This window comes from Muntiacus reevesi, chromosome 12 (genome assembly GCF_963930625.1).
Source record: "Muntiacus reevesi chromosome 12, mMunRee1.1, whole genome shotgun sequence".
Lineage (NCBI taxonomy): Eukaryota > Metazoa > Chordata > Mammalia > Artiodactyla > Cervidae > Muntiacus > Muntiacus reevesi.
The window spans coordinates 45,531,725-45,820,082 of record NC_089260.1 but is presented as its reverse complement, the minus strand read 5'-3'; the positions used below and the strand labels follow the sequence as shown (position 1 = coordinate 45,820,082).

The following is a 288,358-nucleotide window of genomic DNA, read 5'->3' as shown; positions in this document are numbered from 1 at the left end:
GTTTCTCAGTTAAGGGATGATAGTGGCTTTGATAAAAATGATGACAGTGAAAATGGAAAGAAAGGGGAGGATTTTTAAAACAACAAATGAGAGGAAAAAGAAAGAGGAAAGCTAGATCTGTAACGGCCATTAGGTTTTGTGAAGACCACTGGAAGAGAGGGGGGTGGGCTTCCCATGTGGCACTTATGATAAAGAACTCGCCTCCCAGTGCAAGAGACATAAATACAGGGATTTGATCCCTGGGTTGGGAAGATCCCCTGGAGGAGGGCATGGCAACCCACTCCAGTATTCTTTCCTGGAGAATCCCAGGGCCTGGAAGGCTATGGTCCATAAGTTCACACAGAGTCAGACACAACCTAAGAGACTTAGCACGCATGCCCGGGAAGAGAGAGAGATGAGGACAGGGATGGAAGGCAGAGTGACACACAAGCGGCTTACCCATTATCAGTCAGATATCAGGGATGGAGCCCACGCTGTAGATACAGAACTTGGGAGTCATCAGCTTTAGATGTCATTCAAAGCCCTGTACTATCTGAAGCCATCTAGAGGAGGAAACCAAAAGGAGAAGAAAGGAGAGGGGAAGAGAGCAGGGGGAAAGGAGGGAAGATGAGAGGGTTCAGGACCAGACGCCTTAAACTTTAAAGGCCAGTAGAGGAGAACAAGCCATCATCAAAGGATACTGATAAGGGATGCTGGGTCAAGAGAGGACTTTGTTTGTCTTGAGTTTGTGTCTGCTTTCTGAAATGGAAGCACTAGAATGTATATACACGCTTATGGGAATGATCCAGTATAAAGAACACCATTGATGACTTAGAAGAGAAGGTTAAATCAATCAACATACTTAGAAAGGCAAGAGGGTTTGGATCCAGAGTGAAAGAGGTAAGATTTACTGTTTAGCTGAATCAAGTTGAGAAAAGTTTCTCTGATAGTCCCAACACAAGAAGAGATGTTAGACCTTTTCTTTTACCTACTCCTTCCATTAACTTCCAAATCTTCATTAATATATGACTTTATACCTAATATTGCAATATTTAACATGATACATATTTGCTTTTAAGGGAGATTTTTTTTCTATTTACGTTAATTCTTATTGACTAGACCCAAGCCCAAAATCGTTTTAGTTATCATCAATTTTATCTAGACACTGAAGGAAGTATTTTTACACTTACTGTCTCATTGAATGCTTAATATTAACAAAACAATGCATGCATGCTATTGTGTATGTGTTAATTAAGGTATTGTTGCTCTACAATATTGTGTTAATTTCTGCTCTACAAGGAAGTGAATCGGCTGTATGTTTACATATATCCCCTCCATCTTGGACCTCCTCCACCACCCACCCCCGCCACACACACCCATCCCACCGCTCCAGGTCACCACACAGCACTGAGCTGAGTTCCCCGTGCTATAGAGCAGATTCCCACTAGCTATCTATTTTACACACGATAGTGTATATATAGCAAAACACTGGAAGTGCAGCACAAAATGATCTCCACTGTTTTCTTTCACTCTTTGATTCATGCACATTCAACTAGCACTTTCTCCTTTTGACTTCTCAATGAGTTAAAAAGAACTTAAAGGAAAAGGAACTATGGGTTGCTTTCCCCCTTTCATCTATGTCATCATTTTCACATAAGTGACTGGCTAATACAGGGAAGTAACATGGTAAATATATCAGTTTGCCAGGGCCAACATAACAAAGTGCCACAGATGAGGTGTCTTAAGCAATTGATACTTTTTTCCCCACAGTTCTAGAAGTTCAAGACCAAGATGGCAGTGCTGACTTCTTCTCAGTACTCTTTCCTTGGCTCAGAGGTGCCTTCTCTCTATTTTTAGATGGTATTCCCTATGTCTTTTGATGTTTGCATTAAATGTTTTCTTCTTGTAAGGTTTTTGGAGGATGGCCCACTCTAATGACCTCATCTAATTTAATTATCTCTTCAAAGAACCTATTTCCAAATATAGTCACGTTTTGCAGTACTGGGCATTAGGACTTCAACATATGAATTTGGAAGGGCCACAGTGAGGCCCATTAACAGTCAGAAGAGATATGACCATGGTCACTAGGTGTTCACGCTTCTTAGACCACCATGGCCTTCTCTCTGAAGTCAAACCAAGTTTCAGTTGGAGGGTGTGGCCTCTGGGGCTGCTGTCCTCTCCACTTACTCAATGTAACATATTGTCCTCTTTGAGTCTCACTGAGCTCTTATACACCGAGCCCCCTGGGGTTCTGTGCTCCTGAAGCATGAAGAAAGCTATATGAGGATGTTGTTGCTATTGTTCCATAGCTAAGCTGTGACCAACTCTTTGCGACTCCATGGACTGCAGCACACCAGGCTTTCCTGTCCTTCACTATCTCCCAGTTTCCTCAAATTCATTGTCCACTGAGTCATGATGCCATCCAACCATCTCATCCTCTCTTGCTCTCTTCTCTTCCTGCACTCAATCTTTTCCAGCATCAGGGTCTTTTCGAATGAGTCGACTCTTGGCATCAGGTAGCCAAAGTATTGGAGCTTCAGCTTCAGCTTTCCTTTAGGATCAACTGGTTTGATCTCCTTGCAGTCCAAGGGACTTTCAAGAGTCTTCTCCAGCACCACAATTTGAAAGCATCAATTCTTCAGTGCTTGGCCTTCTTTATGGTCCAACTCTCACATCCGTACATGACTACTGGAAAAGCCATAGCTTTGACTACACATACTCTGGCTGGTAAAGTGATGTCTCTGCTATTTAATACACTAAGTTTGTCATTGCTTTTTTTCCAAGGAGAAAGCATCTTTTAATTTCATGGCTGCAGTCACCATCCACAGTGATTTTGGATGAGGATGTGATTTTGTATATAGATGACATAGCAGTAAATAGCAGACATATCACTTGAATCTCCTCTCTTCACACACATGCTTGCTCCATTGTTTCTTTATATATATATTTTTTTTTTAATTATTTATTGCCTATGCTGGTTCTTAGTTGCAGGATGTGGGATCTTTGATCTTTTTTGCAGCATGTAGGATCTTGCATAGTTGTGGCATGCAAACTCTTAGTTGCAGCATGTGGGATCTAGTTCCCTGACTACGGATTGAACCCATGCTCCCTGCACTGGGAGTGTTCAGTCTTAGTCACTGGACTACCAGGGAAGTTCCACTCCATTGTTTCTTATAAAATGCAAGTTTAAATGTAAAATCTCAAATGTTAAAGTATTAAGAATTTCAAGATGGCAACAGCAGAGGAGCAAACCAAGAGCTTCTGAGCAAGACGTCCCATGCAACAGTACAGGTTGTATTCTCATGAAGTTGGCCTTGAACACAGATGCAGCCACCCACGGAAGGCGCTGTGATGTGGTACTGTGTAGTTGTCTCTGCTTCGTTTCACCTCTGAATTGACCCAAGACATGCCAGGGCTGGCAATCTTTTCTCATCTTTCTTAGAATTGCCATGTGGTTTTGGCAAAAATACCGACACACCTGATTAAAATATGTATGCTGAAATGCATTCATAAAAATGTATAGATCAAAACTACACAAACTGAAAATGATTTTAAGAGAAGCCCATATCACAGATTATGCATAAAATATTACATATTACACATTATAAATATATCTTCTGTACTTACAAATATTAGACAAAATAAAACAACATGCTGCATGGCACCAAATGTAAGTCAGGTTATAATGAAATGGTCTTAATTTTTTAAATGTGCATTTTTATATCTCCTTTTTAATCCATCAGCAGAAAGCACATATGGACTGCCAGCTTCCAAGCTGGACACCTGGGTGTCCTAACCTTTTCCTGCTTGACTCTGCTGTTCTGTTTCAGCAATTTCAAAGTATGGTGGTCATACTTTGATGCTGGTCAATCCAGCCTCTTCTCTGTTGTGGTTACTGAAATTCTTCCCAGTGTCTGGCAATTCATTATTTGATATTCCTAGGTTCCAGCATTGCCGGAACTCTACATCAATTTTTATGCTTCCAAGAGTATTCAGGGTGCATGGCAGGAAGGGCAGATCAGCTATCTGCCTTCAGAGCCAAGAAATCCACCTGCTGTACTGTCACTGCAAAACCAAGACTGAGTCATGAATTTTCTGGGGCCAAATGAAGCACCTGCTGCATGCTACCTTTTAATGTTGTGCATGTGTGCACATGCTCACACACACACACACACACACACAAATTAGATGTGGGAGACACTGACACTGACTCAATGACACAACCAGGATTATATTCAACTTGCCAACCTCACTCACTGCTATTATGCTCTTACGTTCTGCTGTGGGAGGTTAAGTGTTAGTCGCTCAGTTGTGTCTGACTCTTTGTGACCCCATAGAATGTAGCCCACCAGGCTCCTCTGTCCATGGGATTCTCCAGGCAAGAATACTGGAGTAGGTTGCCTTTCACTACTACAGGGGATCTTCCCAACCCAGGGATCAAACCTGAGTCTTGCAGAGTGCAGGCAGATTCTTTACTGTCTGAGCCACAAGGGAAGCTCCATAAGAGGTAATGTCTCTGTCTAATGGGATAAGACATAAATACATAAAAATGTAACATGTCAGGTAGGGAAGGAAATGGCAACCTACTCTAATATTCTTGCCTAGGAAATCCTTTGGACAGAGGAGCCTAGCGAGTTACAGTCCACGAGGTCACAGCGTCAGACATGACTAAGCAACTAAACAATAACAACAAACCTGTGAGGAGTTGGAAGCGTTATTAAAAAATTAAGCAGTGGTGGGAGTTAGAGGGAGCAATGGGAGGGGGTGCTACTTTAGGTAGAGTCACCATGGACACCCATTCTGATGGTGTGAAAATTGTTAAGAGACTGGGAGGAGGGAAGGAAGCAGCCACATACACATCTTGCAGGACATATTCACAGGGAGAAAGAGCAAAGGGTCTGAGGCAGGAGCTTCATGTGTTTGAGGAAGCACAAGGAAGCCAGTCTTGCTAGAGAACAGTAAGAGGGGATGAGGTTTGAGATTTCTTTGAATTGCAAATCCAATGGAGTAGTCACAGCAAGGAGTCTTGTGACTTATTCACCCAGGAGAAAAACCTCGAGGAGACCAAAGGGTGAGGCAGGGGCACTCCTAGGGGAAGACTGCTGCAATAACCCTCAAGAAAGACGATGGCAGCTTGCACCAGGACAGCCATGACGGCCATGGTGAGGTGTGGTCAGATACGGGATATAATCTGGTAAATTTTACAACGAATTAGATTTGAGGTATGGGAGGAATAGAGCTGTCAAGGATGACTCCATGTTTTTAGCCTAAAGAGCTAGAAGAACAGAATTGCCAACGACTGTAATTCTGCAACTTCTCCTCCTTTATAAAGAGATGACATTTCATGACAGACTCTAGGTCTGTCCACAACATGACAAATGACCCAATTCCATTTCCTTTTCATGGCTGAGTAATATTTCATTGTATATATGTACCACACCTTCTTTATCTATTCATCTGTCAATGGACATTTAGGTTGCTTCTATGACCTGGCTATTATAAATAGTGCTGCAATGAACATTAGAATACCAAGTGTAAAACACATAGCTAGTGGGAAGGTGTTGTACAGCACAGGGAGCTCAGCTGAATGCTCTGTGATGGCCTAGAGGGGTGGGTGGGAGTGAGGTTCAAGAGGAAGGGGATATACGTGTACATACATGTTGTTGTACGGCAGAAGCTAACTTAACATCGTTATACTCCAACAAAAAAATAACACTGTAATGCAAGTATTTGCTATGATGATAATTAATCTGCAGTTAATTCTAATTTATAAAATTACATTTTAAAATTATTTCTTGACTATAAAACACTACTATAATATGTGTAACATTCCTCACCACTGATCATTGTAATTCCAGTGTACATAATACCACATTTAGATTTTTCTGCATGCTCTTTATTTGGAGACCTAAAGAATAAATGAGCATTCTGCATTCCCCAAATGCAAGCTTATTTTCAGCTATTGTTTTAACTGGAAGCTACTTTGGAGAACACTGAGTGTGCTTTGGTAAAGATGCTTCATAAGCCAAGACTTATGAATTAAGCAATCATATAATTCATCATCCAAACTAAGACATTTTAAGGGGGTGGTCTAATAACAATGTTGTAATAATGAACATAAACAAGGAGGGTCCAGGTAACGTAGTCATGGAATGTGATAAGAATAGCCTCAGGAACTAACAAGGTGGCAAGGGGCTTCCAAAAGTACGACCTGCTGCAGAGGGCTGAGGTGTGTGACAAATCAGACCTGATCCTGGCTGGTGTTGGAGCAGAAGACGGCCCACCTTAATGGTGGGGCAGAAGAGCTTCTTAATAGAGGCAGTCATGATGATGCAATGACAGGAGAGCTATCTAGTTTTCTGTAATACAGTGAGGAGCAGAGGGAACAGACACTGCAGCATCAGGGTTGGGCCCCAAAAGCTGGGTTCAGGACAAGGCTTCCATCCCAGAAATAGTCAGGGAACCAGAGAAGAGTGCAGTCCCAGCCACTAGACACCCAAGTGTCGCAGTCCCATGAGGAGCCCTCATATGGCTTAAGACAGTCAAATGGTCCCAAACCTCACCAAGTTATGGGAGGTGGTGAGATTCTTAGTGCTCTCTTTGTCTCATTCTCAAGCTGGAGGTTCAGTAAGGAATAATGTCTGAAAGGGACTCACAATTTACATCATTCTATGCACAAAAAAATAACAAGACATGGTTATGTCCTATAAAACATCAAAGGCCACCATCAAAGGACAATTAAAATTGGTGTTATGAATGATTTTCACACCAACAAAAAATCATAGAGAAAAATAGCACTAACAAATAGCACTAGTATGTTGCCAAATATAGAAAGATATGTTTTGTGGTATTTTCTTTAAACATCTTATTTGCTAAGAATAGAGGTTGCAGCTAAATTCCACTGCTTATCCGCCCATCACATCTCTCTTCCTCCCTCCCCAGATGTAACCACTACCCAGAATTGGATGTTTCTAATTCTCATACACATTTTTTATGGTTTTGCTCAATATAGAGGATACATTAAAACCCACTATTGTTACATATGTTTTAAAACTCTATTTAAATGGTGTCATATTATTTGCAGTACTCTGCAACCTGTTTTTTCTTTCCACATTGTATTTTAGAGCTATATCCATTTTGCTAATGAAACTCTAATTTATTATTTTAATATCTGATATTTCATTATATGAATATACCAAAGTATACACACACCCATGCAGAGTTAGATGATAGGAAGATGATAGATAAATAGATACATACATACATATAGAAACTATTGTTGTGTTGACAGTTGTTTACAATTATTTGCTATTACAAAGAATGTAGCAAAGAAAATGCCTTCCCATTTTTCCCTGTGGCCACATAAGAGGTTTTCTCAAGCAGTGGCTCCCAGTGGGGCAGGATCAGCCCTTAGGAAACAATTCAACGTTTTGTGGGGGAGGGTTTGGCTCCCAGAGTGATCGGCTGGCACTCCTGGCATTTCCTGTGAGGAAGTCAAAAGCACAGTGACTTGTCCTGTATCCTCCAGTATGGCTTCTGTGTGATTGAAAAACCTGTTTGTGAGTAATCCAAGCCTAGAACCTTACTCCATTTTATACATATGAACACAAACTATCGTCATATACTCTGGATGTTCAATATAACTGTAAAATGAGCAAAGATTATATTTTGTTCACAACTTTATTAATTTGGGAGAACTTGCCATTTGGGGAAATTACATCACCAACAGTAACAACTTTTGAGTGACTAAAACAACAGTCTGTTTTTAGAAGTCCCATTCACGGAATCTATGAAGGTATGTGTATGTGCGCTCAGTCGCTAAATCACCTCCAACCGTTTGTGACCCCATAGACTACAGCCCATCAGGTTCTTCTGTCCATGGGATTTTCCAGGCAAGAATACTAGACTGGGTTGCCATTTCCTCCTCCAGGGGTTCTTCCATACCCAGGGACAGAACCAGCATCTCCTGTGCATCCTGCATTAACAGAAGGATTCTTTTCCACTACGCCATCTGGGAAGCCCTACGCAGGTATGTACTTCTTCATTATTCCCAAACATCTATATATTGAAATACATATTTTATGATGATATTTCTCTTTTATATTTAGATAATGGCATTATACTGACTCTTGTCTGAAATTAAAAAGAGGGTGATTTTGTTATAAAAAGAGAGTTTAGATCTGACAAACGAGAGAATCATTGCCTCTGTGTGTGTGTGTGGGTGTGTGTCTGTGTGCACATGTGTGTGTATGCATACTGTATACACACAGTAACTACCAAGTACATCCTTAACATTACAGTCCTTTATCAGTTTTCCTTCTAGGGAAGTTGTGCTAGTTTTTTTTAATTTTTTTAATCTTTGTTTTATTCTAGTTGTATTGAGATTAGTTGACATACAGCACTGCATAAGTATAAGGTGTACAGCATGACGAAGTTTAGTGAAGATTCATCTTCTCATATAGATACAAAATAAAAGAAAAAAGGTGTTTTTAACTTGTATGAGAACTCTGAGGATTTACTCTCTTAATAACTTTCATACATAACATACAGCAGTGTTCACTGTATTGATCATGTTGTAGGTTACTTCCCTAATATTAATACTTATTTATTGTATAACTATAAATGTATACATTTTGACCATCTTCATCCAATTCCCCATCTCTCTACCCCCTGCCTCTGGTGACCACAAATCTGATCTCTTTCTCTATGAATCTGTTTGTTGAGATATAGTTGACCGACAATCTTATTTTAGTTCCTGGTGCACAACATAGTGGTTCGGTATTTCTATACATTACAAAATGATCACCACCGTTAGCTGTGCTAGTTTATAAACCCACCAGCAGTGACTGAGAACTTTGTTCCACGCGCTTGCCAGTTCCTGAACTCTCACTTTTTTTAAATGACTGCCTATCTAATGGGTATGACATAAACTTTGATTCTTGCTTAATTTCCATTTCCCTGATACTAGCAAGACCAAGAATCAATTTCACATGTTTGTGGGCCTCTCAGGGTCCTTCTGAGAATTTCTGGTTCATATTCACAGGCCTTTCTCCAAGTGTTTTTATGTGTTCCAGACTAAACTATTTTTTCATTCTGTGCTATATAATGTCCACTACTCCCTGGAATGTCTTTATACTTTGATACTGATGTCTTCTATTTTATGAAAAGTTTTCATGTTAATGAAAACAGATTCATCAACAAATTTCTTTTCTGTGCTATTTTTTTAAATCTCTTTTTTTGTTAACTTCAAGTTTTAAATTTCTACTCCAAACATTAATATTTTGCTTTTCACATATGTCTTTAAGTGACCTGGAGTTTATTTTTGCGATTAGGATGAGATAAGAATCTAATTTTTTTCTGAGGAAATAACTCTTTCTCCCCAGCATTATGTATTGAATTCTCCATCCTTTCCCCATTTGAAATGCTTTCCTCAACAAAATATGCACATATCTGTTCCTGAACACTCTCTTCTGCTGATGACTTTGTTTTCCTAATCCAGAAACAATATTACTATCTTAATTAGTTCAGCTTTATAACAAGTATCAAAATTTGGTAGGCCAAATTCCCCTGTGTTTCTATTTGTGATTGTTGTTCATTCACTAAGTTGTGTCCGACTCTGTGACCCCATGGACTGTGGCTCGTCAGGCCTCCCTGTCCCTCACTATCCCCCAGATTTTCCCAAATTAATGTCCATTGAGTCAGTGTTTCTATTATCAATTTTCAAAAATGTATAGGCTATTCTTAATCCTTTGTTTTTTTCCATTTGAATTTTAAAGGTCAATGGGCACAGTTCATAAAAAATCTCTGGGAATTTTAATTGGAATCGCATGATATTAATGGATAAATTTCAGAAAAAGTGAATCTCTATAATATTAAATATTTATGTCTATGTATTTGTAACTTTGAATCAATTCTTGTTTATATTGTAGCAGATTCTGCTTCTTGTCTTCCCAACAAACTTCTTTATCTTCCTTGATAACAAAATATAAATATTTTTAGAGATGGCAACAAGCCTAGCCTCAGGTGATGAATGGTAGACATTCATTAAGTGGCACCTATTTACTGTCATCACCCCATGGTCCATGACTTAGTAACCAAAGCAAAATAAAGCTCTATGTTGTTGTTGTTCAGTCAGTTCTGACTCTTTGCAGCCCCGTGGACTGCAGCATGCCAGGCTTCGCTGTCCTTCACCATCTCGCAGAGCTTGCTCAAACTCATGTCCAGTGAATCAGTGATGCCATCCAACCATCTTGTCCTCTGTCATCCACTTCTCCTCCTGCCTTCAATCTTTCCCAGCATCAGAGTCTTATCTAATGAGTCAGTTCTTCATATCAGGTGGCCAAAGTATTGGAGCTTCAGCTTCAGCATCAGTCCTTCCAATGAATATTTCAGGTTTATTTCCTTTGGTATCAACTGGTTTGATCTCCTTATAGTTCAAGGGACCCTCAGGAGTCTTCTCCAACACCACGGTTCAAAAGCATCAGTTCTACAATGTTCAGCCTTCTTTACATCCATACATGACTCTTACATCCATACATGTAAGAGTAGTTTATAAACCCACCAGCAGTGACTGAGAACTTTGTTCCACGTGCTTGCCAGTTCCTGAACTGTCACTTTTTTTAAATGACTGCCATCCATGCATGACTCTTACATCCATACATGACTACTGGAAAAACTATAGCTTTGCTAAACAGACCTTTGTCAGCAACGTAATGTCTCTGCTTTTTAATATGCTGCCTAGGTTGGTCATAACTTTTCTTCCAAGGAGCAACCATCTTTTAATTTCATGGCTTCAGTCACAATCTGCAATGATTTTGGGAGCCCAAGAAAATAAAGTCTGTTACAGTTTCCATTGTTTCCCCATCTACATAAGAGTCTAAGTAAGAGTAAGGAAATTACAGCCCATTGGTCAGATCTGTCCACTTCCTGTTTTTGTAAAGAGTTTTTCTTGGAACACAGCCATGCCCATTCATTTGCATGTTGTCTATATCTACATGTACACTACAGCAGCAAACTCTTGCAGCAAGCATCTGACCCAAAAGAGAAAAACAAATATTATATATTAATGCATATATATATATATACAGAATCTAGAAAAAATGGTACTGATGAACCTATCTGCTATAATAGAGACACAGACATAGAGAAAGGACCTGTGGACACAGTATGGGGAGGAGAAGGTGAGACGAAGTGAGAGAGTAGCGCTGACATATATGCACTGAGTAAGTAAGTGTTAGTCGCTCAGTCATATTTGACTCTTTGAGATCCCCTGGAGTATAGACCACCAGGCTCCTCTGTCCATAGAATCCTCCGGGCAAGAATACTGGAGTGGGTTGCTATTCCCTTCTCCAAGGGATCTTCCCGACCCAGGGATAGAACCTGGGTCTTCTGCATTGCAGGCAGATTCTTTAACACCTGGGCCACCAGGGAAGCCTGATACACACTACCATGTGTAAAACAGATAGCTAGTGGGAAGCTGCTATATAACATGGGGAGCCCATCTGTGATGATTTACAGGTGGGATGGGGGGTGAGAAAGGAAGGAGGCTCAAGAAGGAGGGGATGTGTGTATATAAATATATACACATATGTATATATATATGTTTATGGCTGACTTGAGTTGCTGCAGGGCAGAAACCAACACAACATTGTAAAACAATTGCCCTCTGATTATAATAAATAAATAAATAAGAGCCTGACCAGATAGCCACTTAGGCTTTTTGTAGAAAAGACTACCAACTTCTGACTTGGACAGTATTTGTAGCCAGACGTTGCCTTGGCTGGGTCTATTTTCCAGATGCTTACTGTTCCATTATTTTTGCAACTTTAAGTATCCATGGGGCCCAAACTTTTCTGAAAAGACTTTTAGATTCCCAATAAAGGCAAAGACCATAAAAGAAAAGCTTGCTGTCACCAACTCTTCTACTTTTTTTCTGATTCCACTGTAGACTGGATGCCTGGATCTCTGAGAATGATCTTGCAAATATGGGGCAACTATTACGGGGGGGTGGGGGAGGGCAAGAGATAAGCCGAAGACAACAGACAGAGCCAGCTATATAATTTGCAGGGTCTAGTACAAAAATAAAAATGTGGGGCCCCTTGTCTAAAAAGCAGGGATAAAATACTATTAAAGGTACTAAAATATAAAGCTTTTCCCTTTCTTCCATGTCTTTTTCTTGATTTGCCATGGTAATTTTTATTTGCAGTTTAATAGAGTTCTCAGTAAAGAAAACTTAAAACCTCAAATGGTTAGCATGAATTTTACCATTTTCTCTATATCATGCGATGTCAGTTTGAAATGCAAATATAAGAACATTCAACTCATTTGCAGAATCCCCAAATTACATAATTTATAGTTCATAGCTTGGACACGCATATGTATTTCATTCTTAGCAGAACAGTAGAAATGCTGTACAAGATTAACTCAATTGTCTTTATTTCATGTCTCTAATTGCACACATTCAACCAACACTCTCTACCTTGGAACAGATAAGTAAGGTGGGTCAGTGGTAAAGAATCTGCTTGCCAATGCAGGAGGCACGTTTGATCCCTGGGTTGGGAAGATCCCCTGAAGGAGCAAATAGCAACCCACTCCAGTATTCTTGCGTGGAAAATTCCATGGACAGAAAAGCCTGGTGGGCTACAGTCCATGGGGTTGCAAAGAGGTGGACAGACTGAGCATGCATGCAAGGAAAGACTGAAAGAAAAAGATACAATGAGTTGCCCTATCTTTCCCTTTTCTCTTGTCATCACTTTCATTATAAATGAAATGTCTAATATATAGGGAAGTGATGTAAGACAGGATACGATTGGGACCCTTGGTTGTCTGTGTCTCTCAGAATGCCACTGCCTCCATTCTGTATCTGAAGCAAGTCCTGGTTTGAATGGAAAATTAGCCTCTCTGGGCTGTTATCTCCCTGCCTTTGTCAGATGGAACATGCCTAATCAACACTAACTTTAAATCTCACTGAATTCCCATGCATCCTGGAAATGTGTGCTCAAGTTCAGTCATGTCCAACTCTCTACCACCGCATAGACTGTAGCCTCCCAGGCTCCTCTGTCCATGAAATTCTCCAGGCAACAATTCTGAAATGGGTTGCATTTCCTTCGCCAGGGGATCTTCCCGATCCAGGAACCAAACCCAGGTCTCTTGTGTCTCCTGCATTGCAGGCAGATTCTTTACCAACTGTGCCACCCCTAGTTCAACAGAAATTCTGTGCTCATGGGTCATCACAGAGATGATGCAAGGAATGAAACACAATTTCCACATATCTCCTCTGCTTATACATATGTCCTACTGGATGTCATTTACTAAATACAAATGCAAATATAAAATTATCAAGACTTTCCAAACAGAACAGCAGAGCACTAGCCCAAGCACAGAACCCTTGAGTGTGGAGGCTCAATTGACTTTACAGGTCATATGCCCACGAAGCCAGCCCTGATGGCCAAGCAAAACCAGCACAAAGGTCCCACAACAGGACTGATGTATTAAGCTGCCAAAACAAACTATCTTCAAACATTTTCTTCAATAAACAATAAATGTCCTCATGATTTAGTTCAGCTTTTCTTTTCCTAACAGCTGAAACCACTCCATGTCTTTTGTTAGATTTATACTTAGGCCCATCAGAGTTTTTATTACTATTATAAAATATAACATTATAAATTATGTTATCTGATTATTTGTGGCTGTGGCATGTTAATATAGCTGATTTTTGTAGGCTGCTATTTTATTCAGAATCTGTCAAATTTGCTTACTAGTTCTGGTAAGAGTCTCTTGAATTCTCTTAAAACCTCCTGAGTTTTAATCACAAATATATACATGCAATGTGTAAATGTTGAAAATGTTGCTTTGCTTTTTCAACCTTTATGCCTTTTCCCCCCTGGTTTTACTACAACTAGATTGTACTTCAGGTGTGATGATGAGCAAAATTCTTGCTCTTGTTCCTGACTTCAAAGGAAATTCTTTTTCTCATCACTAAGTATGCTATGTGCTATAGAATTTTGATGAATTCTTTTTATCAAGTAAAAGAAATACACTCTATTTCTGTTTTGTGAAGAGTTTTTATAATGAAAGAAAGCAGAGATTTATCAGAAGATTTTTCTGCATCTATTGAAATAATCCAAGTGTTTAGTGTCATCAAATATTTAATGTAGAGAATTACTTCAATAAATTCTTTCATTAAAGCCTCTTTTATATTCCTAAGCTAAACTTGAGTATGAAGCATTATAATGTTTACACATACTCAATACACAACCATACACAAACATACATATGAATCTAATATGAACATCGATTTCATAAATGTAATGGATCATAATTTTCCTTCTTGTTCTGTTCCTGTCTGGTTTTGTTATCAAATTTATATTACTCTCATTTAAAAAATGGGAAAAATTCCTTTTTTGCTTATTTGCTTTATTTAATCACTAATGCATATGTATATACATGACAAATATGTATATATATATATAATTAATACTTTTTTTAATATGCTGCAAAATACACAAATTATCTCTTCCTTAAATGTTTGGGCAAATGTGCCTATAAATGACCTGAATCTTGGACAAGCAACCCCAAAATGCTTTTTTTCCCCTTTATTTGTTTTTCTTGTTGTTTTTGCTATATTTTTAAACTACTAATACAATACAGTTTATTTCTTCTTGATTTAATAACAGTACATTTTATTTTTTCCCAGAAATTTTCCATTTTTCCACACTGAAGTTTTTAACTGTGTAAATAAAACTCCTCGTGACTCCACCATAAAAATGACTATGTTTCAAATATTTATCAGTTTATAAATTCACATTCCCACTAGATTACAGATGCTCTTAGCGCAGGCACTAGATCTGTCTCCTCTATATGTCTAGAATCTAGTACATAAGAGATACTCATGTACCATTTGTTGAGTAAGATAATGAATGAATGAATATCTACTTGAAAACTGTGGGAAGCCTTTTTTATTTCCAATTCACATGCTGTTCTATACTTTTCTATTTCTGTTACTTACTGTGTTGTATGACAATGCAGGAATTACAGCATCTAATTTGAGTAGCAAATTTAGGAAGATTTTGCTACATTTCAAGAATAATTCAAACTCATGTTAAATAATCACTTTATCACTATGTAATTTTTAATATCTTTAATAACAACTCAGTGCTCCAAAACTACATTTCACTGTAACATGTTCCAAAAGTTTTCTTCCTTTCATGAAAATTAAACCTTTCCAACCAAGTAACAGTTGCTAAGGGATTTGGAATGGAGATTAGCATAGATTTGGGTAGCACAAATGATCTTTTGTGCATGGTTAACAGTCTACTTTTCATCTGAAAAATTAATATCTTTGTCTGTGATGCCCACTAAGCCTAGTCTGAAAATAAGCTAAATATAATCCCCCTCTTTTTAATTTCCATGAGGCCAGCACCACTCGATCTGATTATGTAATGTCAAAAACTGAAGTTTACTGTCTAAATGCATCACACCTCCATGTCCTGATGCTGACAGTCTTAGGCAATAACTCAACTTCTATTTCTTAAAGGAGATTCTGAAAACATGTTTAGGGAAAGGCTGCCCAAAAGATCTTAACAGAGAAACATTTTAATTTTGTTGCCTCAAAATTTTGGAAATTATTCATATATATACATATATCAGTCTATCATTTTGTTTGATAGATTCCCATACTTTCTACCAATTTCCTTCACTTTGATTCTCATCACCTTTTCCCAGAGAAGCGGCTTCACTATTCTTATTCTCATTGACTTCAAGTCTATTGAAGCAGGCCCAGGCCCAGATGCAGCCGTGGACAGTCCCACCAGCCTGTTTGTGCTCCAGTCTTCCTAACAAGGGGTCAGCTTTGGACGAGGTCTCAGCCCACGACTTCTCCCTGGGACAACATTCTTAGGGTTCATTGTATATGACTGACTCTCCTCTTCTGAGAACCTCCAAGCTCACCACAAATCCCCAAATAAACAGCTTGATTTTACCAATAAGATTTAAAAAGAAATTCTCCTCAGTGTTCTGAGCTCCCCTGGTGGCTGAGTGGTAAAGAGTCTGCCTGCCAATGCAGGAGATGCAGGTTCAATCCCTGGGTCAGGAAGATCCCTTGGAAAAGGAAATGGCAGCCCACTCCAGTGATCTTGCCTGGAAATCCCATGGACAGAAGGAGCTTGGTGGGCTACAGTCCTTTGGGTTGCAAAAGAGCATAACTTAGCAACTAAACAACAATAACAACAGTTATGTATTAGTAAAGAATAAGAGGAGAAAAAATGTTCATGGGAATGTAGAAAGGAAAATCATTAAATTTCAACTCCAGAAACATTATCTATGTCCCCACACTTGTTTTCCACAGATTGTGAAAAACATCATTTCCATTGTTTATGATTTAGTTTCCCCATCTGAAAAATAGAAATGATGATTCATATCTCTTACTTTTCAGGTATAAGTGAAAATAGTCTGTATTGTCCAGAGACTAAATATGAATTCAAGCTGTTATCATTACAAATATTAAGTGTAACTCTCAGCTTTCAAATAACATACTAATAATTAAAATATAAAACATGCAAAACTCATGCAGGATTCCTGATTTGTTATCAGATAAAACTAAAGTCATACTTCTTGGGCAAAGGCCACCATCCAAGACCTCATGATTTATTAGTGAAAGATGCAGGGAGTTGATATTTTAAGATAGTTAACATGGAACAGTCTCACTCAAGCCGTGCTATTGTTCCCAGAGATGTCCTTATTCCTTCAGAAAAAGATAAATGGTTGCAATTGTCCCTATTAAGATGGAGAATAATCAAAAGGAAAGCACTTCCTCACTAATTCCCATCTCCATAGAAACCACTCAGCTCCCAAGCCTCTTGTCTACAGACATCAGTCCACAGTTTGCTGATATTAGACAGTCTGAACCCAAAGCCTGCGTTCTCTCACACTGTGATACCTTGAAGGGCAAGCTGAAAGAACAAAAAAGCTTGTGCCAAATTTTTAAAGACCCCACTACATCAAATTTAAATCCTTCCTGTATTTCATTTTCCAGTCTCTAAGAACCTATCCCAAACACAAGTTAAAAGCTCCCTGCAAAATGTGCCTGTTATCAGAATGCCCTTAATCCTGAATATCCCTTTCGTTATTTACACTCAAATGGTGCATTGATAAGAATTTCCTCTCTTCTCTCTCTCTCTCTTTTTTTAATATGTATATTCTCAGAAGAGTGAGCAGGCTGTGGGAATTTTTACCTGCTGTGTGAACAAGTCACTTTCCTGTGTCAGTGACCAATGAGTGGCATTCATTGCCCAGGTCCTTTTGTTCCTATTCAGATTTCAGGTTGGGGGATGTTATGGTAAATAGCCTAAGGCTGATTGAAAATAATTTAACTCAGTGGCTAATTGGATTTAATAATTACACTGGAGCCTTAAGTGAATTGAAGCCCATTGACCTGAAAAAGACTTATCAAACTAGAATTCTGGGGGTGAGTTGGATTGATAGAATTTTAGAGATATTTAAGTCAGGATTCTAAAACCCTAGCTAATTGCAGGCATAAACTGCAGAACTTTAAAAAAAAAAATCAAAAAAACCCTTAACCCCTATTCTATATCCACTGAGTCAGAATCTACACGTGTTGAACCCAAGAATTTGTATTTTTTTGAGATGCCAATCATCAACTAAATTTGGACATTTTTTTCTAGCATCACCCTCTGTGCTACCCATTTTACAGATAGTAATATTGACACATGATGTCTAGTTCAGAGATCTTAGTGCCTTCCAGATACAGATAATGAATGAAAGAAGTGGGCTAGGAAAAGAGTAGAGAGTGGAGAGGATAGTGGCAACCAAGACAGCAGAAAACTCAAAGAGATGATACTACTCAGCTCTGGACAAGTGTCATAGAAAATGCAAATCCCAAAGCAACTGACCGTCACCTTCTCTCCTGCCCCACTTACCATTTTCTGTCCAAGAGAAACTGAATATCCAGATTTTTAGGAAGAAATGCTGTAGGAAAAAAGCTAAACATAGGTTTAGACTGAAACTTTAACTACCAGTTTACCACCCTTAACAGAAAATATAAGTAACTTGCCTAATATAACGCAAAGAGGACTGTGACACAGAATAAATGCGGTTTTATGGATTCCAAGACAAAATTATGAACTTCACCCTCTTCTCCCATTTCTTTAACTTGTAAAAGTCAAAGAGTGGATGATCTTTAAATTGCCTCCCAACACAAGATTTCAGGATTATCCTAGTCAATGTGTTGAGGTCTTTTTACGGTGATTTTGCTTTCCTCTTTAAGACACTTGCTTGGCATTTAAAAAAGCGTAGTTTACATGCCAGATAAAATAAAAACTAATGGCTCAATGAGAACATAGGACCATTTCCCTGCTTATGTCCTCTGCTTCAGAGTAACAATCAGAACCTGACTGCTCAGTGGCTTTGTTTTCATTAAACCTGAATTTTCATTAAAATTTTAAGAGTAAATTTCTAAACTGTGTATTTCTAAACTATGACTGACCAGGTGGCACTAATGGTAAAGAAGGTACCTATCAATGCAGGAAACACAAGCAATGAGGGTCCGGTCCCTTGGTCAGGAAGATCTCCTGGAGAAGGAAACGGCAACCCACTCCAGTATCCTTGCCTGGAAAATTCATGGACAGAGGAGCCTGGCAGGCTATAGCCTATGGGTTCATAGAGAGTCAGACATGACTGAGCCATTGAGCAGTGTATTGACAGCCTTAATATACACCATGGAATATTACTCAGCTGTTAAAAAGAATTCATTTGAATCAGTTCTAATGAGATGGATGAAACTGGAGCCCATTATACAGAGTGAAGTAAGCCAGAAAGATAAAGAACATTACAGCATATTAACACATATATATGGAATTTAGAAAGATGGTAACGATTACCCTATATGCAAAACAGAAAAAGAGACACAGAAGTACAGAACAGACTTTTGAACTCTGTGGAAGAAGGTGAGGGTGGGATGTTTCGAAAGAACAGCATGTATATTATCTATGGTGAAACAGATCACCAGCCCAGGTGGGATGCATGAGACAAGTGCTCGGGCCTGGTGCACTGGGAAGACCCAGAGGAATCAGGTGGAGAGGGAGGTGGGAGGGGGGATTGGGATGGGGAATACGTGTAACTCTATGGCTGATTCATATCAAGGTATGACAAAACCCACTGAAATGTTGTGAAGTAATTAGCCTCCAATTAATAAAAATAAATTAATTAATTAAAAAAAATTCACTTCACAGTTTACTGCAAAAAGTCCAGGACTGGTGGATCTGAGGTCTTTCCACTTCCCTCCCACAATCACCCCATCCTCATCCCTGCTACCAATAACAGAGATCAAGCCCTGAGCCTTTGGAGTGGGAGTACTCACTCCAAGACCCTAGATAACAAGAGAACTAACCCTCAGTTCAGTTCAGTCGTTCAGTCGTGTCCGACTCTTTGTGACCCCATGAATCGCAGCACACCAGGCCTCCCTGTCCATCACCAACTCCCGGAGTTTACTCAGACTCATGTCCATCAAGTCGGTGATGCCATCCAGCCATCTCATCCTCTGTCGTCCCCTTCTCCTCCTGCCCCCAATCTCTCCCAGCATCAGAGTCTTCTTCATTGAGTCAACTCTTCGCATGAGGTGGCCAAAGTACTGGAGTTTCAGCTTCAGCATCAGTCCTTCCAATGAACACCCAGGACTGATCTCTTTAGGATGGACTGGTTGGATCTCCTTGAGGTCCAAGGGACTCTCAAGAGTCTTCTCCAACATCACAGTTCAAAAGCATCAATTTTTCGACACTCAGCTTTCTTCACAGTCCAACTCTCTCATCCATACACGACCACTGGTAAAACCATAACCTTGACTAGACGGACCTTTGTTGGCAAAGTAATGTCTCTGCTTTTTAATATGCTGTCTAGGTTGGTCATAACTTTCCTTCCAAGGAGTAAGTGTCTTTTAATTTCATGGCTGCAATCACCATCTGCAGTGATTTTGGAGCCCAAAAAAATAAAGTCTGACACTGCTTCCATTGTTTCCCCATCTATGTCCCATGAAGTGATGGGACCAGATACCATGATCTTAGTTTTCAGAATGTTGAGCTTTAAGCTAACTTTTTCACTCTCCTCTTTCACTTTCATCAAGAGGCTCTTTAATTCTTCTTCACTTTCTGCCATAAGGGTGGTGTCATCTGCATATCTGAGGTTATTGATACTTCTCCCAGCAATCTTGATTCCAGCTTATGTTTCTTCCAGCCCAGCGTTTCTCTGCATATATACTGCATATGTACTCTGCATATAAGTTAAATAACTAGGGTGACAATATAAAGCCTTGACGTACTCCTTTTCCTATTTGGAACCAATCTGTTGTTCCATGTCCAGTTCTAACTGTTGCTTCCTGACCTGCATACAGGTTTCTCAAGAGGAAGGTTAGGTGGTCTGGTATTCCCATCTCTTTCAGAATTTTCCACAGTTTACTGTGATCCACACAGTCAAAAGCTTTGGCATAATCAAAAAAGCAGAAGTAGATGTTTTTCTGGAACTCTCTTGCTTTTTTGATGATCAAGCAGATGGCAATTTGATCTCTGGCTCCTCTGCTTTTTCTAGAACCAGTTTGAACATCCGGAAGTTCACGGTTCACATATTGCTGAAGCCTGGCTTGGAGAATTTTGAGCATTACTTTACTAGCATGTGAGATGAGTGCAATTGTGTGGTAGTTTGAGCATTCTTTGGCATTGCCTTTCTTTGGGATTGGAATGAAAACTGAATTTTCCAGTCCTGTGGCCACTGCTGAGTTTTCCAAATTTCCTGGCATATTGAGTGTAGCACTTTCACAGCATCATCTTTCGGGATTTGAAATAGCTCAACTGGAATTCCATCACTTCCACTAGCTTTGTTCATAGTGATGCTTTCTAAGGCCCACTTGACTTTGCATTCTAGGATGTCTGGCTCTAGGCGAGTGATCACACCATCGTGATTATCTCAGTTGTGAAGATCTTTTTTGCACATTTCTTCTGTATATTCTTGCCTCCTCTTCTTAATATCTTCTGCTTCTGTTAGGTCCATACCATTTCTGTCCTTTATTAAACCTATCTTTGCATGAAATGTTCCCTTGGTATCTCTAAGTTTCTTGAAGAGATCTCTAATCTTTCCCATTCTGTTGTTTTCCTCTATTTCTTTACATTGATCACTGAGGAAGGTTTTCTTATCTCTCCTTGCTATTCTTTGGAACTCTGCGTTCAAATGGGAATATCTTTCCTTTTCTCCTTTGCTTTTCACTTCTCCTCTTTTCACAGCTATTTGAAAGGCCTCCTCAGACAACCATTTTGCCTTTTTGCATTTCTTTTCCATGGGGATGGTCTTGATCCCTGTCTCCTGTACGATGTCACGAACCTCCATCCATAGTTCATCAGGCACTCTGTCTATCAGATCTAGTCCCTTAAATCTATTTCTGTAGAGTCATAAGGGATTTGATTTAGGTCATACCTGAATGGTCTAGTGACTTTCCCTACTTTCTTCATTTTAAGTCTGAATTTGGCAATAAGGAGTTCATGATCCAAGCCACAGACAGCTCCCGGTCTTGTCTTTGCTGACTGTATAGAGCTTCTCCATCTTTGGCTGCAAAGAATATAATCAATCTGATTTTGGTGTCGACCATCTGGTGATGTCCAGGTGTAGAGTCTTCTCTTATGTTGTTGGAAGAGGGTATTTGCTATGACAAGTGGGTCCTCTTGGCAAAACTCTATTAGCCTTTGCCCTGCTTTGTTCCATACTCCAAGGTCAAATTTGCCTGTTACTCCAGGTGTTTCTTGACTTCCTACTTTTGCATTCCAGTCCCCTATAAAGAAAAGGACATCTTTTTTGGGTGTTAGTTCTAAAAGGTGTTGTAGGTCTTCATAGAACTGTTCAACTTCAGCTTCCTCAGCATTACTGGTTGGGGCATAGGCTTGGATTACTGTGATATTGAATGGTTTGCCTTGGAAATGAACAGAGATCATTCTGTCATTTTTGAGATTGCATTCATCCAAATACTGCATTTTGGACTCTCTTCTTGACCATGATAGCTACTGCATTTCTTCTAAAAGATTCCTGCCCACAGTAGTAGATATAATGGTCATCTGAGTTAAATTCACCCATTCCAGTCCATCTTAGTTCACTGATTCCTAGAATGTTGACATTCACTCTTGTTATCTCCTGTTTGACCACTTCCAATTTGCCTTGATTCATGGACCTAACATTCCAGGTTCCTATGCAATATTATTCTTTACAGCATCAGAACTTGCTTCTATCACCAGTCACATCCACAACTGGGTATTGTTTTTGCTTTGGCTCCATCCCTTCATTCTTTCTGGAGTTATTTCTCCACTGATCTCCAGTAGCATATTGGACACCTACCAACCTGGGGAGTTGCTCTTTCAGTGTCCTGTCATTTTGCCTTTTCATACTGTTCATGGGGTTCTCAAGACAAGAATACTGAAGTGGTTTGCCATTCCCTTCTCCAGTGGACCACATTCTGTCAGACCTCTCCACCATGACCCGTCTGTCTTGGGTGGCCCCACACGGCATGGCTTAGTTTCATTGAGTTAGACAAGGCTGTGGTCCTGTGATCAGATTGGCTAGTTTTCTGTGACTATGGTTTCAGTGTCCCTCCATCTGATGCCCTCTTGCAATACCTACCGTCTTACTTGGGTTTCTCTTACCTTGGACGAGGGGTATCTCCTCACGGCTGCCCCTCCCGACCTTGAACTTGGAGTAGCTCCTCTCGGCCCTCCTGCACCCAGGCAGCTGCCGCTCCTTGGAGGGAGCATCAAATAATGAGAACTCACACAATGGAAACCACTGGAATATAAGACCTGGCATCACCCAACCACCAGTAGCACCCTGTGCAGGATGCCTCATCTAAACAATAAACAAAACAAAAATACAAACCCAATCATCAGCAGACAGGATTATCACCTCACTCAGACTTGCCCATCAGAGGAAAAACAAACAAACAAAAACTCAGCACAAATCTCACCCTATAAGATGCTTACACAAATCACTAGACCAACCTTGATGGTGAAGTCGCTCAGTTGTGTCTGACTCTTTGCGACCCCATGGACTGTAACCTACCAGGCTCTTCCATCCATGAGATTTTCCAGGCAAGAGTACTGGAGTGGGTTGCCATTGCCTTCTCCAAGACAAACCTTAGGTGGGCAGAAATCAAAAGAAGAAAGAATTCAACTTTGAAGCCTGGGAAAAGGAGACCTCAAACACAATAAGTTAAATAATAAAAATGATGATGATGATAATGAAAAGACAGAGAAATACTACACAAATGAAGGAATGAACTAGAAACATAGAAATCCAAGTAAATGAAGAGGAAATAGGCAAACTACCTGAAAAAGAATTCAGAATAATCAGAGCAAAGATGACCAAAAATCTTAAAAACAAAATGGAGAAAATACAAGAATCAATTAACAAAGACCTAGAAGAATTAAATAATAAACATGCAGGGACAAACAACACAATTACTGAAATTAAAAATACTCTAGAAGGAATCAATAGCGGAATATCTGAAGGAGAAGAATGAATCAGTGAGCTGGAAGATAAAATGGTGGAAATAACTTCTGAAGAGCAGAATAAAGTAAAAAGGATGAAAAGAGTTGAGGATAGTCTCAGAGACCTCTGGGACAATATCAAATACACCAACATTCAAATTAAAGGGGTCTCAGAAGAAGAAGAGAAAAAGAAAGAGTATGAGAAAATTTTTGAAGAGATTTTAGTTGAAAATTTTCCCAACATGGAAAAAGAAGTAGTCAATCAAGTCCAAGATGTTCAAAGAGTCCCATACAGGATAAACCCAAGGAGAAACATGCCAAGATACATACTAATCAAACTAACAAAGACTAAACACAAAGAAAGAATATTAAAAACAGCAAGGGAGATGCAACAAGTAACATACAAGGGAAACTCCATATACTTAACATCTGATCTTTCAGCAGAAACTCTGCAGGCCAGGAGGGAATGGCAGGATATATTTAAAGTACTGAAAGTGAAAAATCTACAACTAAGATTACTGTACCCAGCAAGGATCTTATTCAAAACTGATGGAGAAATAAAAAGCTTTTCAGACAAGCAAAAGTTAAGAGAATTCAGTACCACCAAACCAGCTTTATGACAAATGTTAAAGGGACTTATACAGTCAAGAAATACAAAAGAAGAAAAAAGATCTACAAAATCAACCCAAACAATTAAGAAAATGGCAATAGGAACATATATATCAATAATTACTTTAAATGTAAATGGATTAAATGCTCCAACCAAAAGACACATACTGGCTGAATGGATACAAAAACAAGACCCATATATATGCTGTCCACAAGGAACTCAATTCAAACCTAAAGACACATATAGACTGAAAGTGAGAGGATGGAAAAATATATTCCATGCAAATGGGAAGCAAAAGAAAACTGGAGTAGCAATCCGCATATCAGACAAAATAGATCTTAAAATAAAGAATATTATAAGAGATAAGGAAGGACTCTACATAATGATCAAGGGATCAATCCAAGAGGGAGACATTACAAGTGTAAACATCTATGCACCCAACATAGCAGCACCTTAATACATAAGACAAACACTAACAGCCATAAAAGGAGAAAATGACAGTAACACAACAATAGTAGGAGACTTTAACACCCCACTCACACCAATGGACAGATTATCAAAACAGAAAATTAAAAGGAAACACAAGTCTTAAATGATACATTAGATGAGACGGATTTCATTGATATCTTCAGGACATTCCATCCAAATGCAAAAGAAAACACCTTCTTCTCAAGTGTACATGGAACATTCTCAAGGATAGACCACATCTTAGGTCACAAATCAAACCTCAGCAAATTTAAGAAAATTGAAATCATATAAAGCATCTTCTCTAACCACAACACTATGAAACTAGGTATCAATTACAAGAAAAAAAAACTGTAAGAAACAAAAACACATGGAGATTAAACAGCATGTTTCTAAATAACCAACAGGTTACTGAAGAAATCAAAAGGGAAGTAAAAAAATTTCTAGAAACAGATGGCAATGAAAACACAACAACTCAAAACCTATAGGATGCAGCAAAAGCAGTTCTAAGAAGGATGTTTATAGCAATACAATCCTACCTCAAGAAGCAAGAAAAACATCAAATAGACAACCTAACTCTACACCTAGAACAACTGGAAAAAGAACAAAAAACCCCTAAAATTAGTAGAAGGAAAGAAATCATAAAGATCCGAGCAGAAATAAATGAAAAAGAAATGAAAGAAACAATAGTAAAGTTTAATAAAACTAAAAACTGTTTCTTTGAGAAGATAAACAAAATTGACAAACCTTTAGCCAGACTTAGCAAGAAAAAAAGAGAGAAGAGTCAAATCAACAAAATTAGAAATGAAAAAGGAGAGATTACAATAGACAATGCAAAAATACAAAGGATTATAAGAGACTATTATTAACAACTATAAGGCAATAAAATGAATAACCTGGAAAAAATGAACAGATTCTTAGAAAAGTTCAATCTTCCAAGACTGAACCAGGAAGAAATAGAAATTATGAACAGTCCCATTACAAGCACTGAAATTGAAGCTGTGATCAAAAATCTCCCAAAAAACAAAAGTCCAGGACCAGATGGCTTCACAGGAGAATCCTATCAAGCATTTAGAGAAGAGCTAATGCCTATCCTTCTAAAACTCTTTCAAAAAATTGCAGAGGAAGGAACACTTCCAAACTGATTCTATAAGACTACCATCATCCTGATACCAAAACCAGACAAAGACAAAACACAAAAAGAAAACTACAGGCCAATATCACTGATGAAGTGAAGTCACTCAGTCATGTCCAACTCTTTGCAACCCCATGAACTGTAGCCTACCAGGCTCCTCTGTCCATGGAATTTTCCAGGCAAGAGTACTGGAGTGGGTTGCCGATGAACATAGATGCAAAAATCCTCAACAAAATTTTAGCAAACAGAATTCAGCAACACATCAAAAAGCTCATATACAATGATCAAGTTGGGTTTATTCCAGGGATGCAAGGCTTCTTCAATATACACAAATCAATCAATGTGATACACCATATTAACAAATTGAAAGATAAAAATCATATGATAATAGATGCAGAAAAAGCCATTGACAAAATTCAGCACCCATTTATGATTAAAACTTTTCAAAAAATGGGCATAGAGGGAACCTACCTCAACACAGTAAAGGCCATATATGATAAGCCAACAGCAAATATTATTCTCAATGGTGAAAAACTGAAAGCATTCCCCCTAAGATCAGGAATAAGACAAGGGTGTCCACTTTCATCACGATTATTCAACATAGTTTTGGAAGTCTTAGCTACAGCAATCAGAGAAGAAAAGGAAATAAAAGGAATCCAGATCAGAAAAGAAGAAGTAAAGCTCTCACTGTTTGAGGTGACATGATACTGTACATAGAAAACCATAAAGATAGTATCAGAAAATTACTAGAGCTAATCAGTGAATATAGCAAAGTCGCAGGATACAAAATCAATACACAGAAATCACTTGCAGTTTTATATACTACAATGAAAAATCAGAAAGAGAAAGTAAGGAATCAATCCCATTCACCATTGCAACAAATAGAATTAAATATCTAGGAATAAACTTACCTAAGTGAAAAAGTTGGCTTAAAGCTCAACATTCAGAAAACTAAGATCATGGCATCTGGTCCCATCACTTCATGGGACATTGATGGGGAAACAATGGAAGCAGTGTCAGACTTTTTTTTTGGGGGGGGGGGGTTCCAAAATCACTGTAGATGGTGATTGCAGCCATGAAATTAAAAGACGCTTACTCCTTGGAAGGAAAGTTATGACCAACTTAGATAGCATATTAAAAAGCAGAGACATTACTTTGCCAACAAAGGTCCGTCTAGTCAAGGTTATGGTTTTTCCAGTGGTCATGTATGGATGTGAGCGTTGGACTGTGAAGAAACCTGAGCGCCGAAGAATTGATGCTTTTGAACTGTGATGTTGGAGAAGACTCTTGAGAGTCCCTTGGACTGCAAGGAGATCCAACCAGTCCATCCTAAAGGAAATCAGTCCTGGGTGTTCATTGGAAGGACTGATGCTGAAGCTGAAACTCCAGTACTTTGGCCACCTCATGTGAAGAGTTGACTCATTGGAGAAGACCCTGATGCTGGGAGGGATTGGGGGCAGGAGGAGAGGGGGACGACAGAGGATGAGATGGCTGGATGGCATCACCGACTTGATGGACATGAGTCTGAGTAAACTCCGGGAGTTGGTGATGGACAGGGAGGCCTGGTGTGCTGCCATTCATGGGGTCGCAAAGAATCGGACACGACTGAGTGACTGGACTGAACTGAACTGAAGGAGACAAAAGAACTGTACACAGAAAATTATAAGACATTAATGAAAGAAATAAAAAATGACATAAACAGAGAGATATTCCATGTTACTGGATAGGAAGAATCAATATTGTGAAAATGACTATACTACCAAACTCCATCTACAGATTCAATGCAATCCCTATCAAATTACCAATGGCATTTTTCACAGAACTAGAACAAAAATTTTCACAATTCATATGTAAACACAAATGACCCTGAATAGCCAAAGCAGTCTTAAGAAAGAAGAATGGAGTTGGAGGAATCAACCTTTCTGACTTCAGATTATACTACAAAGCTACAGTCATCAAGACAATATGGTAGTGGCACAAAAACAGAAATATAGACCAATGGAGTAATATAGAAAGCCCAGAAATAAACCCATGCACCTATGGGTACCTTATTTTTGACAAAGGAGGCAAGAATATACAATGGGGCAAAGACAGCCTCTTCAATAAATGGTGCTGGGAAAACTGGACACCTACATGTAAAAGAATGAAATTAGAACACTTCCTAACACCACACACAAAGATAAACTCAAAATGGATTAAAGACCTAAACATAATACCAGAAACTATAAAACTCTTAGAGGAAAACATAGGCAGAACACTCAATGACATAAATCAAAGCAAGATCCTCATGATCCACCTCCTAGAGTAACGGAAATAAAAACAAAAATAAACAAGTGGGGCCTGATAAAATTTAAAAGCTTTTACATAGCAAAGGAAACTATAAGCAAGGTGAAAAGGCAACCCTCAGAATGGGAGAAAATAATAGCAAATGAAACAACTGACAAAGGATTAATTTTCAAAATATACAAGCAGCTCATACAACTCAATGCCAGATAAACAAACTACCTAGTCAAAAAGTGGGGGAAAGACCTAAACAAACATTTCTCCAAAGAAGACATACAGATGGCTAACAAACACATGAAAAGATGTTCAACATCACCCATTATTAAAGAAATGCAAATCAAAACTATGACATATCACCTCACATCAGCCAGAATGGCCATCTTCAGAAAGTCTACAAACAATAAATGCTGGAGGAGGTGTGGCAAAATGAGAACGCTTTTGTACTTTTGTTGGGAATGTAAATTGATACAGCCACTCTGGAAGTCAGTGTGGAGATTCCTTAAAAGACTAGGAATGAAACCACCATGTAACCCAGCAATCCCACTCCTAGGCATATACCCTGAGGAAACCAAAATTGAAAAAGACACGTGTATCCCATTGTTCATTGCAGCACTATTTACAATAGCTAGAACAAGGAAGCAACCTAGATGTCCATCGACAGACGAATGGATAAAGTTGTGTACATATACACAATGGAATATCACTCAGGCATAAAAAGGAATGCATTTGAGTCAGTTCTGATAAGGTGATGAATCTAGAACCTATTATACAGAGTGAAGTGAGTCAGAAAGAGAAAGGTAAGTATCATATTCTAACACATATATACAGAATCAGGAAGAATGGTACTGAAGAACTTATTTACAGGGCAGCAACAGAGAAACAGACATAGAGAATAGACTTATGGACATGGGGAGAGGGGAGGAGAGGGTGAGATATATGGAAAGAATGACATGGAAACATAAAGGAATTTGCTGTGTGGCTCAGAAAACTCAAACAGGGCTCTGTATCAACCTAGAGGGGTGGGATGGGGAGGGAGATGGGAGGGAGGTTCAAAAGGGAGGGGATATATGTGTACCTACAGCTGATTCATGTTGAGGTTTGATAGAAAACAAGAAAATTCTGTAAGGTAATTATTCTTCAATAAAAAATAAATTAAAAACAAACAACAATGGACTTCAGGGAACATTATTTACAACTGTAGATGAAAAGCTTAGATGCCAACACTGAGTAGGTTTCAGTGCTGCAGCCTTCAGGGTGTGATCCCATTTTTAATCACGTATGTGTAATCATTGCTACCAGCTCTTGCCTCAGCAGCACTACTTCCTCCAGGCCCTTCCATTTCGAGTGAGAGAAAAGTCAATGGCCACAACCCCTGGCTGAGAACTGACTGAATGATGAGGAACTGAGATGACTTCCAAGGCTAACATTTACTTCCTCACGAAACGTCAGATTTTACACTTTTCTTTCTCACAGCTCTTGAAATTCTATTCTTTAGAGATGCATTTTGGTTACCTTGCTGACCTCTTTTCAAATGTGAAACCCCCTAGGAGGGCTGCACCCTAGGGTGGGTTTGCTTTAGCTGAGAGTTTCTGAAAGACCATGGGGTTGTAATGCAGAAAGAAGGAAAATTAGAGCCCTGGGTCACTTCACAGGCTCACACACCTGTTGAGACCAAGGTAGTGTGAAGAGACCAACAGCAAAAATACTTAGATGTTTGGATGTTGAAAAGATAAGAAAGGGAACTAGACAGAGTCCCAAAGCACACTTACCCACAAACTTAGTGATATCTCATGAAACTAAGAAATCATCCTAGATAGAGCTGCCTGCTGTATTGAGAAAGTTTCAAAGCTCCCAAGTCTTTTTTTTTTTTTTCTTATATCTATCCATTTTGCTCCCCTCCTGCCATATCTTTTTTTCTGCTTTGAGTTGGTAATTACTTTTTAGTCATGTATGTTGAAATTTTAGGACACCTGACTAGGATTTGTTTTTAATTCCTATAAAGACCAGTTTTCATTTTTCTATGAAGACTCAAACCAAATCAAACAATTATATGGATCACATTTTTTAATTAGTTAATTATTTTTCCTTACGAAGAACTCTGTATTATTGATGTGAACTAGAAGAAAGAAAAGGTTGACCCTTTTGTTGTTTTAATACCAAGAAATATTGAAATTACAATTGTCGAAAGTAGCTGAGAGATCCCTCTTGCCTGGAGGGCCAACTCAACTCAGACTGATTCTTTGGAGCAATGTGTTCCAAATGCCTATGATCTTTTCCTTTTTTAACTTAAAAAACTATGGGCTTGCCCGTTACAGTAAAAATGAATTAAACAATAATGGCTTTAACACTTTCTTTCCTTCTTTTCTTTGTTTAAAAATAATTTATTGAATGCCAAAAACATGTCAGGCATTGTCCCAGCCTCTTGGGATGCAAAGGTGAATAAAACACTGCCTTATTCTTAAGAAAATAGATGTGTTGATAAAAAACGAAGGCCATTTGTTTGTTCCAGAATGAAGGCATCATTTTTTATAGCAAATACATTTATTTTATCAGTTCAGTTCAGCCGCTCAGTCATGTCTGACTCTTTGCAACCCCATGGACTGCAGCACACCAGGCTTCCCTGTCCATCACCAACTGTAATTACAATATTTTACATTTTTTCATTACACATAAGATGCTTATTCTATTTTTTTAAATTTTTATTGAAGTATAGTTGCTTTACAATGTTATGCTAATTTCTACTGTACAGCAAAGTGAATCAGCTGTATGTCTACATATACCCCTATGTTTTGGATTTCCTTCCCATTTAGATCCCCATAGAGCACTGAGTAGAGTTCCCTTTGCTATACACTATGCTCTCATTAGTTATCTACTTTATACGTAGAATTAATAGTGTATAAATATCAATCCCAAGCCATCCAACCACCCCCTCTTTCCCTCTTTGGTGTCCATATTTTTGTTTTCTATGTCTGTACCTCTATTTCTGTTTTGCAAATAAGATCTCTATACCACTTTTCTAGATTTCACATATATGTGTTAACATAAAATATTTAAGTAGAAGGAATAGTCTGTACAAAGGCCAAGTGTGATCAAGGAAACGGGCTTTTGTTCCATGTGGTTTAAAAGTCAGAGACAATGGAAAGGTGGAATGGGATGGCATCTGTAGCCTAAGAAAGACTGAGGTGCCCAGCTTAGAATGCCATGCTCATAAATGCCATGGACTTAATTCTGGAGGAAATTGAAAGCCCTTGACAAATGTTAAGTAAGACCAAAGGTGTGCTGTGCAACATTCCTTCCAGGTACTGAGGGACGGGAGTAAAGAGAGACTAAAGGCAGTGCTTTCACACTCGTCTATTTTAATCCTCTAAATGACCCTGAGACAGGCAAGACCCCCTTGTCTTCTCTGCACAGATAGGGACTCCAGCTGAAAAAGTTTACATTATTTGCCCAAGGCCAAGTGGTAAACCAAGGACTCAAGTCAGAACTTCCGATTCTCATTTCAGTGAGAATCCACTGCCCCAACCATTTTCTCCTTTTCAGTGTGACAGTAACAGCTGCTATTTGAAGGACACTTACAGATGCCAGGTGTTTTAGCAGGCACTTTGCCTTCAGTGTCTCTTCTGTGAATAGCTGCATGCACTAAGTCACTACAGTCATGTTCGACACTCTGAGACCCCAAGGACTGTAGCCACCAGGCTCCTCTCTCCATGGGATTCTCCAGGAATCCCAAGAATACCAGAGTGGGTTGCCATAACCCATAACCTCCTCCAGGGGATCTTCACTATCCAGGTCTCTTAAGTCGCCTGCATTGGCAGGCAGGTTCTTTACCACTAGCATCACCTGGGAAGTGTCTCTTCTGCATCCCAATCAAATATGTGAAATATAAATTATTACCTCCCTTTTATAAATAAGGAAACTGAGGCCTGGAGAAAGAAAGCAAATGCACAGGGACACATTAGTTGCAAAACTGGGGCTATCTGAGTCCAGAGACCTTCAAGCTACTGTGCTACAGTTCTTCCCGACATTGAAGAAGAAAACCGACCATATACCACCAGTCGGCCTTCACAAAGGTTGAATAAATATTGAATGACAGTGTGAGTCAAGTAACAAATTAACAGCAGAGCAAGACTTAGAGAAAAAGCAGGTCTCTCCACCAACCTTCTTCCCATGACCACACTTGGCAACAATCTACTCTGGACCTAATTTAGACAGACGACGTTGTCAAACCCACACGGAGAAAAGTTACAGAATGTCTGACACTGGGTTGAAATCTCTGACCTCTGAGATAAATCTTTCAAAACCTCATCTCCTTTCCAGTATGCAGCCAGCCCAGTGGGGAGGCCCAGGCAGGAGCTGACCCTTCAAAGGGCCTAATGATCAGATCTTGAAAAGTTTTCACAGTAGCCTCGGAAAGTTGGATGACATGAGAATAAGATCTCGTGGTTTTCAAATAAAGAGCCTTAGCCAATTATTAATTTTTCACGTAAAATTAGCTTAGCTATAGACTAGACAGTGAAAACTCTTTGCAAAGAGAGCTCTCATTTCAAACAGTACCAAAAACCCACTTTCTCATGCAAACCATTCAGAAAAAAAATATGATTACACCAGAAAGCAAAAGAAGGTAGATAACTGGAGAGATATTTGTCTTTTAGGAATTTAACTACAAAATAATTAAATTCAATGGGGTGTGTAATTACACAAAAATGAAACCTGATCTCCCCAGAAATTTCCCCTCTATTACCTCAGGGACATGAGCCAGAGCCAGTGATTTTTCTTCCTTGCATTTTCTGTATTAATCTGGTTGTGATTTGTTTAAAAAAAAAAAAACAGTATTTTTTTCTAAACCTTCTTGACGTAGGTTTCACTCTTCCTGGAATTCCCACAGAGGGAAAGAGTCTATCCTGCCACTGCCACATGGAGCTTTTGGGCATCTAGCAGCAAGCAAACGTGGCTGGACCCACAGCATCCTTGGCTGTGAACCATCTCTGTGCCTCAGACTGTGGCTTTTTACAGAACAAAGGCCTTTCTCATTACAGGTGCAGAACTGATAAGAATGGCCTTTTTTCTTTTAACTATAAAATTCAGATAAATCTCTCTAAAGTGCTCATGGGCTCAATGCTTTAACTGACACAGAATATGTTCTTTGAAAAATATATTTTGAGATAACCATATTTTATTAACATGTAGTGGCTTATTAAAACTGTAAAGAGATAAGGGGAGAAGCATTTTTCAGATGCCAGTTTTCATGCTTCTGTAAATTCTGTGACCCACATACTTAGTTTTAATGTTTTTTTAATTGAAATATGGTTGTTGTACAATATTATGTTAGTTTCCAGTGTACTGCATAGTGATTCGGTATTTGCACATATTATGAAATTATTACCAAAAGTCTAATAACCATCTGTCTCCACACAAAGTTATTACAATATTGTTGACCATTTTCATTAAGCTGTATACAGCCTGTCTGTGATATTTATTATATACAGGAGGTGTGCCTGCAATGCGGGAGACCCAGGTTCAACCTCTGGGTTGGGAAGTTCCCCTGGGGAAGGAAATGGCAACCCACCTCAGTATTCTTGCCTGGAGAATTCCATGGACACAGCAGCCTGGCAGAGGCTTTTTTTTTTTTTTTTTTTGACATCTACGAGGTCGCAAAGAATCAAACTTGAGCTGCTTCAAGGGTGTAGCAATCCCACAAGAAAATGATTTTTTTTTTAAGTTTATTGATGTGTATACTTTTAGACAAAAACTGGGAGTTCTCTGAGTGAATTTTCATGTGGATGTTTTAAAGCCACTAGAAACATTGATTGACGTGTACCACTTGTGAATATGCTCCTATAATTAACAACAAAATCAAATCCCTCCCTTTCTCCATACCATGGAGATTACAGATTAAACCCGTTGCAAAGTTAGGATCTTGACTGCAATCCTTCTTAGGGAAATAAAAAAGGCAGGGGCCCTTGGCTTAGACTTTTAGACTCTCCAAGTGGGAGCAATAGGTCTTAATGAAGTTCTGGTTTTGTTTTTTGTGGGGTTTTTTAGTGACTACTTTTTATTTCATTGCTGGAAGGTTTCCTGAAGGATGAAGGAAAAAATTCATTGCCCAGTTTTTGTAGAAGCACTTGTATTTAATCACTGTAAGTCAAAGTGTATCACCACAGTGTGGTCTTTGAGAAAAGGGATGGATTTTCACCCAAAGAAGATGGTTAAGAGACTTAGAGGTGGCCCAACTGTGTCAGTCTGCTCATTTTAGGTCCTTTAAATCACAGCTTCTCCTCAAGAGGTTGTACCCACCATCTTTGCAATCTGACAGCCTGAACTGTTTGAGCTTTCAGCATGGAAAAGGGGTAATATGCTGCTTCTTTTCTTTTTTCCTGTTCTCTTTTTTTTTTTTTTTTTTTTTTTTGGATAAAGAGTGAACATAACAAGTGAAGTTTCAAGTATACAGTGACTTCTGAACAGATATCAACAGATGTTTTCCTGCCTACAGGATGTCTGTGGGCTCCGAGCAATTGAAATTTCAGTTACTCACTGCGTATTCCCTCTTTACAATGTCTACATTGACCAAACCTGAACAGAGCATTCCTTATGCTACTTTATGGTTTTCATACCTATAAATGTATCTAGCAACTATTTTTCATTCATGAGCATCCCTGGTTGGAAACAAAATTTTTGCACAGAATTCAATGAAGCTAAACATGAAATTTAAATGGTTTGAAACAAGATGATCAAAATCAGTAATAAATTATTCTTAAACATTTCTGGACACTCTTCTAAACATAAAAAAGAATTGTTTACCTCAATGTTTTCAGATTCTCAAACTACTACATTTTATTTTCTTTTTTTGAGATTACATTTACAAATGGTAAAACTTACAGTAAAGAAATAATGAATATCTGGTTCTTTTAACTTTAAAAAAGTCAGTTGTAGACTTTACACAGAAAAGAGTGGTAATAATTTTTCTTTTACTTTTGATTTAATCTGCTAAGAGAATGAATAGGAATTTTTTTGAAGGCTGTTTTGAGCCCATTTGGTGTAACTTCCCACCCCCTTTTTTCTTAATGTTGATTAGTCTAAAGGGAGTAAAAAAAGAAAGATTTTAGGAATAGAAATATAGCATATGGGTAAGAACTTCCACTTACCCTCATGGACCTCCACAGAGACCTGGCGTGTCTGTTCCTCTTGCTTGCCCCTAACACACACTGTTGTCTTTCTCTCTTGATATCAAAGGACAGAAATATAACATTTGTGGAGATTTTGTATGGACTTTATACTGTCTTAGTTACTTTTTACACACCATTCTATGTAACTTTCAAAACAACCCCCCCCACCCCCCCACCCCCACCCCACCGGCCACCAAAGAAACTAAGACTGAAAGATATGTTTACTTGTTCAAAGTGACAGAGCAAACAAGTAACAGAATGACAAGTTTGTGAAAATGCTAAAAAGTGTTGTAGCTGATGCGCATAAAATGCATGGTGAGAATGCAAGGGGGAGTCCTTTATAGCTGGTGGGAGGAGGAGGGAGGGAGAGGTTAATAAAGGCTTCATAGAGCAGACTCACAGACAGAAGAACAAACTGGTGGCCACCAGTGGGGAGAAGGGGAAGGGGCAACAATACAGGGGCTGAGGAGCTGGAGGTACAAACTGTTGGGTGTGAGACAGGCTGCAAGGATGCATCGTACAACATGGAGAATATGGCCAATATTTTGTAATTAATGAAACGAAATGTAAAAATTATTTTTTAAAAACTCTTAAAGATTTTATAGAAGAGATGAACTCTGAAAATGAATAGAAAACCCAGAGTTTTCTAATTCCAAAGTCAAAGCTGTTTGCATCATCCACTCTCATCATCTCATCCTCACTATCTACCCAAATGTTACCTATCCTTCAGCACAAAGCTGTTCCTCCACCGTCAAAACTTGCTGACCACCTTCCATCTTTGAACTCCTCCGGTAATTACTGATTAAGCAATTTAATTGATGAATAATAAATAATGCATTGAAATGTTTGTTTAATAAATGTTTATGTGTTGGTCCATGTTTGTGGCTTATCACATCAAATAATACAGCAAGCTTACTTTATTACACTTTTTACTGTTTGTCTTATAATCCTTTGCACAGTGCCTCAAAAATATAAGTTACTTAACAGATCTTTCACATATTTCAAGTCTCTTTCTGTGGTTTCAATTAAAACTGACAGTTACAGAAGTCCTAACTGCATGTGCGTGCTCAGTTGCATCCAGTTCTTTGCAACCCCACACACTATAGCCCGCCAGGCTCCTCTGTCCACGGGATTCTCCAGACAAGAATACTGAAGTGGGTTGCCATTTCCCTCCGGGGAATCTTCCCGACTCAGGGATCAAACCTACCTCTCCTGTGTCTCCTGTATTACAGGCAGATTCCTTACCACTGAGTCACTTGGAAAGCTCCTATTTATTGTGGAAATCTATATATGTGCTTAGATTTTCAAAAGCCTTTATATGAACCAAGATTGCTTGCTAAAAATAAGAGCAACACAACACATGCTCAAATTAAGAACTTACGATGTTTGTAAGATTCATCATTAAAATAACTAAATATTTATCACAAGTAGATTTATCATATCTTAGAGCAGCGCTATTGAGTAGCAAATCTGTGTAAACTGAACCCAGAGCTCCCTTCCAGCTGCGTTGTGTAACCAGTTGATAGTTTTCTGGCCATTGTGGCTTGCACTCAACTCTCTGAATGGCTTCACTTTATTCCAAAGTGAATTTTTATCCTTTTTAAATGAGACTCTCTCAGAGCAGACAAGTCTTCTTCTCAACAAATCTCCCCTGCTACTATTCTCTTCTTAGGAAAATATCATGAATCATCCAAGAAAACAAAAAGGTCTTTTGAATGGTGATGTGTACCAAAGTTTCATCACCCCTTACTCCTGTTAATTTTAAATTTAAAATGTTAATTTTTAACAGTTGTGACAAGAAGCATTCCTAACTCTGGACAGCCCCAGTTTTGAGGTGTTTCTATTGCTGATGACAGTGTGTTCGCATTTGACACTGACTTTGCTTAGACACAGATGGCTGCTTCCTAATTACCCAGAGAGGTATCAGTTTTAGTATGTTTATTCCATAATTTTTCACAATGGTAAAGAAGAGAAATTTTTTTATTTCCTTAGGAAGTCAAATGGCATTGTTCTCTGCTTTCCATTTCAGTCCTTAAAAATAAAAGAGATGAAGCGCCAAGGATGGTTAATTTTTTATGCAGAGTAACTTATGTGCACATGCTAAGTTGCTTCAGCCGTGTCTGACTCTTTGCAACCCTATGGACCGTATCCCTCCAAGCTTCTCTGTCCATGGGGTTCTCCGAGAAGGAATACTTGAGTGAGTTACCATTCCTTTCTCTAGGGGATCTTCCCAACCCAGGAATCAAACCCATGTTTCTTATGTCATCTGCATTGGCAGACAGGTTCTTTACCACTAGCGCCACCTGGGAAGGGGGGATTGAAACATCCTCTAGGGTCACTGGGAAATCTTAACATATCTCAGTTAAGGTTTGGGTTTTTGTTTTGTTTTGTTTTGTTTTGTTTTTGGGTTTTGGGGTTTTTGTTTTGTTTTTTTTTTTTTTTTTTTTAGTGGTTTTTGCCATACATGGACATGAATCAGCCATGGATTTACATGTGTTCCCCATCCCATCCCTCTGGGTCTTCCCAATGCACCAGCCCTGAGCACTTGTCTCATGCATCCAACCTGGGCTGGTGATCTGTTTCACCCTTGATAGTATACTTGTTTCAATGCTGTTCTCTCTGAACATCCCACCCTCACCTTCTCCCACAGAGTCTAAAAGTCTGTTCTGTACATCTGTGTCTCTTTTTCTGTTTTGCATATAGGGTTATTGTTATCATCTTTCTAAATTCCATATGTATGCATTAGTATACTGTATTGGTGTTTACCTTTCTGGTTTACTTCACTCTGTATAATGGGCTCCAGTTTCATCCATCTCATTAGAACAGATAAGGTTTTATAAATATCTCAGTTGCAGTTAATGTTCTTTCATTTAAAAGGTTTCCACTGAGAAACTAAAAGCTTTTCCACTAAGATCAAAACAAAGCAAGAAGGTTCCCTCTACCTCTCCTTTCAACATCATACTAATTCAAGCTAAGAAAATAAGACAAGAAAAGGAAATAAAAGGTACACAGATTGGGAAAGAAAAAATAAAGTTTTTGCCCATAATAGATATGATTGTCTATGTAGAAATATCCAAAAGAATCAACTGAATCTCCTGGAACTAATAAGTGATTATAGTAAGGTTTCAGAATACAAAGTTAAAATTAAAAAGTACATTTCTTTGCTAGCAATCACCAATAAACAAGTAGAATTTGAAATTACAAACACATTAGTCCCTCAAAATGAAACATTTAAGTATAAATTTAACAAAATATGTACAAATCGAAATGAAGAAAACAATAAAACTCTGATAAAAAAGTCAAAGAAGAACTAACAAAATTGAAAGATATTTCATGGTCATGGGTCAGAAGATTCAATATTATCCAGATGTCAGTTTCTTCCCACATCAATCTATGGATTTAACACAATCCCAATCAAAGAGTCAACAGCTCCTCAGCCAATCCCCAGACTTGAGCCAGTTTACAGACCCAGAACCCCTTGAATCAAGAGAAGGCTGGGTCCCCTTCAAGAAAGACCCCAGCACACACTACCCAAAATTTGCTATATTAATCGTTCTTCTAGCCTTCCCCAAAGAGACCTACAACCTCTTGCCAGGGTACTTTGGGAAAGTGAAAATAATAGAACCTTTATTGGACTACTAGGTACTAGCTCTGAACTACATTTATACTAGGAGACAGTGGCTCTTCAATCAGAATATGAGCTTCTGGAGGTCAGGTGACCAATGGAGTTTTCACTCAGGTCCTTCTCACAGTGTGTCCAGTCAGACCCTATACCCATCCTGTGGTTAATTCCCTGCTCCAGAAAGTAGAATTGGAGCTGACATACTTAGCTGCTAGCAAAATCCCCACATGGGTTCCCTGACCTGTGGGAGTCAGGGCTATATAGTAGCAAATGCCGAGTGGAAACCATTAGAACTGCTTATATTTACAAAAATAGTTAATCAAGAGCAATTCTGTATCCCTGAAGGGATGGCAGACCTTTGAAAGATGCAGACCCTTTTCTCCATATTTGTGGAAAAGACCCACCAGCAGCAGTTTGCTCTCAGTTGACAAGATATACATCTTCACTGCCCTATTTCAGGGGTATACCAGCTCTCCTGCCTTACATCAGAACAGATCACAGGGCTGTCAGTGACCACTCCCTTCCACAAGGTACCATGGTGTTTCATTGTATTGATGACATGGTGCTGGTTGGATCCAGTGAGTGAGAAGTAGCAAGTACTCTATGCTTGTTGGTAAGACATTCATGTGTCAGATGGTGAAAATAAATCTAACTAACATTCAGAGGACGTCTACCTCTGTGAAACTTCTAGCGGTCCAATGGTATGGGATTTGTCAAGAGAGCCCTTTGAAAAAAATTTTTGTTTATTTGGTTATATTGAGTCTTAGTTGTGGAACGTATGATTAGTTGCTCTGTAGCATGGGGATCTCAGTTCCCTGAGGGATCAAACCCACATCCCCTGCACTGTAAAGTGGAGTCTTAACCATTGGACCACCAGGGAATTCCCAAAACAGTCCTTCTACAGTGAAAGATCAGGTTTTGTATCTGGCCTGTCCTACAATCAAGGAAGAAGCACAAAAGCTATGGCGTCTCTTGGGATTTGAGGGGTAACATTTTCTTCATTCAGTGTGTTGCTCTGACCCATTACTGAGTGACCCCAAAGCTGCTAATTTTGAGTGGGGCCCAAAACAAGAGAGGGCTCTGCAATGGGTCCAGGCTGCATGACCCTTCAGGTCATGTGGTCCAGGAGACCAAGTGGGGCTGGGAGTTTCAGCAGCAGATAGGAATATTACTTGGTGGTGTTGACAAGCCCCTGTGGGTGGATCACAGCTCAGACCTTTGGGATTTTGGAGCAAAGCCCTGACATCTCCTCCAGATAACTGAACATGTATACAAGCTCTGTGCCCTGTCCTTTGAAGTCAACAGCTTTTGCTCTAATCTCCCAGGCATCCCTTGAGTTTCCAAAGGCTGGATCAAGAGTTAGTGATTAGGAAACATGAAGATGTAGAAACAAATAGCTGTTGGGCTGAGAAACTGGTAACAATTTAGCTTATAAACCAGCCACACATGTAGCAGAGTCCCGGAACACCCAGCCCTGAGAGATATAGATAAAGGTCTGACCCACATTCCTAAATTGTTTTTACAGGGAGCAGACCCCCCTCCAGATGAAAACTGCTGGCTTCAGACACTTAGACTAACCACAAGATAGGTGATGCTCAAAATTTTACCTTGATGTCAACCAATCTGAGAATTGTGCACAAGCTAATCACGTGCCCTGCAGCACCCCCTCCCTCCCACTAGTCTTTAAACATCTTGGCTCTGTACCCTTCTATTCCCACAGCTTCAGAATCAGACACATTTGTTAAAGGAAGAGCATCCTATGTGTTTGAGGCCAGCCCACGCCCATGAGTTTGGCTTCATTTCTTAAGCTCCACCAGATTAGGGAAGATTTCACTCTATCTTTTGGAAGCTACTTGCCAAGTTCCTGAGCCTCTTACGTCTATCCCCATGCATTTGGGACTTAAAATTTCCAGTCTATCATATCAACCTGATAAGACTAGCAAAAGCTGAAATGCCTCCCCTTTCTCTCAGTAGCAGTCTCCTACACGACCTAGAACTAGCAAAATTTTCCAGAAAGAAAATGCCTGGCATCACCAGCCAATTGCAGAGGGACCCCTCCCTCAGAAATACCAACCCATCCTTTACTTGTTACTTCTTCATCTCTCTGCTATCTTTGAAATATTTTTTTTGTATGTTTGATTCCTCTAGTTATAGGCAAAACATTGCGCCACAGAAAACTACTGTATTCTACCCAAAAGCAGTTGAGAGTGATCTTTCTGCTCTACAAATCTGAACACATCATTCCCCTACTTAAATACTTTAATGCTTCTCCATTTCTCTCAAGATAAAATCTAGAATCTTTAAAAGAGCTTATGAGACCTTTGCTAATAAGACCTTTGTTCAATGTGCCCTTTTCTCTGATATTCCTGGGCTTTCCATTGTTGACTGCTCCTACTGGAAGGTAATTCCTTCATGGTGACCTCTTTGACTGACTAATTATTACTGGTTCTTCAGGACTCAGGTCATCGCCTCCTTCTAGAGAAAGATTAGTTAGAACACCCAAGGCTGATTCAGATGCTCCAGCTGAAATTTCTTATTGCCGTTATCTGTTTACTGCTGTATCCCTACTAACTTCCGCTCTCCTCTGGTCACTGGGAATGTATCATATTCATGTCAGAGATGTCTCTGAGAGTGGAATTTAGCATCCTGGGTTTCAGGAGTCCAACTCCCTGGGTTCAAATGTTAGCTCTGCCCCGTGTGAGCTGTATGCACTTAGACAAGGCTTTGCATCCTAGATTCTTCATTTTAAATGGAGATAGATAAAGCGGTTATCTAGTAGGGTTGAACTGGACAAAAAGAAAATTAAACGCTGTGAAACAGTGTCCTGTGCAATAGCAGAGTTTCACATAAAAACAACCATAACAGATAAATATGATGCAAACACACACAAAAGGGGAACACAGGAGTTACTGGCCTATGAGGTCCTCCCACACTATCTTTTTTCCATCTTAATTTTCTTTTTTAATTAGAGTATAATTGATTTACAGTGTTGTGTTAGTCTCTGCTGTTTAACAAAGTGAATCAGCTATATATATACATATATCCCCTCCCTCTTGAATCTTCCTCCTACTACCTCCCAAAAACAAAAAACCCCACGCTCTAGGCCATCAGAGAGCACTGAGCTGAGTTCCCTGTGCCCTATAGCAGGTCCGCACTAGCTCTCTATGTTACACGTGGTAGCCAGTGTGTATATATGTCAATCCTAATCTCCCAATTCATCCCACCCTCCCTTCCCCCACACTGTGTCCACATGTCCATTCCCAATGTCTGCATCTCTATTCCTGCCCTGAAAAAAGGGTCATCTGTACCATCTCTCTAAGCTCCCACATTTCAGATAGACACAAGTAAGTAGAAAACCCATGAGGCAAAGTTGGGGTCTGTGTGATGTAAGCTCCCTCTAACCAGGATTTTATCCCCACCATTCTACCTAAATTGGTCTTGTCATGTCACCTCTCAACTTAGCATTGGCAAATCCAATGGCCAATGCTCAGTATTCACCTTAGGTGCCTCTCAGCAACATCTGACCCAGATCATCACTCCTTTCTCTCTCTAGTTGGCTTTTAGGGCACCAAATTCTCTGGGCTTTCCTCCAAGGTCATTATTTTCTCCACTGTGTGTCTCCTTAGTTAGTTTCTCCTCCCTGCCTCTAATGTTGTAATTCCCAGGACTCTCTCCTAGTTCTTCTCCACTGTTTATACTCAGTCCCATGATGATCTCATTGAATTTCTTTGGTTTAACTAGCATCTAAATATTAAAGACTCTCAAAAATACCCCAGCACCCAGCCCAGACCTCTCCCTTGAACTCCAGGCTTATTTATCAAATTACCTACTTACTCTCTCTACCTGGATCTCAAATATATATCTCTAACTCAACATGTTCAAAACTGAACTGATGTTTCTCCAAGCCTCCATCCACAGCCTTCCCCATTTCAGTTGATAACATATCTATCCCTGTAGTAGCCCTGACCCAAATCCATGTGATTTTCTTGGTTCTTATCCATTTCTCACACCCAACTACAAATCTGTTAGCACATCCAGTTGGCTCTGTACTTTCGGGTAACTGAAAGAAAATTATTTTTAAAAATTATTTCCCAGAGGACACACAAAACAACTTCCATTTACATCTGTAAATATATGGCAGTTAGTCACACATCCATGTCTAGCTCCAAGGGGGACCAGAAATTGCATGCCACAGTGTTACCTGAACACAAGCCAGGTTTTTTCACTCTGGAGGAGAACTAGTCCTTGGAGTCAACCCCATCACAGATTCTAAATGACCATGATCCTCTATAAAATAATGTGGAAGTTAATATTATCTAGAAGCTAGGATTAAAATCCATTTTCTGAACACTACATGTAATCCTATGCTAATATTATTACATATTCAGAACAGTATAAGAAGTTTATTTCCTTACATTAGCCAGCCAAACATCCCGCCTGTTTCAGTGAATCTGAATCTATCTAGCTAGTTTACTAACAGCTTAATGAAGGATTGATCAATGGTTTTTCAATGGCTTATGGAATTGCTGGAAAAATCAAAGAAACATAGGTCTAGACAGATAGGCACTGCACAGAATTGTGCCACTAAGGGAGAAGCTGGTCCCTGTGATCAAGAAGCCAACTGAAAGATTGGAAAACTGTAGGCCCACACCACTGTTTCTATAGTCACGAAGCTGCCAAAAAAACAAGCAAACAAGCAAACACAGTCAATGCCATTCAGGGTCATCTTAGAGAAAATAGCAGAAACAGTGGAAATATAGGTGCCGCTTGCTTCCAACTTGAGGACATCTGAGCAACTGACTGGTAAATCTGAATGACATCCAGAATCCTAGCTGAAGAGGGTCTGGAAGGAGGTTGGAGTATCTAAAATGAGAAATCCTACAGAACAGATGTGGCTGCTGGGAAAGATTATGGGCAAGAGGAGAAGGGGCTGACAGAGGGTGCGATGGTTGGATGGCATCACCAACTCAATGGACATGAGTTTGAGCAAGCTCCCAGAGATAGAGAAGGACAGGGAAGCCTGGAGTGCTAAAGTCCATGGAGGACTGTAGAGTTGGACACAACTAAGCGACTGAACAACAACACGATGTAAAAGACATGATTTGCAAATGTACATCTTTTACAGATGAATCGTTTATTTGTGTCCACAGCTAAAATAAGCAGCATGGATGACTCAAATCCATAGGTAATTGGGGGGAAATTTATTTTTACTAGAACTTACAATCTTTTACTTTCTTTGATCATTTTGGTGGGGATGGTATTCAATGAGTGGCAGTGTTTTGAGTTTCCTTTTGGCTTCTGTATGCCTCCATTCAGAGTGCACTAATAAGTAGCAAAGGAGCTAAAAGGAAGATAGCTATCAGGAAAAAAACAAAAATACTCAGATCACTGATTTATGAGATCACCAGCCCAGGAAAAACTGAGCATTGGCTGACTATTGTCATACTGTGATGTTTGCATGCTCAGTCGCTCAGTCTTCTCCAACTCTGCAACCTCTTAGACTGTAACTCACCAGGCTCTTCTGTCCACGAGATTCTCCAGGCAAGATTACTGGAGTGGGTTGCCATTTCCTTCTCCAGGGCATATTCCCAGCCTAGGGATCAAACCAGAGTCTCTGATATCGCCTACCCTGGCAGGTGGGTTCTTTACCACTAGCACCACCTGGGAAACCCCAAAAAAGACACATTGTAAGCAAATACTGCATATTGTCTGTAAGTATGTACACACTATTGTATTTATATATATATATATACAGTTTAGTTTAGTTCAGTTGCTCAGTCATGTCCAACTCTCTGTGACCCCATGGACTGCAGCACACCAGGCATCCCTGTCCATCACCAACTCCTGGAGTTTACTCTAACTCATCTCCATTGAGTCAGTGATGCCATCCAACCACCTCATCCTCTGCCATCCTCTTCTCCTCCTCCTTTTAATCTTTCCCAACATCAAGTTCTTTTCAAATGAGTCAGTTTTTCACATCAGGTGGCCAAAGTATTGGAGTTTCAGCTTCAGCATCAGTTCTTCCAATGAACATTCAGGACTGATTTCCTTTATGATGGACTGGTTGGATCTCTTATAATTATCAGTTTATTTTATGCACTACTGAATTCATTCATATTATTTTTAGCAAATTTTATTTTCTCAATCAGGGGCTATTAAAAGTATATTAACTATAATATGGAAATATAGAAAAAATTCTCCATGTAGAAAGGGTCTTTCTGTCCAAAAAATTCAAGTGTCACTTCTACCCAACTCTTCCTTCTGGTTTTGAGGGTAATGGATTCAGACGCCCACCCAAGGGAACTAAAGGATATTTTAGAATTACAGCTTCTAATATGAAGATTGCTTAACAATACATAATAGTCATAATTTTCACCAAGGGAAAACATGAGTTATTTCATAACCTAGGCCGTGTTATAGAGCAGCAATCCAAATGGGGCATGTGTGCATGTGTGTGTGTGTGTTATAGAAGACAATAGCTATGATTCTGCACAGATTTTTGATGTGATGATATATAATATGATGGAGAAATAACTGGGGCTTATTAATCAATCTTTGACCATCAACCCAACCCTGAATTGATTAAGCTATTTTTCCTACAAAATATTCATTTCCAAAAGAAAAAGTACTATTGTTAGAACAAGCCCAAGTTTCAGACAGTTTTTATTTTCCCACACTTATGTGACAAAGAATAATTTAGCTCATCTTTTTCTATGATATTTCTGGTTTATTTCTTAAACAGAAGGATTCCTGTTTCAAGATGCTCTATAAATGTCCACTTTCCTTTCAAAAACCTGGGTGACCTCTAATATGATTTCAATTTCACAGGGGGCAGAGGGACGGGTGGGCGACGGGAATCACATAAAAGTTATTGGTTCACTGCCATTATAATGAAAACCATGTGTATGGGGGAAATTCACAGCCATAAATCTCTCAGTGCACATAACTTCTAATTAAAACCTCATAACAATCTTTCCCAAATAATGAACACAATTTTGAGATCTAGCTTTATTTCATTATCTCAGAAATAGACATGAGAAGTGTGTATCTGGAGATACAGTGCTTGCATTCCCTCTCAGAGATGCCAGAAGAGAACATCATAGCCACCGTCTCCCAAAAAAGTGTCAGATGAGGGAAGTTTTTGGCATTAAAAATAGTATTTACTCTACAGAATTAACATCCTGTGGGTCTCAGCTATCCTATTTTGTTAGGAAGACATTGGACTTAGATAAACTAGTCTCGCCAGAACGTGAACATGTATACTCTAGAATACAGAATTCATCTTATGTTGAATAAGAATGATCTGAATGGGACCTTCCTGGCGGTTCAATGGTTAAGACTTCACCTTCCAATGCAGGGGGTGCAGGTTCAATCCCTGGTCAGGGAGCTGAGATCCCACATGCCTTGCAACCAAAAACCAAAGCATAAAACAAAGCAATGTTGTTACATTTGTTGTAACAATGTTGCAACAAATTCAGTGAAGACTTTAAAAATGGTCTACATAAAAAAAAAAAAAAAAAGAAAAGAAAAGAATGATCTGATCTATGCCTAGAGCCCAGCTCATTGTATATGCTATTTTGTTGGTCCAGGGTTTGGAGTGTATGCTAAGAAAGCATGATGCTTTTCTTTGAATAGTCACATTTCATGCAGTTCACTTTGCCTCTTGCCAGCTCCTAGTGGCCAATCCAAATAACATTAGCAAATTCCAGGGAGGACAAGTGTTTTTCCAGAGAAAGACAAATTGCATGAAACAATCAATAAGGTACTTCCCTGGTGATCAAGTGGTTAAGAATCTGCCTTCCAATGTCGAGTGACATGGGTTTGGTCCCTGGACGGGGAACTAAGATTTCCACTTGCAACGGAGCAACCACTGAGCCCGTGCACCACACTAGAGAGAAGCCTTCACGCTTCTCTCGTGTGCCACAACTAAGACCTGACACAGACAAATAAACAAATTTTTTAAAGAGTCAATGATTCCAGTTTAAACCAAATTTCAGAAACATTCCATGAACGATGAAGAAAGTATTTCCTTTCAGTTAGAATCCTAAAGAGAGAACAATCATTTGGCCCTTAAAACAGTATGTTAATTGCCTTCTTCATTGAGAATTGTTTCTTGTCTCGGCTGGACAATATTGATAATGGTAATAAACATGTTTAATCTATTAGTTTAAATGGAGCACTTATCCTGCCCTAAGGAGCCTTCTTTGAACTCCTTTTCCTTCTCCTGAAAAGTCATGGCTAATCAACAAGCATAAATCACTATTAAAATACAGTAAATCTAATGGCTGTATTACTTGCCTCTTAACAGCAAGTTAATTCATCAACTATGCATATACTGTAATGATCCTTGGTAGAAATTATAATGGTGCTTTTATGGAAGCAAAATAGCATTTAACTATAGGTAATATGGTGATAAACTTGCATCACTAGCTCCACTAGAAAACATACACAACTGCTTCTGTGCCAACTCAAATAGAGTTTTATTGAATGCACCTGATTTAAAGCCCTCTTTCGGTTTTCCTTTTTAATAGCTTAATAAGAACCAGTGATAGTCTAGCCAGCTTGTGCATATGTGTTGAAAATTCAAAAATCAACTTCAGACCTGCTTATCAATTTATAGAAACTATCAGAAGCAGCATAACATAAATTTAATGTTTTTGTTTCTTTAAAAAAAGATTCTTTTTAAATTAACCTGGCCTTTTGTCATAAATTATTTTCACAATCTGCTTAGAACATCTAAGAACCCGGCTTATCAAAGGTTTCCCAAGACCCTTCATTCAAGCCTGGCCTTTATGTTGAAAGAGCTCAAGCCGCTGGCTGCTACAAGGACCCCGGGATTATGACCGAAGGAGACTACCTAAGAGTGATCATTCTTCACTGACATCTGCAGCCATTGATGGCGACCGGCTTGGAAGCCCGGGCAGCAGGCCATTAGGGCCTGGCCTCCGTGTCATGTCAGCTGCCTGTGAGCATGAGTGCCAGGTGCGGGAGCCCTGCACAAGAGGAGGCTGGAGTCGAGGGTAATGGTCGCAGCGATTATGAACTGATAATTATTCCCTCCCTATTTCATTTCAACTAACTGGTTGCTTCACTGATTATTTTCCCTTTATTACTGAAAATGGTATCCCATGGAGAGGGGCTTTCTTTCTGGAGAGACTTTGATTTCGAAATGATGTAGCCTGTTGTTTGTGAGATTGTACCTATTTGCCACAAATCTCTAAAAACCACCCTATGGGCTATTTCACAGTGGAGAGTTGAAGGGTTAATGCAAAATATTGTCCTCTCGATACTCTTTTTTTTTTTTTTAAGCCATAACTCCATATGTGGTCCACTTGATTTTTTTTCTATTCTGTTTGTATTCATTGAGCAAGTTCTCAATTTCTCTTTGTCGAGTTCCCCTCATTTTCACACACATAGACTTAAGAAATCATATTTTACTTCCATGTACCTACTACAGCATGGCACTGTGTTTGCATTCACAAATGTGGCACAAATTTTATATGATTCAATAAAATAAGCATTTTTATAGTCATGTGCTATATGGCCAAACACTAATTAAAAACAGGATGGAGCTTTTATTTCCCCCATTAGTGATATGAGGGCCAAAGTGTTTTAGCTGAACAATGGTTTTCATTGCTATGCAACACAGTTATTAAAGGCTGAACACAAGAGTTTCAAAGGAATATTGTGTAAGCAATAGGGGCCACTTGGTGATGTTAATCGAAGTGACTATCTGCCAAGATTGAATGCTGTAAAAGAAAGCAATTTGGAATTGAATGTTTAAAAATTAAATAATTGAAACAATTATAAAATGAACACAATGCTCTCCTACAAGTGAATATAAATCTTTTCATCCAGAATCTCAAAACTTACCAGCCTGCCAAGTTTTCATTAGTATAGGAAAATTCCAACTCTTATAGATAACTGCAAACTACATCAGTGACATCTTAAAGAGAGATTTAACATTTCTGGGAATTTTGAAGCCATGTCGGGAAAAAAATTGTTTTCTATCTTTTTGTTCTTCCCTGAAAAGGTGAAAGAATAAAAGGATACTAAAATCATGCAAATAGTCAATAAGATTTTCTAGATTTAAGATAACTCTGCTACTTTATGTATACAGAAATTGGTTTGCTAAAAATACATTTAATATCAAAAGTTAAAATAAACCTGATCAGATGGTGTAAAACTTATTTCTAGAATTCCTTTTTTTTTTTTGATAGAGGTTCATACTATTGAACTTTATGGAATCCAACACTTCTTAACTTTTTTTAGAGTATGAGAAGTAGACCAAGATTGTGAAGGAGAAGAATCAATATTTTTAAAAGGACCTCATAAAGTCAAATGGATTCAGAAGGCACTTTTTAAAGAAATGGGTTTGAGGAGGAAAAGAAAGGCAATGCAAATTTCACTGACTATTATTTTTGCTATATGAAATATTATCTAGTACTCTCTGTTGGAATTGCATATTCCATATGACAATTATTTTTGAAATCTCATTCTTGCTTGCCATATGGAAATGTTTCCATATGTGAGAAGTTGGTCTCACCATTTTGCTGAGGGAAATAAATAAAACAGAGTTCTGTGGCCAACTGGAATATAAACACCAAGTAAGCAACATCAGGTTCAGATCCAGCACTGGTGACCTCTTGGAGTTAAGTGTCCTTAGCTCTCCAACCTCCTAAAGCTCTGTCTCTGTTAAGACTGGCTTATGCCCTGGAGAAGGAAATGGCATCCTACTCCAGGATTCTTGCCTGGGAAATCCCATGGACAGAGGAGCCTGGTGGGTTACAGTCCATGGGGTCACAAACAGTCAAACACGATTTGGTGAACTAGCATGTATGCACGCAGGCATGAATTTTCCATATACCACCAGATTATTAGGAATTCCTCTAGGATTTATATGTAACTTGCAAAAACATCTATTATTGAATCTAATACCTAAATTGTGAGTATACTACTCTCAGACACTGTACCTATTTGTCCTGCAGCCCATGGGGTCACAAAGTGTCGGGCATGACTTGGCAACTGAACAAACACAAATACAAATATCTACTATGATTCTGATATTCAGGTGATTTTTTACACCTGTTACTCTAAAGTTGAGAGTTATTGCAAAATTTTCCCAATGCACTTTTCTCTTTTCTTTTTGAAATTAAAAACGTGGTACATTTGCAAATATCAGGTCACCAGGCCAGGGTAGCAAGTTCCAATTTATTTTAATATGTGCTTTTATTATTTTTGCCCTGGTCATTTTCAGCAAACAAAGCAATATGTTTTTTAAATTCTAATATCCACAAACATATGTTTGTCATATCTCTGGCTCTAGATGCAAAATCACAGCCTCTGTAAGTGTGCCGATTCTTGCATCTTCCTTTTACAGAGCAATAGGAGTGTCACCTGTAAGTGGAAATGCTTTGGCTCTGGCAGGCCAGTGTGATTTGCTCTAGTGTTAACATTCATTGCATGTAATATTTAATGAGGCTTCCCTAGAGGCTCACCGGTAAAGAATCCACCTGCCAATGCAGGAGACACGGGTTTGATCCCTGGGTTGGGAAGATCCACTAGAGAAGGAAATGGCAACCCACTCCAGTGTTCTTGCCTGGAGAATCCCATGGACAGAGGAGCCTGACAAAAAAGCGGATACAACTTAGTGACTAAACAACAACAGCAGTATTCAGTGACATGAAACCATAGGTTAGTCTATGAAAGTAGCTTCCTAATACATGCCTTTTGGACGTATTTGTTCTTTTCTCACATTCTTTTACTCCATTTTTCTCTCATTGGGAACCAAACTGGAGATAATAACATTGAATCTATTCACTTTGTCAAGTGTTGTTTCAAAAAGCATAAACAGCTACTCTAGCGCATCTAAGGGCCTGGCACGAGATTCCGTAGCCAGACAAACAGCAGCAAACAAGGCCAGCTGAATTTTACACTCAACATCACTTCCTTAGACTGAGCGATTTTGGCTCCTTCTGCTACCCACAACTCCCCTCCCTCATAATTGGACAATTACCCTTAACTACTTTTTGAAAGTAGTATGTGCCATCTATCACATCATGGGGCTTGATTTTTGCTTCTTGCTATCATCTGGGGAATGCCAGAGACAGGGGACGCCAAACACTGAAAAGCGTGGAAACATTTCAGAGGGGAAGTTTATTTTCCTTTTTGTTGTGGACACGTTCACTGGTTAAGAATGCTAATAATATGGAAAGAATTCCCAGAAGTTTTTGGTCAAATTCCAGGTATATAGAAGTTAAAAATATTTAGTTGAATGAATCAAATATTCAAAAACAAATACTGTGGCTGTGGATTTGAGTGAGCTAGTCTTTAAATGGACAGTGTGAAGTGGGAACTCTTCAGTTTAACCTCTCTTAACCTCTGCTGTGTGTGACTTACAATTTTCTTAGTCATAATGATGTCACAGTGTATTTTCTCTCTGAATGATCAGACCCGGAAGCATAATTAAACTATACCCACTCCCCTCTCCACCCTGGAAGCACCCATCCAGTACCTCACTTGTGAAAAACAGAATAATAAAATGGTACTTTTCATCTTGACTTGATGTCCTTCTGATTTTTACATTTTCTCTGAGAATTCAATGAGTTCTTCAGATTCCAAAGATTTTTATTTTTCTAAAAAAAATGCAATAATAAGATACAGAACTTGTTTTATAAAATCTTAAATTTTATTCTATATTTTTGATGACCAAAAAATTAGAATGAACTTATAACTTGAGACTCTGGCATTGTAGATATCTCTACCACCTTCTGAATATTCAACTTTGCTATAGAAAACAAAATAAACAGGATAAATAAAACCATTAGAAGGATGAAGCACAGACTTTATGCAAGCAGTTAATGAGACATAGATGAAATTTACAGGGTGTATTAGTTGTCAATGATGAGTAAGCAGGAAGATTGAGAGACATGGGCAGCATATACAAGATTTATTATATGTAAAGTAAGTTAGTAACTTCTAAGACCCTTTGCGACTCCATGGACTGGAACCCATCAGGCTCCTCTGTCCATGCGATTTTCCAGGCAGGATTACTGGAGTGGATTGCCATTCCCTTCTCCGGGGGTTCTTCCTGACCCAGGGATTGAACGTGGGTCTCCTCCACTGCAGGCAGATTCTTTACCATTTGAGCCACCAGGCATCAGGGAAGCTCCAGACAAATTAAAGATACATAAAACTAATGGAACATATTATGGAACAGACAAGAATGTTATTTACAGATAGAAAGGAATGGAAAGACTACAGAATAATTATATAATTATATAATAATTATAGATCACACACATATATATAGAAATACTACTCAGACATTAAAAAGAGTGAAATAATATCATTTGCAGCAACACGGATGAACCAAAAGATTATCATAACAAATGAAGTAAGCCAATAGGGAAAAATGAGTATCATATGATATTGCTTTTACGTGGATTCTTAAAAAATGATACAAACGAACTTATATACAGAACAGAAATAGATCCATAGACATAGAAAACAAATTTATGGTTACCAAAGGGGAAAGAGGGAAAGGATTAATTGGAAATTTAGGATTAACATATACACACTACTATATATAAAATAGATAACCAGCAAGGACCTACTATATAGCACAGGGAACTATACTCAATAATTTTTAGTAACCTATAAGGAAAAAATCTGAAAAGAAAACCAGCATTTGAATCAGAACCACTACAGCTGAGTCCAGACAAGCTCCCGCAATACCACCTTTACTAAAAAGTGGTGAAATCCACCCGACCAGAATCAAACATCACTACCCCACCCCTCGTACTCCTCCACCCCCACCCCAGCCAATCTAAAGAAAGAACTAGGACAGAAAAAATGATCATCTGAGTCATCAGCCTTATGGAACTGCAAAGTTCATGAGACGAGATTGTCTTTCCTCAGAGGGAGGCAGAGCACTGAAGGGAATCTCTGGTAGAGGCTGAAATGCCTATAACAGGGGTCTGGTTATGCTCCCACCTGGATACTCAGTAAGCCTTAGAACCTGACCTTTAATTTGCTTCTCATCTTAGCATTTCAGGAAACAAGAGGCTTGCTGGACTATTCATTGCTGCACGACAAGAGGTGTGTCTGACCTCCCACCTGTTCTTGGGTTCTGTGCCCTTGACAGATGGGTTCCATGTCTCCATTGGAGAAGCACAGGTGATGGAAAAGATGCAGCCCATTAGCAGAGGCCTCCAGCAACAGACTGACCTGACCCAGTTATAGTGGGGCCGGGGAATTCCCCCTTCCACTGAAATGGTACCCTGCCATAATGTATGCTAAATTGCTTTTATTGTGTCCAACTCTTTGTGATCCTATGAACTGTAGCCCACCAGGCTCCTCTGTCCATGAGATTCTCCAGGCAAGAATACTAGAATGGGTTGCCATGTCCTTCTTCAGGGTGTCTTCCCAACCCAGAAATCAAACCTCAGTCTCCCACATTGCAGGCCGATTCTTTACCAATACCTCTCAGGGATAGAGTCAGAGGTTAGGAACTTAAGTCTCAAGAAAATTATAAATTAGAAGGAGAGTGGGTACCCTCTATTTCTCAAATTATCAGCATATGACTAAGCTGTCAAATCACTTTTTGATACACCTTTTATAGGACTTACATTTTGAGACACTTTTGAATTTTGCATATATTTCATATCTCTCTCCTACTTTATAATTTTCTTGAGACCAAAGACCAGATTCTAACCTCTGATGGTATCCCTGATAAGCATCTATTTTAAAATATAGTTTCATTACTGTAATTTCTACTTCCCAGGTGGCTCAGTGGTAAAGAACCCGCCTGCCAATGCAGGAGAGGAGGAGACATGAATTCGATCCCTAGGTCGGGAAGATTCCCTGGAGTAGGAAATGGCAACCCACTCCAGTATTCTTACCTGGAGAACTGCATAAACAGAGGAGCTTGGTGGGCTACAGTCCATGGGGTCACAAAGAGTCACAAAGAGGCAACTGAACATGTAGGCACACACTGTAATTTATTTCTGGATCATGCAAAAAATAATTCCATTAGTATACTTATTATACTATCCATTTTAGTGCTTATATTAATATGATCATTGAACTTTAGCATCTTAAGTTAGTGCTTTGAACAGAGCTATTAAAGAACTGCTTCTGAATGAGTACATAGATGAATCAATAAACGTATCAAATAGCCAACACATTTGTCTGAATCAACTTCTACCAAACACTAGCCCTACATTCCAAACCCAAAACCTGAAATTGCAATGACTACTTTTGGTTTTATCTGATAATATTAGGACAAAGTTCAGATAAAATAACACTCTTTCCAAGTGGCAATAAAGTCCCTCTCAAACCTCTCGTGTTCCCATATCTCCACTAAGTTACTGCCCTGTCTCTCACCACCCCTGTACTGTCAATTTCTCAAAAAGCATTTTCTACACTTGGATGAAGTGGTGACATCTACTGTGACAGGAAAAAAACAGAGAAAAAATAAGTTGGAGAGAGAAAGTAGGGTAGGCAGCAGATCATACACTCATTTGGGGAGTGGGCTATGTGATCTTATTCTCCACTTCTTCACTTATCTTCTCACTACACCCACCAGTGTGCGTCAATCCCCATCCTATCCCCATTTCCACTTGCATTTCTACATAAAGACATCAAACAAATGTTTGCTGAATCAGATAAATTAATTAAACATCGGTCTCATTAGCCCTTCTTCTAATGATTCATTGTTTTCTTCCTTTTGTTTGTTATTTTCTCCTTCCCTTCCATCTGTTCTTTTTTCTCCCCTTTCTTTCTCCTTCAACATATAATTATTTGAACACCTATTATATGTCAGAGTCCATGCTGAGTCTCAAGAGTAATAGTTTTTAGCAGGTAGTTTTCCCTCCCTCTTGAAACTTGCAGTACAGAAATTGGTACTGATTACATAAGCCCATCAGTAACATTAATGATGAACAATGCTGTTAAATGTCATGGAGCAGAAGCCCACAGTACGTCATATTGGACACAGCTGATGTAATCTAGCCAGGCTTTGATTTTCCTTTCCTTGGGTGTTTTTGCTATTTAACTTATATTTTTCATTTTCTATTGTCTACTTTTTCTTTTCTCCTCTTTTTTGTTTGACTCAAGCTTATCCTCTACATCATCATTAAACTTTTGAGATATCAATGGATTTTTATTGTTTTAACATAACTTTTAGTTTCTTTGCAATTCTTTCTTTTTTAATTAATTTTTATTGGAGTACAGTTGCTTTTATTGGAGTATGTCATATTAGTTTCTACTGAATCAGGCATATATATACATATATCCACTCCGTTTTGGACTTCCTTTCCCTTCAGGTCACCACGGAGCATTAAGTAGAGTTCCCTATGCTATATAGCATGTTCTCATTAATTATCTATTAACTTTTATCTTTAAGTAGCCCAAATATTGAAAAACCAAGCTAAGATCAGTGCATTTTCATTGCCTTCTAAATATTTACATGCGTACTGTAAATGAAGATATGAGAAACACACTGGAGCTTGGAAAAGAGTTCAAGAGGATTTATATTCTTAAAGCCTAAAATAGCATTAAAAATATTTAAATCATTTCTATCTTAAGGGGGAACAATTTAACAGTACCACAACATACTGAGTGAGAATACATAATGAACTAGTGAAGGGAAATTTTAAAACCTGCTTATGTTTTAGTCTCTCTTTTGATTTTCCACCCACCTTTGTGCCACTAGCTACCAAGGAACTTCTAATATTGATGCAAGTTTTTATTGTCTTGATTCATGGTATATATAGTTCAATTTATACCCATAATGGACTACTGAATAAATATAAGAACTATAAGGAACACGTGTTCAAATATAGAACATTAATGAAGACCATAAAAATAATAAAAACTCTGCACAGTCACCCCAATATACTATTCATCAGACTCTTACAATGCATCCATCTAAGCAATTTTTTTACACCAAATTGCCTCTAGTACTTCAGAAGCAGGATTAAAAAGAATAGGTACAGTGATTAATATGTCTAAATTGACTTTACATTTATTGTAATAAAAATGATACATGTGCACACTATATAATTTGTGCTTACAAATACCACATCTGCATATATTAATCTTCTAAAATTTTTTTGAAAATTATATGGATCTGATGAATAGTATATTGCAGTGATTGTGCAGGGTTTTTTATTAATGCCATATTGTTTGTTAACAATTCATTCTTTTTCTTTCATATTTATCTTAAATAGCATGGGTCACTTAATAAATGGAGAAATTTTGAAATTTACCTCTTTTTATGAATAATATTAAATAGTCTATTAAATAAACTTTAAACAAATAATTTTAATAATGTGAAGGTATAATTTTTATATGAATAGTTTCTTTATAAATCACTTCATAAAATGGTAAAATGATTACAAAAATTTGTTAAAAGAGGTCTGTGAGATTGTACACTACAATACGAATTCATTAATCAAGAGAGTTGGGAAACTATTTTAATCTACTTTAATTATTGCCTAAAGAGTTCAAGTACACATAGGAGGTATATCATTGAGAGAATAGGCACACCTGCTTGGAACATAACCTTATCTTCTCATTTTCTTATCATAGTTTGTTTTATCTTGTATAATATTTTAACACATGCATGTACACACATACTCAGGCAATCAGTGAAAATGACATTTACAAGTTTTCCCAATTAACTACATACGCACATTAGTAAATGAAAATAACTCCTCAGATTTTTAAGGGAAGAAACATCTGGGAAATCTTGAAAAACTTACAGAAATAACCCATACAATTGATTAATACTGCATGTATTTAAGCCACCAAGGTCAAGGTCAGCCTCAATTGGCATTTAGAATTTCATGTATTTCAAAACGTGTATAATTTTAATTAAGTCCTAGATCACTTTCAAGGAAAGTATGCAAAGAAAATTCTTTCCTTATTACAAAATCTCCGGGATTTAGCATGGCTCCCTGAAGTCTGTACAAATCACTTAATCCCTTTTCCTCAGTTTCTGGTTGGGAATTATAGCCTTACCGTATAGAGATGGGATGATCAAATACCTCAACATCTATAATGAGCTTTGAAGTCCAGTAATACAGATGTACTGGTTGGGGGGTAGAGCTATTGTTTTCATTGTACTTCATTACTTTTCTGACCCAGGCTTTCCATTGATGTGAGCCCACAACAAAGCATTCATGGTGTGTGTATGTGGGGGTGTGTGTGTGTTTCAAACTGTCACATTAGTGGCTGCTTATGTTTACACACAAAACAGCCACTCATTGGTAAATCAGTATAAACTATTATTATTTGATATTGTCCAATTTTTCCTTTTTTTTTTTGAAAAACAAACAAGTTTATTAACATGTATGCCTCTTATATACATGGGAGATACCAAAGAAAACTCAACAATTCCCTGACAAAGCCAAAGCCATCACCTTAAATACTTTCTTTTCCATTCTTTTAACTCACCTTCAGAGTCATCAGAATTATACAGGTCAGAAGTGCTCTTCTGCACACACCCTACATTGAATAGCAACACATTTCACAGATCTAATTTTGATCAAAGAAAAAGAAGAAAGTGGAGTTTTATAGTCCACTAAATGAATAAGTCACCAAAAAGGGCTAATATTTAAAATATGTACATATGATGAGATCAAATATTGCTAAATCAATGTGACTTCCTGAAATTCCAGTAAAAACAAGAAAAGGAAGACTATTTCATTGACATTCACTAGAAGAAGTAATTTTAATAAAATCAGATGCATTCCTCTTTTCCTTTCTTTGTCAATTTCCATTTCAGAATGATATAAAGGCTTATATTCCAAAATGAAGCCAAGAAACATCACTCTATTACTACTGAGGTTTAAAGAATTTTGCCAGACCTTTCATAGAACTCACAATTGTCTTCATAAAACTTCACCAAAAAATATATGTCTTATAAAAATGAATTTATCGATAAATAAGGACTCATTTGAAATATTAATCTATTTAAAATAATACTTTTACATTCCTACACATCTACTCTAAAACTTTAATGATAATTTACATTATTTTTATTTAGAATATGATCTGTGATTATGAAAAATGATAATACAATGATATAAGTCATACTGAATGCATTCTACATTAAAAAGTTAATATAGTCACATCAATGTAATCTTACTGGGAAACTACACATGTATTCAAATGGCATAGTTTGAAACAGTTTTACAGCTCTTGTTTTGTATATAGTAGGTGTTCATTACTTGTTGAAGACCAAAACACGAACAAATAAATGAGTAAACAAGTGAATGAATTGCCTTCACAGTCTATATAATATTTTTAATATAAAAATAATGATAAATAGTAATTCTTTAAAAGTTTTAGAAAATACAAGAAAATGAGAAACACACTCTGGTGAATAATAAGAATTTGGAGAATAAGAATGGGGAGAAATTATTATTGTTTGCTGATCACCTACTATGTGCCTGCCACATAGTAAAATCGCTGGTTTCCAACCCTCATTTTTGCCTATGTCTCCCAATTTTGTTCTTTTTCTCTTTCTTCCTTAGTGACTAAAACAAAGTCAACTCTTTTCCCAAATCCCACAATAGATTCTCATGAACTTAAGGTAGTTAATGCACATGGAATTACCATAGAAACTATCATAGGGAGAAGAGTGGGCATATTATTTTAGCTCTATTAGACTAATAAAAAAGACTTATAAGCCCTAATGAGAACTTCTTCTCTTCCTCTTTCTTAAAGTGAAAAAAGGAGGCTTATTTCTTCCTGGGCTCCCAGGCACCCTAGTCCTGAGGGAAACCATGCTGAGGTCAAAGCAATAAGCAAAGCTGGGAGTTCCCTGGTTATCCAGTGGCTAAACACTGTGGTCCCAATGCAAGGGACCTGGGTTCAATTCCTGGTTAGGGAACTATATCCCACATGCCATAACCAAGAATTCACCTGACTCAACTAAAGATCCTGTGTGCTGCAGCTAAGACCTGACACAACTAAATAAATAAACAAATACATACTTTACAAAAGAATAATAAAATAAAAGTAAAAGTTGGACTGAGAGAACATCAGAGGAGCAGAATGGAATCCTGACACACCATAACTGGTGTCTACTAGATTTCTGGAGTCCTTAGAGGATGATGCATTTCCTATTTTAAAACTAGTTTGAAGAGGGGTCTTCTCGTGAAACAAAAAGCATCCTAATGAAAAGAATAATCATAATAATAATAATGCTAATCATTTATTAAGCGTTCACCATTTTGTTAGATACTATAGCAAAAAATTTAAATTCCTGAAGCTTCAAAACAGTCCTGTGAAATATTAATATTAATATATTCTCATTTCTATTTAATTGTTGAGGAAAGTGAGAATGTAGCACTTATAGAATATTAAGTATCTTATTCAAGATCTTTTGTTGTTCAGTGGGTGAATTAGAATCAGAATCTGAGATCCTCTAGCCGCAAAACCTATTATTGTTGCGTTGTTCAGCCCCCAGGTTGTGCCCAATTCTTTGTGACCCCATGGACTGTAGCACGTCAGCCTCCTCTATCTTCCACTATCTCCCGGAGTTTGCTCAAACTCTTGTCTATTGGGGTTGCACAGAGTCGGACACCGTTGAGGCGACTTAGCAGCAGCATGTCCATTGAGTCAATGATGCCATCCAACCATCTCATCCTGTGCTGCTCCTTTCTCCTTGTGCCTTTATCACTGACTCACTCTGTGATCCTGATCAAGACTTTTCATCTTTCTGGGCCTCCATTTCTTCACTTGTTAGAAGAATGGTAAGTTCCATTCATAATAAAATTCCAAAATTGTCGTGTTCAATGGCAGTAAGATCTACCTCTTAGATTGTTAGAGAGGGAAGGAGCAGGCAGAGATTAAAAACGTCAATTCTAGGTCCAACACTGTCCTAATTATGCTTTAACAGACCCTTAGAGGAGACAGCTTGGGTCCTCTGAGTGCTCTAGTATGAATCCTTAACCTGGGCATTGTTTGATGTGCAAAAGGGGAAAGGGCCCTTCTGCAAAACTCTGTTTCGGAGTTCTGAATTTGACAGTGTTAGTGGCTTTAAATAAAACTGTCACAACAAACTATTTTCTCATCTATATCTAGAATTTAAGGAACCAGTTTTAACTTACAATTGGATACTAGGCAGTCACAAAAAATAAATGAGGTGGTTTTATATTTCACTGAAGAATGAGATCCACACATACTTTTAAGTAAAATAAAATTAAGGTGCAGAACAGGGTGTATAGTCTGATCTCATCGCTGAAAAAGATTAATTTATATATCTTATATAAAAATAATTTGAGAAAGCTCAAGTGATTGTCTTTTCAAACATTGTTTCTCACTTTCTAGAGTCAGACATTTTCACTATATTTTAATGTTTCCTCTTCTCTTTTAGCTATTTTCATTCTTTATAATTTGGATATTTGTATATTTTCTTCTGATCTATCTTGCAATTCATTTATTCTCCATTCAGTTCAGTTCAGTCGCTCAGTTGTGTCTGACTCTTTGCAACCCCATGGACTGCAGCTTGCCAGGCCTCCCTGTCCATCACCAACTCCCAGAGTTTACTCAAACTCAAGTCCATTGAATCAGCAATGCCATCCAACCACCTCTCATCCTCTGTTGTCCCCTTCTCCTCCTGCCCTCAATCTTTCCCAGCATCAGGGTATTTTCAACTGAGTCAGCTCTTCGCATCAGGTGGCCAAAGTATTGGAGTTTGAGCTTCAACATCAGTTTTTCCAATGAACACCCAGGACTGATCTCCTTTAGGATGGACTGGTTGGATCTCCTTGCAGCCCAAGGGACTCTCAAGAGTCTTCTCCAACACCGTAGCTCAAAAGCGTCAATTCTTCAGTGCTCAGCTTTCTTTATAGTCCAACTCTGACATCCATACATGACTACGGGAAAAACCATAGCCTGGACTAGACGGAACTTTGTTGGCAAAGTAATGTCTCTGCTTTTTAATATGCTGTCTAGGTTGGTCATAATTTTCCTTCCAAGGAGTAAGTGTCTTTTAATTTCATGGCTGCAGTCACTATCTACAATGATTCTGGAGCCCCCCAAAATAAAGTCAGCCACTGTTTCCCCATCTATTTGCCATGAAGTGATGGGACCGGATGCCATGATCTTAGTTTTCTGAATGTTGAGTTTTAAGCCAACTTTTTCACTCTCCTCTTTCACTTTCATCAAGAGGCTCTTTAGTTCTTCACTTTCTGCCATAAGGCTAGTGTCATCTGCATATCTGAGGTTATTGATATTTTTCCCAGCAATCTTGATTCCAGCTTGTGCTTCATACAGCCCAGAGTTTCTTATAATGTACTCTGCATATAAGTTAAATAAACAGGGTGACAATATACAGCCTTGACATACTCCTTTTCCTATTTGGAAACAGTCTGTTGTTCCATGTCAAGTTCTAACTGTTGCTTCCTAACCTGCATACAGGTTTCTCAAGAGGCAGGTCAGGTGGTCTGATATTCCCATCTCTTTCAGAATTTTCCACAGTTTACTGTGATCCACACAGTCAAAGGCTTTGGCATAGTCAATAAAGCAGAAGTAGATATTTTTCTGGAACTCTCTTGCTTTTTCAATGATCCAGTGGATCTTGGCAATTTGATGTCTGGTTCCTCTGCTTTTTCTAAAACAACCTTGAACATCTGGAAGTTCACGGTTCACGTATTGCTGAAGCCTGACTTGGAGAATTTTAAGCATTACTTTACTAGCATGTGAGATGAGTGCAATTGTGCGGTAGTTTGAGCATTCTTTGGCATTGCCTATCTTTCGGTTTGGAATGAAAACTGACCTTTTCCAGTCCTGTGGCCACTGCTGAGTTTTCCAAATTTGCTGGCATATTGAGTGCAGCACTTTCACAGTATCATCTTTTTAGGATTTGAAATAGTTCAACTGGAATTCCATCACCTCCACTAGCTTTGTTCGTAGTGATGCTTCCTAAGACCCACTTGACTTCACATTCCAGGATGTCTGGCTTTAGGTGAGTGATCACACCATCGTGATTATCTGGGTCATGAAGACCTTTTTTGTATAGTTCTTCTGTGTATTCTTGCCACCTTTCTTAATATCTTCTGCTTCTGTTAGGTCCATACCTTTTCTGTCCTTTATTGAGCCCATCTTTCCATGAAATGTTCCCTTGGTATCTCTAATTTTCTTGAAGAAATATCTAGTCTTTCCCATTCTATTGTTTTCCGCTATTTCTTTGCACTGATCACTGAGGAAGGCTTTCTTATCTCTCCTTGCTATTCTTTGGAACTCTGCATTCAAATGGGTATATCTTTCCTTTTCTCCTTTCCTTTCCGCTTCTCTTCTTTTCACAGCTTATTTGTCGCTGGAGCGGTGAGCTGTGGCTGCACGGCGCTGGAGCAGCCGAGAAGTAATACCCCACATTCAGGGTCAGAAGCGGGGCCCAAGAGGAGATACCCCAGGTCCAAGGTAAGGAGCATCAGATGCACTTTGCTGGAGCATTCATGAAGAGCTACCCCACATCCAAGGTAAGAGAAACCCCAGTAAGACAGTAGGTGCTGAGAGAGGGCATCAGAGGGCAGACAGACTGAAACCATAATCACAGACAAGTAGCCAATCTGATCACACAGACCACAGCCTTGTCTAACTCAATGAAACTAAACCATGCTGTGTGGGGCCACCTAAGACGTCATGGGTCATGGTGGAGAGGTCTGACAGAATGTGGTCCACTGGAGAAGGGAATGGCAAACCACTTCAGTATTCTTGCCTTGAGAACCCCATGAACAGTATGAAAAGGCAAAAAGATAGTACACTGAAAGATTAACTCCCCAGGTCAGTAGGTGCCCAATATGCTACTAGAGATCAGTGGAGAAATTTCTCCAGAAAGAATGAAGGGATGGAGTCAAAGCAAAAACAACACCCAGTTGTGGATGTGACTGGTGATAGAAGCAAGGTCCGATGCTGTAAAGAGCAATATTACATAGGAACCTGGAATGTTAGATCCATGAATCAAGGCAAATTGGAAGTGGTCAAACAGGAGATGGCAAGAGTGACCATCAACAGTCTAGGAATCAGCGAACTAAAATGGACTGGAATGGGTGAATTTAATTCAGATGACCATTATATCTACTACTGTGGGCAGGAATCCCTTAGGAAAAATGGAGTAGCCATCATAGTCAACAAAAGAGTCCAAAATGCAGTGTTGGATGCAATCTCAAAAACAACAGAATGATCTCTGTTCGTTTCCAAGGCAAACCATTCAATATCATGGTAATCCGTAGTCTATGCCCCGACCAATAATGCTGAAGAAGCTGAAGTTGAATGGTTCTATGAAGACATACAAGAATTTTTAGAACACCCAAAAAAGATGTCCTTTTCATTATAGGTGACTGGAATGCAAAAGTAGGATGTCAAGAAACACTGGAGTATCTGGCAAATTTGACCTTGGAGTACAAATTGAAGCAGGGCAAAGGCTAATAGAGTTTTACCAAGAGAACGCACTGATCATAGCAAACACCCTCTTCCAACAACACAAGAGAAGACTCTACACATGGACATCACCAGATGGCCAACACAAAAATCAGATTGATTATATTCTTTGCAGTCAAAGATGGAGAAGCTCTATACAGTCAGCAAAAACAAGACTGGGAGCTGACTGTGGCTCAGATCATGAATTCCTTATTGCCAAATTCAGACTTCAATTGAAGAAAGTGGGGAAAACCACTAGACCATTCAGGTATGACCTAAATCAAATCCCTTATGACCATACAGTGGAAGTGAGAAATAGATTTAAGGGACTAGACCTGATAGACAGAGTGCCTGATGAACTATTCTCCATTAGTCTTTGTTTAACCTGCTGTGAAGTCTACTGATTCAGTTCTTTATTTTTATTGTATTTCTTACTTCTAGACTTTTTGCTTGTTTCTTTCTTATTGCTTCCAAGCCTATGCCAAATTTTCAATCTCATTATGTAGTTTCTTAAAGATAAACATGAAGTGAAAATAAAGTGTTAGTTGCTCAGTCGTGTCCCACTCTTTGAGATCCCATGGACAGGAATTTTCCAGGCAAGAGTACTGAAGTGGGTAGCCATTCCTTTCTGGGTCAGGAGACCCAGGGATTGAAATGGGTAGCCATTCCTTTCTGGGTCTCCTGACCTGGGTCTCCTGGGTGAACCTGGGTTTCCTGCATTGCAGACAGATTCTTTACCATCTGAGCCACCAGAGAAACCCAAACATAAACACAGATATTTTAAATTTGGTTTCTGATATGCACATTATCTGGATCTCCTATAAATCTGTTTCTACTATCTGTTCCTTCTTGTGGATTTTAGTCACGTGATCTTATCTCTTCATATGCCTTTTTTTAAATGCTGGAGATTTTAGATGAAAAATTACAGCAATAATATGAGACTCTGGAGAACACAATCTTCTTCCTGAAATGATAATTTGCTTCAGGTAGACAGGTTTGCTAGAATCACTAGCAATCCCAGATCATCTATCCAATCAATAATTGAGATGATACAAGGTTGAGTCTCCCTGCTGTGGGGAGCTATAATCTAGTTCCATTTATCATTATTTATGGAACATAGTCATTTTGAATCCTAGTCCAAAGCTTGAGTGGGTTACTTCTCCTTAGTGGAACCTGAACTCCAGTTTTCATCATTTAGCCTATCTAGGAGAAGGCAACGGCAACCCACTCCAATACTCTTGCCTGGAAAATTCCATGGATGGAGGAGACTGGTAGGCTGCTGTCCACGGGGTCTCGAAGAGTCAGACACGACTGAGCGACTTCACTTTCACTTTTCACTTTAATGCATTGGAGAAGGAAATGGCAACCCACTCCAGTGTTCTTGCCTGGAGAATCCCAGGTTCAGTGAATCCTGGTGGGCTGCCATCCGTGGGGTCGCACAGAGTCGGACACGACTGAAGTGACTTAGCAGCAGCAGCCCATCTATCTACTGAAGCATACTTTCAGAATTAATGGCATTTCTAGGGACTTAAGTAGACTCAAAAACCACGTTCATCTCTGCAAAATCCCTTCTCTCAAGTCTTGGCTACATAAGCCCTCACCATTTTGATAGCTCTCCAGCACCTTTACAGAAAATTTTCAAAATTTGTAGCTTCTGTAGCTCTTCAAAATGGGAGGGTTTGTCCAAACTACCTAGTTTGCAACTGCCATAAGCAGGAGTCCTATGTATGTTTCTGTAACATATCCCAATCTCCAGGAAGATATACAAGAAACTATAAATGTACTTATCTCTTAGGTGAGGGACAGAAATTTGGGCAAAAAGACTTTTCACTTTTAGTATACATATACATATATATGTATATACAGTTGGAATTTCTTTTTCCTAAGAGTATGCATTGCTTTTATTTTCAAAGTCTAGTTCATTAAACTAATAAATAAAAGTTTTTAAAGAAAAAACAGAAATCAAATAATGGCAACTGTGTAAGTTATTTAATGTTCAACAAGTAGAAATTCTATCTTATTACCTACTTAAACTATAGATATAACGCCTGTTAATTTGATACATGATCCATACTATACAGCTAAAAATACATTTCCATGAAGAAGGGACTACATGAAAAAAATTAGTTGAAGAGGGCAAAAAGTCAACAATTAATCATTATATTTGAGATCTTAAAGTTCATTACCATTTATGTAATCTATTGCTATTCACAATAAATGTAATGATCATCAATCTATTAGATACTTTGTATACAAAGGTTGCTTTCTAATCACTGAGTTAACATTTATAAAAGAAGAATGACTATCTCAGAGCAAAATACCAAGTATGGAGACTTTCTAAAACCGGCAAGTGAATAGGAAAAAATTGCAGTGCTCCCTACCAATAAGTACATTGTTTGTGCCTCAAAGATGTACTCAGGACTCTTTGGTAGTCCTGGTAGATTTTAATTATTCAGTCCTTTGGCAAAACCAACAAAAATATGGCTTAAATGGTAAGTGATTATGAGGACCATTGTTCTTTAATTTCCCTCAATTATTGAGACCTGAAACACACCATTGGTTAAGCTCTTGTGCAAGAAATACCTCAGAAGGAAACTATAAAAAAAAAAAAAGAAAAAGAAACATACAATTTAAACCTGAGCTAAAGGTACACTTTCATTGTGATCTATGGTTGTCATCTAAATTCAATGAAAGTATAACTTTGCAAATACTTGTTGTCTATTAACAAGCTTGGACTTGAAACTGATTTCAAAATGAAAAAACACAGGAGTATAGAAATGTCTAGTTACCCAGTTGTATGCAGAATGCATCTAAAAAAGATGTATGAGCTACTCATATTTTGCTTCCATAAACGGAACTAGTTAATTAATTTTTTTCAAATTTATGAGGAAACAATTAGTTCTTTAGAGAAAATTTTAAAAGATTAAAAGCTAACATCAGAAAAAAATCTCTTTCAAATTTCAACTCACTTCCATTCCACTTGTGTTATATTACCCCATCTCATTCACTACCTGGAAACCAAGTAAAGCAGCTCACGTTCAACTCCATATAAAGTAGAAAGGAAAGTGAAAGAGAGAAACACAGACATTCACACATTCACACACACACACACACACATTCACACACACCTGCACTAAACCAAGGAAGAAAATGTAACACTGTAGGTTCATACTTTCAAATAGTAATGAGGATATATAGCTGATACTTTATAATTTTATAAATCCTTTCCTCCACTACACGTTCCGTGTTTGTTTTTCTCTGTAAAATACATTTCTTGTTCAGAATCCATGTTAAATGATTCACCAAAGCATCTTACTCATTTGGTGTCTTACTCACCAAGACAAAGAATAAGATAAGCAATGATTTTAAAGTCAGAAGTATAGCAAGCACAGAAAACAAGTGCATGTCAAAAATAAGCACTTATTCCATTGAATACAATTCTTCCAAATAGAACAGATCTAACATAATCTATCTTCTGCTAGAATATGATGCCTTCTTGGGGGCTTAGCTTGGATATTTGCAATAGACAAAGTGTGCATTAATTAGCACTAGTTTGATCCACCTTTGTGAGGAGGAATCCAGATTCTTAGGTTTCCAACCCTGCTCCTTCAGTCCCCTTCTTTATATGCCCTTTGACAGCTTTGAGGTGACTGGAAAAGAGACCACCACCAAAAGGCCAGGGCACAAAAGACCTCAAGTGCTCTTCCATAACTTTTAACCATATCAATCTTACAAATATCCAAAAATTATTGAATTTTGGGTAGCTCACCTAGCTTTGTCTATATGCAATCAGAACTTACTATTCTACTAAAAATGATAGTTTTTCACCTAATAAGATAACCTATAGTTTAGTCTACTAGTCCTAACTCAGTTCAGTAGCTAAGTCATGTCTGACTCTTTGCAACGTCATGGACTGTAGCATGCCAGTCCTGCCTGTCCATCGCCAACTCCCAGAGTTTACTCAAACTCATGTCCATTGAGTCGATGATGCCATCCAACCATCTCATCCTCTATTGTCCCCTTCTCCTCCTGATTTCAATCTTTCCCCTCATTCTAACATTCATTATTAAATACATTATTATCTTTATAAACAGCTCGCAGGTGTAGACAATTCTACTGTTTATATAAACAGATTATTTTATGCAGGTCATATGCTACACCTTCATTTATATTTATTTATTTCACTTTAGGGTTTCCCTGTTAGCTCAGATGGTAAAGAATCTACCTGCAATATGGGAGACCCAGGTTCAATCCCTGGGTCACAAAGATCCCCTGGAGAAGGGAATGGCAATCCACTCCAGTATTCTTGCCTGGAGAATCCCTTGGACAGAGGGGCCTGGTGGGCTACAGTCTATGGGGTCTCAAAGAGTCTGACATGACTGAGTGACTAACACTTTCATTTCTACTTCAGCCATTGCATTCTCCTATTTTCCATCCTAGTACCCTGATCAGATGCTATTCAGCTAATGCCAGAGTTGGGTTGCCTTCTCCTCATCGAAATTGATTTGCTTTCAGCAATTCAACTATTTCTTTTTTTTTTTTTCTTTTAGGTTTTAAGATACCAATTTCTTTCTTTTTTTTTTTTTCATTTATTTTTATTAGTTGGAGGCTAATTGCTTTACAATATTGTAGTGGTTTTTGCCATACATTGACATGAATCAGCCATGGATTTACATGTGTTCCCCATCCCGATCCCCCCTCCCACCTCCCTCCCCACCCCATCCCTCTGGGTCTTCCCAGTGCACCAGCCCTGAGCACTTGTCTCATGCATCCAACCTGGACTGGCGATCTGTTTCACACTTGATAATATACATGTTTCAATGCTATTCTCTCAGAACATCCCACCCTTCCCTTCTCCCATAGAGTCCAAAAGTCTGTTCTATACATCTGTGCTTCTTTTTCTGTCTTGTATATAAGGTTATCGTTACCATCTTTCTAAATTCCATATATATGCGTTAGTATACTGTATTGGTCTTTATCTTTCTGGCTTACTTCACCCTGTATAATGGGCTCCAGTTTCGTCCATCTCATTAGAACTGATTCAAATGTATTCTTTCTAATGGCTGCGTAATATTCCATTGTGTATATGTACCATAGCTTCCTTATCCATTCATCTGCTGATGGGCATCTAGGTTACTTCATGTCCTGGCTGTTATACACAGTGCTGCGATGAACATTGGGGTACACGTGTCTCTTTCAGTTCTGGGCGATTCAACAATTTCAATAACACATTCAGATTGTGTGAAAAAGCCCTGTATCTTTTGCAATTACTTTACATGCATGATTTCAGTTTAGATTCACAATACATCTAGGAGGTGAGGTAAGCAGGGAAGGTATTCATTCTTCCTTTCTTACACTAATTTAAAATTTTAACTTACTTTCTTAGTAGACAAGTTTTAGAGCAGTTGGGTTTACAGAAAGATTAAGCGGAGTGTCCCCATATCCATACTCTCCACATACATGGTGTCCCATATTATTAAGGTCTTGGATTAATGTGATACATGTCTTACAATTGATGAATCAGTATCAACACCTTGTAATTAACTAAAGTCCACAGTTTACATGAAGGCTCTCTCCATGTGTTGTTCTGTATAGAACCCATAGAGGTTTCAAAAAATGTATAGTATAAAGTGCCTTGTGTCTGTCTGCTCAGGCTGCCATAACAAAATATCATAGACTGTCTAGTTAAATAAGAGAAATTTATTTCTCACAGTCTGGAGGCTAAAAGTCCAAGATCAGGATACCAGCAGAGGTTCTCTATGCTTTTGTGTGTGTGTGTATGTGTGCACATGCACACACACTCAGTTCTATCTCTTTGCAAGCTCATGGATGGTAGCCCACCAGGCTCCTCTGTCCAGGGAATTTTCCAGGCAAGAATACTGGAGTGGGTTGCCATTTTCTACTCCAGGGGATCTTCCCTACCCAAGAATCAAACCTGCGTCTCCTGCATTGGCAGGCAGGCTCTTTACCACTGCACCACGAGGGAGGTTCTCTTCCAGGTTGCAGATAGCTGCCTTCCTGCCATGTCCTCTCATGGTGGAGAGAAAAGAAAGAGTTTTCAGAACTCTCTGATGTCTGTTCTTAGAAGGGCACTAATCCTACCAGATTAGGGCCCCACTTTACAACCCTACTTAACTTTAATTATTTCTTTATATGCTCCATCTCTAAACCCAGTCATATAGGAGGTTATGATTTCAACTTTGGAAGGCCAAAATTAGAATTTTTTCTAATGAGAATTTTTTTCTCCTCTATCCCCATCTTCATGGTTCAGATGGAGCTGAGCCTATGTCCCAGCTTCGGAGGTGAGCACATGCTCGGATGAACACATGTTGGCCAATGAGAATATTCCATTTCTCTGGACATGGTGATTGATTCAGGGATTGTCTTATGTTCTAAATCACACAAATCAAAAGAAGTGGCTGGAAATGTGGGCAAAGAGGCTTTCTCCTGAGATTGCTAAGATTTTAACACATGGAACCAGAGTTGCTGATGGCCTTTTCTGCTATCACTGGGAAAAGTCTAAGATTAAAACCAGTACACATAACAAAAAAGAAGAAAAAGTGGATAAAGAAAGCTTCTACAGCCTGTAATACATTAAGTCAATATATGACCCTCTGGACTTCATAGTCATGAAAAGAAACAAGTGTTCTTCCTTTTCATACTAACGTCAGTTTGTATCTGTATCTATCACTTGCTTCTGAAAGAATGCAGGCTAATAAATCTAAGTTGACTTTCATTAAAACTTATAAAACTGGTTTCAAAATTGTATCTGAACTTGACTGTTGAAGATCTTCTGTCAATCCAAAGATATGTAAATTGATATTTTTTAAAGAAATTGTCACTAATTATTGAGCCCTACAATTATAACCTATAATGGGAAAAGGCAGATTTTGTAGTAAAAAGAAACAGGAAAAAAGAGATCTTTATAGGAAATATATACTTTAAAATATTTGGACAAATCTTTCTATTTTATTTTCACACTTTTGTTTTGTTTTATCAAGTTGCAACTGAGAACCCTGAAGCCTAAATAATATAAAGCAAGAAAGAGTAACACAAATTCACTCATTAAATATTACTTATAGGATATTGAAAAATTCAAATAAAATGATAGCTCTCAGTTTCCCATTTGCTTTTATGTTTATCAAAATACAAATGGAATCAAGCCATTGTTACATCATACTATATAACTTATGAATTTATATATAGAAATATTTCATGATATCAAAATTGAAACATAATCCTGATAGAGTATTTTGATTTGCAGTATACAAAGTTACTTCAACATCATAAAAATATAATTTAGTGGTATTTGGATAGTTATTTTCAATATATGTATGAAGTAACTTCAAGATTTAGGAGTAAGGGGGTAAAACTAATGTTTCTTCAAAGATTTCCTTCCAGCCCTAATATGTGACAACATAAAGCCTGCCCCCTGCAGACTGTGTCATTTGGTCCCCCACCCCCCAGAAGAGCCCCCTTACTATGCGGCTGCATTGGTTCAAGGCAGGGCTGGCTTTCTCCCCCTTCAGGCTAATTTTCTGGTTTGAACACACATGCTCTGAGGCGTATAAACTGCTTTACTTCCCTTATTAAGACATTGACATAGTGTCCCTGGAGTAGTGAAGAAAGACTTCAAAATTGAAATGAACCACCCTTGGGGTTTAATGTTCTTGTCCTGTAGAGTTTCTTCTTTTTCTTTCTTCTGTTCTTTTCTCCTTTCTTTTTCTTTTAATAAAGACTATAACAGCAGGGAATATACAGACCCTGAAATCTCTGGAAAATGAAATGTTTCCGCAGCACTGAGATGCATTCAGTGCTAAGACAGAAATTTAGGTGCCTCTATTGTTCTTTTGTAAGAGGAGTTTTAAAACACACACACACACACACACACACACACACACACACACACACACACACACAGAGATAAAATAGAAATAACTTCAGGGTGATGGGTTTCTGGATATATCCCATGTTTCTGGATATACTGCTCTCTTATCACTTTCAGGGTGTTTGGTGATAAAAGAAAGTGAAGGGAAAAGGGAAATTTTCCTAATCACCATTCCATCAACCATGTGGATACACCAGAGAAAATGAAAATGGTTGGTTTTGTACTCATTAAAGTGACTTTTCAAAAGGAGGGACTTGAGAATCAATGACACTGAGTACCTGTTGCTAAATTCATTGTTGATTTTTACTTGGAACTTTTTTTAATGCACTTTTCTCTATTTCTTCTTTAGTGGCATAGCTTCATCATATATATTTACACATGTTATAAAACATACATACATACATATATATGTATTATGTCTTTCTTTTCATTTCACTCTCTAAATTCAGGTTGTTGATGTTTCATTGTTCTAGAAAATCTCACTTAAAAGATATATAGGGGTTTTTAATTTTTAAAAAGCCATGAATTGTTCAATAAATATATAAATTATTCATTTAAAAGATTAAAAAAGAGGAGCTATGCTCTTTATATGTGTAATATTTTTCTTCTTAAAAAGTTCTTTATTTGATATTTGTCAGATGGTAATGGTATTATATGATTGTTGTAGCCAATTAAAATAATATAATAAATATGTTACTGTTGTTTGGTTGCTAGTCCTGTCTGACTCGTTGTGACTCTATGGACTATAGCCTGCCAGGCTCCTCTGTCTCTGGCATTTCCCAGGCAAGAATACTGGAGTGGGATGCCATTTCCTTCTCTGGGGGATCTTCCTGACCCAAGGACCAAACTCACATGTCTTACATTGGCAGGCAGATCCTTTACCACTGAGCCACCTGGAAAGCCCAATAAATTTGTAGTCATGCAAAAATAATCATTTCCTGTACACTTTCTTCCCCCACTTCATCTACCTACCACCATCTGATCCCACTGACTTAATCAATATAACACCCTGGACATATTCATTCATGCTGCTAAATTCATTTATTTTATATGAGCATGTATACAGAGGTTGGGGTGGTGTTTTTAATGAAAAATAATTATATATCTTTTGTGAATTGGTCTTTTCATTTTTTGAAAATACATCACAGAAATTCATATAAGATTTTAGTTATTCATATTTTAACTTTTGTTATACAAAGTTCAAACATACACAGAAGCAGACTGATTAATATAATGAATACCCATGGACTAATCTCCCAGCTTAAACAATAAGCAAATTAGGTTTAATATTTTTTTATCTCACTCTCCTTACTCTGTAATTTTGAATCAAGTTAAACATAATATGGATTCATCCATAAATGTCTAAGATGGGGATTTCCTAATGGTTCAGTGGTTAAGAATCTGTCTGTCAACACAGGGGATACAGGTTTGATTCCTGATCCAAGAAGATCCTACGTGCGTCGGGGCAACTAAGCCCGTGCGTCATTACTACTGAGTCCGTGCACTACAACAAAGCACAACCAAAAATAAAAATAAATAATATAAATGTAAAATGTGTTGGTCCCATTACTTAATGGGAAATAGATGGGGAAACAGTGGAAACAGTGTCAGACTTTATTTTTTTGGGCTCCAAAATCACTGCAGATGGTTATTGTAGCCATGAAATTAAAAGATGCTTACTCCTTGGAAGGAAAGTTATGACCAACCTAGATAGCATATTAAAAAGCAGAGACATTACCTTGCCAGCAAAGGTCCACCTTGTCAAGGCTATGGTTTTTCCAGTGGTCATGTATGGATGTGAGAGTTGGACTGTGAAGAAAGCTGAGCGCCGAAAAATTGATGCTTTTGAACTGTGGTACTGGAGAAGACTCTTGAGAGTCCCCTGGACTGCGAGGAGACCCAACCAGTCCATCTTAAAGGAGATCAGTCCTGGGTGTTCATTGGAAGGACTGAAGTTAAAGCTGAAACTCCAATACTTTGGTCACCTCATGCGAAGAGTTGACTCGTTGGAAAACACCCTGCTGCTGGTAGGGATTGGGGGCAGGAGGAGAAGGGGACGACAGAGGATGAGATGGCTGGATGGCATCACCGACTCGATGGACATGAGTTTGGGTAAACTCTGGGAGTTGGTGATGGACAGGGAGGCCTGGCGTGCTGTGATTCATGGAGTCACAAAGAGTCGGACATGACTGAGTAACTGAACTGAACTGAACTGAAGATATGTCTCTAAATGATGAAAAATTTTGAATGTGAACATAATAATTCTAAACAATCTCAAAAATTAATATTCAATCATTATCCAAATTTCCACTGTTTTCTCATAAATTCATTCCTGCTCTCTTTTATTAATTTCTTTGTTTGAATTAGGATCCAAATAAGACCCAAACATTGCAATAAATCAATACATCCTTTGTTGTTGCTGCTGTTCAGTCGCTAAGTCATGTGCGACTCTTTGTGACCCCATGGACTAAAACACACCAAGCTCTTCTCCTCCACTATCTCCCTTACATCTCTTTTAATTTATAGCTTCCCTTCTCTCTTCCTTCCCCTCTCTCTGTCACTGTAACATATTTGGGGCGGGAGAGGGGAGGCAGGTTGTTGGTCACAGAGTTCCTCACAATCCCACAATCTGGATTTTTGGCTAGGATGCTTCATAAGTAGAGTTGTATATTTCCCCCAAAAGCAGACATCTGGTGTTCTCTTTCTGTGATATTAATAGCCATTAATGTTGTATACCTTAAGATTACACAATGTTACATGTTAATTATATCTCAAGAAAGCATGAAAAAAAAGAATATAAAATTTGAAAGATATAAAGCAAACAAAAATCTTCAGCATAAATGTTGGTGCTATTTGTAGTAGTAATATAACTGCTCATCACTAGCCTTGTTTTTGTTTTCCTTTTGGGGCCCACTTCTAACCTCAGTGCTGCAACATAACTATGAACATAGGTAAGATACTTTACTAATTTGTGTCTCAGTTTCTTCATTTATAAATTAGGAATAATATTAGCACTTCTCTCATTGAGTTTTTTAAGCATTACATAAGTTAACAAATGTGCAGAGGAACCTGGCGGGTTATAGTCCATGGGGTTGCATAAAGAGCCGGACATGACTTAACTACTAAACAACAAAGTTATCAAATGTGCTATTCTTAGAAGAGTATAAGATACACAGTAAATATTAAGTACATGTCAAATATTAAATAAATATTAAGTAAATGTTAAAGTGTGAAAGTGAAAGTGTCAGTCATTCAGTCGTATCCAACTCTTCGCGACCCTGTGGATTGTAGCCCATAGCCATTAATGTTGTATACCTTAAGCTTACACAATGTTAGATGTTGATTATATCTCAAGAAAGCCTGGGGGAAAAAAAATAAAATTCCATAGATAGGCTCCTCTGCCCATGGAATCCTCCAGGCAAGAAAACTGGAGTAGGTTGCCATTCCCTTCTCCAAGGGGTCTTTCCGACCCAGGGAACAAACCCAAGTCTCCCACATTTCAGGCAGATTCTTTACCATTTGAGCCACCAAAGAAGCCCTTAAGTAAATGCTAACTGCCTATTAATTTAAACTTGCTCTTCACACATTCCTATTATTTGACTTTCTCTTTTAACATTAGAGTTCTTAATTCTGTAAGTTTCTATTTTCATCACCACCACCTCCATTCTTTCTCGTTCAACCTTAAATTCATACAAATTTGTGCAGGGATTTTTGTCATGGAATGGTATCAGGTACTTTCAAATATGATTTGACACCAAAACCAGATAAGGAAATTACAAAAAAATAGAAATTATAGGTCCATATCCCTAATAAACATAAATGCAAAAATCTTGAACAACAAATATTAACATTCTGAATTCAATACTTACCATGCCATAAATTACATCCCCAGCATTTATGTATATCTTATACCTGGAAGTTTGTTTCTTTTGACCACCTTCACCCATTTTTCTCACCCCCACCCCTCACCTCTAGCAACATCCTTTTTGTTCTTTGCATCTATGAGTTCAGCTTTTTTAGGGTCCACATACAAGTGACATTGTGCAATATTTGTCTTTCTCAGATAATATTGTATTCTATAGTTGAAATTTGCTAATAAAACCTAAGAGTTATTATCAAGAAAAAAGAAGTAAATATTTAGTTAATGGATGTATTAATAATTAACTCAGTGGCAAAAATCCTTTCACAATATATACATATATCAAATCATCATACCATATGCATTATTACAAATTTATTTGTCAATTATGTATCAGTAAAGGAGAAAAATGCATTTCTGTGGGCAGCAAGCAAAAAATTGCAATGGAGCAATTCCTTCAAAATTTGAAAGAAAAGTACTTCCTACCCCACACTTCAAACCCAGCCAAACTACAGATCAAATCAGAGAGCTAATAAAGACATTTTCAGACAAAGTCTCAAAAATCTTACCTTCCTTGAACCCTTTTCCTGAAGACTGCTGGAAAATACACTCCTGAAAAATGAGGTCACAAACTAAGAAAAAGGAACAAATAGAACACAGGAAACAGGAGATCCCACTCAGAAGAGAGATGAGGAATGGCAAAAAGATCGAGAGGGTGACCCAAGATGGCGGCTCTGACCTGGCCCACAAGTCAAGGAGGATTGAAATTTGAAATGTTAGTCAGAATTAACTTTTTTTGCAACTATGTAAAACAATAATATAGCATGTGTGTCAATTTTTTTTAAAGGTAATTATCTTCAAAGAAAACAAAGCATGCTGATAGATAAAGTAAGAATTACTTAGCACAGGGCTCTACTGTGATAGCATCTACATTTATGTTGTCACGATAATATAAAGTGTTTGTCTCTGGGAAGAGGAATCTAGAGTAAGACAGAGAGAATTGGTATATTTCATAATATAATTTGTACAACCCTCAAGCTCTTTCAACTACAGGTATCCACAATGGTGCTGAAAGTAAAAGAAATTAAAATCAATTTAATGAAAATAAGATTACTAGGCTACTTTTTAAATTGTGAATTCCTAAATGAGAATGGACACATCTTCAAAGCTTACTTACATATTTTATTTCATTATCAAATCCTTTTATTATTCATGGAGTCTGTCTTATCTTCATAAAAGAAAAATTAGAATTAGTAGAATTCATCCACTTATTTATTCAGTCAATATCTATTAAGGCATCTCTGTCTTAAAGGACCTCGCAATTCCTCAGGGGAACACTAATCCAAAAATTCTTGGCTGCTGTAGAAAAACTGCATAAACAGAGCTATCAGAGGATAGGAATAGATCTGCCTAGAAGTGTCTCAGAAAGCTTCCCAGAGGTATTTTAGCTAGGTCTGAAAGGGGAGGTTATGTAAGGTTTTAATTTATTTTGCAGGTTTTCTAAAAAATTCAATATGGTGAGTGTGCTTTCCAGGTGGCTCAGTGGTGAAGAATCCACCTGCCAATGCAGAGCCGCAGGGGACTCGGGTTCAATCCTGGGTTGGAAAGATACTCTGGAAGAGGAAATGCAAAACACTCCGGTACTCTTGCCTGGGAAATCCCATAGACAGAGGAGCCGGGTGGCCTACAGTCCATGGGGTTGCAAAGAGTCGGACACGACTGAACACATATGCACGTGTACTTGCAACACTAAATAAAAAGGCAGAAATCAAAATTATGTATATGACTGAACAACAGCAACAATTCTACGATAATACCACCTAATATCATAGCATCTGAGAATCACAACTTCATGTGAGAAATGGAGAGCCTAGTAAAGTTAAATAACTTGCTCAACAATTGCTGAAGACCAAGCAGGACCCAGGGCCTATGGTTTATAGTTCTCAGGACAATGCCTTTTGCATCAACTGTGTCATGTTAGCATCCAGGGACTCTATTAAAACAAAAGTTTAGAATTGACTTTGTTGTTCAGTCACTCAGTCATATTTGACTCTTTGCAACCCCATGGACTGCAGCACACCAGGGTTCCCTGTCCACAATCTCCTGGAGCTTGCTCAAACTCATGTCCGTTGAATAGGTGATGCCATCCAACTATTTCCTCCTCTGTCATCCCCTTCTCCTTCCTTCAATCTTTCCCAGCATCAGGGTCTTTTCCAATGAGAATTGACTAGGATTGTCTTCATTTTACTGAGAAGAGACATCTATTCTCTCTGTTAATCAAAGATAAAACTCTTGGAGGGTTGACTATGCACCACATACCAAGCTAAGTGCTTTTTGAGCTACCACAATTAATTTGAAAAACAACCCATTTTACAAACAAGGGAACTAAACTTAAAGATAAGAATTTACACAATGTAATAGAGATGAGAAGAAGGTTGAAGCCAGGAGCATCTCACCCTATAAGAGTCAATTCTGAAGCATTCTGCTGTACTGATGGAAATAGGGAAAACTTACTCTGTCTCATTTCCGGGTCCTCCTACTCCCAACTGCTGTTTTCATAGGTTATGAGTTTTAAACAATCACGGATGAAACATTTGTGAGTTGGGAATGTCTTATCTGTACATTTATAATTGCACTTAAGCAAAGATATGAAATCATTTCACTTCTAAATAAAGTCATATATATGCTTCTCCAAAATTATCAACAGACTTGAAATGTTTGTCGTCTAAAGCCAGAGAGGCAAATGCAAACTTTAACTAATTGTTAGGGGCTCCTGGAATATTGTGTTCAATATTCCACAGACTACTGTGAAGCCTTGACAAGATTCATAAGAAGACAGCAGTAATCTATCTATGAACTTCTAATGGTATAGAAACAGGGCATGAAAGATATGTTTTTTGCCTTTCCTGAGTGTTTAAAAAATTCTCACATCAAATTAAAGATAGTAGAATGTGTTTCTATGTGTTCCTTCAAAATGTTTTTTCCATAGATATGACCACTTGTTTGGTTTTTTTACTTTAAAAAATAAGATTCTATTTTTTTATTTATAAAATAAATAAAATAAGTGTTTTATTTAAGGGATGTATTTCAATAAAGAACAACGAGGGTAAATAAATACAATGGCAAATGTTATATTAAATTAAAATGCTTTCAATAGAATAGTCGGATAACTTCTATGGTGATAAGAGTAACAGTAACCACTTTAGACGAAGATCTTTGAGGGCAAGTTTGGTGGCCAGAAAAGGTGTATGAACTAGTATAGTGATCATATTTTCTAAACATAAATTAGAACATACAATTCCACAATGATGTTTTAAATAAATGACTATATTTAATAGTGTAGAGATATTTTGCAGAGATTTTAAAAATAAACAGCATTTAAGGAGGTTTTAAATATAAATCATCTTTATATTTAAAGTGATATTTAAAAGATATACAAATACATTCTATTTGGGAATGATTTTGGAAAATGCCAGACTATTGATTTATATAGCAGGGAAAGATTTTGGAGCTGCTGCTCCTTGAATGCTCCAAAGAAAAGTCCTTCCACCTTGCCAGACCCATCATCTCCTGAATCCTTCACCTCCTTTAGATTCTGGCTGATATCCACAAGTAGGAGATCAGTTGTTCTGGCCAGCTAGAAACATACATTTCTCTCCAGAATGAGCTGACAGTCTTAAGAGCAAACTGAGTTTGCTCAGTTTTCTGAGGGTTCGGTTTCTAGGGGTAGATATAAGGATGTTACTTCCTATATTAGCTGTAATCTCAAGGTCATCCCTATCAAAATGGGAGGTTCTTCCCCTTTCATATTCTTGAAATTCCCCCTCCTAATCACTCTTTAACGGTGGCTTCATTTTAACTTTGGTTTTCATTTTCATTTTCCCTGCTGACCAGGCAATCTGTTATTTTCATGAGTGGTCTAGGAATTCTCCAGTAGAGTATGAATTCCTCCAAATCCCAGCACTATTATCCTTGCTCATGACCTTTAGCCCCAGTCTAAGACTTTTTCCGTAGTCTTCCACGTTTAGCTTCAGGACGCTTAGCCAAACCCAACAGGACAAAGTCTTTTAACTTTGGCATCATTTTTCTCTTTTTTCCCACAATAAATATAAAATGTGGGTGCTAGTATGTTAACTAAGCTGAACCTCAAGGTAAACCAACTGCCCTTTCTTAATGCCCATGAATAATCCTTTCAGTTTATCATATTTTCCTGCCTCTTCCTACCCTGTTAGATATTTGTGCTTAAAGGTTAAATCAAGCTTTTCCATTCCTGGATTTCTTTCCTTCTCCTCTTTGTTCCTACATTGAAATCTGAATGGTAGATTTGTGACGTCACTCTCAATTCTTTTCAGATGGTTTCTCAAGCGATCAAAAACAAGGTGAAGCCAATATACGTTAGTAAAAAAGTAGATCTTCAAACAAGGAGATGGTTTTTAAAAAAGTATAATAACAACGCTGAGGATACAAAACAACTATAGGTAAATTGCCTTTTCTCTGTATCTTAAAGTCTTTGATCAATTGTGCCAATGTATGAACATTTGAACTCTAAAGAGGCTGGGCAGCTTTCTAAATCCAAACATCAAAAGCTTTGCTTTTGTTAGAAAAATTTAAATCCATGATACTTTGAAAGGATCTGAAATTCTCTAAAATGAGGTCTAATAATAACCTTTACAAGCAGAAAGGAAAAGAACAGTAGGTTATGTGGCTTCTTGCTACCATTTTCTCTGGTACATTAGTTGTCCAAAGATGACATTTTGGCTTGTACCAAATAAAAGGGCAAAGGTTACCAAATGCAAGCCTGGGGAAGCCAGAAGAGAGAACAGCTATTACAATGGAGGGGGAAATCCAAGCTGTCAACTCTGAATGGATAGAAATAGCATGTGTGAAATTGACAAGCAGCAACAGCATGGCACCTTAAGAAGGGCCAGGAAATGAATTCTACCCACGTTCCTATTTACTACATTAGAACTGCAGTTCTGTGGAGGCTTATTCGAAATTCATAGAGATAAATCCCTGGGTCTTTGATAACTTCAGTAATATCTGGTTGTTTGTTTAGAAAGAAATGTAAACAAATAAAATATCAGTGAGAAAAAATGATACAGAAGAAAACATAAAAAAAAAAATCACCCATCATTCAGCGTCTCAAAATGCCCTGTTAACAATTGAGCATATTTGCATCCTCTTACACACATTGTTTTACAAATCTGAAACTGACTTGTATACTTAATTTTGATTTCTACCTTTTTATTTAATTTTATATCCTATTTTTCCATGTCATGGAAATATCTTCATAACCACTGATGTTAATGTTTGTAGAACTTTCTGTTGTATGAAATTAGTCCTTAATTCACTTAACTATGTTTAATTCAACAGCCCTTTTTCCATTCCTTTGTTGTATTCCAATATGTTTTTCATTGGGCAACTAAGAGTGAGCATTTAAAAACTCAGAGTTGACCTTCTTACTCTCCTTTTTAAATTGCACAACTTATTATTACTCACAGAAAAGATCACTATCCTTAGCAGGCTTTGGGGGGGTTTAAGTTCTTGCTTCTGCATCACTATCGCCTGGGAACTTTGAAATTCAGAATTTTCAAATCTTCCCAGAATTACCAAATCAGAATCTGCGTTTTTACAAGATCCCAGGTGATAGTTGAGCACATTAGAATTAAGAAGGGTTGGTCATCATGGTCTGACTCTGCTGTCACTTCACTAGCCTCACTGAGGACCAGCTTCCTCGGGGCTCCCAGTGATCCATCAGCAGAAACGTATCCTCAGCCCCTCACCCATCACACCCTTTCCCATTGCCTTTGTGGGTAATACAGACCAAATGTTTGTGTGCCCCAAGATTCATATGTTGAAGCTCTAAACTTCTCCTGTTAGGGAAATTAAAATGGAGCAAGTCTTGCTCAGGCTTCAGAGGCTGTCAGCTTCTGAAGAGCAGGCCTCTGACCTGCCAGCACACTGCCCTGATTCCATGCCTGCCTTGAAGGGCAGCAAATCAGGTGGCACCGTAGACAAGAAAGGTAGTGAGTCTTGGAATTCTTGAGCCCATGAGGGTCTCGCCAACCCCCCAGGGCCTAACAAAATCCTATGACTTACAAGGTGAAACAAACAGCATTATAAAAAGGTTAAAATAAAACCAGAGCTGCATTTTCCCTCACAAACTGATAACGATATCAGTCTGCAGCCTGGGATCATAAGTGGGAGCCCCCCAAACTGCAATTTGAAGTCCCACTCATGGAGTAAAGATACCGCCTGGGACATTTTCTCAACAGGGACTCCAGATTGCTGCTAACAAGGGACTTCTCAGCGCTGTTTAATCTGGATGTTGGTCGGTCCAATTTGAAGACGTATGTGCTCTTACTCTTTTCTATTGTTTCTATTTCTCTTCTTTTAAGGACTGCATATTAAAATTAAGTCAAATAATCCTCTATTAAATACTGAACTTGTTCATTGTCTGTGATGAGTGGTTTCTTCTGTTAATAAATCCTTCGAACCTAAAATGAAAGTAAAACTTCTGGCAAAACACCTCCCCACCTCCATGTGATGGTATTTGGAGATGGGGGCCTTTGGGAGATAATTAGGTTCAGGTGAAGTCTTGAGGTTGGCACCTTCATGATGAGATTAGTGCTTTTATAAGGGGATATAACAGAAAGCATTCTGTCTCCCTCTCCCTCTTCTTCTCGCTTTCTCTGAAAACACAAAGAGAAGGAAGCTTTTTAGAAGCTAGGAGGACAGCACTCACCAGCCCTGACCATACCAGTATCCTGATCTTGAACTTCCAGCCCTCCAAAATTGTAAGAAAAAAAAGAAAAAATTGTAAGAAAATATGTTTCTGTTGTTTAAGCCACCTAGTCCATGGTATCAGTCCATGCAGCCTGAGCAGATTGAAACAACAGGTATCCACTGTGCTCTCTGCCTAGGAAGATCTTCCCATGACTGTTTACCATCGTAACTCCCACTTTCCCTTCAGAATGCAGTTTAAAATGGGGGTTGAGGGGGAAGCCTGTCTAGTATCCTGAATATATAAAGAACTCTTATAGATCAACAACAACAAAAAGAAACCAATTTTAAATGAACAAAAGGACAGGGATAGACATTTTTCCAAGAAGACAGACAATTGTCCAATAAATACATGGAAAGTTGCTTAACATCATTAGTTATCAAGGAAATACAAATCAAAATTATAATGACACACTGCTTCACATTCACTAGGATGGTGGGATAGAAAGGTAGGTAGGTAGGCAGATAGACACCAAGTGTTGGTGAGAATGGAGAGAAACTGGAACCCTTATACATTGCTGGCAAGAATATAATAAGGTACAAACACTGCAGAAAATCAGTTTGATGGTCATTCAATAAATTATACATAGAATTACCATACAACCCACTCCCCAGTTCCACTCTTAAGAGAAATAAGTACTTATGTCCACACAAAAACTTGTACACAAGGATTCAGAGCAGCATTACGCATAATAACCAAAAGGTAGAAACAATCTAAAGGTCCACCAATTTATGACTAATTTAAATGAGGTGTAGCCGTACAATGTAATATTAGTTGACCATATACAGGAATGTAGTACTGATATAGACTGCAGTATGACAACATTATCTTAAGTAAAATAAGCCAAACATGAAAGAACACGTATACTATGTGATTCCATTCATCCATTTATTTGCCTATCCAGGGTAGGCAAATCTTTACAGAGAGAAAGCAAATCAGTGACTGCCAGAAGCAGTGGAGAAGGAACCCTGCAGAGTGACTGCTTCACATAGTTTGCTTCTTGGGTGTGGGGTTACCTTTTGGGGTGATAAGAATATTTCAGAATTAGATGGTGATGGTTGCAGAATATTATGAGTGTAGTCAGTGTCACTGAATTGTACAACTTAGGATGATTAAAGTGATTTTTTTTTATGGATGCATGCATGCAGGCTCTGTTGCTAAGTCAAGTCCACTTCTTTGTGACCCCATGGAAGTAGCCCACCAGACTCCTCTGTCCATGCAATTTCTCAGGCAAGAATATTGGAGTGGGTTGTCATTTCCTTTTCCAGGTTATCTTCCCAACCCAGGGATCTAACACCAATCTCTTGCATTGGCAGGTGGATTTTTTACCACTGAGCCAGGAGGGTAGCCTTTTTTATGGTTAGTATGCTAAAATAAACATTTAAAGAAGAGGAAGAAGTGGAAGGGAAAAAAGATTCAAGCTGGGGGACAAATAAAAACAAAGAGGTGAATGGGACTTCCCTGGTGGTCCGGTGGCTAAGACTCTGTGCTCCCAATGCAGGGGCCCTGGGTTTGATCCCTGTCCAGGGAACTAGATCCCACATCTAATGAGTTTTCATGTTGAAACTAAGACCTAGCTCAGTCAAATAAATAAAGAAAAGAAAATACATGTTTTTGAAAAACAAAGAGATGAAGAAAAAGAGACCAAGACAGAAGAGGATTACCTGCGTGCACGTGTGCTCCATTACTCTGTCGTGTCCGACTCTTTGCAACCCCATGGACTGTAACCCTCCAGGCTCCTCTGTTCATGGAGCTCTCCAGGCAAGAATACTAAGTGGGTTTCCATTTCCTCCTCCAGGGGATCTTCCTGACCCATGGATCGAACCCGTGTCTCCTGTGGCTCCTACAGTGGCAGGCAGATTCTTTACTACTGAGCTACCTGGGAAGCCCCAAAATATTGTTTGTTTACTGTGAAACCCAATCATCCTCATTTTTGGACAATGTTTAATATTTGGTAATCAGATCTTAAAAAATCTCAGAATTCTCTGCTGTCAAAAATTAAAAAGTGCTTCTTTCAAACTTAGTCCCTGGGCACAGACCTGAGGTTTATATCCTTTCTCCCTCCCAAGCTTCAACTTTCCAGATACGATGATCCAGGAGGAGTTTGTATTTTTAGTTCTCACTTTTCTCCTGAGCTCAGGGACAGATATTTCCAGCTCTCTCCCCATCATCTCATATTTAACATATTCATAATTCCACCCTGACTACATCCTCCATCTCCTGCTTTTCTCCTGTACCCTCTTGGCTAATCCTCTGAATTTACAGAATCCAAACCCAAGAGAAGTGAGTGAGTCACGACTCTGAAAGGCTACAGTCTTCTTTCACTCACTATTTTCCTTCATCCAGAATCTCCCATTAGTCAGTAAGTTGTGTTGACCTTTCCTTCAAATGGTCTTTGTATCCACCTGCACCCTTCCATCCCCTCTGCCAACCCCCCAGATTCAGCTTTTCAACACCTCTTGCCCAAATCTTGTGGTAACCTCCAGGCAGGTCTCTACAAACCCATCCTGCCCACTGGCTTAGGAAGATGCCTGATTCTACAGAAAATTTGCACAGAAAGGTTTGGGGAGGTCATCAAATCAGTGGCAGTAAACAATGTGTGAGCCAGCACGAGCCTCTAGATCCTGAGGTCCACAAGGAAAGCAGTATAGGATGCCCTTCAAGATAATCATGTGGTCCCTCCTTCAGACTGTCAGTAGGGCCATTCTACTGTATGAAGCGACTAAACAAGGGTGGATGCTCTTACACTCACACTCAACAAGCACAGCTCCGACTGGGGTTTGAAGAAGTGCACAATCCAGGTACTACCCTTCCTCCTCTGACCTGGTGGGGCTGATGTTCTGCAACATCAGAACAAGGGAAATATGGGATGTGACCCAAAGTGAAGTATCCTAGGATTGTTTGGGGGGAATTGGGGAGCCCCATTTGATGGGATATGGCTGCTTAGAGGAGGGTCCTGGAGGAGCACGGGGGTAATAGAAGACTTTACAGTGAACTTAGAGCCTTTCAACATTCTCATTTCATGGATGGGAGAACCACATCCCAAGAGTGCACTGTGATGCTTCGGGAATTGCTCAACCCCAATCAATGGGGTTGTTCTTGTTTTAGTCACCAAGTCATGTCTGACTTCTTGAGACCCCATAGACTATAGCCTGTCAGGCTCCTCTATCCATGGATTTCCCAGGCAAGAATACTGGAGTGGATTGCCATTTCCTCCTTCAGGGGATCTTCCTGACCGTGGGATCAAACCTTTGTCTGTCTCCTGCTTGGCAGGTATATTATTTACCACTGAGTCACAATGAAGGAGATGTGAGTTTGATCCCTGGGTCGGGAAGATCCCCTGGAGAAGGAAAAGGCAACCCACTCCAGTATTCTTCCCTGGGAAATCCCATGGACTGAGGAGCCTGGTGGGCTACAGTCCACAGGGTCACAAAAGTCAGGCACTACTGAGCAACTGAACAACAATCAATGGGGAGCAGAGCCCAAATGGAACTAGGACGATCTGCCTCCGAAATTAGTGCTTGATTTCTTTCCTTTATGACTGACATCATGCGTGCATGCTTAGTCACTCAGTTGTGTCCAATTCTTTGATATCAGTCTCCCCTAAATAGCGAAGTACTCCTAATAGGATAACATTTGAAAACTATTAAAGCAGCAACATCGATCACAGCGCTCTGCTTTCCACAAGCTCCACCCCTGCCAACCACAGAGATGAGACAACTGTCCAGGGGCTGCCACGCTTTTAATCTCACGATCCTCAGAGGGTCCTACGGGTATTCTCATGGGAGTAGGAGACAGGTCTTGTGGATATTTGTGGCCTTGTGCACCAAGAAGCCAGAAATGTAAAATCCATCTTGAGCTCACCATTTTAGCAAAGGAGACAGTGATGCCTGCAGATTTTTACATTAGTGCCTCATTATGTATGATCACAGAGTTACGGATGAAGTGGGAAAGGAGTACAAAGGAAGGCATGGTTGTCTCTGTCTACGAAGGCAGAAAATATTCACAGGAGTGACACCTGAGCAGGACTTTCCAAGACAAATAGAAGTTGTACAGCCAGACAACAGGACAGTATATATGTTCTGGCTACATGCCAGCATTTTGATTTTGGACCTCACTCCTGGCTCTTCTAGTTGGATTCACTGGAGAACAGTGCTTGCTATTCTCATCACAAGCTCCAGGAAAATGGTTTCAGTCTGTACAAAAATTCCCGATCCCCTTAGTCCTCATCTGTTACTTCAAAGAAAGTGTTTATTATCAGGGCAGAGAACAGAAAGTCTCTGGGTTAGCAACCATAATATACTAATTAGGCAAATGTACACACCTTTTCCAGATTCTGCAATGGTTTTCTGTTCTCCTGGCCCGAAATTTATTTTTTTCTCTTGAATGTCATGAAATCCTAGATCCAACACAAGCCTCTGTACAGCAACTGCGTACACTCCACCTAACCTCTCCACAGCCATGACGCCTGACTTCTTGCCAATCTACTTAAATTCTGAAAGCAAAAGTGTTAGTCACTCAGTCGAGTCCAACTCTTTTTGACCCCATGGGCTCCACCAGGCTCCTCTGTTCATGGGATTCTCCAGGCAAGAATTCCCTGGGAATCTGCCATTCCCTTCTCCAGGGGATCTTCCCAACCCAGGGATCAAAAACAGGTCTCCTGCATTGCAGGCAGATTCTTCATTGTCTGAACTACCAGGGAAGCCCAATGAGTGGTCTTCAAACTCTGGTTTCTCTCTCTACCCCCCCCCCCAACTTCCCTTACCCTTCCTTTTCTGCATCCCTCCCTCCCTTTTCTGACTCCACTCCCTAACCTTTCCTTTTCATCTTGACTCTTCTCATATGTCCTTTTCCTTGACTGCATATGGCCTTGGTTGCACTGAGCATCCACAAAAAAACCCAAATTCAGACTTTTGATAGTATCTCCAAATTTGATTATGTTTATAGACCCAGAAGTACTCTAAAGGATTGGAAAAAGATGTTTTTCATTCAACTTTAATGAGTGTCTTGTTTCCAGCCTGTGTTCTCTGTTGTGTACAAGGAATTACTATATTTGATATATGTTATAATCCCAGTTATGAATGGCACAATTATATTGCATTATGTATTTGTGGGTTACAAGCATATAGTTTCCAATATAAATATATACCACATTTAATGTATACCACAAGGATGTATGAAGTTATAATAGTCTCACTTTTAAAAAAATATGCTAGAAATTTTCCTCCAACCTTATATTCTCCTAGACAATATTATCACTAGCAGGAATCTGCAAAATTTGGTCCCCAAAAGCCACTTCAGAAGTGAGGGTGAAAGAAAGAAGATGTGAGAATACATTCATTTCCAAAGGTACATATGAAGAAGTTGGGGGGCTGCCTGGATGCTTACAATATAAGTGTACTGCTAGCTTCAGCTTTAGATTAATTTACATCTCTAAACTTCATATAAATAATACAGAAACTACAATGTCCAATTCACTTTGGATTCCTGGTGTCTGGAAACCTTAGAAAAAATTTTCCTGATGACTTGGTGCTATAAATGTGGTTATCTTAGAGTCAAGGGTCAGAAGCCTAATTGATCTACAGTTCAACTAAATCATGCAGCACAGAGGAATCTCACTCCCTAGTTCAGTGAAAGGTCAATTCTAGGCACAGGTTTTATTCGATGTCTTCCCACCCCTCTTTCTCTCTTCCCTGCCATCCCTCCCACATCTTCCTCCCATGCCAAGTCCAATATCCTCATCATGAGTTGGCAAATTTCTTCTCTGAAGAATTAAGGGCAGATGGTTTTTGTTTTTAAAACTACACCTATTAAACCAGATAAATCTCCATTCGAAGAATTTCAGACATGAGAGAGGTCAACAGGGCTAAGAATTTTCTGTGAGGATTAGTTTCCTTGAATTTCCACATTATAGCTCTCAGGATATATATAATACAAAGCTTCCGAGGTGGTACTAATGGTAAAGAGCCCATCTGCCAGTGCAGGAGGCATAGAGAAGCAGGTTCCATCTCTGGGTCAGGAAGATCCCGGGGAGAAGGAAATGGCAACCTACTCCAGTATTCTTGCCTGGAAAATCTCAAGGACAGGTGAGCCTGACGTTTTATGGTCGATAGGGTTGCAAAGAGTTGGACACGACTGAAGCAACTTAGCACACACACAAAGCTTTTGCAGTAATTCTCTGGACTATATGAGTTAGGAGAATTTCAAGATGAGGAAAAGCATCGAACCATTTTAGATCCCCACGATTCCTATGTTAAGGATTGTGTAAGCAATCCTCTTCCCATCTCCTAGAAGGCAGGGCTTCTATGTTGAGCTTGATATTAACATTATACTGAGATCATTTTAATGAGGCTCAAACAGCAGACAGAGGACCCTGATGAGTTTCCTTTTTCCTTCCTTTCTTTCCCATGCAACTACTGCAAACCATGAGGACAGTATCTTGAAAATTCAAACTTGGTATCTAATATTCATGATGACATGATAACATGAATACCAGAGAACATCAGGACTTCCCTGGTGGCTCAGACAACAAAGAATCTGCTTGCAATGCAGGAGATGTGGGTTCAATCCCTGGGTTGGGAAGATCCCCCGGAGAAGTGAAAAGTTACCAACTACAGTGCTCTTGCCTGGAGAATCCCATGGATAGAGGAGCCCAGGGGGCTACAGTCCATGGAGTCGCAAAGAGTCAGACACGACTGAGCAACTAATCACCAACGTGTGTGCTTGCTAAATCACTTCAGTCGTATTCGTCAGATCTCACTTCTGGGCCAAATGAAGCATTAGAAACTCGCATGGGATTGTCCTGAGAAAATAATGCCTGTCAAAATTACCCTGGGATTAATTAAGAGTGGGAAACAATGGATTAAAGTGGTATTTAATGACTGCCATGCTGGATGCACATGTATATGGAATCTAGAAAAATGGCACAAATGAACCTACTTGCAGGGCAGAAATAGAGACGCAGACATAGAGAACGGACGTAGTGGGGAGATGCTGAAGATTTGGGAGACTGGAACTAAGTCTGTACACTGCCATGTGTCAGATGGATACCTGGTGGGGAGATGCCGTATAGCATAGGGAGCTCAGCTCGGTGATGACTTAGAGAAACGGGATGGAGGGCTGAGTGAGAGGGAGGTCCAAGGGGGAGGGGATATATGCGTACGTCTATCGGACTCATTTTGTTGTACAGCAGAAACGAACACGTTTAAAGCAACTACGTGCTCTGCTTAGTCGCTCAGTCGTGTCCAACTCTTTCCATGGACTGTAGCCCACCAGGTTCTTCTGTCCATGGGCTTCTCCAGGCAAGAATACTGGAGTGGGTTGCCATGCCCTTCTCCAGGGGAATCTTCCCAACCTAGGGAATCAAACCCAGGTCTCCCGCATTGCAGGCAGATTCTTTACCATCTGAGCCAACAGGGAAGCCCATGAATACTGGAGTGGGGAGCCTATCCCTTCTCTGGAGGATCTTCCAGACCCAGGAATTGAATCCGGGTCTCCTGCATTGCAGGCAGATTCTTTACCAGCTGAGCTACCAGGGAAGCCCCCCAAGAGCAACTATATCCCAATTTAAAAGAAAAATAGAATAGAATAAAAAAGAATTGTGTCCAAATAAGGAAAGTCAGTACACATTATGAGAGCCCTTGTTTTACTAAGTTCTCACGATTTCAAGGTTTTGCTGAAAGTCCTCCCCCACTTTCCACAGGATGCTTCTCACACTCACATCCAGGGACCCCAGCAGCATCACCTGCCCGTGGCTCCAGGGTACAGTGTAGCCTATGACAACCAGGCTGCTGCAGATTCAGGTCCTCCCATCTCCACCAAGGGTCTGGAGGGCAGACTTACTCACCCTCCCCCATTATTTGTTTACTGAGTCCAAGTTGGGATTCTCGGACAACGGGCAGCACAAGGGGTAAAAGAACCATGGTGTCTTAAGTGCATTAAATCTTCATATTAGACCTCTGGCTTGGTAAACCCTTCTGCTGACTTTGTTCTCTTTTTTTCCAAGCATGACAAACAAGTGGTTTTTCTTTCTCACTTTAATGATTCTTTAGACAAAAAGGAGTCATTTAGGGCTTTCACCAAGGCTGATAGGTGTTTCTGTTTAATGAGGTTTTTATTATACTGTATTGGCTTCCCTGAAAAGAAATTACAAGCAGCAAACAGATGATAATAGAACAAGGCTGGAAGAAACAATAACCAAGAGAGGGAAAAATTAGTGTGGCAGCAGATGCACGCGTTGCACTCAGGGATTAAATGCCACTCCCATTCTCCCTCGGCCACCATTGTACTAGTAATAATGTGGATGTGGGCACTTAGGTGCCAGTTACATGTGTGCAAAAGATATGGATATAGATGTAGACTCAGCTGAACTGCCAAATGTGGAGGAAGAAGGGTGGCGAGCTCAGTCTAGACAAAGATGAGTGAAGCTCAGAGTACGGGTTTACAAGGGCTGGTCGGTTACCATGGAAACTAATTGGAGCTAATAAGTGAAGGGACATTTTAACTGTGGGAACAGAAGAGGAGGGGAAATTTTTCAATATCGTTACCTACAATTCTATCATTTTAGGAGTGTCCCTACTTCATTCTTATGATGACACTATACCCTCTGCACACAACCTCTCCCTGAATCAACATGACATTCAAAAGCCGAATATCATCTTTTAGAACGTGTCATATTTTAGGTTTCGATCTTTCAAGAGAGAGTCAATTTCACTTTTTTTTCCCCTTAAAAAATAAACTGTTTGCAGATGGCAAGGGGGAAGGAAAGGAGGTAATGGAAAATTCTTAACTTTTAAACTGACACTGCTGAGCACTGGAGCTGGTTCCAGAGACAAGGGGAGCCCGGATCTTATCCTGTAGCACCAGCTTCAGGTCTTTGTTTGAGTTGATTTTCCCTAACAAAAGCATTTCAGAATATCCAGCCCAAAATGTGTGTCGTGGGCTCATTTTACAATCCTTTTGAAAGGTAATGTTTGCAGACACAAAACAGGGCAAGAATTAAGATCATAGCCAAAGGGCAGGATCTGTTGCTCCACTGGTATTTTTCATTTTAGAGCAAGTTTTAAGTAGTATAACAACTGACGCTATCCATAAAAGAGAGGCAGTGACTGAGACTTCAGGAAAAGATTGACCATTGAGAAGAGAAGAGAAATACTCGAGTTCAAAAGCTCTTTCTACAATTGTGTGGCTCAGAGCCCAGGCTCATTGGGGAAATGTCTCACAGAAGGTGTGTTACCAGCCCAAGGTGGATAGCATGTGATTCAACACCTTTACAGTTTCTTAGGTTTTACTTCTGTAACTCAATTCAGTTTAAGAGAAGGTAAACTACCTTAATAACGTCTCCAGGGTCTTCAAAATCTATGCAGTTGAAGTAATCCAGATTTCCAGACATGAGTCTGGTTGGATTAACCAAGAGGAAAAAAAAAATTTTAATGAAAAAAATTGCCTTGCAATAATTGGCACTATTAAAAATTTTATGGTGCCAGAGGGAAGCTTTAGCCCGGTGGGGCCACTTGCCATTGTTGAAAGTTTCAGTGTTGATTATGTATCTGGGTTTAACTGATTAGGAGTAGTGCTTTAGTGAATCTCCTGGATATGGTGAAATGGACACCTCATAATCACTTCTGGGAAGAAACTGAGTCAGTGAATCAGGACTGCAACTTCTAATACTGGTTTTTAGTGTTTTGCTTTTTTTTTCTTCCTTCTTCCCTACAGCCCAATTGCAGGAAAAATTCATTGTCTAAAAATAATAGTTCTCTAAACTTGTGCTTCAGAAAACTGTACCAGCTGTCATTTTTAAGTCCATTAGTATAATATCACACAAAAAGTCCTGAAAAAAAGGTAGTCAATTTTGCTATACATTGAAATAATTCTCTTGTATTAGATACGTATTTGTCGTCTAGGTTTTCATACTTTAAGCAAGTTTAAATGGGTTTGGGGTCTTTTCTCCCCCCAGTGATCCCTCTCTCAGTTCAAAGAAATTAAAAAAGTGCAATGTTTAAAATGTTGGCATCCTGCAGACAGGGAGTTGCTAATATTTCAAATTCCTATTTTGCATTTCGGATTATCAAAATTCCTTAGAAGTCTGATGGAATTTTTTTAAGTTGGTATAAGATTTTCAGCAATTACTTTATCTCCAGATAGCTCTTTAAAAATATTATAGCAACTATAGCCATTTTCTGCTTTAAACTGCTATCAAAGTAATTAGTTCTATAAAACAGTTCAGAGAACTCAAAAAAAATAAAAGAAAGAAAGAAAGAAAAATGCACAGAGGAACAGAAGAAGGAGGTACTGAAATGACCCCAAATTGAAAACATTTCAAAGCAAAATTGTTAATGAGCTGTTTGAGCTATATGGACATTATATGTGCAATTAACTAGAAGCCAATAAAAATAATCAATGACAGAGTGCAGCCCCCTGGTACCCAGCGCTTTTCACAAAGAGATGTCTGTGAAGGTGGCGAGTGATTCAAAAAAGCCACCTTTATCTATGGGCGCGCGTGCTAATTTACACGAGTAGAAAGGAAAATGATTTTCATTGAGTATTTCTGAAGTTCAGCCCGTGGCAAACGGTGAAGAGCTGTCTGTGGGAAGAGAGAAGTTTCTGCTCTTAGCTGCGCCCCCACCCCCTTCCTCCCAGGAATGTTGGAGGCAGCCGCGATCTCATCAAGGGAAGGTAGGAGTTTAGATTTCAAAACGTAGATGTCACATTTCAGTGTAAACGACTCCTACATGAACACTTTATCAGTATGTCAAGATGAATTTTTTATCTCCTGGCGGAGAGGGAGATGGGAGGGGGGCGGGACCTCGCTGAGAAGATTGCGCTCCCTAGCTTGCCAGGAAAAGATTTTTTTTTTTTTTTTTTTTTTTTTAAGCGTTTCTGTGCATCCTACGGAGGGTCCCCATCATCCCCGCGGGGCGCACAAGGAGTTGTGAAAAGTACCGCACAACTGGCCACCGGAATAATTCATCCCCTCCACCTTCTCTTTAGCGCCTCCCACTTCTTCTCTTTTTATAGCAGTTTCTTTCTCTCGAAAAATCTCAGGTTACTTGACTGGGAGTTCTCAGACCTCCAGTTTCAGCCCTGCCCTCAGCCTCCAGTCGTTGAGAGAGACACCCAGCCCCTGCGATCGGATTGGGCAGCCCGCCTTGCCACACCACTGTGCTGAGTGCTTGAAGACGTGTTTCACCAGATGGTTGGGGTTAGCGTGTGTCATCACGTTCGAGTGGGGATTAGGAGTAGGAAGGCTGCCTTGCCGGAGCTGTGTGGTCTTCTCCAAGGGAGAACTGCGGGCAAGAGAACTCCTTCGCTCCGGGGAGAAGAGGAGGGATTCGTTTTCCGCAGCCACGAGGAAAGCAGTGTTTTCAGGTAAAGTAAAAGACACTGAACGCGCGTCTCTCTCTCTCTCAACATACTTTTGAATGGAATGCTAGCACAGCACACTTGTCAAACCCAGTTGTTGCCCTCCTCTCAAAGCGGCTGCTGCACGGCTGACATAGCTTGGTGCTTGGCTGTCTTTACAGAACTAACCCCCCTCAAGCCTTGCTCTCCAAGGTGTAGCTAAGAAAATGCCTTTGGAAGCCTGTTTGTCCCCCACCCTTTCATATCCCCGTTGCATATTCCAAACAGGAGCTAGAGGTTGTTCAGAAGGGATGGAGAAGTCCAAGAAAGCATGTCTCTCAGCTTTTGAAATTCACCAGTCACTTTTAAACTGTTGCATTTTATCACCCAATGGCTCAAGGTTCTTTGAAGAGTCTATTACTGAGTCTAGTTGCTGGCAGAGATGGAAAAGCTTTCTTCCCCGATTTTTTTGCACTGATTTGTGGTGGACCAAAGTGTTTTCAAAACCATTTGGAGATGGACTCTAAACTTGGAAAACTCCTTGAGGGGCTGCCTTCAGAGCAGCTGAGAGCGGCTTTAAAACCAAAATGCTTTAGAGCTAGAAGAAAAGCAGAAAAGGAGGAAGTAGGAAAATGCTTTTTTAACATGGCCCTTTTGCAGCTGCAGGGGAGCAGATGGAGGTAATTCATTTGCAGATCTGTTTGTGAAAGTTTTACAAGTCACTGAAAAGTAAAGAAGCATCTCTAATGGATCGTTAAAGTCCCTACATTTATGGGTTTTTAAACAGGCTATCTGAAGTGTTAATTAAATGTAAATAGGTTTTCTGGCTTGGTTATAAACAAACTAAAAAAAAAAAAGGTTTTAATTACAAGTTAGTCATTGGAAATGAATGGTCATCTGATAATACAAAATGAGTTCTCATGGTATATGTGAGTAGCCATTAATGTAACCACTGTCGAAAGCATCACCAAAATTAAATTGAACTGGATGGGGCAAGGGGGGCTTAGATCTGATGTTTAAGCTGTGGTCTAACAAAGACCTTTCAAGTTGATGCCCTGTTTTTTTACAGGGATCAAAAAATAATTTTTTCCCCTTTTTCAAGTTTGTGATGCAGCGAGGTGAATCCATGTGTTACTTCCTTTGCACCCTAACTGACTTGCCCTCCCACATCAGTGTTCAGATACCTGTGGTGATTAAGAATTCCTGCTCCTATTGGACTTTCAAACTGAGTAGAGAAACCCAACACTGTCCTCACCCTTGGCAGGTGAGAGATTCTATGAATAATACTGTATATAAGCTATTCTGAAATAAGAGCTGTTTTGTAGGTTGAGTAACAGGCTTTATGGCTAATGCTCTGTGATATTTGTATTTGGGTGCAGAAAGATGCTTGAAAAAATTCTGTTTCAAGTCACATTGCATATATATTTTTGGCAACAAGGGAATTTATTTTTTAATCCTCTTTGTTTATTTTTCTTTTCCATTATGGTTTATTAATCCTCTTTTTAAAAATTAAAAGAATGCGTTACCATTGTGTCTAGTTGTTAAACAGAGTGTTCTCTGAAACTGTTTCAAAAGTCTTCTTCAGTGAGGAAACATCCTCAGAAATAACCAGGCAGTTATGAGGACTGAATAAGATCCGATTCCCAATATTACATAACCCAAAGAGGACTAAGTTCATAAGCTGAAGTCTTTTGGAATTCCAGTCATTCCATTTTAGCTTTACAATGGAACTGGGGTTTAACAAAATAAAGACAGAAAAGCAAAGTAATATCTGGAGTGGGGTCAGGATTAAGACCACAGGCACAGCCTGGAGCAGGTACGGTGCTGGCTACCAATGCCACTTTCCACGATCACAGAGAGATTGCAGGAGAAAGTCAAGGTCCTCCTCACCGATAGCTCTTTCTCAGGGAGATATGATTTGTGGCCTCTAACAAAGGCAAGCCGCTGATTAGCCACGGGACGCCTCCCTCCGCCATCCCTCGCAACAAGCATAAGGTGCTATCACTATAGACTGACCACCAAGCTGCCTGCCCAGGATTTGGGCAAAATCGGAGAATTCCCCTGTCCCCCCCCCAAAGTCAGTTGTCCGCAGGATTTAGGCAGGATGGAAACAAGGAAGGAAGTGTTGAGAAATAATAAATTCACACCTTGAGAAGGCAAAGTTGTATGTTCCTCCCTCTAACAAGGCTAAGGTAACATGAAGTTATTTAATGAACCAAAAGTGTCTGTTTCAAGACAGTGCCCGCAGGCAAATTCCCGTTTCTTGTTAAAATTGAAATCCACTGTTGCAGATGGAAAACATTCAGAAGCGTATTGACAGTGACTTCCACATACCTCTGTTTGACACTTGGTTTCTTCCTGACAGCACCTGTGCGGGTAACACGCGTGAAGTCCCCATCAGTGTTCTAACAGCTGTGAAAGTGTTTGAGCACAGGGTTATTTCTCCCAGAGAGGTGGAAAATCCCTGGGGGGCGTGAAGGGGGAATCTCAACTTGCCCTGTGGCTGCAGCCTCTGATCTAGGCACGCAGGAAGGTGACAAATCTGAGGCAAAAAGCGATCTGAAAGCTTGATCCACTAGCTTACAAAACCCACTTTGACAGTGTTGTGGAAAACTAAAATCTATGAATCCAGGCAGTCACTGAACTTGTGGTAGATGATGAGCGAGAGCCTTCATCAAAGAACTAAAAGGGCTCTGTGCTCTCCTCCTAAGGAAATTCATGTGACTTCAAGCAGATTGCTGTGGTCATTTCCATTGTAATAGTACAGAAAAGTGGCATGTATGACACTTTGCATTTCCTGTCTTAAGTAAATACCCATATGGGAATGGATATGGGGCTTGGTTCTTTTGTGGTTTTGATTTTAAATGGTTTATTCTTTAGGAATCCAGAGAGCAGGAATTCTGATACTGAGTACTGAGATTTCACCAACTGTTGCCATGTGGATGAGGCCAGCCGATGGGTCAGGTCGGGACATCTGGTTCTTTTCCCCCCGTGCAATATTTTTGTGTGTGGGGAGAACATGTAGTAAATTTAAGGGGGTTAAAATGTTTAAGGAACTGACTCTAAATAGATTATTATTTTTAATCATCATTATTGACTTTGAAGAAAAAGAGGCTCATGGATGAAATTAAGTCTATAGTGATATGGCAAATTTATCTTTCCTTTAGCTTAGATCCATGCCGGGGAGAAAGATTTGAAAAAAGATATTTTATGGGAAAGGTTTGTCCTGAAATATGTTTCTCATTTTAAATATTTTCAATTCTATTTCAATATGCTGGGGAGGAAGGCTATTCATCTGTTAGCTTTTTTTTTTTTCTCACTCTAATATTCCTCTCATCCCCACAGCCAAACTGCCATCAAATCCTGTGAGTCTTTCCTGTAAAGCATCACTCACATCTGGCCCACAGCTACTGCTCCAGTGCGATGATCCCCTCACACATGGGTCATTACAACAACCTCCTAACGGGTCCTCTTGCCTCCACTTCCCTCCTGTCCACCAGTTGTCGCTGAGCTTCCTAAAAAAAAAAAAACACAGCTTCCATCAAAACATTTCTCAGCTGTGACTTACCACATGGACTGTCACTGTCCACAAGACGAAGTCTGAGTCACTGTCCACAAAATGAAGTTTGAATTTCTCAGTACAACATGCCGGCCCTTTGTTTTTGGCCCCAACTTTCCAACTGTGGCTCAGACGGGAAAGAATCTGCCTGCAATGCGGGACAGCTGGGTTCGATCCCTGGGTTGGGAAGATCTCCTGGAGAAGGGAATGGCTACTCACTCCAGTATTCTGGCCTAGAGAATTCCATGGACAGAGGGGGCTAGCGGGCTACAGTTCATGGGGTCACAAAGAGTCAGAAACGACTGAGCAACTTTTGCTTCACTTTACTTCCAACTGTAAATCCCTACAGCAACAGAAGTCCACCCTTCCCTGTGACTCAAGTGGCCAGGTCAATGTCCCCCACTTTCTGGTCTCTTCTCTTACCCCTGACCACTCCAGTTTTCCATCTTATTGTCTGCAAAATGACAGTTTATCATTAAGTGTATTCCTTCTGGTTCTATGTTTATAAGCCTGTGTGTAGGACATCCTCAGCCTAAGTTCCACCTCCTCTAGGAAGCCTTCCCTGACTACCACATATCCCACTGAGGTTTCCCATCCCTTGGGGCTGACCATTAACACAATTACCTGTTTCTTTACCCTTGCCTTTTTATCACTTGACTGCTCAGGTAGGGTGAAGTCTCCTAAGACAGGAACTAGCCTGGTCCACTTTGTGTCTCATTAAAAGATGTGTGTCAGCTAGCTCACAGGGTCGCTCAGATATGCAAGGCACTCTTTTCTCTAATTATCCCACTTTAGAGTCATATGTTGGTTCTGATAGCCTCTTCTCCATTCATAAAAGAAAAAGGATAAAATGGTAAAACTTAGTGGGTTATATTTGGGAAATACAGCTTAGGAAAATGCCACTTGCAAAATGATTGCCCCAGATTAAGCTTGACTCTTATCTGAGCCCCCCACCTCCACCTATTTCAGTTTTCTATAATAGTGGCAGGAAATTTTGCTATGATGTGAGATTTCAAATATGATTTAGGAAGCAGAACAGTCTTTGGTTTCAGACACACTTGTGTTGTAATTCAGGTGCTACTTCTCACAAACTGTGTGGCTTTGAACAGATGACTTAACTGTTCAGCTCCTTCTGTAAAAGGAAAAGAGGAATACATTCTTTGGGAATGTTGTGAAGAAACCCACAAAGCACCTAGCTCAGTGCATGTGCAATAAACGGGGGAGAAAGAAGGTTAGTAGATACATAAGCAGATGTAGGTCTAGGATGCATGACTGTGTTCATCTTGGTCATGTCGATCACTCATTCTGTCTATATAGAGTGTGTCTTCTTTTAGCCTTTTTCTCTGCCACCAAAGGTGTTAGCCGGGTGGGAGTTGGGGAGGAGACAGGGAGCAGGAAGAGTTGCTTTTAGCATTTAGGGGATTTGGAGCAACTGAGTTAATGGACCCATAGGGACAATGGTGACAGCTGAATACCCTTTGGAGGGAGGAGGGAGTCCTGGGTCCTGCATTAAAGGATAATAAAGAGCAGACGCTGGGCTGCAGGGCTAGGGGAACAAAGGGCCTGGGCAGTGGACCCCAGCAGGGCGCTGAATTCACCAAAGGGTCATGTGCTTCTCTTCCTTCCCCCTGCCTCACTGTTTGGAAAGAAATAATAACTTGGCAAAACATTGTAGAGAGTCAGGTCAAGCTTCCAGAAGTAATTGGTAAAGCAAGATACCATTTAGACAAAGCAAGGCGCTTGGACCTTTGCTGTCCTTCACCTTTAAACCAAATTGAACAAAGAGCTGAACGCAATCAGCTTTAGTTCTGGCCTGTTCCCAAACTCTGCACCCACCATCAAACACTGAGCTGTCTATCTGTACCCTTCCCCCAGAAGGGCAGTGGACCAACCGAGAAATGATCTCACAAAGCACTAAATGCCACCTAGCAAATACGTCCTAGGACCCTGGTCATTCAGTTTTCAGGATCTTGGGATAGATCAAAGAATATTCTTTGCACTCCTGATCATCTGGTCTGCACCTGCCCCAGACCAGGGAAAGGAAAGAAAATGGGAGTCCTATAAATGAAGGGCAAGGCAGGATTTCTGGAGATGTCTCTCTCTTACTAGCAGAGACAACTATGCAACTTTCAAAATGAAGCATTAACAGTTACCTGGCTGGACCTCATCTCTAGCTGGAGCAGATACACCAGATGCTCAAAATATGGGATCCATGTACTACTGCACAATGGTGCATTAAACCATTGTTAATTAAAAATGTAGCTCTACACTTGACCTTCAAAAGTCAAATCTTTTATTATACTCTGATCTCCTTTTTACTCCACAACCACAGGTCTGTAAGAAAATATTTCTGCATATTTGAAATTGTGGCTCTAAGAAACTCTGAGCCATGCCACTGTTAATTAACTAGAGAGGGTGAAATCAATATTGAATAGCTATGCTGAAAAACTGAGCAGACACAATGTGTTTCTGGGTGAGAAGGTAGCGTCTACCCAAGTGAATCTACAAATTTCAGGTAGTGATAAATTTTCACACAAGACAGTTAGATGATTGACTGTGGGCACAGCATTTGGCAACAGGTTAAGAGCCCCGTTGGCTCTGGTCTAACATAAAATAAAAATTCAAGAGTTTATTTGGCTGATAAACTCATGAGCAAGACTGGACACTTGTGTAGGAGAAGAACCGTAGTAAGAAGGGGACTTGTTTTTATCTCATATCCAATTATGTTATAAAAGTACAATAATTGAATTTTCTCTCCCAAAGCAATTGACTCTGAAGTACACATTCATCCACCTTCGTGTATTTTTGCTTTTGTTTTATTCTCTTCAGTTTTTTTACTCCCCTCAGTCCTCATCTCTGTTCTGTTGTTGTTGTTCGGTCGTTAAGTCATGTCTAATTCTCTGTGACCCCATGGACTGCAGCACGCCAGTTTCCCTGTTCTTCACTACCTCCTGGAGTTTTCTCAAATTCCTGTCCATTGAGTCAGTGATGCCATCCAACCATCTCATCCTCTGCCACCTCTCCTCTTTTTGCTTTTAATCTTTCCCAGCATCAGGGTCTTTTCCAATGAGTCAACTTTTCACATTGGGTAGACAAAGTATTGGAGTTTCTGCTTTAGCATCAGTTCTTCCAATGAATATACAGGGTTAATTTCCTTTAGGATTGACTAATTTGATCTCCTTGATGTCCAAGGGACACTCGAGAGTCTTCTCTAGCACCACAATTTGAAAGCATCAATTCTTTGTTGCTCAGCCTTCTTTATGATCCAACTCTCACATCCGTATATGACTACTGGAAAAACCAGAGTTTTGACTATACAAACCTTGGTCAGCAAAGTGATATCTCTGCTTTTTAATATGCTGTCTAGGTTTGTCACAGCTTTCTATCCATGGAGCAAGCATCTTTTCATTTCATTTTCGTTTCACTTCATTTGTTGTTCTGGTGTTGGCATTGTCCAAATCTTCAGCTCAGCTACAAACTTGCTAAAAAGGTCTATTGCTACAATGAACTGAAACCCTGAACTAGTTTTTGTTATTACTTTGTTCTGTTTTTTCTCATCTGCAAATAGAGCTACTAATATATGCAGCTTTTCCACTTCATGGAATACATAATAGGCCTGAAATAAATTTATTTCAAGAACTCGGGAAAATGCTCCCGTAGTCATTTCCTTGATAGAGGCTCCAAATACACCAATCTAAGCATCTTTTCATTCTTCTGAGCAATAAGAGCACATTCTTAACCGACAAAATAAAAATCTGAATTTCAGGGGGTTCTGTTTATTGACCAGTTTTGTGGTATGGTATTATAGGCGACACCTGCTATACTAACTTAAAACTGAAGATCAGACTGTTCTGAGATATTAGTTCTACCAGGGTCATGACGATAACAGATGAAATGCATACAAGACTGTGCATTTCTTGGTAAGTTAACATAAAAGCGTGCACCTGTGGTTATTAGCCTCAAACTCCTATTACGGATTCGGCTTAGCATCAAAATCACCTTTCTATAACATAACAGGTCCTCTGAATAGACTTCCTGCCAGTTTCAAGCTTCCTCCTTAACCTTCACCTGCCAGTAATCAGTCTTCCCCTGAGTAGAATATCCTAATACACAGACGTGCTTGGTGTTGCATCCATAAATTCTGGACACTTCAGCTTTTAACTTTCATCTACGAGAAGTGCATCTTCCCCCCAAAAACGGCCTCTAAAGTCATGTGCTCCTTCCTGCCTCTTGAGAGCTTCGTACTGGCAAGAAAAAAGAAATACAGCAAATGAATAAAAGCAAGGGGTGTATAATACTTTTTTATTTCCGAAGGTTTCACATGTGTTATCCCATTCATGTCATATATGGTATCTATATTTAGTAAAAGAGACTTGAGGGGCAGACTCAATATCAAACAGCTTAAACTACTTTTTGGCAGTTGATCTGTTATCCTAAGAAACAGCCATAGGTAACTTCTAAATAAAGCCAGAAGAACAGACTGAAAGCTGTATCAATGTGCTAATAGGTGGTGCAGTGGTAAAGAATCTCCTGCCAATACAGGAAATGCAGGAGACCAGGGTTTGATCCCTGGGTCAGGAAGATCCCCTGGAGCAGGAAATGGCAACCCACTCCAGTATTCTTGCCTGGGAAGTCCCATGGACAGAGGAGCCTGGCGGTCTACAGTCCATGGGGTTGCAAAGAGTCAGATGCGACTGAGCAACTGAGCATGTGTACTCAACAACTTGTGTATGTACTTCTATCCTAGTGCTCAGAGGATTACAAAATAACATAGGACACCATTCTTTCCCTTTAGGAATATCTAGTTTAGCTGTGAGTGGAAGACAAGCTCCTCCCTCCCCCAATTTTTTTTAGTAGTAATGCAAAGGGTTTTGTGGTCAAGTATCAATTATTACTACTAATTAAATAAAAAGGATGTCCACAGAGCCCCCTACTGGAGGAGCTGGAATCCGAGCCAGGCAAGACTTTTCTCCACGTCATTAAGCAGGTGAATCAGAGCAGTGATTCACCTCCATTCTTTGCAACGTCTATGGAGACAATTCATTTACCCTCTTTTCCGCAGTTTCCTTCTCTGTCAAATGGAGATATGATGATCACAAAATGTAAAAGGTTCAGTGAGATAATAAAAGTAAGATGTTGTACACAGCACCTAGAACTTAGTAAGAATTCAAAGAGTTGGCTGCTTTTTCCAAGATGGCAGAAGGAACCACCTGAGTTAAGGCTTGGAGTTAAATTGTGCATGTCATTCGCAAGCCAAGACATAGTATTTCTGAGTCAGAGGATGTGCATAGATGCAGTTTAGGAATATGATAAAGGGAGGTATTTGGCAGAGGAGAGAGACGAGGAAGGAAAGAAAAGTGATAGAGGAAGAGACAGAAAAAGATGAGAAAGAAACAGGAGGAAGAACACAGTCCTTGGTTGCCTCTACTTTGTACCGTTTTTTATTTCTGTGTGGCATGCAGGGTCTTAGTTCCCAACCAGGGATCAAACCTGTGCCACCTGCACTGGGAGCTTGGAGTCTTAGCCACTGGACCACCAGGGACGTCCCCCCTTTTCTGTTTTAAGCACATCATGTCAGCTGAATTAGGCCAGACTCCAGAGTGTCATGACACATCAGAACTTCAGCTAGCGAGGTTGTATCTATTTTTGAAATAGATGCCTTAGGATGTTTAAGCAGTAGGCTTTTCAGGAATGGGGAGAGAGAAAGAGAGAAAGAGATGAGTGCAGGGGGAACACTCAATTGGGAGTCCAAAAAAGAAAATGAAAAATAAGTTGCTGTTCTCATCAGTGACACTGACAGTGAGGAAAGGATGGGGGTAAGAAACATTGTGAAAAGCTTGGTATTAGTCAAAAGACAAGGGAAAGACAAGTGACAAAGAAGACACAGGCATGAAGCCCAGGAAATCAGGGAGTGGTGACATCCCTTAAGGAAAATAAGGATGCTGGAAGTAGAATTTCATTTTGTAACACTATACGTATCCCCAGCTATGGTTGGGGTAACTGTGTACTGCAACACAGGTAAACAACGTGTGCTGTGTGCTCAGTCATGTCCGACTCTCTGTGACCCCGTGGACTGTAGCCTGCCATGCTTCTCTGTTCATGGAATTTTCCAGGGAAGAATACTGGAGTGGGCTGCCATTCCCTACTCCAACAGGTAAATACATGTGCATCTAAATGTTTAATAATATAATTTTGAACTGATAAAATTGAACTTTCTGATCATCCATGGGCATCAGACAGAATATACCACTGTGATGTTGTTTATGACATATTCCTCCTTAGATGAAAAGGATCTTTTCTCAGATTCAGAAAATAATTGGCTCAATAACTCTTCTAGTGTTTTTAAACTTTAGGGAAGTAAGGGATTTTCAAGTCAGAACAACAAACTACTTCTGCACAATATCTATAATTCTCTTCTTTCAGCTAAGAAAATGTTAGTGAAGAGGGACATATAATCTAAAGAGTAAAGAGGCAAGAAGAGATGAAATATTTAAGTTGCTTCTGCTCATAAACTTTCAGCTTCTAACTTGGTTGACATCCTTTTACAGAATGTGTGAATGACTTATTTTACAAGTGATATAGACACTCCCATTTTCACTCACGACAACGACAAATCATTCTTAATTTAAAGCTTTGAGAAAGATTTTCCTGCCCTCCTGCTTTTCTTTCTATCTCCTCTTGTTCTACTCTTTTATTTGTCATATTTCATTTTAAGCTTCTCTCCAAAAACAGGAGAGCCATTCTTGATACTAAATCAATGGATAATTTTCAGGATTAGGTATAATTTTATTAGAGGTAGAAGATTATATTTACCATTTCACACTCTTGCACCAGATGTGGGGCAGGGGCGGTGGGAGGTGGGGTGCGGGGCAGCATGATTGAAAGAATACACTGCTTGAGTCTGCCAGATTTGGGATTTAAATTGCTAGAAATTTGTGGGAATAATATTGACCTGGGGAGACCTGACAGCATTTTGGTTCCTCAAAAGAGACTTGGGTTCTGTTCAAATTTTTAATGAAGACTTTGGCCCGTTTTATTTTACTCAACTGAGCTTGCTGTTCCCTGGTTCCTATGGGAAAAATGCCAGCCTAAGTATCCACACCTGTAAATCTAGTTCTCAGTTAGGGTTGCCACCCATGGGGGTCAAATTGGCATGAGTTAGTTTATACTTGGAAGCTATTAATGGCTAATGACTGACTTGGTCATTCTCAAGACATCCAGTGCAAGGAACCAAGGAAAAAAGACAGAATACACTCATTCCATCATTAGAGCAATAAATGTCATCTGCAGCACAAAAGTTGGGTTTAACTGTGAAGTTTAACACTACGTCTTTTCTGCTGGCGTCCACTTAGGTCAACAGGCTCATGAGCCTGCAATATGTGGAGATGAAGGTATGGACTATAGGCTGATATTCTAAAACTCCTTCATCCAGACTGTCTAAAGTCAGATTTCAATTCAGGATTCTATTCCTATATGTTCAACTTATCGACCTGTCTCAGAGGTACAAAGACTTCTTGACAAGGAGAAGCATAGTCCTTGTAAGAAAAGAAAAATGAATAAGTGGAGAGGAAGGGGGAAAAATACCAGTCAAACATACCCTGTTTTAAAGTCATGTTTTTTTGACACAAAAATAAGGACAGAAAACAGAGGAAATAAGCTTTATGAAACACTTCATGTGTAGCGGTTGCTATTCTCATTAGTTGTTTTTGCTCTAAAATTGGAGATCCAAGGACTTCCCTGGTGGCCCAGTGGTTAAGAGTCTGTGTTTCTAATGTAGGGACTGTGGAATCAATCCCTGGTCAGGGAACTAAGATCCCAAATGCCACGTGGCATGGCCAAAAAAATAAATAAATAAAAACGTTTTTAATAAAAAGTAGATAAAACCAGAAATCCATTGAGCCACTCTTCTGGGCAACCACTGCCTTCATCTCAGAAGTGGAATTGGAAGTACTCTTCTAATTGTTTCTGCCACTATTCTAAGCCCTTTAGAAGTTTAGAAAACCCCACTGGACTGCCTCATTGGCTTCAGGTAAAGCTTATTTCATGCTGGGCAAGTAACAGGTTAAAATGTTACTAGCAATGACAAAATTTGCTGAACAGTGGCAGTTGTGTTATAGCTGGGAAAAAGAAACAGAGTGGTACAGTGGGAAAATATCGGCAACCTGGATTCTAGAGCTTGGCTACCATTAATAATGAGATATTGAGCAAATTAATTAACCTTTCAGGAGCATGCCTCCCACTACCTCTTAACCTTTATTCTACTGTTCCCTCCATCTAGGTTAAATTATTCTCCTTACCTGGCAAGCTCTGCTCTTTCCCCAAGACCAGTCTAAGTAAATAAGATATTCTCCTTTGAAATTAAAAAGCATGGTGGGAGGAACAGGGAAGGACTTTAATCCAGTTTTGCACCATCTTTTGCTCTTTTTCCACTCATTTTATATATCAATATTAAACTAATCTTCTTTTAACATCATTTTCATCATGCTCTTCCATTATTCTAAAACAGTCAATTTTCTATAGCAGCCAGCTTATTAATAAATAAAACACCAGCCTTTAAGGACCTGCATCATGTTTTCCACTTGAACCATATCCCTTCCCTAATGTACTTTCTGTTCTTTACTAAGTTGGTTCAGCATCTCCTAAATTTCCATCATTTACTTTTACCACTAAGGATTTGCTCATAGTATTTTCTGAGCTCAGGCTGTCCTCCCATCAGAGTTGTGATGTTCACATCTCACCCATCCTTGAAGAAAAATTACCCCATTACTTACATGGGACTTTCTTTTGTTCGCTATACCAACTACTAATAAGTTCCTTCTCATAGGTGATCTCTTACCACTTAACATGATGTCATCTAATTTTAGCTCTTGATTAGGTACAATTTTGCATTCATTACTATTATTCGTAGATTTTTAATATTGCTCCCTCTCTTTATTATCAGAAACATGAAGATAGATGTTGAGTTTTAAGCATCTGCCTCTATTAAGCATAGCTTCAAGATGGTATATTTGATATAGGCCATAAATCTTCATTATATATTCATAGCCAGATTGGTCAAGGATAATTGGGGTAGAAAACTGCATTTTAGTTACTGAGAAATTTGAGGAAACTAATCAAAAGTAAATCCACAACCACACCAGGCAATTCTTTTGATACTGTGGAAAACACTATCTCGCGCACCAGTTTTCTGGCTTAATTTTTTTCCATCTTCCGCACATCACTCTCTCAGCGCTACATTTGGGCCAGCTGAATTCCATCCAGAAACAGATTTAAATAGACAATAGGCCAACTAGAATTCCCATCCTCCTTGATTAGATGTGAAATTACAGAGCTGGGTGTCACTCACATGCCAGCCACTCAGGAATCTATGCTATCAATTAATTTCTCTTGAGAGCTGAACTGAGGAGATTGTGACAGTCCCACTTTTAAGGGCATATAAAATTATGGCTAGACCAGAATTTTAGGGACTGTGCCAGACAGACAGACCCATCCCACCTGGATGAAAGTATCCACTATCTGCTGCATATCATAAATTAAAATGCCCTGAAAACCCCACAGTAAGTCATATTTTTTGTTGCTGTAGTTGGATTTGACTATAAAAATTCATTGGCTTGAAATCACATTCTCAATTGTAGGACAATTTGCCAGTGAGATGAGAGGTTTTAAATCACTTGGAAGAAAGAGGAAATTATCACACATTCTATTGAATCTACTAGATCTTATTTCTTGTAGTTTTCTGAAATAATCACAATTAAGGCTAGATTTCCCAAGAAAGGCATGGAAAATATCATAGAAGCACAGACTATAAGAGATATACCTCAGAGATCATCTAGGTAAAAATCCCCCATTTTACATTTGAGGAAACTGGAAAAAAATATGAAAGTGTTTATGCTCAGTCGTGTCCAACTCTTTAGGACACCATGGACTGTAGCCTGCCAGACTCCTCTGTCCATACAATTCTCCAGACAAGAATTACTGGAGTGGGTTGCCATTTCCTTCTCCAGGGGATCTTCCCGACCCTGGGATCGAACCGGCATCTCTTGTATCTCCTGCATTGGCAGACGGATTCTTTACCACTAGCACCACCTGAGGAAACTGAAGCCTGCCTAAAAAAATCTTAAAACCCATATTTCCCAGAGATAGTTCTAGGCCAGGCTTTATCAAAACGTATAAGGCAGTAAAATTCTACCAGGACTAACTGGATTTCATGTGTCAGTTGTCCTCTAGAACTGAGGAAACCATGAGGGTATGAGGCCAGCTCTCCCACGGCCCCTTTTACTAGTGCCATGATGAATAATCAGGGACTGCAGAGAAGTCTCAGGGCTGGAACAAATACCTGCAGAAGCATGTACTGTTTCGGTGTATTCTTTGTGGAAAATCCATTCTACCAGAAATACCCAAGCGCTGATCTAAAAGTTTGAAGCTTTGTTATAAAGAGCCTTGTTTGTAAAGGCACCTTTTAACCTTTGCCAACAGAATGCTATCCAAGTAATGATAATAATATTAACTATCACACCCTCAAAACATTTTCCCTTGAGTCAAATCACTGGAACTTGCAGTCTTTGGATAAGCAAAGCAAATACGTCATTTCTGCACACCAGAAAACAGCATCTGAGAGAGGAGTCTAGAGAGCTAGTGAGTGGAGTAATCCACATTGGAACTCATGTCTTCTAACACCTACTTCACTACTTCGTGCTTCCAGTGATTCCAAATACATATATTATTATATATGTAATACATTAGAGAAACCTGTTGCCTTCCATGGGCTTCCCTGATGGCTCAGACGGTAAAGAATCTGCCTGCAATGCAGGAGACCTGGGTTTAATCCCTGGAGTTGAACTGCCCTTCAGTGACGTCACCTCAATGAGAAATAAACATTGGACATACGTCCTCAGGTTCTGGAATTTCCCCAAGAGAAGTATAAGAGCCATATTCTTCAGAGTTTTCTAAATTATGTGAGTGTATAAACCAGTATGTACCTACATAATTTATGTCTAAAACAGATGTATTTGTACAGGAAGTAAAATGAGACATTACTGGATTATAAATATCTTTCAAAGTCATTAATTTACATTTTTCATCTTGCACTATCAAGAATAACAATTTAATAATTCTAAAAAAGATTAACTTAGAATTTTTAATTGTGGTTTTGATTTTTTTGGAAAAAATAGCTTTGCTTTTAAAACATATCCTATATTTCTATTTGTTATTTAAAAAGTCACTGATTTGCAGAGCAATGAAAGGAATATGTCACAGGAAAAAGAGTATGTGCATTCAGATTGTTATCATCTATATTTCAATTCACTGAGAGTGTGATTGAAAATCTGGTTAGAATTATAAAGAAATCAGGCTTACCAGTATTACATCTGTTGGTAAAAGGGAGAATTCTGTTGTGAATGTAGAGATAATTTGGCAGAATAATTCCCTGTTTGTCATATAGCTAAACTTTAATTACAGCAAGTGCTGAAAAAAGAATTCTATGAAAAATTATATCTTTAGTCCATAAGAATAATTTGTTCTTTGAACTAAGCCTATACATTGGCCAGTTTTCCAAACCTCAGATTTTTTTGGTAATTATTTTCAAATACAAATATTTTTATGAAAGATAGACACAGGAGAGTTAAATTATTTGCATATGCTAATAGAGCTGATTAGAATCCAAGTATTCTTATTTTTCCATGCTTCCTCTAAATCTATACTCTTTCTGTAAAAAATGAACAGTAATTTCCACTTAAAATATTTATAAACCACAATTACACTTTTTACCAATCAGTTATCAGTACCATAGCTCAAGGAAAACTCATAATTATTATTTTGCTATAATGTTTGTTTATATATGATATTACCCATTTCAAATCATTTTTATAATCCTATTTTATTTGATCCTCCTAACTTTTTGAATAACGTAGATAGCACAGTCATTATTAGACCCATTTTACAGATCAAGAAACAGACTGTGAAACTAACTGGCAGTCATATCCTGGAGACAGATACACAAGTCCGAAAATTTCAGAACAGTACTCATTCCAATGTATCCCCTTGACAGTCTAGTGCCTTTTCATACCCCTAATGACTGTATCTAAAACTTCCAGGGCTCATGCTTTAGTAATAGACAAAAATAACAGTCACTTCAAGAACGAAACTGAATGAATGAAAAATATGCCTATGTTTTACTTACTATTATACATAATAGCTAAGTATATTGAGTATATTGCTATGTGCAAGGAAGTGCTTTATATATATATATAATCTAATTTAACTTTTCCACATCTCTATGACATGTAATTCTCATAGTCCCCATCATACAAACAAGGAAGCATGTCTGAGAGTCTAACTTGACTGAAGTGCAGAACTATCAGGGCTAAGTCAGGACCTGTGAACCTCCCTCCATTAATTACATTGTCCTATTCCACATTTTCCCTTTTTCCTTTAAGCTCAGTTGATATTTCAGCCAAGTTCTTTTTCACATATTCAATGATCTTTAAATTTTGCAATTGAGAGAATTCTTTCCAGGAACACAGTTTGTATGGAAAAGCACATGCTTGAAAAAGCAGGTACCATATCCTATTTGCATTGGCAGCAGTCTCTGGCATATATTAAACATCCAGTAAGTGTTTGCTAAATGTAAAGGATGTTTGGAGTTCTCTCTTAAAAAGCTTTTAAGATGTCATGATCTAAATATTTAAATGGTTGTTGTTTAGTCACTAAGTCGTGTCTGACTCTTTTGCACTCCCATGGACTATAGCTTGCCAGGCTCCTCTGTCTATGGGAGTTCCCAGGCAAGAATACTGGAGAGAGTTGCCATTTCTTTCTCCAGGGGATCTTCCCAACCCAGGGATCGAACCTGTGTCTCCTGCATTGACAGGCAGATTCTTTACCACTAAGCCACCAGAGAAGTCCCGATACTTAAATACAGGATTTATGAGTCGGTTCAATTTGCCAAATCTCAGCTTTGCTGCAAAACACAGTTTCAAAGCCAGAAAAAAAAAAAATGATAAAGCGAACAAATTTCACTTAAGAATATTTTTTAAGCCAGTTCTTGGAAACCTGAACTGCTCTGTCAATAATTTGACAGATTTGGACTGTCTGAATAACATTTTTTGGATAACCTTCTATTTCTATGACAAAAGTAATGCTCAGTCTCACCGCTGGTGGGAGTCCATAATTTTTCCCTTTGCTACAACCAGTCAGGATAAAAAGTAAACACAGGTGACTTACTATGTAAGATGCCCTCGCAGACGCCGGCTGAGCAATGTTGCAATAAAGGATCAGTCAGGGAAGACGTGAAGTCCAGGTAAGTGGCAGGATACAAAGGGTACACTTTTCCACCTCCTTTCTTCCTACCCACGATTGCAGCCATCCCTTTTGTGGACAGCTCCAAAGTTTCTGATATTTGCTTGTATCCGTCTTTCCTCAAACACAAATAGGTGAGCTAAGAAGACCACATTCCGCTACATCTTTCCTGCCTGGTACTATGACCTTTGTCCTACCCCACCCAGCGCACAGACACTTTAAGTGCACAGTGTAACTTGACTGCAGGGTTAGTGAATTTCAGGGTAAAAAGTTCGTTCAGGTAAGGCAATCACATGTCGGTCTCAGGTTTCTCCACTTGGCACCGGTTTACAGCAGCAAAGCAACTCCTTTCAGGCTCTGCCCGTTATCACTTCTCTTACTGTCCATCACCCTCGCCTCGGGCTCTTGACCTCTGGTTCTTACTAATACACCTGCCAGCCCCAGACATGGGTATCTGTAGATTCTGCAGAATGAGGCTTTTTCCTGTCTCCGGCTCAACACATCCTCCACCAGCATCTCTCAAAGACTGCACGACTGTATAACCCCCACACCTCCGCCTCCCTTCATCTCCTTCACCTCCGCACCTCTTCATCTCCTCTTCCCACTCTGTCCTCCTTTGCTTTGCCCAGTCCCTGCTCTCTGGCATATGCTTTTGCACTTGCCATTTTCCCCTCTTGTTCAGTCGCCGAGTTGTGTCCGACTCTCTACGATCCCGTGGACCGCAGCACACCAAGCCTCCCTGTCCCTCACCATCTCCCAGAGTTTGCCCAAGTTCATATGTCCATTGAATCGGTGATGCCATCCAACCATCTGATCCTCTGACGTTCTGTTCTTTCTGCCTTCATTATTTCTCAGCATCTGGGTCTTTTTTTCCCCTCTACTCTCTCTCTCTCTCTCTCTGTCTCTCTCTCTCACACTCACACACACACACACACACACACACCTAGAGGGAGCAAACTGGATTTGGTCCCGTTGAATTTTTTGGATCATGTTCCCTGGGTTCTTTTTTTCTATGTCTCTCTAATCCACTATTTTCTAGCAAAAGCTTTCTTTGGATTTCTGACACCAGCCCTAACAGCTTGAATTTATCTGATGCTCTGAATAATTTTGCTCCCGGGGCTGAAGTCACAACTATAACACTTGGGTTATTATTATAATTATCAATCATTCTCTTTTAAAAGAGCCTTACTGTTATCTCTTTGTATCATTTAATGCTGTTGTTCAGTTGGGAAGTCATGTCAGACTCTTTTGCAACCCCATGGACTGTAGCCTACCAGGCTTCTCTGTCCATGGGATTTCCCAGGCAAGAATGCTGGAGTGGGTTACCATTTCCGTCTCCAATATCATTTAATATTTATATTTAAATACAGAAACCTAAGCAGCTGTTTCCAAGGTCACCGCTCAATATGTACTCACTGAAAAAAGGAATGTTTTTTACTCACTCAGGGCAAATAATACTAAACTAGTGATTAGGACACAAATGCCCTAAAAGAGTCAGAAAAAGGAGAAACTAAATGATAACTGAGTACTGACAACATGCTGGACACTGCTATAAACTTAGTTATTTCTGTACTAATCATTCTACTTAGAAGGACTATACAAAAAAAATTACACACCTGTAGAGCTAGGATTTGGACCCAAGTTATTTTGTCTTCAAAAGTCAGTGCTGACTTTCAAAAGAAAGTTCTGCATAAATCCTAAAAGGTAAAACCCCATCATTAATTACATGGAAGGAATTTACATTTGCCTGCAATTTACACCTTTTCCCCAGACTAATTTAATTGCCAATGCTAGTAAAGTGCTTATTCCCACAATTTACTAGGCTTTTTTTGTAAAAAGCTAAATGGAAGTTTGCTGTCAAGGTGGTGAGGAAGGGAAGACTGAGATTCAAGTCAAAACTTGCTAACTGGTGTGCAAAACCATGTCCATTAAGAGCGGAACAACTCTTAGAGAATACAGACTGGTCTCCACATCGTTTGTTAAGGGCTGGCGTAGACTTGTCCCCGTGGGCTCACGCCCAAGTCAGCCCCAAGAGGGCTGAAACAAACCCCCATGGAAAATAATATTGGTTATGTAGAATCTAGGGCATTGCGATGAACACGCTGTTCGCTGTTCGCTGTTTTCGTGAGGCATTATTACTGTTGTTACAAATTAGCAAGACATAACGTGCACTTAATGCATTTTCCCTCAATTTACATGCCCTTCCTTCTTAAATCATTTCCAGCAATGCTTAGGAAATGTGAAAGGAGTTTATCAGACAAACGTGTTGTCTTTTCCTCCAGCAGAATGTCAGATCACTTCTTGAAAGATCCTCTCCAAATGCTTCAACTCAAACCGATTTTAACAAACTTGACTATACACACCATAATTAGGAAGCCAATTCATTCAGTTCATTTGCATCCGTCTAAATAATTTTTCCTGACAGATGACTTCCGTTCTAAGTACCAAGTACTTTTTAATCCTAGGCAGGTTATTGCTGAGGATAAACGATTTCACATTCTCATAAAGATGCCAGTCATTAAGAATATTAACACGAATTCCTTCCCCTCGGATAGAAAGGAGCTGTCATTTTAGCAATGTTGCTGCATCAGCCTTTCTATTGTCAAACACAACAAATGATGAGAAAATCAATTTAGTCTTTAGAATTAGTCAAGTGAGGAATTCTTTGAAGTGGGGGGTCAGGGTTTTTGTCTGGATTCCGTAATCTGGAAAAGCGGGTACTGTATAGATGTTGGTAAAATGTTGTGAAATTTAATAAGGACTGTTTGCTGCCATAGACCTTCCAGACAGAATCTATCTCTGAAAAAGAATTCCCCACTCTTAAAATAGAGGTTTGATGAGCACCAGATGTGGTTTAAACGAAGCCTTGTCCAGCTGAACTCAGAATATATTTTGATCCGTATGAGGCACAGTCTAGAAAGAGGGGCAGTGAATCGATCGGCCAGAGCCTGTGTTGAGGTTGGTGGTGGGGCTTGCATATATTTCTTTACTCCATAGAGCTTCTCACATTAGGCAAAATGCAAATGAATTTTAACAAATACTTTCTAATAGTTGGAGGATGTCATACTTGCTGCTTATGAGACAATTTACCATTTTATTTCATGTCTACGATGTGCAGAGGATAGCATTTCAATGGGTATCCACAACCTTTAGGATGATCTGTGTTCTGGCGATGATTGCAAGTTCCACATCTCAGTTTCCCCACCCATAAAGGGAAGATTAGCTCGTTCTTCAAGAATGACAAGCATTTAATATTTGGAAAAGACTAAATAATGAAGTGCTTGGATTCTATAGAAATGCCGAGGAGAAAAGAAGATTTATTTCAAGTCAAAAATCTAGTACAAACACGACCTTCCTATTGTAAATCTCATGAATAGGGAAAGAAATTACATCGAAGACTGTTTCTTAGGCTGAGAATTTGGAAATACATTATTATTGGGATGCTTTGGATGGTAAAAAAAAATATTAAAAACATCTGCTTATTATAATCTCTTGTCTTTGGAGATGAGAAAAATTCTTTCTGCTACACTGTCCTGAAAGAATGCAGTTAGTAAAGATTTAAATGACAGGAATGAAAGGGTCATCTTTTGATTTCTTTGCCTTTGGGCAGGGCTACAGTTAAGCCACCTCAGGAAAGAGAACAATGCTGTTTCTTGCAAAAATCTCCAGGTGAGAATAATAAAAATTAAAAAGAGCACAAGGGAAAGCTCAGGGACCTTGAAGCTAATAAAGGTCAGTTTCAGCTAATTTCAGTTCAAATCCATATCTATTTGCCAGTAGCCTGATGCTTCGCTTAGTGAAACACCAAAGGATGTGATATTTGGCACTAGTTCTATGAGAATTCCATTTAGTATTAGCATGAATGTCTGGTCATTGTTTTGTTCGCCTCCTCTTCACCCCATGGGGGAGGGAGGGAGTCCTGTCCTAGGGTTCTCAGATGACCAAATAGGACGTCTGACTCGGGACACAGGAGATCAAAAGTAATTTATTAGTCACATATACTAAGAGTCCAGGGGGAAGTGGACACTCTAGGTCACATGGGGCAACACAGAAGCTGCATTTAGGAACAGAGCGAGGAAGAAGAGGCCATAAGGAGCAGGTTCTGTAGTAACGGGAGAGTGAGAGGTACCCGGGATCCCAGGAAGGATGTGATTGGCTGGTTTCAATGACTGTGGGCTGGCAGGGAAGTAAACCCAGTAGGATGCAGAACAGGTAGACTGCTGCTGTCCCGCTGTAGGGAAATTAGCCAGTGGGAGAGTCTTTCCCAAATGGTGGGGAGCGTATCAGATAAAAGTAGGGGAACACACAGCTTTTTGGAGCCCCATGAGGCTCAGAGATGTCAGGGCAGCATGTGAAATCTTAGCCCTTCCAAGCCAGTGGTTCATACAAGCTATGTCGACATATGGGATCCTTACTTCCCCTGGGCTATACCGGCCCCTCTAAGAGAGATGTCTTTGCCATAATTATTGTGTCTCCTGTGAAAAAAGTCACCTTGACTGGATTGATAACCTTGGGGCATAAGCAGTTTTCTTGCAAGAGTGCTCTCAGGCCAAGTCTATATAAGTAGCTCGATGATTCATGCAGAAGTATTCTCTGCTACTTGCTTTGATTTGAATGAAAAGAGAAGGCGAGCCCTGCATCATTCGGACAAATTACATATTTATTCCTCACTTGATTTTCATTTGCCACGAGGTGAATGTTGACCAGTTTCTACTTCCAGCAAAAAAGACAAGTAAACCAAAGTGAAGAGTATGTCTGTGTCCTCTCACTTTCCCTGCAATTTAACAGCTGAGGAGAAAATGGACTCAGGGAGACCTGGGGTTCCAGGCAGACATTGGATCTCTGAAGTTTAATGGGGTGTGTGTGTACGTGTGTGCTTAGTCATGTCCAACTCTTTGCGACCCCATGGACTGTAGCCTGCCAGGCTCCTCTGTCCACGGGATTCTCCAGGCAAGAACTAGAGTGGGTTGCCATTTCCTTCTCCAGGGGATCTTCCCAACCCAGGGATCAAGCCTGCATCTCCTGCGTTGGCAGGTGAATTCTTTGCCACTGTGCCACTTGGGAAGTTAATGCTGGGTCTGTTATAAAATCTTAGGCAGGGGACTTCCCTGGCAGTTCAATGTTAAAACTTCACCTTCCAATGCAAGGGCTGGGAGTTTGATCCCTTCTTCAGGAGATAAGAAGCAATGTTGTAACAAATTCAATAAAGACTTTTTAAATGGTCCACATCCAAAAGAAAAAAAAAAAATAGAAACAAAAAAAATCTGGGGCAAGACATTTAATTTCTCTAGACCTCAAGTTCTGTACCTTTTTAACGAGGAAGTTAAACTAGATCAAGTGTTAAACTAGATCAATCACTATGTTAGAATGCACATAAAGAACATAAGGCACATTAAAGTGCCTGACACCCAGTCAAGACTCATACATGGCAGGGAAAACAAAGGTGATGGCTCTGACTTGAGCAGAACAAAAAGAGGGGAGATCTTGAACTACTAAACTGTAATGAGATCTCAGTCCTTCCTGAAGCCCATACCTCAAGAACTGAAAGCCAAAATTCCTCTTTAGAATCTGAATCAGTTTTTTATTGTTCTAAATTAGTGGAGGCGGGAAAGTTTTTCTAATTCACTGAACATTCTGGGTGCCCGGGAGAGCCCGTCGACACCCCCCGAAGTCTCTAAATGACACCACTGTATATCCAGCCACCACAGACGGCACAGACAGCTTACTGCTTTTACCAAGGACTAGCAGGGGAATGTCACCAAGAACGCGTGAACGCTAAGCCACAGAAATTCAACACCTGACAGCTCACATTCTGTACTTCACTCCATATCATAAAACACATCACCAGAGAGCTATTGTTCTCACATTGAGCTCTGTTGTGATAGTCTGCATTCCTTCCACGGTGGAGGAGTTCTCTCATAAAATGCATCCAAGAAGTCTGTGATTTCGGAAAATCTCACCTTTCAGGAACTTTGCTGGCCTTCTAGGAAGTCAGCTACACTCCGGAGGTCTCCTGAACGAGCAATAGCAGGAGCTCAGTAGAGGCCAGCATTCCTGGTGCCCTCAGGAGCACGCGTCCTAAGGAATGTGACAGAAGGTCAGACGCCCCTCTCCAAATTTTACCGAGCTTTCTAATTTTTAAAATTTATTCTTATTTGGAAGATAATTGCTTAACAATGTTGTGTTGGTTTTTTACCATATATCAACATGAATTAGCCATAGACACACATATGTCCAGGCTTCCCAGGTGGCGCTAGAGGTAAAGAACCCACCTGCCATTCCAAGAGACACAAGAGACGCAGGTTCAGCCCCTGGGTTGGGAAGAGCCCCTGGAGGAGGGCATGGCAATCCACTCCAGCGTTCTTGTCTTGAGAATCCCGGACAGAGGAACCTGGTGGGCTATAGTCCATGGGGCTGCACGGAGTCGGACGCGACTAAAGAGATTTAGCACAGCACGGCATATATGTGTCCCCTCCCTCTTGAACTTCTCTCCCACCCCATTCCACCCCTCTAGGCTGTCAAGGATCCCCAGGCTGAGCTCCCCACACTATACAGAAACTTCCCTTTAGCTATCTGTTTCACACGTGGTAATGTAAATATTTCAATGTTACTCTCTCAATTTGTCCCGCCCTCTCCAGCTGCGTGTCCATAAGCCTATTCTCTATTTCTGACTATTCCTGCCCTGCAGGAACTAACAGGGGACTGTCACCAAGAACCATCTTGGTTCATCAGTACCATTTTTCCAGATTCCATATATATGCCTTAATATATTTTTCTTTTTGTTAATTTGTAAAAATTTCCAAACATATCCAAAAGTAAAAGGTATCACAACCCCCACTGGCCCACTGCACAATTTCAGCCGTCCATCAATGCAGACTTTCATCTGAGCACCTGGAGGTTACCTGGGGCCCCTCCACTCCAAGACTGCTGGCCCAGGTGACATTGGGTTGGCTGTCAGCTACATTCAGTCAAAACACTCAATGAAGTGCCTGTCCTAGGCCACCTCCAAGAATCACACCAGATCCCAGACTTAGGAAGCCAGATGTACGTGCAGAATTACATCAGAGAAGCCAGGTCAAGGAGAAGAAAAGAAGGGAAATTGGGAGAATTTGGGGGGAAGATGGGATTTGAACTGTGCTTTGAAGGAAATGGGAGGGAGGACATTCCAGGCTGACATGGAGGATGTAAGACAGGCTGGGGCTGGGCAGGGAAGAACCGGAAAGGCCATCTTTAGAACATGATTCATAGTCTCAGGAGCTGGAGTAGGTGAGGGGCGTTGGGCTGGGAAGAGAGGAATTAGTGCGGTGACACGTGGAAGGCGTGAATGCCTGGAGGAGGAAGTTCCTCGGGGGTTGGGCAGCAGAGCCAGAAACAGCGCAGGAAAAGAATCATCTAAAGAAAACCGAGGGTAGCAGCATGGGGGAGGGAGGGTAGCAGAGAGGACGAAGTGAAAACTTTCTCAGCCCCAGCTCTGGCCTAAAGAACCCTTTGGCTGGGAGGTTTTCGCTCCCACAAAGAAAAGAACAGACCCACGGAGATTTAAAACAGAGGATGGACAGATAGGGTAGGGCTCTGATCCCTGGAACTCCCTGCAAACTCTCATTAGCAAAACGAGAGACCAGGACGAAAGCGAAGCAGCAGAAGCACCTGGTGTGAGTCTAAGAAACATCCGTGTTTACTAAGCACTCGGTCTCTGGAATGCCTGCCTCTCCAAATACCACATCTTCCTCATCCACTCCATCCCACCACGGGCGGCTACTGTGTCGGCTGCCTGGGGGCGGGAAGGACCGCAGCCGGAGAGCCCTGCCTCCCCCGACCCCCTCCCTCCCCTCCTCCGAGGAGCCTTCCCGCGTGGCCGGCCGCTCGGCCAGCTGCGGCTCTGTTTGCCGAGGTTTGCATGCACAAACTGAGTTGCCTTTTTTTCCCAGCCAGTTCAGCAGTGTCCCGAAATTCACCCCCAGTGTAACTTCTGCCCCTGCTCCTCCCCTTCTTGGAACTGCCTTTTGTTTGTCTGGCAGCCTTGGTTCTATGGGGGTGTGTGTGATGATAATAATACGCGGGCTTATATAACCCTCTGCATCTCGCAAGCGCTTCGCAGACCGGCCCTCTTGCCTCCCCCGGCCCGTGTCAGGCCGGGCGACTGGAGCGGCTAATAGGAAACCCCGACCCGAGGCGCGGAGGCCAGGAGGGAGGGCAGAAGGGGTCAGAGGCCGGCCCTTCCCGGCCCCCGGCGCCCCCGGAGGTCAGGGAGATAAGGAACAATGACTCTCGCCCCCGGGAGGAGGAAGGAAGCCCCGCTGCCGCCTTATCTCTGCTCCTGTGCGTTCTCCCAGTTCCCAGAGCTGGTTCTCTAGAGAGGACTTGGAAGGCGGCTTTTGTAAGTATGATGCTCTGCTTTTTCTTTCTGAGGTAAAGAACCAAAGTTTCCTCACTGCCCTTGTCCATTTCATCTTATTTATTCCCGAGAATAGATTTCCCGGAGCTCAGATGCTACCCTGATTGGAAATGTGTTTCTGGCCAAAATCTTTCACCCAAATTGGGTCCCTCTTAAAAACAGAAGGAGGGAAAGAGCTGTTGATCATTTATTCACAATATTGTCCCCCTCATTTCCCCATGTCCTGGTCCTGGTGGTAGTTGACTGGTCTCCACACACACATCTCACCCTACAAAGGAACCCTGGTTATTCACCTTGCTTGTTAGGCATCCAGGAATAATGTTGCAACTTTGGGCTTAAGTTTCTCTGCTTTCAGGCAAATATAGTTGTGGGAAGTTTCTTTTCACACTATGATAAATCCCGTTTTTCAGTGTAGTCTTGAAACTTGTACTGGCGTGTTTAAACTTTGCAAAACACTGTCACTAGAGTGGACAGGTGAATTCTTACTAAGTTTTTCAGTGTATAGCTGAAAGATCTAAATGTTACAGAGAATGAACTTCTTAAGCACTGGCAAAACCCAAAGCTCTGTTGTTCAACTATGTATCTGTAAAGGACGCTGAGTTAGTTTTGTTCTCAGGGATGATGCTCAAGGCTTTGGGAAATTGTCTTTCAACAAAAGGTGAATTTAAAACTGTAGAAGAAAGATATAATTTCTGAACCTAGGAAGTATGATTTGCTAATTGAATAAGCCAAGAACACAAAATTCTATCTTGGGTAGTTGTTCAATTTGCTTTTATGAAACCATGATTATAAGTTGGTGTACTCTGAGATATAGAAAATTACTGTCTTTATTCAAGTAAGAAAACTAAGAAATATAAATTGTAGAAAGCACTTTTAGTGTCATGTGTGTGCTAGTCACTTCAGTCGTATCTGACACTTTGCGACCCTGTGGACCGTAACCCTCCAAGCTCATCTGTCCATAGGATTCTCCAGGCAAGAATACTGGGAGTGGGTTGTCATGCCCTCCTCCAGAGGATCTTCCTGATCCAGGGATCGAATTCGTGTCTCTTGCATCTTCTGCATCGCAGGCAGATTCTTTACTACTTAGCCACTGGGGAAGCCCTTTTAGTGTCATAGTGCTATGATTAATTCACTGAGCTTGATTACTTTAAATAGCTATGAAAACCACATATAATGTGTGTATCAGTGTGTGTGTGTATATGTAAAAGAATTGAAGATACCTATGTATGTATATATTTAATTAAATATGTATATTTAATCATGTCTTATATTTGTTGTAACTATCCAGTGTTCAGTGTCATTACTTGATACTATCGTACCCAAAATAGATCAAGTGGAAAGATTTCATATCAAATTTCAGAATGCAATAGATCTATTTATTCATTATTTATTCAACAAACATGGAAGACATTGTAAAATTAGATTTTTTTTTTTTTTTTTTAGTCCCTTTAAATGACATTTCCACTTAAAATTCTCTGCGGCTTCCAAGAAGGCATAATTTAAGGCATAATTGAATTTGAAAATAAGACTGGATTCTACTTGCTTTCCCCCCAAATTTAAAAGTGAGCTGTCAACACTAAAATTCTATACTATAGCTAGTTTAGTTGCAAAGATCAGCCACATAATCTCAGTGTTCCTCAGAGGCATGCTTGACTGTGGTGGGAGGAACACAAACTATGATTCGATCTGGCCATGAGGCTTGGTTTTGCCATTACATGGTTATGTGACCAGCAGCAAGATCGTGCAGATTTTCAATCTCAAGTTTCACCTCTGTGAAAGGAGACAAATACTATGGGATTGGCCAACCCAATACTTATCCCAAGGAGTGGATTGTTGAAAGGATTAAAAGGAAATAAAACATGTAAAGTATGTAGTACAGTGTCTGAATGTAGAAGTGTTTCAGTCAATTTGAGGGCTTTTCCATTTACACAATTTTTTCATCTTTGATTCAGTGCCTTGGTTTTTTGAGCATCTACTATGTATTTCCTGCTGTGCTAAGCACTTGTGATGCCAAAATGAACAAGAGGAGTCATATCCTGCCCTGGGGGAGCTCCTACTCCGAGGAAACAAACCAAAAAAAAAAAAAAAAACCCAGAATTTTCTTAACAGTATAACACCTACAAAAAACAGAAGTCTGTTGTGATTAAATGACAGAACTGAGGGCAGAGTAATTTTCTCCAATGAAATTCAAAGCAGCTTTTACAAAGATGATGTTGACTGTGTGAGTTTTAAAGGATCAACTGGTGGTGTGGAAGGACATTCCATAATGGAAGGGCCTTGGAGAACAGAATAAATAAGAAGGCCAAGATGGGGGGGATGGCAGGGATGGGGAACAGGGGGTGGGGGGGAGACTGGGAACTGGTTTCAGTTGGTGCTGGAACTGTTGAATCTGGGGGTCCTGGAGATTTAATCAGGGGTCCAGTCATGAATATGGCAGTGTCTCATGCTCAGGTAGGTGTTTGCACTCATCACTGTAGTAAACCTCAAACTCATGCTCATGAGTCTTTTTGGACAAGCTCATGATCCAAAGAAATGTCTTTTGTAGGTTCGCATTAACGTAAAAAGCTTGGGCTGGCACGTGTTACCTGTATCACTAAGACATTAGTTGGTTCAATAGACCATTTTGTTTATTTGCTTTTTTTGTTTGTAGCAAACCCAACTCAGTGATGGAAGCATTGTAGCCCAAGTTCCTTATCTCACTGAGATTACTTTTAAGATTATTGGTACTTTTAAGAGTACTGTTGAGTCAATGGAGAGTCAAGGAAGGACTTTGCTTGGGGCTGAGAAGGCAGAAAGTAGATGTGATTTATGTTTTAGGAAGATTTTATATAGATCATCTACTATTCAGTGTGGAATGTAGGGTGGGCAAAGGCTTAGGGAGTGATAGTGCTATAAACTATGAGATCAATTGAAAGACTATTGTAAACAAGTGAGAATTGCTGAAGGCCTGAGCAGTGTAGGTGGACAATAGGGCACAGATTGCTGAGATATTGAGAAGGTGGAACATTCTCAACTTGGGGACTGAATGAAGGAATGAAGAAAAAGGGAAACACCTATACTAGCTTTAAGCTTGCACAAATGGGTAGCTATAATAGAAGACCATAAAACAAGAAGGGGTACAAGTTAATAGAAGGAAGTTGAGTTAGCTGGGGCTGCTTATTTAACTTGTATGCAGGGTACATCATGAGAAACGCTGGGTTGGATGAAACACAAGCTGGAATCAAGATTGCCAGGAGAAATATCAATAACCTCAGATAAGCAGATGACATCACCCTTATGGCAGAAAGTGAAGAAGAACTAAAGAGCCTCTTGATGAAAGTGAAAGAGGAGGGTGAAAAAGTTGGCTTAAAACTCAACATTCAGAAAACTAAGATCATGGCATCCAGTCCCATCACTTCATGGCAAACAGATGGGGAAACAGCAGAAACAGTGACAGACTTTGGGCTCCAAAATCACTGCAGATGGTGACCGCAGTCATGAAATTAAAAGACGCTTGATCCTTGGAAGAAAAGCTATGACCAACTTACAAAGCATATTAGAAAGCAGAGACATCACTTTGCCAACAAACTCCGTTTAGTCAAAGCTATGGTTTTTCCAGTAGTTATGTACGAATGTGAAAGTTGGACTATGAAGAAAGCTGAGCACTGAAGAATTGATGCTTTTGAACTGTGGTGTTGGAGAAGACTCTTGAGAGTCCCTTGGACTGCAAGGAGATCCAACCAGTCCATCCTAAAGGAAATCAGTCCTGAATATTCATTGGAAGGGCTGATGCTGAAGCTGAAACTCCATTACTTTGGCCACCTCATGCGAAGAGCTGACTCATTTGAAAAGACCCTGATGCTGGGAAAGATTGAAGGCGGGAGGAGAAGGGGACGACAGAGGATGAGATGGTTGGATGGCATCCCTGACTCAATGGACATGGGTTTGGGTGGACTCCAGGAGTTGGTGATGGACAGGGAGGGCTGGTGTGCTGCAGTCCATGGGGTTGCAAAGAGTCGGACACAACTGAGTGACTGAACTGAACTGAATGTTGGGTTAAGAGGCTAACCTACAACATTAAATAATATAAGAAGTCAGTTTTTGTTTAATTTTTTAATATATATAAATGATACTGCTTTTTGTTTCCTTTACAGTGTTGTATTAGTTTCAGGTGTACGGCAAAGGGTATATGTATATATATACACATATACATATATGACTGAATCAATTTTTTTTTATTCTTTTCCATAATCGGCTATTAAAAGATATTGACTAGTTTCCTGTGCTATACAGTAGGTCCTTGTTGGTTATCTATTATGTGCATAGTAGTATATGCTTTAATCTCAAATCCTTATTTGTCCCTCCCCCAACCCTTGCCCCTTTGGTAACCATAAATTTGTTCTCTATGTTTGTGAGTATGTTTCTGTTTTGTAAGTAAATTCATTTGCATCATTTATAAAAACTCCACATGATATCACTGATATGTAGAATCTAAAAAAAAAATGATACAAATGATATTGCTTATATGTAAAAGGTAGCTTTTTAAAAAGTATAAAACTGCCAAATTTGTCTTAGAAATTTAGAGAAGAAACAGAGAAACTGGGCTCTTCCCCCTATGCTCAGCCCCCTGAAGAAATGTCAGTCTCTGAGCTCACTGGGGCTCTGAGCTTTCATCTTGTACCTCTGCTGTTGAGTGGGTTGTGTCCCACTCAGTTTCAACAGGAAGGCCATGTCCAGAGTAGTCTTGCCAATAACTTTGTATACCCTCAAAAACAGAAATCTGTACTTCCTCTAAACCTTCAGAAGCAAGCAGAGACTTGGAAAAAGAGCCGTAGGCGAGTAGAATACTTATTCATAAAGAGCACATATTCATGAAGAATTTATACTTACTCATCACGAAGTAGCTCTTTCCTTAGCAGGGTTTTTTATTTTACTTCCCTGGAATTGAGGACCCACTCAGAGACTACAGTAAAAGAGGAAACTTGTAAGACTAAAGCAAAGAAGGTGATTTCTTACTTGGCCGGGACTTGTCCCACAAACATTTCCTCCTTCAGGGTGAGCAGGAAGTTCTTCCCATTGACTTGAATGGTGGGTACCTGGAAAGGAGAGGTGTGTCACGTTTGTAAATTTTTTAAAGATAACAAGGGGAAGAATTTTAACATTTAGAATGAACAGAAAACAATCTGATTAGCAGACAGGAAGCTGTGACTTCTTAAGTCTTTGAGGTCTGATTACTTGATAACCTTAGTTTTCTTGTAGCCTTTTACCCTTTCTAATCTTTTATGGCAAAGCCTCTATTGGCTTCCTGAATTTTAGAGCTCTTACCCACACCTGAACATTTCAGTGCAAAGACCATTTATTACGAAAAGGGCTTAGCCCCAGCCTTCATGGCTGGTCTCACAAAGTCAAGTATAATATTTCTTCCTGGTAGGTAAACTGTATCAACATATTTAAAAGGAGATTTAAGAAACTCTTGTCACCTCCAAATATAGAGTTTTATCACTCATCAGAAAGATAGTATTTGGTTATTATATGAATTCCATCCAGCTTCTGGGAGCTCACTTCAAATTCCCCAAACTTCAGAAATTATCTTTGGTTTCTGAGATGATGTAAAAGGTTTTAAAACAGTTTAAAAAGAAAGTAAGGAAGAAAGGAAAGGAACTGTCACTATCTGTTATATAAAATAATCACCAAATATATACTTTAGAATAGGATGAGCTTGCATCATGGGAAAGTTTATTATTTAAAGAAGGAGCAAGGTTTATTGGGGGGAATTCCCATTAGCATGCTTGAAAGCATGAGGAATATACTGAGCTTCCATAAATGGTGCTGGCCATTCCGCTTTTAGGTTACTCAAGCCATTTAAAGTCTGGCTTCCTAAACAAGGACTTTGTCTTCATGATCTTTTGGGGTTTGCTGACATAATGATTGAGTCCAGGCTGGGTGCTGCTGGAGCCACTGTGCTCTCCCACGCAGTGTTTGAAAAGGGCTAGGGTGCAGCTGTGCTGGCCCCCAGACACCTGAGTCCAGAATACTGCTGAATTTTGCTTCATTTCTGGGCTCCATGCAAAGCTGGAAGTGCCCCAACTCTCTCTTGGGTTTGGCTTCCTGTTCACATGTTTTCTGGTCTCATGTCATTGTGCATGAAGTAATGGTCCCACATGCGTACACCATCCACAATGGCAAGAATTGTGTGGCTCGGCGTAAGCTTCCTAATGAGGACATTTTGGACCTTCCAACAACTCCTTCGGGAAGGCGGTTTGGAACCATTTATTACTTTCCAAGGTGAAGGGAGCAGAGACAGAGTGCATTTCTGCAACAGGACTAAAGCCACTTTTAGGAGATGATTAAAGGACAACAGCTTAAGGAAAAGAAACATTTCTTTCACACATCTATCTAAACACATGTATGTGTAGAATATACAGAAATGCCTTCAATCCACAGTTTTAAAATACTAGTTACTGTTTCAGCATTTCACTAACTACCAATGATGCTAGTGTTTTCCACCAGGGACTGTTATTTGAATGACATTTCTCTGTAGCAAAATCTGATGAGTTTACGAAGTTTGAGAGCCAGGAAATGCAGTTCAGTCTCCGAACAACAGAGAAAGCCCAGACAGCCCAGGTCAGTCATCCGCCAGCTCTCCAGCATGGCTTCCTAGGTGCCAAGTGCAGTAACACACCAATACGGAGAGAGAAGCCAAACCAAACTTTCAAACCAAAACTCTTAAACCATTAAGCTTAACTTTCGGACATATTATCAGCAGGTGAAATTCTGGCGCACACCCACACTTGTTTGTGGATGTTTAATGTCAGATTAGTTGGGCTTCCTGGTGGCTCAATCAGTGAAGAATCTATCACCCTGCAATGCACGAGAACCAGGTTCAATCCCTGGGTTGAGAAGATCACCTGAAGAAGGAAATGGCAACCCACTCCGGTACCTTTGCCAGGAGAATTCCGTGGAGAGAGGAGCCTGGTGGGCTATCGTCTGTGGAGCTGCAGAGAGTCAGACACAACTGACGCTTTCAGTACTTTTCAATGTCAAATTAGTGGGCACATGTGCCAACATTTTTTAGAATTTTAGAGCAGGAAGTGATTTTGGAGGTCTTCCAATCTAGCCTGTTATTTTATGAGCAGAGAGATTGAGACTTCTATGAGCTCACTTCAAACACACACATGTGTACTTCTGAGTCTTAGGTCGAGTCATTGCTTACAGAAAATATGATAGGTCTGGCGTAAGGAAAACAAAGAATAAAATTACCCAAAGCTGGACTGGTGGTTTCTTTTCCATTCAAGTTTGTGTAGCCCAGCTTTAGGGCTGTGGGCTGCTCTCGTTTTCTTGCTTCAGGAGCAATTCAGGTTCTCAGACTAGATATACTTGACCGACACTCGAATCAACTCCAGACAGACCAAGGGTCGATGTGTGACTCAGATCCTGATGATACAGTGATACTCGATCAGTTACATGAAGTTCTGGGGAGAGATGATTAGAGCTTAAAATGTACACAAGAGCCCAAGGCACAACCTTCACGCTTCAGAATCTGAAAACCTGACCAGAGAGATGAGACCGTCCCCTGTCTAGACAGCAACAGAGATCCTCTAACTAAATGCTACATTGTGTGGCACAGATTTTAAGTGCTGTAGGAATTCTGGGGAGATAGATAAATGAAAACTGAAGCTGTCAGCTGATCCTTGAGGCTACAGTCGAACATGGCTGAAGTGACTTAGCATGCATGCACGCACACATACACTCATATAACTGTAAATCTACAATGATATAATCATACTTACGGTATTGAAAGTGCAAAATAAATAGCTAACTAAATATAAACAAAACTATAAACTAACAATATTCTGTTGTTGGCATCAAATTAATTGGTTAAAATTAGTCATATTGGTTTTATTTGCCAAATGATGCTGTTTTGCTGAAACTAAAGAATAAATTTGTTTTAACTGGTGTTTATTAATAATATTGCCAAGAAAGGAGAGAGAAATATTTTAATTAAAAATTTCCATTGCACATTTCATACTCTGACTATTTATAATGAATTCTTACAAATTGGCACATATAAAGGAAGAAAGGATCCAGGCATTCCATCTGTTGGTGTTGAGATTATGGAACTAAAAACTATGGTGGAAAAAAATAAATAAATAAAAATAAAAACTATGGTGGCTCAGTCATCCTATCACCTTACACTCTCTTGACAAATGAAACTTCATTTAGCATAGAAGAAGTGTTTGACTCTAACATGCATACACATATTAAGCAGGTATAAATATCTGCCTCCATTTTTTCTTTAATCACCTTTATCTTTCAATGATTGCACTATTTTCCTACATATTATCATCCCAGTGATGACAAAGCAAAGCCTCCATTTATAAAATGAATGAAAACTCTAGTCTCACCCCATGAAAATATTTTGACTGCAAATTATACCTTGGGAAGTTGTATCTTTCTTAATTAGCTTAGAAAACAATTCAGTGCCAGTAATAGTTATCACCAATGTTTGTTGGCCACTTATTTTAAATTTCATATGAGGATGTTTGCCTATCATCCTCATATCAACCCTATGGAATTAGATACTATTTTTAATCCTCATTTTTCTGAGGAGGAGACTGAGGCATAAAAAAATGAAGTAACTCTCAGGGTCACCTAGCCAATGGAGGCTGTAACCTGGAATTCACATCTAATTCCTGCTGCTTCCAGTAGTAGATTCCGAAAAACCGCAGAAAGGATGTTGTTGTTTGACATTAGGCTATGATCCAGCATGACCACAGCCAGACACTGGAAGCCTCAAAGTCAAATGTAAATTTTCATTTTGGAAGATCACAGGGTATCATGCATAATTACAAACATAAGCATTTATATGTCTTCCGGGAACATATTTTAAAAAAATAAGAGATCTCCATGATGCTTATAATAATTTATAATGTTAGAGAGTATAAAACTTCCCCTGGAACTTCACCAACTCCCAGGCTGAGAAGAAGAAGAACAGGGGCAGGGTTGAAAGACTGACTGGGCTGGATGTGACAGATGACAGGATAGCGGAAAGGGGTGGAGGAATTGATCTGCCAGGAATGGAAAGAGACATAAGGGGAACGGTGGGTGGGAGGAAGAGTCCAGCAGCAGGAAGCCGCCTGCAGGGAGGTCCTGCCACCACAATTTCTCTAAGAGTGAAGCTTCCAGAACAGAGCAGAGGACCTGGGACTGTCCATACTTAACCTGAATCATCAGAGTCAGTTCAGAACAAGAAGAGATTCCAGGTCTACTGTGTTGAAATAATCTACACCCATTAACTCTGAGAATATTCATTAGTGAAGAGGTCAGAGAGCTCCAAAGGAAATGTCTTAATATTATTATATGAACAAGAGAAATATTTTTTTAATTTCCAATTATTTATTGTTATTATGTAGAAACAGCATTAATTTTTAAACTTCATTTATTTGTAATTGAAGGATAATTGCTTTACAGTATTGTGTTGGTTTCTGCCAAACATCAACATGAAGAAGCCACAGGTATACATATGTCCCCTCCCTCCCCATCCCACTCCTCTAGGTTGTTACAGAGCCTCGGTTTGGGTTCCTTGAGTATTCCATATGTAAAATAGCTAGCTGATGGGAATTTGCTGTAAGAGAAATATTTTTTAAATGTAGAGGAAATTTGGAGTGGCGAAATACTGTGTGTTGTTCTCCTTTTCTTAAATCTTATATATCTGAGAGCTTATATTTCTTTATGAGATGTATATACAATATTTCTTCTCTTTCTTCCTCTTTTTTATTTATTTTACAAATGAGAATGAACTTTAATGTAATTTTGGCCAGTTAAGAGTTTATCCTTTTTAACTGGAGTATAGTTGCTTTACAGTGTTGCATTGGTTTCCCCTGTGCAGTGAAGTGAATTAGCTCTGTTTCCATGTGCGTGCACGCACAGTCTGTCAGTCACATCTGACTCTGCATCCTCATGGTCTGCAGCCCGCCAGGCTCCTCTCTCCATGGAACTTCCCAGGCATGAAGACTGAAGTGGGTTGCCATTTCCTCCTCCAGGGGATCTTCCCAACTCAGGGATTGAAACTGCATCTCCTGCATCAGCAGGCAATTCTTTATATCCTGTCTTTTTTGGATTTCCTTCCCACTTAGGCCTCCACAGAGCACTGAGTAAAGTTCCCTGTGCTATACAGTAGGTTCTCATTAGTTATCTGTTTTTTTATTGTCTTTTATGTATCATATCTGCATTTATTTATAGCATATTTATGTTAAAATGTGCTCTTCAAGGCAGCAAGATTGTTTCATTCAATACTGAATGGATTAAACTGGGTATTTCCTCTTATTCTAAGTATCCAAGTTAATTTTAGTCACTTATATTTTTCACCTCTTGTAAATGCAGAATAGAAACAATTTTACCACTTGGAAATGCTTGCTTTGCTACTCATCAGATAGCCACTTGCAGTCACTTGAGATTTTATGATTCTGCACATATTCCTTTAAAATAGGTCTTAGCAGTTGGAATTAGACATCATTCAACTTTTAAACTTGGAACACTTTGTAAACCTTTCAAAAGAAACTCTTCTTTATTGACTTTATGAAATCCAGTCAGAGAATAATATGAAATGAATATAATGGAAAGTCTTTCCCTAGGTGAATAGAAAGTCAAATGGAAACTTCTATAAAAGGACCTAATGACTCACAATACTTCAAAGTCTCTTGGAGTGACTGTAAGAAACTCAGTCTGAATGAAATTTGGAGAATGCTGTTCCTAATGATATCCTCCTATGAAGGTGTGAAAGGCAACATCTGAAAGATAAATCGCTGAGGAAATGCAACTGATGGCACTCGTTTTCCTCTGTTGTAGTTGCTGACGGGAAGAAGGTGAATTTGGCGAATGACATGCAGGTTCTCCAAGACAGAGTAATCACAGAAAATCGTCAAAGGTACTCAATATCAGATATTGATCTCTGTCTCTTTTTTTATTAACTGAGGTTTGTTTGCTTTGATTGCACTGCCTGGCATGTGGAATCTTAGTTCCCTGACCAGGGATCAAACTCACATCCCCTTTTTGGAAGCACAGAGTCTTAACCACTGGACCACCAGGCGAGTGCATATTCAGTCATGTCTGACTCTTTGTGACCTCATAGACTGTAGCCTGCCAGGTCCCTCTTTCCATGGAATTTTCCAGGCAAGAATACTGAAATGGGTTGTCATTTCCTATTCCAGTGGATCTTTCCAACCCAGGGATCAAACCTAAGTCTCTTGCCTCTCCTGCATTGGTAGGCAGATTCTTTACCACTGCGCCACCTGGGAAGCCCTCAGGGAAGTCCCAAATATTGATTTCTTGGTTAATTAAACCATGACATTAGCAATACCTGAGTACTCCATATCATTTGGAGAGGGTAGCATTTCACAGATGGGGAATTATCAGAAAATGAGGAGTTGATAATTCCGCTCTTCCCTATAGCACTCTCTTCCTTCTTGGCTGAAAAAGCTAAACGGCAGAGTCACTGCATGATATTTGTCTTCAAGAATGACAAAAGAACCATCTGAAGAATCGTGTTGGTTTATTAACATTTTATGAGCTATTCCAGAAGCTCAGGGGAATTCCAAGGGGTTGTTCATGGCAGGTCAGCTATGCCCAGTCATCCACAATCTCGGCATGAAGACTATAGGTCTCACCCATGTTGTTCACAGCTTAACCTCATAGTTTCTCTCCTCGGTCAGATACTTTGGTGCCACGAGTGTTGTGGGGCCAAGGTGAGCCATGGAGACCCACCTCAGCAATACAACCTTAGTTGTAAAAACATTCTTAGGGGTGTTGACTCATATGAGTTTATACCACACCCGCTCCCCATGAGTTTTTCTCAAATGTCAACATTGAAAGTTGTTTCCACCCACAGTGAAAACTGACACCATGGAAACTGTTGAACTCCTCTTGGTTTTTGCAGCTTGTCAAAATCATTGCCCTTTGCTTGATTTTCATTCTAATTCTTATGTTAACCCAGGTTGACCTGGAATAAGTCCTTTAATCACCGAAAAGCTCATGAACTTCACACAGGCAAACCAAAACAAAAATTTACAAGTCTGACCTAAATTTCTGGTTTGTCCTTTGAGGGTTGATGTCTCCAGCTTTTCTTTCTAATACTTTTGGAATTCAACATTTTGTCCTCATACTACAGATAGCAAGGAAAGAAGGGAAATAGCTGGAAGCATATGGGGGACCAGGTTGCTTCTTTGACATAGTCATGAGCACTGGCAGTTCTCTAATTCTCAGAGTTGTCTGCAGGTGGCCTGGGGTCTCACCAGTAATGTGTTAGATTCCTGTTATTCACAAGCTAAATCGACAGTAGGAGAAGACAAGCTGAAATTTAGGTCGTCTTTACTTTGAAACTCCAAATGAGAGAGGAAAGCATTCCAAAGCAAACTGAAAAAGATACCTGTTTAGGAATAAGCTCAATAGACAGTACAACTGTGACTTCTTAAATCTGCTTCATCATTTTGAGTCAGTTTCCCAGACCTTTTTCTTGTGAACCTCTCATCTAATGCACCCATTTTTCTGTAGGAAAGAAAGAAGTTGTCCTTGGGTATCATGTCATTCAAAATTAGCTATCAAACAGGCCGGAAAACCCTTAATACTGGAGTTCACCCTATATCATCCCAAGAGGTCACTCAAGACCTGCTTTCCCAAAGCATCTTTCTTAGTTTCTCTTGGGCTATGAAGAGACCACTTTGCTGGGATGCCATGTTGTTTATTATCTGACCAATATTCTTTCGGGGCTTCCCTGGTGTTTCTGACAGTAAAGAATCTGCCTGCAAACTGGGATTCTATCCTGGGTTCAATCCCTGGGTTGGGAAGATCTCCTGGAGAAGCACATGGCAACCCACTCCAATATTCTTGCCTGGAGAATCCCATGGACAGAGGAACCTGGCAGGCTACAGTCCATGGGGTCACAGAGTCAGCCATAACTGCATACTAAGCACAATATTCTTTCACACGTTTCTCCCTTTAATGAGTCATTTCACCACTGTAAGTATTATATCCTTTCATTTCTCAGCCTGTCCTTATGATGAGAAAATAGAATGCATTTACTCTAATACTGGATGAAATCAGAATCACTTGCTCAAATCTAACACACATGACACTTATTTCCTAAAAATCTGTGGAACCCTGTTAGAGCCAACTCTAGACTGCTGTTTTCATCTTTGGACTGGAAAATTCAGGGGGGTCTAACCAGCTGCCAGCTTCAGAGATCTCTGCCCCTCTTCCTCCATCATTTGAGATGGATTCGATAGGTATTTAAGACCCCTCCCACTGCCACATCTGGATTCACATAGCTGTAGTCCTCCCAGCTGGCAAATTTTGTGGAAAGAAATGGGTTCTTTCTGTGTAGGGACCATTTTAATGAGTCTTAAGTTTTCAAAATGCTGCCCTGTGCATTTTGACTGGCTTTCTGCTCATGTCATTGAGGTATAAAGTCCTTTCATTTGCTATTTTTCCAGCTTTAAGAACTGCTTACCTGAAGCTCATTGAACTTGGCATCACCTCCAAAACACGTAGTATAAGAAACAAAACCAGGAGATGTCATAAAACAGATCTCAGGAACTGGCCAAGCATCCCCTGGCTGTTTGTTTGCCAGAAGGTTCTCTCTTGTTCCAAGGAGAGATAGGTATAATAAGACATCGAAAGGACAATTAAATTTCACAGCTTGGGGGAGATTTTTGAGAGCTCTTGTCAAAAATGTTCACACCTGTGGAACAGGCTGTTATGTTTGTGGAGCCTGGTATTCAGTTTGAGGTGCACCTGCCAAAATCTGAATGGCTGCTATTGTACCTTCTGGACTCAAAAACTGCACTGTCAGACGAGGTTTGGTGCGCACAGATGGGATAGTTTAAAACAGCGACTATGTTGTTTGTAAGGAAATTAAGACCTTTCCTAGCCCTGTGGATGCTTTTTGGGGATGGAAAATGTTATAAGCATGCCTTAGCTGTGTTGCCCTGGCACTTTATTTATTTTTATTACCTTAATTATTTAAGTTATACTCAAATACCTTAATTTAAATTTGAGTATTTTTTTAAAATCATCCCTAGACTGTAATAGTAAACAACATCTTTTCAAAGAATCAATTTCATATGTGGACCCTAAAAACCACTAACATTATTCTCATCTTGGTATCCGAGGGCATGTAAATCTTGCTGCACAGTATATAGAGCTGACAGCGCATGCTAATAAGCAGACTCTTGTGACCACCCTTACCCTTAACATTTCTCATGAAAGAGGGCAATTTATTACTCAAAATCTTAATGTTAGTTAAAATCATGTATTTGTTGTAAAAACAATCTAATTGCTACCTATTGGAAGCTTATTTTTTAAGTTATGAAGCACGCATGCTTAACCCAAACCCATAAATCTTTTCTATATGAATATATGCTAGGTGGAATCCTAGAAAATTGCAGCTAATTGGCTATTTTTTACCTACAAAAGCAGTCATTTTGTATGGTACTGCCTAGAGTTTACATAGTTGGAAACTTGGAGGATGGACAATTTTACTCAGATTTTTTTTTCGCCTACCTTTCTATCAAAACAGTGTCCAATTTCTGCATTGTCTTCATTTTTCATAGTTTAAATTTGTGTATCATCTTCCATTACATGGATGTGGTAAATAAGTTGTTTTTTCCTTTTTCCTTATAAAAGAAAATACTCAAAACATACCAATCAGTACCTCTCTCACATGGCCATTCAGTTTGTTTGCCTTCTTGTGCTCTTTTTTCTGTTTGGTTTTGGCTGTGCTGGGTCTTTATTGCTATGCACAGACTTTTTGTGGCAGCTTCTCTTGTTGTGGAGCATGGACTCTAGGGCTCCTGGGCACAGTAGTTGTGGCTCCTGGGCTCTAGGGTCGTTGTGGTCCATGGGCTTAGTTGCTCTACCACATGTGGAATCTTCCCAGACCAGGGGTCAAACCCGTGTCTCCTGCATTGGCAGGTGAATTCTTTACCAATGAGCCATCAGCGAAGCCCTCTTCATGCAGCAGACGAATGGATAAGGAAGCTGTGGTACTATACAGAATGGAATATCACTCCGCCATTAAAAAGAATTCATTTGAATCAGTTCTAATGAGATGGATGAAACTGGAGCCCACTATACAGAGTGAAGTAGGCCAGAAAGATAAAGACCAATACAGTATACTAACACATATATATGGAATTTAGAAAGATGGTAACGCTAACCCTATATGCAAAACAGAAAAAGAGACACAGATGTACAGAACAGACTTTTGGACTCTGTGGGAGAAGGCGAGGGTGGGATGTTCTGAGAGAATAGCACTGAAACAAGTATACTGTCAAGGGTGAAACAGATCACCAGCCCCAGGTTGGATGCATGAGACCAGTGCTCAGGGCTGGTGCACTGGGAAGACCCAGAGGGATGGGATGGGGAGGGAGGTGGGAGGGGGGATCGGGATGGGGAACACATGTGAATCCATGGCTGATTCATGTCAATGTATGGCAAAAACCACTACAATATCATAAAGTAAGTAGCCTCCAACTAATTAAAATAAATGAAAAAAAAAATAAAACAGATCTTCTCCCTCATCATCCATCCATCAATCTGAATTAAAATACTTTCACATGAGTCTTTCAATACAAATCTCAGTGATAAAGGAAGTGCTAGTTCATGCAAGTATACAAACGTGCACACATCACCATGTGTGTAGTTAAATGGATCTGTTTAGACAATATACCCTCCATGTCAGTGAACTTGTGTTTAAAGAAAACCCAACTCAGAGTCAGACTCGACTTAACAATTAACAAACAACAAGTGGTAACAGCAACTCCAGTGGGACAAGAGATCACGCCCATCTGGCTGTGCCCCCTTCATCCGGCTCCTCTCTGTTCTCATCTGACTAGGACCCAGCCTTCTCTGACTGCCATCAGACTAGGGCTTTGTCTCCTGTAACTGAGAAGCAAACTCTGGCAGTGTTGACCCACCAAAGGAAAGCCTTTGCTCTTGCCCTAATGATACATTCCGGCAGGAAGTTCAGAGGAAAATGACAATTCCGGTGAAGATGAGGAATGGGGAATGGGAGGGGGCAAACAGCTTAATTATGATGAGCCTGCGGACTGGGGGCTGGGAACAGACACAAGTGGAGATCAAGAAAAAGAATGGGATGATGTCATTCTTTACGGGGACATTCACTGAAATGAAATCAGGTCACACACAATGATCTTGTTCTCTGCCCGGACGCATTGTGTTAACAAGAGATTACTTTGTGGTCACGCTTCTTAGGAGGGGTCTAAGGACCCTGTTCACGTTAAGATCTTCCCCAAGACATCTTTAAAATGGATAAGAAGGGCAGAACCATTTCATCCAGTGCTGAAAAATGGCCCACACTAGGTTTACAACATTTTTTAAGATCACTGAGTTTAGGACACAGTGTCCGAATTCTTATAATATAGTGAATTTCAAGAAGCAGAGTGTAACAACACAGCTTGGTATCAGGCCAGAGATCTTAAACTGGTGCCCTTTTTGGTAGGATAATTCTGAAGTTAAAACAGAATATATTTCTCAGTAGAAAGTTAGCACTTCCTAAAAAGAAATACTGCCTTGTACTATGGTAAGACATTTTTAGGACTGATTAATTCTGCTTGCAGAGGAAGCATTTGATCTGTGTCGATCTCGAGTTCCTAGTACCCCTGATGGTGGATATATTCAATTTTAAGTTCCTTCTCTCAATGGTGTCCTGATTTCACCTCATTCATCTGCTTACATTTCACAACAGTGCATCACAATTACAAATGAAGGTTAGATTTTCTAAGAAGTTAGCCCTGGAATAGTTACATGATAGGTTCAAATCCTGTTATTAAGATTCTGTTGTATTGCGTTAATAGGCTTCATACAAATAAGTCATTGTCTGAGACCTTTTTTAAAGGATATTTCTGCTGTGTGAGTCTTTGCAATAGAACTGAAACCTTGCAGCCTTTTTGCACTGTCATCTGTGCTTTAGAGTATTTGTAAAACTGAAGGTTCGATTTTGGTAAACCACTGGTATTCATTCGGGTGCTTGTTTGTATCTAGGGACAAGGTCTTTCTCTCTCTTATAGAGCATACAGAGATGCAAAAGTAAAATTGGGAATTTGTATTTGTCTTATGACTTTGCTCACTGATGACTGGAGAACTTGTGCGGTAAGTTAGGGCAGAGGGGAGGTGATGATGTACATGTCACAGAAGTGTGTGAAAACTGTTGCAGATTGTGACTATCAACATGCACAGAGGCACATTTTGAAAGAATCCTATTTTGAGCAGATTTTGACATGAACTGCAGTGATTTCTGCTAACCTTATTTTTGAGTGCCAGGTAATTAGGCTACGGGGCTTCCCTGATAGCTCAGCCATTAAGAATCCACCTGCAGTGTAGGAGACCCGGGAGATGAGGTTTTGATCCTTGGGTCAGGAAGATCCCTTGGAGGAGGAAATAGCAACCCACTCCAGTATTCTTCCCTGAAAATCTCATGGACAGAGGAGCCTGGCGTGCTACAGTTCATGGGGACACAAAGCATCAGACATGACTAAGCAACTGAGCGCAATTAGGCTATAGGACTTTTGAGGGAAAATAATTATTTAAAGATTTTAAAAATAACCAAAGTATTTCCCAAAAAAATATTTTTAGCACCATCAGGAGTTCCCAAGTTTTCAAGACAGTGTTTTATTTATTTTTTTTTTCTAGTTGGCATTAAAAAATCTGAAACCATGATCAAAAGTTGACAATGGCAGCTAAATAAGGCAAGTGTTTAAGCAAATCCACTGCTTACAAAGAAAATCAATTAGGTGTAGCTACTTATAATGAAATTTACCATAAAATTAATTTCAAATTTATTTATTTTTATAGTTTTACCAAGAAAGGATTGGATGCATTTTCTGCATTAAAATTTATTTGTTTATTGTACTCTGTATGACTGTCTCTGGGTCCATCTCTGTAAAGGGCACTATTTCATTCCTCCTTATGACTGAGTAGTATTCCGTTGTATATATGTACCACATCTTTATCCATGCCTGTGTTGATGGATATTTAGGTTGCTTCCATGTCCTGGCTATTGTAAACAGTGCTGCAGTGAACATTGGTATATCTTTTGGAATTATGGTTTTCTCCGAGTATATGCCCAGGAGTGGGATTTTTGGCTCATGTGGTAGTTCTATTTTTAGTTTTTTAGGCAACCTCCATATTGCTCTCCATAGTTCCTGTATCAATTTACGTTCCTATTAACAGTATAGGAGGGGTCCCTTTTCTCCACACCCTCTCCAGCATTTACTGTTTGTAGACTTTTTGATGATGGCCATTCTGATTGGTATGGAATGGTACTTCATTGTAGTTTTGATTTGCATTTTTCTTATAATTTGTGATGTTGAACATCTGTTCATGTGCCTCTTGGCCATCTGTATTGCTCTTTGGAGAAATGTCTGTCTAGGTCTTCTGCCCATTTTTTGATTGGAGTATTTTCTTGGTATTGAGTTACATGAGGTAAGAATGCCCTAACAGGGTTAAATCCATCCTACACTATTCATAGGCATCTGATCTGGACAGACATGATGGTACTCGGCAATGGCAGGAGCCACGGGAGCACTAGCAGCCAGTTAGCCTATCAGTGTTGTCCTGGAAGGGGTATGGATAGTCTATGGATATCCAAAGAATCCTGGCCTACACTGAGGGTTGATTGCAATTTTTGTTTATTCTGTTATTTTCTACACAATTAGAATATGCTTGTCTCCCTTCTCTCACTGGGCTATTGTAAAATATAAGATAAAAGATGTAAAAGTACCTTTGGAGGGAACAGATGTTTGGAGCCACTCAAACATGACCTATTACTGTTGGATTAAAAGGCTAAGATATTGCGTGGTATTCATTAGTTCCCATCAGACTGTTCTTTCCCAGCACCTTATTTCTGCCCCCTTATTCTTTTAGTTTTATATCTCTTCCAGTAAACTAATTCCAATGTGTATTTTGATGGCTGGCAAAAATTCAAAAATGCTTTGCATACACAGGAGGCTATAGAATCACACAGATTACAACTACATATCCAGTGCATTTATTTATTTATTTATTTATATTCAATGCATTTAAAAGAAATGCTTCAAAATGAAATACCTTTACTGGTTGAAGCATTAAAAATACGAGGGAAAAAATTAGCTCCTACTATATTATACACTTAGAGCTGTTGGAATTCAGGTAATGATTGATTCCAAGTAATCTTTATGATTAGGAAAAAGATGCACAAGGTTAACTGACCGGGAATGGGGGCTGTTGCTTGCAATATCTTGTTGACTGGCTACTTTTGCATGAAAGTGGATTAAGAAATTGCCATCATCTGCATCCCCTAGACAGAGGCCAGAGAGAAAAAATTACATCCTTCTGCCCTTTGTCAGTGCTTGTCACAAGACCGCCTTTCTCTTAGGGAAATACTCCATTTTCTGGTTGCTTTTCCACCCCAAGCATTGACTTATAGAGGAATTTCTTTCAAATGTCAGTACAGTGTCAGTTTAGTAGTTTATAAGGGCTGAAATGTCACTTCTAAGTGAAAGGAAAGGAATGTAACTTACATTTCTAATTGGAAATCCATCTTAGTTTAAAGGACTTTCTCTCTAACTAGGGAAATACTAAGACAGGCTTTGTATAGTATAAGTTGTGTCTGGATGTCAGAATATACACTCAGAAGGTGTGTGGAAGTCTCATTAAAGATTTCTCTCTGAAACCTTAATACAACACCTGTACCAGAGATTGTACATGAGAAATACCTGTATCTGGAAGAATATAGGATTTATAGATGTCTCTTAAAAGTCTATGACACGACTTAGCACCAGCAACAGCAAAAATCTATGATGCTTAAAATTTCTGGACATGGGAAATTTCCTATAATTAGAATTGTTGTTGTTTAGTCACTAACTCATGTCTGACTCTTTACAACTCCATGGACGGGAGGCCCGCCAGTCTCCTCTGTCTGTGGGATTTTCCAGGCAAGAATACTGAAGTGGGTTGCCATTTCTGCCTCCAGGAGATCTTCCTGACCCAGGGATCGAACCCACATCTCCCACATTGCAGGTAGATTCTTTACTGCTGAGCCACTGGAGAAGCCCATAATTAGAATAATGTTACCTAATTAGTTAAAATGTCCCTAAAATCAGGCAGAGGAACCAGAGATCAAATTGCCAACATCCGTTGGATCCTAGAAAAAGCAAGAGAATTCCAGAAAAACATCTACTTCTGCTTCATTGACTACACTAAAGTCTTTGACTGCATGGATCACAACAACTGTGGAAAATCCTGAAGGGGGAATACCAAACCACCTTAACTGCCTCATACGAAACCTGTATGCAGGTTAAGAAGCAACAGTTAGAACTGGACATAAACAACAGACTGGTTCCAAATTGGGAAAGGAGTACTTCAAGGCCGTATATTGTATTGTCACCCTGCTTATTTAACTTATATGCAGAGTACATCATGAGAGATGCCAGGCTGGATGAAGCACAAGCTGGAATCAGGATTGCTGGGAGAAACATCAATAACCTCAGATATGCAGATGACACCACCCTTATGGCAAAAAGCAAAGAGGAACTAAAGAGCCTCTTGATGAAAATGAATGAGGTGAGTGAAAAAGCTGGCCTAAAATTCAATATTTAAAAAACAAAGATCATGGCATCTGGTTCCATCACTTCATGGCAAATAGATGGTGAACAATGGAAACACTGACAGACTTTACTTTCTTGGGCTCCAAAATCACTGCAGATGGTGACTGCAGCCATGAAATTAAAAGACTTGCTCCTTGGAAGAAAAGTTATGGCCAACGTAGACAGCATAATAAAAAGCAGAGATTTTACTTTGCCAATAAAGGTCCATCTAGTCAAAACTATGGTTTTTCCAGTAGTTATGTATGGATGTGAGAGTTGGCCCATAAAGAGGGCCAACTCTGAAGAATTGATACTTTTGAACTGTGGTATTGGAGAAGTATCTTCAGAGTCCCTTGGACAGCAAGGAGATCAAACCAGTCAATCCTAAAGGAAATCAATCTTGAATATTCGTTGGAAGGGCTGATGCTGAAACTGAAGAGCTGACTCATTTGAAAAGACCCTGATCCCAGAAAACATTGAAGGCAGGAGGAGAAGGGGACAACAGAGGACAAGATGGCTGGATGGCATCACCAACTCAATGGACATGAGTTTGAGCAAGCTTTGGGAAATGGTGAAGAACGGGGAAGCCTGGCATGCTGCAGTCCATGGGGTCACAAAGAGTCAGTCACACCTGAGCAACTGAAAAACAACTACAATTCAGAAGTATTCCAGTCCTAAACACACACACACACACACACACACACACACACACACGTATACAAACCACAACACTGATAACTTATTCCTACTCTATGGGTCACCTCAGGGTTCATAGCCAAAGTAATCTTGAGAAAGAAGAATGGAACTGGAGGAATCAACCTGCCTGACTTCAGACTCTACTACAAAGCCACAGTCATCAAGACAGTATGGTACTGGCACAAAGACAGAAATATAGATCAATGGAATAGAATAGAAAGCCCAGAGATAAATCCACGAACCTATGGACACCTCATCTTTGACAAAGGAGGCAAGGATATACAATGGAAAAAAGACAATCTCTTTAACAAGTGGTGCTGGGAAAACTGGTCAACCACTTGTAAAAGAATGAAACTAGAACACTTTCTAACACCATACACAAAAATAAACTCAAAATGGATTAAAGATCTAAATGTAAGACCAGAAACTATAAAACTCCTAGAGGAGAACATAGGCAAAACACTCTCCGACATAAATCACAGCAAGATCTTCTATGACCCACCTCCCAGAATATTGGAAATAAAAGCAAAAATAAACAAATGGGACCTAATGAAAATTAAAAGCTTTTGCACAACAAAGGAAACTATAAGTAAGGTGAAAAGACAGCCCTCAGATTGGGAGAAAATAATAACAAATGAGGAAACAGACAAAGGATTAATCTCAAAAATATACAAGCAACTCCTGAAGCTCAATTCCAGAAAAATAAACGACCCAATCAAAAAATGGGCCAAAGAACTAAACAGACATTTCTCCAAAGAAGACATACAGATGGCTAACAAACACATGAAAAGATGCTCAACATCACTCATCATCAGAGAAATGCAAATCAAAACCACAATGAGGTACCATTACACGCCAGTCAGGATGGCTGCTATCCAAAAGTCTACAAGCAATAAATGCTGGAGAGGGTGTGGAGAAAAGGGAACCCTCTTACACTGTTGGTGGGAATGCAAACTAGTACAGCCACTATGGAAAACAGTGTGGAGATTTCTTAAAAAACTGGAAATAGAACTGCCATATGACCCAGCAATACCACTTCTAGGCATACACACTGAGGAATCCAGATCTGAAAGAGACACGTGCACCCCAATGTTCATTGCAGCACTGTTTATAATAGCCAGGACATGGAAGCAACCCAGATGCCCATCAGCAGATGAATGGATAAGGAAGCTGTGGTACATATACACCATGGAATATTACTCAGCCGTTAAAAAGAATTCATTTGAATCAGTTCTAATGAGATGGATGAAACTGGAGCCCATTATACAGAGTGAAGTAAGTCAGAAAGATAAAGAACATTACAGTATACTAACACATATATACGGAATTTAGATAGATGGTGGCGATAACCCTATATGCAAAACAGAAAAAGAGACACAGAAATACAGAACAGACTTTTGAACTCTGGGGGAGAACGTGAGGGTGGGATGTTTTGAAAGAACAGCATGTATATTATCTATGGTGAAACGGACCACCAGCCCAGGTGGGATACATGAGTCAGGTGCTCGGGCCTGGTGCACTGGGAGGACCCTGAGGAGTCGGGTGGGGAGGGAGGTGGGAGGGGGGATCGGGATGGGGAATACGTGTAACTATATGGCTGATTCATGTCAATGTATGACAAAACCCACTGAAATGTTGTGAAGTGATTGGCCTCCAACTAATAAAATAATATTTAAAAAAAAATAAATAAAAAAATAAAAAGGAAAAAAAAAATATTGCTGCTATCAAAACACAGACTTTTAATGCTTAATCACATTTTAGCCACAGGATTCTTAAAATTCCCTTTTGTTTCTGACTATTTGTCTGGTTCCCTTCAATGAAAGGCTGCAGTTTTGTAGGTCAAGAAACTCAGCTATGAATACGACGTTGGTTCATTCTTTCAGTTACCTTCTGCAAGTCTACATTTTCATCTTTGTGCTTTGATTACACAGCCTACCAGATGGACATAATAATTTCATCTGAAAAACCCCAATGCTGGAACAGATTGAAGGCAAAAGTAGAAGGAGGCATCAGAGGATGAGATGGTTAGAAAGCATCACCCATTCAGTGGACCTGAATTTGAGAAAACTCTGGGAGATAGTGAAGGACAGAGAACCCTGGTGCGCTGCAGTCCATGGGGTTGCAAAGAGTCAGACACGACTTAGTGACTAAACAACAGAGTGAATGTGAAGGAGCTCTTAAATTCTAAGATAGGATAACAGAAGTTGGTTCATTGTTGAGGGACGTTTTTTTTCAAAATGATTGTACTTGTTTAAAGCCAGAGTGAGATGATGTTTACAGAGCAGTGATTTAAGTTTGTGGTTCCAGAACTGTTCAAAACTGAAGATTTTCTTTCACTTAGTTTTTCTCCAACATTTCCCTCCTTGATTTACATTCCCCAGTTAAGAATTTAATGTGAACTTTTGCCAAAGCCTCAGGTTCCACCTGGTTTGGGGTTGAAACCACATGAAGCCACTGAATTTTGCATAGTTTCCATTTGAAATGATGTATCAGCTTAGTTTCTCTTTCTCTATGAGCCAGGCTTACAGGAAACTTGGCCAGGCTTTTGATAAACCTGTTTGGAGTTTTGATTTTTACATCAGACCCTAAAATAAGTCCACTCACCTTGTTCCATCTTCCAAAAAGCTCTTATTATAATGTCCCCAGAGTCTGTATGGTAGTTCCTAGTGATTGAAGCACAGTTACATTTTGTTCTGGTATAACATGGGGAGAATTTCTCAGCTACTTAGAACCCACTCTGATTGGAAAACCAGTTAAACTCTGTAACAGAAGCTCTTGCTGTCAGGCATAACACTTTAGGGAAAGCATTTTTTCCAAAGTCTCAACAAAAGGGTTTTCACATAAATAGCTCAGTTTGACCAGGTTAATTCACTTTTTCTTTTCGTTGTTCCTTCCTCCACTTGTGCATTCATTCATTCTACAAGTATTCATCAAGACCTGCCCCACAACATGCCAAGCCTTGTTCTAAGTACTTGGGATTCTTAGTGAGCCAACAAAGTATTTAGAGAGCCTCTCATTTGTGGATCTCAAGTTTTAGTGACAGAATAGAGAAAATAAAACGAAGCATAATATATAGACCAAATATATACAGTATATTAGAAAGTAGTGAGTACTATGAAACAAAAGAGAAGTAGAGTAAGATTTATAGTCGGAGTTGGTAACAATGTTAAGGAGGGTTCATAAGGAAAACCTTATTGAGATGCAAGATTAGAATAAGACTTGAAAGTGGTGAGGAAGTAGCAGCCAGTTATCTTCTTTTTTTTTTTTTTTTCATTTGGCTACACCACACAGCATGTGGGGTCTTAGTTCCCTGACCAGGGATTGAACTTGTGGCCCCTGCATTGGAATTGCAGAGTCGTAATCACTGGACCACTAAGTCAGTCCCAGCAACCAAATATGTTGAGGAAGAGAATTCCATACAGAGAAAATAGCTACAGCAGAAGTCCCAAGATATGTACACATTAGAGGAATCACACAATGACAGAAATAGAGTGAGGAAACAGAGAGTGGTTAAAAAAAAAAAAAAATGAGGTCAACCAGTCACAATAGGCCACCATGTGACCTGTGAGCCATGAGAAGGATTTTGGCTATTTCCCAGGATGAAAGGGAAGTCACTGCAGGATTTTGTACAAAGGGATAGTACATTCTGATTTGTATTTAAAAACTTTCTCTCTGTCATGTTGAGAATAGCCTACAGATGGGCAAAGGTAAAAAGAGACTGGTTACAAGGCTACTGAAAGAGGTAAGAGCGCTGACTTGATGATAGCCAGGGAAGTAGTAAAAAGTAATCAGATGCTAGCTTTGGGGTGGGCTGGGAGGAAAAAAAAAGAATCAAGGATGCTTCAAAAGTTTTGGCTGAAGCAACTGAAAGGATGGAGTTGTTCACTGAAATTAGAAAGGCTACAGTCAGAAGAGTTCTGGGGAGGAAGATCAGGGTTCACTTTTGGAAATCAAGTTCGAAGTGTCTATTAGACCTCCAAGTGGAGATATTTTTGAGTCAGCAGGCATTTGGATTTATGAGTCTGTATTTGGGAATAGAGGTTTGCATTTGGAAATCATTAGCATCATGTCAACAAAGATGTGAGTATAGGCCAAGGAAAGAAGGAAAGACTAGCCTCTGTAGTATTCCAACATTAAGAGGTCAAAGAGAAGAGGAGAGATTAACAGAAGATACTGAAGAGGAACCCAGGGAAATGAGGGAAGAAAAAGGATGGAGGAGTTTTCGGTTTTTTGGAAACTGAATGAAGATAGTGTTTCAAGAAGGAGAGTGAATAACTATGTCTGGTAGATCCAGCATGATGAGGGTTGAGAACTGATGGTTGGATTTGTCTCCTGGGCGGTCATTAGTGACAAGTCTGAGAGAAACTTTGGTGAAATAGAGGGAGAGAAAGTCTGATGGCAGTGGACATAAGAAAGAATGGAGAAGTGAAATTAAGACAGAAATATGGCGCCTTTTCCAAGGAGTTTGCTGCAAGCAGAGCAAAGAAACGTGGGCCATCAGCCAATGCCAGATCAAGAGGTCAAGAAGGTAAAAGATGGGAGAAAAAAGAGCATGTTTCTATGCTGATGGGAAGGATGGGATTTGGGAAGGAATATTGATGATCTTAATGAAAGAGAGGAGGGTTGCGGGAGCTATGATTTTTTGAATAGGCGAAAAGAAGTAGAAGCCAGTAGGCAGGTATTGAATTGGCTTCAGACAGTGAAAGCACAGATGACTCATCTAGTAGATGATAAGGCAGGATGTTGGAGCAGAGAAACTGGTAGGTGAGCCGACTTGGGGTGTGGAATGGGAGGAAACCTGTGGAAGTTCTCTTCCAGTTGCTTCTGTTTCTTCAGTGAAGTTTGAACCAAGGGTATCTGCGGAGTGATGGCGGAGGAGTGTTGAGGATGTGAGGAGAGGCAAGGTGACATCTTAGAGAGTGGAAGGGTGGCTGGACTAGGAGGGTCCAGTGTGGTTGCCCGGCCGCACTGAGGCCCGTGCTTCGTTTACTGACACGGGTGCAGTTGAGGAGCGGGCAGGGAGTTGGATGTCACTAGGGTCATGGTGCACCAACAAGGATGGCAGAGTGAGGGAGGAGGAAGTGGGTCAAGAGTCTTCACAAAGACTCAACATCGTGACTGCGTAAAATGACCTTGGCCTGGTCAGGAGGGAAGTGAGGATGTCAAGAGAGGAAGGGCTGGTCCAAAGTGATTGGATCAAAGGACTGAATAGCCCAGGCACTGGATCAGAGAATTGTTGGGGTTGGAATTGTGGAAAGATGACAGATGTCCAAGGGCAGGAGGAGTGAAATTGAGATGACAGGAAGGGTACAGTACTAGTCCAGTACTACTAAGGGCTGGGGATTGACTACATTGGCCCCAGGAGTAACTAGGGTAGAGGAAAGGTGGTCCAGAAAGGTAGAGACTATGGAACTGATAAGCTCACATCACAAACTGAAATTTCTGAGAGTTCAGACAGTATAATAGTGGAGCGGGGGGTGGGGGGGGGGGGAGGTGAGAGTGAAGCAGAAGCTAAAAATCACTTAGAAATGAGGAAGAATGTCCTGGGCTCAATCTATGGAAGTAATAAGCTATGTAATCTAATAACATAAGCTAAAATTTTCCATGCATGCGTGTCCAACTCTTTACGACCCCATGGACTGTAGCCCACCAGGCTTTTCTGTCCATGGGATTCTCCAGGCAAGAATACTGGAATGGGTTGCCATGCCCTCCTCCAGGGGATCTTCCCAACCCCAGGATTGAACCCGTGTCTTTTAAGTTTCATGCATTGGCAAGCAGATTCTTTACCACTAGCACCACCTGGGAAGTCCATAAGATGAGAAATGAGAAAGTACACAGATATAAGGAGGAAGAGAGAGATGCAGGCCAGCTGGCGGTGGGCTGGCAGATGTTAAGAAAGATTTTAATGTAACAGTCAGTGGATATACCCAAATTTGCATTCAGTTTTCTAATTTTCAACTTTCTGGTTATTAAAAGATAGCACAGTTAGCCACAAACCTGGATAAATCATTGCATTTCATACATAGTAACTTTTTGCCGGAAGGAATTTTTTCACTTTCCTTTGCTAGAAACTATCAAGATGCCCAGTAACTTGCTGCTTCTTGTTTTACAGTGAAATAAACAGAAAAGTCCTTAGAAAGGTGTCAAACAAAAGAAGCACATAAAAGGAATCCAATTTAAGCATCGATCTAGGCTTGTTTTGTTGCTGCTGTTGTTTTAGTCACTAAGTCATGTCCAGCTCTTTTGTGACCCCATGGACTATAGCTCGCCTTTCTCCTCTGTCCATGGGTTTGTCCAGGCAAGAATACTGGAGTGGACTGCTGTTTCCTTCTCCATAAAGGCTTGCTTTATGGCAATAATAAACCAAGTATCTTCTCTGGGAAAAAGAGTTGAAATCTCTGAAGAACAGTGGATGGTGCTTTATATGTATAGTGGTGGCTTTATCACCCCTCTTTTGTTGCTTTGCATTTTCTCCTTATTCTAACAAAAGATCATTCAGATGTGAATTTGTTTTGATGATATCCATAAGGTTTTATGCCTGTGAAAGTAATTCACAGTGTTTATCCTGGTGATGGCTCAGAGAAGACCATCAGATTTTTCTATTTTCATCATTACGCCGTACTCCATTCTTGATGACATAGGAATATTTAGAAAAAATTTCCTGGAAGTCAGGAATGACACCCTGGTCAGATTCTGCACAAATTTGAGCCCACTGATTCGCAACAAGTGCTCAGTGGGACTGAGTCCCTGACTGTTAATCCTATTTGAAGTTCCATTTTATAGTGGAAGCAAATTCTGTTTTCTCTGGAGTGAAATCAAGAAAGATGGTCGGGTAGAAGTTCCCTGGAGTGATTTTCCTTCTCATGTTTATGAGCCATAACTTTGCCTGTGGTGCGTAAGGGCAAGGATGACACCAGGTGACTCATTTTTAAAAATTAGTAAAGCGGAGGAAGGGCTTCCCTGGTGGCGCTTAGTGGCAAAGAATCCACCTACAGTACAGGAGATCTGGGTTCTATCCATGGGTCGGGAAGATCCCCTGGAGAAGGAATTGCAACCCACTCCAATATTCTTGCATGGAGAATCCCATGGACAGAGGAGCCTGGCAGGCTACAGTCCATGCGGTTGCCCAGAGTCAGACATGACGTAGCGACTATACAACCAAAGCAGAGGAAACCTTCTTCCTTGCACTTTTCTAGGAAATCAAGTAGGAAGAAAGAGATGGGGAAAGAACATTAAGTAGAGGGTTTTCTTTTAATAAAGGAGGATCTTGCTAATACTTTACTGTAGATAGCAATTATAAATTGCAATGAGTTTTCCACATGGCCAATTTTATGTGAAGTGAATTCTGTGGACTTCACTTGAAATGGCAGATCTCAATCATTCATTCATTTGATACATGTCATTGCATACCTTACACGTGCAGGTTATTGTGAGGATGTGCTGTCGGGTGTGACTGCAGGCTCTGTTCCCAGAAGTTTACATTCTCCCATGACCCTGACTATGTGGTGTGAATTGAAGATCCCTGCTCGTGTGATCAAAAGAAAATACATCTTTAAAGGGTCAATGAGCCGTCCTTAGCTCCTGGTACATATATCTTAGAACTCTCAGTGGTTGATAATTCCAGCTCTGTTGTTTGTTAGAATAGATTTCAGGAAAATGATTAGAGGTTAATGATGTAAACAGCAAGATCCTACTGCAGAGTGCAGGAAACTATCATCAATATCCTGTGATAAACCATAATAGGAAAGAATATGAAATACAAATATGTGTGTGTGTGTGTATGAAAAAAAGTGGAAGTGTTAGTTGTTCTATCATGTCCAAATCTTTGTGACCCCATGGACTGTAGCCCACCAGGCTCCTCTTTCCATGGAATTCTCCAGGTTACAGTACTGGAGTGGGTTGCCATGCCCTCCTGCAGGGGATCTTCCTGACCCAAGGATCAAACCCAGTCTCCTGCATTGCAGGCAGATTTTTTACCATCCAAGCCACCAGGGCAGCCCAAGAATACTAGAGTAGGTAGCCTATCCCTTCACCCTTCTCCAGCAGATCTTCCTGACCCAGGAATCAAAACAGGGTCAGGTGGATTCTTTACCAGCTGAGACACACACATATACATATATATACACATATATATACATATACATATATATATGTATAACCGAATCACTTTATAGCAGAAATTAACACAACATTGTAAGTCAATTACACTTCAACAAAATAAATTTTTTAAAAAAGAAGTCAATTATGAAAATTGGCCAGATCGTCCCAAGAACTGTAAAGTTTATAAGTACCAAATTGCTAACATAACCAAATGCCAGATTTCTGCTTACACTTTCCAGCTTAAGAATGCTCAGGACTGTGACAGGAAGTATCTCCCAGTAACTTTTTCTGTGCAACAAAATCCCTTTTCTCATATTAGGAGTGCAGTTAATATCCAGGCAGAGAGGTCTCTTTTTTCATTCTTTAAACAGAAAGGGCTTCCTCCCTGGGCAATTGTCTGTGTTTTAGTGCAAAGGAGAATTTAAATGCATGGACGTTTCTTCCCAAAGATCAGCCTGTCTTTTCTTAAATTTGTATTTGATTAGTCAGTCTGTCAAAATGATTTCTTTTATTAGTCAATATTTTTTAATGCTTCTATTTCAAAATACTTGTTTCCTGAAGCTTATAGAGAGAGGTGACCTGAGTTCCACTCAAGTAATGGGATTTGCTTCATGAGAAAGTTAGCCAAAAAAAAAAAAAAAAGAAAAATCAATAACCATCTAAGTGTCTGAAAGATAAGACTAATCCAAAATTATTTTGAACGCTCTAGAAATACAAATAATAAGATGTCAGTGTGAATGGTTCTCATTTGGTATTAGCTGGTAACTTGAGGATGGTCTTGAGAATTTTCCCTCGTTTGCTGAAGACTCTGCCTCCCTGAGAGGATGCCCCTGTGGGCAGAATACCGGCTTCCCAGGTGGTGTTAGTGGTAAAGAACCCTTCTGCCAACGCAGGAGATGTAAGAGACATGGTTTTGATCCCTGGGTTGGGAAAATTCCCTGGAGGAGGGTATGGCAACTGACTCCAGTATTCTTGCCTGGAGAATCCCATGGACAAGGGAACTTGGCAGGCTACATTCCATAGGGTCACAAGGAGTTGGACAGGACTGGAGTGACTTAGCACGCATGCATGCAGACAAAATATATAAGTGCTCTTCAGGACAGATGCTGTGGATGCAAAAGTAGTTCATCTTCAGAGCTTCATTTTAACAGTTTACGGCCATATTCTCCATCTGTAAATTGTCTGTACACAGAAAAGAGAAAATAATAGGGAGATAAGAACCCACCGGCTCGCAGATTGTTCCATAGAAAGCCTTGTAGTAGAAACGAAAATAATACAAAAACCTTACAATAGCCATGTCATTGGGGGCAAGTGAAAAGACAAGGTGAATGACCAGCAGAGAAAGAGGAAAGAACCAGAGGTCAGAAGCACAAAGGGCTCTGTGGAGAGGACCAAAGACCTCAGTCCAGATGCCCCAAGCTGGAGGACAGCCGGTGTCAGTGGGGGATTCCTGGGCAGCTTAGGGACTAGGCAGGCACAGAGTTTTGGTTTGCTTAAAATACATGTTATGTAAAAACCAGAATTCTGGGTATCTCCAAAGGATGTGTTTTTCCACATGTTCCTGAGTAAATAGAGGATAGACCAAAAGCTAGATAGATAGATTAAATGAAAAATAAACAACCCTTATCCATACAGATTTAAAGGCTTAAAAATGAATGAGATTCTCATTGTGTGGTTTCTGTCCATGTAGTGTGGACACATGTGTGCACGCACGCACATGTGCTTGTGTGTGTTTCTTTTTCTTTAGAATTGCAGCAAAAACACAAGATGAAAAAATGATGCTTGGATTACAAAGTCCATGTGTGTTTCACTGGGGTGGGGCAGAGAGACAATGATGAGGGAAATGAGAAAGAAGGAATTTGTAATTAGTTGATCCACTACTTCCCCAACCCAGGATCATGCAATAAACTAAAAGAAGGCTAGTTTTGCTAAAGAATTTAAGCCAAACAACAAAAAATGTGATCCATTCACCCAGTTTCTTCCTTTCCCAGTAACTCTTTTTATGTCGAAGCCCACAGTCTCTATCTTTTTCTAATCCTTTTCAGTCTTCTCGCCCTCTGCCCCCACGTGACCCTTGGCACATTGCCTCCTAACCTTAAAATGAAGAGTTTAGAGTTTCAGGGAGATTTTGATGAAACCACCTGCTGTCCTCCTCTACTCTTTCTCCCACCAGTGAATTCCAATAGAATTGGCAGACTGTATAAATATGCTAATTTTCTGAACCCTCCTAAATCCTCAAGTCAACCATTCCTGTGAGATCAGACAGTTGTCATCATTGGTTGGATCTCTTAATTCTCTCACCACTACTCAAATAGGAATAAGAATGAAAAATCTTATAGACAGAGGTACATTCTGATGTCTTCTCTCATACAGAAAAATTTAGATCCAATTCTCAAAAGATGAATCAGTTTAATATTGTACTTTGAGACTGAGTCAACTGGTTTTTTTTTTCCTTGCAATACTTTTTTTTCTTTAATTATGTACTGGTAAACCCTGACTAGAAAACTGGAATATTTGATTACCTAAAATTCTCTTTGAAAAATCCAATTGTCAGGTATACAAATCTTAGAAGACAGAGTCATATCAATGATGGGGATGAAATGAGATCGCCAAGCATGCCTTTGGGGTATCTGTACTGGTGAAACATAGTCTTCCTGGGGAAGGTGGGGGATTGTGGTTTAAAAAATGAGTAGAAACTGTGATGGGGGTAATATGTTTAGGTTGTGAAAATAAATGGGTAACAAAAATGGTAATATTTACAAGGAGCTTTCTGTGTACTAGCTATGGTCTTAAGAACTTCCCATATATTAGGTGATTTAACCCTTAGAAGATCTATGAGGTGGACACTATCATCTTTATTGATGGGGAAACTTCGGTCCAGAGTTTAACTTGTGCAAGTTCTCACAGCTAGCATACAGCAGAGCCCAAATCAAAACTCCCAGCTTATTATATTCCCAAATTCATAGTTATTAGAAACTGCTGTGAACTGACTCATTGCAAAGAATTGACTCATCGGAAAAGACCCTGATACTGGGAAAGATTAAAGGCAGGAGGAGAAGGGGACGACAGAGGATGAGTTGGTTGAACGGCATCACTGATTCAATGGACATGAGTTTGAGCAAGGTTGGGGAGTTAGTGATGGACAGAGAAGCCTGGCATGCTGCAGTCCCTGGGGTCGCAGAGTCGGACATGACTGAGCAACCAAACTGAACTGACTGTGATAGATGAGGAAAGAGTGCTTGTACATAAGAAAGGGAAAACAATTAAGGATCTTCTGAAAAAGCCGTTAGAAAATTCCTTTGAACTATCACTGATAGAGCTGTTAGACTTTCAGGACACTTATACTCTCTAGACTCATCAGTTATTAGCAGTTAACAGTGACTCTTACTACAAAACTGAAAGGTGACTTCAGTCACTTATGAAATGAGTTTTCTTTAGAATCCTATTATATTCGTTATCTATCATTGCATTAAAAATGACTCTGAATATTTGTTGCTTAAAGCTACAATCAACACTTACTATCTCATATAACTTGGAAGGCTCAGGAACTTTCGGAAAGTTCTGATTCAGAGTCATTCTGACCTGGCAGTCCAAGACCTTAACCCAGGCCTGCAGTCATCTGAGAGACTGGGTTTGGTGGATCCTCTTCCAAGGTGGTTCACTCAGATGAGTGCTGGATGTTAACAGGAGGTTTCAGTTCCTTGCCAAGTAGACCTCTCTTCATGGAGCTGCTCGAGTGTCCTCAAAATGTGGCAGCCTGCTTTCCCCAGAGAAGGTGATCCAAGGCATTGAGTCAGAGCAGCAGTGATTTCTATGACTTGACCTCATGATGGAAGTCACATTCCATCATTTATGCAATATGCCAGGTCAGCCCTACCAAGCATGTGAGGGAATTATACAAAGGTGTGTCTACCAGAAGGTGAGAATCGTGGGGCGCTATGTTGGAGGCTGGCTGCCACACATTATCAGGTTACTAATGGTACCCTTTGGTGATTTGAGTTCATTTTTTTCTGCTTCAGGGCAAGACCAACAGAGAAATCAAATAAAACTGGTAAATACATTCAAACAGGTATGAGGGCAGCAGGAGCAGGCAATCTGCCCTCCATCTGTCCCAGGAGACCTAGCATTTGAGGAGTCATGCTGAACTAGCAACTCATCATCCTCTCATCCTACTGCTGACATCTTGTGTAGAACAGTGTCTGAGTATAAGGCTCATCAAGACATTCAACCATCAAACACTTTGAGCAGACAGAAAAAGTAGACATGTTTAAGACTACTCTCCATATTCATTCATTAATTTGACAAATATTTATTGGATACCTATCAGTGGCCAGAACTACACTCTTTGCAGAATTTTTGACACAGTGAACGACTAGAAAGGCTCAGTCTATTATTCTTAGAGATTTATTGCTAAAATAAATCTTAGAGATAATTCAATATTGCTACCACCTCTTCTTACAAATAAGAAAATTGAATTCTCCAGAAACCAAAACTTTCTTATTTTCACATTGTTGTGTCTGTTCTTCCCTGACTTTTCAATCATGAAATCTCAGTCAAAACAGCAATGGTTCAACTGATTACTGAAATCCACAGGGAACCTCTACAAGTGACTGCTAAACTGTTTTTCATCTTTTATTTCATCATTTATGAAATCTCTCTGTTGGTCTTGCCCTGAAGCATAAAAGTGAACCCAAATTACCTGATAGTACAATGAATAAACTGATAATGGGTGACAGCCAGCCTTCAACACAGGCCTGAAACTGTCTGTAGCTCTTTTTAGAGTTCACTTAACAGGCCTACATTGTTTATGGACACATAATCTGGTTCCTTTATTTTAGAAAGAGGAAAATCTGACTAACCCTCAATCCTGGCATTGACTCATACCAAAATTAACACTTTTATGCCTTTTGATCAGGGCTTCCCTGGTGGCTTGGTGGTAAAGAATCTAAATCCTAGTTCTGTTCCTGGAGTGGGAAAATCCCAAGGAGAAGGAAATGGCAGCCCACTCCAGTATTCCTGCCTGGGAAATCTCATGGACAGGGGAGCCTGGCAGGTCATAGTCCATGGGGATTTCAAAGAGTAGGATATGACTTAGCAGCTAAACAACGACAACAGCATACCTTTTGACCAATATATCAAATCAAACAACTGTCCTTTCCAAAGGGGTTCGAGCTGTTGGTATCCTACATAAGGAGGTACTGATAAAGGGTGGAGGGGAAAGAGAGAAAGGTAAGATACTTGTTGTGAACCTCCTGTGTGCCAAGACAGTGCTGGCATTTCCACTCCCATGCCAACTTTTTAATCCCCACAAGAGTGGTATGATGTAATAGGCCTGATTCTTATCCCACTTTACAGAAGAGAAAACTAAGAAGGTAAACCACTTGCCCAAGAATGCTCAGGGAGCAAGAAGCAGGTTTGGGACTTAAGTTCAGGTCTTCCTGAGCCTGGATTCTTACTCACCATATTGTCCAGATACCACTTGTAACTAACTTCTCAGTGACCAGGCCTAGCTCACTCCCATCCTCTCCTTAGATTGTCCATGTTGTTTTGTAAGAACTGTTAGATTTGTGTATGTATTATAAATGACGAGTTTCCAAATATACAGTTATCTCCTTAATAACAGTATTCCTTTTTTTTTTTTTATTAGTTGGAGGCTAATTACTTCACAACATTTCAGTGGGTTTTGTCATACATTGATATGAATCAGCCATAGAGTAACAGTATTCCTTTTAAATTTCCCTTTTCCCCACCAGTAGAATGCTCTGCCCACAGGGATCTCTGGAGATAGCTTTTGTTCTCATGGCAAGTTTTTACCCAAGCCACAACCAGCCTCCTGTATCTCCATCCCAACCTACCAAGTGTCCTCTTCTACTGGTGGAGGAAAAAGTGATTTCTCATTGTTTAAAATCATGCTGTTTCCCCCCCAAACTTGTGTAGATTATAACCCCTAAAAAATGTCTCTTAGTCAATGCATTTGTCTGCTTTAGAGTTACAATTACAGTAATTTTTTTTTTTACAAGTATAGTAATTAATGTGGAAGCTGAAAAGTTGATTTTATTGTGGCTGAGAGAGTTCCCTACTGAGACCCTAGATCTTAGAAGTATTTTCTATTCTGAAGTCATTTTTAAAAATTAGATACTTTATAATACTTTTTATTTCTATTTCTCTTTCTTTATAATTCCCGAGAAGACTTTTTTTTCTTTGTCTCTTCTTGTGTGGTGGCTCCACAGCTCAGGGTCACCATAGACAAGAGAAGCTAAGCTGATTCAATACACTGTCATCCTTTGTGGAGGGGACACTTTGCTGCTGAGTTCAGGAACTCACATCCTTAACGGCATTGCAGACCTGAGACTCACTCACCAGCTGATAACCTGTATGACAGGATGAAAGTGAGTGTTAGTCACTCAGTTGTGTCCGACTCTTTGGGACCCCACAGACTGTAGGCAACTAGGCACCTCTGCCCATGGAATTTTCCAGGCAAGAATACTGGAATGGGTTGCCATTCCATTCTCCAGGGGATCTTCCCAAGCCAGGGATCAACCCAAGGTATCCTGCATTGCAGGCAGATTCTTTACTGTCTGAGCTGCCAGGGAAGCATCTTTCTAGCTTTACTGACACTCCAAGAGGAGTATAAGTTGGGATAGGAAGCATGAGTTTTAATGAAGTCACTTCTCTCCATTCAATAACTTTGAGACTCAAGTCCTTAAATGAAGCAACAAGCAATCCATTTAGACAACGACATTGTTCTCCAGGTCATCATAGAACCTCAATTTTTACGTATTTCATTTAAAAGTTTTTTTTTTCCCCAAGGATCTTGTAAGGAAATGAGTCATTCTGTGTCTTAAAATAAGTGTTTCAAAGCAGACCCATGAGAAAGCTTCAAGCTTCATTGAACCTTAAAGGAATTTTCAACTTTTAGGAAGAAAAAAAATCTCCAATTCTTAAAAAACAAAACACAAACAAAACACTGCACCACGATACAAATAGAATAGATTCATGAGCACTGTGAAAAAACAGGTCACTAGCTCCTTTTTTTTCCAAAACTGCAACAGATACCTCACCACTGTTATTAACTGTTAGAAAAGTCAGCTCACACACAGAAAGGAACGCGTGCTTTCCCTAAGCTCTGAAAGAAGGGAATTCTTCGTATGGTCTTTAAACGCATCCTACAGTAAGAAAATGGGAAAAGGACACAGAGGAAATTGGGCAACTACCCACTTGGCCTGTAGATATCATGTGTGCGTGCTGTGCTGTCACAGTTGCTTCAGTCATCGTCTGATTCTTTGCGACCCCATGGACTGTAACCCACCAGGCTCCTCTGTCCATGGGATTCTCCAGGCAAGAATACTGGAGTGGGTTGCATGCCCTCCTCCAAGGGATCTTCCCACATTCTCCAGGGATCAAACCCATATCTCCTGTGTCACCTGCATTGCAGGTAGATTTTTTACCAACTGAGCTACCTGGAAATCCCATAGATATCATAGATTTATTACTGATTAGAATAATTGTGAGTACCAATAAAATTTAGATGAATTTATGAATATGAATTCACAATATTTGTGAATATTGATTAATCTGAATGTACTAATATAAGAAAATCACAGATTAGAACTTTGATTGACCTTGATTAAAAACACTTATTTGACTCTTATTGTTTCTAATAGAGTCTTCTACATGCTTGGTTTTATGCAAAAGCTCTTTTTAAAAAAAAAAAAACAAAAAACAAAACCTGATCCCTGATGGTACAATCTCAGTGAGGCTAGGATTGTATTGGGCTGTGAGGAGTGTAAAACCTAACCATAAAAGCCCATGGGCCATTTGTTGCAAAACCAAAGACGTTGGAAAGAATGTGGTTATTTTTACCCCTAATCTGACATGATTGTGATATTAAAATCAAAGGCTGGTTGGCAATAGCTGAAAACTCCATAAACAAAGTTGAAAGGCAGATAGACCAAGAAAAAATATTTGCAAGGTTCAGTTGTAAAGTCAACTATTTTTCCTAACTTAAGGGAGTTTTATTCTTAGTGGTTATGATTAATGACAGAAATCGTGACATGGAATGGAAATGATAAGGAAACTCTCAATGGTTTAGGAAAATCTTCCCTTAATGACTTTAGTGAGACCCACATGATCCAAGTTCATCTTGTGGTAAAATATATTTGATAATTTACGTTTCACGTTATTGAACACTTAGGTTCGCTTACTTTGCAATTGATGCAAGAAGTAACTACTAATTAAATAGGCAATCTTCAAGGACTAGATGAAAATTGAAAAATTCGGGAAACATTTACAAATTCTTCATTTAAGTGTCTATAATATCATATTACATCTTTTGAGCCAAATGGCTCTTTGAGAAACTCCTAAATTAAGAGATACACAAGGGTTATTTTCACTAAATCGTGCATGGTCAATTTTGGGTGACTTACTGTTAGCTTAGGTTTTAAAGGAATTCTTTTTATACCATAAGAAATAAGAAACTAGTGCATCTGAAGATACCAACTCTGAAGAATAGGGATATATTTCTAGAAGCATCACTGGTCGTTTGAAGTTTTATAATACATAAGAACAATTGCCAGAAAAGCAGGAAGATTGCATTCCTTTTACTTATATTGGTTTTATTACTAATTCAACCTTCAACTTTGATGAAGTCAGCTTGATCTTCCATATGTCTTGGATTGTATTTCCTTGACAAATGAATGAATTCTAAGACTTTATTTCCCCCACTCTTTTGAGACTTAAGAGAAATGAGACAAGATAGCAATACTTACAAGCAATTTGAGGAGGTTGGAAAGATTACAAATTCCCCAGTCCTGTGAAATGAATTGTACACTGATACAGTTGATGTTGTACATATTTAATGAGAACAGTATCTTTAAATTGTCCTAAACACAAAAGTCACCATTCATAATTAATTCTTAAGTGGAAAAAATTGTGAATAATTCAGACAGGAATGTGATGATTGGAAGGGAAATAATAGTAGACTTTATGAGGATTATTTTAATCATAAAAGCAAGCTGTTTTTTAAATTAAAGTTTTACATTGATTGTGTGTGTATGTAATTCAGAATGCTTTGGGTTGAAATAGAAAAAGAATCAGCTTAAACTGGTTTAGGCAACAAAAGTGTTTTGGCTTACAAATGATAATTCCAGGGACCACTGCTCACTGCAGCCATTACTAGAGGTCAGTTAAAGTCTCCTACACCATTTCCTTCCCTACCCCTCTCGGCTCTGCCTGCTGCAGAGAGCTCTATGTTTAGAGATGTTTATGTCCTCATGTTTACAATGTGGCTGCTGCCACTCCAGCTTTTCATTCCCACAGTCTTAAGTCAATGGATGACAGCACACTGCCTTCATCCACAGGTTAGACAAGACACAGCTTCTAAAGTGAGCCTCACTGCCTCTGAATGACTTGGCTTTGGCCAATGCTTCATCTTTGAAACCATCTCTCTTGTTTAGAAGAGGAAAGAAGAATGCATTCTGTAATAGGGGATGGGTGGGAGATGTAAATATTCCTAAAAATCCACAGGATACCAAAAGGGTGAGAAATGACTCCCCCAAAGTCAAAAATCAGAGCCATTTACAAAACCAGAGGAGAGTTGCTGGGTATGAAGATGGCAAATAGCCCCTCTGGTGCCATGATATAGGAAATGAAGCTCTAATCTTGCATACCATTAATATAAAATCCATGAAACTGGCTTAGATAAGATGATGGTTCCAATTGGGAAACCACTTGCCACCTGTCAGAGTATAACATAACCACCCTTGTCCAAGGGGAAACCATGAAAGCCCTGTCTGCCATCACTAGCTTGATGGTGATTTCACACTTGATGGTGAAAATAACTTAGATACTAGAAACCTCCACTGATCTGACTTGATCATGATTTTTTTATACTACATGTGCCCAGGTGTTGTATACTCATCATCTCTCCTCCACCTGATCTTTCTGGTTTTCTGTTTGGTATTGAGCACAAACAGCTGTGTATGTGGGAGCCTCGAAGCCCTGTGCGTGTGCTTATGTACATAAATTCATCTTTCAGCTCAGAAGAAAGCAGCATCGAGTTCCAATTCAAATAAAATTGTTTAGTGGAACAGAAAGTGAATGTTGTTCCCCTCCATCTGATGTGCTACAGAAATTTATTCTCTCTGTACTTTGTACAGACTCCATGATCCTGAGTGTCATTTTCAACTTAAATGAAAAATGACTGATGCCTGGAAACAAACTAAAGGTCCATTGGCAGATGAATGGATAAAGAAAATGTAGTATATATCCAGTGGAATATTACTCAGCTATAAAAAAAGAGGAAATAATGCCATTTGCAGCAACATAGATGAGCCTAGAGATTATCATACTGAATGAAGTAAGTCAGAAAGTGAAAGAGAAATTCCATGTGATATCACTTGTATGTGAAATCTAAAGTATGATACAAATGAACTTATCTGAGAAATAGGAACAGACTCACAGACATAGAGAACAAGCTTGTGGTTGCCAACAGTGGGTGAGAGGGAACGACTGGGAGTTACAAGGTCTTCCTGTATAGCACAGGAAACTATATTCAGTATCCTGTGATAAATTATAATGGAAAAGAATATGAAAAAATATATATATGTGAATGGCTTTATAGCAGAAATTAACACATTGTAAGTATACTATACTTCAATAAAGTAAATTTTTTTTAAAAAATAACTTTTGTCCTATCATTACTACTGCATATTAAGGACATTCAGACTGCCTTAACAGCCGGCTACTTACGTTTATGAATGTCTGTGGTAAGCAGGACATCCCACTCAAGTAGTACCTTTGGCCAGGGTGGAGTGGCAGACTGGAACCTGTTAGCCACATTCTCCAGGCTCAAGTGAGCTGCATTTTAAGATAATCATTTGGCAAACAAAACTACTAAGGCTGGAGTCCCAGAACCCAGACCCTGGAGGATATTTCCTTTTTCTAGCAGTGCTTGATTTGATTCACTTGGTAAAATTTTTAGAGCAGTGTGGCAGATGTATTCTCCAATTTTTATGCCAGTGTTTCAGAAGAATAAGCTAGGGAAACATGTTACAGGGTGCAAAGTGCCAGGAAGTCTGGGATGATGGTAGAAAAACCACGTTCCTGCCCAAAGTGGCTCTCCCGGCTAGCTGTGTAACATTGGAAAGTTGTTTAACCTGACTGCATCTCAGTACTTCAGCTGAAAATGGGGGAAATTGTCTCACTGCCTTGGTTTTGGGGGCAGTTACTGCTCTGTGCACTCTTCTGGTGGCTCAGTGGTAAAGAATCTGTCTGCAGTGCTGGGGACAGAAGAGATGTGTGTTTGATCCCTGGGTCAGGAAGATGCTCTGAAGGAGAGTGTGACAACCCACTCCAGTATTCTTGCCTGGAGAATCCCATGACAAGAGGAACCTGGTGGGCTACAGTCCATGGGGTTGCAGAGTTGGACATGACTAAACAACTATATAAAGGACAAAAGTGGTATGGACCTAACAGAAGCAGAAGATATTAAGAAGAGGTGGAAAGAATACACAGAAGAATTATACAAAAAAAGATCTTCATGATCCAGATAATCACGATGGTGTGATCACTCACCTAGTGCCACACATCCTGGAATGCGAAGTCAAGTGGGCCTTAGGAAGCATCACTACAAACAAAGCTAGTGGAGGTGATGGAATTCCAGTTGAGCTATTTCAAATCCTGAAAGATGATGCTGTGAAAGTGCTGCACTCATTATGCCAGCAAATTTGGAAAACTCAGCAGTGGCCACAGGATTGGAAAAGGTCAGTTTTCATTCCAAACCCAAAGAAAGGCAATCACAAAGAATGTACAAACTACTTCACAATTGCACTCATCTCACATGCTAGCAAAGTGATGCTCTAAATTCGCCAAGCCAGGCTTCAACAGTACATGAATGGTGAACTTCCAGAATTTCAAGCTGGATTTAGAAAAGGCAGAGGAACCAGAGATCAAATTGCCAAGATCCACTGGATCATTGAAAAAGCAAGAGAGTTCCAGAAAAACATCTACTTCTGCTTTATTGACTATGCCAAAGCCTTTGACTGTGTGGATCACAACAAACTGTGGAAAATTCTTAAAGAGGTGGGAATACCAGACCACCTGACCTGCCTCCTGAGAAAGCTGTATGCAGGTTAGGAAGCACCAGTTAGAACTGGACATGGAACAACAGACTGGTTCCAAATCGGGAAAGGAGTACGTCAAGGCTGTATATTGTCACCCTGGTTATTTAACTTATTTGCAGGTTACATCATGCAAAATGCCAGGCTGGATGAAGCACAAGCTGGAATCAAGATTGCCAGGAAAAATATCAATAACCTCAGGTATGCAGATGACACCACCCTTGTGGCAGAAAGTGAAGAAGAACTAAAAAGCCTCTTGATGAAAGTGAAAGAGGAGAGTGAAAAAGTTGACTTAAAACTCAACATTGAGAAAACTAAGATCATGGCATTCAGTCCCATCACTTCATGGCAAATAGATGGGAAACAGTGGAAACAGTGAGAGACTTTATTTTGGGGGGCTCCAAAATCACTGCAGTTGGTGACTGCAATCATGAAATTAAAAGACGCTTGCTCCTTGCAAGAAAAGTTATGGCCAATGTAGACAGCATAATAAAAAACAGAGATATTACTTTGCCAATAAAGATCCATCTAGTCAAAACTATGTTTTTTTCAGTAGTCATGTATGGATGTGAGAACTGGACTATAAAGAAAGCTGAGCGCCGAAGAACTGATGCTTTTGAACTGTGGTGTTGGAGAAGACTCTTGAGAGTCCCTTGGACTGCAAGGAGATCCAACCAATCAATTCTAAAGGAAATCAGTCCTGAATATTCATTGGAAGGACTGATGCTGAAGCTGAAACTCCAATACTTTGACCACCTGATGTGAAGGATCGACTCTTTCTAAAAGACCCTGATGCTGGGAAAGATTGAAGGCGAGAGGAAAAGGGGACAAGAGAGGATGAGATTGTTGGATGGCATCACCGACTCCATGGACATGAGTTTGAGTAGTCTCCGGGGATTGGTGATGGACATGGAGGCCTGGCATGCTGCAGTCCATGTGGTCAAAGAGTCAGACAGGACTGAGCGACTGAACTGAATTGAAATGACTAACACATGCACACTGGGATAGAAATATTATGCAACCTGAGAAAATGACTTTCAGGGAGAAGGGGGTGTGGGAGGGGAGAAGTAATCAACATGCCTTTTGTTTTGTTTGTTTGTGTATTGATTTCTTAGTTTGTTTCACCTTTTTTTTTTTTGAGCAATTGAGCTCTTTTTCTAGGCACATGCTTCTCACCCCTGATCTCCTATACAAGTCCTAGAAGCTAAACAACTTCAGGTGCCATAACCGTTTACAGCAGTTGATATCTAGAAATTTGGTTTGAAATTTCTAGGCTGTGTCATCTCATGCCAAGGCCAGAGCCCCTTTCTTAAACATTCAGAATCTGTCCCATGCTGGCAGGAAGTTTAGTAGGTTTTGAAAGCACTTGTCTAGAAGGTGAGAGAAGAATAGTTAGTGATGATTCCTATGCAGAGAAGGTTGGAAACAAAGCACTGAGCAAAAATGAGACAGTGAGAGGAAACAGACTGCCCTGTCCTGGCTAAGCCTTCCCACGCTCTAGCCTCTCGGTTTGCAACCGGCAGTTTATTTCCAAAACCAAGTGAGATAAGTCAGGATTGAGCCCCACACCTGGATACCGGCTAGTGTTCAGGGCTGTCTTTAAAAGGAACAGGAGCACGTGTGTCCGTGAATTCCTCTCTGCTCACACACTCACCTCGCTGTCACCTCACAGGCTGAGAGGCTGCTGGAAATGCTTCACAATCCAAATACCTGAGCCTCTGTTCTCGGAAAGGAGGACTTAAGAACTAAGCAGTGGCTTTCAAACTGATTGGGAGTAAAGTCAGCCATTCACAGCTATTCATTCTTTGAGTCTCCTGAATGAAAATGATCTTTTAGAGAAATTAAAGCTCATTGAAAAAGGAAAGGCTTTTAAAGATGAAAGATCATGTGCTATTTGAAAAAGGCATTTAAATGTCCTAATTTTTCTTATATTGCACTATGATATGCAAATTTGAAAAGATTTTGTCCCAGGCAGCTGCTCACCAGATACTTAGATAGAGTTGAAAATACCAGAAGTTGGGGCAGTCAATTGATTTTAAAAAATGTTTTTACATTTGAGTTGAAGAAGTATCACCTAGACATCCGTTCTGTTCTTCCACAAGCATTTATCAAGCCCCTGTGGTATGCTGAATTTTGAGGGTGCTCTCAAGGGACAATAATAGAATTCCAGAGTGTATGAATGGCAGGGGAAGGTCACACAAGGCTTCATTGATGTCTGAACTTTCTTAAGTGAATTAAAAAGGGATCCACCATTTTGATAGGAGTAGAGCTGGTAGGACAGATATCATGCTGGTACTTGAATCTAGAAGAACTTTTCAACACTAATGCCATGTTTGGGAAGATGTTGAATTTTGAACAAAGAAGAGGCATGGTTAGGCTATCATCTAAGAAGATTGCTCCGGTGCCCTGGAGAGTTGAAGGTGAATTTAAAAGGAAGTAGGGCTTCCCAGGTGGCTCGAGTGGTAAAGAACCTGCTTGCCAATGCAGGAGATGTAAGAGACAATGGTTTTAATCCCTGGGTCGGGAAGATCCCCTGGAGGAGGACATGGCAACCCATTCTAGTATTCTTGCTGGAGAATCCCATGGTCAGAGGACTCTGGCGAGCTATAGTCCATAGAGTCCTAGAAAGGCAGACATGACAGGTGTCTTAGCACAGCACAGCATATAGATAGGAGACAGACCATTGGAAGCTATTAGTGATCTGGGGTGGGAGGGGGAAGAGAAGGCATAAACTGTGGTAGTGAAGAAGGAAATAGAGAACAGAGAACAGCATTGAGAAGCGTTTAAATGACAAGATCAGCAGGAGAAGTGATTGATCAGCTCTGATGAGCGGGGAAGATGCCAGAAGAGATGGAGTAAAAGGATCCAAGTGGGCTCTAGTTCCGTTTATCACTCATGGAATGATAGTCATGCCGCTGAGACAGAGACACTGTAAGACCCAAAACCATAATAACATGGATTATTTTCTGTAAACAGAGACCAAAGCACTAGAGTGCCCAATAGTCACAAGGCATTTCGTGTTTATCTAGTGCTCCATGAATTTTCAGTCATTTGGAAGACAGGGAGAGCTATTGCATTTAGAAATGAGTAACTACTGTCTCAGAGAGGAGGTCAGCCTCCTCAGGATCACACAGCTAGTAAGTGAGACAGCAGAACTTCCTTCCAAGTCTGTCTGTCCCTCTGCTCCAGCAGAACTACAGCTGTTTCGAGGGGCTGTCTCCATGCCAGGACAGAGGCACGAACTGTCTGTCTTGGGGATGGTGTTTATGCCCAGGTGTCCTTGCCCAGTTGTATGTGTTTCTGACCATGGTTAAGAGTGCATGCTCGTCTTGTTGTATGACACCCGAGAACTCTAGAATAGATGCATGCATGCGTGCTCAGTCACTTCAGCCGTGTTCAACTCTTTGCGACCCCATGGACTACAACCTGCCAGGCTCTTAACTCCATGAGATTCTCCAGGCAAGAATACTGGAGAGTTGCCATTTTTTCCTCCAGGGGATCTTCCTGACCCAGGGATTGGACCCACATCTCCTGCATTATAGACAGATTCTTTACCGCTGAGCCACCAGGGAAACCCTCTACTATAGATAGATATATATTATGCGTTTGTTCCCTTTGCCAGATAGAATCCAAAATGAAAGACTAATGATAAGTTTCCAAGGAAATATCCCTGATGGATACCTCCCCTACCTTCTTCAGTGGCATAGCTTCTCCCGGGAGTCACCACTCTGAAACCCTAGGAGTCCCACATACCCTGAAAAACACTGGAGAGGATTTCACACATTTCAGACATGTGGGTGGGCTGGGGGCAGATGGCATTTCTTCATTCTACACATGCAACGTACTCATTTGATCTGCTTCCTTAATCTGAGACAGAACTGACTTCAGTGAAAATACTCATGGAACTCAAAGGTGACTGCCTTAAATTAGTTTTGTGTTAAGTGCAATGTGTAGCTCCAGTGTGATCAGGATGGAAGGTTCTGTAATGTGGAAGGAAAGTATGAGATGTGGGGTTCCTTCTCTGCCTTCAGAAATAGCAGTTTGGGGTCAGTCATTTAGCCTGTCTGAATCTAGCTCCATCCCTACAAAAATAGAGCGTGCTGTTGTAGGTTATTGGATAATTCCAATTAGAAATGGTCTGTGAAATCTTTGGACAGTATACATTTGATTACTTGAGGTATCACTGATTACTGAAGTCTTCCGTTTCCACAATTCCAAAATAAGTTAAATAAGATGATTTCTAAAGTCCAGTCTTGACTGTATGAGTCTATGTGACTTCTATGGGTCTGCTTTTGTGGAGTGGATATTTAAGCTGATTATCCAATTGATTCCTTTTATTGGTCAAATCAGACTATGTCTGCTTTTTTTTTTTTTTTTCACTCTAAAAGCACCACTGTATACACTACATTACAGATATAGAAATTAAGGCTCTGGTTTTTTTAATCCTCCATTTTCACTGTCTCTACATAATAATTTTTAGACCAAAAAAAAAAAAAAAACCACATTGGTTTAAAAACCTCATAGCCCAATTCAATTCTCTAGAACCCAGCACCTTAGTAATCCCTCTGTGTTGGCAGCAGGCCACAAAGAGATGACAAATGTATCAAGATACCCATGTCCTCAGTTCAAGATGGCTGGGAAGGGCGAGACTGGCCAGAGTCCCCTTGTCAGCTTATTCTAGTGTACTGTTAATGTGCTCAGCCGTTCAGTCATGTCTGACTCTGTCTGACTCTATGGACTGTAGCCCGCCAGGCTCCTCTGTCCATGGGGATTCTCCAGATAAGAATACTGGAATGGGTTGCCATTTCCTCCTCCAGGGGATCTTCCTGACCCAGGAATCAAACCCACATCTCCGGCATTGGCAGGCCGTGCTATACAGAATTGATATTATTTTCCGTGTGTGCATGACATGGAACAGTTTGGGTAACACAATATGCACTAATCAGATTTACCAGATAATTTTCATTTCATGGTAAACACATTAAAAAGCAGAGAAATAACTTTGCCAACAAAGTCTGTATAGTCAAAGCTATAGTTTTTCCAGTAGTCATTTGTGGGTGTGAGAGTTGGACCATAAAGAAGGCTGAGCACCAAAGAAATGATGCTTTTGAATTGTGGTGTTGGAGAAGACTTCTCAGAGTCCTTTAGACTGCAAGGAGGTCAAACCAGTCAATCCCAAAGGAAATCAATCCTGAATATTCTCTGGAAGGACTGATGCTGAAGTCAATACTTTGGCGACCTGATGCTAAGAGCTGACTCATTAGAAAAGACCCTGATGCTGGGAAAGACTGAAGACAGGAGGAGAAGGGAATGACAGAGGACAAGATGGTTGGACGGCATCACTGACTCAATGGACATGAGTTTGAGCAAACTCTGGGAGATGGTGAAGGACAGGGAAGCCTGGCATGTTGCAGTCCCTGGGGTCGCAATGAGTCAGACATCACTGGCCGACTGAACAACAACAAAATGTAAATTGAATAAAGTATTTTGGTTTGTGTATTCATATTTTTTCCTCCTCAGCTTTGCTAGTTTCTTAACAGTAATGTTGGTTTAACCATTAGTAATTGTTATGAAATCAGTCTTACCAGTCTAAGACTAGTATGCCACTTATGCATTACTCTGAATTTCAAAAATCCTAACTTGAGGCATATCTGACACATAACTGAGATATATTTGAAGAACAAACCCTTTTTAAAAATTCCTTTAAAGCATAGAGACCTTGGGTTTTGAATTCAGAAGTTTGAATTTTTTAGAAAATCCTTGCTATTCAAATTAAGGCAGAATCCCTATTTTCAACCAAAAGAAAAGTTGTATTTGCAAGAGTGGGAAGGTGAAAAATGAAAAGGTCTACAGATGAAGAGAGATAATTAAGTTTTTCTCATGAATAAACATATGTTAACATTTCTTCACAGAGGTTGTTTTGTTGCCATCTTTTTATCCAATAAAATTTTGCATTTAGGTAAGACAGTAATAAAATATCTTAAGTAAATCTTTTAAAAATATTAAAATTCCTCCTTTGGTTGTAAAATATGAAATTTTTCATGGGGGGGTTACAATTTAACCTCTTTTAAGAAAACTCATATAGAGTACTGATTATTGTCTACAGAAAATCTTCAGGCATTTTTTTTTTAAGATGCTAAAGGTCAATTCATACCTTAATAAAATCCACTTGAAGCCTGGGAAATCACCAAAAGATAAAAGAATCTCATCTCTGGAGTTAATGAGAGATTTCTAACATTCTTTAATTGACCCAGAAACCTTAAACTGCCTTAAACATTAGGTAAATATTAGTTTGGGGCTTAAAGCCTGCTGAGAGAATTTCATGTTGCTGCTTGCCCCTACGATTTTATCCCACTTAACATAACTTGTAATTATGCATTTATTTGTGTAGTTCCTTATGTCTTCAAATCTCTCATTAACCACAGGTTTTGTTTTTTCTTATTTTGAATAGAAATTAAGCTCTTCTGATTTGATTTAAAAGCCCATGTTTTCCTAACATGTTAAGTACAGGATGGTCGTAGAATCAGGGGGAAAAAAAAACAGTAGTGTTAGTAAGCAGATGTCATTGGACATTTTGACTACACATAGCAGAAATCAAAATAGTGCCTTAATCACAAAAGGTTTTGTTCTCGCAAGTAAAATACATCCAGAGTCAGATTGTCACAGCTGGGATAATAGTCACTAGGGACCCAGATGCTTTTCCCTCTCTGCTCCACCATGGAACATTCCATCAGTGAATGTATATTATGGTTCAAAATGACTGTTGAACTATTTTTAGTGGACAAGACATGGAAGGAACCTAAATGTCTATCAGCAGATGAATGGGTGAAGAAGATGTGGCATATATATTCCCAGGTGACTCAGTGGTAAAGAATCTGCCTGCCAATGCAGGAGACACAGGAGCTATGGATTTGGTCCCTGGGTCAGCATATCCCCTGAAGGAGGAAAAGGCAACCCACTCCAGTATTCTCGCCTCGAAAATCCCTTGGACAGAGGTGCCTGGTGTGCCATAGTCCATGGGATGGCAAAGAGTCAGAAATGACACTCATCCCATCCCCAAAATGGGATATTATTCAACCATAAAAAAGAATGAAATAATGCCATTTGTAGCAACATGGATGAACTTAGAGGTTACCATACTAAGTGAAGTAAGTCAGACAAAGACAAATATCATATATAATTTATATGAGGGATCTAAAAAAATAATACAAATGAACTTATTTACAAAGCAAAACTGGACTCACAGACATGGAAAACAAACTCAGGATTACCAAAGGGGAAAGAAAAGTAAGGATCACTGAGGAATATCTTGTAATAACCTATAATGGCAAAGAATCTGAAAAAAAATATGTATGTATGTTCATATCTATGTCTATAGATATATAAAACTGGATCACTTTGCCATACACCTGAAGCATTGTAAATCAATTGTTTAGCTCAGTTCAATATCTCAGTTGTGTCCGACTTTTTGCGACCACATGGACTGCAGCACATCAGGCCTCCCTGTCCATCACCAACCCCCAGAGCCTACTCAAACTCATGTCCATGGAGTCAGTGATGCCATCCAACATTCTCATCCTCTGTTGTCACCTTTTTCTCCCGCCTTCAATCTTTCCCAGCATCAGGGTCTTTTCCAAGGAGTCGGTTCTTCACATCAGGTGGCCAAAGTATTGGAGTTTCAGCTTCAGCATCAGTCCTTCCAGTGAATATTCAGGACTGATTTCCTTTAGAATTGACTGGTTGGATCTCCTTGCAGTCCAAGGGACTCTCAAGAGTCTTCTCCAACACCACAGTTCAAAAGCATCAGTTCTTCGGCGCTCAGCTTTCTTTATAGTTTAGCTCTCACATCCATACATGACTACTGGAAAAACCATAGCTTTCACTAGACGGACCTTTGTTGATAAAGTAACGTCTCTGCTTTTTAGTATGCTGTCTAAGTTGGTTATAGCTTTTCTTCCAAGGAGCAAGCGTCTTTTAATTTCATGACTGCAGTCACCATCTGCAGTGATTTTGGAGCCCCCCAAAATAAAGTCTCTCACTGTTTCCATTATTTCCCCATTTATTTGCTATGAAGTGATGGGACCAGATGCCATGATTTTAGTTTTCTAAATGTTGAGTTTTAAGCCAATTTTTTCACTCTCCGCTTTCACTTTCATCAAGAGGCTATTTAGTTCTTCACTTTCTACCATAAGAGTGGTGTCATCTGCATATCTGAGGTTATTGATATTTTTCCTGGCAATCTTGATTCCAGCTTGTGCTTCATCCAGCCTGGCATTTTGCATGATGTAACCTGCAAATAAGTTAAATATCCAGGGTGACAATATACAGCCTTGACGTACTCCTTTCCTGATTTGGAACCAGTCTGTTGTTCCATGTCCAGTTCTAACTGTTGCTTCCTAACCTGCATACAGATTTCTCAGGAGGCAGGTCAGGTGGTCTGGTATTCCCACCTCTTTAAGAATTTCCACAGTTTGTTGTGATCCACACAGTCAAAGGCTTTGGCATAGTCAATAAAGCAGAAGTAGATGTTTTTCTGGAACTCTCTTGCTTTTTCAATGATCCACTGTATTTTAGCAGTTTGATCTCTGGTTCATCTGCCTTTTCTAAATCCAGCTTGAACATCTGAAAATTCACAGTTCACATACTGTTGAAGCCTGGCTTGGCGAATTTAGAGCATCACTTTGCTAGCATGTGAGATGAGTGCAATTGTGCAGTAGTTTGTACATTCTCTGGCATTGCCTTTCTTTAGGATTGGAATGAAAATCGACCTTTTCCAGTCCTGTGTGCTGAGTTTTCCATATTTGCTGGCATACTGAGTGCACCACTTTCACAGCATCATCTTGTAGGATTTTAAATAGCTCAACTGGAATTCCATCACCTCCACTAGCTTTGTTCGTAGTGATTCTTCCTAAGGCCCACTTGACTTTGCATTCCAGGATGTCTGGCTCTAGGTGAGTGATCACACCATTGTAGTTATCTGGGTCATGAAGATCTTTTTTGTATAGTTCTTCTGTGTATTCTTGCCACCTCTTCCTAATATCTCCTGCTTTTGTTAGGTCCATACCATTTCTGTCCTTTATTGTGCCCATCTTTGCATGAAATGTTCCCTTGGTATATCTAATTTTCAGACGAGATCGGGCGCGTTCAGGGTGGTATGGCCGTAGACTATATATCTAATTTTCTTAAAGAAATCTCTAGTCTTTTCCATTCTATTGTTTTTCCTCTATTTATTTGCATTGATCACTGAGAAGCCTTTCTGATCTCTCCTTGCTATTCTTTGGAACTCTGCATTCAAATGGGTATACCTTTCCTTTTTTCTTTTGCCTTTAGCTTCTCTTCTTTTCTCAGCTATTTGAAAGTCCTCGTCAGACAACCATTTTGATTTTTGCATTTCTTTCTCTTGGGGATGATCTTGATCACTGCCTCCTGTATTATGAACCTCCATCCATAGTTCTTCAGGCACTCTGTCTATCAGATATAATCCCTTGAATCTACTTTTACTGAATCTACTTGTTACTTTTACTGTAAGGGATTTGATTTAGGTCATACGTGAATGGTCAAGTGGTTTCCCCTACTTTCTTCAATTTAAGTCTGAATTTGACAATAAGGAGTTCATGATCTGAGCCACAGTCAGCTTCCGGTCTTGTTTTTGCTGACTGTATAGAGCTTCTCCGTCTTTGACTGCAAAGAATATAATCAGTCTGATTTCGGTGTTGACCATCTGGTGCTGTCCCTGTGTAGAGTCTTCTCTTGTGCTGTTGGAAGAGGGTGTTTGCTGTGACCAGTGCGTTCTCTTGACAAAACTTTGTTAGCCTTTGACCTGCTTTGTTTTGTACTCCAAGGCCAAATTTGCCTGTTACTTCAGGTATCTCTTGACTTCCTACTTTTGCATTCCAGTCCCCTATAATGAAAAGGACATCTTTTGGGGGGTGTTAGTTCTAGAAGGTATTGTAGGTCTTCATAGAACCATTCAACTTCATCTTCTTCAGTATTACTGGTCAGGGCATGGACTTATGATATTACTGTGATATTGAATGATTTGCCTTGGAACAAAGGTTTGTCTTGGAACAACAGTTTGCCTTGGAACAAATGACAGAGATCATTCTGTCATTTTTGAGATTGCATCCAAGTACTGCATTTTGGACTCTTTTGTTGACTAAGATGGCTACTTCATTTTTTCTTAGGGATTCTTCCCCAAAGGAGTAGATGTAACGGTCATCTGAGTTAAATAAACCCGTTCCAGTCCATTTTAGTTCACTGATTCCTACAATGTCGATGTTCACTCTTGCCATCTCCTGTTTGACCACTTCCAATTTGCCTTGATTCTTGGACCTATCATTCCAGGTTCCTATGCAGTATTGCTCTTTAGAGCATTGGACTTTACTTTCATCACCCATCACATCTACAACTGGGTGTTTTTTTTGCTTTGGCTCCATCTCTTCATTCTTTTTGGAGTTATTTCTCCACTGATCTCCAGTAGCATATTGGGCACCTACCGACCTGGGGAGTTCACTTTTTAGTGTCATACCTTTTTGCCTTTTCATACTATGCCTAATATGCCAGTTGTGGATGTGACTGGTGATGGAAGTAAAGTCTGATACTATAAAGAGCAATATTGCATAAGAACCTGAAATGTTAGGTCCATGAATCAAGGCAAATTGGAAGTGGTCAAACAGGATATGGCAAGAGTGAACATCAACCTTGTAGGAATCAGTGAACTAAAATGGACTGGAATGGGTGAATTTAACTCAGATGACCATTATATGTACTACTTCCTTAGAAGAAACAGAGTAGCCATCATAGTCAACAAAAGATTCCAAAATGCAGTACTTGGATGCAATCTCAAAAACGACAGAATGATCTCTGTTTCCGAGACAAACCATTCAATATCACGGTAATCCAAGTCTATGCCCTGACCATTAATGCTGAAGAAGATGAAGTTGAACAGTTCTATGACGACCTACAAGACATTCTAGAACTAACATCTCTTAAAAGACGTCTTCCTCATTATAGGGAACTGGAATGCAGAAGTAGGAAGTCAAGAGATACCTGAAGTAACAGGCAAATTTGGCCTTGGAGTACAAAATGAAGCAGGTCAAAGGCTAACAGAGTTTTGACAAGAGAACGCACTGGTCATAGCAAAAAACACTCTTGTAGACAGTATATATACTGGTCTTGCTTTTGTATCCATTCAACCAGTCTATGTCTTTTGATTGGTACATTTCATCCATTTACATTTAAAGCAATTATTGATATATACGTTCCTAATGGCATTTTCTTAATTGTTTTGGGTTTGTTTTTGTAGGTCTTTCCCTTTTCTTATGTTTCCTGCATAGAGAAGTCCCTTTAGCATTTGTTGTAAAACTAGTTTGGTGATGCTGAATTCTCTTAACTTTTGCTTATCTGTAAAGCTTTTCATTTCTCCATCGATTTTGAATGAGATCCTTGCTGTGTATAATAATCTTGGTTGTAGGTTTTTCCCTTTCATTACTTTAAACATATCCTGCCACTCCCTTCTGACCTGCAGAGTTTCTGCTGAAAGATCAGCTCTTAACCTTATGGAGATTCCTTTCTGTTACTTATTGCTTTTCCCTTGTTGCTTTTCATTTTTTTCTTTTTTTCTTTTTTGTTAGTTTGATTAATATGTGTTTCAGTTTGCGTGGAGCACATATTCAATGTGTTTCTCCTTGGCTTTATCCTATATGGGACTCTCTGTGCTTCTTAGACTTGACTGATTATCAGCTATTGATGTGGGCTCAATCCCTGGGTCAGGAAGATTCCATAGAAGAGGGGATAGCAACCCACTCCAGTATTCTTGCCTGGAGAACCCCGTGGACAGAAGAGCCTGGCAGGCTGTGGTCCATAGGGTCACAAAGAGTTGGAGACAACTGTAGCAACTTAGTGCACGTGCATTGCATTAGTCTATATTTTTAACATTTATGTCCAGGATGATTAAGTTGGTGATTGTTAGCAAAATAATGGGGGAAAATGGAAAAGAACTGATTTGTTTGGGGGAAAAGTTACCAGGTTCAGAGTCAGAACCGGAATGTGAGTTTCAGCTTTCTGAACCTCCTGTAGGGGATGACAGTGGATTAGAGAAGGAATAATAATGCATTCTCTAGCTTCCTACAGAAGTTACTGTGAAGAACAAATAATAATCCATGCCAAAGTCTTTCTTTAGTTGTGATGCTTTGTGAACATAGAAGGATTTTGTTTTATCCAAAGAACAACTAAGGTATTAATGGGATTTGAAATATGAGAAAATACCTAAGTGTATGAAAAATCTTGTTCACAGTTCAGTTACTATCAACTTAAGGTCAGACTTTCAGAGGATAACTAAATGTATGTCAAGGAAAGTGCCAGCTAAGAAATAGTTGTGTACTAACCAAGGTGGAAACTCCTGACTTTCATCTTACCTTCACTGGCTAATGTAGCTCTTTGTGGTTTTTTTAATTTGAAAAAAATGAACATCAGATTCCACTATGGTGTTCAGGGTGATATTAACCCAGAGTGAATATTGTGCACTTTCTAGGGAGCCTTTCTTTTTTTAAATATTTTTTATTGAAGTGTGGTTGTTTTACAACATTTCAAGTGTAGAGCAAAGTGATTCAGTTTTATATTATATATATATATATATTCTTTTTCAGATTCTTTTCCATATAGGTCATTACAAGATATTGAGTATAGTTTCCTGTGCTATACAGTAGATCCTTATTGTTTATATATTTTGTATATGGTAGTGTGTATCCATTAATCCCAAATTTCCAATTTATCCTTTCCCCTTTGGTAACCACAGTTTGTTTTCTATGTCTGTGAGTCTACTTCTGTTTTATAAAAAAAATCATTTTATCATATTTTAGATTCTACATGTAAGCAATATCATGTGATATTTGTCTTTCTCTACACGTGATAATCCCTAGGTCCATCCATGTTGATACAAATGGCATTATTTCATTCTTTTTTATGGCTGAGTAGTATTCTATTGTATACATATACCACATCTCCACATCTTCTTTATCCATTTATCTGTCAATGGACGTTAGGTTGCTTCCATGCCTTGGCTATTGTAAATAGTGCTGGTAGGAACATTAGGGTGCATATATCTTTTCAAGTTAGAGGTTTCATCTTTCCTGAATGTATGCTGGGGGCCTTCAAAGTATGCTGTCTGTCCAACCTTTAGAAAGAGAGCAGTTGCCAGCACATTCTGGATCTGTATTATACCTAGCCCTGGATATAACTCCCCATTTGATAGTAGGGCTCTTTTCTGTTCACCCAGTATCTCCAATCATGCTTTACCCAGAAGCTCTACAAAATTGGTGAATTAAGTGTATGCAGTGAAAATAAAAAATAAATAAATAAATAAAAATAAAATGCATGCAGTGATTAAGGTAAATGGAATTGAGCAAGAAATGACAGGTAGTTTTAGTGCTTTGTCAACTTTCTAGGGAAGAACATAGAAAATGGCAAAGCAAGGGTGCTACCTGGAACTCAATTCCACACTTCCCTGACTTTGCTTATTAGGCACTCTCAACAAGCCAGACACACTAGAACAAGAAGGAATCTAGTAAGCCATGAAGTACCCACACCCAAACATTTGTCCAGAGACTATGCATCAACCCCCCCGCCCCCAGATGTATTGCACTTGAAAGAGTCATGTCTTCCCTCTTATTTTGCATGTAGATCTAACAAGCCATCTCTTCAGCATCTCCCAAGCTTGTTAGGCAGAGGGAGGGTGGAGTTGTGAGAGGTAAATACACTTAGAATAACTGCAAGTGATAATGGATAGCAAAGGAGGTGAAAACAACCCTGTGAATGGTATTCATGAGGAATTCCAAACAGTATCGGTCCCTTGTCATTTATGTGTTGGGCAAACAGCTTTCCATATCCCAGTAGGAAAAAGTCTGAATTATAGCTTAAAAGCAGTATTTATGTTAACAATGATGACCCAAAGCCATAAAACAAACACAACAGTGACATCATTCCCAGTATTTTTTGAGAACTAGGAAGTATATGATTCACTTTTGAAAGTGCATGTCGTAGATTAAATCATAATCCCGATTATCACCACCCCTCCTCCACCAGAGATGTGACCAGAGTTCAACGTCCCTGCCCACTGCTTGGGACTTGCAGAGCCTCCCTGGGAGCAGACCCTACCCCCACCCCACCCTGGGCTCCACCACATGCACTGCTTTGGCCAGAGGCAAGTAAGCAGGTACATCAGATGCCGTGTCCAAGCCATTGAGTAGGAGTGGCACTCCAGATTTCCACGAACTCTCCTGCACCTGGTGTCTGTCCTGAGTCTGGCGTGACTCGAGTTGGGGCTGCTTCCTCGGCCTGAGGCCTGGCCTGGGACGACTCAGAGAGCCACCACCCCTGTGACCTCCATGTAACACAGGGAGACATAACCCTCCCCTTCTTGTTATGTCTCTGAGCTCCGGGAGTTTTTTTTTTTTTTTTTTGCACATTCAGTATGTTTCATAATGGTTCCTGTTTATTTGTTTTAAGCTCCTGCCTTTAAATAATTTAAATAAGATTTCATGGAAGTTCACATATCTAGAAACCCTTCCCCCAACTCTTGGCTTCTCTGACTCAGATGATAGAGAATCCATCTGCAATGCAGGAGACCTGGGCTCGATCCCTGGGTTGGAAGATTCCCTGGAGAAGGAAAATGAAACCCACTCCAGTATTCTTGCCTGGAGAATTCCAGGGACAGAGGAGCCTGACAGGCTACAGTCCATGCAGTCACAAAGAGTCAGACATGACTAAGCAACTAACACTTTTACTTCCCCCCAACTCTAATAGATTATTGAGATATTACTATGAATTACTAACTTCTCTGAATTTCAGTTTCCTCAATTGTTTTTGTTTAGCCACGAAATTGTATCTGACTTTTGTGCAACCCTGTGGACTGTAGCCTGCCAGGTTCCGCTATTTATGGAATTTCCCAGGCAAGAATACTGGCATGGGTTGCCATTTCCTCCTCCAGGGCATCTTTTCTACCCAGGGATCTACCCATGTCTCCTGCATTGGCAGGTGGGTTCTTTACTCCGGACCCACCAGGAAAACCCCTAATGTCAATTAAAGTTGCACATGAAGAGATGGTGGGTTGGGTCCTTGGGTTGGGAAGACCCCATGGAGAAGGGAATGGCAACCCACTCCAGTATTCTTGGAAAATCTCATAAGACAGAGGAGCCTGGTAGGGTATAGTCCATGGGGTCACAAAGAGTAGGACATGACTGAGCAACTAACACTTTTCAAGTGCTCAACGGATACTAGTGAAAATTGTGACTTCTTTTTATATTCTGTGTTTTATTTTATTTGTTTTTAAATTTTTGGCTGCACTGGGTCTTCATTGTGGTGAGCAGGCTTTTTCTAGTAATGGCACATGGGCTTCTCTCATTGTGGCACACAAGCTTAGTTACCCTGTGGCATGTGGGATTTTAGTTCCCTGACCGGGAATCAAACCCACATGCCCTGCATTGGCAGGCAGATTCTTAACCACTGCACCACCAGGGAAGTCCCTGTTACTTCTTGATAAAAGGGTAAAGGCTGATCCACATGTTGGAAATAGTAAAAGGTTGGAGACCCACGAAAGCAGAAGGAAGGAGGGAGTGGTGGAGGACTTGACATAGTCAAAGAGCATATGGGGGCTGTTGTATGTGAGGAATGAAGGGGAAATAGACAAGAAAATGGAGGGGTGGAGGGGAAGGCCACCAATTCAAGATGTGCCACTTCTGAGAAGTGTCCAGGTCCCCACAGCTGTCACAGCGTGCTGGAATACATGCCCCAAAGTCAGGCAACTAGTAAAACCTGATTCCAGAATTCCTCTCTCTCCTCAACCAGGATGACTCAGTTTCCTAAGAAGTAGCTGCTACGAGAGTTAAAGATACACAAAGAAAGTTTGGAAGGTTGCAGACTTGACCTTCCTTCTGTTTCCACCCACCACACTATTTCAGGAAGTTCTGTTCTATTTCCCAGTTCACTTTTGTGTGGCCTCGTCCCTTTTCCTCCTCTTGCTCAGCATCAGAAGGAGAATTCAGCTCGGGGGTTCCCAGAATACCGAATGCGTGTTGCGCACTGCGGTGGGTTGATATCTTCTGGGATCATGCTGTGTCATTGAGTCAGTTTGTTTTCTTACTGCATCTGTATTTGTCTGCTAGTGTCTCAAAGAGGAGGTGATAAATGAGAGTAAAAGACCCAGAGTGGGCGATCGGCAGAGACAGCTGGATAGAATTAGCAAACTGAAGATGGGCTTCCTCAAAACAGAAGCAGTAACTCACTCTGCTGCCTTAATCTCTAGTAAGGTTTTTACCTAAAGGTGGAAAACCAATGGCGGTGATTGGTAAACCTGTCTTAGTGCGTAACCATCATTTAATAAATGTAACAGACTTCGTCATCACACCGTGCCACTGTAAGACTTTACTAATTCACGTATGCAAGGATTTGTGGAACCTAGTTCCTTCAGCCATTGAAAGAGAATATATAGAAAAGAATATGAGAAGGTCCTTTGAAAGCTGTTCCAAAGAACAATTTTGGATATTTGCTCTCCAGCAGAAAACTCTTTCAGTTCCTATGGGGTGTGCTGAAAGCTTACCTTTTCAGCAACTCTGCAAAAGATGATCTTAGAGAATGATCCTATCAGCTATGAAATAATTGGCAATCTCAAGAGTCCCGTTTTGTGAATGATCAACTGTCTCAGCCAATGCCAAGGCCTGAGAGATCAACGCTCAGGAAAAGACCTAAAGTACCTGCCCCAGGCCTGGTTGCACTTGCCTTTCCTTTTGCTAAAGTGAGCAAGTTGATTGCTCTACCCTGGACCAGTACTACCAGCATCAGCATACCCCAGGAACTTGTTAGACTTGCAGTATCTTGGGCCTTCCAGGTAAATCAGGAACTCTGGAATAGTTAACAAGACTTCCATTGATTATAGTGAGCCCCTGCTCGACCTTATGATTTAATACTTGAGCTTGGGGCCTCTGTTTAATAGTAAAATGGTTCTTCTCTTGTATGGCTCTTTTAAAGTATCCAGCATTCTGAAACTGGGCTTACCTGGTGGCACTAGTGGTAAAGAACCTGCCTCCCAATGCAGGAGATGTCAAACAAAGACTTGGGTTTGATCCCAGGGCCAGCAAGATCCCCTGGAGTAGGAAATGGCAACCCACTCCAGTATTCTTGCCTAGGAAATTCCATGGACATAGGAGCATTGGGGGCTACAGTCCATGGGGTCTCAAGGAGTCGGACATGACTGAGCATGCACACACACGTTCTGAAACAGAAGCCAAATGTGGTAAAGAAGATGTTTTTCTTAAAAGGAAAACTTTATCAAAATCGAGAGAGAAATCAGTGACCTAAATTGGAAGGAAAAATATCTAGTTCTTGGATTAGGATTCTTAGCTTAGACCTTCATCTTTCTTGTCTGGCTTTATGCCCCAATAAAATCGATTAATAGTAAGATAGATAGCTAGTGGGTTAACCTGCTGTATAGCGCAGGGAGCTCAGCTTCTTGCTCTGTAATGACCTAAAGGGGTGGGATGGAGGCTCGTGAGGGAGGGGATATATACATATAGCTGAGTCACTTCGTTGTACAGCAAAAAGTAACCACAGTGTTGTAAAGCAAATATATTCCAATGGAAAAAAAGTAAAATAATCAAAAGGAATAATAGTGTCTGACATATCATTTATATGAAACTTAAATTTCAGTACTTACAAATAAAGTTTTATCGAACCTGTCAAAAAACTGATTAATGAATTACTTATGGAAATTTTGACTGATTTCTGAGGTGAATTTAGCCCAAACACGAAAGTAGTGGTGTACAAGGAATTTTTCTTGGTAAACTTGAAAAGTGATTCCTTTGAGTCAGATGGACATTAAATATACTGGCTTCCTATCTGTGTAACTACAGCTTTGTTGAATCTATTGAGATAATACTTAACCAACGAATGATCTAATTCAAAATTACCACTTCCACTGCTCTCCCATAATTTACCTCATAAGTTTGTTTATTAAGAGGATGGAAAAAATCTTCAAATATTTAAAGCATTTGCTATTGAGAAGAATATATAATTATTTTGTGTGGTTCAGTAGAATACAGCATGATTAAATACCTGAAATATAGGAGGACAGATTTTTGTTCACATAAAGGGAAAGATTTTTAATCGTAGTTCTACTCCAAACTAAACAGGTGGCCTGATGAGTTCTGTGTTATCCACCAGGGACATTTTTTATTGGTGCTCTCAGTTCAGTTCAGTCCCTCAGTTGTGTCCGACTCTTTGCAACCCCATGGACTGCAGCATGCCAGGCTTCCCTGTCCATCACCAACTCCCAAAGCCTACTCAAACTCACATCCATTGAGTCAGTGATGCCATCCAACCATCTCATCATCTGTCATCCCCTTTTCCTCCCACCTTCAATCTTTTGCAGCATCAAGGTCTTTTCAGATGAGTCAGTTCTTCGCATCAGTTGGCCAAAGTATTGGAGTTTCAGCTTTAGCATCAGTCCTTCCAATGAATATTCAGGATTGATTTCCTTTAGGATTGACTGATTGGATCTGCTTACACTCCAAGGGACTCTCAAGAGTCTTCTCCAACACCATAGTTCAAAAACATCAATTCTCTGTTGCTCAGCTTTCTTTATAGTCCAACTCTCACATCCATTCATGACTACTGAAAAAACCATAACTTTGACTAAATGCTAAAAGCTAAACCATAGTTTTTACTTTGTTGGTAAAGTGATATCTCTGTTTTTTAATATACTGTCTAGGTTGGTCATAGCTTCTCTTCCAAGGAGCAAGTGTCTTTTAATTTCATGGCTGCAGTCACCATCTGCAGTGATTTTGGAGCCCAAAATGATAAAGTCTCCCACAGTTTCCATTGTTTCCCCATCTATTTGCCATGAAGACTGGATGCCATGATCTTAGTTTTCTCAATGTTGAGTTTTAAGCCAACTTTTTCACTCTCCTCTCACTTTCATCAAGAGGCTCTTTAGTTCTACTTAACTTTCTGCCATAAGGGTGGTGTCATCTGCATATCTGAGGTTATTGATATTTCTCCTGGCAATCTCGATTCCAGCTTGTGCTTCATTTAGCACGGCATTTCGCATGATGTGGTCTGCATATAAGTTAAATAACCAGGATGACAATATACAGCCTTGACGTACTCCTTTCCCGATTTGGAACCAGTCTGCTGTTCCATGTCCAGTTCTAACTGTTGCTTCCTGACCTGCATACAGATTTCTCAGGAGGCAGGTCAGGTGGTCCTGTATTTCCATCTCTTTAAGAATTTTCCATAGTTTGTTGTGATCCACACAGTCAAAGAAGTTTTATTCATTAGTTAAAAAATAATCTAGGTGAACTTTAAGATCCCTTGTCTTAGTCCGTCTGGGCTGCTATAACAAAAACACCATAGATTGGGTGACTTAAATAGCAAACATTGATTTCGTATTGTTCTGAAAGCTGAAAATCCAAGGTCAGGGTGCTAGTAGATGGGGTATCTGGTGAGAGTCCACTACATAGTCCACTATGGTTCATAGATGACCATCTTCTTATGGTAGAAGGTGGGGGCAGGTAGAGCTCTCTGTGGTCCATTTTATGAGGGCATTAATTCCACTCCTGAGGATTCCAGCCTCATGACCTAATCACTTTTCTGAAGACTCTGCCTCCTAATACCGTCTCACTAGAAGTTAGGATTTCAACATATGAATGCAGTGGGGGACATAAACATTTACTCTGTAACACCTTCAAGCTCAGAGATGCTGTTAATATTAATATACCATATTTTCAAGACTGCCTCCTTCACATTAGCTCTCTAGAGCAAAGGAGGTAACTTCCCTCCTTTCTTATATATAATCAGGTTTGTGAAGCCATGTTCCAATGGGGAACAGCAGATTTTCTGTGTTAGGGTGTTGCTCTCTGCTCATTTTGTGAACCCATTCAGGATCATGTACAACTTTCCTTTTGTCTGTGTTTCAAGGATACAAAGCTGTAGGCAGGAGATCGTGAAATGGAGGGACCAGAAGCATATCAAATCTACAATTGAAACTAACTACAACCAGCAAGTAGAAAAAGGGTTAGGAAAAGCAAACAAACAAAGCTTCCAGAGATTCACCAGGACTGGAAGTCTTGATAAACTTCATAGGCAGCCAGACTTACCCAATAAGCCAGTTCTACTAATGATGACAACTCGTGTTTTGAAGCTGCCATGCTGTTTTGAAGTGCCATGCCATGCCACTGCCATGACACATTTTGATAGTGTTTCACCATAGTGAGCCAAAAGAATGGTCTACTAGAGATTCACAACTTTATAAGGAATTTTCTAAACAACAGAAACTCCTCACTCTTTAGAGTTGTAAATACATGCTGCACTTAGCTAATCTGTCCATCAGTAAAAGCTGTTTTAGTTTCTCCTCCACTTTTATATGCAAATTTTATATACAAGCCTGATTCAGATAACAGGAGAGCATTCTTCATTTTTTCCTTAATAAGTAAACATCACATGCCTTTATATGCATAATGTTTTAGTAAGCCTACAAATATAATTGAAAATCACTTTCTTCTTGAAGACTCATATTAAAATGAGCCCAACCGTGTTGCATTATAATCTCTGATATCACATCAGGTTTTAATAAACCTCCTTTTTGTAGCACACATGTGCTTAAGACTTCATGGAAACCAAATCTGGAGAGAAGGGATTACTTTAGATTACTTTGAAATATGCATTGTTTGAAATGGCCTCTGGTGACCAGCTTTCATGAATGGCTGATTTTACTTGTGGGGCACATCATCTGGTTTAATTATATCAGCTCCTTTGTGTGACAAGTGCTGGTGTTGTGTGTGCTGAGAAATGAAGGTTTAAAACAAAGTAGAGTTGTTAGTGAAAAAATAAATTCTAGAAGTAGAGCAACGTTGAGTGTTTGTAGTATAGAAGTGTAGTAGATGATATTTAGGGATTTGACAGCTGTAAACATCTATTTATAAAGATATTCTAGTGACAATAAACATACATTTGCCCCAAGTATCCATAGACATACATCATAATCTGAGCCTTTTCAGGAAAATTATTTTACAGATATGATAATAGTTTAGGGTGATAATACAGCTCTTTTTTCATTCTATAAATTCCTCTGCTTAAAAGTTCATAGGGCTTCGCTGGTGATACAGTGGATAAGAATCCGCCTGCCAGTGTAGGGGATCAGAGTTCAATCCCCAGTCTGGGAAGATTCCACATGCCTTGGAGCAACTAAGCCCATGTGCTGCAACTACTCAAGTCCATGCACAGCAACGAAGACCCAGCACAACCAATAAAAATAAAAAATAAATAAAATAAAAAGACTTGATAAAGTTCACTTTTTTGTAACAATAGAGTAAAATATGGGTTTTCTTTAGCTAAAATATTTCCCAGCTTCTGCTCAGACAAAAAGCTAAGACAGAAGTTGCATTTTAAGTTTCAGGTTACTACAGGCCTTCAATGTAAGCACCGTCATTCGAATCAGTGGTAGTGAATTTATGGTTTTAAAAATGTCGTGCTGGGTCTCTTCAGGTGCTAATTCACCTGAAGACTGTGATAAATATCTCTACATCCAAATACTATTTTAAGAGTTAGCAGATGAATTTGATTGGGCAAAAATGCCATAAATCAGATGGATGTCAATAAAAATGGGTAGAAAATTTATCTTTGTTGTATGCTTTATGTGTGCTTTGCAGTTATAATCAGTAAATTAATTTTCCTAGTGAGACCTGCTAGATATTCAGTTTGTTTTACTGTAATTATATTTTCCATGATTGCCATCCTGAATCTCACAGGGAACTTAAGTAGAGTTGCTTTTTTTACTTGATAAATGTAGAGCTTTGCTTGATAGTCACTGGAGATAAGTATACAACTGAAGGAATGATGACAATCTGAACAGAATAGGGTATTGAAGGTGATTTTTGTCATATAAAGACTTAGAATGATATATTTAACCTCCCCGCCCCAAAACTCAAACCGGCATTTCCCAGTACAACTTGTGAAGGAAGTATTTTTGAAATAATACATGAACTAATCTGAAAGATTGAAGGCTGGAGGAGAAGGCGATGACAGAGAATGAGATGGTTGGATGGCATCATCGACTTAATGGACATGAGTTTGAGCAACCTCCAGGAGATGGTACAGGACAGTCCATGGGGTTGCAAAGAGTCAGACACAAGTTAGCAACTGAATGACATCAAAATCTGAATTTTAGGGTTTCTTTTGAAAATGGATCTCTGAGAACTGCAGTTGACTTAAATATGGATGTTTGATTTTCTTCAAAGGCTTTCCTGTAAGGAATACATTGTGGAAGGAAAAATTAAAAAGCAGAGATATTCCCCATACATGCATGTGTGCATGCTAAGTCACTTCAGTCATGTCCAACTCTGTGACCTTATGGACTCCACTAGGCTCCTCTGTCCGTGGGATTCTCCAGGCAGGAATACTGGAGTGGGTTGCCATGCCCTCCTCCAGAGGACCCTTCCGACCCAAGGATCGAACCCCTTGTCTCTTATGTCTCCTGCATTGGCAAGCGGGTTCTTTACCACTATCACCATTATGAATTGCCCATAGTTCTGTTCAGTTCAGTCACTCAGTCGTGTCCAACTCTTTGCAACCCCATGAATCGCAGCACGCCACGCCTCCCTGTCTTCACCAACTCCTGGAGTTTACTCAAACTTGTGTCCATCGAGTCAGTGATATCGTAGCCATCTCATCCTCTGTCGTCCCCTTCTCCTCCTGCCCCCAATCCCTCCCGGCATCAGGGTCTTTTCCAATGAGTCAACTCTTTACATGAGGTGGCCAAAGTATTGGAGTTTCAGCTTCAGCATCAGTCCTTCCAATGAACACCCAGGACTGATCTCCTTAGGATGGACTGGTTGGATCTCCTTGCAGTCCAAGGGACTCTCAAGAGTCTTCTCCAACACCACAGTTCAAAAGCATCCATTTTTCAGTGCTCAGCTTTCTTCACAGTTCAATTCTCACATCTATACATGATCACTGGAAAAACCATAGCCTTGACTAGATGGACCTTTGTTGGCAAGGTAATGTCTCTGCTTTTTAATATGCCGTCTAGGTTGGTCATAACTTTCCTTTCAAGGAGTAAGCATCTTTTAATTTCATGGTGGCAGTCACCATCTGAAGTGATTTTGGAGCCCAAAAAATTAGTCTGACACTGTTTCCACTATATCCCCCTAACTCATCCCTAAATCTTAAGCTAAGAACTAGAATTTGCTGCCTTTTGAAATGCATATTCATTTTTCACACTGTATTCCCAGACCTTCTTTTCTGCATCATGACTCCATATGAGGCCAGCAGGGTCCCTTGGAAGGAACTTGTATCTCCACTCTGCTGTATTTCAATTCAGTTCAGTTTAGTCACTCAGTCGTGTACGACTCTTTGTGACCCCATGAACTGCAGCACGCCAGGCCTCCCTATCCATCACCAGCTCCCAGAGTTTACTCAAACTCATGTCCATTGAGTTGGTGATGCCATCCAACCATCTCATCCTCTGTCATCCGCTTCTCCTCCCGCCTTCAATCTTTCCCAGCATCAGAGTCTTTTCAAATGAGTCAGTTCTTTGCATCAGTTGGCCAAAGTATTGGAGTTTCAGCTTCAGCATCAGTCCTTCCAATGAATATTCAGTCCTTCCAATGAATATTCCTTTAGGATGGACTAGTTGGATCTCCTTGCAGTCCAAGGGACTCTCAAGAGTCTTCTCCAACACCACAGTTCAAAAGCATCAATTCTTCGGTGCTCAGCTGCTGTATTTAAGCCCTTAGAAATGTTAAAGTGTGTTATGTTGGTAGTGAGCTTTATCACGTAGAAAATAGGCCAGCTCAAACTCTCTTGACTGTGGCTTAATTTTTAAAGTCGGGTGTTCCTCTTTCTTCACAAAGATGTTAACTACAAGAAAATATTTTGAGAAATGCTTTTGAAATCTAAATATAGCACCTGATTATTTTTTAAATATTTTCTTCAACTTAAAATGTATCACAAGAATTGTGGAACTTTTGAAATAAATTCATATTGTGCCAAATGACACACATCAGAGAAACAGACTAAAACAAAATGTGTCCCCAGAATTCCCGACTTTGTTCAAAGGTGCATTTTTAGTTATCTAGGAATGCTCGAACTTTAAAATACAAAGAGTATATTTCCTCATTACTTTAATTTGTGTCTGTATGTGTGAATATATTTATATGCATATCTTAACTATGCACATGTGTGTGTATCTATTGGTTTGGCCAAAAAGTTCTTTCCAGTTTTTTCATGGCATCTTTCAGAAAGACCCCAACAAACTTTTTGGTGAACCCAAATAGTTAGGAAAAAAAGATAAATACGTAAGATACTGATGAAACGTGATGCTTGTGGTAGAGGGTCGTTCTCAGCACACTTCATCTGTGCCGTCAATTTCCTGCCCTCTTGCAGTTGGTTGGGGTCATGTGACTAGTTTCAACCAATGAAATATTAGAAGTGATTGGAGTCATTTCTGGGTTGGAACCATGAAAAGCTCTACCACAAGAATCTCCAGTTTTTTCCTTCCTCTTCTTCTTGGTCCAGCTACGGCAACAATAAGACAACAGTGCCCCCATCAGACTGCATCTATGCACGACTGAGCAGATCAAAGCTCCCTGTCGCTCTTTGTGTGACTGGCAGTATGTGTTAAGTCATTGATGCTTGTTTGTTTGTTTGTTTTTCCTTGTTATTGCAGTAAACTATTCCTGCTAACTTCTGCAATACCTTTAAGATACTTCAACACAGTTAAGGTATAAGTATATGAAGCCAAAGGCAAATTTAATATAATAAAGCATACAGTTTAAGACATAGCTAAGATGTCTAAGATCACATTTGTGGTTCTTTTTATCAATATGCTTCCTATTGTCAGACCCAAACTGAACTTTCCAATGCCCCCCTTTTTAAAAGTCAGCAATCTTTTTATTCCCCTTATCTTACAACTCATGGCCACCATTGAAACTCGTGACTCTTATCAGACCTCTAAGACACTCTGTAGCATCTGCTTCAGAAATAACAGGTCCTTCTGGTTTTGTTTTGTTTTCATAACTTTTAGGTCACTTTGTTTTCCTTTGCTTTGCTAATTTCTATTTGAGAGAAGCTGGGAAAATTTCTATCTTCGATGCTGTGCATTCCCTAAAGTGTTCTTGGTGAGCTCCTTGTTATATAGGTAATTCCTGTCTCTGTCGGATAATGCTTATAAGTACATTTCGTCTTTTTTTAACTTATATTTTATTTTTAATTGTAGGATAATTGCTTTACAATACTGTGATGATTCTTGCCATTTTTGCCATGGTCAACATGAATTGGCCATAGGTATACATACGTCCTCTCTCTCTTACACTCCCCCCCCAACCTCCCTCATAAGTACATTTCTTGCTATAGCCTCTCCCTTCTTTCTTATCACTGCTTATCTCTTTCTATCCTCTTCCTCCATGAGAAGACAAAGAGAAAGCCTAGAAAGCTTAAAAATACTTATTTCTATTTTTATTGTGCAACAGATCATGGGGAAAAATCCAACTTAGACATAAATGAAACAAAAAAATAGAATCTGTTCCTCTGCCTCACCATACCCTGGGGATAATCAACACTAACAATTTTGTGAACAGATGACTTTTCAAGGTTCCTTCCAATGTCACTATTCACAGTGTTATGGGGAGAAAGAACAGAAAGGGGGAAAAGGGAAGAAAAACAAACATTGTTCAAGGAGGATCTCATCATTTAGCCAAGTGTTTCCCCAAAGATGCTCCAGGTCAGAGATGCACAGTTTCCAACTGTCATTTGTGGCTAGAAGAGATTTATTATTCGAGGGGTATAAAAATGTTACTGCACCAGAAGGAGACTATTGTCTATCTTATTTGCTTGGAGTTGTAATAAATTAGACCAGTGAACAGGCTTTCTGGGGATTAACAGTAGATGAACTTTGCCAGCTATGGGGTTTTTAAAGAAGAAATTAGCTTCTTCATAGTTTCACATATATCATAAAGAAGCTAGCACGTCTTGAAGGCTTCCTCTATAGAAAAAAAAAAAAGTGATGTATGGGAAACTTGAAAGTCAAAATTAAGGGAAGAGGGCCATGTAAACTGACCCTAGGATATGTGAGAACTCTGTTGATTGGGGGAATCGGGAGGGGTGATTCCACCTTCTTGCTGGTATAGTCCTATTTCACTTCACTCTAATGATAAACTAAGTGTGTTCTGGCTAAATAGGCAGCTTTGAATAATTGCGTGCTGCTGGCCTAGTCTCCCCTGCTGCTGTGATTGGTTATGGTGTCCCTTTTTTTCTCTGTCTTCACTCTGGAGTGCTGGAAACAATTCCTTTGCCCCATCCTTAAGAGGTTGATTTCTGTGCTGAGTGGGTTGTTCCGAGCCTCTCTCTCTCATACTTCAGATGTGTGCGCATTCATTTATAAAGTTTTGTGTTATCCTCAGACTAAAAAAGAAAAAACACAGAATGTCATCACTGAACAGTGATACTTAGTAAAACTTAGTAAAGTTTCAAAGCTTTAAGGGGCAGGGGGGAGGGAACTAAGTTTGTGACTAGGGCCAAATCTAAAGCCTTAGAGGTGAAAGGCTGGGCCTGACTATATACTCTAGTCCAGTAATTCTCAAACCCTCTGAGCATGAAATCCTTTTATATTATTGAAATTGTGTTTTTATCCCTTTATATTATTAAACTTGTGGGACTTCCCTGGCAGCCCAGTGGTTAAGACTTCATGCTCACAGTGCAAGGGACACAGGTTTGATCCCTGGTCAGGAAACTAGGAGCTTGCATGCCACATAGGCAGGCAAAAAGTAAATTAATTTAAAAAAACAAATAATTTATTAAGCTTGTGTTTATGGGGATTTGGGGCTTCCCTGGTGGCTCAGCTGGTAAAGAATCTGCCTGCAATTCGAGAGGCCTGAGTTTGATCCCTGGGTTGGGAAGATCCCCTGGAGAAGAGAATAGCTACCCACCCCAGTATTCTGGCCTGGAGAATCCCATGGACTATATTGTCCATGAGGTTGCAAGAGTTCAGACATGACTGAGTGGCTTTCACTTTATGGGGATTTTAGCTATTGATACTTAAAAATTCAAACTGAGAATTTTAAAAAATATTTATTAATTAGAAATAATAAATATATATGTTAAATGATATATTTTATGAAAAATAACTGTATGTTTCAAGCCAAAAGAATACTGGTGATTAAAATGGCATGTTTCACATTTTTGCAAACCTGATATTTATCTGAATAAAAGAGAACTGGATTTTTATATCTGCTTCTGCATTCAATGTGTTGAAATGTATTGTTTTGGGTGAAGTGTGGGAATAAAATTCAACCTCCTATGGGTAAATAGTTGGAAATGGAGAATTATTTCAAAAGCTTTTTCAGATACTTATAGATCTTCTTTGATACTATACCAAAACTTGACAAGTAGTGATTCCTATAGGTCAGTTGTCATAAGAAATCTGAAACCACATGAATGAGCTTTTAATACTTTGTTATATTATTAAGATTCAGTGGTCATTTTGCACTTTGAGTGAGCATGGGATTTTTTACTTCTGTATAATTTTGTAACATTGCATTTGGTCATTTCAGAAGTATTTGTTCACTGATTTATACTAATAGTCTAAATGTTGACACATTTCATTTTATATCACAAATGAGCATGGGATTTTTCACTTCTGTATAATTTTGTAACATTGCATTTGGTCATTTTGGAAGTATTGGTTCACTGATTTATACTAATAGTCTAAATGCTGACACATTTCATTTTATATCACAAAATAACATGTGTTAATATCAACATTAATGTCATCAGAAAAGTATTACGTGTTGAGAAGCTACCAAGCTCACAGCAGCAGATAAAAGTTTTCCAAAATTTTGCTTTTGACTTGAAAACTAGATTGCTGTCATTAGCAACAAATATGACAAATACTGTCAGTTGTTTTCCTTGAAGTGAGTCTTGGTTCATTCATGACTTGAGAAAATGTCTTCCAAAAATCCAAATTCAAATAATTTTATCAAGTAAAAATAGTGTTTGAGTAGAAACAGAAAGAAGATGGATCCAGTTCACCTTGCAACTTAGTCACACAAGTGGTTTCCCTTGACAAACCTCACACCTTCATACACAGCAGAGAGTTTTATGTGTCCCTATTCTCTGATAAAACAGAAAATGTAAAAGAAAAGACATGTATTTGAGCAACAGGGACATGCTCAGTTGCTCAGTTGTGTCCAACTCTTTGAGACCCCGTGGACTACAACCTGCCGGGCTCCTCTGTCCATGGGATTCTCCAGGCAAGAATATTGGAGTGGGTTGCCATTCCCTTCTCCAGAGGATCTTACCCACCCAAGGATCGAATGCACGTCTCTTGCATGGGCAGGCAGATTCTTTACCACTGAGCGACCTGGGAAGCCTATGTGTATTTGACACTCAGGGCTTAATCAAATTAATCATTTTACTGCTTCATCTTGAGTGAAACTGGCTTTTTAAAAAACTATATGTGGTGCTCCCTGCATTTGTACTAAAGCAGTTGTATCAAGCATTGCTCTTAGACCATCAGTGCAAATGTCAACAAAGTAAAAAGGAGAGATGAAGTGTTGGCGTTCTTATCAAAATACCTCTGGTTTGGGACATCCCTGGTGGCCCAGTGGTTGAGAGTCCACCTTCCAATGCAAGAGATGTGGGTCCCATCCCTGCTCAAGAAACTAAGATCCCCCATGACAGGGATTGCTGATCTCACTATGGCAAATGGAGAGCCCAGGCTCTGCAACAAGAGAAGCCTACACACTGCAACTAGAGAAGCCCCCATGTGCCTCAATGAAGACCCAGCACAGCCAAAAATAATAATTAAAAATAAACATAAGATAAAGACCCAGTATTACTGAAAAAAAAAATAGTTCTAGTCTTTTGGATTTCATCTGCGAGGATTTCAGGGTCCCCCAAAGCCCAGATTACACCTTGACAACCACGGCTGTGGACAAGCATATTACCACCATCCCTTTACCTCCACCCCAGCTGTCTAGACAAAGGGCAGCTTTGTTGAAGACAGAGACCCCCTTAAACCCATGAGGGCAATGAGGGCTTTGTTTTAGTGTGGGGCTTTGCTAGATAAGCATATGTGAACCAAGCTTGCTATCCAGTTGGCTTGAAGGCTTCCCAGTCTTTTCTCTCTTTTTTATGTGACTTGAAACTTTTAATGTCACATTTATAGTTGGCTTGACTGCCCCAAACAAAGCGCTGCAAACTTTCCACATCAATTGGGCATAGTGACAGTTGGTGTTTTCATTTTAGATCCTAAAGAAAAAGCAGCTTGTGTTCTGGTCCCGCTTCATGAATACAGCACCGTTCCTCACGTTCACTTTCCATGTGTGAGAAAAACCTCTTTTGACATTTCTCCCATTTTCAATGCTCTCTCAAGACAAATTGCTAGTCTCTAAGGACACTTGTCATCTGCCACCAAGTATCCAGTTCAAGCATTGCATCCTTGTCTCCTTTGTCAAGGTCTGCATTTTGTCTGTCAGGTTTTTTTTTTTTTTCCTTCTTCTTCTTCTTCTTCACTTTTTTCCTTCTGGAGGTAGAAACCAGGCAGTGAGAGGATGACAGGTTCTAAAAGGTCATTTTTGAATGAAGAATTGTCTGTGTGCACTTTGTTTTTTTTTTTCAGAGTGCCGTGTTTCGTGTGTTTTAGTCAAGGGAGCGCTCCTGCTGAACAGACTTGTCTGAAAGTTCCATTTTCTTTACCACTCAGCTTCTCGGCTTTTACATATGAATCCCCTGAATCAATAATAAACTGTGGCAGAAAAAGAAAAACAAAAAATGTAGGTCTCTTTCGCACCTTTTAATTCTCCAGAAAGGCAGGGCAAGCCACTTTAGAGGTAAAGCTCACATCTTCTCTGCTGTCTCTTTTCTTTATTAGGAAATGATTTTCAATGTAGTTTATACAGGGTACCATTAAGGCTAATTTTCTTTTTCCTAAAAGGGGAAGTTAAGTAAATAAGATAAAGAAAAAAATAACTCAGAACATGGATTGGGTTCCAAGGAATGTTATCAGCATCTTTGTCAAGAATTTTCAGTTGCGTGTGTGACTGATTATTTAAACCAAGCACTGCGCACACTCGATACAGTGTGAGTCTGGCTGTATTTTTTGGGTCACCATTGTCTGCAGATGTTGGTTTAAATGATCGGTGATGCAAGAAACCCTGTTGACTATCTCTTCATACATGGCTTTGAGTGGTGGGCAAAGTTCTATTACTTTCAAGAACCAACCCTCTAAGAAATTTCTGTATTTAACTCTTTAGACTGACGCATGCTCCACGGGAGAAAGCCATTGTTTCATTCACTTCTTTCACTTTCCTGTCCTTTCGTGTTCCTATCGGTTTTCTCATGATTTGAACCAAATGCCCAGAAACCCACCAGTCAGGGCAGAACAATTGCGTGCTTTCAGTGTTCAGCAGGCACCGCAATCACTGAAACAACCCCAAGTTATTACCAAACAGAAAACAAAAAAAAAAACCCACATGCCAAACTGTGCATATTGACTTTCTCAAGCCACGGGATCAATCGGAGGTGGTTAGCTGGCTGCTCTGCAGATAATGTGGTCAGGACTGCCTTGCTGCAGACACTGGATTTTTGTTTGAAAGCCTACTTCTTATTGAGTCTTTCTCTCTCTCTCTCTCTCCCCCCCCCCTCCTTCCCTCCCAAGGAATAATTACAGGCTGCAGAGTCGAAAGCATTAGAACTGTTTACAAAACAGCTCATAAAGTTTAAAATAATGGGGGCGTGTGTGTTTGTGTAAAACACAATAATGTGTATGGCAGGGGGAAACAGTATACCCTTCTTTCTTCTGTCACTGGCCCGTGTCACCCTCCAGAATTTAAGACATGGAAGTGAGCAACGGAGTTCCTTTTCTTCCGGTTCCTCACACTTATTTATGATTAGTATTTATCTGATGACAGTTGATTGTTGAGGATCAAAATACAGACCCTCAGAAGTGTGGGAAGAGAGTGGATGCTGGAACCAGCTGCTATCTAATTAATTTTAGGGCAGTTGAAATTCCCATACAGATGCTCCCTCATGACGTTCAAGAGAAAGATGCTGTTTTTGTTTTTTTTTAATGAGCCCTTTGCTATCTTTCAGAAGTCCTAAAGAACAGCATCCATCAGGTTAGTGTTCTAAAGTGAAAGGGGCATTTTTCCAACCCTTTCTGAAGTCTCCTCCTGTGCAGACTTACAAAGATTTTGCAACGCTCCCCTCCAGATTTTATTTATTATTTTTTAAGGTGAAAGAGTCACCTCCAGCCTCAGAGCCCATCAATCATTTTGCTTTGCAGGTTGAGATCTGCTGCGGCAAAGCCAAACCTCGGTGCTGGCGGCACTGCACCGGGTCTGGACAGTAGTGAGGCTGGTGCTGACAGTCAGAGGAGGGCTCTGTCCCCTTCGGCACTGATGCACCGGGGATGCGGGCTGGACCGAGGGACAAGCCCAGCCCGGAGGAAGCACCTCTCCCCCTGGTGATTGATGGAGGACAGTTAGGAGCTTTTCGGAGGCTGGGAAAGGTTGCCCTCCCAGCCACTTACTCTGAAGTCTTTGTCAGCAGAAAGAACTCTCCTGGGTAGTGAGTGACATCATGCAGATGACAAATGACAGCTTTGCGTTTCGCTCTGCTTGATGAGTACTCAGTATTGCATGCAGGTGAGTTAACGCTTCCCAGAGGCAAACACTCCAGGGCACTGTGGTTTCACGGGCACTGCTGGCTCTTCCTCATCAGTCGTTCATTTTCTTTGGGGATGTTTAAAGTATTAATGCTATTAAAACATGAGCAGGGATGATACCCAGATCACTGTGTTTATGATTATGCAATGAAGATATTATTCAAGTCATGTGTTAAGCAGTTCTGAATGTTGTTTCCTTCTCTTTCTTCCTTTTGGAGTACAGATTTTAAATTATATATGTATATATTATAATATACATTGTATATTATATTTATACATAAATATTAATATAAATACTATAAAATATATAGTGAATAAATAATGTATATACACACACACACATATATATATATATTTATGTTGTTTCAAGAGACTGTTTCAGACCAAAAATCTGTATCAGAATCTCTGATTGACATTTCCTTTGTATTTTTTTCTCTGCATTCCAGGACCCCCTCTGCAGATGTCCTGAACATTTCTGACTACAGCAATTGATTCTTCAACTGAGATACCTAATTCCAGGTATTAGCTCTTGTCAGAAAGCTTTTACATCCAAGCTCTGTGCTGGAAATTCTATTTTGGCAATGAATTTTGAAATTGGGAAAGTTGGAATGAGAATAAAGGACAAAAGTGAATTTGCAGAATAATCAAGCGCTTAAAAAAAAAAAAAAAACCCTACGCTGGGAGGGTTTGCTGCTTCTGACTCACGGGCAGCCCTTTCTCTGCCAGTTTATGTGCCAGTTCTCACTGAGTTGTAGTCCTTTTTCTGCACCCGTGTTCAGGGTTTGGATTTCATTTTCGTTTCTCTCTCTCCCCTTTCCCTGACTGCCCAGACCTGCAGGAATCAGTAGACAGACATTTTCTCAGTTTTGCGACATTGGAGCAAGCGCAATGAAGTATTCTTGCTGCACTCTGGTTTTGGCTGTCCTGGGCACGCAGCTGCTGGGGAGCCTCAGTTCCAGCATCAGGTCCCCAAGATTCAGAGGACGGATACAGCAGGAGCGAAAAAACATACGACCCAACATCATTCTTGTGCTCACCGATGATCAAGACGTGGAGCTGGGTGAGACACTGGCTTTTTCACTTGTTCGTCCCTTTTGCTCAAATGATTGACTGACCTCCTGATATACTTGCATTGATGGTAAAGCATCTGGTTTGTGTTTCGACATGACATTTTTGGTCTTAAGTTTTTGAAGCAATGTCGGGGAGGGGTACGAGAATGGAGGTGGTGAGAGGAAACACAAAACTATAAAAGTCAAGGATTGGATTGTGCACCTTGGAAACTCTTGGTCAAAAGCATTTTAAAATATTTGGGCAAAGTTGTTTCAAACATGAGAGTATGACTGTAATTCCCTGCAGTGTGTATGAACAAAGGTAGATACACAAGGAACTTCCAATTGTCATTATTATTAAGGTAAATCCTTTATTCACGGCTTGTAATTTTTAGGAAATTAAAAGTTATAGCTTGCTGCATATCTTCTTCTGTTGCAGATCACTGCTACCCACCTTAGACAGGGTGCTTTTCAGAAGAATTCACTCACCTGGGTTAATTCTGGAGTGCTTGGAAAGCCTGCCAACATCCAGTGTTTCAGCTTAGCTTCTAAATCTTCTGGTTGGGTTTCTCACCCTTTCATCTTCTTTCATGGCCCAGCCCTATGGTCTTGCCCATAAGCTTAGGATCAAGTTCTTCTATGGTACCTAAGACAGATGAAAAGTTTGCCCTTACAAGTTGTCACCAGCACTCCTTTCCATTCCTGAACCAAATTCCTTGCTCTCAAGCTATCACACTGAACTTGACCATCTCTAGTCTTGCGCTTCATGCTGGCAGAATACCTTGGGCTTCTCTCCAGAGCTCCTCTGGCTAGGTTCCTTGAGGATTAAACCCCTGTAGGCTGGAAGTTGATCCACAGGGATGGGGACCTTGTTTTCCAGTTTGAAACCAAACTATGGAATCTCAACAAAGTTAACTCTTTGGATTCAGCTAGAAACAAAAGCACTGAAAGCCCTATGGAGGTAATAATTGTTGGAAGTGATTTGCAGTCTGTTGTCTCTCACTTAATTGTTTAAGGCAACATGTCAAAATGAAATATCTTGGAAGTGTGACTTTAGTGTGTATGTGGCTGGTGGTTTAAGTTTTCATTCACCTATAACACAAGTAAAGTGAAGACATTTGAATTCACCTTCCTTAACATCTCTCATACCCATCCCTTTCACTGAAGCCATTCTCTGCTTTTCTAGTTTTTCCTAACTGGTTGATCTCCTGACGGTACCTGTCCCTTCTAGTCTTGGCCCCTCTTGCCTATTCTTCATTTCATGCAAGTATCTGATTGGGTCTCTGCTACTAAAACCCTCCAAGATATTCCTTGCCAAGAGGATTAAACCCCTCCTCTCTCCAGGCTGATGAGCTCTGGGCATCTGCCCCCTACCTATCTCACTAAGACTATTTTCCTTTCCCCCAGTTTTGCTCTGTGCTTCATGGAAACAACTAGTTGTTTGAAACTATCTCGTGGTTTCGTCTCCCTCACCTATATTTCATGCCTTTACACATCTCATCCCCTCTGCTCTTTCCACCTTTCTCCACCTAGAGAAACCCTACCTATTTTTCATGACCCAGTTCAGTGCCTTGCCCTCAGGGATCCTCCTTCACCAAAACCATCCTGTCCTCCAGCACGGTGGATGGAATTTTGTACCACCTTGGACCTGCCTCCAGCAGGACCCTTAATCCACCATGTGCTTCCATACCTGTCTCTTCCACTTGATTGAGAGCAACTAGAGGATAGGGTGTGTGTGTGTGTGTGTGTGTGTGTGTGTATGTTAATCACTCAGTCGTGTCCGACTCTTTGTGACCTGTGGATTGTAGCCCACCAGCTTCCTCTATTCATGAAATTCTATAGACAAGAATACTGGAATGGGTTGCCACTCCTCCAGGGGATCTTTCCAACCCAGGGTTCAAACTCACATATTCTTCCACTTCCTGCATTGGCAGGAGGATTCTTTATTACTGAACCACCAGAGAAGCCAAATATTTATTAAGCAATTACTAAATACTGTCTTCTAGTGGAAGCACATGCATATAATGGTGAAGAGTTGGTGTTACTTCTTTCTAACAAGGAAAGTTGTTACTTCTTTCCTTGATTTTCCTCCCAGACACCAGGCTCAGCATTCACTCATTTAATTTTCACAGTCAGTCTATGTAGTAGTTACGAATACTCTATTCAAGTTATTCTTAAGACAAATGAGGCTTAGAAGATTTGCAAGGTTCTGATGAGCTAGGAAATGGTGAACCCAGGACCTGTATTAGGTCTGAATCTCCACAGCTACACATGTAACCATGATTCCTTCCATCAGTTCATCCTTCAACAAATATTTATTGAGCCCTTCCTAAAATAACCTGTAAATGTTATTTACATTGTCTTAGGTTCTGAGATAATGACAAGATGGGTCTTATTATCCCATTGACAGAGCAAGTTGATGATGAACCAGAGTGAACAATGGGTAAAAATTTAGAGAAGACCAATTACCTTTCTCAGCAGAAAAATTATGTTCTGAGTGGTGGGTACAGTTTCATGGAGACTTTTGCCTGGCCAATTGTAATGTCCTCATAATCTCTGAAATTTTCTGCTCTAGTCTTTAGTTAACTTTTGGGTTTTGGTATTGTTGTTTTTTTTAATCATCTTAGCCATTTTTAAGTGTACAATTTGTGTTAAGTACATTCACATTTGAAAATCTCCAAAAACTCTTTTCATCCTATAAAATTAAAGCTCTATATCCATTAAATAGTAACTCCCTAGCTCCCAGCTCTTGGCATTTGCTGTTCTACTTTCTGTCTCCATGAATTTGACTGCTCTGAGTATTTCATATATGTGGAATCATACAGTTTCATACAGTACTTGTTTTTTTGTGACTGGCTTATTTCACTCCAATATTCTTGCCTGGAAAATCCCATGGACAGAGGAAGCTGGTAGGCTACAGTCCATGGGGTTGCAAGGAGTCGGACACAACTGAGTGACTTCACTTTCACTTTATTTCACTTAGCATAAAGTCCTTGTTCACTGTTTACCTATGTCAGAGCATGTCTCAGAATTTCCTTCCTTTTGAAGGTTAAATAATATTCCATTATGTGTATATCGACCCTTTGTTTATCCATTTATCTCTTGTTAGACTTTAGTGTTGCTTCTGCTTTTCTTTTATTGTGAGTAACGCTACAATGCACATAGGTATATAAATATCTCTTTGAGACTCTGCTTTCAATTCTTTGGGGTATATACCCAGAAATAGAATTACTGGATCATTAGATAATTCTATTTTTAATTTTTTGAGGAACCACAGTACTGTTTTCATAGCAACTGCACCATTATCCATTCCCACCAGCAGTGCATAAGGGTTCCAGTTTCTCCACATTCTTGCCAACATTTGTTATTTGAATTTTTGATAATAACCATCTTAATGGGTGTGAGATAGTCTCTCATTGTGGTTTTGATATGGTTTGATTTGTTTTGGTTTTTTGCTTACATGTGATTTTGTTTGTCAAATACTGAACAAACCTTCGCCTAAAAAAGCAAAATTTTTGTGCCTGTAATTCTGCAAGCATTTTGGCTTCTGTGCCTCCAGAAGGATATCAAACTTAGAAAAGGCTTAGGAAAACAATTCCAAAATTTGTAATCGAATACTTTTCCTTTTGAGAAATTAAAAATGAAACAATTCTATCTTTTTGTCTGAAAAGACAAGACTAAGAAGGATAGTAATCCAAGTTTATGAAATCAAGCTGGGACGAAAAGCTCTTACTCAGTAGGAATGGGGGACACTCCCTTAACTTTGGGGACAAATAAAATAAACTAGTACTTTGTGAAGGGGGTGAGGCACAGAAGGAATTTATTAATAAAAGTGCTAGCCCCTGATATGTGAATAACACTTTATCTTTTCCTAAGAACATTTATTCTCATTATTGCATTTTATTGTCATTCCATCCAAGTTGGGTGTGTAGTTCAAAGATCATTATCCCAGAAGAAAACTTAGTCCGTGGAAGGATTAAGTAATTTAACCAATGTCCCCATGCTTCTGGATTTGTTTTTACCACCACTTGGGAAGTGGTTTTCAGGTTATGCCTCTATCTGTAAATAGTTTAGGCTTTTAGGCAAAGCTAATGGGTGGAAGATTTATATCTTTAAAAAAAAACTGAAGTATAGTTGATTTACAGTGTTCTGTTCATTTCAGGCATACAGCAAAGTGAGTTATACATACAAAAATATCTATTTTTTTTCAGACTCTTTTCCCTTATAGGTTATTACAAAATGTCCAGTATAGTTCCCTATGCTATACAGTAGGTTCTCGTTGATTATCTATTTTGTATATACTAGTATGTCAAGACCAAACATCTAATTTGTCCCTCCCCCAGCTTTCTGCTTTGATAACCATAAGTTTGTTTTCTGTGTCTGTGAGTTTTGTATATAAGTTCATGTGTATCATTTTTTTTTAGGTTCCACATATAAGCTATATCATATATTAGTCTTTGTCTGGTTTATATCACTTAGGATGACAATCTCTAGATCCATCCATTTTGCTGCAAATGGCATTATTTCATTCTTTTCTATGGCTGAGTGACATTCCATCTATATATACATGTGGTATATCTCTTTAAACATTTAAACCCTATCTCTTTGAACATTCATCTGTCAATGGACATTTAGGTTCCTTCCTCCATATCTTGGCTACTGTAAATAATGCTGCTATGGATATTGGAGTCCATGTATCTTTTTGAATTATGGCTTTATTTTTTAAGCTAAAAAAACACAAATGGACATGATTAAAAGAGTTTGGGATGATGGCTATCATCCAGGAAAGGAATGGTAACCAAGAACATCAGCAGTATCCACGTTTTATTATGAAATTTTAAAAACAGATCTGAAAAAAATAAAAAGATATCTCAAGCAACTATGAGCAAATGTTGTTTTAAAAAAGCTAAAAGACACATTATTTATTCTATTTTTCCCTCACTTGAAATATTTTACAAGTCAAAAAGAAGAAAATCAAAAATGCTTGTGGGACTCCCCTAAGTTTCTGAGGCTAGAGTCAAAGAGATTAAGCTCTAAGTCTTTCCCAAATGAGACTTCTCTGGCAGTTCAATGGTTAAGACTTTTGCCTTCCAATGCAGGGGGGCAGGGGATGCAATTTCAATCCCTAGTCAAGGAGCTAAGATAGATTTCCACACGCCTTATGGCCAAAAGACCAAAACATAAAACAGAAGCAATGCTGTAACAAATTCAATGAAGACTTCAAAAATGATCCACATCAAAAACAAAAAAAAAATCGAATAAATCTTTCCCCAATGGTCCCTGGTTACCACTCTAAAAAGCAAAATAGTGAGCTGATTAGACCATTGATCTCATTCAACATGGCATTTCTTAAATTCTTAGGAAATTGGGCTGGTGCTAACATCTTAGGAAGGCTGACTTATGATCTACTTATATCATAAGTAAAATTAAGAAATGTTAAATACATGGAAACACTTTGTCTAAAGCAGAGGTCACAAATGGGATCTACAGTCCAGAGCTATTCCACAGATGTGTTTTGCTTAACCAGCATACTTATCGAAATCAAGGCAGCATTAAAAATATCAAGTGATTTTTATATAATAGGGGGGAAAAAAAAAATCCAGATCCTGACTTGTCTTGAAAAGTCATTGAAAACCTTACATTCCCGTGAGGCAGCCATGGGAAGGGCTTTTCTTTAAAACTTTACATTCCCATGAGGCAGCCTTCAGTTAAATGCTTAAAGGGGGAGTTCCCTAGTCATCCAGTGGTTAGAGAATCTGCCCACCAGTACAGGGGACATGGATTCAATCCCTGGTCTGGGAAGGTCCCACATGCCAAGGGGCAACTAAGCCCACATGCCTAGAGCCCATGCCCTGCAACAAGAGAAGTCACTGCAATGAATCGCAACACAGAGTTGCCCCCAGTCAGGGAAAGGATGTGGAGAAGGGGTGGTTATGGAGTTTGGAATTGACATGTACACACTGCTATATTTGGAGTGGATAGCCAACAAGGACCTACTGTATATAGCACATGGAACTCTGCTCAATGCTATATGGCAGCCTCGATGGGAGGGGAGTTTGGAAGAGAATGGATTTATGTTTATGTATGGCTGAGTCCCTCACTCTTCACCTGAAACTATCACAATATTGTTTGTTAATCGGCTATATCCAATACAAAATAAAAAGTTTAAAAAAGAGTAAGAGTAGCCCCCATTCAGCCCAACTAGAGAAAGCCTGTGCACAGCAATGAAGACCCAGCACAGCTGAAATTTTAAAAAAATAATGCTTAAAGAGGAGTCACATCTGCCCCGTTGGGTGGGACCTATCCTCTCCAGGCCCTCGGGATCCCCACCACTCCCCACTGCTCCCTGACACCTGGACCAAGTAGCACCTGTCTTTGCCATCATGTCCACACTGCTGTTTTTTATCATCAGGGGGAAATTCTGTATAGCCACATCTCTATCAAGGGTACAAAACTGGAAAGACAAAAGCGTTGTGATTTTTCTTGTACTTGGCTGGCTTCACTTGCCTGCCTTCTCTGTCTAGCCCTGTAGGCATTTTTACTTCCATTCCCCTAAAAAGCTAGTCTCCACTTTTAATGGCCTTTAGCTCTTTAGGGGAAAAAATAATGAGTCCTAGTGACCTGGAAACATTCCAGACAGATTTATTATCTGCTTCTTTGTCCCTTCTTTCCCCAACTTGTTTTCCCTCCCCAACTTATTTTTAGCTGAAACATCTGGTTTTTTGTGGGTTTTTTCCCTATCAATTCCATAGTTTTGGTAAAAAAAAAAAAAAAGGGGGGGGTATACTGTTTGATCATGTTATTTTTTTTCTAATGCTTTCAGAATTCAAATTTTCAATAGACCAATAAAGCCATTTTTAGTATGAGAAATATCACTGTTTAAATTTCCATACTTAATTGTTGGCATAAGAAATTATCAGGATGTGCTTAGTACAGGTCATTTATATATTTCAAGCATTGACTCTACCCCATCATAAAACAATGGCATCTAGAAACAACCTTATATGTTTGATAAGAGCTGTGTTTGCTGGTCATTATCACTCATCAAACCATGAACAGTTGTAATTCACACAGAGGTGTGTCTCCTATGAAGCCAGGTTTGTATAAATACCACATACCTGGGACTTCCTTAATGAATGACGATGACAAAATTTATTATCAAATTTCTAGTTTTGTGAGTTTTTCTGGACATAATGAACAGCCTCAATTAAAAGTTTAATATTTGATTACAAAATATTGAAATATTTCAAATATCAAATGCTAAGATATTTGAATCAGAAAAGGCAAATCTTTGGTGTAAAGTTTAACGTGGATGTAAAGTAATTCAAGTTCACCGTGCGATTTCGGTAGTCATCCGGATGAGTGGGACATTTTCTCCCCTCTGACCTTTTACATGCATGCTATTTGAGAATAAATGACTTGAAGCCTGTAGAACAATTGAAGTTCCTGGCTATGACTCTGTCAGGCCCCAGTAACCCAGCACACACCACCTTCAAAGGACTGCTCCTGGATCCTTGATTTTTAACCCCATCAGAATTGTGAAGCTGGCAGACCTTGCAGGATTCCCAGAGAGTGCCGCTTCTCCTCTCTCAGTCACTGCTGGCCCAGCAGCATCCCAGCCCACAGCTGATTACTGTCAAAGCACCCCCGCCCCTGCGGGAGGGATGGCAGACATCCCCAGTCCCAACCTAGACCTCTGGCACTGGGGCAGCTTTTCTTGGCAACCTCGAGACTCAGCTGTGGCCCGGACCTTCCCTGTCCTCAAGCCAGCCCAGTCAGCAGTGCCCCCATGCCAACTACTGGACTTCATCATGGTCACTTCATGGCATCCCTGTCAGGCTTCCACCTCAAAGGACCGTTTTAAATGATAATGAAGCCAGGCTTCTCGCTTAAGAGAGGCTTGGGGAACAGTGCATGATGGGTAGACAAGAACTGATGTCTTTAAACCAGCTTTAATATTTTAAGTCTTGAAGCATAGACAAAGTAAACTTCTATCTTAATCCATCAGGACTGCTATAACCAAATACCATACTGTTATAACCAAATACTGGGTGACTTAGTGGCTTATAAGCAACAGACATTTATTTCTCATGGTTCTGGAAGCTGAAAAGTCCAAGATCGAGACTCCAGCAGATTCTGTGTCTGGTGGGAATCTGCTTCCTGGTTCATAGATGCTGTGTTTTCACTGTGTCCTCACGTGGCAGAAGAGGCAGGAAGCTCTTTGAGGTCTCTTTTATGAGGGCGCTAAACCCATTCATGAGGGCTCCACCCTCATGACCTAATCACCTTCCAAAGCCCCACCTTCTAACACCGTAAACTAGCACATTAGGTTTCAACCTATACGTTTTAAAGGAACACAAACATGCAGTTTATGGCTGCCTCTGTATGCTTACCTTGGCTTTGGAGTTCAGATGTGGTGAGAGAGAGGGCGATGGGAAAGGCAAGAGTAACTGAAACATCTTGGGGCCAAGATGGTCACACAGTAAATCACAGCTCATGCCATTTGCTCAACAGCCCTGCCAACAGGTCCGGGGAGCTATTATTAGTTCTATTTTACAGCTGAGAAACACAAATCCAGAGGGTAAATGATTTGTTCAAGCACATCTGTGACCAAAACTCAGATGTTTCCCCTCAAGTTCAAGTCCAGGACTCTTTCTCATCTTCATCCTCCTAAGTCCTGCTTTGGCAATCTTGTGGTGAATCTTCAGCCTTAAAGTTTCATAACATTCCCATGAAATAATTGCTCTGATAACTAAGAATCAGCACAATCTGCGTTTTAGGCACCAAAGTCCTGAAACTCAGAGAGGTCAAGAGCTCTGGCTTAAAACAAAACCGAGTCCTTCCAGCTATAGGACAAAACATGGTCCCACCCATCAAGCTGGAAACACATAATTATTAGTTGCATGGATACAGAATCATTTTGGGTAGTTTCCCAATGAAAAATCAATGGTGCAGTCACAGTGGCCATAGGTGCAGGACCAGGCAGTGTTGGCTGACATGAACCACTACACAGCCATAGAAGAGAAGGGGCTTTATACTTACCTTGCTGGAGCGCTCTGACTCAGCAGAGGGAGGAGGTATGATTCCTACACTCCGTCATCTGTGTCCACCCAGGGACTCCAAGATCCCAGGCAGCATTTAACATTCAGCTTCTAAGGACAGACACATCTGCAGCCCACGCCCCCTCTCCCACCCAGACCCAAGCTACTGAAATCACTTCAGTCCATAAGAAAGCAGGAGACAGGCTTTAGTGTCTGTTAGTATCTCCCCTAAGAGGCTAGATGAAGCAAAATACTTATGTGCTAAGTTGCCCTCAGCTGTGTCTGATTCTTTGTGATCCCATGGACTGTAGCCTGCCAGGCTCCTCGTCCATAGGGATTCTCCAGGCAAGAATACTGGAGTGGGTTGCCATGCCCTCCTCCAGGGGATCTTCCTGACCCAGGGATCAAAGCTGTGTCCTCTTATGCCTCTTGTACTGGCAAGCGGGTTCTTTACCACTGACACCGCCTGGGAAGCAAATGAGTAAATGAGCCCTACCCTTACTATGAGCAGACATCATTTCTGTTTCTCAGTCTTCAGAAGTCAGTGTCACAGCCAGTACTCAGCCTAGATGGAGCTTAAGAGCATGATCTCTGAACAGACAGCCTGCATTTGTATCTGGGCTCTGCTGCTTAGGGTCTGTGCAGTCCTAGGCATGTTGCTTAACCCTTCTGTACCTCAATGTATCATCCCTGATGTGGGAATAATAAATAATAACACCCACTATGGAAAGTTATTGTCAGGATTAAGTGATTTGCTACATATGAAACACTTAGAAATGGGAGCAAGTATAAAATCCGCTTGGGCTTCCCAGGTGGCGCTAGTGCTAAAGAACCCACCTGCCAGTGCTGGAGACATGAGATGTGGGTTCGGTCCCTGAGTCAGGAAGATCCTCTGAAGGAGGAAATGGCAACCTACTCCAGTATTCTTGTCTGGAGAATTCCATGGACAGAGGAGCCTGGTGGGCTATAGTTCACCGGGTTGCACAGAGTCAGACATAACTGAAGCAACTTAGCACACACGCAGTCATAAAATCTGTGAGAATAAATATGAAATCAGTGTTTTCTCTTCCTGTCTGCCTATCTTACAGCTTTGGAAGTGGTCTAAACCACTTAGATCACTTAAAGAGAAGCACCCACTAAAGTCTCTTTCAGCTCAAAGCTTCCCTGGTTCTGTGTCAGGCTTCAGGTATATCTCCAGGAGTGGACCGTGGGCAGGCAGCACTGATGTCATCAGGGAGCTTGTTAGAAATGCAAATTTTTCTATAACATAACATGCTCTCCAGGTGATTTTTAACGTTGGAGTAGCATTGTCTCAGAATCCTCTTTACTGAGAAGTTTCAAGCTAGATGCTCACATTCAGTCAGGAGCCCCACCCGTGGGGCTGTTACCACTGTACTTGCAGAGACGAATGGAGAAGGAAATGGCAACCCACTCCAGTGTTCTTGCCTGGAGAAGGAATCCCAGGGACGGAGGAGCCTGGTGGGCTCCCGTCTATGGGGTCGCACAGAGTCGGACACGACTGAAGCGACTTAGCAGCAGCAGCAGCAAAGACCAAACATCTTCATTGTTCACTTAGACTGACAAGTCCGTTGAAAGCAGAGGGTTTAGAGGGATTTTTTTTTAGTTCTTCAACACAACCAGCTCAGTCATTTAAGAAAAGGATATTTATTTATTTTTAAAAGATTTTTTGATGTGGACCATTTTTTAAATATTTGTTGAATTTGTTACAGTATTGCTTCTCTTTAATGCTTCAGTTTGTTGGCCAAGAGACGTGAAATCTTAGCTCCCTGACTAGGAATCAAACCTGCCCCCTCTGCGTTGAAAGGCAAAGTCTTAACCACTGGACCACCAGGGAAGTCCCAAGAGTGATATTTAGAGTGAGAGAACAGTCCTGGCTGGGGCAATTCCAGGAGTGATGCATGGAACTGATCCTGGTGACACAGATGATAAAGAATATGCCTGCAATGCAGGAGACCTGGGTTCAAAGTGGGCATTGCAATCCACTCTGGTATTCTTTCCTGGAGAATTCCATGGACAGAGGAGACTGGTAGGCTACAGTCCATGGGGTCACAAAGAGTTGGACACAGCTGAGTGACCAACACTTTCACTTCTTTCTGTATGGGGCTGAGTTTTCACCTTTAGTTTTCATATCATATGATCTTAGATCAGATTTCCACCTCCCATCCAGTGTTGTGGTCCAAATGAGTTTGTAAACTGGAGGTTGCTGCTTTATGATGCAACCTTGGAGGACAGCCTCCAGTTGCTTTAAAAAAAAAAAAAAAATTTTGAGTCTAGCTAAGCTCATGAGGAAACTCTGAGAAGTCATTCTCTGACATGAAGAGACCATTAGGCAATAAAAATTGGTCAATAGTGTTTGCTAAGTTTTCTCAAAATTCAAACTGTTACCATAAGTAATCTCCGCAGATTTCTAAAGAGGAGAAAAGAATAAGTGAATGGACTTTAACATTAACCTTGAAATCTCTCCCCACTCCTGTGTTTCATTGCGTGTATTTATTCCAAGCTCTATCCCTTTTATGATCAACTAACATAAATATAAAACACAACATTTTTAATGTGCACTTCTTTGATCTTCTGTAGTGCATAGTTCTTGTCAAGTTACTTCTTGAGCAACAGTGAAGCCATTACTTATCCAGTTTTCTTCCCAAGCTGAAAAGTGTTAGTCAACACACAGCCTCTGATACATCACAGCATCTCTTGGGTCTTCTATTTTTTTAAATAAGTATCTTTTTTAAAATTATTTATTCTTTTTTTTTTTTTGGCTGCGTGTGGGCTCTCTCTAGTTGCAGAGAGTGGGGGCTGCTCTCTAGATGCAGGTACACTGGCCTCTCATTACAGTGGCTTCCCTTGTTGCAGCGCGTGGGCTTTATGGTGAGTGGGCTTCAGTAGTTGTTGTTCGTGGGCTTAGTTGCCCTGTGGCATAAGGGCTCTTTCTGGACCAGGGATAAAACTGGTGTCTACCCTGTATTCTTACCACTGGACCACCAGGGAAGCTCTTAGGTCGGCTTCTTAAGAGTCATTCTATTGTAGAGGCACAACGCCGTTCAAGTTCTTATCACCCCACGACCTGGGGTTTCAGCAACCTCTTGGCCATACCTTTGATGGACCAGCCTGTTTCCTCGTCTGTACATACCTCCATTGTCATAGCAACACCTCTCAAAGACTTTTATCATAACATGTCCTTCATCCCTTTGACAAAGATCTTACTCTGCCATCATTTTGTCTGTTCTGTCAAAGCTGAATATCTCTCCCCAGCCGCCAAGCTATTTGCTACTCTGCCACCCATTACATCAAGAGAAGCCTTCATTTTCATTCCAGAAGACTCATGTGCCATTTTCATCACTCCACTTACCTCATCCCACCTTCAGTGCACCGCACATACCACTGCACATGCCCCTGATGATGCACTTCGCTCATCCCCAGTTCTTCTTCCTCCTTTCCTTCCAGTCGTCCCCATCCACTGTGGCAGAGTTCTTACTAAATATTGCCTCCTGTCACCACTGTCCTTATATGCCCTGCTTACTGCTGTATCCACACTACCTTGCTTTGCAAATATATCCAAGCAATCTTCATATATAAGTTCTTGTTAGATAGTTTACTAGTGAAGATTGGAGGCAGCAGAGAACTTCCCATTGCTTTTGTTAATGCTGTGTTTGCGGGACCAGTCCAGAGAGTTGAGGTCAGTAGAATGAATGCTCAGCATGAAGTGGGCGCTCACTACATGTTATTCATCGATGGCAAAAAAAAAAATAAGTTTCTTGATCTTCTGAAGACAACCAGGGCAGAAAAAGCAGTTTGGAATCCTCCTCAGCGAGGCATACTTAGAGAGCTCTAAGGAGACACAATTAGAAACCGTCTTTCTGTTTTCATGTAAACGGTAAAAGCGCGTATGTGAAAAAATATGAGGCCGACTGTGGCTTTTTGGATGGCTGCACACTTCTCTTCTGCTCTGAATGCTTGCCTGGTTTGCATTACGATTTCCTTCCTTGTTGGAAAACGACATAGACTTTCTCCCTTTCTTTGGAAGAAGTAGGACCTGTTGGAAATGTGAGGCTCCAGGATTGAAATGCAATGGGCTTGGCTGTAGTGCTCTGTAGTGCATTTCTTGACAAGTCCTGAAAAGACTATTGAATTCTGGCCTGAGTTTTTTTTTTTTTCCTGCAGTATTTGGATGGGATTCAGCTGCCATGTTTGGCTGGATTGAGTAATCAAAAGAGGTTTCTTTTTTCTTTCTCGGCAATCTTATGTACAGTTTCATCCTTTAGAGTTCAAATGGAATATTTTACTACTAATACAAATACTTTTGAATGCAATAGAATCATAGCTCTTTCATAAGCAAACAATCCATCTTTTTAAATGACGTGGAAACAGGCAAAAACATAAACTGATCGTGTGATCCTGATAGAAAAACTGCCAGGTAAGTGGTAAGTTTACTAGGGGATACCAAGTTGCAATGGAGATTTTTTTTTTTTTTTAGTTAAACACGCATTTTGGATGAACTTTTACTTAACTGCAGAAATTTTTCCCTCTTTTTTTTGATATGATAAAAGTACTCTATCTGTCTTTTCTGCAGTGTTTGTAGCTGGTGTGAGTTTGGTGAGCTAGGAGTTTTGATGCTCTCTAATCAACTTCAAAGGGCTGCTGGCCTTTGAATCTACTCCATCTCTAAAATTCTAGCTTTAATGATCAGATGAGCCTGCAGTTTTTTCCTTTGAGATTGAAGAAGGGAGACGCCAAAATGTGTTTATTATTCTGCAAAATACTTAAGATGATAGGATCCCCAGCGCTGCACTGTGTCCTGGAAATGAGAACTGGTCCAATCGCAGACTCCTTCAAGCCAAGGGAGGGACATTAACAAGTCAGGGGAACAGAGGGACATGACATCAGTGGGTGATTGTGCAGTGCTGTCTGCTAAGCAGTGCTGGCCTTGTGCCTTTCAGGGTCCCTGCAAGTCATGAACAAAACCAGAAAGATTATGGAGCGAGGGGGAGCCACCTTCACCAATGCCTTCGTGACCACGCCCATGTGCTGCCCCTCCCGCTCCTCCATGCTCACTGGCAAGTACGTGCACAACCACAACATCTACACCAACAACGAGAACTGCTCTTCCCCCTCCTGGCAGGCGGTGCACGAGCCTCGGACGTTTGCTGTCTATCTGAACAGCACCGGCTACAGAACAGGTAAAGGGAAACTTCCAGGCCTTCAATTCCATGAACTCTGGTAACGCATCTCAGAAAAATGCACTATGTGATGAAATCTGTGAACTTCCAATCAGTCCCTAAATGGAAGGAATCTAGACTTGCCTCCCCCCGCATCCCTTCTTTTGTCTCTGATGAATGTCCCAGCCAGAGGTCCCTTAGAGAAAAGTCAGAATGATCCTCAGTGGACACGTGAAGAAGAAGTTGTCCCCATCGGCACGTGCATGTGTGGGTGCTCAGTCACTAAGTCATGTCATACTCTTTGCAATCCCATGGACTGTAGCCTGCCAGGGTCCTCTGTTCCATCAGAGCACCCAGCAACTGGAATTTTCCAGACAACCCGCACCAGAAGAGTTTCTATCCCATGAGCCTGCTTACCTCAACCTCCCAAATTTCCAGGTCCTGGCGCCAACTGAGCACATTCTTACATGCAGAGCACCTATCCCAGGATCTGGGACACAATAATTATTTACTGAATTCATAAATAGCTGAAAGAAATAATCCAATGAGGTGTACCTTATTAATTCACCTATTTACTTACTCATAATTAATAGGATTCCGCTTTTCTTCAGCTTCATTGTGGTTACTTTTAGATCTCAAATGTTCACCCTTATTTCCCAGGAAAGGAGGGCATCCCATAGTACACCTTTTATCACCATTTAACCTACATAGATGAGAGGTGTGGTTAACTGGTGTCTTGCATATTAGGGACCTCCTTCCAGAGAGATCGTGAACGTCATGTCAATCGTTCTAAGAAATAAGCAAGGCACCTTCCTGTATGATTGACCCAAAGCCTTTATTCTCCAAGCATTTAAATGCTCTCATTAGGTTTTCTGAGCATTTCTTTTTTTAAATTTTTATTTATTTTCTTATTATTTTAGACTTAGCCACATGTGGCCAATAGCTACCATATTGTATTAGCACAGTTTCCACTATCTTTGGGGCAGTGGAACCATTTTAATAGAATTAGGAGTGGGAAAGACATAGTCTGAGCATTTTTTTAGGAAAGGAAACCCAGATGTTGATTGAGGGCTGTAAAGGAAAATAATTATTCAGAACCAACTAGATTTATTCATAAGAATTCAGGGTGTCATCATTAAAAACTTGTTGGAAATGATTTTCAGGTCTGCAGATTCTCTCTTCTGTAGATTTAGAAGAAAAGGATTTTGGATAAAGGTATTCTCTCTCAAATCTCTTCTAAAAATGAAATTAATCTTTTCCGCTGGATTTAGGAACTAAGTGGCCATTGATTTCTGTGCAGAGCACCTTGTGGGCACTTAATGCTTGTTATTTATGGATGAAAACACTGACTGTGGAGATGATAACATTGTCATCCACAGACATCTCAAAGTCTCCACTCACAGAAGGAACTCCTCCCATGAGCCTTAAAGGTGTCTGCTTATGCTTCGGAAAGAAACTAGGTTACTTGGAGAGCCTTATCCTGAGTGTTTTCCCACATAAGTGGTTTAAATTTATAGGACCTTTCATCTGAGAGCTCTAAAGCAATTTGCAAATCTCTCCAACATCCCTGTAGGGTTCATAAACAGCAAATGTACTTGGCTTCATTTTATAACTGAGGTGAGGATTTCAAATACCGTATGACCAGCTCATAAGCAAAATCAGAAATGGTCCCCTGATGCCTGACTCCTGATTTTGACCACCAAATTGTGTTTTATTCATGGGAAGCATTGTGTGAAGTCAGTGCCTTTCAACTCTAAATTGTCCCTATAATTGAATTCCTAGTAGCAGAGACAGAGAGAGTTGGAACCTAGAGAGTTAGAACACTCGTCATATCCAGACCAACGTGGTTGATGTCTGTCCTAGGAAACAGAGATGTGGGTGACAAAGAGAACCCTGCTGAGACTTAGAGCTGTTGACTAGAGCTTGCTAATACATTTCAGGGTCAAATCAAGAAAGGGAAGAATGAAAAGGAGTCTGGAGAGAGCGTGAACATGGCTATAGTTGACAGTGTTTCATTGTGTACTCGAAATTTGCTAAGAGGATAGATCTTGGGTGTTCTTATCACAACAGAAAATAGTGGAGACTACTGAACATGTAAAGGGATGAGTATGTTGATTGACTTAGCAATGGTTCTTGTTTCACAGTGTTTTTGTATAGTGGGCCCTTGGGTTATAAACCTTACAATTTTTGATTGTCAATTTTACTTCAGTAAAGCTGAGCCATCGGAAAGAAAGGGGAAAAATGGGAAATTGATATTTGGTGCTCGCTTCCTCTGTACCAGGTATTTTAGCTGAGTTTGCTCACCTAATTCTTCCTGCAGCCTTGAAAGGATTTGCCCATATTGCCAATGAAGAAACAGAAACTCAGGAGAGTTGGTCTGAGGTCACAAGCTAGTCCGTGACAGACTGAATCTAGCACACCTGACTCCATCTTTCTTCTTCCCATTATCTTATTTCCTGACCTATGTTTCTATCATGCCTCATTCCAAAGTGCCTGATAGAGACACATAAAACATAATAGGATACAGAGCAATAAGGACCCTGTCCAGTAGAAATGGAGGGTAAAACCAGCTCAAATCAAGGCAAAGGTTAATATACAAAACCACAGACATGCCACAGAATTGTGGAGAAAGGCTGCATATTTGAAGTTAAACTTCCAGATGGCAAAAGCAAAAATGGAAACGCCATCCAGTGCAAAGTTCATTGGGCCACCAAGAAAAAACAAACCTGTTGCTTCTAAGAAGTGGAGTGTATTCTGGTACTTGTTTAAATTATCCTATGCTGTATCCAACCTACAGTGGGTTACAAGAGCTTGAATAAACCTCAGAGATAATTTCGTTCAGTTCTCTTATTCTCAAATGATAAAGAATCCGCCTGCAATGTAGGAGACCCGGGTTCCATCCCTGGGCTGGAAAGATTCCCTGGAGAAGGGAATGGCAACCCACTCTAGTATTTTGACCTGGAGAATCCCATGGAAAAAGCAACCAGGTGGGATACAGTCCATGGATCACAAAGAATCATACAGGACTGAGCAACTAAGCATATACAGATAAACAAACTTAAATATTCCACATTTTTTTTTATTTTACTTTTTGGCCACACTGCCCAAGAGGCATGTAGGATCTTAGGTTAGTTCCCTGACCAAGGATCAAATCAGTGTCTCCTACATTGTAAGCACAAAGTGCTAACCACTGGACCACCAGGGAAGTCCCACCAAATGAACAAATTTAGACCCACAAGATAAGGGGACTTGCTGAAAATGACCCATCTGATGTTCTACTAGGAGGAGTGAGCAACAAGACCTTGGTCTTCAGGGCTCTTTCCAGTATGGTACCCCAGCCTTGTGGGTTAGGTCTAGGAGGAAACTGCAGACAATCAGCCTTTCCCGGGGACAACTAGCAGTCCTGTGGTGCAATCCATTGGGCCTGCTTCAATCAGTTCTCTTCTTCAGGAAGAGGAGATTTGCTTCTGGAAATTAACTCACATTCTGTAGCCAACCTTCTTCCCTGGGGTCTAGACACTTAAGTCATAATGGAATTTACAGTGAGTCATCCTACAAAGTAAAAGGAATTCTTTAAGGAAAGCAGGACTTTCCAAATGCTTAAGACTTTTTCAAACACTCTGCTAGGAATATAAAAGGGATGATATGCACCCAGGAAAATAAATTTTGAGAGTGCCCACTAGTAAATCGGAAAAGGTAAAAATTGGAAGGCTAGAACAGCAGTGATAATGAGCTATATAACTTAAATTCATCTTTAATGGGAAAGTATTGATATATCTCAGACAATTAGGAAGTAAAGATGTCTCTGTGACAATAATTATCAATCCAACCAGGGACAGAGACTCATTTGAAAATCTACAAATAAGTACATCAGAATGACAGACATCTCAGGAAGTTAAGATAATTGGTGTCTCGGTTTTAAACCAGCATAATTATTTATGAACCACTAAACTAGTGGGGGAGGGGGCAATATATAAAGATTTTATTGTTTTCCTAACAATAAATGCATCATTTAGAACATTTAGCTGAGAACATAGGAAAAATAATGACGAAAGCTGTATTATACATAAATACTCATCTAGCGAGAATCACAAAGCAGTAATCAGTTTTACGAAGAACAACTCAGAGAAGACAAACTACTGAGAAGACTTATTTTGGAAGGTAACCAGAGTACATGGGTTTAAATGAATTGAATTGATCCAGTATTGCATTTACCATTGTATGACATTATTTTCTTTTTTCAGAACCAAGGCATATTTTTGGACTGACTATACCTAAATTTTTCTAACTTTACTCATGGAAAATATGACTTTACAACAGCTTACATGTTTAAGAAAGGAAAATACAATAACATTTCTATTGCATTTTATGTTCTAAGTGAAGTGGTAACAATATTGAATTATCTATCATAAAAAGGAAAATTCTACCTGATTATCCACTTAAAATTTTTTAGTTTAAATTTCTTTTGCAAGTAGAGACATGAATGTAAAACCTGGCATAAATTTTAAAGTGACAGTAATAATCCATAATTGAGAGGTAGAATCAAGTATTAGGGGAAAAAGCCCTGAACCAAACGTCGAAGAACTGGAATCACGTCCTTACTCTGCCTTGAACTTATTTCGAGAACTTTTCCAGGCCAGTTTTCTAACCTATAGAATGCAGAGATAGGACTAGAGGGATTCCTTAGTTCTCTTTCCTATCCAAAATTATATTGTAATTTTATTATAATCACTGTAATCATACTGATTCCTTTAAAAATGGTAGCGCTCAAATTATAATCATAACACAGGATTTGTAAATTCACAGGTGAATTAAATTTTAGTCATACTAATTCTGCTTCATATCACTGGAGTGGAAGGGACAATATTTAATAGAGACCTGCAGGAAAATTGTTATGTAAAGAATTATTTTTGTAACAAAACACCGCAGACAAATTAATCAATTTTTACATTATAAAATGTATTTATGTTACTTATGAAGTGAAATGAAAGTCACTCAGTCGTGTCTGATTCTACACAGTCCCATAGACTGTAGCCCGCCAGGCTTCTCTGTCCATGGAATTCTCCAGGCAGGAATACTGGAACGGGTTGCCATTCCCTTCTCCAGGGGATCTTCCAGACCCAGAGGTAGAGCCTGGGTTTTCTGCATTTCAGTCAGATTCTTTACAGCCTGAGCCACCAGGAAGGCCCCATGTTACTTATGGCAAGTATATTTATTCTCTAATATGAGATGTTTTAAAATTTATTAATAGAGTTCACTAAAAGTAAAACAAACTAATATTCTTATTTTTATGAATGATGGTATTATGGATTTTTGATAAGTACCCAAAAACAAGATGTAGCCTACCATAGTATGCTATTAATTGAGTCACATTATGCTTAAAACTATAGTAGACTTTGATCCACGAAGAGGTATAAAGTAAGATTCCTGTCTTAGCTAGACTTCCAGTCTAGTTGGGGAAACCAAACTCATGTGTACAAGGTGACATAAGAGTAAATCATAATTTTAACTTGGTTCAAAATTATGTAAATTTATAGTTCCTATTAGTGAAATCCTGCTACCCCAAATCTAATCATTGCAAGTAGTCAGAGCTCAATTAATATATTATTTGTTATATTAAATAACATTTGACTTCTCTACAGCATCAGAAATCTTTTGTATATGTCGTTAACTATTGCAAATCTAAAAATAAAAGCTTTTACCTCAAATAGTTCAAGGAAATTTTTCTAAGTGTTGTGTAACAGGTAGTATTGGACAGAAGTAGTGTGGACTGAAGTCAACAGTCGTCATGATCAGGACTTTCTGATCTTTCTCCCTGTCACCCAACCCCACCTTCCACCTTCTAAACAGCTGTGAAGGGAAGTGTTTAATGGCCCAGAGAAGAGAGGAGGGGTAGATGGTGTGCTAGTGACATATTCAGACAGTAGTTGAGTTGAATTGCCAAAGCTAAAGGATTGAAAAACTTCAAACTGCACATAATATAATGGCAATATGGGCAAGAAAATGAAGTTCACCTTCGAGAGGGAGGAAGAGATTTGGTGCATCTGGAGGAAAATAATTAGAATCCCAGATAATCAATTGCAGAGCACTGCCAGGAAGTGTTGTTGAAAGAGGCCAGGGATAATTATAAATGAGCCTCAGTGTTCGAAGGTGACACTAAAGGCTGAGTAACTCCACACTGACAACGCTGGGTACTGCCTCATGATGCACGAGGTCCCATCTCCCTTGAAGCCAAGAGTGATGGGTGAGGACACATTTGGAATAGTGAGTACATTTTTTACACCCCATTAACACAAAGACACGGAAAACCTGGAGGGAGTTCTGAAGCGAATAACAGGGACTATTAAGAGACTTAAAGGAATTGTTTATAAGGGGAGGATTAAAGGAAAGGGAGATAGCCATGGCAATGGGTAGAAAACAGTCCTAAATAACCTAACGAGTAAAGCATTGAGGAAAGGACAGGAATGACTTGGCCTGGCTTCCTTGAGAGAGGGGAAAAAAAGAACAGAGAACAAAACTAAAAGTAGCAAGAAAAAAAAATCTAAAAAACTAATTAAGCAAGAAAATGTCAGCCAATTGGGAGAGGATTTGTTGCTACAAAAATGAATCAGATTAGTGAAGAAAACTGTGTAACCTCTCCAGCGATGTTTTCAGATGCACAAGGGCAGAACTCTAGAACAGAATTTCCTTGCACTTCAGGAGGGTAAGTTATTTAAATCAGAACCCAGAGTTGAAAGGCTAATGATCATGGTGATGGTAATCATAATACTGGGACTACCCAGGTAGCTCAATGGTAAAGAATCTGCCTGCCAATGCAGGAGAACTGGGTTCCATCCCTGAGTCAGGAAGATCCTCCTGGAGGAGGAAAGGGCAACCCACTCCAGTATTCTTGCCTGGGGAATTCCATGGACAGAGAAGCCTAGCCAGCTACAGTCCTATAGCTGGGATCAAAAAGAGTTGGACACGACTTAGCGACTAAACAACAAACAAAAATCATAATGTTGGGTTGGCCAAAAGTTTCATAAGATGTAGAAAAACCTGAACAAACTTTTTGGCCAACCTAGTACCAGCAGTGGCAGCACTTAATAAGCCCTCATTATGTGCCAGGTACTGTTTTCAGTGCTTTACATATGTATTAATTCATCTTCATCCTCACTGTATCCCTTCCACTATTATCATCATCATCTTCCTGGTTTTCCAAGAAGAGAATTAGAAGTAGAGAGAGGTTAAGTAGGTCACCTCTGGACATGTAATTAGAAAGTAACAGAACCAGGATTTGAACCCAGGCAGCCTGGCCCCAGGCTTTATATTCCTAACCACTATGATCTTTTATAAAAAGAGGGAAAAGTGGGGGGAAAAACCCTGAGGATGAGGAGCAGGCCAGGGGAAAGAGCTGGGCTCTGGGTTATCAAGTGAAAGGCTTCTGGAAACAGTCCCATTCTGAAGTCATGCTGGTGGGGTGTGGCCTTGGTCTGCTGCCTGGGACTCTTAAGTCCCATTGCATTTTGTCAGAAAGGAAAATTATCTGTGGTTCAGTGTGAGAAGGTGGTTAGTCTCTGAAGATGAGAACATCTCATTAGAAGAATTCCTACAGCTCATAGGAAGTTCAGAGGGAAATCCTGAGTCACAGCTGACGTGAGACCTTCTGACACTTTGTTCCATGCCTGTCTGTCTGCTCAGGGGCCCTGGCAGAATCCTCAAGCTGTGGATGTTTGACTAAGGGACCATCTGATTGATTCAGTCATTTGCAGATTCAATGTATAAACATTCATTCAGCAAGTAAACAAACATTGCTGTGTTCCTCAGACTTGAGTCAACTCTTCAAAGAAAATAAATCCAAAGAAAAGTACCAACTTTTGCACCTCTGAAACTCTACTCTGAAAATATTTTGACCAAATTAGCTTTTTTGAAAAATCATAACTCAATTGAAAACACAAAATTTAACAAGTCCAGAACTTGTAGAGTTCCCAGAATAGGTGGGGGTCCATGAACTCCAGTTCAAGAAACAAAATTAATGGAGCCCCTAGACTACATGCTAGGATGGAAGGAGAGTGCACACAGATGAAATTAAGGCAGTGTTTGTCTGAAAAAAACCTTACAGTATAAGGGATACTGGCTTCCCCAGTGGCTTAGCAGAAATAATCTGCCTGCATTGTGAGTTGGGAAGATCCCCTGGAGGAGGAAATGGCACCCCCCCTGCAGTATTCTTGCCTGGGAAATCCCATGGACAGAGCAGCCTGGTGAGCTACAATCCAGGGGGTCACAAAAGATTCAGACTTGACTTAGTGACTAAACAGCAACATAAGGGAGATTAGGCTTATACATGAACATAACTGTTCCACAAGGAAGGATGAGACTGTGATATCGAGCCACAGAGATAAAATCCTGTGGAATCAGTACAAAGACTGGGAGTGAAATGGCATCTGTTCTGGCCTGATTCATAGAGAGGGAGACCAAGAGAACAGCACAGGCAAAGAAGGAGAGGTGGAAACCAGAACACCTAGAAGCATCACAGAGATGTGCAAGATGGGGTTGGAAAGAGAGGGATCTTGTCCAGACAAAAGGAAGGCCTTGGATGGCAAGCTGTTAAACTCACCGTGATTCTTCATCCAAGATTGCGAGAAGGAGGTTATCACCTGAGCTGGTCTTCAGACTGATGGTGAGAGTGGAAAGACCCTGGGGCATGCATAGGAGAAATGGTCAGGAATCTGTGGGCCCCCAGGAGGGGTGTCAAGTCAGAGAAAGTGTGAGAGGTCCCAGAGCTCTGACCCACTTAGAGCCTACAGGCAGCAGCTGCTGCATAGCAAGGTGAGCAAAGGGGTAGGTAAGGCAGGGAAGGTGCTGGGTGGCCATGCCTGGTGAGTGATGATGCCACTCTGAGAATTAAAGGCTTTCTAAAGAAGTACATATGCAAGGGAAAGTTATTCATTCCATTCTGGACGATTGCATTAGGAGCAAGAAAAACATTCAGATGGAGATATTCTACTGGTGGTTATATATCAAAGATGAAATCAAGCTAAATAGAGATTCCGTAAAGACCCAGGAATGAAATATGTTGGATAAGTTTGAGATTCAGAAACATGTGCTTTAAGAGCAATACCAGTAAAGTGCCTGAATTCCAGGATCTGTTTTCATCATTCCGAGCCAGTCATCCAAGAACTTTCTTTATGTATGTAAGTAGAGGCATCTGTAATGAAGCCAGAAAGTGGGTTTGACATGGAAGGCATCTGATTGAACAGTGGTGTTTTTGTGGCACGTATGTCAATACTTCTATTTTACTGTAATTCTATGAAAATTAGTCATCAAGGTTGTAACCCCATGTTGCTAGAATTTTTGATTATCAGTAATAAGCACACATTTGTAAAGTATACACAATGCAAACAAGATGACATGCATGTGACATAAAGGCGCTGACCACATCCCATAGAAACTGAGTTTATGAAGGTTCTTTGACTAAGAAAATATGTACTGTCCTGATAGCCAAAAGCAAAGGCAAGTTTTTCAATAATATTTTTGTAATTCACAACTTTCAAGCGATATGTTGGAAAACTTACCCCAAAGACAACTTTCAGTACTCCACATCTCACACCAGCAACTTCTCTGATTATTATATAAACTTAACAAAAAATTCATTCTGCTTTTATCCTGGAAGGACCACAAAAAATACATGCATTCAAAGTATCATGAACCTGATGGTGATTTTATTAAACTATACTATATTTATATAAACTATCCATGTACCTAGGCACTATTCTTATTTATTCAAAAGGAAAATGTATGTGGGTCACTTTACCAAAGAATCATAGTATTACGTGAATGTTACCTTGGCATCCACTGTTACCTAGGTTAACTTTTGTTTCACTGTCTTTTTTTCAAGACATAATTTCATGTCGATGCATTTAGTTATGACTGATCATTTCATATGAGGAAATAATCCTTCTTTCCCCCTTGCAGCCTTTTTTGGAAAATACCTCAACGAATATAATGGCAGCTACATCCCTCCTGGGTGGCGAGAATGGCTTGGATTAATCAAGAATTCTCGTTTCTATAATTACACTGTTTGTCGCAATGGCATCAAAGAAAAGCATGGATTTGATTATGCAAAGGTAATTTTCAGGCACTTTTACACTGCATCAATTTACTTCATGCATAATGGGAGAAAGTCATTTTCAGTATGTTAGCCTATCCATGAGATTGGCTATGTTCTCACAGTTTTAGAATGAGAAATTTTAACATAATTTTAAACTCCAGGCAAGAAAAAGGCTCTCAGGGAACACTGACTTTGAATAGTGGGTTTTTTTTCTCCCCCTCATTAGGATGAAAGGCAATCAGCCTTTGATGAAAGTATTATCAAAAAAATCATGAATGCCTCCACTCTGTCTTGTGATAATTCTTGGTTTTCCTCCCTCTAGAAGACTTGCCCACATAATCAGATGTTCATCTTGTACTGTTTGCTTTTCATTAGGGTGAGAGTATATTCTGTCTGTGGCTTCAGATTTAGATGTAAGAATAAGAAAAGACAAGTGCAAAACTCAAAAGTTGGGAAACCACATTCTTTGCTTTTACCACACTTTGATATTGACAAGGACACCTGCCCATGGCAGCTAGAGTCCACAAAAGTCTGTAAGGCAGTCAATCCTAGTATTTCCAAACCAGTTCATAGAAACTGAAGTGAACAGGTCCCAGAGTTCTCTAACAAATGGATCCCAGATTAGACTTTTGAAAATTCACACAGCTTTTGTGATTGCCAACTTAAAACGGTTTCCAGATCGCAGGAGTGGAGGGGGAAACATCTTTAAATTTAGCCTGCTAATTAGCCTAAAATACCCTCTTCCCTCCTAACCATGTCCATCTCTTCCTCATTTATCTAAAAGAAGCTGAGAATCTGCTCCAACTAGCATAGATCTCTGTGAAAAAGGCGTTGGTAGAAATCAGAAAGAGGGGACTTGATCTAATTTTGGCCCATCGCTATTCTTATGCTTGGCCTGATTTGAGCTCAAGGGACTTGGCGGGGGAGATAAAGTGTAAGTCTCCTTTCGTACCCTCCAGAAAACAATGCATGCAAATGAATTCACAAACATTGCTAATAGGTTTTCAGACTCATCAGAGTTGAGAGTTGGCAGAAACCTTGGAGGCAGGTTTGAGCAGTGCCCTACAAAATACACTAATTGTCACTGCTCCCATTTTTATCTGTGGGGATACTTGTCATGCTCCTTGTTCAAGCTATTAACCTTTCTTTCCCTGTTGTCCTAAGGAGAGCAAAGTAATCAAGATTCCCTCCAAAGACTAAATCAGCGTATCTTGCCCGTTATCACAGCTGATTAAGTGTCAAAGACAACTGTGTCGAAAAGAATATAGATTTTTTTTTTTTTAGAGAGAGGAAAGGAATGGAACAGACACTTCCTTGGAAGGAGGTGATAGCCTGTGGGCTTGTCCTAAGAAGGACATGTGACATAGGCTTGGTCTCTTGGGCAAGGCTTTTGCAGCTGTTCTAGTCCTTGAATCTACATGTGATTGGGCATGCCTAGAAGCCTCTGACAGTGCACATTGCCTGAGCGCTTTCTGAATAAACTTTATACTGGAGTTCCAGGCCAATGATACACACTTAGAGGAAGCAGGTGTTTTCAGTTTTCATCTTTTCTTTTTCATTCCATCTCTTCCCCCGCTTCTCCTTATAGTCTTGCATCAGCCCCTTGGATTATAGATTAAATTGTTCTATTAACAAGTCAGGCTCTAATCCCAACAGCTGGATCATTTTAGTTGTGCAATTAACAGGGTATAATCTGCAGGAAATCAACTGCTCCCCATATTGAGTGTTTCAGATAAACTAATTCATAGAATGTTGCCCCTTTTCCCTGTGCATCCAGATTTTGGTCGTGACTTTCATTGCAATCATTGTGTAATTCTCACAGGTGAATTTTTAACTTCACGAAAAGATTTTGTGTGTGCGTGCATTTATGCGTGTATGTGTGTATGCATGTGCATGTCTGTGTGTATGTGTCTGCAACTGTGAATTTGTAGTGGGCGTGGGTATTTCCTGCCCTTGAAGCAATTAAATTTTTTTGTCAACGAATTACATCAGCGAAACCTGAGAATGAAATATGTATCCGGTGTTTCATGTACTATAGCATTTGTATTGCCAGATCTGATCATTATCTTGGGCAAACAGTACTTGACTTTTTAATTTTTTTTCCCTAATTCTGAAATTGTACATTACTTTAAAAAAGATGTTTGTGTGTGTTACTATGCTAGCAACCCTAGAAAGTAATTGGCAACTGATCTCTGTTTCCAGAAGATGTTTTTCTCCTTGGGAAGTACAGTTTCTCTTCCTGCTTAAGATCTTACCTCCTCATTCAGTGAGTTGCTTCTGAGGGAAAACAGTATTCAAATGTGATCTGATGAATGTCACGTTTTGTAATTTTTGTTTTGTGTCAAATGTATGTTTCAGGACTACTTCACAGACTTAATCACTAACGAGAGCATTAATTACTTCAAAATGTCTAAGAGAATGTATCCCCATAGGCCCATTATGATGGTGATCAGCCACGCGGCGCCCCACGGCCCCGAGGACTCGGCCCCACAGTTTTCAGAACTGTACCCCAATGCTTCCCAACACATGTGAGTAACAGCCTCAGCTCTGGGACCTGCTGCGATCGAGCCTCTCCTTTGCTCCCCACCCGGCTCCTCCCCTGCACCCCATTTCTTTCCACGTGGCATCTCCACAGGGCAGGAATAGGGCTTCTGCCCCGAGACCACAGAACAGGCAGGCCCTGGGGCTTGCTGAGGTGGTTTGATTACGAATCACATCTCCAGCATCGTTAGTGACTGACCAACAAGAAGAACAACAAAATGGACAGAGAGAGAAGCACATGGGGTGACTGGGGGTGATTTTGATCAAGGGCTTCCTTCAGTTGTCTGAAATAATATTCATCAACGTGATCTAATAATAATAATGATCAAATGGTATGTTTCTTTTAGCAGCAGAGTGGTGGTGACCCCTAAGTCTGGTTATAGAGACCTGGGTGAATTTCCTGGGCTCGGGCTGTGGCAGCTTTGCCACAGATGTCTGATTAGAATTGCTACAGAGGCAGCTGCAGAGGGCTTGCCCGAGAGGCCGTCTCAGGTCACGGCTTTAAAATAACCTGATGTTTCTTTTTGAGAGGCAGGAGGCTTGGGGAGGGGGTTGGGAGGCCCAGAGGAGAGGCTGATGGCATACGGAGATGAGACAGAGAGCAGAGAGCTGTGTTAAGCTGACCATTCTCACGAGGCGAGTGTAGTAAGTCTGGATACTTAGGCAGCAAAGAACGTGATTTTGTTTTTCCACTCCTTCCTCACTCTTTCTTCTTATCCATTGTGCAATGATGTGCAGTCCTCCACGCACAGCAGTGGACTGAAAGTTTAACCATGAGAAGGGTAGGAAACAGGCAACTGATACATTTCCTTCATCACTAAACCTCCAGTATTCATTCTTATTCTATTTGTGCTTAAATATTATCCCTCTTCAGCCACACTGATTTTAAAGCTATGATCCCAGATGGGGAAAAGAATAAAGATTAAATGCACTTCCTTATGAAAAGAGATAAGTAACTTCCTTATGAAAAGTTATAAGTAACTACGGAAGGCATTCTAGTTGCTGGCATAACATATCCCTGGAAAGCTTTTTATTCTTTTTTTTTTCTTATTATAACTAATAAACTTATGGCTCCTCGTCAGTGGTACTTAGATCCTCTCTATCATATCAAGTGACTTAGAAAGAAGGAAAGACAGGAACTAACAATTCATAAATGAAGCCAGGTGTGTGTCCTACTGAGCATGCCCAGGAATTTGGAGGATGGACATGTTTTGATGCATAAGATATTGTCGACAAAGAAAGCTGCCCCAGCAACTGAGGCATAGGGTCTGGATGATCCATTGTGTTTTGGAATGAGCACTGTGGATGAATATTCAAGACTCTCTACCCTACATATAATTATGCAGCTAAATTCATGAATGAAGCCCACCAGGGGCTAGTGATTCTCCATTAGCCATCACTTGCAGATTCAGTAACCTGCTGGTTCAGTAAAAGAAATAGGTCTTTGCAGACTTCTTCCATGCCCTGGGACTCACCTTTCCCTTTTCTCTGAGTCAGAAATTGCTTTCTTTGTTGCATTAGCAGAATCCCAGCCTAAGGTGATTTTCCACAACTGTAAACCTCACTGCTGTTTTCCCGGGAGTTTGAGGACAAGGAGTTGACAAAAATGTGTTTTATGGCTCCTTAGAAGTCAGCTTGCCTTTGAAGCTTCAGGGCAAGGTCCTGAGCCTACAGGAAAATCAGCCACAGGTCAAAAGGTTCTGACAGCTCAGCAGTGTGCACAGACAGCAATGCAGGATGAGAAAAATCTGCAGAGTTCTCGGGGCTTCAACAATAACTTTAAAAAAAAAAAAAGAAAGAAAAAGCATCTCTGATTAAATTCTGTTTCATTCCACAAATATTTATGAGTGCCACCTTTGACACTGTACAGCACATCAGGGATATAGGCGCAAGGAAGACACAATTGCTGGGACTTCCCTGGAGGTCCAGTGGCTAACCCCCCAATGCAGGGGTCTGGGTTCAATCCCTGGTCAGGGAACTAGATCCAGCATGTAACAAAGAGTTCGCATGCCACAACTAAGACTTCCTGCTGCAGTCAAATAAACATAAAATAATCTTCATTTATTAACAAAGAGACACAATTGCTCATTCTAGAACCAATGAACTAGGACAGAGGTCAGCACATGGGGACCATCTCTGACTTGCCACCAGCTTTTATAAATAAAGTTTTATTGAAACACAGTCATGCTCATTCATTTAGGTACTATCTGTGCCTGCTTTTGCAATACAGCAGTGGAATTGGGTAGCTGTGGCAGATGCCATTCGGCCTGCAGTGCCTAAACTATTTACTGTGTGATTCTTTACAAAATAAGTTTGTTCTGGGCTCTTGCTCAAGGAGGAAGACAGACAAATAGCCTTATCAAAGAGCCTTGTCAACAGCAAGCTCAGAAGCAAGTGCTAGAGCAGGGAGCCGAGGGTCTGTGAAAGTTTGGAGGAGGAAGCATGCACATCTTTTAGAAGAGCCAGGGGAACTAGTTGCAAGGAGGCAGGCAAAGTGGACTGCAAAGGGCAACATTTCTGCAGCTGATAGGCAGAGATTGGATAGATGATTTCAGGAAAAGTGGTCGCCATGAGGTCATCTAAGATGTGATTAAGGAAGTGAGGAAAGCAGTAAGGGATGAAGCTAGAGAGAGAAACCTGCAGGGTATTGAGAACTTGAGTGAATTTATATGTAGCTGCAAACAGAGTCCCTGGAGACTGTTTAGTCAAGGTAGACATCATATGTAACTTGACCATTTTTATATGCAGTTTTCGCTATTCCTTTTTAGTTGAGATGAACCGCCTTTATGCCCTACTATGCTCAGGGCTCAGTCGTGTCCAACTCTTTGCAGCCCCATGGTCTGTACCCCACCAGGCTTCTCTGTCCATGGAATTTTTCAGGCAAGAATACAGGAGTGGGTCGCCTGTTCCTTCTCCAGGATATCTTCCCGACCCAGGGATCAAACCTGTGTCTCTCGCGTCTCCTGCGTTGGCAGGTGGATTCTTTACCACTAGGGCCACCCTGGGAAGCCCTATGAGCCTTACTAGTGATTCTATAAAGCTGAATCCACACATTGGCAGAGTGAAAAGCTCTCAGGCCTCGGAGGCAAATAAGCACTGGTTCCTATCTCAGTGGTCCTTGCTGACCTATAGGCAGTACCTTTCACCTCTCAGAACCTTCATTGACTCATCGGTAAAATGGGGGTAATAACCAGCAACTTGGCATGATGTCGTGAGTAACAATTAAGAGACCTCACCCTGGACCTGGAACATAGAAGCCACTTCATAGGTGCTAATTCTCTGTGATCCTTCCTATTAAGATGAACCATAAAAAAAAAAAAAGAAAGAAAAAAACACTTTTTTCTGGATTTGATCTTTCTTGACCTACAAAAAGGTGCTGTTTTGTTTGATTTCAACTTAACATTCAAGGGGAAGCAGCTAGGGAAGAACAAGTTGGTTCTTGTCCATTGTGGCCTGACAAGTCTGTTGACGAGCTAAGACCTGCATTGATGAGGCTCTCATCCTGCCTATTCTAAGAACAGACAGGAGAAGCACCGGCCTGGGCTGTGTTATCTTTGCCAGGTGCAAACCATGCTACTGGCAGTTTGAAGAACACCCTTAGCCATAGAAAATGAAAACTCACACAGTGGGTTGAGTGATTCAGCTTCTATTTGCTGCTAAGCCCGGGGCTTTGGAGCCCCTAGAATGAGGAGATCCGCTGTGTCTCCCACAGACCTTGAAAGCCTTGAATTCCGGGCATCTTTGTCGTCAAGGTCTCCCTAGCTGCCGCAGGAGGAAAGGGCTGGAGAGAGTCCATGTGCATCTCTCTTGGAGCTGTGAGTGACTGCCCGGGTTCACAGTTCAGGCTGCACACAAAGGGAGTGAGACAAATTGAAGACAAGCTTTCCATTGTGGCTCTTGGAGCTCCTGAATGGCTAGTCTCCTTAGCGAGAACATGAGCAAGGCATTCAAGCAAAGAGATGCAAGAAGTTAAGTGCTTTGCAGAGATATTTGGCAGGCCCTGTGAAAACAGCAAGAAGCTGTAGGTTCTGCCCTGTCGGGGGCAGGGGAGGGGGATGCAAGCCATGTGAGCACTTTCCTTGAGGTTGCCTTCCTTGGTGGTCAAGCGTTATCCAGATGTCTTTCATCCGCCTTGGGTTAGAGCTATCTGACTCCCACTGCCTGGAGCGAATGTATCAGGTTTCCATGGTGTTTGTCGTGGCCAACAAAGAAAGGAAGCCAGTTCAATATTGAGGCTAGAGGTTATGCCAACCAACTAAGAAAGAGAACGGACTACCGACCACATGGAGCAGGGGACCATGTTTAATCAGACAGTGGCTCAGCCACTCCTGGCCTCTAAGAGATCTGAGGGACTCTCCATCATGATAATACATATAATCATTCTTATCACAAAGCCCTTCACTATGATTAAGACTCTACTGCACTTTCCAGTAAATTCTCTCCCCCGTATCCTCGTAATGATGCTAAAGCCTCATCTTCTTGGCATCATTTCTCCTTCCTGGCCTCAGTGATGTGATAATACTCACCTGTGGACAAAAGCTGATGAGAAAAGAGATTACATTTGCCTTCTTGATGATTCTCTGAGATGCTGAAGCTCCCTTGACAGTTTTCCACCAACTGTGCCTCCATGAACTTAAAAATTTTATTCCAGTTCAACAGCTCTTTCTTTCTATCCCTGGAAATGCGTTTGACTCTGTACACACACATACACACACACACAGGTTCATGTGAAATAAAAATTTAGGTAGAACAATCCACATCAACTAACTTGCAGAAATTGTTCTGATCATGGAGTTTGGGATGGACACAGCATGTCAAAGGGACAACTACCCTAAGGAAGCCTCAGAACATTTCTGAAATACCTTTGTTATCTAAAGTTGAAAAGAAGGGACTTCCCTGGCAACCCAGTGGTTAAGACCCCACGCTTCCACTTCAGAAGGTGCATGTTCGATCCCTGGTCAGGGAAATAAGATCCCACATGCTGAGTCGTGCGGCCAATTAAATTCATTCAAGTTCGAAAGAAATGTCTTGCCTTAAAAAGAATTTGCACATTCTCTCTTCATTTCTTCCACAAATACATAAAAGGGTATGCTTTCAAAGAGGAGAGAATTTTAAATCCTCCATAAACATTTCTGACTTGAGCAGGATTAATTGCTCCCCTTGTGACTCAGCTGGTAAAGAATCTGCCTATAGTGCGGGAGACCTGGGTTCGATCCCTGGGTCAGGAAGATCCCCTGGAGAAGAGAAAGGCTACCCACTCCAGTATTCTTGCCTAGAGAACAGTCCATGGGGTCGCAGAGTCGGACACAACTTTCACACACAGCGACTTTCACACACACACACACACACACACACACACTTCCCCTATTACCTCTCTATTCTTCTCTCTGTCATTTACTACGTATCCTATTGCACTGGCTGTTTACTCAGATCTTTGATGTCCAGTCACACAACTTCAGAATAATCACACTCAACACCACACAAATGACACCCTGCTGCTATACAAGGCAGCTCTTTCCCGAGGCAGGACATAATCATCCATCTCTCCCTCCCGTTGCCTAGTGGGCATGGCTCCTGTTGTTTTAGTTGTATAATACATTTTTGTTTAGCAAATGCATCAACGTGTTAACGCTTCCAACTAGCTGACATGAAAACCCTTTTAAAAATAGTATGAAAGTAGTTGAACAATTGGTTTTATGAATTAAAGGGTACCTAGTGAAAGTATAAATCGATAAATTTTTAGATTAAAAAATGAATACAATGAATAAAATGAATAAAAAATTAAATAAATGAAGTTTATTTTTAAAAAAAAGACTCAGTGGCTTTGCTCAGGTCACGTAAGTAGATAGGGATGAAGCTAGAGTCCAAACTCCACTCTTCTGGACCCTAGATCTTTCCACTACACCGGGCCTGTTCAATATCTGTCACAGTCACAATTTTTAGTAGAAGTGTTCCCTGTGTATGTATTGACACAATTTCTAATTGGAGTCCGTAGCATCGTTGGAAGCTTCTTTGAATTAGTTTTGTGATATGCCGTTTTATTGTAAGGCTTCCCAGCTGGCACTAGTGGTAGAGAACCTGCCTGCCAGTGCAGGAGATGTAAGAGACTTGGGTTCAGTCCCTGAGTCGGGAAGATCCTCTGGAGAAGGAAATGACAACCCTCTCCAGTATCCTTGCCTGAGAAGTCCCATGGACAGAGGAGCCTGAAGGGCTACAGTCCGTAGGGTCACAAATAGTAAGACACAACTGAAGCGACTTAGCATGTACCTTTTTTTATTGTGAAGTTTTAAGATGCACCTGTAATCAAGACAATTTGATGTTACCCTGCATGTGTTCAGTTACCCACCCAAAGACATTTGAGCTCAAATGGGGAATATGTCCACAGAGTCTCATCAAGTTTCATTTTAGTGAAGGCTGGACTGGTGTGGCTTGGGAACTTGTCTAGAATATCCTATTTTAATAGTTTGAGTGTGTACTTCCTGAATCTGTACAACCAGCTTATGCTGGGAATTGAGACCTATTTCTCAGTGAGTGATGATCCTGCTACCAATAAGGGTATTAAGAATTAGGATTTTTGTTGTTTTATGAGACTAAATGGGTGGCTTCCCTGGTGGCTCAGTGGTAAAGAATTTGCCTGAAGTGCAAGAGACCACTTGCAGTGGTGGAGATGTGATTTGATCTCTGGGTCAGGAAGACCCCTGGAGAAGGAAATGGCAATCCACTCCAGTATTCTTGCCTGGGAAGTCCCAGGGACAGAGAAGCCTGGCAGGCTACAATCCATGGGATTCCAAGTCGGACACGACTTAGCAACTAAACCACCACCACCATGAGACTAATAGCAAATGAAGAAAACACATGTTCAAATATAAAATACTCGAAATGTATTTTCTTTGGGATGACAGCAGAGGCCATCAGTGGTACCAAATGAACTGCTAAGTTCTTTGTGTTTCCCCGAGGATGGGTTTAATATGCAATACATGCATTTCTTGAAACTATTTCTGTGCTACTAACAATTATTCTCCTAAAATGTCCACCCATCAAAAAGAAAGGAGACATGATTGATTTGAGAAATCTTATCCTTGTTATGTCAATAAGCAATGTTAGCAAGAAAAGCAAACCCTGGGGAGAATCTGATATTGACGGCAAAAGCTGAACATGCACATGCAGTGCTCTGAGGGATCTGTCCGTGAGCTGCTGTCCTGAGCAACTCTATTTTGGTTCAGTTGCTCAGTCACGTCAGACTCTTTGCAACCTCGCGGACTGTAGCCCACCAGGCTCCTCTGTTCATGGGGTTCTTCAGGTAAGAATTCTTGAGTGGGTTGCCATTTCCTACTCCAGGGGATCTTCCCAGACCAGGGATCAACCCATGTCTCCTGCATTGGCAGGCAGGTTCTTTACCACTAAGCCACCAGGGAAGCCCTTGCTAAGCAATAATGCTAAACAAATGATGACTAGAGAAAAGCATTGTGCAGAGAAGCCTTTCTGGGGAAAGCTCACCTTTTATAAGTATTGGAGTCATCTGCTGAGAGTTACAGGTGCATCCCTGAGAGTATAAGGTCTGGAGAGCACAGTTCTGAGTCAAACATGTATCTGAACAGACACAGAAAGCCTCACCAGAACAGACACACATGGCTGACACTCTGACATGAATTTTTGAGGTTTGTTTTTCTTTTTTATGACAATTTGATCCTTTGTCCTCTCCCTTTTCAAGCAAAGAGTCAACGTTCTCTACCTTTTTGAATATGTCTCCAGGGTGTCGTGGAGGGTCAGACTTGATTCTGTATTTGCAACAAACTTAGGAACACAGCAGCTGGTGGGAGGCATCTGAATGGGAAACAGAAGCAGCTAATATTTTAAATCAGGATAATCAGGATAAAAGCTAAGAACTTTAGGACTTACTTTATATTTATTTATTTGGCTGTGTCAGATTTTAGTTGTGGCACATGGGATCTTTGTTGCTTCACAAGGGACCTTTGGTTGTGATGCACAGACTCTAGTTGTGGCGTGTGGGATTAGTTGCTCAGCAGCATGTGCGACCTTAGTTCCCCTACCAGGGATCAAACCTGAGTCGTCCCCTGCATTGAAAAGTGGCTTCTTAACCACTGGACCACCAGGGAAGTCCCAGGACTTACTGTTGATAGAAGAAATGTATGGATCACTTCTCCCTTTAATGATGGGAGTTTGAGATACTTGTTGGAGAGGACAGTTCAGTGTGACATCATGAAAGGAGCAGAGCTTCCAGCCTGTTCTATCTGAGCCACCTCCATATGCTTTACTGTCTCGGTTGTAAAATGGGAGTGTTTTATTTTCTTGGGCTTCAAAGTCACTGTGGATGATGACTGCAGCCATGAAATTAAAAGACACTTGCTCCTTGGAAAGAAAGCTATGACAAACCTAGACAGTATATTAAGAAGAGACATCACATTGCTGACAAAAGTCCATCTAGTCAAAGCTGTGGTTTTTCCAGTAGTTGTATATGGATGTGAGAGTTGGACCATAAAGAAGGCCGAGTGCTGAAAAATTGTTGCTTCTGAATTGTGGTGCTGGTAAAGACTCTTGAGAGTCTCTTGGACAGCAGAAAGATCAAACCAGTCACTCTTAAAGGAAATCAGCCCTGAATGTTCATTGGAAGTACTGATGCTAAAGCTGACGCTCCAATACCTTGTCCACCAAATGCAAAGAGCCAACTCATTGGAAAGGACCCTGATGTTGGGAAAGATTGAAAGCAGGAGGAGAAGGGAGCAACAGAGGATAAGATGATTGGATGGCATTATCGACTCAATGGACATGAGTTTGAGCAAACTCCAGGAGATGGTGAAGGACAGGGAAGCCTGAAGTGCTGCAGTCCATGAGATCGCAAAAAGTCAGAACCATGAACTACAGTAAGAGGCCCTGCCCTCTCTGGGCTGCCTCAGCCATCAGTGAGCTGTGACGTGATAAGCTGCCTCCCAGCTTCCTATAAGTATGGGTATGAGTGGTCCCAGGTTTTGTCCTCTGAAGCCTCTGTGAAGCCTCACAAGCACTCTTTGAAGTTCTTGCTCCCATTATAGATATGTGGGAACAGAGGCTTAAAGAAAAGAAAACAGTTGCTTCAGATCACACACTAGTAAGCAACAGTCCTGGGCTGAGAATTCAGATCTGATTCCAGAATATTCTGGAGCAATCAGATATGTGGTTTTCCACCATTCCCTAAAACAGTCACCTGCTTCTCTGTGTCTTGCATTTTCAGCCAACAGCTCCCAGCTCCGTCTGAATCACTGTAAGTTGATTCTTAGTTAGGGCAGCAAGCCCTAATGAATTATCACAGGGCGGAGGGACAGAAGAATGCATCTTCCAGGAATTTGGCAGACACCAGCGGGAGGCACCCACAGGTCTTTGGCAAAAGATCAATTTTCAACAACTGTCAATTCCAGCAACTCCCGACCTTCCACCTGCAGGCCCCCCGAACAGCTGCTGTTCTGTGGGAAGCAGTGGCAGCCTGTCTTCCCCTAAAAGGCAAATGGTTATCCCCCGCTCCTGCTGAGACCCCCACCTGGGATCTTGTCCCCAGAGCTGGAGGGGGGTGGTCATCGCCCACATTCAGAAATCAGGAGAAAAGAAAAAAAATGGGATGGGGGAAGGACAACTTTAACAATAGACCCAAACTCTCCCTTTTAATAAAAACCAAACTGAACATATGTCATTCTGTAAATCCGGGAGTCCAATTTGAGGCTTGTAATTTGCTGTGAGCTTCCCTGTTCCTCAGGGCGGGGTGGATGGAGTCCTGCCAAGCACTGGAAGGTAACTGGTGGCAGATACGATTTACCCACTATGAGCCTGCCTCTTGGTTCCCTATTGTAATTTTTATTTGTGTTTGAGGTTTTGTGGTTTAAAAAAAAAAAAAGTCAACTAGATTTACTTTAAAATTAAGGCACGCCAACATCAAAGGCAGTAAGAGGAGGCTGGTGAGGTATTACGAAGAAAGCCCGTGTAATCTTTTATAGCCGTATTCTTTTTCAGGGCACGTATCAGTAAGTGGTAAAGGACCTTTCGTGACCAGCTTGCTCTATTTCTCTGACCTCAAACTCCCCCCAACGGTGAAAATCTCTTTCCTCTGGGATTTAGAAGCTCCCCCTTCTCTCCTCCTCCTCTTCGGTCTCTTCCTCTAATCCTGTTTGTAAGGTTACACGCTGCGTTAAGAATAAGAAACCCGGGCTTAAGTCCTTTCCTACTGCCCAGGCTTCTGAAATACAAGGGTCTCATTTGGTCTCTGGTGCAATCTGAGATACGAAGAACCCTTTCAGACCAAAAATGGGACCATTCGGTTCATGAGTTGTCTGCTTGGTGAGCAGAGGAAAGTTCATGCTGACAGTTTCTCTGATAAAGAATGGCAAGTGATATCTGAAAATTTGTTTATTTAATGTCACGGATTTTTTTTCAACCCAGATCCTTACATAGAATACATTTGTTTATTGGCTCATGCAGGAAACTCAGGTACTTCTTTGTTCTGGGCACTTTAAAGAGATAGATGATAGGTAGATAGACAGACAGACAGACAGGTTTGGAGGTGTTATATTGGCATTCGTTAACCAGCCAGCATCCATACAGATCATCAGGGTAACTTTCTGCACAGGAAGGCCAATGGTACCAAAACAGCATTTTCAACTACTAAAAGAGAAGCGCTGCAAATCCGCTGGCAGAAGAAAATGTATGGTAACAGGAGGCATATAGACAGCCCCGTGTTCTTGTGTTCGGTCACACAGCTCAGAAACTCCAGGTTTCCTCGATAACAAATTCGCTCCATGACGGAACGAGTGGAACATGGTCAAGGCTCCTGGACTCACCAGCTCACAGTGACTGACTGTTTCTCTAGTTTTATAATGTAAACAATGTCACGGGGTCTCCTGCAGTCATCATTATCCACCGTCTTTCACTGATAGGCTCCTCCCCAGAACAGAGAGCGGTAATCAGATTCCTTGATCAGCCTAGACGATCTCTTGTTCTGAGAGACTGGCCAGTTGTGGTTCAAACGAAGAGCAACCTCGGGTGCAGGAAGCCCCCGTCATTTTCCTTTCCCTTCGTTTTGTTAAAGCAAATGAGCTTTGGAACCAAGTCCTGGTTCGATTCCCTGCTAGTTTTGTTAACCTGAGAAAATTAACTTTGCTAAGCCTCAGTTTTCTCACCTGTAAAATGGGAATGATAAACGTATTTCCGACAAGAGCTGAGCTAATTAAATGAGTAGATGTGAACAAAACACTTAGCACAATCCCTGACCTGTGGTAAATACTGAGTTTTCACTATTAAACAATGTTTATAGGCTTCCCTGGTGGCTCAGACGGTAAAGAATCTGTTTGCAATGCAGGAGACCCAGATTCAATCCCTGAATCAGGAAGATCCCCTGGAAAAGGAAATGGCAACCCACTCCAGTATTCTTGCCTGGAGAATTCCATGGACAGAGGAGTCTGGTGGGCTACAGTCCATAGGGTCTCAAAGAGTCAGATATGACTGAGTGACTGACTTTCATAGGCTTATCAGCTAAGGAGAAAGTTCAAGCACTTTATAGTCTGATAGAGAGGTCAAATGAAAAACAAGCAATTCTCAGTGTGAAAAGCATAGATAAATTCTAGCATAGATATGTTCTTTGGGAATGTGAAGTGGCAGCATCTTATGATCCAGGGAGCTGGGGAGGACTTCAAAGAGAAGGTGATGTACTTTATGGGTCCCCAAAGGGAAGTATGAGCACCACTTAGATCGCTATAGATAAAATATAGGCTTGAACTACCTGTCTTAGAACAATAGGACTCACTTCCCTATAGTTAGCAAAAATTATGCCTGCACCGATATTGATTTGTCTGTAATGAACAACTTTACTGACAAACATGTATATTGTAGTAGACTTGCTTGTAATTCCAGCAAATCCAATAAACTGATGGTATCTATATGTGAGGTTAGGAATGAGAAAAATTTGCAGAGACTAGATATGTAAGTAATCAATATAATACCCTAGTAAATTCTAGAGATAAAATGTGTTGAAATTATGATTCTTCATCACTGCACGTAACATATTAGTGACTATATTTAATAGCCTAATTAGCAGTAAAATTTTACGAGTTAACATCACCATGAGAACATTCCCTTCTACGTTACTGGATTTTATCTGTAAATTTGTAACATGACCACAATCGTCTCGAGGTATTTTTACATTTTATTCAATGAACCCCAGTGAACTTGCACTAATTAGATTTTCACTGCCAGTCTTGGTTTTATAAGTTTGAAGCCATATACCTTCAGAGAACTCATGTGATCTGGGGTGGTGCAGACTTGAAATCTCTTTACAAACACAGAGATGTACTGGAGAGAAAAATTCTTTAGCTGTGTCTAAATTCTTTCCTAAATGGTTATTTTACAACTTTTAGCATGAGATATTTCTCTAAGTGACTAAAAAGCATATATAGTAAGACTCCTTTCTGGATATTTGCAGAACTCCTAGTTATAACTATGCGCCCAATATGGACAAACACTGGATTATGCAGTACACGGGACCCATGCTGCCCATCCACATGGAATTCACAAACGTTCTGCATCGCAAACGGCTTCAAACTTTGATGTCAGTGGATGATTCTGTGGAAAGGGTAAGCCCATGAACCTGCCCCAAGGATGGGTTTTGGTCCAGCTTCCCTTGTGTAGATGCATTCTTGCCAACCCTGTTGTTATAGTAGTAGTTGTTTTTCATTTCAAGAGAGTGTGGGGGGCTGGGTATTCTGTGAACTCATCATCCCCCACCCCCCCATCTTTTTCTCTTTCTAGGGTTGGTCCTTGTGGAGCCAGTAGTAAAAAGGAGATATTATACAAATCATGATATCATAAATCAAGGGTTATCACCACAAATATCTTCAGGGATTAAGCAAATAGTGTAGATAGCTAAAGCAGATCGAGTATAAGGCGATAGGGCATGGTGAGGATCATGGTGAACTCAAATCTAAACTCCCTCATCTAAAGCAAGGCAACTACTCAGCTTCAACTGACTTTGGTCATGTGAAAATACGAATCCAGTATTAAGTCTTCTGACTTTTAAAGAAGCCAGAAATACAAAAAATGTATTTGAAATTTCCTGAATTTTAAAAGATAACATAAACCAAACAAGACGTGCCTAAAAGCTGAATGTAACTGGATCAGCCTCAGAGGTAGCCTGTTTTTAATCTTTGGTAACTAAATATGAGGGATAATAGTAAAATTTGCTTTAAAATGGATTTTTCAAAGTAAAACCTTAAAGTTTGATGGTAGAGGTTGTTTTGGCAAAATAAGGCAAAATGGGCAAAAATAAGCCAGATTAAGAAAAGTTATATAAGAATCAACTGTATTACTGGACTTTTTCCCTCCAGGATTGCAGGCTACTTGAAAAATATATATAAACATACATGTTTGTCAGCCCTAGTAAAGCAACTCTTGCCTTCTAAAAATAATGGAAAAAAGATTTGAGGGGAATCATGGTGGCACTATTGTCATCTTATGCCGTCACAGTTGTTTCTGACTGAGGTCTGTGCTGTGTTTCAGCTATATAATATGCTTGTAGAAACGGGTGAGCTGGAGAACACTTACATCATCTATACCGCCGACCACGGTTACCATATCGGGCAATTTGGACTGGTCAAGGGGAAATCCATGCCATATGACTTTGATATCCGCGTGCCTTTCTTTATTCGTGGGCCAAGTGTAGAACCAGGATCCATGTACGTATTTCTCTGTTTCCAACATTCAACTGTCATAACTCGTGTACGTCTGAGATAATTCAATTACCAATCTCAGGGTCTGGTTTCCTTTAGTCCAAACAAAAAAGGGTGAGTATAGGTTCATTATTTAGAAGACGAAACCTCTCGCCTGCCCCACCCCTCCCCCAGCCCTGCCACATGCTAAATTAACTAATATCTACTCTTTTAAGAGAAAGGAAAAATAACTGTATCAGTGATTAACTCTCTCAAACCGACCAGAATCCATGAGACTGTGAACACAGACATAGAATGTGATTTTAGGTATATCATTCTTAACTTCTTTGAATCTTTTTTAAAAATGATAACCAGTACCATCCTCTTGGTTGTTTTTTTAAAAAAATTATTACTGAAGAATTTTTAAAGGAAATTAAATTTTAAGAACTTTAAATAATTTTAGATACATTTTATTTAATTAAAATGTATTTCAATGAACTTTAAATGAATTTTAATAAAAGAAGCCTGAAGGACTGGAATACCATTTCTGTCATCTTAAGTCACTGCATCCCTTTGCATGTCAGTAGTCCCATCATAGATGGGTTTCGTATGCCCTGCCAAGCACATCAGAATGTGTGGTATAAAATGAGATCCTGTACATGAAACAGTTACGGAAAGAGTGAAAGAAAAGAGCACAAGTAGAATTGAAAGCCTGGGATGACCCTTCAAGAGCATCCAGTCTGGACCCCTGATTTCACAATGAAGAAGCCACAGACAGGGTGCGCACGCCTCTCTGAGTTCTCCTGTCCTGGATGTGACAGCAGTGGGGCCCAGATGCCAGATCATCTGAGTCTCATCTCCCTGGCTTGTCTGCTGCCGCATTCCAGTGCCTGCTGGGGAGGAAGTGATGGCAATAAGAAGGGCCTTTTTGGGGAATGTTATTGTGTCTTTCTGGGCTTCCCGGATGGCTCAGCAGGTGAAGAATCCACCTGCAATGCAGGAGACACAGGAAATGCGGGTTCGATCCCTGGTTCAGGAAGATCCCCTGGAAGAGGGAATGGCAACCCACTCCAGTATTCTTGTCTGAAAAAAATCCCATGGACAGAGGAGCCTGGGGAGCTACAGGCCACGGGTCACAAAGAGCTGGACACGACTGGGTGACACATGCAGAGGAGACACATGCTCACATGCTTTGTCTCTCTCCAGGTCGCTGGAAACCCCTGGGGAAGCGTTGGATCTAGAGTTGGGAGGCTTTACGTTTGAAAGGCTAGGCAGCATGCATTGAATTCAAGTATAAAAACCTTGTGGCCTTTTGCAGAAGACTGATTTCAAAGCCCTAATTCAACAGAGGAGGGATGGACTTTCAGGTTTCAGAAGAAAATATACAGCCTACAAAAGCCAAACATCAGGCCACAGTTTGTCCGAGGTGTGGCCAGAGCTCAGGGGGACAGGCCTCTCTCCAACCTGACCCCTGTGACAGTCAGTCTTTCTCTTGGTCCCAGTGGCTGAGCACTCAGGCACCTCCCAGAATCAACCACCACTCCTAGGCATCCAGATGAGAGGCTGAGGAAGCAGTGAAGGCCAGGGGGTACTGGGATGGGAAAAAACAGCCCTGGTGGGGCCCTCCACTGGTGCTGGGTCCCAGGCGTGACCATCTTGTCCCTTCACAGAGTCCCACAGATCGTTCTAAACATTGACCTGGCCCCTACCATCTTGGACATCGCGGGGCTCGACGCGCCTCCTGACATAGACGGCAAGTCTGTACTCAAACTTCTGGACCAGGAAAAGCCAGGTAACAGGTGCGTCAGTTTCCTTCCCCTCAGCCAGCCCCAAGCACACCAGCTCCCAGAGCCAGCCAGCAGCCAGCAGAAGTGGAGGCAAAATACCCTCCGCCCCCAGGGATCACCTTGAGCTGAGCACCTCCTCAGCTGTTTGTGAATGGCGTGTTGGAGATGCTGTCCTGGTCTGCGGGTAGCGAGGGGTGTTGCTTTAAATAAACTGTTAGCACAGATCCATTTGGAAAAGTGTCCCAATGCCAACAGTAAATATTATTACTTTGCTTCCAGGTTTCGAACAAACAAGAAGGTCAAAATTTGGCGTGATACATTCCTTGTGGAAAGAGGGTAATTATTGGTTCCTGGGGTGCTTCTGGGAACGAGTCTTTGTGGGCAGCTCTCCCTGCTGGGAATGTTTTTCCCCCTTATTTTGGTTTACTAAGCGTGTGGATTTCGTAAACCTAGTCATAAGACTTATCTTCCTCTGGCCAGCAGAGTAATGATAGCTGAGTCAGAATTGCAAAGATGGGACCACAGTCTTTATGAGGCTGTGGATTCCCATGGCTTATCTCCACCTCAGTTCCTAACTGGACCGGTTAATTGCCTTTCTCAATTATCCCTCCCAAGTTCTGCCTGATGTCCTTCCACTCCTTTCCGTTATGTGCCTTTCCTAGTTTTGAATTGACAAATAGATGAGATTGTATTAATAACTCTTTCAGAGTCATTTCTGTTTGTAATGTCCATTGTCTTTGTTTTTCTCCCTACTTACCCTAGGCAAGAGAAAAACATTACTATCATTGCTTTTTAGCAAAAATGAACTTTGAGCTTATGTCCAGAGTTTTGAAATGAAGATTTTGAAGGAAGTGATTCTTCCTTCCCTGATCTCTCATCTTCATAATTCCCAGCTTGTAATTTTCCCAAAGGACTCATGAAATGTTGGGTTCCTGTGGGTAGAGACTTGATAACTATTTATTGCTTTTTGGAGAGTGTGGAGTCATGTGACAGGGAAGAAAAAAAAATAGGCAGGTCACTGTGAAAGTCATTTCAGATCACTTCTCACACAAGCTTTTCTCTTTCTGTCAAAGGAAATTTCTACGTAAGAAGGAGGAATCAAACAAGAATATCCAACAGTCCAATCACTTGCCTAAATATGAGAGGGTCAAAGAACTGTGCCAGCAGGCCAGGTACCAGACAGCCTGTGAACAGCCCGGGCAGGTGAGCGACTCAGCATTTCTACACCACCACTCATTTGCTTCTCCGTTTCTAATGTAGAAGACTTGCATCATGTCAGATAATGTACGTTTACGTTTAAGTAAGCTTTTCATAGCGGTCATGGAGCGCCCACTGCAACCCCTTTCCACTGACTGAACAATGTCTGTCTGGGCCCAGCTGGGTCTCCTCATCACTGCTTGGGCTTTCTCCATTTAAAACAAGATGGTGCTTCTAGTGAAATTTCTAGATATCCACCTAGTTAGCCAACAGCAGTTCAAGATATCAGACTTAGGAAATGGATAGTCCTGTGTCAGAAAGTTCAGGGACAGTTTGCATTTAAGGAGAAACGCCCACCCCTCTTAAATGGTCATCAGGAAATGTTGAGAGATAGCTTAATCAAGATCTGGGGCAGATCCTGAGCCTCTGGACCGCAAACCACCCCAAGAGCCATGATTGGGTTTCCCCACCCTGGAGTAGGATCAGATGTCGTCTAACCCAGAGAGGAGGACAGAGTCTGTGACCAAGGTTGAGGGATGAAAAGGAAAACCATATTCTGTTTGTTTATTGTTTCTACCTGTGCTCACAAAGTTACTGACATCAAATATTTCATTAGAATCAATCCTTTTCATTTATAGAATGTTAAGTAGAGAACTCAGGGCTACCCAGAACACCAACTGTTACCAATAAAAATGAAGAGTTACCATGTGGTGAATTAACACAGACCTGTTTTTAAGGAAACTGAGAACATAGGAACACAAACTAATTTAAGCACTCTTACTTGAAATCTATGCTAGCTCGGAGAAATACACTATATCATGATAAGAGGGAGTAAATTTCTGCCTAGGTCATTACAACTTAGAACAGAATTGGAGGAAAGGGAAAAAATAACATTTATTGAGCTTTTGTCTTTTTTTTTTAATATTCTGAGCCTAACGCATCCTTTTTTTTTTTTTATGGAAAGACATTTTATATATAGCAGTGTGTGCATGTCAATCCCAAACTCCCAATCTGTAAGGCACTGTATGCAGTGTTTTATACACATTAGCTCAATTTAATTCTCACCTCTGTCGAGAGAGGTATAGTCATTTTCATTTTACAATCTGCGAATCCATAAATTGTCTGATTCCAAAACTCAGGCCACTTTGTGCCTTCCAAGGTAAATTTTTAACAAGAAGAAGAGAATTCAATTCTGTCTTTTCTTTCTTTCTTTTTTTAATCTGACCTCTGGATAGTCACACAACTAGCCAACACCAGTTCAAGGTATCAGGCACATAAAATGGGTAGCCCAGTTATTATTAAAATGGCCTTGTTTCTTATACGCTTTTTATATGGCATCTAACCATATTGAATAGATGTTCATAATAAACTACTTGACCCTCATCCGCTCTGTATTTCCTTGTGCCTTTTTGTACACAGGAATCCCTTTGAAGTGGAAAAAGGTGAGGAGGGAGGGCTATTGAATTAAGGGATAAAACCAAGCCTTCATAGCACTCTGCTAAGCCTTAATTTTCAAGTGTTTAGTGGAGAAGCTTAGACCTATTCATTATATTTTAATTTGAAGTCTCCAAATCCTTCTTGTGGAAGCTCCAAGTAGTATTATGACTAAAACCTCAGAATTGTTTTGTAGCTCTAAAACGATTTTTATGAGGCAGCCTCAATAGACTAATTTTACTTTGTTCAGGAGTTGGAAATGTTCAGTGTTAAATATATCTCATGCACATTAGTGATCTTGTTGCTATTTCAGCTAAGTGGAGAGACTTATAACCCTTTGAAGATAAGGTACATGGCCTACCTCTCAGTATACGCTTTTGCAAACCTATCTATATGGCTTATGCTGAAATTTTAATTTATGTCCTCAAGGGCAAACACAGCATAAACTAGATTACTGACACTGGCTCTTCCCTCATATGCTGAATGCCAACTATGTTAAAAACTTCACTTTGCTTTTTTTTATAGTTTTCTAAACGTGTTTTGCCCCCATGAAATGCTTTCATGTGTGGCTCCCTGGAATTTTCCTCTGTTGCTTTATTTTGTTAATCAGTCTGAATTTGGTTTCGGTCACATGGCTCCAATGGTAAAGAATCTGCCTGCACTGTAGGAGACCTGGGTTCAGTCCCTGAGTCGAGAAGATCCCCTGGAGAAGGGAATGGCAATCCTCTCCAGTATTCTTGCCTGGAGAATCCCATGGACAGAGGAGCCTGGCAGGTTCCATGGGCTCTCAAAGAGTTGGACACAACTGAGACACTAATACTTTCACTTTCACATAAGTATATGAGAACATCAGCGGTGATCTCTTTGAGAAGTGCCTGAATTAATGGGCAAAGAATTAGACTCAGCACAATGGTGATTTCTTTCTATAGGTGGTGGCAAACCATGCCTTTAGAAGCTGAGAACTTTGAGAAAATTTTGAGCCTCTTCAAGGCAGTTATTAAACCTATAAGTCCAACCTTACATAGCTTGGTTATATTCTATAGAATCTTTGTATGTCGGTTTTTTGCTCTTTCTTTTTGGCTCTACCTTGAAGATTACCTTTTTTAAAAAAATGATAAATTTTCATTTATTTCATTTATTTATGATAACAATTTAAATAAACTTATCTTTTATTTATTTACTTGGCTGCTTTGGCTCTTAGTTTCGTCATATGAGATCTCCATTGCGCCATGCAGGATCTTTCATTGTGGCCACAGACTCTGCAGTTGTGGTGCCGAGGGTTTAGTAGTTGCGGCATGCAGGCGTTGTCGCTCTGAGGTTGTAGGATCTTAGCTCCCTGACCAGGGATCAAACCCATGTCCCCTGCATTGAAAGGTGGATTCTTAACCAGTGAACCACCAGACAAGTCCCTGAAGATTATCTTTTTATTTACTATATCATTGACTTTTAGAAGGTAAGAAAAAGTCCAGAATAATGAGACTGTTCAAGATCAAGATGACAGCCAAGTCTTGAACTGACTTACTTGGGTTCTCTTTCCTTGACATGGGTTTTACACTTGGCCTGCACCCTTCTTTTCTTCCTCTCACCAAGGTTAACTGCCTTCCTTCAAAGAGAACACCCTTGTTTTGAGTCTCCATGGAGTGTAGAGGAAAAATCAGCACCATTAGCCTGATTCTCTTCACTCCTAATCCCCAAAAAGATAGTGCCTTCCCCCCACTCCTCCAACAGACCCCATGTCTGGCCTCCTATGGATGGTTTGGTACAGTCAACATGGATTTAGGAAGTGGAGTAAATAAAGGAAAGAGCAATGTGAAGTTCAGAAGTTTGGGTTAGAATGTTGGCATCCACCACCTTTCAGTTGTATGTTCTTTCAGAAGACAGTTTCTCCTGTGTCTTGGATGTTCTGTCTCTGGAAAGAAAATTGATCTGTGTCTTGGGAGGATAAAGTAACATCATGTATGTAAAGTTCTAGGTGAGCTTTAAAGTAGTGTGTGAGTGTTGTATACTGGGCGTTATTATTGTTGCAGGCCATCTTACCTGTTGTTTTCATTCCTATGAAGCCAATAGGGAATGAAAATGGGCCAGAATCCCAGACATCTGGCATCATTTCTCCATCATGTGAACTAAACAACCAGCAGGGGCTAATTAAGACAGCATGGACATATGTGTTTGCATTACTTCCATGTTTCTGAATTAATACAAAGCTGAGTGTGAATTCCCATCACTCTATCAGCTGGTGTGACACCCCCAAGCATATTTATGTACACACTACACACACACACACACACACACACACACGCATGCACACACACAATCATGTACAAACTCAACTTCGTCTGAAGTTGGTTCAATGGAGAACATAGATCAGTGATGCTCAGTTCTTCTGCACATCAGTATCACTTGAGGAGCTTTTGCAAATACTGATGTCCAGCCTTGCCTCAGACCAATCAGATGAACTTGTCTTCAGGGATGGTCAAAGCATGTGTGTTTTTTCACAGCATTACAAACCATTCTCAGACCTGGAATCTGAAAATGTCAAAGTTGGAAGGAGGCTTAGAACTCTTCTGATCAAGTGGCATCCTTTTCCTAATAAGGAAATTTAAATCCAGAAAACTTAAGCCACCAACCCCATGTCAAAACCTGCATCTCTTCACTTCATGTTCAAATCTTTTCTTCCCCAGAGCATCCTCCCTCTGCAAAAATGAAAGACAGTATATTTTCTGCTTGAAATTTTCAATGACATTTGCCTCCATGAATCCCTCACAGCATCTAGGGTAGCAACTCTCAACCATGACCTCAGATTAGAATCACTTAAGCAGCTTTGGAAATGCCCATGTTCGAATCTCAACCCAGACACATTAAATCAGAATCCCTGAGGATGCGGCCCAGGTGGCAGTGCTTTGTTTTGTTTTGTTTTTTCAAACTCCTGGGTGGTTCCTTTGACCAGCCAAGATTAAAAACTATTCATGCTGGGAGAGGGTGGTCATTTTTTGTTCCTCTTCTAGGTATAGATATTGATTTCTTAAATAGGAGTTACATAAAGGAAAAATTCCCTGGGCATTCCATTTTGAAGTACATTTTATACATATATTCTCTGTTCTTTAAGAGGAAAAAAGCAACTTGTTTTCTTTTTATAGAGCAAATGGCATGTCCTTTGCTCTATAAAATTGAGCAAACTCATTGAATTCCAGCATCTTTGTAATTTAGTTTGCCTTTCTACTGTTGTATCAATACAAAATCAAAGATCTGTTAAAATTCTGAAAAGACCTCAGCATCAGACAAAGAAAATTAAAATGTAGCCTGTTGAGTGTAAACTGGTTTAGCGCCAGGATTTATGTTGTCATCCAAAAATTATCCCTCTGACCAGAGGTCCCTCTGACCCTTTGTGACCAGCTGCAGAGCAGGAATAAAAAGGCATTTGCCAGGAAGGTCTGGCTAGAATTGTTAGTGTGCCAGAAGTGGACCGCCTGTTTCCAGAAACCCGCTGAGCCCTGGTGAAGATCACAGCATGGCTTGTGGCCATCCCCTCCCCACCTCCCCTTGCCCTGGCTCTCTGGGCTCCAGAGGAATCAGCCAGAAATATGGAGCCTCCAGATGCCATCCTCTGGCTCAACTCTTGTCTCACCAGGGAGAGTCTCAACTAGCCTCAGTACGGAAGGTTAGTCTCCTCCTCTCTTCAGTCTGCACTGAAGGATGAGGCTGAATAGCTAGGCATCTCCCTAGGAGCTCAGCTTCTTTGCATTTTTCAGAACACAAATCACAGGGTTAAACGTTGAACCCTCTTTAGTAATGCTCCAAACAACTCAGAAACAAATGTTGAGGACAGATGCTCTTTCCATCAACTGCATAATGTGGTCCCAGCTTATTTAATTCATACTCTCATTTCCCACTGTGCCCACCCTGGTCAGGTTCCCCTCTTCCCTCTGTCTCTCTGTTTCTCTTTTTTCCTTACTAATTTTTATTGGAATATAGTTGCTTTACAATGTTAGTCTCTGCTGTACAGCAAAGTGAATCAGCTGTGTTGTTGTTGTCAGTTGCTGAGTTGTGTCCAGCTCTTTGTGACCCCATGGACTGCAGCACTCCAGGCTTCCCTATCCATCACCATCTCCCGGAGCTTGCTCAAACTCATGTTCACCGAGTCAGTGATGCCATCCAACCATCTCATCTCTGTTCCCTTCTCCTCCTGCCTTCAATCTTTTCCAGCACCAGGGTCTTTTCAGATTCTCCTTAGTTATTTATTTCATGCATAATAATGTTTGCATGTCTCAAGCATAACATTCTCTCCTGCATGTTAGTTGTCACCTCTGCCTTCCCAAGTGCCATTCCCTCAACTTATTGGCAGCCTCACACTCTGCCCCAAAGCACTCCTCTTTTGTATCCGTGTCCTCACCAACCAGGATTGCATCCAAGCTGTTTGCTTAGTATCCGACTGCAGGCACATTACTTAACCTAACTCTGCCTCAGTTTCTTCATCTGTGACATAGGCATAATAATAGTACCTGCCTCCAGGGTTGCTGTAAAAGATTGTAGGAGTTAAATGTGTCCTCAGGAGTCCCCAGCACATAGCAAGCACTCAACAAATACTAGCTCTTGGTTGTTAGCCAAGGTCGGTTCACCAATTTTATTTTCCCTGGTTTGCAAGAACCATACTTCTTCCAACATTCCAACACTGACTTTTACAAATGGTTATTCACATTAAAATCTAAAGGAGGAAACATTTTCTCTTTCTTTTGGTTTTCCCTCCCCTCTCCAACCCCTGCCCCATCCTGTTTCATCCCATCTCAGAGAAAGCAGGAGATAAAATATCTTCAGCACAAATAACTCTATTTCATGTTAGTAAGAAAGTCTGAAAATAACTTGAGCTAGTAGCAATTTGAACAAGGATGTTTATATGACCATATTCCTCAGTGTTGAGATGAAAATTCTTTTCTTAACTGAAGTATAATTGATTATATAACATTGTATTAGTATCAGGTGTACAATTTAATGATTCAATATTTGTATATATTGTAAAGTGATCACCACAATTAGTCTAGTTACCATCCATCACCCCACAGTTAGTTTTTCTTGTACTGAGAAATTGTTAAATGTACACTCTTAGCAACTTTCTTTTTTTTTTTTTTTTTTCCTGCTCTGAATTTTTTTTTTTTTTTTTAAATATTATTTTATTAGTTGGAGGCCAATCACTTTACAACATTTGTACTAGGCTGTTATTAACTGTAGTTACCATGCTATACATTACACCCTCAGGGAGTTATTTTATAACTGTAAATTTGTATATTTTGATCACCTTTACCCATTTGCCCACCATCACCCTACATGAGTTTCAGCAAACTCAAGAAGATAGTGAAGAACAGGGGAGCCTGGTGTCCTGCAGCTCATGGGGTCACAAAGAGTCAGACACAACTTAGCAAGTGAACAACAACAACCCCAGGTGAAAATTCTAAACACACGTCCTCATGCAGGTAACTGCTTCCCATGATGTTGGCACTGGGCTAACCGATAACCAGGTTATTAGAAAATAACTATATTGTTGTTGCATCTCAGAGAATATAATCTGACCTGCATTAGAGCCAAATCCATGTAATAAGAAGTATAATAACAGAGAACGAATGCATGTGCATATATGTGTATAAAATTAAGCTTTCATTGCAGTGTACCTTCGAAAAAGTTGTCACCAATTTTTTTTCTTACTCATGAAAATGGGTATAAGTGGTATAAATAAAATTATTTATACTCATCCCTGGTGGCTCAGATGGGAAAGAATCTGCTTGCAATTCGGGAGACCCAGGTTCATTTCCTGGATCAGAAAGATCCCCTGGAGAAGGGAATGGCAATCCACCCCAGTACTCTTGCCTGGAGAATTCCATGGACAGAGGCTACAGTCCATGGCATTGCAAAGAGTCAGATGTGACCAAGTGTCTTACTAAATACTTAGGAAGACAACACTTACTGAATAAGTTTATAGGGCATTCTTAAACAATCTGAGAAATATATACAATTCAAAACATAGAAACTATAATGATCCTCAAGCGGTTACTTCAGGAAAGGGAAATAACCAGAGTTCTATCATCATCTAATACTATGCTAAACATTTTTTTTGGTCACAACTCATGGCGTATGGCATCTTATTAATAGTTCTCCCACCAGGGATTGAACTCACACCTCTTGCACTGGAAGTGCAAGACTTAGCCACTGAGCTGCCAGGGAAGTCACTGTCCTAAGCATTTTACATGGGGCGTTTTTTCACCTGAAAACTCTTCTAAAAATAGATATTATGCCCATTGTAAATATGAGGTTCAGTTGGGAAAGTTACTTGACCAAAGTTGCAGTTAGAAGGGTGACAAGTCTGTGTTCAAAACAAGATCTGTGTGATTCGAAGCTTGCAACCTTCCCACTAAATACTAATTACTATATTTAAGACAGCTTACAACCAGGGAACAGTGACTTGCCCAAGGACTGGGAAGGCATTGTTAAATGTCAGTTATAATAGTTCTGCTTCAGATTCCTGTAGTGCATCTTTTCTTCAGAACTCCGAAAATGGTCAACAATTTATTCTCACGACAGATCCTTGAAGCCAGGAGGAATAAGTGTTATTTTACCAGATGTGGAATCTGGAAGAACAAAGAGATGCTGCAGTTTGCTCAAGGCCATAGAGTTAGCAGCAAAAAAAAAATTAAAATTGAGGTCCTCAGATCCCTAACCCAATACTTATCCCCGTTAAAAATGGCTACCTCTCATGAAGCTTTCATTAGGTAAATTTCTGTAAATAATAAGGTGTGTGTGTGTGTGTGTGTGTGTGTGTGTGCAAAAATAATAATAATAATAATAATAATAGCAGCTACCTTTGTTGAGTACCTACCATGTGCTGAGTTCTTCCTGTGTTACCTCTACTGCTCATGACCCTATAAAAATTGAGATGGTGTAACTGACTTGCCGCACATCCTATAGTAATGTGATAAATTTAATATATTCAAATCAGGCTTTTCTAGCTTGAAAGTCCAGATTTTTCCATTAAGCCACATCAATATGAGTATGAAATGCCATTCCCAGGTCCCGGACAGAAGATAGGTGATATTCAGTGCTACAAAGTTCTACTCTAATAAATGAATTATGGTAGTACTTTAAGTTGGGCTTCCCAGGTAGCTCAGCTGGTAACAAATCTGCTTGCCATGCAGGAGACCCCGGTTCAATTCCTGGGTTGGGAAGTTCCCCTGAAGAAGGAATAGGCTACCCACTCCAGTATTCTTGGGCTTCCCTGGTAGCTCAGAGGATAAAGAATCCACCTGCAATGTGGAAGACCTGGGTTTGATCCCTGAGTCTGGAAGATCCCCTGGAAGACCCCCTGGTATGGCAACCCACTCCAGTATTCTAGCCTGGAGACTCCCCATGAACAGAGGCGCCTGGTGGGCTACAGCCCACGGGGTCACAAAGAGTCGGATGAGAATAAGCACTGTTAGCACTTTAGGTTATTGTAGAAATTAAATGAATAAATTTTTATATAAAACACCCTAGACCAGTACTGGTATCCAGTAAGAGTTTAATAGGTGATGATAATGTGACATCTCCCCTTAGACTGGATTCCACCCAAACAGCTGCACTCATGACTTCTTGAACCAAAAGAGCCAACCTTCTCTTCTTCCTCAGGTGTGACTTTTCTTCTGTTATATATTGGCCCAGCAAACAGTTAATTCCTTTTTTCCCATAAGATGTTTGGTCAACCCAATATAATCCATCTAAAACACTTAGACGCAATTACTAAACAGAGTGATTCAACGCTGAGTTAAACTCAGGGAATGATTCATGCATGAGACTTAGTCCTTGCCCTTCATCCCAAGTTTCAGCATAGTTGGAAAGGCTCACATAAAATAATAATAACTTTGGAATTATTGAAATAGTTTTATCAAGCACCTTGCGCATAGTAGATGTGCGGAACTATTTGTGGAATGAATGTGCTAAATTATCAACACAGACTAAGACGTCAGAGAGGGAGGAGGAGGGTTGAATTGATGTTGTCCCAGAAAGCAGGAAAGGAATTTGCAGGAGTAAGTGATTGGAGAAGATGCAGAAAACTGGATTTGGCCGTTAACCGATTTGCTGAAAAAGTCCAAGAGCGTAGATAAAAGCGAGGCAGTGTGACATCTGTATTTCGGGAGGGGCTCTTACTTCGGGTCCCATTAGCCTTACCCGAGCTCAGGCTGTAATCTGATTCCAACAACTATTCTGCAATGGAAAATCATCTCATTACCGGGAGCATGTAAATGACCTGCAGCAGGTTTCAGAGCTATTCCTTTAAAAATTCTCTTTCTTCACCTCTGTCTATAAACTCTCCAAGTAAGATGACCATTTGAGTTGCTGCTATTTCCAGGTTTTACTGCTCAGACATAAAAACTGTCATGATACAGAACACTAAAATGACTGTGGCCCATGTGTAGTAATTACATTTCATTAAAATTCCTAGTATGCTTGCCACTAAGGAGATTTTCAAAGCCTTTAGCTAATTACTCTATCTAATAGGGTCTATGACTTGTTCAGAGTCCATAGTACAGGAAATAATTGGCATTTTTGTCAGTGATTCCTGTATTATGCAAGAATGTATATATATGTAGTGTTTTGGGGTATATGTGTATATATGTGCATGCATGTATGTATGTATGTTTGATTTTATATGATATGTCATCTGTGCCAACGACCATGCCAGACCTTAGATGGGGTTAAATTCAACTCTTTAGGAAAGAAACACCTTTTTTTTTTCTTTTTTTGTCCCATAGGAAATCAACAAGGAATTTGGATAATGGCAAAATGCAGGTTGTAATCCAAATAGGATAAGTCACTAAAAATTCTGCCTATATCTTTGTGTTCTATAGGAATCTACTTGTCCCCTCAGCTTTTCCAGAGCAAAAAAAGAAAAATTTTAATGCAGTGTGGTTATAAAACTAAGGAAGGTTTTCAGTATAGTTGTGTGTTTTATAAATTAGTGTTTGCACTGAAGTTGAAATAAATTGGAACACAGAAAGACATAAAGCCATCATTTTTTCAAGAATAGAGAGAGCCACACTTTTCTGTCTGATAAAAAATAGAGCATTTCTTAAATTAAGTTTCTGCTTGGCTGTGAGTTGAATCCACTGATGTCTTCTTTTGCTACTACAAACATTAAGTAATCAACACTTGGTTTTTGAATGCATGAGGTAGCATTTCAGGTGGGTGGATGTGTGTTAAACCACTTGGATTTAAGACAGATATATAATCTAAATACTCAAGCACCACTGATTCCCAAACATTTTGGAGCTATGAAATGTTATTTATCATAGACAATTTTCATGAGCAAGAATTTTATTCTTTTATTTCTGACTGCACTAGGGCTTTGTTGCTGCGTATGGGCTTTCTCCAGTTGAAGGGCTCGGGGGCTGCTCTTCATTGTGGTGCACAGGCTTCTCCTTATGCTGGCTTCCCTTGCCGTGGAGCCCAGGCCCCAGGAACATGGGCTCAGTAATTGCGGTTGAAGGGCTTAGTTGCTCCTGGTCATGTGGAATCTTCCCACACCAGGGCGTTGGTAGGGGGATTCTTAACCCCTAGACCACCAGAGCAGCCCTCAGAGAACTCTTCTGAGAGTTTCCTGGCACCTCCTCAAGTCAATTGGACGTATCTAGGAGTGCAGTGCAGCAAACCCACGCCTAGAAAGCACCGATCTCCATGTTAAAAAAAAAAAACAGCAACTGCATAGCACCAGCTCCATGCAGTTTTCAGCTAAGAATGTGTGAAGATTGTCTGTCATTTATCAACTAACTGTTCTGGTTAGGGTTAAGGTAAGGGTTAGGGTTGGCTTCCCTGGTGACTCAGTGGTAAAGAATCCACCTGCCAATGCAGAAGACTTACGTTCAATCCCTGGAGTGGGGAGATCCCCTGGAGAAGGAAATGGCAACCCACTCCAATCTTCTTGCCTGGAAAACCCAATGGACAGAGGAGCCTGGCAGGCTACAGCCCATGGGGTCGCAACAAGTCGGACACGACTTAGTGACTGAACAACAACAACAAAAGCTTAGAGTTAGGAGAGAATGAGGAGAACTGGTTACTCATAAAGCACATAGTTCTGCCATTGTAGATGAGCTGGGAGTTTCTATCTATAAAACTGGAGTCATTTTCTAACTAGGTCACATCAGTACATTTCTACACACAAATTTCTTTTATGTTCACACTCAAAAATATGCACATCCCTCTCAAAGACCATCCATCTGAGCTCCTTAGACCTAAAAGTATACCTTCTGCCCTCCTGTGGGATCCCACTGCAAAGAGGTCCAGTAACCAGCTGTGAATCTAAAGCAGTGGTCCTTAACCCAGCTTCACATTACAATCACCAGGGGAAGCTTTGGAAAAATCCCAACGTCCAGTCAAGGTGAGAGCCACTGATCAGATGTATTCATAACTCCCAGGTGCCTTATCAATTTGAATTCCTATTTGGGTTTTTTTGTTTGATTCGAGTTAAATTATCTCCAATTTAGTTAGTCCTTAGATTATCCTTGACTTCTTGCCTTTTCTTGGTTTTGTAAATAGGTAGTTACTTGCCTTGTGTCTTGAGCTCCTGCTTCTCTGGACAGAAATTTACATTCAAAACATTCTGGCCAGACCACTAAAGAAGGTTGTTAGCTGGTGTGTCTTGAAGTAGTTTAATTCAACAGCACAGAGTATATAGGGGCTAAAGTGAAATTACAGAACACGTTCTAGATAACAGGGATTTGGGAGCTCTATGATAGGGCTTCCCAGGTAGCACTAGTGATAAAGAACTTGCCTGCCAATGCGGGAGACAAAAAACTCGGGTTCCACCCCTGGGTTGGGAAGATCCGCTGGAGGAGGACATGGCAACTCACTCTGCTGTTCTTGCCTGGAGAATCCCATGAACAGAGGAGCTTGGTGGGCTACAAACAGTCAAACATGACTGAAGGATTTAGCACGCACAGGTAGAAGGACAAAGGCTGCTATGATAATTCAACAGCTCCTGAAGGCATGTATGTGCTCTGTCGCTTAGCTGTGTCTGACTCTTTGCAACCCTCTGGACTGTAGCCCGCCAGGCTCCACTGTCCATGGGATTTTACAGGTGAGAATACTGGAGTGGATTGCCATTCCCTTCTCCAGGGGATCTTCCTGACCCAGGGATCGAACTTGCATCTCTTCTGTCTCCTGCATTGACTGGCGAATTCTTTATTGCTAGTGCCATCTGGGAAAGCATGAGACTTCCGTTAAGAGAAAATAAACTGTGGCTCAGCATGAGGGTCCATTGTGAAGGGTTGCACACCGTTTTGTACACTAGTGTCAGTGCCAAACTTTACCTTGCATCAAAATAGTCGTCAAAGATACAGGTATAGCAAGGGGATGTGTGAGATCATTTCACAGAAGGCCTGAAAAAACATCTTTCATCTAATCACTTTTCATTTATTTTCATGTATATTTGAAAATATAAAACTGGTGCAACAAGCACATAATTTTACAAGTATTATGGCTTTGGCCACAGTTTAGAAATATACACATTTGCAGAAAAAGGGGCTTCCTTGGTGGCTCAGACGGTAAAGAATCCACCTGCAGTACAGAAGTGCATGCGCATTCGCTTCAGTAACGTCTGACTCTTTAGACCCAGGTTGAATCCCTGGTCTGGGAAGATTCCCCTGGAGAAGGGAATGGCTACCCACTCCAGTGTTCTTGCTTAGAGAATTCCATGGACAGAGGAGCCTGGTGGGCTACGGTCCATAGGGTAGCAAAGAGTCAGATGTGACTGAGCAACTAACTCTTCACTTGAAGAAAAAAAGTATCAATAAAAAATTTTACACAGGTGATACTCATATATGGATATGGGGAAAAAAACACAAAAGTTTGATAACTCTATATTGTTCCATGTTGTAACAACCATGATCAACTTAAAATGAAGTCATCATTCTTCCCATTTGCCAGATTAATGTTTTAGGAAGAGAAAAGGGAAAATAAAGAGGAAGATTATCAGATCTTTAAGTCAGTTATAGAGGATCCCATGAAATAGCCCAGGTAAAGTGCTATTATTTCAGCCAGGTTTGGTACGCATAAAATGGGGGCGGGGGGCACTGAGATGTGATGCTATGTCATATTCATCTGGAGTTAAGCCAGAAATTTCTGTAGCTATATATATATATATATATATACACACATATATATGCATAAATATATATATATATATTTGGCCTCTCTCTGCAGCTTGCAGAATCTTAGTTCCCCCACTGGAGATCAAACCCATGTCCCCTGCATTGGAAGCACAGAGTCGTAACCCCTAGACCACCAGGGAGGTCCCACCTCTGTAGCTGTCTTAATAGAAAGCTCAAACTAGAAAGCCCAGTGCCAAGGGAACCCTCTTACACTGTTGGTGGGAATGCAAACTGGTATAGCCACTATGGAGAACAGTGTTTAGATTCCTGAAAAAACTGGAAGTAGAACTGCCATACGACCCAGCCATCCCACTGCTAGGCATACACATCGAGGAAACCAGAATTGAAAGAGGCACATGTACCCCCAATGTTCATTACAGCACTATTTACAATAATAGCTAGGACATGGAAGCAACCTAGATGTCCGTCAGCAAACGAATGAATAAGGAAGTTGTGGTACATATACACAATGGAATATTACTCAGCTATTAAAAAAAGAACGCATTTTGAGTCAGTTCTAGTGAGGTGGATAAAGCTGGAACCTATTATACAGTGTGAAGTAAGTCAGAAAGAGTACACCAATACAGTATACTAATGCATATATATGGAATTTAGAAACATGGTAACGACGACCCTGTATGCAAAGCAGCAAAAGAGACACAGATGTAAAGAATAGACTTTTGGGCTATGTGGGAGAGGCAAGGGTGGGATGATTTGAGAGAATAACATGGTAACATATATATTACCGTATGTAAAATAGATGACCAGTGCAAGTTCAATGCATGAAGCAGGGCATTCAAAACTGGTGCTCTGAGACAACCCAGAGGATAGGGTGGCGTGGGAGGAAGGAGAGGAGTTCAGGATGGGGGAAACATGTGCACCCGTGGCTGATTCAAGTGAATGTATGGCAAAAATCACCACAATATTGTAAAGTAATTAACCTCCAATTAAAATAAATTAATTAAAAAAAAAATACCCAGTAGCAGCTCCCCATGCGTGTCTCTTAAGGAAGTGAACCCTGCCTCTTTAGCGAGCAGCTTGTTCAGCCAAGTGTGCACTGTTTGTAGAAGGATAAGAAGTCACAGAGGAAGCCCGCTTCATCTGCTTATGTCTATGTGTGTGTGCATGTTCGTCGCTCAGTCGTGTCCGACTCTCTCACCTCATGGACTATAGCCTGCCAGGCTCCTCTGTCCATGGGATTTCCCAGGCAACAATACTGGAGTGGGTTGCCATTCCCTTCTCCAGGGGATCTTCCTGATGCAGGGATCGAACCCAAGTCTCCTGCATTGCAGGCAGATTCTTTACTGCCTGAGCTACCAGAGAAGCAAATGTTCTTGTCTGGCGTGTATGAAATTTGGCTCACCCCCGTGATGGACTCAGGTTAAATTCATTTCTGTCTTCCTCATATGCCACTCTTACTGGCCTCAAATTAGAAATTCAAGGGCAGAGAACAAAGCAGCCAAGTTTGTTTTTCCAGAAAAAAGACGGGGCTGGTGAAAACAGCCCCGACAGCTGTGTGCTGTGGCTTGGTGAGTTAAGTAAGGGCTTTTCCATGTTTCATTCAAGACTCTTGTTTAGTCTGGATGCTGAGGATTTATGTATCAATTCTTGGCTCTGGTGTCATTGAGGCAGTTCTGATTTCCTGTGATTTCGTGGTCATCTGTATTCGCCTGCAGTGAAGGAAATAACTAACAGAACAGGAGTCAACTTATTCCAGGGTCACTTGAAAGCCGGCCTTTTTTCATGTGCTCTTTTTAACAGTGTGGCCAGGGTTCTAAAAACAAAAGCAGCAGTCCTTAATCAGAAACACCTGATGTGGGTGGGTAACTGGCTCTCACGTTGGCTCTTGCAGAAGTGGCAGTGCGTCGAGGACACGTCTGGCAAGCTTCGGATTCACAAGTGCAAGGGCTCTGGTGACCTGCTCGCCGTCCGACAGAGCACGCGGCCCCTCTTTCGTGGCTTCCACGACAAGGACAAAGAGTGCAGTTGTGGCGATTCCGGGTATCGGGCCGGCAGGAGCCAGAGAAAGAATCAGAGGCAGTTCCTGCGGAACCAGGGGACCCCAAGTAAGCCATCGCCTGTGACCTTCTCGGTGGCAGGCTTGGGCTTTTAGGCATGGCCGTTAGGAAGGCAAACAAGCCTTGATCCATCTACATGTTAAATATCATCAATGCGTAGGTTTAGGGCTAAAAGCAAATAGTCGTTCTGTTTAAAATATGAAGGTTGAGGTCATTTGAAATTTTGCTTTGTGAATATTAAGCTTAGAATGAAAATATACTCTGTAAAAGTGGCAGACACAAAACATATGCACACTTAAAAAAGAAAATGAAAATCCAAAGTTTCAGCTAGAAGATGAGTAATATTATAAGTCGCTAAAGAATATATGCCATGAGATTATTTATGTATATGTGCATGTCCCTGATAACTCAGTTGGTAAAGAATCCACCTGCGATGCAGAAGACCCCCCAGTTCGATTTCTGGTTCGATTCCTGGGAAGATCCTCTGGAGAAGGGATAGGCTACCCACTGCAGTTTTCTTGGGCTTCCCTTGTGGCTCAACTGGTAAAGAATCTGCCTGCAATGTAGGAGACCTGGGTTCGATCCCTGGGTTGGGAAGACCCCCTGGAGAAGGGAAGGGTTACCCACTCCAGTATTCTGGCCTGGAGATCATTCCATGGAGTACAGTCCATGGGGTCGCAAAGAGTCGGACGTGACTGAGCAAATTTCACTTTCACTATAAAACATTAAATTTAACATGGTACAATGGGAGGCATAGTTATTTTAATAATTTGTTTTCCTGAGTAATGAGGACCCAGATATTCATTGCATTCTTCTGTTTTACATCTACTGCAGATCAGAACAACTGAATAGTAAGAAAGAAAACATAGATTCTATACTACTAGGAGTTTCTCAGGCTTGTATACATCTTTTTCTGGAAATGATAATGTTATCTGGCTTTCTTTGTATACTGGAAGAAAAAATTCATTAGTCATTAAAAACTGTTTCAGGGCTTATGCATTTAACTAATAAGAGAAACATGCATGCTTTTTTTTAAAGGCTTGTCTGTTTTAGGACAATATATTTTTCTAATTCCTCTCATTGACTTGTAGGGTCTAACTAGTCGAATTCAGTATGAAAAGCACTGCCTAGCATTTTTATAAAAACTTATCAGGCAGCTATCAGATTCCTATGAAGCGGCACCTTCCCTAAAAGAATGAGAGTCTAGTGCCATCTAGTGGCTCAGTATGAAAAGTGACATTCCCGTGATAACGCCTTTATAAATAACTGATTTTGAAAAGCAAAATAGATTAAATTCCGAACCAAGAAATCAAATCATTGACTAGAGTAACGGGAGCCCTTAGAACAGACTTTTTAAACCCGGACTCCACAGGTGAACTTTATAGGATCGTGAGCCCTCTAAAATTTTATCCAAAATTTTGAGTATATTCTTTGTGCACGTTTCTGGATCCAAAACTTTAAAGGAATCAATAACCCCAAAGGCTGAAAATCATTGTCTTGGGAGATTGAAAGAAAATGCCAGGTTTAATAATTCACACCAAGATTTCAAATGGGAAAATGACAGAGAGGACCCAGACCCTCACCCTTAACAGAAACCATCCCCAATGTCCAGTTTGAAGGTGGAGGCAGCCTCTTCTCTCCCAAGAACTTCAGTGTCACTCCCCAGGCACTGACCATAAAGCACGCTGATTTTTCCGTGTTGCGCACAAGCTGGAGCAGTCTAGGGCCATTGTTTCGAGCTGTGTGGGGAACAGGGGTTGGATGCTCCTCTTTTTCGTCTCGGTGGAATTCGTGAGCACTCTCAGTGAGCCATCTCAGAGGCGTTCCTCTCAGAGCATCATCCTGCAGAGAGCTAGATGGTTCTCATTCTGCAGCCTATGTGCGCCCTTTCTTCCTACGTTAGCAGCAGGGTCGACCAATCAGAGCACTGAGCGCGCCCCCAGAGCCTGTGTGCATCTATCTGATCAGCAGGAGCCCGTGTTTGCACGTTAAAACTCTTACCTAGCCCACCGTGAGTTTTGACAGTGGTCTATGTGGACCAGAAAGCATACTGGCCTCCTCCTGGCATTATTCTCCATCTGCCAGTCCATTGGCTGATGAAAGCATTTGCCAAGTTCCATTTTTCTTAGAGCAATCTTTTATTATTTGTGCAAATAGAAGGTGTCTGGAACGTTTGAAAGTGAAAGTATTAGTCAATCAGTCGCGTCCGATTCTTTGCGACCCCATGGACTGTAGCCTGCCAGGCTCCTCTGTCCATGAAATTTCCCAGGCAAGAATAATGGAATGGGTTCCCATTCCCTTCTCCAGGTGATCTTTCCAACCTAGGGATCCAACCCAGGTCTCCCACGTTGCAGGCAGATTCTTCATTATCTGAGCCATTTATTTACCTTTCGAAAAGGCAGCCCAGTCAAAAGGGGGCGACTTTGTCATCTTTAGAATCTGATAGTTTATAGCCCAAGCTCCCACAACTGTTGGCTGCATCACCTTGCAAAAGATACGTAGCATTTCAAACTTCAGATTTCTCATCATAGTATAGAGACGATAACACCAAATTTATGAGCCTGTTTTGACAGTCTGATCATTTTTTTGTTTAATGTAGGATTTATTATCATAATACCTGTCTTTAATGATTGTGCATTAGAAATATGTATGTGGGAAATGGTGCTCCCTGGTGGCGCTAGTGGTAAAAACCTGCCTGCCATTGCAGGAGACATAAGAGACGTGGGTTCAATCCCTGGGTCAGGAAGATCCCCTGGAGAAGGAAATGGCCACCTACTCCAGTATTCCTGCCTGGAAAACCCCATGGACAGAGGAACCTGGTGGCTATAGTCCACAGGGTCACACACAGTTGGACATGACTAAATCAACTTAGCAGGCACGCATGAAGGAAATAATAGCAAAAGCTTATTAAATTATAGTCATTACTATTATTTATAGTTTTATCCAACCTCCCTTATAGTTCACATTGAAAACAATGTATTGGGTTGACCAAAAATTCGTTCAGATTTTCCATACCATCTTACAGAAAAATCTGAACAAATTTTTAGCCAACCCAATAGAAGATCCCCTGGAGAAGGAAATGGCAACCCACTCCAGTATTCTTGCCTGGAGAATTCCATGGACAGTGGAGCCTGGTGGGCTATAGTCCATGGGGTCGCAAAGAGTCAGACACAGCTGAGCAACTAACACAATAGAAGTTCACAGCCTACCATAAGCAGAAAGTCCTAGAGGTCACCTTGACCTACTCCCTCACTTGAGGGATGAAGGGCCTAAGGTCCAGAAAAACACCATCCAGCTCACCACTCTGCGCTGTTCAAGCCTGGGCCAGAGCCTGCCCCTTCCCTTGTGAATTCCCTCGGGCCAGCTGGCAAGGCCACATGTGCTGCTCACCTCGCTCAAAATGTTCCCCAAGCCTGGCGATCATTTTCGTCCCTCCTAAACTACACCCGGACATCCGTGTTAACTTGTCTTCCCTTATTTCCAGAGTACAAGCCCAGATTTGTCCATACCCGGCAGACACGTTCCTTGTCCGTCGAATTTGAAGGCGAAATATATGACATAAACCTGGAAGAAGAAGAATTGCAGGTCTTGCGGCCAAGAAGCATCGCCAAGCGTCATGATGAAGGCCGCCAGGCAACCAGCGGTGGTGATGGGGACACAATGCTGGCGGACAGTGGCAATGGTGTGGGCCTGCCCACCACCGTCCGTGTGACGCACAAGTAAGAAGGCTTTGTGGTCACGGGGGTTGAGTTCAAAGCCATCCCTCCATATCGTCACGATTTTTTCCCATTGCAAAAAGTAATATCGCTCAGCAGGGCAGTGTCCGAGTGTTGGCCCAGGTGATAATTGAGGGTTAAGAATCAAGAGGGGGGCTTCCCAGGAGACCCAGTGGTAAAGAATTCACCTACAGTGCATAAGATGAAGGAGACGAGAGTTCGATCCCTGGGTTGGGAAGATCCTCTGGAAGAGGAAATGGCAACCCACTCCAATAGTCTTGCCTGGAAAATCTCATGGACAGAGGAGCCTGGTGGGCTATAGTCCCTGGGGTTGCAAAGAGTCTGGCACGACTGGGTGAGACAGGAGTCCAGAGTCTGGACAGGAGTCCAGACTCACCGATTTGGACACTTTTTGTTTTGGGTCAGCATCACATGAAGGCTGATCAGCTGGGCTCTGAGACAGAGTGATGCTGTCACGTCTTAACTTAGCAGGCACGGAGTTCTGCTCTGAAGCAGTTACCTTTGTGGGGTCTAGAAAACCCAGACTGCAGAGGTGCCCCGTGCTGCCTGGTCACCGTGGCTCAGAGCGCTTTACCCTCAGGACTTCAGAGATGAAATACAGCCCAAGGGAGGACTCTGGGTCCTAGAGAAGCTTCCAGAAAGATGGTGTAGCTTGGGGATGGATGTGAGATCAGAAACACCTGACCTGTCCAGATCCCAGAGAATCACAGAGACGGGGTAGGGTGGGGGAGATGATGACTCCTCGGCTTTCACCAACTGCCCTGCTCAGTGCTTTCCAAAATCTGTGTGCGCTCTTGATAGAGAAGTCTTTTCTTTCCAAGTGTATTAGCAATATCTTTGCTTTCTTTTCATCTTTAGGGAGGCAGGGTGCCGTGAGGTCTGCAGGACTTTTATCTTTGGGACAAGGGTCTCCAGGCACGTGTGATGGCTATGGTTGGAAACTGAAAGATTTAGACCCAGCTTGGTTTCTCTTTCAGGGTTGATAGACCCTGACCCCATCTCACCTGCTCTCCATCCCTGGGGCTGCTTCTTACTTCACATTGAAAGAGGCCCCTCAGTCAGGCTCTTTATAACAAAATGAGCTGGATGAATAAACCCCTTCTAACTCTGTTTTTCTTCAAGTCAGTCACTTCCATTACGGCTGTGAGAACCTCATTCTTTTCCTACAGTATTTGGTGGGGCTTTCAGAAATGGAGTTTGGGGTGATGCTTGAATATTGCGTCTGACTTTGTGATGATGTCTCTCTGACACCATCCTCTGTCCTTGCCAGTTGCCAGGAAATAGTCCCACTTATCCTTGTTTATGGCTCAGCTCCAAATTAATGCTAGCATACAAGTTAAACATTTAGATAATGAAGTTCCCTCTGCTATTCCTAATTTTTTTTTAACTACTTGCCTTTTTTTAAGTGTTTTCCAAAGAGCCTCGGAACCAACATTAGGTGCCTTTTAAAAATTTCTTTGTTTTTTACTTTTTGGCCACGTGGCATATGGAATCTTAGTTCCCTGACCAGGGATCGGACCTCTGCCCCCTGCATTGGGAGAGCAGTCTTAACCACTGGACCACCAGGGAAGTCCCTCTGATGTTTTCTGATACTAGAATAGAAACCTATTTCTAATGTAGCTTGTTTTTGCAGGTGCTTTATTCTCCCAAATGATACAATCCATTGTGAGAGAGAACTTTATCAATCAGCCAGAGCCTGGAAGGACCACAAGGCCTTCATTGATAAAGAGGTGAGCAATAGCCACGTGATTGGCAGGTGTATTCCAGTTGCAAGCTCTGCTCACTAGCCCTGCTGTGCACGCTCATCCTTTTTTATAATTAGGTGAAAAACAGAACAAGGTACTTGTCTTTCTCCAATGATACAGTGATAGTCCTGACAGAAAGCAAAATAGCGAGAAAAGCCTGACCTCTTGAAATCTCTGTGAGCAAAATGATTCGATTATAAAAGAGTCAGCTGTTAATACTTATTATAACACATTGGATGATATATAGAGGTAGACCTAGTCTGTGCTCAGCTTGTTTCCAAACTATTATCTCAGATGAATAGCTGTAATTATGGATCACGGAAAACAGGGTGGAAAGTTACCTCATACAGAAAATCTTGACCTTACGATGTCACTGTTGGTGTGTGTGTTTTCCAGATTGAAGCTTTGCAAGATAAAATTAAGAATTTGAGAGAAGTGCGAGGGCATCTGAAGAGAAGGAAGCCTGAGGAGTGTGGGTGCAGTAAACAGAGGTGTGTGTGCGTGTCCCACCCCAGAATCATCTTCAAAACACGCGCTACAGTGAAGCGCACGAGGCTCACCTCTGTTTCACCAATAAAAAGTTTAATAAACTGAATTCCCTAATGTATATTATAATGATCTAAACCATTTCAGTCAAATTAAATATGTCATAAACCCAAGTGGAAGGTTAAAAAAAAGTCCCCTTAAAACTGTTACATATAACAAAATAACTGCCTACTTTCCATTTTGCTTCCATTTTACAAATGAATTATTTGGTGAAATGCATGATTATCAAAACTCACTTTTTAACCTTCTTGCAACTGCAGCTATTACAACAAAGAGAAAGGTGTGAAAAAGCAAGAGAAATTAAAGAGCCACCTTCACCCATTCAAGTAAGTAACCATTTGCTACATTTGCTGGGAGTGAAGGACTGTTTGCTGGGCATTTCTGAAAGGTGACTGGAACTCTATTCTGAGTGATGCGGCTTGAAAAAATTAGATGCAACTGGGAGGGTATTAAGAAGTTGAAAGCAAGCCCACATCTTGCCAAGGGACCGAGGCAATCCTTGCTTTTGGAATCCCATGAGGGGGCATCACATGGGGCTCTAGTCTAATTCCACGTGTTCCCTCTGACGATACACCGGCTGCTAACTGGCTTGTCCTCCATGCACAGCTTTCTGTGGGCAGTGATCAGGACACGTGGACTCACTGAATTAGGTCCCTGTGTTCTGTAGAGCAGCCTGCAATTGTGTTGAATTCTGAAAGCTGGAAGAAATCAACATCTTTTTAAAATAATAGTAAAATTAGCGTATAAGAGGAATTTAATATTTGAACCTCAACAAAATTTGAGTCCTTCATGGAAAAATCGAAAAAGTGAAAACAGTTTTTTTTTTTAATTCTTTCCAAGCCTGATTTGTAGGATTTGTCAATAGAATTCTAGAAACCTAATTCAAGTTATCTAATCCAACCAATCACTGATTTCATAGCTGATAGACACTGAGCTGCCAGGAGGTTGAGCCAACTCGTCCAAAGGGAATGACTAGCGGAATCTTCTGATTCACATTGACATTTATTTCCATCAACGTTTGCATTCAGTAAGGAAGAGAATGTTGATCCTGTTGAGATAGTAAAATTCTAAGGGTGTTGTCACTTAATGAGTTTGTCTTCAATGTCACTGATTATATTCCGTGCTTTGAGGCGCTCTGAAAACTTAAAATGAAAGTCGCTCAGTCGTGTCTGACTCTTTGCGACCTCATGGACTGTAGTCCACCAGGCTCCTCTATCCATGGAATTCTCCAGGCAAGAATCCTGGAGTGGGTAGCCATTCCCTTCTCCAGGGGATCTTCCCGACCCAGGGATCAAACCCAGGTCTCCCACATCGCAAGAGGATTCTTTACCGTCTGAGCCACCAGAGAAGCCCTGAAAACTTAAGGCCATCTATTATTGTGTGTCTGTTATCTTATGCCTGAATGTGTGTGTGTGACTCACAGCAACAATCCTGTTTTTACTTGAGAAAGTGCTTTCTGATCATTTAAATGTCCCTTCTGTTGAAATAGAGAAGCCGCTCAAGAAGTAGACAGCAAGCTGCAGCTTTACAAGGAGAACCGCAGGAGGAAGAAAGCCAGGAAGGAGAAGAAGAGGCAGCGCAAGGGCGAGGAGTGCAGCCTCCCCGGCCTCACCTGCTTCACACACGACAACAGCCACTGGCAGACAGCCCCGTTCTGGAACCGTGAGTCGCTCCATCTGAGTGCTACTTCCTGGACTTCCCTGGTGGGCCAGAGGTTGAGACTCTGCCCTTCCAATGCAGGGGCACCAGGGTTCGATCCCTAGTCAGGAAACTAAGATCCCACACGCTGAGCATGCACGCATGCCTGCTAAGTCACTTCAGTCACATCTGACCCCTTGTGACCCCATGGACTGTAGCCCTCCAGGCTCCTCTGTCCATGGGATTCTCCAGCCAAGAATACTGGAGTGGGTGGCCATGCCCTCCTCCAGGGGATCTTCTCAACCCAGGGCTCGAACCTGCGTCTCTTACGTCTCCTGCATTGGCAGCCGGGTTCTTCACGACTAGTGCCGCCTGGGAAGCCCACAGGCTGCACAGTACTGACAAAAAAAAAAAGAAAAGAAAAGAAAGTGCCATTTCCTGCCACTGTATGGACAGCCAGCAGCTCACCCAGTTACTTAGACTAAGGAATTCAGCAGCTTGAATCCAGGCATCTAGAAAGATTCTAGATTAAAGTATTGTATCATTTTTCTCTACCGACAACTAGGATAATTTTTGCCCCTAAATTACTTGGTTTCTTTAGAAATTTTTATTTTGGTCTTTTGTTTGAAAATGCCAAGCTCTCCATGGGTTTTTCTCCCAGTGATATTTCACACGGTCCCCAGTCCTTGACAGACTTCTGGCCCAGCAAGACTGCTCTGTCAATAAGTAACTGAATAAATGGATGAACACTTTTACCCCAAATATACTTCATTTCTGCTTTCTTCAAGAACACGTTCTGCATATCACGAAAGGAAGTAAAACTCCTTGAATGCAGGGACTCTGTCAGATTTATTCTCAGTCCCCTTCAGTACCAGCTTTTCGCATGAAGGCCAGCCAGCCCACAGAGTAGCTAAAACACCAAATCTAGTTGAAAGGATCGCAATAGGGCTCCCAGGTCAGTGCTTCTCAAACTGAATTTGGAGATTTGAAGGAACCCACAGACCTAGGGGTTAGGGAGAGACCTAGGGCCTATCTTATGACCATTTTTGTTTTATCTTTCTTTTTACATGTGTCTTCATTTCAGTGTCTGTGTTTGCACTTATGTTTACATGGGCTTACCAGGTGGCTTAGTGGTAAAGAATCCACCTGCAATACAGGAGATGCAGTAGACTTGGGTTCAATCCCTGGGTCAGGAAGATCCGCTGGAGTAGGAAATGGCAACCCACTCCAGTATTCTTGCCCGGGAAATCCACGGACATAGGGATTTGCTGGACTACAGTCCAGGGTCGTAAAGAGTCAGTCATGACTGAGCATGCATGCACAACTCACAAAACAAAAGCAGACTCACAGAATGTAAAGAATTGGGGGAGTTAGGGAGTTTGGGATGAATGCGTACACGCAGTAGCAGCTTTAATTTGACAGCTCTTTCACATACGTTCTACAAATTAACCAGTGAACTTCTGTATGGTACAAAAGATGTTCATGGTAACTGTCCATCTCACGTTCAAGTGTTATGGAGAGCCTATCACATCACAAATTTCAATGTCCTTAAATCCTCTGAGCAAAATTCAAGCCTTCTCCAAGTCCATCTACACTGCAGAATCCCCTCTGTTTCCAGGGCCCATTTGTAACACTCGACCATCTGACATTCAAAACAAGCTAAGGCCCTGGGTCCATCTTTTTATTAAGTAACTTTTTCTTTTCATTTTTATAAAAAATTACAACAACCATAAAGAGGAGTTCTGATACTTTCCTTCCTTCTCTCCACTCATCACTGGGTTTTAGAGATCAATACCCAGCAGAACTTAGGGGACAGCAGACGAACAGGCTTGAAACTTCACCTTCATGAGTCGCCACTGTTTTTTCCATCTTCACCTAATCTCACAGCAAATTTGTATAGAGAAGGGGGGGAAATAGAGTACTTTTAATGTCCACCCACACAGTATTTGCAAGAGAGAAAATACGAACTTTAAAATGTGAAGACAAGAAAATGTTGTAGCTCGGCGGCCACCTTGTCTCACCCTCTTCCCTTTGTTTTCTGTCTCACCAACAGTGGGGTCCTTCTGTGCTTGTACGAGCTCTAACAATAACACCTACTGGTGTTTGCGGACAGTTAATGAGACGCATAATTTTCTCTTCTGTGAGTTTGCCACTGGCTTTTTGGAGTATTTTGATATGAATACAGATCCTTATCAGGTAAGTCACTATGTTCTCTTTTTGTGAAGCTATTGAAAATGGAATGAGGAGAACACGAGCTTAAAGCTGTTGTCCTGGCCTCTTCACCCACAGCTCACAAACACTGTGCACACAGTTGAACGGGGCGTTTTGAATCAGCTACATCTGCAGCTGATGGAACTCAGGAGCTGTCAAGGGTATAAGCAGTGCAACCCAAGACCCAAGGGCCTTGAAGTTGGTAAGGAAAAAAAAAAAGAATTTTTTCTTCCTATAGTAGTACCTGGAAAATTCTTTTTGTGGTCAAGTTTTCTGCCTTGGAAACATATAGCTGGGGAGAGAAGACGTGAAAGCTTATCGTTTGGGACCCTTACAGGAAACTTTCCAGGCAATTCCAAACATACTTTGTTCAATAAATTTAGCTCTGGGTGCACTAATGAAAAATTTAATACCCCCAAAGATTTGGTGGGCGTTTCATTCCATCTCTCCCAAAGATGCATTCTCTTAGTAAACCTCAATATCTGATGAAAGCATCCATTGGAAGATGGGATGAAAGCAGCGGGAGTTTATTTATTATTGCTGTCAACAGTCATAAGAGATACTCTAGGTCGGCTGGGAAATTCTTTTTTTTTTTTTTAAAGAGAATTGGGATGGAAACACACAATGCCCTATTTCTGCCTTTCAGAGTTTGAAACTTACCCAACTGGATACCTGCCCATGACACGCTGAATTAGATTTCTTTTGCCAATATTTCCCATCTGGAACTAGAGATGTTTGAGCAGGATGTTGTTTTGAGATCTGAAAGTTTAAGAGGGCTGACATGGAATCAGCCTGAAATTCCCTCCCTGGTCTGCAGTGCTAAACTCACTCATTTCTCCTTTGGCTCCTGGAGAGCAGTTCTTTTCAGTGTCTGCCCCAGCTCTTTCCTAGTTAATGAGAAGACTGATTTTCTCATAATTCCTATAGAAATGTAAACATCAGTTGTCCATAGAAGGAAAGAGAAAGCGCTGGAGCTGGCCAAGGGCATAACATGTCAACCCCAAAGGGGCCAAAAGTTTGACCCATAGGCGTGTGCTATGTGCTAAGTCACCTCAGTTGTGTCCAACTCTTTGCGACCCCATGGACTGTAGCCCACCAGGCTCCTCTGTCCATGGGATTCTCCAGGCAAGAATACTGGAGTGGGTTACCCTGCCCTTCTCCAGGGAAGCTTCCTGACCCAGGGATTGAACCTGTGTCTCTTAACATGTCCTGCATTGGCAGGGGAGTGCTTTACCATTAGTGTCACCCGGGAAGCCTGGACCCATAGGCAGTGGGGAGCAATTTGCAAGAACCCTCTGCTGGCAGCTGAGTTTTCTCAGTGCCCCTAAGGGCCTGTGTCTGTGGGTCCCCTATAAGCCGGCATCAGCAGCATCACCAGCAATAAAAGCAGGCGGCTCCCTGGGCCACGTGATTGATGGGGATGAGGAGCCAGGGTGCATCCTGAAATGTCAGCATCGTCACCAGTCACTTCCACCAGTATTGTGTCCCGGAGGCTTTCAAGCTGCAAGTTGCAGCTTGAAAATTCTAAATCCTGTGGGCGGTCCCCTCACAGCTGTCAGTCACCACCCCTCCATTCATACCTTAGTGGAATTCATCACCAACCAGGAGAGTCCAGATCTTTTGGTCGATAGCTCCACTCAACTTAAACCTTTTCAGATATCTGGTTTATCTGTTGACCTTTTCCTCACATCCTAAAGAAAAAAAAAAAGCCTGGAAACTGGAACAGCCATTAGAGGCACTAGAAATATGACCCCCAGATAGCTCTTCCCTGAAGCACATAGCACTCTTATTGGTGATGACATGGCAGCTCTGCTTAGTGAAACCTGATCAAGCCTCTGAATTGTGAGTGACATGCCAGGTGGAGCCTGTTTTTGCTGTTACACTTCAAGCCGTCCTGTCCACTTCTAGACGATTCCTAAGAGAGATGATTGTTGGCCCTTTTTTCGAAGTGTTTGGTCTAAAGTCACCAAAAGTTAACTATTCCTGAGACTTACTTGGACTTTGGGAAGTACTCGTCTTATTACTTTGAAATGGACTCTCCTATCTCACCCCCACCTGTTTTTCATGTAAACTCCAATATGTTTTATCTTAAACCCTTTTTTTATGTATAGCTTTCCATCCTCATTTTGAACCTAACAGAAAAGCTCTGTTGGACTCCGGCGCTGTCTATATTTCACATGATATGTTTCTTTCTAGGGTTTAGAGGTTGTGCATGAAACAGGACAGAGGGGGTGGTTTTATGAGTTCTAAAGCTAACATAAATTACTCTTATATTTTCCTATATCAGGAAATAAAGATGGAGGAAGCTATGACCTGCACAGGTATTCAGACTTTTTTATTCTCCTTGGCAGCTGCTTTCCCAATAATTGCATGATCGAGCCATTTTAACTCATTTCCGCCCCTCACCTTGTCGCTCAGAGCATAGCTTGGGGTGCATGCATGTTCTAACAGCTCTCTCCACCGTCTTGTGTCGTTGGGAACAGACCTGTCATTTTTGCTTTGAAGTCAGCTCACCGTCACAACCAGATGTGTCTCAGAGCCTTGACTCACTCGTGCTTGTCTGCTTCTTGGATGGTGCTTGGCAGCATGGAATGGCGGGAAGGGGGAGAAAACAGAATGACCTTCGGGAGCCCTGGGAAAAAGCAGAGAGCATTATTTTCCTGGTGGTTCTTACACGTCGATTTGCTGGGGAGGCGTCATGGCAACGAGCTAGCGATTTCATGAACTGTGACGTCAGTATCACAAAAGGGATCATGGGAATGTAAAGGCATGGTAGAGCTGGAGGAAAGATAAGGCGTGTCCTTGTTCACGGTCCGTAATTAGCTGTGGTGATCAAAGCAGCCACGCTGGGGCTCAGAAGCTCTGTAAGGTGGTGGTGTGTGAAGGGGGAAAGCGGGGGTCCATGACCCTAGAGTCGAGGCTCGCAGGAAGGTCTCAGCGCGTCATGGGGACATTAGCCCTGACACACAAAAGCGTGAAGACCAGCCCTGGGCCCAGTCTCCTTCTTTCCCTCTAGCCGCCCCCACCCGAGGCGCCCTCCTGCCTCCCTGTGCTCTGGGGTCGGGGAGGAGGACCCCAAACACCTGGTGACTGGGTCGGCCCTTGCTCATAACCTTCTACTGCCTGCTGAGACCTCAGGCAGGTCTGTCAGAAGCATGCTGTGTGGTGCGGGAGGGACCTGTCCTTACTGCCTTACTGCGGGGAAACTGAGGCACAGCCTTAGTTCCTGAATCCTCTTGGGAGAAATGATTCCATCAAAGGAACATGGACTTCGTTGGTGTTACGCATTTTGACGTTGTGTTGGAGAAACTGAAGAATATTGCCCTTCCAGGATGTCATGGTGGCCCTGCCCTCCCTCAAGCCTGCTGAGCTGTGGTCTCAGATTCCTTTTTTTAAGCACAGGCAAGCTGCATGTGTATTTGCTTGTGCTTGTGCTTGTATTGAGTTGTGTCCGACTCTTTGCAGCCCTGTGGACTGTAGCCCGCCAGGCTCCTCTTTCCATGGGATTCTCCAGGCAAGAATACTAGGGTGGGTTGCCATCCCCTTCTCCAAGGGATCTTCCTGACCCAGGGATTAAACCCAGGCCTCCCGCATTGCAGGCGGATTCTTTACCATCTGAGCCACCCGGGAAGCTGTCACATGCCTTCTTTTAAAGGGCAGTTTATTGGTGCCAGGAGAAGCTGGGTGGTGGCGGGGAAGGTGTAAGCATCAAACAAGACAAAGGAACTTGGACTTGTGAGGATCCATGATAACCATCTCTCTCTGTCTTCTTTTTCTCTTCCCTCTTGTCCTTTTTCTTCCCTTTCCTCACTCTGCCCCCACACCCACCCTGGGTCCCCTCCCCCAGCATGCATAAGACAGAACAGAAAACCCCCTCCTAAGCTCGTCTCCCTCCGGGGCCATGTGCTAATGAGGTAATACTATCTCACACACTGGGATTCATCTGTCTGCCTCCTGGGGGTCCCTTTAAGACATTTCTCAAACAGGGCATTTTAAGCAGACCCCACACTAGACATTGACTTTACAGTTATTTTATGAGGCACTCAATTCTACAGCCAAGGGATGTTCCGTCTGGCCCTCTTTTATTTCTCTCATGACAGAGGTAAAAGATATAGACACAAGTCTGGTTGGAGCTGAGGAAGAGTTCTTCTTCACAAGCCATCCTCTGATAGCTCTGAGATGAAGAATGTTCTCTCCATTCCAGTCATGATTAAAGGGATTTTTTAATCCCTTGTGACATAAAAACACAAATTCTAAAAGAGAAATTTTTCAATATTTGGACAAATTGGACTTCACCAAAAGTAAAAACTTTTGGAAAAATGAAAACTACAATGGTACCAAAGCAGAGATTTACTACTTTTGATCATGAATCTAAGTCATACATGGAAGACAATGAAACTATTAAGTAATTATTGAAGAACCAGCTAAAAACAATATATAATGGATTTTTGAAATCAATTTAATTGAATACAATTTATCTTTCTTAGGAATGATTTTTTAAAATAATGCCTGTAAAAGTCACTATGTAATATTTTTCACCCGGCATCTATTTGAGACTTTAAAATAAAGCTATAAGACGAATGAATAAGGAAGCTGTGGTACATATACACCATGGAATATTACTCAGCCGTTAAAAAGAATTCATTTGAATCAGTTCTAATGAGATGGATGAAACTGAAGCCCATTATACAGAGTGAAGTAAGCCAGAAAGATAAAGACCAATACAGTATACTAACACATATATATGGAATTTAGAAAGATGATAATGATAACCCTATATGCAAAACAGAAAAAGAGACACAGATGTACAGAACAGACTTTTGGACTCTGTGGGAGAAGGCGAGGGTGGGATGTTTTGAGAGAATGTATATTCATCAAAATGTATATACATCGAAACATGTATATTATCAAGGGTGAAACAGATCACCAGCCCAGGTTGGATGCATGAGACAAGTGCTCGGACCTGGTGCACTGGGAAGACCCAGAGGGATTGGGTGGAGAGGGAGGTGGGAGGGGGGGATCGGGAAGGGGAATACATGTAAATCCGTGGCTGATTCATGTCAATGTATGACAAAAACCACTACAATATTGTAAAGTAATTAGCCTCCAACTAATAAAAATAAATGGGGGGGAAAAAAAAGAATAAAGCTATAGAAACCAAAAAAAAAAAAGGGGGGGGGGGGGTTGGGCTTTCCAGGACTGCAGTGCAGGAGACGCAGGAGACTCAGGGTTCGATTCCTGAGTCAGAAAGATTCCCCTAGAGGAGGGCACGACAGTCCACTCCAGTATTCTTACCTGGAGAATCCCATGGACAGATGAGCCTGGCAGGCTGCAGCCCATAGAGTCACGAAGAGTCAGATGCAACTGACGCAACTCAGCACGCACATCCGGGACTCCCCCTGCCCTGATCACCATCACCAGCACTAAATGAGGCCAAAGCCATCGTTTCTGGAGTCATTTTGGCACGCCCTCGGTGACTTTAGTTGTTGATGTCACCCCTTCCCTGGTAACGCGGCACGAAACTCTGTGCAGGGTGACCTTGTTGCTTTTTTTTTTCCTTCTAAATTCCTTACAAATGGACAAATTTAAGGATTCTCTTTGACTCAAAATGACTGGTTTTTCAGACTCTACCACTTCATAATCCATGATGCAAACTACCTTTCAGCTGCTATCCTCACTATAGGCAGGAGATGATGAAACAGGAAAACATCAACCTGTCACACCTGTGTTCTCACTGGACACTTAAAGGCAGTGTTTGATGTAACCTCCCCTGTTCATTGTATTCTGTTAGACTGACAGGCAGCAGATGTAGAAAGGTCGGAAAAACTACTGTCCCAGTTTACCCGCGCTGAGTCCTCCCAGGATTTTGGAAGCTTCGATCCTTTAAGATTTTTTTTTTTTTAAAGAAAATTAATTAGGTGACTTCTCTGGCAGTCCAGTGGTTAAGACACTGAACTTCCAATGCAGTGGGCATGGGTTCCGTCCCTGGACAGGGAACTGAGATCCCACATTCCAAGCAGTGCCACCAAAAACTGGAAAGAAAGAAAAAAGAAGAAAACTAATTAAATTGCGTTTTCAATCGTGAAACCTGATTACAAAAACCTTTGATAAAAATGATAATGAAAAAAAAAAAACTAAAAAATGATAATGAACACACCTGAAGAATTTGGAACTTGAAAATTCAGCAGAATATTTTAGATGTATTTTGTACAAGACTGACTACAGAAGAGTTTTTATACCGCCTTCAATTTTGTGGGTTAATCCTTAGACATATTTAGAAGGTCTTTAAAAAGTCTGCTCCCTAGTTCAATTTCTTTTTTTGTTGCTGTTGTTCTTTTTGGCGTGGTAGGTGCATAAGGCAGGGGCAGCTGAAATGCTTTGCTTATTCATTTTCCGGTTAGGACAAGCTCAGAGTAAGGATACAGTTCGGTAACGTGGCCACCATGACTCAGGAAATAATTGTTGGCTTGAGTTGAAAGTAATAGTTTCTGTGTTGCAAAATAGAATAGGACCCACAGGTTAATGGGGTGTTTATTTTCCTCGTTGCCTGTGAGAACTGACGCTGCTGACCTTTGAGCTTCTCTGGCAGTCATGGTGCGGGCCCGTGGCTGCGTGGGCCAGACGGTCAGTTCTTGGCAGCCTGATGCTGGCACGGCTGCTTCCTGACCCTTCTGTCTGCGCCCTGCCCGCCAGCAGGCCTCCCGGGGCCCACCCTCAGCGACCATGCCTCCTGTTCACATTGCTTTTGCTTTTTTTTTTTTACGTGTAAAGTCGACTTTTTCATTTTCTTCAAGTATAGTTGGTTTACAATGTTGTATTCATTTCTGGTGTACACCAGAGCAATTCAGTTTTGCACATATATCTTGGAGAAGGAGATGGTACCCACTCCAGGAGAATCCTACCGACAGAGGAGCCTGACAGGCTGCAGTCCATGGGGTCACAAAGAGTTGGACCCAACTGAGCACACACGCTATGCTATATGCTATGCTTCATGTCTTATCTGTTCTTTTTCAGATTATTTCCTATTATAGGTTATTATAAGATATTGAATATAGTTCCCTGTGCTATACAGTGAGACTGTGTTTATCCGTGTTATATTATAATAGATATCTGCTCATCCCATACTCCTAATTTACCCTCCCCTTTCTCTGTCCTCTTTGGTAACCATAACTTTGTCTTCTATGTCTGTGAGTCTGTTTCTCTTTTGTAAATAAGTTTATTGGTATCTTTTTTAGATTCCACATATAAGTGATATCGTATGATATTTGACTTTCTCTGATTTATTTCACTTAGTATGATCATCTCTAGGTCTATCCATGTTGCTGCAAATAACATTACTTCATTCTTTTTTATGACTGAGTGCTATTCTATTGTATATATGTACATCTTCTTTATCCATTCCTCTATATACACTTCCATCACTTCCATGTCTTGGTTATTGTGAGTATTATTGCTATGAACATTAGGGTGCATTTATTTTTTCAAATTAGAGTTTTCTCTGGATAAATGCCCAAGAGTGGGATTGCTAGATTATATGGTAGTTCTACTTTCAGTTTTTTAAGGACCCCCTTTGGCTCATTTTGATTCACTTGTCCCTGTGGCAACAGCGCATGCCTAGCAGACAGTTATGGGTGACACAGCTGTGTGCTACAGGCTGTGCAGTTTGTGGTGAGAACACGGATGCTGAAGCCAGCCTGCCTTGGGTTCAAATCCCAGTCTTGCTAGTCAGAAACTGAGAACGGAGCCTGACATAGAGCAAGCCCCAGGAAGGATGGGTATCACTAGTCAGGTATAATAATATGGGGTGCAAAAATTTCATATGAGGATAGTGGTATGCGAACGGGGATAGTAAATGATAAAAGAATGCTACTCTAGTCTATAAGAAACCCAAAAAGAGATCTTATCAGAGCCAGCGCCATCTCCATCATCACTCATTGGCAACCCAGAGTTCAGCACACAAATGCACTCTCGGAACCACCGGAATCTCTTGTGATCAAAAGGAGAAAATGCAGCCTTTTCTGCCCTGGTCTATGTTGTCCTGAGCTTCCCTGCTGGCTCAGACAGTAAAGAATCTGCCTGTCAATGCAGGAGACCTGGGTTCGATCCCTAAGTTGGGAAGATCCCCTGGAGAAGGAAATGGCGACCCACTCCAGTATTCTTGCCTGGAGAATCCCATGGAAAGAGGAGCCTGGCAGGCTACAGTCCATAGGTTCTCAAGGAGTCAGACACAACTGAGCAACTAACTTTCTCTGTTGCCCTAAGAAAGCTCTCTTCTCTCGGTCACATCTCAGGGCTCCATTTTCTTTTTGTTGTTGTTGTTGTTGAATTATATTTTATTTTTTACCCATATTAATGCTGCCCTTGACTCTTTTTTTTTTTTCATTTATTTTTATTATTTGGAGGCTAATTACTTTACAATATTGTAGTGGTTTTTGTCATACATTGACATGAATCAGCCATGGATTTACATGTATTCCCCATCTCGATCCCCCCTCCCACCTCTCTCTCTACCCGATCCCTCTGGGTCTTCCCAGTGCACCAGGCCCGATCAAAAAATGGGCAAAGAACTAAACAGACATTTCTCCAAAGAAGACATATAGATGGCTAACAAACACATGAAAAGATGCTCAACATCACTCATTATTAGAGAAATGCAAATCAAAACCACAATGAGGTACCATTACACGCCAGTCAGGATGGCTGCTATCCAAAAGTCTACAAATAATAAATGCTGGAGAGGGTGTGGAGAAAAGGGAACCCTCTTACACTGTTGGTGGGAATGCAAACTAGTACAGCCACTATGGAGAACAGTGTGAAGATTGCTTAAAAAACTGGAAATAGAACTGCCATAAGACCCAGCAATCCCACTTCTGGGCATACACACTGAGGAATTCATTTTCTTTTCAAGCTGCTTTGCTAGTACGGCTGGACTCTTTAAGGCACTCAACCAAGAGACGAGTCAAGACCAGGGTTTGAAGTTAGAGGGTCGGAGGTGAGGTTGACTTCCTAAGACAATGAAGGGGACCTGCGTTAGGGCTGGTAGAGTGTGAGTCGGGACCAGGGCCACTGGGTGGCGCTGTGCGGTCTGCACCCTGCCCAGAAGTGTGCCCGGGGGAACAGGCGGGCCCTGGAATCCAGTTCCTGTTATCCTCGGGGGACTCGGTCATTTTGTAAATGCTGCGGCACAGAGAGGAATTGCAGAATTGTTAACTCACACCAACTGCAAATTTGGCATATTTTGTAGATCATCTGGTTCTGCCTTTGACCATTTTTCTATCTGGTTTCTGAAAGAATTGTCAGGAAGAGTTAGTTTTTTTTTATTGAAATATATTTGATGTACAATATTACATAAATTACAGGTGTACTTTATAGTGATTCACAATTTTTAGAAGTTATAACTATATTTATAGTTATTATAAAATATTAATTATTGAAAAGAATTTATATCTTCGTGATGCTCTGTCAAACAAAGGACATTTTTCCATTTGGCCAAGTACATTTATGGGTCTTTATATTTATGGGTCTTTCAGGAGCTTTTAAAAAGTATTTTCTTAAAGATTTTCCACATTTCTTGTTAAGTGTATTTATAAACACCTTATCGTTTTTGTTACTACATAAACAAAGTTTTCATCCATTATTAAAACGTCTACTTGATAATTGTTTGTGTATAATGAGGGCTATTGGTTTCTGTACATTAATTTTACTACCTGCTACCTTTTAAATTTCTTTTCAGTCAGCTTTGTCACGTATTCTCTTGGATTTCCCAGGTATACTGTCAAACATTTGCAGAGATAGTTTTGCTTGTTTTCCCATTTATGTGTCTCATTGATTTATCTGATTGAATAAGCTAATGTTTTCAGTACAATGTTATCTTGTCCCTGTTCTTAGTGAAAGTAATTTCAGGATTTTTCCATGAAGTGAAGTGAGAAGCAGGCTTTAGGACTAAGATATATATGCTTTTGTTATGTTAGGGAAATAGCCATCAATTCTTTTTTAGTAAATTTTTAGTGTTTTTGGTATTTAATGAATGTTGAGGTTGTCAAAAACCTTTTCAGCATTTATGGAGATACTCAGATGATTTTTCTCTTTAGATCTACTAATACGATATGTTATATTAATAGATTTGCTAAGAGTGGACCAACTAACCTTACATTTCTGGAATAAATTTTGCTAGACCATCATATGTTATTTTCTTAATATAATATTGAATTCTCTTCACTAATATTTTATTTAGGATTTTTGTGTCATCTTATACGTGATTCAGTCTGAAACTGTCTTTGTGTTTATGCTATGTTATCTTTTTAGGTATTGGTTTCCTATTACTGTCATAACTAATGACTACCCCCACGCCTGTTGTTGTTGTTTTTAGTTGTAGTAGTAGTTCTATGCTCTAGAACCGTTAGTATAGCATTGAGATGTTCTTTTCCTTGAAGGCTTGGTAAAATTCTCCTGTGAAACTATAGTGACCTGTTGCTTCTTTGCTGTTTGTTATTTTAGTCGCTCAGTCATATCCAAGGCAACCTGGTGAACTGTAGCCCACCAGGCTCCTCTGTGCATAGAATTCTCCAGGCAAGAATACTAGAGTGGGTTGCCATGTCTGCCTCCAGGGGATCTTCCCAACCCAGGGATTGAACCCATGTCTCCTGCACTGGCAGCTGGATTCTTTACTGCTGAGCCACCAGGGAAGCTTCTTTGTAGCTTAGTTCTTATAACACTGAGGGAAAGTTCTTAAGTAGTTTTTATAAACTTATGTAATTATATAAAGCTAATAAACCTGTATTTTCCTTCTTTGGGACTTGTTCTGTTTAAACTTTCTACCTTTATTGGATCAATTTCAATACAACATATTTTCCTAGACAATTATGTTTCATCTAGGTTTTTTCCATTGATTTGCGTTGATGTCTCCAGAGTACTTGTTTACTTTTTAAATTTTGTATATTTCAATCACTATTTCTCCCTTGTCATGATCTATTTTGTCTATCTGAAATTGGTCCCTTTTTTCATAATTAGGTGAGCTAGTTACTATTTGGAGCCTTTTTTTTTTTTAAGAACCAGGGTGTGATTTATTATCAATATTTATTAATTAGATATATCATTTTTCTGTTCTTTGCCTTATTAATTTTGTTTCACTCCTGGATCTGATAAACGTGTTAAATGCTCACCACCCATCCTTTTGCTGAAGTTTCCCCAGTGATTTCTTGATTGAATGAAACTCATTCTCTGGGAGACTGTTCAAGATGAGCTGATGTGTCCCATGTTCTTTGCATTCTTCCATGTTTGAAACTGTTTTCCTGTAGCCTTGATACTTAAAGGAGAGTTTGGCTGGATATATAATCCTTGGTTCATACTTTAATGTTTGATCTAAGGTGGCTTTCACATCCTCGGATACTTGATTGAGAAGATTTCATTTACTTAACAGCATTATGTTGCGGTTTTCTTCAGTTTCCGGTTTATTTTGGCAGGGACACTTTCATAAGATGGTAGACTTTTTATACTTATTTTTTATTTTCTTTTGTAACAATTGTGCTTATATTTAGACTGCTTTTATTAATTTCAGGGACTTCAAGTATTTCCACAGAAGATCCTTTTCTGTCAGTGTAACCAAGCATACTTTTTTTTTTTTTTTTTTTTTTTACTTTTTATTGTATTATTATTTGGGGATGGGGTTGTAAGAGGTTGTGTCGTCCGGTTTGTCTATTTCTCTTTTTTTATTACAGGACTGAAAGCTCACCCTCTTGGCTTCTGTTTTCCTTTATCACCCAGTTTTTGAAGGCCATTTCTCTCTTCCTTTGTATCCTTTTTCCCCCCAAAGTGATGCCTTTCAAGACTGTCATCTCCATTCATGCTCCCTTCAGTCTTTTCTTCATTGTCGCAACCACATTTTACCGAGACTCGACAGAGTTTTATACGACAGGTTGACATTCTTTCCAGCAAGGATTTCAGATCCATCTTTGATCCCATTCTCACTTCCTTCCTCTCTCTTCTATACAGTCTTCCCAGGGCTGGTGCCCAAACTGTGAGACACAGCTCTTACTGGGATTCAGTATTAATTTTTTTTTTTTAACTTACAGGTGATTTGAAGATTCTAGGATTCTCTGTACTGCTTTCTAGGTAGTTCATTGCCTTCATCTAGGCCACCTCTTCTTAAGTGGTACTTGGGCACACCTAGGGAAAAGACATTGTTTTCTGCAGAACTATAGTCATCTTGATGATGTAGAAAAATCAGAGCGAGAAAGCCGGTGGGTTCACTGAATGCTGTGCAAAACCACTCAGTGGTTGGTTTCTTTAAAGGATAGAATTTTTAGAGAAAAAAACAAAAACAATCAAAGAAACAGATCTAATTTGAAGTTAAATAGATGCAAATATTTAATTGCGTTCAAATGTGCTTTTAAACTGTCAGGGAGTATAAAATAATAAAATAAAAATATCTTACAAAGTGTTGTCTATGACATTAAATTACTCTGCAACATAATTCATCTAGTGGCTCTGTATGTAATAAAGGTTTTAACACATAGCTATATTTGGAAGATGAGGGACCAAGACTCAGAGGGACTAACAAACTTGATTTCCTGGTTATATAGGTGACTTGAGTAGAGCCAGGAGTAAATCATAAGCCCTCTGACAGGTAATACCAGTGTGTTCCCAGTACCAACCAAGCCTGTCATAGAATTCCTCACTCGTTCAGCCTTCTTTCCAAAGTTCATTCTCATTAAATCACTCCTGTAACCTAAGGCCAGTCCTTGATAACAAATTACTAGAGACACATACTTTTCCATGTTTTATTTCAAATTGCTTTGTGTCACAAAAACAATGCAAGTTTCTTATTCAATAGGTTGAACATATTTTCTCACTAATGATCCACCTTCATCTCTCTTCACAGAGGACAGTTATGGGATGGATGGGAAGGTTAATCTGCCCAGTCTGACTGCAGACGGCAGCTGGCAAGGCCCGGAGGATGTATACAGCGTGAATGGAAGTGCGTACAAGGACAGACAAAACTATAGACTTAGTCTGGCTGACTGGACTAATTACTTGAAGGATGTAGATAGAGTATTTGCACTGCTGAACAGTCACCATGAGCAAAACCAAGCCAATGAGACTAAAAGTGCTCCAAGTGATGGGTTCCTGGCTGTGTCTGCTGACCTCTTGGCCCCAGCAGAGATGGATGAAGACCCCAGGGGTAGGGATAGGGAAGCGCCTCCTTTGACCTTGCTGGCTGACCTTCCTACCCTGCATTCCAACCGACCAACATTCAGTCCAGACAGTCAACTTGAATGGAACAACGACATTCCCGAAGTTCATCGTGTGGATTCTGAACACTGGAGAAATCATAAAACTGACAAATGGATGGAGCATGAAGGGATCAATCACCTTGAAACTGATTTCAGCGGCGATGGCATGACAGAGCTGGTGCAGCCTAGACCCAGGCAGCCGAAGGGCCGTCCCCAGGATGATCGTCCAAAGGAAGATGTTTCCGAAGATCAGCTGCGTCTTCCTGCACGTCCTGATGCTAACTCCACTGATCTGGTGATCAGAGAGTCCGCCAGGGGGCCGCCTATTTCCTCCAGCAACACAGAGAGGATGTCAAACCAAGTGGAGAAGAACCACAGGACAGTGGACCTACAGAGTCTAGAAGGCAGTGCCTCCTTTCCACTCTCCTCCGATTAGATGCCATGTGACCTTACCCTAAACACAGTATTTTTTTTAAATTGTTCTTAGTAAACTAATAAAGGCGATCATGACAACCAGCATTCCAAACTGCCCCAGGTACACCTGTGCAGTGGAAGTCAGTGCGGACACAAGTGGCATGCACCTAGGGACTTGGTCTTCTAAGTCACGAGCATTTGTCAAGAATAGAAAGGTGCATTTGTGGGGTCTTGTTTGTTTGGGGGGGCACTAAAACAGTATTAACCTTTGAAAGTTCTAGAGATGTGCGTATACAAATGTTATCCAGTCAAGATGGCTAGAATTGTGCCTTTCTGAGTTTCTGAAACTTGACATCCTCAGTGAAATTTCAATCTGTTTTCCACTGCGTGCGTTATGTGGTTTCGATTCATTTTTAACCACTGGAATTTTTCAGTGCCCTCATTTTTCACACAGTGATTTTTGCACTTTGAGATGGGAATGCCATGTCTATTTGGTTAGTCTTATTTTTTCCCCCAGGCTTGTCACAGTCTCACTGCTTGCTCTCAGTGTGACAAAGGAAAATGGACCCCAAGGATGACAGACAGTATCATCACATATTGTTCAGCATACGCTTTTGCCAGAAAATAATGCATGTGTTTTACCTCGACTTGCTAAAATCGATTAGCAGAAAGGCATGGCTAAGGATGTTGGCGGTAAAAATAAACAAATAAACAAAACAAAGATTGCCTGCTTTCTCTGTGCCTAGCCTCAAAGTGTTCATCTGCTTAAAACTGCTAAAATTTTATTATTTGCTTAACAGGATAAAAGGACTGAAGACTTTTTTTATCTTGGTTTTGTTTTCTTGACCTGGCTAATAAGCTTAAGTGTTGAGAAAATATATCTAGTTTTGAATTTATATAAGGAATTTTTCTTCAGTAAAACAAACTCATGAATGTTTCATAATTTAAATGCACCATATGTGTTGTATGGTTACTTTTAAGGCCTTCACCAGGTTCTGATTTTTTTAAAGGCATAAGTGAAAACTGCTTTTGAAATTCTGTGTTCTTGAAAATATTTGTCCTATTTAGATGTTTCAGTACCAGCAAAAGGATTATTACCTCACTGAGAGTTTGCAGTATCCTAGCCAACTTCCCAAGAAGGTATTTTTTAGCTTAACGGTAATTTTCCTTTTATTTTTAGATAATCAAATGCATAGGTAAGTTATGTTACCTTTACGTGTTTAAGGTAAACTCTTTTAAAGAAAACCTAATATGTTAGAGTTGAATCTTTGATAACTTTGTCTTTATCATAGACTCTGTACATATGTTAAAATTAACTCTTTATCAGATGTGTGTGTCACCGGCTGAATGACAGATGAAACATATTTATGGTCATGAATGACATGCTTTGTAAAAAATGTTTCAAGTTATTAGGAAGCATATTGTGTTTTTTAAAATCTTGTGTAATATTCTGTGATACTTTTATAGAACAATTCTGGCTTCAGGAAAGTCTAGAAGCACTATTTCTTGAAATAAAAGGAGTTTAAACTTTACCTGTTTCAGAGAAATGAACTTAACCAAGTTTCTGTGGTACACTCATCCCTTGCAAGTAAAATGGAGTCCTGATCTAAATGTACATAATTTCTTTTTTCACCTTTTTTTGACCACACCTTGTGGCCTGTGGGATCTTAGTTCCCTGACTAGGGATCGAACCTGTGTCCCCTGCACTGGGAGCACAGAATCTTAACCACGGGGCCGCCAGGGAAGTCCCTCAGTGAATATGATTGAACGTTATCCTTATTTGGAAAATTGATCCAAAGTCAGTGTATGTTATAGAACATTCTCCAGTTGATGATTTCAACAGGATTTGCCTCACTGATGTCCAGAGGGGTATTGCAGAGGCAGTCAAAGGCGGCTTCCCTAGGCAGGCAACCTGGGCAGCTACAAAGTGGCCAGTGCTGGGCTGAATTCTCTACTGTTGCCATCTTGAAATTCTCAATAGTCTTTGGACAAGGGACCCCATGTTCCCATTTTTCACTGAACCTGCAAATTATGTAGCCAGTCTTAGGCAGCAGAAATGGAGATTTTCAAAAGCAAGAGGACAGCCCACTCCCCCCACCCAGAAGGAAGTTTGAATTCTTTGGTGATCATGAAATTTGGTGAATTCCTCACCACCTTCCAAGACCTCAAGTTTTCTGATTGACAAGTTCCATATACCTCCTTCTGCTCTAGATCTCCTGAGGAGCTTTCTCCCCTTCAGATAGAGAGGCTAACAATCTATGAAATATCCAGAGCTCAGAACGTTAATAGTAAAGGAAAAAAAAAAAAAAAAGAAGAAGCAAAGAACTGTGGAACCTGCCAGTTCAACCCCTGGATAATGAAGGAAACCATCTGTACATGAGGGCTCAGTCACTCAGTTGTCCAACTCTTTATGACCCCATGGACTGTGGCCCACCAGGCTCCTCTGTCCATGGAATTCTTCAGGCAAGAATACTGGAGTGGGATGCCATGCCCTCCTCCAGGGGTTGAACCCAAGTCTCCTGCACTGGCAGGTGGATTCTCTACCGCTGAACCACCAGGGAAGCCCACCCAGACTGCGTGGGTTACACAACAGAAATTTATTTTGTCACTTCTGGAGGCTAGAAGTCCAAGACCAAGCTATCAGAAGATATGGTTTCCCCAGAGACATCTCTCCTCGGCTGGCAGAGGACCACTTTCTTCTGTATCCTCACATGTCCTTTTCTCTGTGTGTGTATTTCCCGGTGGTGGGGGCTCTTTTTCTTATGAAAACACTAGTCATACTGGATCAGGGCTCCACTGTTAGGACCTCATTTAACTTCACCTCTTTAAAGTCCTCTTTCCAGATACATTCACACAGGAGATTTGGGCTTCAATATGTGAATTTTGAGGGGACACTGTCCAGTCCCTAACACCATGATTTCAAGAGGGAAGGATCCAAGGTAATAAGTGCGGTCCAAAGGCACACCCTTGTGCCTTCTTCCTCGTTCCTGCCTTGTAAGATGTGAACAAACCAAATGTTGCTACCCTGGAGGAAATTCCACTGTAGTTCAATAAGTCTTTCTACTTCTGTTTAAGTAGCTACTCTGGGTAAAGAGCTTGAGGGAAACTACTCAGATCTCGAAAGGCCCCTGGAGATTTGCTGGCAGGTGGGTCTCCTGTGATCTGTGACAAAGCTGATGCCCACAAGGAGTGTGCTGATGGTCATCTGCGTGCTCCCCACGGGTTTAGAAGCGGAAGAGATTTAGCAGAGGTGAGGGCCAACCCTGTCCACTTCCCCCATTTCAACACACATGGGGGCACACACACACCACATCAGTGAAAAGAGAGGCCACGGTGGGGACCCCATCTGGTCAGTAGTGGAAGGAATGACGGACATGAAATTAGAGAAGACCAACTTCACCACAAACTCTAATTTTTGCTTTCTGCATGAGCTTGGAAAAGTCACACAAGCACTCTAACACAGCTTCTTTGACTATAAAATAGGCTTGAGTCAAGGATGGCAGACACTTAGCAGACAGGCTGCTTTTCCAAAACATGCCCAAGAAAGACAGTGCTAATTCCCTGGGACGGTTCTCCAACATTTCGGCCCTTCTGGTTCCTGGGTTGGACTTAGGTAGCTCTGTTCTTGTTGTTGTTCAGGTGCTAAGTTGTATCCAACTCTTTCGTGACCCAATGGACTGCAGCATGCCAGGCTTCCCCATCCATCACCAATTCTCAGAGCTTACTCAAACTCATGTCCATAGCGTCGGTGATGCCATCCAACCATCTCTCCTCTGTCATCCACTCCTACTCCTGCCTTCAATGTTTCCCAGCATCAGAGTATTTTCCAGTGAGTTAGTTCTTCACATCAGGTGGGAGTTTCAGCTTCAGCATCAGTCCTTCCAATGAATAGTCAGGATTGATTTCCTTTAGGATTGACTTGATTGATCTCCTTGCAGTCCAAGGGACTCTCAAGAGTCTTCTCCAACACCACAGTTCAAAAGCATCAATTCTTTGGTGCTCAGCTTTCTTCATAGTCCAACTCTCACATCCATACATGACCACTGGAAAAACCATAGCTTTGACCAGACAGACTTTTGTTGGCAAAGGAATGTTTCTTCTTTTTAATATGTTGTCTAGGTTGGTCATAGCTTTTCTTCCAAGGAACAATTGTCTTACTTTCGTGGCTACAGTCACCATCTTCACTGATTTTGGAGCCCAAAAAAATAAAGGCTGTCACTGTTTCCACTGTTTCCCCATCTATTTGCCATGAAGTGATGGGACTGAATGTTTTCTGAATGTTGAGTTTTAAGCCAATTTTTTCACTCTCCTCTTTCACTTTTGTCAAGAGGCTCTTCAGTTCTTCTTCGCTTTCTTCCATAACAGTGGTGTCATCTGCATATCTGAGGTTATTGATATTTCTCCTAGCAATCTTGATTCCAGCTTGTGCTTCATCCAGCCCAGTGTTTCTCATGATGTACTCTGCATAAAGTTAAATAAGCAGGGTGACAACATACAGCCTTGACGTACTCGTTTCCTGATATGGAACCCATGTGTTGTTCCATGTTCAGTTCTAACTATTGCGTCTTGATCTGCATATAGATTTCTCAGGAGACAGATCAGGTGGTCTGGTATTCCCGTCTCTTGAAGAATTTTCCACAGTTTGTTGTGATCCACACAGTCAAAGGCTTTGGCATAGTCAATAAAGCAGAAGTAGATGTTTTTCTGAAACTCTCTTGGTGTTTTGATGATCCAGCAGATGTTGGCAATTTGATTTTTGGTTCCTCTATTCTCCAGTAAGGCAGAGCATCTGTGTCCTTACAATCCTCAGTGTATCCATGGGATTTCCCAGGCAAGAATACTGGAATGGGTTGCCATTTCCTCCTCAAGGGGAACTTCCTGACTCAGGGGTTGAACCCAGGTCTCCTACTGCAGGCAGATTCTGTGCTGGAGAAGACTCTTGAGAGTCTCTTGGGCTGCAAGGAAATCAAGCCAGGCAATCCTAAAGGAAATCAACCCTGAATAGTCATTGGAAGGACTGATGCTGAAGCTGAAGCTAAAACTCCAATACTTTGACCAACTGACGTGAAGAGTTGACTCATTGGAAAAGACCCTGATGCTGGGAAGGACTGAGGGCAGGAGGAGAAGGGCGCAGCAGAAGATGAAGATGGTTAGATAGCATCACTGACTCCATGAACATGAGTTTGAGCAAACTCTGGGAGACAGTGAAGGACAGGGAAGGCTGGTGTGCTGCAGTCCATGGGGTCATGAAGAGTTGGACACAACACCGGAACAACAGAGCCACCCAAGTCCAACCAGGGAATCCGAAGGGTTGAGATTATAGTTTGTGTTTTTTCCATAATGACCATTAGGTGTCACTCTATTGCAACTAAAGACTGCTGGGTCCCAGGGCCTGGCCCCTTGGCAAAGTTGCCCTTTATATTGATTTCCAAAGTAACAGCTCTACCATCTAAGAAAACATCTAGAACAACTTGATTCATGGCAGGCTTGCTCTTTCTTCAGTGCCTAGGATCTTAGCCATTCCAGCAGGCCAAAGAACAGTTTAGCTTTCTACTGACTTACATTGGTAATATGAGCAGGGATTGCATCAAACTTTGATGTTTAAATTCAAGAGTGAGCCCCGAATATCGATCTCCTTGCTTCCCCATGACTCTGTGCAGTTTAAAATGTTTTTTGGCTCCCATAAACCAAAGCTATGGAGGCCGTCTCTGCCCAGCGGGCAAGTTTTAAAAGACCAAAAGGAACTAGATGCTTTTTAACTGCTCTGAAAATGCTGTGGTTTTACCAAGTCTGGGGCTGAAGCATGGAAGACGAGTGGTCCCATTCAAAACATCTCTGCTGTCTTCATTCCTTAAAAAGAAACTGTTTTCCTCCTGTGTTTAAATGGTGCAATATCTAGAATGGCTCTGCTTCTCCCTTGAAGGTGTGGGTTATTGAAGAGATTCAAGGGAAATCCTTTTGCTTAAATTACACACATAACTGAAGAGAAGATGGTACACTTGGGTAGGGGTTACTATTTGGCTTTTGCATAAATGGCTCCTTTGTTAAATGCATGAAGCCATGGAGGAAAAGAAAGTTTTCCCCAGAAATCAGTACAGAAGCACAGACTCTCTCCAATTATCCATGTATCTTGGGCTGCTGTGACCTTTTAGTTTAGGTGTGCAAGGGAGTGGTAAATAGAAATCAATTGTCCTGCTTTCCACCTACTGAGTGTTCCGGAGCTGGGTTCTAAATATAGCCACTTTGCATCTCAGTCCACGAGTCATGCTGTTATTTCCAAGGCTCATTTAGCTCCTTCTGCCTCTCACCCAAAAGTTTGAGATGCCAGTACACTTAGAAAATGCTGTTGGTCTTCAGATAAGGCCTCAAAATCTAGTGCTTTTTACCCATAGGGGTTGGAGTCTGACCACAAATTCTTCCTCTAGGCTCAGGCCAGCTCTTGGCCCCCCTGAGCAATGATTAGCTTGTTATTTAGTAGAGACTAGGGAAATGGAGCTTTTAACCCTTGGTGATCAAGTTTTGATATTTACTCCTTTGGAAATCATTCTTTTTTTATGTTTGAGACTTTCCTTTGGTTTATCAATTTCTCAGACTCATGAGTTGCTTCCTGGGTGGCTCAGTGGTAAAGAATTCACCTGCAATGCAGGAGACATTAGATTTAACCACTGGGTTCGAAAATCCCCTGGAGAAGTAAATGGCCACCCACTCCAGTATTCATGCCTAGACGGAGGAGCCTGGCAGGCTACAGTCCTTGGGGTTGCGAAACAGTCAGACACAACTGAGCAACTAAATAACAACAGACTCATATGAGTTGCACTCCTTTGGAAATACCCTTAAACCTATCATGGTCAACTTCGTGGCAAAGAATAACATCTATCAAATCCCTGCTATCTGCTCCCCAACAAGTTCAGGATCCCAGCAGTTAGGCAGGGACACAGCACTATTTCAGACTAATACAATGTGTCACTTCCAGTCTGAGACAGAGAAAAGCCCCTTTGCCTTTCTCTACGCTTCTTGCTTTGCCTCTACAACCAAAACCATCTCTGAAAGTTCCAAATTGTGCAACTTCAAGATGAGGGAGCCTCTGTCAGGCTGGTCCCTATAGGACTCTAGAACAGACCCACAAAGATGTGTCTTATAAATGAGAAATTAATTTTGTGCTATGAAGCCACTGAGATTTGGGGCTTGGCATGTTATTTAAGCATAACACAGCCTATCCTGCACAGAAGGCAATGGCACCCCACTCCAGTGTTCTTGCTTGGAAAATCCCATGGACGGGGGAGCCTGGTGGGCTGCCGTCTATGGGGTCGCACAGAGTCGGACACGACTGGAGCCACTTAGCAGCAGCAGCAGCAGCAATCTATCACCAACCATATTCAAGGCACACAGTTCTGTTAGCCCCAAATTTTGTTTGAATCTAAACAGACAAAAGATTAAAATTATTCTCTTTAGTGACTCAGTAGAAAATATCCTACCACAGGTTCCTAAAAACTATAGTCATAATAGTTCACACATTGGACATTCGGCTTCAAGGAAAAGTTACCAGTTAGGTAAGGGGTTCATTTCTGCCATTTTCCAGAGGAAGCAGAAGCCCATTTAATCTCATCTAATGCCTGTGTCTTTTTTTTTCTGGCTGCACCAGGTCTTAGTTGTGGCACACAGGATCTAGTTCCCCAACCAGGGATCGAACTAGGGTCCCCTGCATTGGGAGCATGGAGTCCCAGCCACTAGACGATCAGGGAAGGCCCCTGTGTCTTTACAGTGGGAGAAAACATTGACATCATTACTTCATCTCTTCAAACTCCCAAAATCTTAAGAGACAAACAAATTTCAATCCAACACACATTTTATTCTTTTTTTTAAAACTTTTTTTTTCTGAATTTGCAATGATCAAGTATTCAAGATGTTGTAAACCAATGTTTCTTAGTACATTGACAATAGATTTCATTAAACACAGGAAATTATACATCTTTTACATTACCCTAAGAGGTCTCCAAATAAATATTCATTTTAAAAATCACAAAATCAAATTCCTTTATGCAACAACTCAAAACAGCCTTTCATCACAAGCACACCCCTATACACAAAAATACACACACGGAACACACACACCACTAGGGCCCTAACACCAGTTTATTGGACACAGTATCACATTTCCTTTAACTAAAGAAGTGGTGGCTGACCTGCCTATCTCATGCTTCCAAATTAATGTTTGGGGTAGAGGTATGTATTTTAAGAAAAATGCCCACTATAAAGTCTTACCATTATCCTTATCTTTCATTTCAACATACAAACTTTAAACTTCTTTTGTTCACCCCTTTGGTTTAATATGTCCCTGCAATTACTTCAGTTTTCAATAATACCTTCTCCTTCAATTTCTATATGTAATAGTAGAATACCAGAAAAAGACAACACCTTCAAAATCTCAACATTATAAAAACACCTTACATGTGTGTAAGGTTTTGGGGGAGAAGAAATAAGAAAAGATTATCTGAAATATTTTCCCCCTCTCTCTGAAATTATTTCTAGCATCTGATTATTCTTGCTAAAATAAATATCAAAAGCATTGAGTTTTCCATAAAAAAAGTAATCCTCCTTACACTCTTCATTTTTGCCACGTCAAGTTCATGAATTAACTGTGGTAATGAGAGTAATGAATGCTTATTTTCTGAGAAGCTCTCCAGATTTCTAAAAGCAAAGCACATGCAGCCCCTTATCAGTGGAATACTGTCAAATCAGTGGTGCATTTTTGTAGCGAGCATGCATCATCAAATATTTCTAGCACCGAGGCATTTACTTTTTAATGTTGCAAAAGCAAATACCCAGGGAGGGTTTACATGATAGCTGGCTTCCCAGCTGGTGCTAGTGGTAAAGAACTCGCCTGCCAAAACAGGAGACATAAGAGACGTGGGTTCAATCCCTGGGCTAGGAACAACCCCTGGAGGAGGGCATGGCAACCCACTCCAGTATTCTTGCCTGGAGAATCCCATGGACAGAGGAGCCTGACAGGCTACAGTCCATAAGGCTGCACAGAGTCAGTCACGACTGAAGTGACTTAGCACGCATGACCCTTCCTAGGGATGAGTAAAAATGAAGTGCTTAAAATAACCTCTTCAAACATACACAGATCTGCGTCCAGTGTGGCAAGAAGTCTGGGACAGATACAGTCAGCAGCATCCTAGAAAGTAAGGAAAGGAGAGAAGATAGAAAAGATAAAGTGCACGAGGCCAGAAGTATCGCCTTGCCAGCCGTGGCGCTCCCTTCCGAACTATGAAAGAGAAAATGCAGTTTTATGTGTGTAAAGGATCTCTACCCATCTGTGTAACAGGAATAGCAAGCCTGCATCCTAAACAATCCTGGGATTGTGCAGCATTCTGATATCTACCTGCTACTTAGAATACTCAGTGTGTACCTATATGGGGCTTACCAGGTGGCGCTAGTGGTAAAAACAAACAAACAAACAAAAAACCCTGCCAATGGAGGAGACCTAAGAGATTCGAGTTCGACTCCTGGGCCGGGAAGATCCCCTGGAGAAGGGCATGGCAACCCACTCCAGTATTTTTGCCTGGAAAATCCCATGGACAGAGGAGCCTGGCAGGCTACAGTCCAGGGGGTCACAAAGAGTCGGACACCACTGAAGTGACTTAGCACACACACACACGCTATGTCAGTAGCTATTATCACATTTCTGTGTCATTTAAGATGCTTTAACTACACACAAAATCATACTGTACATGGCTACCACCCTAGGTTCCTGATCGAACACAACTAGAGAATCTCCAAATGCTTCAGGTCCAAGCAAACTATGAATCTTCTCTTCGGTGCACCTGAATTTGATACAAAACAGACTCCAAGAAGAAACTTTCAGGCTCCAACTCCACCAAAGAATGCCAGACAGAAATGCAGGCTCAGGGAGAATTGTCTTGGTGGTTGGTGAAAAGGCAGGACTACCATTACCTCCTCCAGGTAAGCCCCTGCTTTGATGGCTGACATTTCTGGGTGCATGCCCCCATTTGTTCCTGTAGCTACTAAGGGTAACAATCAGTAACAACTGGGTTGTGGTTTGGTTCATAACATATAACATTTTGTATCTGTTCACTTAACAAGTAACACTTTGTGTATATTCATATTAAACTTGTATTAAGAAACTTAAAAGCTAGTCATTTAAAAAAACTAATAGAAATGTTAACATTCTGAAAGAGGGGGGTAAAAAAAGAACATACACTTGAAATCCCCAAAACTCAGATTCAAAACTCTGAACCACCTTTCCTCATAATGGTTCATTTCAGAAACTACTGAGATGCAATGTTAACACTAACATTGGATTTGTTCTACATTAAATAGGAACTATAAATAAATACTTGAGGTAAGTTAGGGCAAACAGTTGTGAATATGAGACTTAGCTAAATAAACATAAATTTACCTTGAAAATCAAAACATTCCATTTTGATGTTTCCTACAGATTTTTTTTCTATTTTACACAAGGAAATAATAACTTCTCTACTCTTCAGAAATAGTAACACATCAAAATACAAAATGCTTCACCTCACTATCTTATAGTCACATCTTACCTATGTTAACCAAAATTACTGTAAGTATTACGTAGTGTAAGAAGTGCACAAGAAATGAGCATCCAAACCCTGACTTGGCCACTATGTATAATCCTAAACAAATCACTTGACCTCTATGAGCCTCAGTGTTCATAGCCTGGGTTTTAGAAGAACAATAAAAAATAGCTGTCTTGCAAAGTTATTAAGAGGATTAAAATGCATGCTACATATTGTGTGCTTGACAAAATGCTCTGCCAATAGCCAAGACTCAACAACGGCTCACTCGCATCCTCTCTGCTGCTCCTTTCTTTTCCCCACCCTAGTTCTTGACTGTCTTCAAGAATTAAATCCACCTACAAAGGATAAAGATGTCAAGCTAAAGAAGACAACCAAAATAATGTGTGCCAACTGCCCACTCTACCGCCTGGGGTTTCTAAATTAATAGGCTAGACTCAAGGATATTATATTTGCATATTAAGGCCAAATAATACTTTAAACTACAGAATTTTTTAAAGAACAAGGTGACCTTTCCAAGAAAAAAAAAAAGCAAGTAATTAGAAGCCTAAGCTCACAGAGAGTGGCAATCAAACTTATATTAGGAGTGGTGACTCTAAAGTAACATGACCAATTTATTACCAAGCATATGAGGACCTTGTATATACAATCAAATGGTGTCATTTAGCAAACAGTCACTTTAGTTATTAACTACTTAATATTCCAATGATGCCACCTGAACCCAAAGTGCTTTGGGGACAACTGTTAATTGGTACATATTCCAAAAGATCAGTCTCCCATGATTTTTACAGCTTATTTTACTTATACCAACAACATGGTAATGATATACCTGCTACTTATAAGTACCAGATATTTGAGAAAGTACAACATTAACATCGTGGTGTACAGTTCAGGCCAATTTCTTTGAATTCTGACCTAATCAGCCCAAAGGATTTCATAGATTGGCAGATGATAATTGGGCAAAATGACTTCTGATAAGGACATGACACTCAGTGATGGCTGAACTGAATGAATCTTCAAGGTAAAGACAGGGAGGGATCTCTACGTATATCTGATTTCTGATATCATCATTTCTGATCATAGATTTTTAAGGGCAGCACTCCTTTTCAAAATGTGATAACAGGAAGAGAGAAATTCTAAGAGTGTTGAAACACACAATCTTACCTACAAAAAAAAAAAAAAAAAGAAGTGCTAACCTTACCAAATTCTCTCAATGTAGTTTCTTAACAATCAGAGGAAAATTTAGAAGATAACCACATCTCTTCCCAATCTACGTATGTTTTGCTCCAACCCAGTAAGAAACTTTCTCTTCTAAAGGATCAAAGATCTCCCACAAAGGGTGAGGGGGATCACAAAGGCCCCAGAGTAGACTCAAAGACATAAAGCAGTATTCTCTGAAGATCTTCAAAATACACCAAGTTGACCAAAGTTTGACAGACACAGTGCAATTACAGGCAATGGTGCTTCTTATGACTTAGCCAAACAAGTCTGCTCTAAGGAAGTCCTTGTCACCCAGGACTGCCAGCTCCACCCTGTAGACATTATTTAGTCTAACTGCCAACACCACCCTGTAGAGAACCTTTCCATAAACTGCCTGCAACCAAAAGAACCATTTGACCAAGAGCATTCCTACGTTACAGAAGAAAACAATCTTGAGCCAGGAATATTCACACAACACCCATGCACCCACGCACCCAAGGATGGAGGGCAAAAACCCAGGAATCATGGGTCAATCACATTCCTTCTACTCATGAGCGTAAATGAGACAAGAAAACCATTTCCCAAATCAGCCTCACATAAGCCTAGGCTCATTGGCAGAAACAGTTCTCCATCATATTGATATTTGTACATTACAGTCCCTCCTTAGGAGCTGTCATAATTCTTTTTCTGAGCAGCCAAATTCCACAGGTTAACTTGCATCAGTTTATAGTGCTATCAGGAGGCACCTACCTTCAGAACCACATAGAAAACATTCCGTGTGGATCTAAATCAAAGTGATGTGCTGAGAGGTACCGAAAAGGATGGTGGCTGTTGAACCCCAAGTGCATATAAGAACAGAAAAATCCTCTCACAAAATCGCTTCAGGAAAGTTACAATAGAAAGAAACTAAAGGGAGGTATAAAATGGTTCTAACTCTGATAAGGTAGGATTCAGTATGACAGGCCAGTTTATTTTAAGTAATTTTCAACCTTTACTTAGGATCATCAAGATCTGGCTCACAGATCTCCTTCCTTTGTCAACATGGATTTCATGTCACAGGTACAGCTTTCCTGATTAAATGACTCCATTTTCACAACAACCATAGCAATTCTCTGCACATAAAAAAGAAAACCACAGACCTGCTAGTGCTTCCAGGTATATAACTAAAATGACCAGGTGAGACTCAATCTTACTTCTGTGGGATTTTTTTTTTCCAACTCTTTTGAGTGCCAAGGTTACAATTCTCAACAACCCTTACATGGGCCCTTAAAAGCTAAAGAATTTCTGCAGCAATTATCTTTGGAT

At 40.5% G+C, this 288,358-nt stretch overlaps 1 protein-coding gene and 1 pseudogene across 4 annotated transcripts; one reads left to right on the top strand and one right to left on the bottom strand.

The window, feature by feature from the left end:
- Positions 1 to 21,458: 21,458 nt before the first annotated feature.
- Positions 21,459 to 22,353, bottom strand: LOC136144800 (craniofacial development protein 2-like; annotated as a pseudogene).
- A 70,460-nt stretch (positions 22,354 to 92,813) lies between these two features.
- Positions 92,814 to 276,820, top strand: SULF1 (sulfatase 1). Of its 4 annotated transcripts, XM_065902842.1 has the most exons (22): positions 92,816 to 93,121; positions 129,169 to 129,247; positions 192,032 to 192,104; positions 192,416 to 192,645; positions 206,634 to 206,873; positions 216,807 to 216,958; positions 219,301 to 219,470; positions 231,944 to 232,094; positions 233,017 to 233,192; positions 234,836 to 234,964; positions 235,232 to 235,288; positions 236,026 to 236,155; positions 251,600 to 251,813; positions 255,250 to 255,484; positions 257,136 to 257,232; positions 257,644 to 257,738; positions 258,054 to 258,119; positions 259,283 to 259,455; positions 261,485 to 261,627; positions 261,721 to 261,844; positions 263,930 to 263,963; positions 274,523 to 274,657. In XM_065902842.1, the coding sequence occupies exons 4-22, from the start codon at positions 192,474 to 192,476 to the stop codon at positions 274,551 to 274,553; spliced, it is 2,589 nt and encodes an 862-aa protein (XP_065758914.1). In that variant the 5' UTR covers positions 92,816 to 93,121; positions 129,169 to 129,247; positions 192,032 to 192,104; positions 192,416 to 192,473; the 3' UTR covers positions 274,554 to 274,657. The 4 variants fall into 4 exon arrangements, with proteins under 4 accessions (XP_065758915.1, XP_065758912.1, XP_065758914.1 ...); XM_065902843.1 differs by lacking the exon at positions 263,930 to 263,963 and having other exon boundaries at positions 92,814 to 93,121; positions 274,523 to 276,820; XM_065902840.1 differs by lacking the exon at positions 274,523 to 274,657 and having other exon boundaries at positions 92,815 to 93,121; positions 263,930 to 264,030.
- The last annotated feature ends 11,538 nt before the right edge of the window (positions 276,821 to 288,358 follow it).

Coding starts and splice junctions, on each gene's coding strand:
- SULF1 (XM_065902843.1), top strand. CDS start 192,474: ATGAAGTATTCTTGCTGCACTCTGGTTTTGGCTGTCCTGGGCACGCAG. Junction 258,120..259,282: donor AGCCACCTTCACCCATTCAA/GTAAGTAACCAT, acceptor CTGTTGAAATAG/AGAAGCCGCTCAAGAAGTAG. Junction 261,845..274,522: donor ACCCAAGGGCCTTGAAGTTG/GTAAGGAAAAAA, acceptor CTCTCTTCACAG/AGGACAGTTATGGGATGGAT.